This window comes from Oncorhynchus nerka, linkage group LG19 (genome assembly GCF_034236695.1).
Source record: "Oncorhynchus nerka isolate Pitt River linkage group LG19, Oner_Uvic_2.0, whole genome shotgun sequence".
Taxonomy (NCBI): domain Eukaryota; kingdom Metazoa; phylum Chordata; class Actinopteri; order Salmoniformes; family Salmonidae; genus Oncorhynchus; species Oncorhynchus nerka.
The window spans coordinates 23,188,106-23,471,558 of record NC_088414.1 but is presented as its reverse complement, the minus strand read 5'-3'; the positions used below and the strand labels follow the sequence as shown (position 1 = coordinate 23,471,558).

The 283,453-nt window shown below is 43.0% G+C and overlaps 5 protein-coding genes and 1 pseudogene across 7 annotated transcripts; 2 read left to right on the top strand and 4 right to left on the bottom strand.

The window, feature by feature from the left end:
* The first annotated feature begins 6,982 nt into the window (after window positions 1–6,982).
* Window positions 6,983–8,185, top strand: LOC115101212 (glutamine synthetase-like; annotated as a pseudogene).
* A 4,906-nt stretch (window positions 8,186–13,091) lies between these two features.
* Window positions 13,092–68,989, top strand: arrdc1b (arrestin domain containing 1b). The gene is made up of 8 exons (XM_029620518.2): window positions 13,092–13,288; window positions 42,410–42,520; window positions 56,181–56,231; window positions 58,806–58,960; window positions 60,834–61,016; window positions 62,375–62,551; window positions 63,126–63,591; window positions 63,771–68,989. The coding sequence occupies exons 1-8, from the start codon at window positions 13,171–13,173 to the stop codon at window positions 63,836–63,838; spliced, it is 1,329 nt and encodes a 442-aa protein (XP_029476378.1). The 5' UTR covers window positions 13,092–13,170; the 3' UTR covers window positions 63,839–68,989.
* Window positions 68,990–72,140: 3,151 nt separating this feature from the next.
* LOC115101209 (SH2 domain-containing protein 4B-like) lies at window positions 72,141–89,771 on the bottom strand. The gene is made up of 17 exons (XM_065004798.1): window positions 89,698–89,771; window positions 89,390–89,501; window positions 88,931–88,974; window positions 88,678–88,743; window positions 88,354–88,473; window positions 80,811–80,896; window positions 80,590–80,637; window positions 80,393–80,440; window positions 79,075–79,166; window positions 78,525–78,635; window positions 78,140–78,261; window positions 77,144–77,337; window positions 76,752–76,841; window positions 76,199–76,364; window positions 75,672–76,049; window positions 74,542–74,614; window positions 72,141–72,460 (listed from the first exon to the last, which is right to left on the bottom strand). Exons 2-17 carry the CDS (start codon window positions 89,469–89,471, stop codon window positions 72,453–72,455), a joined length of 1,728 nt encoding a protein of 575 aa, XP_064860870.1. The 5' UTR covers window positions 89,472–89,501; window positions 89,698–89,771; the 3' UTR covers window positions 72,141–72,452.
* A 575-nt stretch (window positions 89,772–90,346) lies between these two features.
* On the bottom strand, window positions 90,347–123,329 carry LOC135562399 (unconventional myosin-VIIa-like). The gene is made up of 14 exons (XM_065004797.1): window positions 122,988–123,329; window positions 120,463–120,528; window positions 119,973–120,103; window positions 111,093–111,195; window positions 101,280–101,382; window positions 100,951–101,107; window positions 99,064–99,166; window positions 98,727–98,852; window positions 96,761–96,869; window positions 94,585–94,701; window positions 94,369–94,469; window positions 92,458–92,544; window positions 90,970–91,035; window positions 90,347–90,746 (listed from the first exon to the last, which is right to left on the bottom strand). Exons 1-14 carry the CDS (start codon window positions 123,087–123,089, stop codon window positions 90,585–90,587), a joined length of 1,533 nt encoding a protein of 510 aa, XP_064860869.1. The 5' UTR covers window positions 123,090–123,329; the 3' UTR covers window positions 90,347–90,584.
* A 7,197-nt stretch (window positions 123,330–130,526) lies between these two features.
* Window positions 130,527–133,482, bottom strand: LOC115101208 (tissue factor pathway inhibitor-like). The gene is made up of 6 exons (XM_029620515.2): window positions 133,310–133,482; window positions 132,522–132,731; window positions 132,079–132,243; window positions 131,644–131,712; window positions 131,420–131,498; window positions 130,527–131,232 (listed from the first exon to the last, which is right to left on the bottom strand). Exons 1-6 carry the CDS (start codon window positions 133,371–133,373, stop codon window positions 131,178–131,180), a joined length of 642 nt encoding a protein of 213 aa, XP_029476375.1. The 5' UTR covers window positions 133,374–133,482; the 3' UTR covers window positions 130,527–131,177.
* A 14,873-nt stretch (window positions 133,483–148,355) lies between these two features.
* LOC115101207 (colorectal mutant cancer protein-like) lies at window positions 148,356–281,858 on the bottom strand. 3 transcript variants are annotated; one of them, XM_065004794.1, is made up of 19 exons: window positions 281,525–281,858; window positions 279,760–280,004; window positions 278,880–279,115; window positions 219,278–219,391; window positions 211,193–211,335; window positions 209,034–209,176; window positions 201,278–201,441; window positions 194,250–194,456; window positions 186,672–186,818; window positions 185,221–185,310; window positions 180,224–180,372; window positions 177,807–177,947; window positions 175,473–175,573; window positions 172,494–172,677; window positions 161,288–161,522; window positions 160,367–160,579; window positions 153,431–153,522; window positions 153,183–153,305; window positions 148,356–151,078 (listed from the first exon to the last, which is right to left on the bottom strand). In XM_065004794.1, exons 1-19 carry the CDS (start codon window positions 281,638–281,640, stop codon window positions 150,898–150,900), a joined length of 3,024 nt encoding a protein of 1,007 aa, XP_064860866.1. In that variant the 5' UTR covers window positions 281,641–281,858; the 3' UTR covers window positions 148,356–150,897. The 3 variants fall into 3 exon arrangements, with proteins under 3 accessions (XP_064860866.1, XP_064860867.1, XP_064860868.1); XM_065004795.1 differs by having other exon boundaries at window positions 278,880–279,103; XM_065004796.1 differs by lacking the exons at window positions 278,880–279,115; window positions 279,760–280,004; window positions 281,525–281,858 and adding an exon at window positions 254,269–255,073.
* Window positions 281,859–283,453: the final 1,595 nt, after the last annotated feature.

The following is a 283,453-nucleotide window of genomic DNA, read 5'->3' as shown; positions in this document are numbered from 1 at the left end:
TTACTTCATTGCTCTCGAGAATAAACGGAGTATACCACGCGCGAACCCATTCTGGCTCCCGCTCCCTGGACAACCTCCTTTCCAGACTCGCGCCATCCGTCCTCTTCGAATACCTGCACAGCAGCCCGTTACCGTTCGTTCGGATGGATCCCGCTGTTCTCATCTTCCTGCTGTATATGATGATCGCTCATGAGCTGGTCTGCGGCTGGTTGCAGTACCGGAGGCAAGCTGCCAAGCCCCGCAAACGAGCCGGGCCGATGTGGAGTACCAGGTAAGGGCTATGTGAATGCTATTATGGGATGAATAACCAAATGCATCAACGGTAGTAGACTAAGGCTATTATAATGAACTTTTTTTGTGTTTGAATAACTAATATTCATCATTACAGGCTATTATGCAGTTATTACAATACAGCAGGACAAATACATTATTCATTCAGCTGTTACTCCCTCCTCTCTACCCCTCAGTGCCCGAGTTTGCCCTAGCAGCTGGCGGGTCAGTAGCCAGCCTTGCAGGACAGAGAGAGGACGAGACTGGAGGAGGGCTGCTGGGAAAAGTGGGCGACGAATTGTCAGAAAGGCCTGAGCTGGAGAGAGCATCTGTTGAGCAGAACTTCAGACAATTCCACAACCCCAGAGTGGATTGTTGGACTGAAAGACCTCTTCTTGTCTTGAACTTGGAACTTTGACAGGTTTGAAGAGCTTGATCTGCTGCAGCATCTCTTTGCTGTGATTGAGCAGCACATTGCCCATGGGGATTTGGTCAACACAGCTACGAGTCTAAACTCCGGAGAGCAGTACAACATGAGGAAATGTCTGTGGATGTGTGGGAATTTTGTCTATTTATTTGTTAATCTATATGGTCATAGTCCTCTATGTTATCATGTTATTTGGTGATGTTTGTATTCCAAATCAGCTGTTAGCCTCCCTCCAGGATCTGTCTTTTAGACCACACTTCCAAAAGAATGCTATATATTCCATCAGATCCATCCAGGAATTTTAAGTGTCCTTTTCATTTAGACACTTAATTCTTTCTCAAAGAGAAAAATACACGTTTGTCATGTTTCCCACCAATGTAGAGACCACCAGGTGTGTTTACTGTGGATGTGGCTCTAATAACGTTTGTATTAACACACACTTCTGAAATGAACCGTTGAAAGACTGTCTGTGATGGAGCAGCCAGTATACTGAACAAAATAATAATGCAACATGCAACAATTTCCGAGACTTTCCTGAGTTGCACTTAATTGAAGGAAATCAGCCTATTGAAATAAATAAATTAGGCCCTCGTCTATAGATTTGACTGGGAATACAGATATGCATATTTTGGTCACAGTTTTTTTTTTAAGGTAGGGGTGTGAATCAGAAAACCAGTCAGTATCTGGTGTGACCACCATTTGCCTCATGCAGCGTGACACATCTCCTTCTCATTGAGTTGATTGTGGCCTGTGGAATGTTGTCCCTCTCCTATTCAATGCCTGTGCGAAGTTGCTGGATATTGGTGGGAACAGGAACACGCTATTGTACACGTCGATCCAGAGCATCCCAAACATGCTCACATGTCTGGTGAGTATGCAAGCCATAGAAGAACTGGGACATTTTCAGCTTCCAGGAATTGTGTACAGATTCTTGTGACATGGTGCCATGCATTATCATGCTGAAACATGAGGTGATGGCGGCAGATGAATGGCACAACAATGGGCTTCAGGATCTCGATATGGTATCTCTGTGCATTCAAATTGCCATCGATAAAATGCAATTTGTTTTGTTTTCCATAGCTTATCCCTGCCCATACCATAACCCCATCACCACCATGGGGCACTGTTCACAACATTGACATCAGCAAACCGCTCACCCACATGATGCCATACATGTGGTCTGCGATTGAGGCCAATTGGACGTACTGCCAAACTCTCTAAAATGCTATTGGAAGCCATATATGGTATAGAAATGAACATGACATTTTCTGGCAATAGCACTGTTGGACACTCATGCAGTTAGCATGCCAATTGCGCTATCCCTAAAAACTTGAGACATCTGTGGCATTGTGTTGTGTGACAAAACTGCACATTTTAGAGTAGCCCAATATTGTCCACAGCACAAGGTGCACCTGTGTAATGATCATGCTGTTTAATTAGCTTCTTGATATGCCTCACCTGTCAGGTGGATGGATTATCTTGCCAAATGAGAAATATTCACTAGCAGGGATTTAAACACATTTGTGCACAACATTTGAAAGAAATCTTTTTTTTTTGTGTGTATGGAACATTTTTGGGATATTTTATTTCAGCTCATGAAACATGGGACCAACACTTTACATGTTGTGTTAATATTTTTGTTCAGTATATATCAAATATGTTGTGTAAGAGCACAATATTGGACTGTTGTATCGAATACAAAAGAATAAGAGACTTGATCGGAGAGAATGTTACATGTCAATTTTGGTAATGGCCTGCAAAACATAGCATTCCCTTTGAAACACCATTGCATTAGAACTTTATTTGCATCTTTTTCTTATAAAATTGGAGGAAGGATTCAGTGGCTTCATACCTACTTTTCAAAAGATGACTCATCCAGTTTAGGCTTACATAGCACCTCTCCCAATCTCAGTATATTATCTGATTATACACGAGAGAGACACCCGATCTCTCCCTCCTGTAGTCGTTGACTTTGTCAGCAGACGTTGAGCATTGTGCCACATCAGACTCAGAAATACCCACCCCTTCTGTCCTGTGGCCAGTCCCCCAATGTCAGATCAGTAGTCCGTGTCATTAGAAGACCGTGTCGGTCTCAGGAAAGCCAGCCTAGTGGAAAAGTAGGTGTGTTTCATAAGGAGCCGTCCTCCGTACTGGCCTGTAAATGTGTGCTCTTGTGCACTGAGCTGCTTACAATGCATGGATCACTAAACAGCGCTAGTCCTCTCTCAGCAGATGGCCCGCCTGCGATAGCACAGGTGGGTGCTCATGTTTTATTTTTCATGGGAAGGAAGCATTTGGCTGCCGCAGTCTTCCTGGTTCAAAGGTCCATGCTTGTCGAAATCTGGTTGTATTTTTGTAAGAGGGTTTTGTGTTCATTTAGGGGTTAACATGTGTAGGATGTCAACAAATATAACAGCATTTGAAATTGTTGTTGGTGTTTGCATATAGGATCACATTGTGAATTTGAGTTGGTCGGTGCTTTTGCATCTCTTCAGTTAATTTTTTTCACAGATGTGGACCTGTGAAACACTAAAGGATGTTGTCAACTCAAAGTTAAATGTACATCATAAGACTTACATAGTTGACAACTAGTCAAAGCCGGATGTAGATTACGGAAACCTTTTTAGAAACAAGTTTAGTGTGTTTTAATGTTAATTAAAATGTTTGTGTAATTAATTATACGGTAAGACAATGAACTTCAAAGCAGTTTAACTAGTTGATTGATAGCTCAGCTGTCAGTGATGAGAGGAAATGTGAGCCTCTCTCTTCCATGTCACAACAAGCTAATTTCCATAACCTGTGTAAAAACTCTAAATGGGTTTAGACGTCTCAATCGACTTGGATGATCTGAGGCTGACAGGAAGAGAGACCAGAGCCCTGCTTCAGTAGAATCAACTCTCCTCACGTCACCCATAAAACAGCAAGTGAAGAAGTTGGAAGTTTGGATGATGTAAAAGAAAGTGAAACGCCTCGCCCACTGGGCACACACTGGTTAAATCGACGTTGTTTCCACGTCATTTCATTGAAATGACATTGAACCAATGTGGACTGGCTGTTGAACTGATGTCTGTGCCCAGTGGGAGGACATGCTTTACATTAATTTAATGTGTGCACAACCAGCTAAACTTACCAGGTGTCAGGTAGAGCAAATTGTTCAATATAAACTAAATAAAACTCACAAATACCGTTGTGTGCTCACAAATGATACATTTTGTTAAAGAGGTTTTTTGATGAAGACCAATTGACAAAAGATTATTGTCCTAGAAAAACATGATATGTGGGAGAATACAACCGTGTGCAGGTTTATTTTGTATGCCTCTTCTTTCTGCACTGTATGTCTACACTGTAACGGAGAACTGTAAATTATATAGTAATTTGGTGTATTATCATCAGTAAAATTACTCTGCAGCATACTGTAAATTATTGTGGGAAAATATGGGCATGGAAAGAATTGCTGTATTACGAATGGTACTGTAATTCCATCTGACAGAATACAGTACCGTACCATACCTTTTAGAGCGCCAAAAACCTCTTGACCACTAGTGGGTGCATGGTATTGTGGTTTCTGGTTCATTATCATATTTTTGCGTTTGCCTTGGAAGAGGTTGTATTTGTTGCAACCATGAGTGAGAATCCTGTAACAATTTAACTCCTATGTGGTTACAATGCCCCATCTATTTGTATAGGGTACAGATCGGAGTGGCAGCAAGTCTTTAACCTTAAATGGTTGAACATTTTGCCATATTCTTTGGTCTGTTTTGTCCTGTAGTCGCTGCCAGCTTGGAAGCCGTTGTTAAGGCCTACAGAACTGTAAGTGATATAAAACACCAAATATTCTTGAATATACTGTTATGTGTAAACACTTTACATAGCAGCCAACCTACTAGCACCAATACCTTGTAATTACAGTAAAATACTGTGAAATACAAGCCCCTACACTCAATTAATTTAATTCATCCATTAATTCATTCCGATTCTAATAGCGTTGACTTTTTTACAGTATAATACAGTAAATTTTACGGTATATTATTGTGTCATTACTTGCTTTTATACCGTATTTATATTACATTAAGTGTTCTGTAATATTAAATACATAATTGTACTTGCCACAGAGCTGCCTGTAAGCCACTGTAAAATTCACAGTAACCCTTTATAGCGGATCCATCACAGCATTCAGATTCTGAATGTTTTGTTTGTTTCTAGAGGGGTCGCGAATTTAGGCTTTTTCTTGTTGTTTGATTATGCTCCTGACAATCCCCCATTTGGCTTTAGTGGTTTGTTTACACAGAGGTAGAGGTGGATTGTTGACCTATAGTCTTACTGTTGTTTAGCCAATGCTGTTTTCAGACAAACACAAAGACCTGTATGGTTGAAATGCTGCTGAAAGCAACAGAAATCCACCCGGCTTTGGGTGGATCAAAGGATTTGCCCCATCAAAAGATTAGGATCTAAATACATTTTGTGAAATAAAATCAAATTCTAATTTGCATAGAGTACAAGGGAATGGAATGGAACAGGAATAACAATACAAAATATGGTCTTGTGCAACACCTGATGACATTGTCTGATGAAACAACCATGAGGAATTACCTGCTGAACTATGTGTCACTATACAGCAAGTGTTCTCAAGTATCTGTTTCTCTGTCATTTTAACCCCCTTAGACTCTAAGCCATGGCATCTGTGTCAGTCAGCTCTCATCTAAACAAGGCCATCTATCAGCACTACCTGTCCCTCCCTCAGGGGACCTGTGCCACGTTATCTACATCTGGATCGATGGCTCCGGGGAGGGGCTGAGGAACAAGACTCGTAACCTGGACAAAGAGCGCTGGGAATAGAAGGTAACTTACCAGACCACAAGGTTTAACTGTGTGGCCAAAACTTCCCACTCAGCAAAACATGTTTTTTTCCTTTGTACCCCTGCAGGAAGGTAAAAAGAAGTTCTGACTTTGACTTGTAGTGTTTACCTGACAAGAAAGCATACTTGTCCAGAGGTGACATGTATAATAAAGTTTTGCTTGCTTCATCAAGCCCAAAGCATTAGGCCCATCTCGCAGAACATTTGATCTCTAGTACAGTGATGTTAATGCTCGAATTGATATTGGCAGAACTTTGATGGCTCCAGCACCTACCAGATCCAGGGATCCAACAGTGACAGGTATCTGATCCCAGCGGCTATGTTCCCCCTCAGGAGACTGAAAAGATTTGGCATGGGTCCTCAGATCCTCAGGTTCTACAGATGCACCATCAAGAGCATCCTGACGGGTTGCATCACTGCCTGGTACGGAAACTGCTCGGCCTCCGACTGCAAGGCACTACAGAGGGTAGTGTGAACAGCCCAGTACATCACTGGGCCAAGCTTCCTGCCATCCAGGACCTCTATACCAGGCGGTGTCAGACGAAGGCCCTAAAAATGGTCAAAGACTCCAGCCACCCTAGTCATAGACTGTGCTCTCTGCAACTGCACGGCAAGCGGTACCGGAGCGCCAAGTTTAGGTCCAAGAGGGTTCTAAACAGCTTCTACCCTGAGCTATAAGACTCTTGAACATCTAGTCAAATGGCTACCCAGACTATTTGCAGTGCCCTCTCACCCCCTCTTTACACCACTGCAACTCTCTGTTGTCATCTATGCATTGTCCCTTCAATAACTTTACCGACATGTACATACTACCTCAAATAACCGGTGTCCCCGTGCATTGACTCTGTATCGGTACCCCCCTGTATATAGTCATGCTTTTGTTATTTCCCTGCTGCTCTTTAATTACCTGTTACTTTTATCTCTTATTCTTATTTGTATTTTTTTTAAACTGCATTGTTGGTTAGGCCCTCGTAAGTAAGCAAGCATTTCACTGCGCATGTGACTAATAAAATTTGATTTGATGTTCCGGGACCATTTCATCCTGTCACCCAACAAACTGGTACTGTGTGAGGTCCTTAAGTACAACCGCTTGCCTGCAGGTACTTGTAAAAAAAAAAAAAAAATACTGTCAGAGATCACTTTTCTACATCAGTTGACAGGGACCAACTGGTTATGGTCAAGATAAACAGCAGCCTGTAGGCTTTGACTGTCTAATATTTCCCTGTCAATCAAACTAACCCGACAGTATGCCTATTCTCTCCTATACAGAGTGTAACATACTTTCAGGCTGTAAGAAGGTGAAGGACTATACCCCCTAGTTTTGAATGGAGCAGGAGTACACTCTACTAGGGATGGATGGTCACCCTTATGGCTGGCCCCAAAATGGATTCCCAGGTCCCCAAGGTGACTGACTCTATTGTATTATACCATGTGTCCTTGTTCATTTCATAATGTAAATGGTCTTGTGCACTCGGAAAAGCACTACATATATTAAATCTACCTCAATCTATATGTCCATATACAATCTTAATGTTATTAAATAGGCCTTTGAATTTGGTTCCATTTAACTCTCTCTCTTTCTCTTTCAGGTCCACACTACTTGGTTGGTGCAGACGATATCTATGGCAGGGACATTGTGGAGTGTCACTACAAGGCATGTCTCTATTCTGGGCTCAGAATCTGTGGCCAGAATGTTGAGGTCATGCCGACTCAGTAAACTTTGACTTTTTTTCCTCCAATGCTGTATAAGAAGTCTTTCAGGATGGTTTTAAAGGGGAACTGGAACGGCGCGGGCTGCCACACCGAAGTTAGCACCAAGGAGATAAGTGAAGAAGGGTGGCTGCAGTGAGTATTACTGTAAAAACATTATTGCACTGTCAGGTTCTGTAAGGCTGTATAACTATGAGATTTGGTCCAATACCTAACCCCTCCCCTCTTCAAACAGACATATTGAGCAGGCCATTGAGAAGCTGAGCAAGCAACACGCCGAGCACATCCGTGTGTATGACCCTTGCGGAGGCCAGGACAACATCAGATGCCTCACAGGATTCCATGAAACCGCCATCACCCGCGACTTCTATGCCAGGGTGGCCAACCGCGGGGCCAGCATCTGGATCCCACGCTAGGTGGGCCAGGAGGAGAAGGGCTACATTGAAGACAGTCGGCCCTCCGCCAGCTGTCACCTTTATGCCATGATGGCATCACAAGCACCTGCCTGCTCGGGTGGAGGAGGAAGAGGAGAGTACATGAGAGAGTGACCAGACACATACAGTATGGTACTGTAGCTGCTGGTTCGGGGAAACCGGCCCGTTACATGATCGTAGAAGAGAACTATATTGTAGCCAAAGCAATCTGTAGTGATGTTTTTTGTTTTGCTGACTTTGAAGAGTCATTACTTGAAGGTAGGTTGAATGTTTATGGTCAATTATAGTTTTACATCTTTCAGATTACAGCTGGTCCAATTGGCATATTATTCAGTTTGTCTTAAATTGAGATTAAATATAGAGGTGCAGAATTGAATGAGCCGCAGGCTCTTTAAAATGACCACTAGGTGGAATCATGATGCAAGTTTTGATTGTCATCCCTCATACTGGACATGAATGACAATAAAATGAATAGCACGATAAACTCACATTAACCTTTGATTGTAAATTATTTGAATATATTGACAACACATGACAACCAGTCAAATTAGACTGTAAATGCATTGAATCAGGTTAGCTTATTTATTACCAACATGTCAGCTGTGGTTAAAACAACACACACATCAACGTCAAGCCATACTGCATCTCACCCATTGATAAAACTTGAATGGTGATGGAATGGTATTACTTTAGTTTGGCTTCATGAATTTGTCATCATCAGGGGTTGAAGTGGGAATTTGGAGGTGGAGGAGCCCTGCTCACTGTCATCTGCCATGTCTCTCCACACTTTCCTATCGTCTTATGTTCACACTCTGGCTCAACAGTAACCCTAGCCCTAACCCTAGCTTCATGTCTGCACCCTGGCTCAACCATAACCCTAACCATAACCCTAGCCCTAACCCTAGCCCTACCCCAAGCTTCATGTCTACACCCTGGCTCAGCCCTAACCCTAACCCTAGCCCTAACCATAACCCTAACCCTAACCCCATGTCTACACCCGAGCCCTAACCCTAGCCCTAACCCTAGCTTCATGTCTGCACCCTGGCCCTAACCCAAGCTTCGTGTCTACACCCTGGCTTAACCCTAACCCTAACTTCATGTCTACAACCTGGCTCAACCCGAACCCTATCCATAACCCTAACCCTAGCTTCATGTCTACACTTTTGGCTCAACCTCAACCCTAACCATAATACCCCTGGCCAGTCTCTTTGGCAAGGAGTGGAATGTTAGCTGAAGATATAAGTATTCAGACCCTTTACTCAGTAGTTCGTTGCAGCGATTGCAGCCTCGAGTCTTCTTGGTTATGATGCTATAAGCTTGACACACCTGTATTTGGGGAGTTTCTCCCATTCTTCTCTGCAGATCCTCTCAATTCCTGTCAGGTTGGATGAGGAGCGTTGCTGCACAGCTATTTTCAGGTCTCTCCAGAGATGTTTGATCGGGTTCAAGTCCGGGCTCTGGCTGGGCAACTCAAGGACATTCATAGACTTGTCCCGAAGCCACTCCTGCGTTGTCTTGGCTGTGTGCTTAGGGTCGTTGTCCTGTGTGCTTAGGGTCGTTGTCCTTCATTAAGGATCTCTCTACTTTGCTCCATTCATCTTTGCCTTAATCCTGACTAGTCTCCCTGCCGCTGAAAAACATCCCCACAGCATGATGCTGCCACCACCATGCTTCCCCGTAGGTATGGTTTCAGGTTTCCTCCGGACGTGACGCTTGGCATTCAGGCCAAAGAGTTCAATCCTGTTTTCATCAGCTCTGTCACAGTGACCAGTGGGGTCTTGGTCACCTCACTGACCAAGGCCCTTCTCCCCCAATTGCTCAGTTTGGCCGTGCGGCCAGCTCTAGGAAGAGTCTTGGTGGTTCCAAACTTTTTCCATTTAAGAATGGAGGCCACTGCGTTCTTGGCTACCTTCTGTGCCTCGACACAATCATGTCTCGGAGCTCACCGGACAATTACTTCGACCTTGGCTTGGTTTTTGCTCTGACATGCACTGCCAACTGTGGGACCTTATATAGACATGTGCGTGCCTTTCTAAATCATGTCCAATCAATTGAATTTACCACAGGTGGACTCCAGTCAAGTTGTAAAAACATCTCAAGGAGGATCAATGGATATTGGATGCACCTGAGCTCAATTTCGAGTCTCATAGCAAAGGGTCTGAATACTTATGTAAATAAGGTATTTGTGTTTTTATTTTTACTAAATGAGCAGAAACGTATAGAAAGCTGTTTTTGCTTTGTCATTGTGTTGTGTGTAGACTGCTGAGGATCTTTTTTAAATGTTAATCTATTTTAGAATAAGGCTGTAATGTAACAAAATGTGGAAAAAGTCAAGGGGTCTGAATACCTTCTGAAGGCACTATATGCTGAACATAGCTGAATCTGGGACCAATTTAACAACCGTCATCTATACAATTTGAAGGTTGGTTCAAACTGCCGTTGGTACTATGCTTGTAGTTAAATCCATAACACATCATCAAACAAACCAACAGTAAATGTCTATAAACTGGTTGCATAATACATGGGTTTACCTGATTTCAACCTAGTAGGTGTCTGGATGAGGATGTTGAGTGTAATAGCCTTCTGAGACCAGAATGGTTTATTTTTTTTATTTTTTTACATAATGTAAGTCTTTGATGTGGAAAATTAACTTATTACCTAAATATGTTATTTATTTTTTATTGTATGTGCAAAATTGTCCTCCGTAGTGGTCATTAGGACGTAAATATTAAAACATTAACATTACAGCCAATGGTACAGTAGGTGAAAAACATAGTTGCGGCATCCAGGTGTCCACTACTGAGGGCATTTCTTGATAAGCTCTTATTTATTGTGAAAAAAATAAATGACACAGTCCTCATAACTCACTTAACTATTCCTGAGATATTCACTTACTAGAAACTATTTGAATATCAAACTCACAAAAATGTTAATTAATAATGACATACATTTCCATACACACTTCCATAAAATGTGCTAATTTTGACGGCAGCCATTTAATTAAGAACCAGGAGGATAAAGTTGTCAAGGTCACACCCCCACATGTGATATCAGTGAAAAGCCAAGTGTCAATGGTGGGTGTAGCTGGTGCATGGAAGTCAGGCGCAGGAGAGCAGAGATGAATGGACAAAGCACTTTACTTAGGCAATCATAATACAGAACGCAACCGAGTCACAAAACAAATGCCCAAAGAACAAATGAGGCAGCACAAAGTATGAAACCCAAGTACAAAGTACCGGCTGCCACAAATCACGGGTATAAATAAAACCCGCTGCAACCCAGCCCGGAAGCATGCCAACCTTGACAATAAACAATACCCCACACAGACATGGAGGGAACAGAGGGCGATATACACATGTAAATTAGTAGGAGATGTAAATCAGGTGTGCAGGAAGACAAGACAAAACAAATGGAAAATTAAAGGTGGATCGGCGATGGCTAGAAGACCAGTGACGTCGACCGCCGCACGTCGCCCGAACAAGGAGAGGAACCGACTTCGGCGGAAGTCGTGACACCAAGAATGTCCTCTCAAAGGGACAACAGGACTTATACAGTGGTTTGTATGGCATCAGAGGTATGGACCAAGAACTGATGTGTACTAGAGAGGACAAAAATGAATTGCTGGATCTCAGGAGGATATGATGTGTGCTACTGATATCAAGTCCTGATATCTTAATGCCTCTATATGCTGGTGCTACTTCCATCTACGCCTTCAGTTGCCATTTCATGTGGCTATGGACTGCTGCTGGAATCACGTTTATATTCATTGATTTATCCTATGCATTTGAAAATGGCTCATAAATTCAGTAATAGAGGTGGAGTGAATGTCAAAGAGGGTAATTTCAGATACTTCTACAGGCGTTTGAACCTACAGTGAATCAGCAACCTGGAGGCATATACAACATGCTGCTTCAAAATTAAATACTTATTCAGACAAGAGAGCCATTTCCATGGATACTGGCAGTAACTTGGCAACTACTGCGTCTGTCTGTTGTCATGGAAGCATCTGTCTCATTGCATGTGATGTACTCTGCTTTTTTAACAGCCCAGTCATTGTCTCTCTCTCTCTCTCTCTCTCTCTCTCTCTCTCTCTCTCTCTCTCTCTCTCTCTCTCTCTCTCTCTCTCTCTCTCTGACACACACACAAGCTTGTGTATAGGAGTGTGTGTGTGTGTGTGCAAATGCAATAACTGTATGTTTCACAAGCTTGCACTTTAGTATATCACCTTACTACATGCACTAATAAAGCAATAAGCGTAGATAAATTACTTACTCAGCTTAAACGGGGAACAACTAGCTCCTCATTTGGGAACAGAAGTCCCATTACCACTTCAGCTTGGGAGCTCATTCTCTCCAGGACACTTTAATTCTTTTCTCTGAGAGCTATAAACTATCACATTCCTTTGCTCCAGGGGTAGGCAACCATGGTCCTGGTGTGCCGCAGTCACTTCATGTTTTTGATTTAAACACTCTGGAAAACCAGGTGTGTTGAATTTTGTCAATCACTGAACTAATCCATTAGCTCAGTTGGTCTGACGTGGTGCCCAGTTGGGACAAAATCCTGCAATATCTACGTCACTCCAGGAACAGGGTTGCCTACCTCTGCTCTGATCAGCCATCCTTTCTGAGTGAGACAAATTGCTGATGTCAGCAGCATGTAGCTAATCTCTATCTGGAGATGGGGAGTGCCCTGCTGTCTACCATTTTCTAGTGAGGTGGGGATGGAGGTGGAGATGGGTGAAGACAGGAGTAACCCACCATACAGTGTTTGATGCATCCGTCCTGTAATTCAGTGAATGTGTGGTCCAACTCAATCAATGGCTCAATGTCTGCAAAATAGCATGTTTAAGAAATATAGAACATTTCAGAGACCAATGTTGAGTAGTGTAATGTGTACTGTGGTTATTACAGTGTTATTATATTATCTCCACTGGGAGGTGTACTGTGAATATGCCAAGATGACCTAAACGCAACTGCTTGAATAACATATATTTACATTATATGGCTAGTTATGAAAGAGTAGGCTACCAACCTTGAATATTTTTTTAGAAAAAATATTTGTTATTATTAACAACAAGTATAACAAAATACACTTGCATATAATACATATTTGCTTATTGACGTCACTGCTCTTGAAAACTCGGTGGAGTGCATGCTGCAGGTGAGATTAGAGAGCCAGAGACGGAAGGGGAAGCGAGACATCCCACTCCCTCGTTTTTCTGGTTATATTACAGTCCATGAACTAGCAGACTAGACCCAGCTGCTATCGCATTGGTGCCTATCGGGAGAGCCACCCCCTTAAGCAGACCGAAACTAACCATGTTTTTCAATTGTAAACGGCCTTTAGTAGTACATCTTTATTTATCCACCATCTTCGAGAGAGCTCGGTTCAAATTTCCATAGGCGGCGGTAGACCTGTCCCTCGCGCACCATAATTCCTTTTTTTGTTGTGAGACGCGGAGGGTAGCGAAGTCATGGGCAAGCTTCAGGAATTCGATATTACTTTTACCAACAACAAAGTGGTCTACAGCCCTGGCGAATCCATAAGTGGAACTGTGAAAATTACAAGTGGTAGCTCACTGCAATATAAGGGTAAGATTGAATTATTTGTTGAAACATTTACCACTGGCTCAACGAAGCGCATTAGGATTCGAATTTGGGTGGACGAATTGCGGGAGGGGTGGAACTTTTCCGCTCTTTACATGGTTTAAATGAAAGATGCTGTCCTTAATTTCCAAAAATGACATGTATGAGTTTTCTATTGTCTATTTTATTTGCCTTTTGTCATGTAACATTGTATTAGTAGTATCCTACATTTATGTTTGGATAGCTATTGTGCATTGGTGCTGGTTAGTGGGCATGCCTGTTCTTGACTGTGACAGCTGCTGATTTCAGATGTTTACAGGAGTTTGGTAACAGTTAATTTCAGACAGTAGCAACATCCCGTAACATTATCGCATCCTGTTTAGTTCTAGTTCAGTATGACCTGTAGTTTAGTTATCATAGTTGTATATATGTTGCCAGTTATTCCAATATGATGTGGAGAAAAAACACAAGAACAGAAAGTCAACAGGTGTGGCAGTGTAGTGTTTTTTTTTTTCAAGGTGTGAATATCTGATTTTAATCTGGTCAATTACCACAGGACAGACGACAATTCAACGTCTATTCCACGTTGGTTCAACGTTTAAATGAAATTTAAATGACGTGGAAACAACGTTGATTCACACAATGTGTGCTCAGTGGATTGTTACTTAAAAAGACAGATCATTTTAGGTTTTGTATAGATTATGTTTTTGAGATGGTAGAAGGTCGAAAATAGGTTCGGTAAGGTGGAGGGCAGCTTGTGAGGTTTCCATGAAGGTACACCAAAGCACTCATTGTTTAAATTGTGTGTAGAAGTGATCTTAGATGAGATTCCTGGCAGATAATAGGGGAATGCAATCAGCCCATAGCCATAGACAACTTCACAATAAGTATATTTCACTTCACATGATATATGACCATTACACAACATCATTAACAGCTCCTTGCTTGCAATAATACAGTATATGGAATTTTCAGACTTGTGAGATAGCAGTCTCATCTCACAGACAAGCCTAGTGCGATGGCAATAATCTATTAGGCAATAAGATTTTGGCCCTTTTAAATTGGCAAGTTTGGTTACTTGAAATGCAAACCCTTCCCAGAATCACCATTAATGTAGTTTGACTAATGCCAAGTATTTTGCAAGCATCCTTTGTCTGACTTCCACTTCAATCTGTTTGCTTCCTTTATTAAACACCTGCATATGGATCTGATCTAAATTTGAAATCACACGATGTGTGTTATTCAAGTATTCCTATTAAGTTTGAATATCATATATATATTTTTTCTGTCTCAATCGTGTCGTGTGACATGGTGAATTTAAGCCAACATTTCTCAGTCTCCTTGACATTCTGAGCCTGATCCTCCTTGAAATGTATGTATTAGTAGATTAAGACCGTCCCATGTTTGCAGACCTGTGACACATCGCATTAAGACTGGTCGTGGCGCGTACTGTGATACGTTACACTGGGAGGTCATATTGGCACCGGGCCGGCCGATCACACATCCCTATGGTGACTGATGAGACTAGTAGGTGTGAGCTCCGAGGACGGAGACACTTGGGGGGGTAGTGTTAGTGGGTAGGTGTTGTCATCAGCCTAACACCAACACCCTCATAGAATCCGGCAGTTGTCAGTAGATAGTCTGTAACTTGCCTACCACATTCTCTGTTTAAGGAATACACTCACAGCATTCACATTAGACTTCTAGTGTGAAACCTGTGACCAGACCATGTTATCATCCCCCAATGTGATATATGGCACGTCCTTAGGTTAAGAGATTCTGGACCCATTTCAGGCTCTTTCTCAGGCATGACATCACCCTTTACTGTAAATGCCCGTCTATGTGATCAATGACATCATCCTTTTAGATACAATGGCTCCCCTATTTGATTGATGACATCATTATCCATTAAATGCCTTGACTCTAAATCTAATTAACGACAGAATATTTTAAATGCCCTGGCTATAACCGGATAAATTGTCTTGATTTCTTTCCGGTAGTAATGCCAGCCATGTTTTTTTAGACGGTGATTGGTGAAACATTAATACCAGACAAATAGGGTCCAGGAGTACTCTGTATTCCTATCACAGGCTGTACCCTCTCCCAATACTCTCACTATCTATCTCAAAACACCAGACATATAAACCTGTTTTTTGGAGACCGAAAGAAAATCTATGTAGATTAGTGAGAATAGAAAATACATCATGTTTTCTGTGTCCACCCCTAATGTTCAGATTCAAATTCAGAATGCCATTGTTCAAATGTATCCCATCTTCTCTTGATATGGTTGCTGCTGCCTCATTCCAAACCGATGGTGATATATACCATACTTTCCTGTGTGACAAATGTCAGCACTCTTGTCTTCTCTCCCACAGAGGTTTGTTCCTCAAGCTTCACTGCTGATTGCTGGAGGGCCACTGCCACCCCGCAGAGAGAAAGGAGGGGAAATTGGTTGAAATTGATCTCTGTCTCCTAGCCACACCATTGTCCGTGAGCTACCTAGTGCCTACACAATCAGCCTAGTCTCTCCTCTCGTTTAGTCAGTCTGCATGAAGTCTGTAAGGCCCCAGGAGACAATGGGTCCTCAAGAGCTTTTTAAAATCATTCTGCTGATGTGTAGCCATGTCTATTTGGCTCTAGAGCCAGCCCTAGCAAGCCCTGAATCATGTTGAGGAACTGCATCAGACACTGCATTAACACCAGGTTATTGTATTTCATTCTGTCATCGTCACTATATGCAACAGGACTGCTGTGAGGATATTTTAGTAAAGGAGATCAATCGGGTGTGTCGTTTCTGTGGATAAATATGTGCTTTTGTGTGTATACACTATCTGGCACTACAGTACATACTATTATGTGTATGCTATCCATTACATGGATGTCTTCAGTATGTGAGCTTTATGGACTGGCTCAATACCTGCCTTGCATCTGCATTGTGGTCTGAGTGAGGTGTATACAGTTACCCAGTGTTGTACAGCAACAAATAGAATAGCAAGAACAGTGGTGTGGTGCAGCCTATGGTGTGTCTGTATGTAGAGACGGACCTTGAATGATGAGGGAGATTCACTGGCCCACTGTATTATTGATGAAGAGTAGAGCATTAGTCTATTTCCATTGATTATCTAGCAGAGGAAGACAAACACAAGGGGCGGCAGCATTGGGCCAGTAACCGAAAGGTTGCTAGATCAAATCCCCGAGCTGGCAAGGTAAAAAAAACTGTCATTCTGCCCCTGAGCAAGGCAGTTAACCCACTGTTCCCCAGGCGCCGTGTATGTTGATTATGGCAACCCCTCACATAAAGGCTAGCTCAGGTAGGCATAGGTAGACCAAGGCGTTCTGTTTTTCTTTGGTTACTTAGCATTCATTCAGTGGCAGGGGAACCCACAGAGTCAATAATAAGACTGTGACCGTCCCTTTATAGATCTGACGTGGTGGCTGTGAGAATCATGGTGTCTATTACATGTATGTTCACTGTACTGCTCTGTGTTGACTGGCTGGCTGTCTTTCCTGGAGCTTCCCCTGGGTGAGCAGCATGGTGGGCCCCAGTCTGAATATGTGACCCGATTCAGGAAACTAGGCGTAGGTCGCAAGTCACGACTTCACAGGAGAGCAGTTTCAATGTAAAAACAATTTTTATCGAAATGTGTTTTTTTTGTTGGCAGAAATGCCTTCTTGAACATGTTAACTTTCATGTGCCTTAATAACAAACTTGTATGCCATCTGTAAATATGAATAAAATTGTTCAATTATGAGCCTTGTTGGTTAAGCCACATAAAAAGATAGCAACCTTCCACCTAGTCATGATTGGCTGAGATAATGAGTGGGCTGGACACGCCGAGAGATGAGTTCGGATTGGTCTGCCATATAGAGGGCTTTTGTCTATTTTAGCTGGTCAGTCTGTGTTGGAATTCTGTCGAACGCTGATTTTTTAAAATGTAGCTGCATAATGTTTGCTCTCCACTTTCTGGAGGATCGAGTCTTGAAATCAGTGGAATTAGAGTACGATAGCTAAAGAGATGGCGAAAACACTTGTTTCCGGATTACGTCTTAAAACTAAAACCATTTGTGGCATATATTCATGACAGGGAGACGCGTCCACCATGTATGTAAGATAGTCTAGCTAGCTACATTTTCAGATATTACACGTTTAACATTTTTACAAAGTGGTTTCATTTCAAGCTAAAATGTATTGTTAGCTACTGTTAGCTGGCTGGCTCCCTAGCTAACGTTAGGTGGCTGGCTCGTTAGCTAACGTGACGTGATGTGTGTGATCTTACATGTTGTTTGCCTAGCTACGTTCCTTGTTTACCTAGGTAGCTAGCTACAACACCCATTGAATATGGCCGGTGTCAGTAAAAGACAGCAAAAAAGCATAATGAAATTGTTGCCAGCAGAGCTGGTTAGGCTGTTTTCATGTTATCCAGAGGTAAACAAATTATCGGCCAGAGCGTTAACGAGATGTGTGGGGCTAAAGCTTAAGAGGGTGTGAACGATGCTGAATGGGTGTAGACAAAGAAGAGCTCTCTCACCGAAACACTAAAATGCCATTTTCTCAAAAGTGAGTTGACAAGTTTATCAACTTTCAAAGCAGAATTACTTTCCCATTGTTCTTCAAATGCAATGTACGATATACCATTTTGTAGCTCTGAGTCTCTACTTTTATCCAATGTAAAAAAACAGAAATTCAAATATTGCTACATAAGACTGAATCCAGGTGGTGAGTCACATATAGACATCTGATACAGTAAGGTAACCCCACTGTATTGATACTGCTGGTTTCATCAGGCTTTGGGAAGCTTGTGGTCAGGATGTATATAATTGACTCACACATTTGATGTCCATCTGACTGTCACTGGAAGTGTCCAATTATGAGGCTGGTAAGGAAATGAAACTAACATTTCAGGTGAAAACGCCACATCAGTCTGATGAAGTCCCATCAAAGGGCTCTTCGAGAGTTATACGTAAGGGAGGCTGGTTTTTCCCAACCTGACATTTCAGGTGAAAACGCTATCTGATAACCTCTTGCAACTAGGCCAATAAAGAGAAACCAGAAACGAAACCGGTTTTCAGACCCAGTATGGATGGTTGATACTAGCATCTGGTCTGTTGTTCTTTTGAAGTGGCCAGTAATGCATGTTTGGTTTAACTGTACAAGCCAAAGCAGACTGTAAAGAGCAAGGTGGGGAAATTAGACCTGGACCTATTCATCCTGTTTGTTTGTAGCTGGCTGATAATGGATGACGCCTGCGCTTGCAGAAAACAGAAACAGACAAACATTTACTGTAACCCAACACTCATGAACTGTAACGGGAACAACTGCCCTCATGTCAACAACACTAAAGTCACTCTTTACTTTCTCCTGGCATGTGCTGTTTCCATGACTGACTAGCATGTTTCAGTTTGCCTTGCTAGGCTTACAAAACACAAGGCTTTCAAACACGTCATTTGGATGGTGCGACTGTGCAAGGTTTTGTTATCACTCTCAGTTTGACATTTTATGGTTCATTCCCTGGTGACCTGGGAAACCACCAACCAGCATGAACCTTGATGACTCTTCCGTCTCCCCCAGTTCAGCACACACTCCCTGCCTTCCTGGCTGCAAATTGTAGTGAGTCACAAAGAAAGCCTTCCCCACAGGGCCAGAGACTCAGTTTCTCCCTGGTCTGTCTAGATTGAGGGGTTTGACTAAATCATGATATCATCATAGCCCTGAAGTAGTGTGAAGGGAAGGTTGTTGGTGATTAACCTAGATGTATCAGACTCAGGTGGCAAAAGGCCCAATCATCAGACTTTGACTAGACTACTTACCAAGGGTAAAAAAAATATTTATACAATATTGTTTCATGGCATCCCTAACAGCCACCAACCACTACCTCCCCCTTGGCTTAGATATGATTGAACCTTTTCTGGCCTGCGTACCCCAACTCCCTCATAAACCCCTAATCTATCAGAATCCCTTGGTGGAATCCCACCCCTTCCTCACCTCACACATCTCCCCCACTCTTTTTTTCTAAGTTAACAAGACTTAGTTCCCTTATTGTATTGTAATATTGTAATATCTGCATGGCTAGTGTACTTGGCTCCACTGGAGACATTGGTTTTAGTAGACTTCCTTTCCGCTTGTCTCTTCTGCAATGATCTGTAAGACTTGAAAGGTGTAAGCAACAAGTTCATTCTCATCATTTGACTGGCTTTAACTTGTTCAATCGTTACAGATCCATGAAGTCAGAGGAACGGATGTACTGGTGACTGCCAAAATAAAGCAAACACCAACATAAAGTGTCTTAATAGGGCATTGGTAGAGTTGGGACAATATGGACAAAAATCCATATTGCAATAAATTGCCTAAATTAATGTGATAACGATAAATAGAAAGATAATTAATGTCCAATAAAAAAATATGATCCTTTAAACTACTAGTACTAGTTTGATTGTTGTAGCCATCAATTGTCCCATTAACAGTCACCCATTTTAGCAAACATATTTCATTTCAAACTTCACATTCCTCTAGTAAATATTGTTGTAATGAACGATATGTGACCGACGGCCTTGATTTGGTCTTATGTGTTTATTATTATTATTTTTTAAATTCTACCCCCTTTTTTTCTCCCCAATATCCAATTGTTAGTAGCTACCATCTTGTCTCATCGCTACAACTCCCGATTTCGTGGTATCCAATTGTTAGTACCTACCATCTTGTCTCGTCGCTACAACTCCCGTACGGGCTCGGGAGAGACGAAAGTTGAAAGTCATGCGTCCTCCAATACACAACCCAACCAAGCCGCACTGCTTCTTAACACAGCGCGCATCCAACCCGGAAGCCAGCCGCACCAATGTGTTGGAGGAAACACCGTGCACCTGGTAACCTTGGTTGGCGCGCACTGCGGCCGGCCTGCCACAGGAGTCGCTGGTGCGTGATGAGACAAGGATATCCCTACCGGCCAAGCCCTCCCTAACCCGGACGACGCTATGTCAATTGTGCGTCGCCCCACAGACCTCCCGGTCGCGGCCGTTTTATGTGTCTTGTGTGTTTTTTTAAACATTTGATGAAAGGAGAGACACAGAGCTACAAAATAGTATATTATACACTGCAACAAACTAACATGGTCCAAGCTGATCAAGACAGTCATGAAGAGGGCACGACAAAACCTATTCCCCTCAGGAGACTGAAAAAGATTTGGCATGGGTCCTCAGATCCTCAAAAGGTTCTACAGCTGCACCATCAAGAGCATCCTGACTGGTTGCATCACTGCCTGGTATGGCAACTGTTCAGCCTCCGACCGCAAGGCACTACAGAGGGTAGTGCGAACGGCCCAGTACATCACTGGGGCCAATCTTCCTGCCATCCAGGACCTCTATACCAGGCCGTGGAAGGAGGCCCTAAAAATTGTCAGACTCCAGCCACCCTAGTTATTGACGGCAAGCGGTACCGGAGAGCCAAGTCTAGGTCCAAGAGGCTTCTGAACAACTTCTACCCCCAAGCCATAAGACTCCTGAACATCTAGTCAAATGGCTACCCGGACTATTTGCATTGTCCCCTCCCCCCCTTTACACTACTGCTACTCTCTGTTGTCATCTATGCACAGTCACTTTAATAACTTTACCTACATGTACATATTACCTCAACTAACCGGTGTCCCCGCACATTGACTCTGTATTGGTACCCCCCTGTATATAGTCTCGCTATTGTTATTTTACTGCTGCTCTTTAATAATTACTTGTTACTTTTATCTCTTATTCTTGTCCATATTTTAAACTGCATTGTTGGTTTTGGGCTCGTAAGTAAGCATTTCACTGTAAGGTGTACACCTGTTGTATTCGGCGCATGTGACTAATACAATTTGATTTCATTTGAACAGGCGGCATTGTAACACAAAGTAGTTTAATCCAGAGGGCTGAAAAGCGTTCTAGAATGTCAAAAAATATGCAGACAAGAACGTATCGATTTCAAGTGTTGGCTGTGCCTGCCACCAGTGCCCCAGTGGAGAGAGTGTTTAGTCATGGAGGCCTCATCATGCGCCCTCATCGTGCCAGGCTCACTGCAAAACGCTGACAAACTTGATCTTTCTGAAATGTAACCTGTCTGCAACATAAATATTCTCCGTCTTAGGGCACAGGATGTAATTTGCTACTTGTATTTCTGTTAAATGTCATGGTCAGTAAGTATATTTGAGGAATAATCAAATCAAATTTATTTGTCACATACACATGGTTAGCAGATGTTATTGCGAGTGTAGCGAACTGCTTGTGCTTCTAGTTCCAACAGTAATAACCAACGAGTAATCTAACCTAATAATTCCACAACTACTACCTTATACACACAAGTGTAAAGGGATAAAGAATATGTACATAAAGATATATGAATGAGTGATGGTACAGAACGGCATAGGCAAGATGCAGTAGATGGTATCGAGTACAGTATATACATATGAGATGAGTAAAGTGGCATAGTTTAAAGTGGCTAGTGATATATTTTACATCAATTTCCATCAATTCCCATTATTAAAGTGGCTGGAGTTGAGTAAGTGTGTTGGCAGCAGCCACTCAATGTTAGTGGTGGCTGTTTAACAGTCTGATTGCCTTGAGATAGAAGCTGTTTTTCAGTCTCTCGGTCCCAGCTTTGATGCACCTGTACTGACCTCGCCTTCTGGATGATAGCGGGGTGAACAGGCAGTGGCTCGGGTGGTTGTTGTCCTTGATGATCTTATGGCCTTCCTGTGACATCGGGTAGTGCAGACCTCACTACCCTCTGGAGAGCCTTACGGTTGTGGGCGGAGCAGTTGCCGTACCAGGCGGTGATATAGCCCGACAGGATGCTCTCGATTGTGCATCTGTAGAAGTTTGTGAGTGTTTTTGGTGACAAGCCGAATTTCTTCAGCCTCCTGAGGTTGAAGAGGCACTGCTGCGCCTTCTTCACGATGCTGTCTGTGTGGGTGGACCAATTCAGTTTGTCTGTGATGTGTATGCCGAGGAACTTAAAACTTACTACCCTCTTCACTACTGTCCCATCGATGTGGATAGGGGGGTGCTCCCTCTGCTGTTTCCTGAAGTCCACAATCATCTCCTTAGTTTTGTTGACGTTGAGTGTGAGGTTATTTTCCTGACACCACACTCCGAGGGCCCTCACCTCCTCCCTGTAGGCAGTCTCGTCGTTGTTGGTAATCAAGCCTACCACTGTAGTGTCGTCCGCAAACTTGATGATTGAGTTGGAGGCGTGCGTGGCCACGCAGTCGTGGGTGAACAGGGAGTACAGGAGAGGGCTCAGAACGCACTCTTGTGGGGCCCCAGTGTTGAGGATCAGCGGGGTGGAGATGTTATTACCCTCACCACCTGGGGGCGGCCCGTCAGGAAGTCCAGTACCCAGTTGCACAGGGCGGGGTCGAGACCCAGGGTCCTTAGCTTTGATGACGAGTTTGGAGGGTACTATGGTGTTAAATGCTGAGCTGTAGTCGATGAACAGCATTCTCACATAGGTATTCCTCTTGTCCAGATGGGTTAGGGCAGTGTGCAGTGTGGTTGAGATTGTATCGTCTGTGGACCTATTTGGGCGGTAAGCAAATTGGAGTGGGTCTAGGGTGTCAGGTAGGGTGGCGGTGATATGGTCCTTGACTAGTCTCTCAAAGCACTTCATGATGACGGAAGTGAGTGCTACGGGGCGGTAGTCGTTTAGCTCAGTTACCTTAGCTTTCTTGGGAACAGGAACAATGGTGGCCCTCTTGAAGCATGTGGGAACAGCAGACTGGGATAAGGATTGATTGAATATGTCCGTAAACACACCAGCCAGCTGGTCTGCGCATGCTCTGAGGGCGCGGCTTGGGATGCCGTCTGGGCCTGCAGCCTTGCGAGGGTTAACACGTTCAAATGTTTTACTCACGTCGGCTGCAGTGAAGGAGACTCCACATGTTTTGGTTGCTGGCCGTGTCAGTGGCACTGTATTGTCCTCAAAGCGAGCAAAAAAGTTATTTAGTCTGCCTGGGAGCAAGACATCCTGGTCCGTGACGGGGCTGGTTTTCTTTTTGTAGTCCGTGATTGACTGTAGACCCTGCCACATACCTCTTGTGTCTAAGCCGTTGAATTGCGACTCTACTTTGTCTCTATACTGACGCTTAACTTGTTTGATTGCCTTGCGGAGGGAATAGTTACACTGTTTGTATTCGGTCATGTTTTCGTACACCTTGCCCTGATTAAAAGCAGTGGTTCGCGCTTTCAGTTTCACGCGAATGCTGCCATCAATCCACGGTTTCTGGTTTGGGAATGTTTTAATCGTTGCTATGGGAACGACATCTTCAATGCAGTTCTACTGAACTCACACACCGAATCGGCGTATTCGTCAATGTTGTTTGCCGCAATGCGGAACATATCCCAGTCCAGGTGATGGAAGCAGTCTTGGAGCGTGGAGTCAGATTGGTCGGACCAGCGTTGAACAGACCTCAGCGCGGGAGCTTCTTGTTTTAGCTTCTGTCTGTAGTTAGGGAGCAACAAAATGGAGTCGTGGTCAGCTTTTCCGAAAGGAGGGCGGGGGAGGGCCTTATATGCGTCGCGGAAGTTAGAATAGCAATGATCCAAGGTTTTACCAGCCCCTAAAGGTCATTATGTTTGATATATAGGACACTTTACTAGTGCAGTTATTGAACACTTGTCAGTTTGGTTTACATTCATACTTGTCATTTATCTTCCCTCACCTACAGCTTTTCTGTTTGTGTGACAGAATGAAGTGAAATATAGACAATGTCTGCCACAAAATAGCCATGCACTTTAAAATGTTATGTTTGCTTTTTTTTCATATCCCTTACAATGACTTTTATTAATGTAAATTGTTTTGATTTAAATAGCGCCTGATGTGCTTTCTTTCATACAATTTGGACTAATGAACAAGAGAGTCTCTTCAAATCATTTACAAGGTTTATAGACCTAACCCACAGCAGGCAGAAAGCCATTTTCAAAAGGGACTTGAGACTTGACTTGGACTCTACCTCAAAGACTTGTGAACATCTCTGACAGACGGTATGGAAGTTTGTTATTAAGGCACATGAAAGTTCACATGTCTCAGAAGGCATGTCTGCCAAAAAGCTCATTTTGATAAAACAAAATATTACGTTCAAATGGCTCTTGTGTGAAGTAGTGACCCGTGACATACGCCTATTTTCTTGACAGGTCACATAGCAATTACAATGTAAAAGGCAATTTCCACACATTGATGCATTTGTCTTAATCAGACTTAATGATTATTAATGATATTTCAACACAATGCATACATAGAACAATACGTTTCTCTTATTCAACGTTCTGACTCCAAAGCGTGGATTGCAGGCCACGTAACATATTTCTATGCACACTGAGGCACGTGTGATTCTATTTCGCACAACCAGAATGTCAGAGACATAGGACACAGACGTACGAATCTCTGAACTATGGTGCGTCTTTTCCACAGTAATAATTCATTTGAATCAAATTCCAAATGCAAGATTCATAAGTAAATTATCAATTTCAAGCAATTGTTACTTCCTAAAATACCAGTAGGCCTATGCTAGTAATTATTGACCCATTGCTGATGGGCTTGCAATGTAAAAAGTTAATATTCTTGATCCCCCTCAAAAATGTTGATACTGCATATTTATTTATTACGGCAATCTTCTCTTCCTATAATTTGACTTTTGCGCTGAACCCAATCCTATAGCTGTACAGCAAATCAGCAATCTGTTTGCTAGCTTGCCACCAGACCTGTATTGATTGACAGTTTGCTGGTCCAGTCAGAGTGCCAATCTGTTGCAGGTTGTTTTGTAAGAGCGATGGTGCTGCTACTGTCTCTGGCTGTGTGTAGAGTAAACCACGTAGACTCTGTGCCACAAAATGAGTTACAAAACATTACCAAACCTGGCCAGATAAGATCAAGTCATCAGTCTCAAGTCAAAGTCGAGTCCCAAGTCTTAAAGCTCCAAGTCAAGTCTCATGTTAAATTATTTTCTGTCGAGTCTCAAGTCATCAAGTTTGTGACTCGAGTCAGCCTCGAGTCCGTGTCATGTGACTCGAGTCCATAACTCTGCTCTATACCATCACGATACTCGTTACCAAAACGATACCACGGCAAAAAAAGAAGGCGTATTAGCCAAAGTCAGAGAATGGCACTTGATTCAGACAGATCTTTTGAGTTCATTATTACATTTGAAATGTAATTTTTTAAATGAATTAATCAATTATACAATCATACAATCAATTTGACATATATATATATTTACCAACTACATAACATAAGGGTAATCATTTATTTGAATTGTAAATCTCGAGTCTATTAATGAACTAGGTAAATCAAGATGTAGCCTAGGCTTATTCACAATACAGGTGAATGCATATTCAATAGGAGTGCATGCATTGAGTTATTGAGCTTGTTTTGGTTGATTTCATGAGGCTACAGAGGAAAAACAGTCTGTTCCCTTCCATTTGGGACTTATTTTATTGTACTGATCAACAGCTTTTCCATAGAAGAATCAACCCTTTATTTTATGGAAGTGTGCACTGTTTCTATACGTTATTCTCACGCACAGAAGATGATATTGAGAGATGTGAGGCAGGGGAGATGAAGAAAATGAATAATGTTTTTGGTGACAATCAACTTTGAAATCAGCAATATTTTGCATTATCACTGTTTTGTACTATGGTAGTGAATTGATGTTGTAAGCTAGCAAGGAAAGTTGACCTACAAAGCTTGAAGCTACCGGTATCTTCTTGCATTGTAAAGTGTTCTAGCCTGTAATGCTAATGGGCATTGTTGTGCGAAAAGTAATTAACATTTTTTTTTTTTTTTTTACATGCCTTGTAGCATTATTCAAGTGTGTTAACTTCAATGCAACATAAGGGACGATACAGCCCAGACTCCAAAGGGAGTGCAGTGTCTCCTCAGGACAGGTTACAGCTAGCAATGAGTAAGTGGAGCAGGCACGGTGATAGCACACAACGCTAGACACATTTGACAGAAGTAACGAAAGTAGCAAAAAAAATTCTACTGAACCGTTTCTCACAAAGTTTCGGTATACTGTGCAACACTAGTATGGTCGATGTGGCAAATTATCGGTTTATCGTCCCAGCTCTAGGCGTTGGGCCAGCACGAGCAGCCAGAACAGCTTCAATGCGCTTAGGCATATATTCTACAAGTGCCTGGATCTCTATTCGAGGGATGTGACACCATTCTTCCACAAGATGGTGGTGGAAAATGCTGTCTTAGGTGTCGCTCAAGAATCTCCCATAAGAGTTCCATTGGGTTGAGATCTTGTGACTGAGACCCACATATACACACACACTCTTTTAACCCTCCATGCTCTTTTGAGATCCCTCTTTCAAAGTCACTGAGATTTCTTCTTCTATCCATGGTAGCCAAAATAATGGGCAAGTGTTTCCTTTATTTTGGCAGTTACCTGTAACTAGTCTAGAGATCAAACCCTTCCTGGGTGGAGATGGATGAGTCACCTTCCACTTGTACATTGTGTAAGAGACAGAGACATTGGTTTCCTGCTTAGAGATACAGATTACATTTTGATTGTCATTATCTACACACCAAGTGGATTTTCAGCAGCGTGTGCTGTTCTCTGTTGTTAACTTGACATAATGTGACAGGCACTTAGCCTGGTGTTGTATTGTTTAAGGCTGTATGAGCTCACAAAACTATCTGGTTTCCTGTAACCCTCATGATAACAAGGATCCAAACATTGATCAAGCCTTGGAATGATTGTCTTGAAAGGCCAGGGTTCACCCATCCTTGGAGACAGAGGCCCTTGTGGGGAGCTGGAAGATTGTCTGGAATGTCACACATTCCACAGTTAACAGAACCACTCTCTACTGCTGGACACAGAATGGGTGGTTTGATGGATCTGAGCTGACTACACAACACACAAGACCACACTGTACACTGAGTGTATAATAGCCACTATCACTTGAGACAGATAAGCAAGCCAGCAGCTGTCGTGTGTGTGTGTGTGAAGGTAATGTGTTGGTTACCATGACACCAACTCTGATCAATGGCCACTGGAGAGAGGAGGTTTCTACCTTCCCCCTTCACCTCTCCACCTGTGATAGTCCTCCCCTCTCCTCCCCTTCTCCTCTCAAAACAAAGGCTCCTCTTGCCTCAGGAGTCTCTTTATCTCCATCTAGTTTACATCATGTCACACAACAGTTTATGCTACTTGTAATTTTTTGTATGGTAATGGAATCATGCTCAAAATGCATTTATCAGGTCACACATTTCTTTATTTGACCTAGTTTGCTGTATGTCAGATCAAGTGGCAAAATTCCCAACCTGGCCCAATTCCATCATTATTAGGTTGAGTATTTAAGGATTCAACGCAACATGACCCAAACTGACATGATTATTTCCTATTGGTGCACCTGGGTAAATAAAAGAGTAACAACATTCACCCGTTTTTGAACTTCTCAGGATTCTAAGAATGGCTATGAAGTAGTAGTTGAAGTAGTAGTTGAAGTAGTTTAACTATTTTGATGAGTATTTGAACAGGCCTTTACATAGACACATTGATGTGCATAGACTTCCCAGATTTCCTCAAATTACAATCTACTTCTTCCACAATAATTCAGCAGATCCTCCAACTCAACAATGTGTAACATAATTAGGATTTTATTTAATCTGATTTTTACAAGATACTACGAGGCAACAAACCAGTTTGTACAGTAGGCTATACATAGTTTTATATAGGCCATATGATATAATCCTAATTCCAAAGGCTCAAAGATGAACATTATAGACAAAAGCATAATGGCAATCAGTCACAATCAACATTTAGAAAAACTGCCTTTTTGATGGATGATTTAACATATACTCATCATGCTGCTGTGCCTTATCTGTATGTACACAATCAAAGCAGATCCCATATTGCAAATAAATCCCTCTGAAAGGCAAGGCAGGGTTTAGGCCTACCTCTTATTTTAACTCTGCAGGATGGTTGGTGGAAATGTACAAGGCCTGTACAAAGTCTTAAAAGGAGAGCGAGGATGCCAAGAGTAGCCGACTCTACAGTTTTGTTACATGGTTTGTAATGGCTCGGCTGTGGGCCAGACTGGCTCAGACAGAGGATGCTTGGTAGGGAAATGTGTGGAGGAGAACTGCATACTCTTCCAATAATATACAGTGCATTCGGAAAGTATTCAGACCCCTTGACTTTTTTTTTGTTACGTTACATCCTTATTCTAAAATTGATTAAATCGTTTCCCCCCTCATCAATCTACACACAACACCCCATAATGACAAACCAAAAACTGAATTTAAAAAATAACAATTATACGGAAATATAAAATGTACATAAGTATTCAGACCGTTTACTCAGTACTTTGTTGAAGTACCTTTGGCAGCGATTACAGCCATGCGTCTTCTTGGGTATGATGCTACAAACTTGGCATACCTGTATTTGGGGAGTTTCTCCCATTCTTCTTTGCAGATACTCTCAAGCTCTGTCAGGTTGGATGGGGAGCGTCGCTGCACAGATATTTTTATGTCTCTCCAGAGATGTTCGATCGGGTTCAAGTCGGGGCTCTGGCTGGGCCTCTCAAGGACATTGAAAGACTTGTCCCGAAGCCACTCCTGTGTTGTCTTGGCTGTGTGCTTAGGGTTGTTGTCCTGTTGGAAGGTGAACCTTTGCCCTAGTCTGAGGTCCTGAGCGGTCTGGAGCAGGTTTTCATGAAGGATCTCTCTGTACTTTGCCCCGTTCATCTTTCCCTCGATCCTGACTAGTCTCCCAGTCCCTTCCGCTGAAAAGCATTCCCACAGCATGATGCTGCCACCACCATGCTTCACCGTAGAAATGGTGCCAGCTTTCCTCCAGACGTGACGCTTGGCATTCAGGCCAAAGAGTTCAATCGGACTCCCGAGTGGCTCAGGGGTCTAAGGCACTGCATCACAGTGCTAGCTGTGACCCTAGAGATCCTGGTTTGAGTCCATGCTCTGTCGCAGCCAGCCGAGACCCATGGGGGGAGCACAATTGGCCCAGCGTCGTTCGAGTTAAGGGACGGTTTGGCCGGCAGGGATATTCTTGTCTCATCACGCACTAGCGACTCCTGTGGTGGGCTGGGCGCATTGCACACTGACACGGTCACCAGGTGTACGGTGTTTCCTCTGACACATTGGTGTCGGGTTAAGCGGGCATTGTGTCAAGAAGCAGAGCAGCTTGGCTGGATTGTGTTTCGCCTCTCCCAAGTCCATACTGGAGTTGTAGCAATGGGACAGGATTAAGGAGAAAAAAGAACAGAGAATCTTGTTTCTCATGATCTGAGATAGAGGTCGACCAATTATGATTTTTCAATGCCGATACCGATTATTGGAGGACCAAAAAAAATCCAATACCGATTAATCGGCCAAGTTTTTAATAGTTTGTAATAATGACAATTACAACAATACTGAATGAACACTTATTTTAACTTAATATAATACATCAATAAAATCAATTTAGCCTCAAATAAATAATGAAAGATGTTCAATTTGGTTTAAATGCAAAAACAAAGTGTTGGAGAAGAAAGTAAAAGTGCAATATGTGCCATGTAAAAAAGCTAACGTTTAAGTTCCTTGCTCAGAACATGAGAACATATGAAAGCTGGTGGTTCCTTTTAACATGAGTCTTCAATATTCCCAGGTAAGAAGTTTTAGGTTGTAGTTATTATAGGAATTATAGGACTATTTCTCTCTATACCATTTGTATTTCATATACCTTTGACTATTGGATGTTCTTATAGGCACTTTAGTATTTTCAGTGTAACAGTATAGCTTCTGTCCGTCTTCTCGCTCCTACCTGGGCTCGAACCAGGAACACATCGACAACAGCCACCCTCGAAACATCGTTACCCATTGCTCCACAAAAGTCTCAGAGCGAGTGACGTGACCGATTGAAACGCTATTACCACGCACCCCGCTAACTAGCTAGCCATTTGACATTGGTTACACCAGCCTAATCTCAGGAGTTGATAGGCTTGAAGTAATAAACAGCTCAATGCTTGAAGCATTGCAAAGAGCTGCTGGCAAAACGCACAAAAGTGCTGTTTGAATTAAATTGTACAAGCCTGCTGCTGCCTACCATCGCTCAGTCAGACTGCTCTATCAAATATCAAATCATAGACTTAATTATAACATAATAACACACATAAATTCGAGCCTTTGGTCATAAATATGGTCGAATCCGGAAACTATCATTTCGAAAACAAAACGTTTATTTTTTTCAGTGAAATACCAAATGGTTACCCGGACTATTTGCATTGTGTGACCCCCCCCCCCCCCCCCCCCCAAACCCTCTTTTACGCTGCTGCTACTCTCTGTTTATCTTATATGCATCACTTTAACTATACATTCATGTACATACTACCTCAATTGGCCCAACCAACCAGTGCTCCCGCACATTGGCTAACCGGCCTATCTGCATTGTGCCCCATCTGCATAGTCACTTTACCATACCCACATGTACATACTACCTCAATAAGCCTCACTAACCGGTGTCTGTATATAGCCTTGCTACTCTTATTTTCAAATGTCTTTTTACTGTTGTTTTATTTCTTTACTTACCTACACACATAGACACACATACTTTTTTCCCCCCGCAGTATTGGTTAGAGCCTGTAAGTAAGCATTTCACTGTAAGGTTCGGCGCACGTGACAAATAAACTTTGATTTGATTTGAACCGTTCCGTATTTTATTTGACGGGGTGGCATCTCTAAGTCTAAATATTGCTGTTACTTTGTACAACCTTCAATGTTATGTCATAATTATGTACAATTACGGTCTTTGTTAGGAATAAATGGACTTCACACAGTTCGTAACGAGCCAATTATAAGATATTCATGTTAGCAGGCAATATTAACTAAATATGCAGGTTTAAAAATATATACGTGTGTATTGATTTTAAAGAAAGGCATTGATATTTATGGTTAGGTTTGGTGCAATGACAGTGCTAAATCATCACCCGTTTGGCGAAGTAGACTGTGATTCGATGAGAAATTAACAGGCAACGCAGGACCCGCTAGATAAACTAGTAATATCATCAACCATGTGTAGTTAACTAGTGATTATGTGAAGATTGATTGTTTTTTACAAGTTTAATGCTAGCTAGCAACTTACCTTGGCTTCTTGCTGCCCTCGTGTAACAGGTAGTCAGCCTGCCACGCAGGCTCCTCGTGGAGTGCAATGTAAGGCAGGTGGTTAGAGCGTTGGACTAGTAACCGGAAGGTTCCAAAAACGAATCTGTAACGCTCGTCGTTGGGAGATGGAGAGAAGGACCAAGGTGCAGCGTGGTAAGTATTCATATTCTCTTTTAATGAAAACAAATAGTCAAACAAAAACAACAAAACACGAGAACGAAACGAAAACAGTCCTGAACGGTGAAATACAAACACAGAAAATAAACACCCACGAAACACAAGTGAGAAAAGGCTACCTAAGTATGATTCTCAATCCGAGACAACTAACGACACCTGCCTCTGATTGAGAACCATACCAGGCCAAACGCAAACACAACATTAAAAACGGAACAGAGACCACCCACCCAACTCATGCCCTGACCATACTAAAACAAAGACATAACAAAAGAACTAAGGTCAGAACGTGACAGTACCCCCCCCCCCCCACTCCGGCCGCAAAACCTGAACCTATAGAGGAGGGTCTGGGTGGGTGTCTGTCCGCCGACCTCGGACTGGGGACCCTTGCCATGGGTCCCAACTGGACGGGAGATTCCGGCAGCACCGGACAGGCGGGAGACTCCGGCAGCTCCGGAGTGAAGGGCAATTCCGGCAGCGCCGGCGTGACGGGCAACTCTGGCAGCTCCTGGCTGACGGACGGCTCTGGCAGCTCCTGGCTGACGGACGGCTCTGGCAGCTCCTGGCTGACAGGCGGCTCTGGCAGCTCAGGACTGACGGGCGGCTCTGGCAGCTCAGGACAGACGGGCGGCTCTGGCAGCTCAGGACAGACGGGCGGCTCTGGCAGCTCAGGACAGACGGGAGACTCTGGCAGCTCAGGACAGACGGGAGACTCTGGCAGCTCAGGACAGACGGGAGACTCTGGCAGCTCAGGACAGACTGGAGACTCTGGCAGCTCAGGACAGACGGGAGCCTCTGGCAGCGCTGGGCATGAGGAAGACTCTGGCAGCACTGGACAGGCGGGAGCACCTGTAGGGAGGAGACGGAGAGACAGCCTGGTGCGGGGGGCTGCCACCGGAGGGCTGGTGCGTGGAGGCGGCACCGGATAGACTAGACCGTGGAGGCGCACTGCAGGTCTCGAGCACCGAGCCTGACCAACCATACCTGGCTGAATGCTCCCCGTAGCCAGGCCAGTGTGGCGAGGTGGAATAGCCCGCACTGGGCTGTGCTGGCAAACCGGGGACACCATGCGTAGGGCTGGTGCCATGTACCCTGGCCCGAGGAGACGCACTGGAGACCAGATGCGCTGAGCCGGCTTCATGGCACCTGGCTTGATGCCCACTCTAGCCCGGCCGATACGAGGCGCTGCTATGTACCGCACCGGGCTATGCCTGCGCACCGGGGACACCGTGCGCCTCACGGCATAACATGGTGCCTGCCCGGTCCCTCTCTCTCCACAGTAAGCATGGGGAGTTGGCTCAGGTCTCCTACCTGACTTAGCCACACTCTATGATTTTTTTTTACAGTGCCAAGTAAGACAACTGAGATGGTTAGCCTATGATTTAAAAGTAAGCTATTTCATCTAACATATCCAGGAAATGCATGATTGATATTTTGATGTGCAACATTTCAAACATGTCAAAATAGGATCCAGAATTATCAGATGTATTTTTGGCTCTTCAGAGGATTTGCCAACAACTTTGTGCATATTGGTCCCTATAGGCTATATTATTCACCACCTGAGATAGAGGGAACTCAAAACACTTACCTAGATTGCTAACTCTAAATATGATATTGTTGCTATATAGCCATGTAGGGTAGTTAAATAATCTGTCAGTAAATGTAGGCTAATGTCCTATAAAAAGCCTAGACCTATTCACTGCAAATAGCTCGCTCTGCTCCACTCTGCGGGTGCATCAAAACCATACTACAGCCTACGCCGGTTGAAAAGTGGTACCATGAGTTCAAAACGTCAATAAAAATAAAAATGCATTTTTGGGCATTAATTCCTCTGTAACATGTGAACTTTCATGTGCTTTAATAACAAACTTGTATGCCAACTGTAAATACAATATTACGAGCCTTACCACAGAAAAAGACAGGAACCTTCCTGCTAGCCATGATTGGCTGAGATAATGGGTGGGCTGGACATGTCGAAAGATGCGTTCGGATTGGTCTGCCATGTTGCACGCTTCTGTCTATAACATGAGCTGGTCAGTATGTGTTGGTAATCCTTTCTAACGCTGTTTTTTTATGTTCTGGCGTTTGATTGCAAGTATGCAGATGGAGTCGAAAAGAGAACACACAAAAGGCTGTTGTATAAAACACCTGTCTCCGGATTACATCTTCAAACTAAGGCCACCATGGCATCCGTGACAGAGAAGTGTCCATCCATGTATACCCACCCATGTATTCGGGTAAGATAGTCTAGCTAGCTATCTAAATGTTCAGATATTACACGTTTCAAATTTTGTCAAAGTAATTTTCATTTCAAGTTAAAGCCTACTGTTGCCGTATTTCTCTCCCTTCCACTCCATCTCCATCTCTCTGTCTCTCAGTAACGCTCAAAGAGCATACAGTGAGTTCATCTAATGATCTAGTTCAAATGCCTGTAAGTGAATCCTGCACAGACAGGACTGCAGGATCTGTCGATTCAACTAAAGTCCCACAGGGCCTGGGGTAGATAAAGAAATATTTGCATTTAAATTGCAATTCCTCTCTGGGTGAGAGTAACCAAGAGTATCTTTATTCAGTAGTAGAAGGTAGTAGGCTAACAGAAGGGTCTGAGGTATTTTGCATATACCATTTCCTCTGGTATAGTAGATAAAATATTATGCGCCTGCATGCAAAGTGATTGTGAGTGAATTAGAGCTGGGAATTTTATGATATTATCATGATACGTAAGTGCTGGTACGCTCAACAGTTTTCCGTGTGTATCTCTAATGCTCCACCAACCAAAGGACATCCAGCCAATTTGACACAACTGTGGGACGCATTGGAGTCAACATGGGCCAGCATCCCTGTGGAGCGCTTTTGAAACCTTGTAGAGTCCATGCCCCGACAAATTGAGGCAGTTCTCATGGAAAAATATTAGGAAGGTCTTCTTCTTAAAGTTTTTTACACTCAGTGTGTATATATATATTGCAATTCGATACAGTGATTCTACTGAGATTCGATGTTGCAAACATATTGTTCACCATACAGTGCATTCGGAAAGTATTCAGTCCCCTTTACTTTTTCCACATTTTGTTACGTTACATAATCTATGAAATAGATTTTTTCCCTCATCAATCTACACAAAATCTACACACCATACCCCATAATGAAAAAGCAAAACAATTTTTTATACATTTTTGCAAATGTATTACAAATAAAAAACTGAAATATATATAAGTATTCAGACCTTTTACTCAGTACTTTGTTGAAGCACCTTTGGCAGAGATTACAGCCTCGAGTCTTCTTGGTTGCACAGCTATTTTCAGGTCTCTATAGAGATGTTTGATTGAGTTCAAGTCCTGGCTCTGGCTCGGCCACTCAGGACATTCCGAGACTTGTCCCGAAGCCACTCCTGCGTTGTCTTGGCTGTGTGCTTAGGGTCGTTGTTTTGTTGGAAGGTGAACCTTCACCCCAGTCTGAGGTCCTGAGCACTCTGGAGCAGTTTTTCATCGAGGATCTCTCTGTATATTGCTCCGTTCATCTTTCCCTCGATCCTGACTAGTCTCAGTCCCTGCCGCTGAAAAACATCCACACGGCAAGATACAGCCACCACCATGCTTCACCGTAGGGATGGGGTTGGCCAGGTGATGAGCGGTGCCTAGTTTCCTCCAGACGTGACACTTGGCATTCAGGCCAAATAGTTCAATCTTGGTTTCATCAGACCAGAGAATCTTGTTTCTCATGGCCTGAGATTTCTTTAGGTGCCCTTTGGCAAACTCCAAGCGGGCTCTCATGTGCCTTTTACTGAGTTGTGGCTTCCGTCTGGCCACTGGTAGGTGGAGTGCTGCAGAGATGGTTGTCCTTCTGGCCGTCATTGTAAGAATTTGTTCTTAACTGACTTGCCTGGTTAAATAAAAATAAATAAATAAACATGGACAGGACTAAGGAGTTTAGAAAATGTGATGAGTTTTTCGCTTCCTGGACCAAACCTCACACGGGTAAAGCGCTCACTAAATAACACCTTTCCAACTAGGAGATGCTACGTCTGACCTTTTATAGGGTACCCCTCTCTGACGCACACTTTTCGACGTCCAGACAATCATGGCTGGCGTAGTGCAATGAAGGCTTCTGATGAATACACTGGGGGTGTATCCCATAGTGAAATACCTCACTTATACTATCAGAGAAACAGGGTTAAAGTCATAACCTAAAGTTTTCACTCTGGGTGCTCCTGCAGTAGCACCGTGCCCAGACCCCAAACATTTCCCCCCAATTAGGCTCAGGTCCAGTCAGGCCTCATGAGCTGAGGAGTTTGGTTATCCCCAAAGAGCACATAATGGTATCAGTGGAAATCAGCAGAGATTAATAAGAAGGGGGATGGATGTCTGTTCTGCCCCTTCTTTTATGGCCAGTCAGCAGACAGAGATGAGGAGTCAGGCATGGGCACTTACTGACCACTATACGCTCAATTAGAGCTAGGACGATAAACAGAAAGTTACCGACATTGCCTTCCTCTTACTGAAGCATTTTGCATAAGCCAGTAATTTTCTTTGATTTTGCAATACAACATTCCTGTAGATAGGCTAATGGTTTTAGAACAATTTGATCAACAGTAATAGCCTATGCATTATTTTGTATTCCTGCTATGAAAGTATCTGCTTGTCCACTTTTGCTGTCGGCTGCTGTGTGAGCAAGCCACTTGGACTCCCTCTCCTCACTGTGAGCATGGAGAAGTGAGAGATGTGGCTCAATCTTATTTGGCAAAATTTTTTAAATTGTGTCTTTTACATTGGATAAAAGTAGATACTCAGAGCTAGAAAATGGTATATCATATACTGCAGGAGGAACAAAAAGTAAGTAATTCTGCTTTGAAAGTTGATAAACTTGTAACCTATTTTGTTTGAAAATGTCTCTTGCATGTTTTGGTACACCTTTAGTATTAGAGAGCTCTTATTTGTCTTCACCCATTCAGCATCGTTCACACTCTCTTAAGCCTTGACCGCACCCAGCTCTTTAAGGAGACACATGTGAGGCCATGTACAAAACAACCAAATATTTCAGACTAAAGGCTGGTTTATACTATGGGTGTGATCATATATTCAATCTGGAGTGCTAGAGTGTGCTCAGAGTGCGCTCTCGGGGCGTTCGTAAACTCAGAGCTTTGTCAAATTGTCCGTTCATAAACAGAACTTTCAGAGCTCACACTGGCCGAGGAGTAGGGTTGATCGAGCTTTCTGACCTAACAACAGCAGTCAAGCACCCAAGCTAACTGGCTAACGTTGGCTAGCTACTTCCAGACACAAATGAGGGAACAGTTCACTCTGAACATTTTACTAGCCCTAGCAGAGCTGGTTACGTTGTTTTTATGTTATACCGAGCGTTGGTGACTACAAATGTGCTGCTGGCAAAAAGTTTATTACGCTTTTTTGCCAACCTTTACTGACCAGTTCAACGGGTGTTGAGCGTTCGAAAATTCGTAAATTTGTCAGTTATTCTGCACTCTGGCACACTCAGATGAGTGCTTTGAAATCAGAGTAGATAGCCAGAGCGAATTTACCAGCTACGTCTTATGACAGTTGTCGCAGTGACATCATGAACATTCTATTGAAATGGTTACTTGCATAGTCGAGCCAGCCAGCCAGCTAACATTAGCTAGCTAGCTGAAAGCAAGAGGCTCTCTAATTGTTTGCAGCTCTTTAAGATTTAATGAGGATAGTGAGCGTGGCATTGGATTACTGGAGTGTAAGGATGGGATATGTTGAAAATGACGAAGTACGGGTGATCTCTGCCCTGCTAATGGGCCTCATGTAAAACTGGAGGCTACAGGTTTTCATTGGTGTTGTAACTTTAAAAGTGATATGTGCGGTGAATAGAAACATTCAAGTAAAGTGAAGGTGGACAGATCTCAACAGGGAGTATCAAGTCTTCAGCTTTCTCTCTTATTGCAAACACCATTCTTTATTTAGTGGAAGTCAGCGTGGATTTGGCTCCTTAAAAGGTACCACCCTTTTTTATCTTAGGATGCTTTATCTTATGTTAACTTGTGTGTATATGTGTGGGTGTGTATGCTACTGTTGACATCGCGTGGACCTCTAAGACTCTGAGAACATCCATGGAATGTTCCTCCTGGTCTCCCAATAAATTCAGCAGACCTTTTAAATCTGCTCATTAATACTCCTGATCTAGCTGTGATGAAATACCAGCCTCTGGACAGACACAATCCTCCCCTTGTTTGAGCCACAGTTCCGCTCCTTGTTTTGGCTGGAGGAAAATGAGCTACCGCTGTCTTTTATTGTTCTCTTAAATGCCAGACCTTAAACAAACCCACTGTAGCTCCTCTGTTTTCCGCCCCACCAGTTGAAACCCTTCTAAGGGTGCTCGTAAACAAGGAAATATCATTATCAGCCCAAAGTTAGCAGTCGCTGTCTTTTGTTTTCCCTGCCAGTTCCTCTCTCCTGACACACACGCTGACTCATTGTTGCCATGCAGGGATGTCACTAGGGGTCATGTTCTCTAACTGAATGACTTCATATCATGGCCCTGATTGGTTGCACTGTCAGGGCAACCCTCTATCTGTTACCGAGGAGATTTCTTCCCAACAAGATAGTTGCATTGCCCACCTAGGCATGTACCAAAATATTAACTAGGCCAATAACATTAACCAAAGGTTTAAAAATCCATGTCAAATCACAGGAACTCTAGGTTCTATAGTCCTGTGTAGCTATATTGGTAGAACATGGCACCAGGGTTGCGGGTTCGATTGCCACGGGGGGACCAGTATGAAGAAAGTATTAAAATGTATGCAGTCACTACTGTAAGTCGCTCTAGTTAAGAGCATCTGATAAATGACTAAAATGTAAAATGTTTGAAAGAACACAGATACATTACAAACTGTAATGCAATATTGCATAATAGTTTCTATGAAAGTGTGCCCTCAAAGACATTCCTGTGGGAAGAGGAGAAGGGTTGTAATGTCAGGTATAATAGGTCCTAGACAAAAAGTCCTTCAAACCTACACAAAGAAGTTAGGGAAGGGGAAGAAAATGTGAACTATTCTAAGCTCTCAACCAAGGGATAAGGAGTGCTTATAATTAGAGGTTGACCGATTAATCGGCATGGCCGATTAATTAGGGCCGATTTCAAGTTTTCATAACAAAGGGGTAATCTGCATTTTTGGACGCCAATTATGGCCGATTACATTGCACTCCAGGAGGAGACTGTTTTCCGCCCCACCATCATATTGCATTTGGACATTTCTTATGGCATTTGGCCAAAAGAAAGTGACCTTTGACTTCCTATGAAATCATATTGCACATGGACAAAACATATGCCTTATGCACAAGTAAAAAATAAAAATAAATAAAAATAATGATAATAAAATTTGACAAAAGTATATTCAGACATATTCAGCCTACGCTGCCTTAATCACCACCTGTTACACGAGTGCAGCAAGGAGCCAAGGTAAGTTGCTAGCTAGCATTAAACTTATCTTATAAAAACAATCAATCTTAACATAATTACTAGTTAACTACACATGGTTGATGATATTACTAGTTTAACTAGCTTGTCCTGCATTGCTAATAATCAATGCGGTGCCTGTTAATTTATCATCTAATCACAGCCTATTTCGCCATACGGGTGATTCGAAAATAAAAGCACTGTCGTTGCACCAATGTACCTAACCATAAACATCAATGCCTTTCTTAAAATCAATACACGTAAATACACGTAAATACAAGTATATTTTTTTAAACCTGCATATTTAGTTAAAATAAATTCATGTTAGCAGGCAATATTAACTAGGGAAATTGTGTCACTTCTCTTGCGTTCTTTGCAAGCAGAGTCAGGGTATATGCAGCAGTTTGGGCCGCCTGGCTCTTTGCAAACGGTGTAAAGACCATTTCTTCCTAACAAAGACCGTAATTAATTTGCCAGAATTTTACATAATTATGACATAACATTGAAGGTTGTGCAATGTAGCAGCAATATTTAGACTTATGGATGCAACCCTTTCGATAAAATACGGAACGGTTCTGTATTTCACTGAAAGAATAAATGTTTTGTTTTCAAAATAAGTTTTTCCGGATTTGACCATATTAATGACCTAAGGCTCGTATTTCTGTGTGTTTATTATATTGTAATTAAGTCTGATCGAGCAGTAAGCATTCATTCAAACAGCACTTTCCTGTGTTTGCCAGCAGCTCTTCGCTGTGCTTCAAGCATTGCGCTGTTTATGACTTCAAGCCTATCAACTCCCGAGATTAGGCTGGCAATACTATAGTGCCTATAAGAACATCTAATAGTCAAAGGTATATGAAATACAAATGGAATAGAGAGAAATAGTCCTATAATTCCTATAATAACTACAACCTAAAACTTAACTGGGAATATTTAAGACTCATGTTAAAAGGAACCACCAGCTTTCATAGGTTCTCATGTTCAGAGCAAGGAACTTAAACGTTGGCTTTTTTCACATGGCACATATTGCACTTTTACTTTCTTCTCCAACACTTTGTTTTTGCATTATTTAAACCAAATTGAATGTTTCATTATTTCTTTGAGACTAAATATATTTGTATATATGTATTATATTAAGTTAAGAGAATAAACGTTGAAAATTGAAACGAATAAATGGAGCCGGTGTTCTCCACGCCTACTGACATGTTTCTCCTACACTTACTGAACCGTGGAATAGGCCTTGGAAGGACTCCAGCATATTAGAGTGAACACAAAGACACACACCGAGTCAGAACTCGCTCTAGTCTCTCCTCTCTCCCACCCAGCAATGCATTCTCTGATCATTTGTTGTGTTTGTTTGATGCTCAGAGGTTGTAAATACTTCATGTGTGATCTGATAAGGGATGGCTCAAGACTGCTAAACTTCTGTTAACATTACTATGTGTGAGTGATTCTTGTAGGCACTGCTGGTAGGTGTATGAAGGCATATAGTTCTGCTGACACAGGAAGCCTTACAGTCAGTATATCTGCTGTGGTGGTGGGGTTAGCAGATTAGAGATGGCTCCCCTCCACTGGTGACAGTAGAGTTAGCGAGCTATCTTCTACTTGTGTGTGTCACTCGGTCACACAGTCCATAACTGCGCAGTGTCATATGCTACCACTTCCATCCCTGTACCGATCTCTCCATCTCTGACCTCTCTCTCTCCCTCCATTTTTGACAATGTGAGGCCATGAGGGAACATGATGCTATAAGAGAGGAGCGTGACCTTGTGTGAACATGGTGTTCCACTGCACATTATCAAAAGGTTTCAGTTCTGAGAGATATGGACAGAGTCAGACAGAGCTCTGACTACAGGGAAAGGGGGATATCTAGTCAGTTGTACAACTGAATGCATTCAACTGAAAAATCTCTGAATCAGAGAGGTGCAGGGGGCTGCCTTAATCAACTTCCATGTCATCAGCGCCCAGGGAACAGTGGGTTACCTGCCTTGCTCAGAACGACAGATTTTTATCTTGTCAGCTTGGGGATTCGATCCAGCAACCTTTCACTTACTAGCCCAATGGTCCTACCCGCCAACATCCCCCAGGCTTACCCAACCAGAATTCTTTTTACAGAATGGATTTTTCTAACAATCATTGGACACAAAATGGTCCCCATTTGACACTTGTTTCATATGAATATTGGCAAACACTGATACTGTTTTAAGTGTCTGTTTTGTTCGATTATTTACAACCAAGAGAGAACATGTTTCCCATGCCAATAAAGCCCTTGAATTGAATTGAATTGAATAGAGACACCGTACCCAGCAGCAGCAGCCGCCGCTAATGGCAAAATTTAACCCATTGTGCTTTTTACAGCAAAACATATGTCTGGCTCAACTGTTCTGGGGAACTACTGTAAGCTTCATATTGTAAAATAATGTGACCAATGAAATGAAGGCTGGAATCTGCTTTATCTCCTAACATATTGCACAAGTTGACTCTACGTATTTATTAGCTTAAAAAGTAGCCTTAAATATTAAAATGTATTGAACAACTTCAAAGAAATTGTTTTGACAGTATTGACGCTATTGGAAAAACCATCCTGTGAAGTTTTCCAAATACCCCAATATACAATTTACCACTCAAGCCTAGTATGGAACTCAACACAGCGGTCCTTAAACCACACAGAGCCTCTCCATACATCACGTCACATGTGTTGTGTCTGCTGTGTGCGGTGTGATCATGATGTCACTCTCAGATCCCTCTGAGGATCACACTAACCCTCCGGGGAGAGATAGGAGCTTATCATAGATTAGTAGTGGCTGCATGTATGCTACATCATTAAACACGATAAAAATCTCCTGGAACACGTCTAGGTTGACCTTTACTTACATAATGATAATATTACCCAGAAAAGTTTGGGTTTATCTGAAGTTTGATGTAGAGTCTGCCTATCCCGATAGGGCAAGGGTGGCTGGCTTTCCCGATTATATGCTAGCAATTGGAATTGACTTGCATTAGCTTCTCAGTAACATATTCAATAGCCCCATCGAACAGGTGAGTGGTGAGGCTATTCCAGTCTATGATACAGATCACTCTACAAACCCCTCGCCCCTATTGAATGTTTAGTGCTGCTATTTTTACACAGCACAGTAAGCACACCAGGGCCAAGGGTTTCATTTAAAGGGGTTCATGTTGAACATGTGGCTTCCTGTCAACAGCAAAACATATTTATAGACACCATTCATTGAAAACTCTGCTATTTGGTGTTTATAGCATCCATATGTGGGCTTTTTTTATACCAACTCATGACAGAAAAACTCATAATGGAAACACCCATTTTAGAGAACTATGAATGATAGACAAAGTTAGTTAACTGCACAGTTGATTGAATCTTTTCTTTCTTTCCATTCCAGCCATTAAGGTGAACTGCCTGGGATCATGTGGGGTCTCCAACAAAATGAACGACACGTCGTGGACACTGGAAGAGCAATACTTCAGCAGCACACTGTCTGTAGCTGACAAAGGTGAGGATTATGGAAGCCATTTTGGGGCTACTGATACAAAATATATAGAGTATAACATATAGAATGAGAATCTAAATAGAGGCTGGTCGAGTTGCAGCCCTCTTCATCTCTGTTGAATTATAAAATGCTGTGAAAATAATGTAGCATTCTGCCGCTCGATTAGGTTTTTGTCCTAAAGAGCGGTTTTGAACTTTTTGTAGTGGTGATCATTCTGAAGTATAATTGCAATTTTACACGCCTCTTGAGACAAAATACTGAAACTGCCAATCAGCTGAAGTAATAGGTCCCTGCAGGGGTGTTCCTGTACTAAATGCTCTGTCTGCGAACGTGGCTGTACCTAACAATTGCTGATAAAGAGAAGGGATGTGCTGTGCTCCACAGAACCCGTCTGTTTGTCTCCCGATGGTCTTGTGGTGGTGTTCTGGCGTAGAACATTCATAGTCATTTACTCAGTGTTATTCTGTAATTGTCACACCTATGTCTATTTCACTTGTCCCTGTGATTGTCTCCACCCCCTCCAGGTGTCGCTTATTTTCCCCGGTGTATTTATCCCTGTGTTTCCTGTCTCTCTGTGCAAGTTCGTCTTGTATGTTTTCAAGTCAACCAGCGGTTTTCCCATTCTCCTGCTTTTTGCATTCTCCTTTTTCTAGTCCTCCCGGTTTTGACCCTTGCCTGTTTCTGGACTTTGTACCCACCTGCTTGACCATTCTGTCTGCCTTGACCAGCCTATTTACCACTCTGGACTCTGATCTGGTTTGGACTCTTTTGCCGGTCCACGACCATTCTATTGCCTACCCCTTTGGATTAATAAACATTGTAAGACTCCAGCCATTTGCTTCCTGTGTCTGCATTTGGGTCTCGCCTTGTGCCTTGATAGTAATGTATCAAGTATTTAATGTACACTGTAATTGTTTTGAGTGTTAATTATTTTATGACTAATACATTCTATTAGTTGAATTGAGTAAATGCGTTCCTCGTTTTACAGAGTAATTCTTTGATTGACTAAACGCTTATATTTTAGTAGGTCTATTGATAGTTGTTAATTCCACTATACACATAGCACATGCTGGGGTACCACCTTGACATCTATGATCTGCTTGCCTCTAAATGAATGCTAGAATATTGGTTGCCAGGATTAGCTATCTAGTCTCTTAATAATTGCATAACGGTGCAAGTCAGACACATGTTCATTATAGTCATACTGAGAGGCCTTAATGAAGAACCCAGTTAAGTTGCTTCCTGTGAGCTTCCTGTTTATTATTAGTATTATTTTGAAGCTCTTATGGAAAACAGCAGAAAATGTATGTAAATAAGGATTGTGAAAAAAGAAAGAAGCATTACTACAATGTGACGTCATCTATAAATATGGGTGACGAAGGCTGCTGCCAAAACGCATCTGTTTGTCCTGACCTCTGTTAAGAAGGCATTCAAATGTAAAGACTATTTCAGTGAGGGCAGAGTTTTCCTTCTCGTGTGTTAATATTGTCCATACCTCAACATGTGAATGATCTGCCATGCATACGTGGTGAAACCTGTTGAGAATGTAGATTTGAGTGGAACAACACACTGGTACTGGAAGTCATTAAACCCAGGGAGGCCTGGTTGTGCTGTATGTGAGCTGTGGAGCATGCCCAGTAAGCAAAACGAGTATTTGACATTGCCGTCAGGTCATTTTAGGTGCTGAGTGAAAGGTGAAAATATGTATTTTACAGATGTTGAAAATATGTCATTTCTGGACGTTGAAAAAAAACATGAAAAAAGTGTTATTTTGATATAATGCTTTAAGGCATTGAAAATATATGTGTAGTTGAAATTTGGCCATAGAATTTTCAACATCTGTAAATGACGTATTTTCAACATCTGGAAAATATATCTTTTTACGTCCTGAAAATACGTCATTTACAGATGTTGAAAATGTGTATTTTTCGGTCATTGATTCTATGGCCAAATTTCAACTACACATATATTCTCAATGCAGTAAGCATTATATCAAAATAATCATTTTTCATGCCTCTTAACGGGATACTTTGGGATTTTTATCTACTTCTACTGAATAAAGTTAGAGGCTATTTTGTGAGCCAATGCTTACTAGCATAAGCGCAATGACTGGAAGTGTACGGTATCTACCAGCATGCTAGCTCATACCATAGACTTCGAGTCATCGCGCTAACTCTAGTTAGCAATTGCTCTAACTCTAGTTAGCAACTTCCTTCAAACTGCAAGCAGAGATATAAAAATGGTATCCACAAATTCATCTGACTCTCGGGAAGTAGGTAAAGGGCTTCATGGCCAAAATCCTGAAGTATCATTTAATATAGGACAAATGAGCCAACTGAAGATTACAACAGAATATTTATTATTACTCCCATCTGTCACATGCACTTATGTTGGTGTTTATCTACCTTAGTTGAATGCGCTTGACTGACTAAGTCTCTCTCTAGATAATAGCGTCTGCTGAATGACCAACATGTACACTTACAAAGCATGCTGGGTATTATTGTGATGAGCTCCACCCCCAAACAAGTACATATTTGGTCGGTGCGGACCAGATCCAAATCTGAACAAATCATATACTTCTAGGCTATGTTTCACAACTTTGAACATCACATTATAGTACGGCACAGCTTAGTACAGTAGAGCACAGTAGAGTCATGTACAGGACAGTCATCAAGTTTTATTCAGTAGAGTAGAGTGTAGTAGAGTACAGTACAGTATAATTTAATTCAGTAAAGTACCGTGGAGTTTAATTCAGAAGAGTACAGTACATTAGAGTAAAGTTGGGTACAATACAGTACACTATACTTTACTCTGCTGTACATAACTGTACTATATTCTACTTTTCTTTACTGTGTACTGTAATTACATTTACATTACATTTAAGTCATTTAGCAGACGCTCTTATCCAGAGCGACTTACAAATTGGTGCATTCACCTTAAGACATCCAGTGGAACAGCCACTTTACAATAGTGCATCTAAATCTTTTAAGGGGGGGGAGGGTGAGAAGGATTACTTTATCCTATCCTAGGTATTCCTGAAAGAGGTGGGGTTTCAGGTGTCTCCGGAAGGTGGTGATTGACTCCGCTGTCCTGGCGTCGTGAGGGAGTTTGTTCCACCATTGGGGGGCCAGAGCAGCGAACAGTTTTGACTGGGCTGCGCGGGAACTGTACTTCCTCAGTGGTAGGGAGGCGAGCAGGCCAGAGGTGGATGAACGCAGTGCCCTTGTTTGGGTGTAGGGCCTGATCAGAGCCTGGAGGTACTGAGGTGCCGTTCCCCTCACAGCTCCGTAGGCAAGCACCATGGTCTTGTAGCGGATGCGAGCTTCAACTGGAAGCCAGTGGAGAGAGCGGAGGAGCGGGGTGACGTGAGAGAACTAATAATAATAATGTAATAGTAATGTACTATACTATGATGTACTGTGCTGTTCAAACTTGTGAAACATGGTTGTCTATGATTTGGTTCGAACCTGATTTGGTCCGGACCAAATCTGAACCAATTATAGACGTCTATGTTTGGGCCAAATCAAGGCCAGTCCAGACCAGACCTGTCCTGTCGGGACAGACAACTGGGTATAATCCATGCTGGTTAGTTTACCACACCACTACTATGTTACTTAATGTTTTACTCTGCCTCTCTCACCTATAGGCTCAGTGGTTTTTCACAGAGCTGGGAGGTGTTACTAGAGAGCAGTCTATTCAACTCTGTCTTCATTCTTTCTGTCTTCATTCTTCCAGTATACTCCATAGACTTTCCTTGTATATTCATATATTCAATATCCATACGGATTCATTAACCCATCATTTTGGTGTTGCAAGCACTTTTCTCCAACAACCCACTGAGCCGTCTGACCACAAACATTTAGAGAAAAGCCCCTCGTGTTATGTTTGTGTGAATGTGCTATTGGGTATCGTCAAATACACTCCATGGCCAAAAGAATATGGACACCTGCTCATCGAACATCTCATTCCAAAATAATGTGCATTAATATGGAGTTCGTCCCCTCTTTGCTGCTATAACAGCCTCCACTCTTCTGGGAAGGCTTTCCACTAGATGTTGGAACATTGCTGCGGGGACTTTCCATTCAGCCACGAGAATTAGTGAGGTCGGGCACTGATTTTGGGCGATTAGGCCTGGCTCAAAGTCTGCCTTTCAATTCATCCCAAAGGTGTTCAATTGGGTTGAGGTCAGGGCTCTGTGCAAGCCAGTCAAGTTTTTCCACACCAATCTCAACAAACCATTTCTTTATGGACCTCACTTTGTACACAGGGGCATTGTCATACTGAAACAGGAAAGGGTCTTCCCCATTCTGTTGCCAAAAAGTTGGAAGCACAGAATTGTTGTATGATGTAGCGTTAAGATTTCCCTTCACTAAAACTAAGGGGCCTAGCCCAAATCAGGAAAAAAAGCCCCAGACTATTATTCCTCCTCCACCAAACTTTACAGTTAGCAATATGCATTCGGGCAGGTAGTGATCTCCTGGCATCCGCCAAACCCAGATTAGTCTGTCGGACTGCCAGATGGTGAAGCGTGATTCATCACTCCAGAGAACGCATTTCCACTGCTCTAGAGTCCAATGGCAGAGAGCTTTACACCACTCCAGCCGACGCTTGGCATTGCACATGGTGATCTTAGGCTTGTGTGTGGCTGCTCGGCCATGGAAACCCATTTCATGAAGCTGCTGACGAACAGTTCTTGTGCTGACGATGCTTCCAGAGGCAGTTTGGAATGGGTGTTGCAGCTTTAGCAGGGCGGAAATGTGACAAACTGACTTGTTGGAAAGGTAGCATCCTACGTTGACAGTGCCACTTTGAAAGTCACCGAGCTCTTCAGTATGGGCCATTCTACTGCTAATGTTTGTCTATGGAGATTGGATGGCCGTGTGCTCGATTTTATACACCTGTCAGTAACGGGCGTGACTGAAATAGCCAAGTCCACTAATTTGAAGGAGAGTGTGAATGTGAAACTATCAAACAGTTATTTATTTATTCAGTATTTATTGAAGCTGGTGTGATCACAGATTGTGAATTGCAATTATGAATCTAGTCAGATTTGGCTGGCCATATTACTACTTGTCTAATAGACATTTCTTGCAGTCAATATTAATTACTCATTAACACTCAGTTGTGTAACGACAGATCAGTTCCATGCCTGTTTGTTTTATGTCCTAGTTAGTGTTTGTAATGTTCTGTCAATTCATTGGATCAGTTAAGGGGAATTTAATTAGATGCACTTGAATGTCTTTGCTGCTCAAAATTCCAGTCGATAGAGCTGATTTAATATTTTTGATGTAGTTTAGCCTCACAGAAGCATGTGAAATCCAGGACTATTCTTAGATCAAAGAACAACCATTTCCAAGAGCTGAAAGCAGTTGGAATCCAAGTACTGACTGTGCATGTTGCATACAAATAGGCGGAGGCATGCACAAACTCAAGCACGAGCCTTTACAGTGATTGTAGATGTTCTAGCATGCATGCATACAAATATGTTGGAGGTCGTTTAAGAGTGACACCTTATTTGTTTTCATTTCTTTGTAGAATTCCAATGTGTGTACCGATCCTATACCACACATCCATCACGTAAACATCCCAAGTGATTATTAGAATCATCACTGGATGGGTTTGTGTTCACTTTGAACTATCCCAACACCTCTGACACACACACACACACACCAAAACTGAAGAGTCATAAATAATTAATTTCACATCCTCCTCCTTTTTATCTCCATGTTTTTTTCCTAACCCATTTTTCCTCCCAACAATGGGCTCCTCTGCCTCTAGGTTATGTGACACAGGCACAGTAGGGACACTGAGACAGGGAAGGGTACAGCGGTGGCCAACCACACAAGGGGACACGTGTGGCCACTGTGGCTGACTGTTAATGTGGTATGCCAGCCACACATGTAGGGGGGTTACGGGGATGAGGCAGCGTACCCTCCCATACTCACCTACTTCTGTTCATGTGACCCTCAGATATATCCTGCAGATGGTAGGGTGGTGTGTGTGTGTGTGACTGCGGTAAGCTGTCAGTCATCTTTAGCCAAGCTGTGAAGAGGTTTTTGCATCTCATCTCTTTCCCAGTAGTCAGTGCATCAGTGCAAATTTCCTGTACAAGTGTCTTAAAGGCCTCTATTGCTGGCTTTGGGTTTTTAGGAACAAATAACAAGTAATTATGTAACCAGGTTTCCATCCAACCTTTTTATGCAAGTAAAGTACATGTCAGATAAAAAAAATCTGAAAGAATCTGAAAAAACGAAATATGCTAGACAAAGTGGGATCTTTTTGTGTCGGTAATATGAATTATATGAGAAATGTTGAGGGAAATGCTTTTATGCGAAAATATGGATATATTAACCATCATATGGAAGTAAACATGGAGTCACCTTGTGTGATCCTCCCACTACGTCTGGAAAGCATGCAGTTTATTAGGCTACAGATGAAATAAGTTATGATGAACTTCACAGGGTGGTGAAAGTGCAAGGTGATGAGCTTGAGGCTCCTTTACAATACATCTTAAGGGTTTTATTCTGGTAACAATGATCATCGACGCTAGGTTGCGTTAGGCAAATAAATATGGTTTTTGTCCGTACTAATCTCATCATGTAGGCTATAGGTGCGCTCTAGTCAGCAGCTTGCAGATACAGTTCTGTAGCAAAACAAAACATTTTGGTGAGAAAATCATCAGTGGAGTTGGAAATTCGATGGAAACCCATTTAACCTGTATTTTTTATTCAGTACATGGGAATTTAACCACAAAATGTATGTTTATGTGTGCTACACCATCATGCACAGCCTTTTATCTGCAACAACTCAATTTGATGGAAATACATCTCTGGTAGGAAAATGCGCATATTGTTTTTATGCAGAGTTTTGAATATAAAACCTGTCGCCAATTGGATGTTAACCTAGCTGGTTACGATGAGGGGCCCCTGTGTTGAGGATCAGCGTGGCGGATGTGTTGTTACCTACCATCACCTGGGGGAGACCCGTCAGGAAGTCCAGGATCCAGTTGCAGAGAGAGGTGTTTAATCCCAGGGTCCTTAGCTTAGTGATGAGCTTTGTGGGCACTATGGTGTTGAACACGGAGCTGTAGTCAATGAACAGCATTCTCACAGTTGTTCCTTTTGTCCAGGTGGGAAAGGGGAGTGTGATTGAGATTGCGTCATCTGTGGATCTGTTGTGGTATGGAAATTAGAGTGGGTCTCAGGTTTCCGGGATGATGTGAGCCATGACCAGCCTTTCAAGGCACTTCATGGTTACCGACATGTTACCTTTGTTTTCTTGGGCAGAGGGACTATGGTGGTCTGCTTGAAACATGTAGGTATTACATACTCGGTCAGGGAGAGTTTGAAAATGTCCGTGAAGACTTGCCTGTTGGTCCGCGCATGCTCTGAGTACACGTCCTAGTAATCCGCCTGCGGCCTTGTGAATGTTGATCTGTTTAAAGGTCTTGCTCACATTGGCTACAAAAAGCTCACAGGTCTTGCTCACATCGGCTCACAGTCATCTGGAACAGCTGGTGCTCTCATGCATGCTTCAGTGTTGCTTTCCTCGAAGCGAGCATAAAAGGTATTTAGCCCGTCTAGCAGGCTCGCGTCACTGGGCAGCTCGCGGCTGTGTTTCTCTTAATCCTGTATTGACGCTTTGCCTGTTTGATGGTCCTTGACTGATGTCTTGAGATGTTGCTTCAATATATCCACATCATTTTCTTGCCTTATGATGCCATCTATTTTATAAAGTGCACCAGTCCCTCCTGCAGCAAAGCACCCCCACAACATGATGCTGCCACCCCCGTGCTTCACGGTTGGGATGGTGTTCTTCGGCTTGCAAGCCTCCCCTTTTTCCTCCAAACATAACGATGATCATTATGGCCAAACAGTTCTATTTTTGTTTCATCAGATCAGAGGACATTTCTCCAAAAAGTACGATCTTTGTCCCCATGTGCAGTTTCAAACCGTAGTCTGGCTTTTTCTGGTGGTTTTGGAATAGTGGCTTCTTCCTTGCTGAGCGGCCTTTCAGGTTATATCGATACAGGACTCTGCGACCTGGCCATTACTGTGGATGTAGATACTTTTGTACATGTTTCCTCCAGCATCTTCACAGGGTCCTTTGCTGTTGTTCTGGGATTGATTTGCACTTTTCGCAGCAAAGTACGTTTCTCTCTAGGAGACAGAATGCGTCTCCTTCCTGAGCGGTATGATGGCTGCGTGATCCCATGGTGTTTATACTTGCGTACTATTGTTTGTACAGATGAATGTGGTACCTTCAGGCGTTTGGAAATTGCTCCCAAGGATGAACCAGACTTGTTGAGGTCTACAATTCTGTTTCTGAGGTCTTGGCTGATTTCACAGTTTGTTTTACTCACTGCTTTAGCACACTCCGCCAACCCTGATGTCCTTGCCGTGTCTGAATCCTGGCTTAGGAAGGCCACCAACAATTCTGAGATTTCCATACCCAGCTACAACATTTTCCGTCAAGATAGGAACTGCCAAAGGAGGAGGAGTTGCAATCTACTGCAGAGAGAGCCTGCAAAGTTCTGTCATACTTTCCAGGTTTATACCCAAACAGTTTTAACTTCTAATTTTGCACACCCAATTTTTCAGTTTTTGATTTGTTAAAAAAGTTTGAAATATCCAATAAATGTCGTTCCACTTCATGATTGTGTCCCACTTATTGTTGATTCTTCACAAAAAAATACAGTTTTATATCTTTATGTTTGAAGCCTGAAATGTGGCAAAAGGTCGCAAAGTTCAAGGGGGCCGAATACTTTTGCAAGGCACTGTAGGTGTCTGGCTAGACTGTAAACTCTCCTTCCAGACTCATATTAAACATCTCCAATCCAAAATTAAATCTAGAATCGGCTTTCTATTTCGATACAAAGCCTCCTTCACTCACGCCGCCAAACTTACCCTAGTAATTCTGACTATCCTACCGATCCTCAACTTCGGCGATGTCATCTACAAAATAGCTTCGAACACTCTAGTCAGCAAACTGGATGCAGTCTATCACAGTGCCATCTGTTTTGTTACCAAATCACCTTATACCACCCACCACTGCGACCTGTATGCTCTAGTCGGCTGGCCCTCGCTACATATTCGTCGCCAGACCCACTGGCTCCAGGTCATCTATAAGTCCATGCTAGGTAAAGCTCCGCCTTATCTCAGATCACTGGTCACGATAACAACACCCGCTCATAGCACACGTTCCAGCAGATATATCTCACTGATCATCCCCAAAGCCAACACTTCATTTGGCCTTTTTTTTTTATTGCCTACCTTCTCATGCCTTTTGCACACACTGTATATAGACTTTTTTTTCTCTACTGTGTCATTGACTTGTTTATTGTGTTATTGGCTTGTTTATTGTTTACTCCATGTGTAACTCTGTGTTGTTGTCTGTGTCACACACTGCTTTGCTTTATCTTGGCCAGGTCGCAGTTTCAAATGAGAACTTGTTCTCAACTAGCCTACCTGGTTAAATAAAGGTGAAATAAAATAAAAATAAAAAAAACAGTCAACTTAGTGTATGTTCTGACCCAGTGGAATTGTGATACAGTGAATTATAAGTGAAATAATCTGTCTGTAAACAATTGTTGGAAAAATGACTTCTGTCATTTAGATGTCATGTCAAGTAGATGTCCTAACCGACTTTCCAGAACTATAGTTAGTTAACAAGACATTTGTGGAGTGGTTGAAAAATGAGTTTAAAAAAAAATGACTACCTGGAACTACCACCATTCTCATTGTCAGAGAGTCAGAGAATGCATTTGGCATCATGGCTGCAAGAATGAAGATTTTTGATGTACACACAGACCCTGTTCTTTGTGTGCACTGTGTTTTAATTTAGATTAGCTTGAACTACACCACAAGTAGAAAAAAGCCAGTAAAATCTGTGGCACACAGCTCTTCTGTACTTTGTCAGCGCAAATAGAATGCATTCAAACACCTTGTGTTGCGATGAAGTAATACTTTTTCAGCACAAAATAAACCTTTATTATTGCTTCTGAAAGTAAACCACAGTACAACAGTGTCTGCTATGAACAGACATGTAAACAAGTATCTATGGAATAAAATATGTCAGTATAGTTACAAATATTTCTGAATATACATATTTCTTAACAAGTACATTTACATTTACATTTAAGTCATTTAGCATATAGAGCATTACAAATTTCACCTTAAGACATCCAGTGGAACAGCCACTTTACAATAGTGCATCTAAATCTTTTAAGGGGGTGAAAAGGATTACTTTATCCTATCCTAGGTATTCCTGAAAGAGGTGGGGTTTCAGGTGTCTCCGGAAGGTGGTGATTGACTCCGCTGTCCTGGCGTCGTGAGGGAGTTTGTTCCACCATTGGGGGGCCAGACAGTTTCTGCTATGAACAGACATGTAAACAACAAAAGGGTGAAATATGAAGTGTCCAGAGTGTAGATACAAATATTTATGAGCCATATAAATATTTCGGAACAATATTAAAACAGTGTCTTATTAACAGACATGTGAGACGCACCACATTGCGAACAAGACATGCTCAGAGATCTTGAGATATGTCTTCAATCAATGCCTTTGTGAGTGATGTCTGCAGCTGTTTTCTCCCTTCTTCTCACACCCCTGCTACAGAACTACTGCTGCTGCTCTGTGGCATCAGTGGAGTAGGTCTTGGAGGTGGGCCCAGGATAGAGCTTCCCAGGTCCAGCATGGAGATGTTTCTAATTCTGCACGGGAATTCAGTGCGGGAGATGGGCTGGGAGCCGACCACCAGTCAGTACTGGGGGTAGAGGTAGTGCTTGGGGCCGGTGAACAGGCTGTGCTGGGACGCAGAGAACAAAACCAGGTGCTGTCTCCATTCACTGGTGTTTGTGTCTTGAAAATAAGAAAGTAGAGGGCTATTTAGTACACATCCAAAACATTAATGAACGTCAAAAATAATTAACCGAGACTACAATAGACTATATAATGTACAGTATTATATAGAGCCCTTATTGCATGGAACTTCCTTCCATCTCATATTGCTCAAATAAACAGCAAACCTGGTTTTAACAAAAGGTAAAGCAACACTTTGCGGCACAAGCCTCTCCCCGATTTGACCTAGATAGTTTGTGTGTATGCATAGGCTACGTGTGCCCTTATTTTTATTTGACCTTTATTTAACTAGGCAAGTCAGTTAAGAACAAATTCTTATTTTCAATGACGGCCGAGGAACAGTGGGTTAACTGCCTGTTCAGGGGCAGAACGACAGATTCGTACCTTGTCAGCTCGGGGGTTTGAACTTGCAACCTTCCGGTTACTAGTCCAAACCCTGCCGCCCCAGGTTAGTTAAAAGTGTATGTAGTTCTGTCCTTGAGCTGTTCTTGTCTAATGATGTTCTGTATTATGTTTCATGTTTTGTGTTGAACCCCAGGAGAGTAGCTTCTGCTTTTGCAACAGCTAATGGGGATCCTAATAAAATACCAATACCAATGTTGCAAAATTTTGAGCAGAGTTGAGTAGGCCTGGCCTAGTTACACATCTCTGCTCAAACGTTTGCAACATTTTGACTAACCGGACCTTGCTACTAAACTTTGACTTTGGTGTTACCAATTTGGGAAGCTTATGATTTTCTTTCTATGACAAAATTATGTTTGATCAAAAGTTTTAAAGATCTTTAGTTTAGTTTTAGTTTACTTCCTTTCCCTGCACGAGTATGCTGCTAGGCTAGCTAGCCATTAGCCAGCCAAGTAGATAGAATCGTACTGGTGAAGGTACTTTTGTACCTCCTCAGTCAATCAATGCGCAAAGTTGTCATTCGCCATGTTGAATCCACACTGAGTTTCGGGCTGAATTGTCAAGATGTGGAAACTCATGTCACCCCTATGGTGGACGAAGAAGGGGCGTAGACTTCAGCTGGCCATTGAGAAAAAAATGTTGTGTGCCCAAACAGCCGACAAAATCCTAACCAAACTCCAAAACGAACAAAAACATCACAAAATGTCATCATAATATATGTCGAACTGTACCAAACTGGGGGTGAAAAGATCTTTATAATACAACTGCTCTATATGGTTGCATAGCTAGAAACGCTGTACGCGTTTTCAACTGTCTTGAACTGCAGTAGACGGCTCTGTCTCTCACCTAGAGCTCATTTGAAATACAGCCCCATCAACTTAGTTTAAGTTTCCCTGTACTGTACTTTCTCTCAGCAGCATGTGGAGACTGGTTCTCTACAGAGTTGAAAGAGAGAGCGAGAAAAGATGGAAGAATGTGGCTACTACATGAGGCACTTGCAGAGTTGCTTTCATAGCGTGACACCTTTGCCTTTTCTTGCAAAGAGATGCTTCCTCTAACAGTAAACAAGTGATGTAAATGAAAATGTGGAAAACCCTGAGCGCTTCCCCTTTAGGAAATGGAGACAAAAGGAAAACACATTGACGTCTTGATGTAGTGAACGAACACTGCTATCTGAACTATTTTAATTGGACTGTCGGCTTATGAGGGAATTAATGGCCAGAGAGGCTTTAATGTCTACAAGGTTTTCTATATTATGAAACCTACAGTATCTATTGGTTTATCGCCTCCATTGGCACAATGTTCTTTTAAAACCACATTATGAGTGAAATATGAGTGTATTCCCACAAAACTTTTAAAAACTGAAGTTGTATTATCTGTATTATCAGAAGTGAAATGATGTCTCTGGAACTGCAGTTGAACAATGTTGTTGGTTTATCACATAAACTTCACTCTTAAATTAAAAAAAGGTTTCCAAAAGGTTTCTGTGGCTGTCCCCATAGTATAACCCTTTTTGTTTCCAGGTAGAACCCGTTTTGGTTCCAGGTAGAACTATTTTGGGTTCCATGGGGTTATTCAAAGGGTTATCCTATGGGGACAGGCAAAGAACCCTTTTTGGTTCTAGATAGCACTTTTTTTTTTTTTAAGAATGTAGGTGAACCCTCAGCCCTGCAGGTGTGGTGCTTAACCTAGGGATCTCCATGGTTACCCACTGAGCTGTTCATACACACACACATCGTACTTGCACACCTTTGTGCTGAAATGTCACAGTGGGTTGATATAGAAAAGCAGAGTGAAAAACATAATCCCTTATTGTACACCATTGTGAGAGCTGTTAAAAATGTAGGGCTCGATTCTATCAGATCTGCTGTTGTTTTGGTGATGTCGGAGGCGGAACTGCATTAGAGCTGTCAAATCCACAAGCGGCTCCTGGCATTATACCTAAAGCAGACATTGCCATTGACTGCACAGTGCCGCATTAAGATAAATCCCATGCAGCCTGGTTTACAAGTTCAAACACTGCATATGAGATGTAATCTACACCTCGATTAGGCTGATAGAAATCCTCATTATTTAGTTTAATGATTTTTTATTTGAGTGTCATTATTTCTATATAGCCTACACTTTCCCGTTCTGAACTTCTAACTTGAGTGGGGGCGCTTTGTGGCAATGACTACGCGAGCAGCCGCTCTGAATTGACAGCTCTAACGTAGTTACACCTCCGACACTGCCAAAACACCAGCGTTGCGGGTGTCAGATATCGCCAGTTAACGCTTGATCTGATTGAATCAAGGCCTTAGACTGGGCACTAGTCTACCTTGCGCTCTGTGTCTGTACTTGTCTGTCTGTCTAAATGTGATTTTGCCTGTCTATCTGACCAAGCTATCTCTATTTCTTACAGGTACCCTGGCAGCTGGCGAGCACAGTTTCCCTTTCCAATTTGTCATCCCAGGTAAGTTTGGGATAATTCTGGAACTGCATTCAATAGGTCCACATCATTATTTTTGTCAGTGCAGTACAGCTGAACTGTTGTTGGTGACTTTTTTTGGAGGAATCTGGTTTTCAGGTATAACCACTGATAGCGTGAAGTTTCTGAATAGGCACAGTGTGTGTTGCTTTTGTAGTATTGCTTAGGGCCCTTGGCTCTTTGTCTAACAATGAAACAATTGGACTGGATATAATATAGCATTATGAATGGTATAAGAACGTTCAGTACAGTTTGTTCAGGTAAATAAAGAAATGCCTTTTCATATCAGAAGTAGGGTACATTATTGAAACTAATGTCTCTGCCCTTGTGCTACATGCACTTTAATCGTAACTGCCTTAGTCAGCCAGCCAGCCAGCCCCCCTTGTCAGCCAACATCTCCTGTCTGAGTGGGTGATATATGTCAAAGTAGGCCATGTTAGTCACCCCTGGCCAAGGACTAACACAAAGGCCAAGCAAACAAGTGCCAGTAGCCTAGAGACTTATCATGTCCCTACAGACACTCCTTTGTGTCGTAACACATGACATGTAGAATGCTATTCCTTGTTTTCTCCGGAATGCTTTTGACTGGACTGTGAACTCGAGTACATGCAGGTGTGAGGGCACAGACAGTGCAGTGGTTGTCTGTCTATTAGGCTACACTCTGTCTATATATAGTCTTTTAGTCCCGTAGTGCTGTCACTATTTAATTGCTCCTTGTGGGCCCCCTGCTGCTCTCCACGTTCCTCCTTCCCCCGTCGTCAACAGAACGGCAACAGAATACATGATAATTACAGAGCTGATGATTGAATCATCCAGGCACTTAATTGAGCTGCGTGACCCAGTGGCAGTGCCCCCTGCTGGTTGTCAGGTCAGGGGCTGACAGGGGAGGCTTTAAAATCCACATTTTATAGCGCCTCCAAATGGGATGCTACATTAAAACTGGTGTTCGTGCTGTGAAGATTGTTGAATGTCCATAAACACTTCAAGTAAAGACTTGAAAATAGGAGCCCTTGGTTCTGTGGAGGAGGCTGGAGAAGAGGAGCAAGTGGTAGAAGAGGCCAGACAGCCACTCTTTCCTTAGGGAGACGTGACTGGCTGGCCTGGTGCTGGGTTCCCTCTGGCCAGGAGCCTGTCTGTGTCTGTTCTGCCAAGCCTTCTGCACCCAGACTGCTGCTCCTCACTAATCCTTTTTGACAGCAGGCAATTCCCCTGTGAAGCACCCGCTGCTGACATGATCATTTAACCTTTTACTGCAGTGGGCTAAATCAGGGTAGTCTTAAACAAGTCTACTTTGGAAAAAAAAAGTATACACCTAACACTTATGGTTATGGGCTTAAAAAAAGAAGACACCAGTACCATGTCAGATATAGAGTTGAAATGTATTACATTTTTTGTTTGCATCCCAATATTACACTTTATATACATCATAGAAGACTGAAATATAACAAAACCGTTTGACATAGAAACACCAGATTTTTGGCAGGTTTTTTATATTAATAACATTCCACCCGTGACGCCACTAGAAGATGATTTGGTCATTTGTCTGCAGGAAAGGGCTACAAGAGGAGGAGGGCTGAATTGGAATTCATAATATTGAGAATGTGAGAGACTGAATTGTGTGTTCTGTATGCATCTCTGTCCTTCATAAGTCTTCCATTTTGCATTATCTATTTATTCCAATGATTCATAGGAAAATTCTATAATGTATTTGGTTAAAAGCATGACATTGGACACAATACATTCCAATTTGAATGTATCAGCACCTATTGTGCTTTATGAGTTGAATACAGTAGATGGATATTCAGTATGAACATTTCTTTAACCCAGTATGACATTTGTAAATGTATTCAGATTGTAGATAACATGTTTTCCAAGGTTTTTCTCTGAGATGTTCCAAGGTTTTTCTCTCATCTCTATCTCTTTTTGTACTAAACTTCATCCTACCATTCTCCATTTCCTCTCTCCTTCAAACCTCTCAGAATGGTTATTTTTGTCTTTCTCTTCTTCAGTTTCCGTTCCTCCATCTCTCCTCCTCTATCCTCTGTCCTTTCGGAAGTCTGTAAATAAACTCTGTCCTCCCCCTGTCCTGTTAGGAGGGGATTTGTGCAGATCAGACCGATAGGCACAGAGCCCTGAGTATCTGTCCCCCTGTCCTGTTAGGAGGGGATTTGTGCAGATCAGACCGATAGGCACAGACACTTAGTGACAGCGCTGCTAGGAGCCCTGAGTATCTGTCCCCCTGTCCTGATCTATCTGCTTCCCACTGCTCAGACCAAGCACTGACTGGCCCTCCTCTGATAAAGTACACACACTGACCAGCCACCATTTTAGACTGCCACCCTGTTTAGGTCAGAATCTCATATTCCCATTTATAGGTTTCACCTGCAGACAGCAGAGGCTTTATGAAATAAATTAATCAGCTGTGGTCTATGTTGCTGCTGTAGCAGTTAATATTGTGAAATTAATTATGTCCAAGAGTTACATTTAGTATACAATCTTAAACTCTCTGTAGTCAATCTCGCTCTGTCTAATAACTGTGTTTGTATCTGTCCAACTCAGTGGCTGCACCAACCTCCTTTGAAGGGCCCTTTGGGAAAATTGTTTACCGTGTGAGAGCCGTCATAGACACACCTCGCTTCTCCAAGGACTACAAGGCCCAGAAGCCCTTTTACCTACTCAACCTGCTCAACCTCAATCAAGTGCCCGACATTGAGGTAAAGACCACCAGTCACCAATGTCTCAGCACTGTCTGAACTTGTGTTATTTCCATGAAAACATACATGCAATTAGTTGCAAAATGAATAGGAAATATAGTCAAGACGTTGACAAGGTTATAAATAATGATTTTTAATTGAAATAATAATTGTGTCCTTTAAAACTTTGCTTTCATCAAAGAATTTGCAGCAAATACCGCCTTGCAGACCTTGGCATTCTAGTTGTCAATTTGTTGAGGTAATCCGAAGAGGCTTTGTCCCATGCTTCCTGAAGTTGGATTGGCTTGATGGGCACTTCTTACGTACCGTACGGTCAAGCTGCTCCCACAATAGCTCAATAGGGTTGAGATCCGATGACTGTGCTGGCCACTCCATTATAGACAGAATACCAGCTGACTGCTTCTTCCCTAAATAGTTATTGCATAGTTTGGAGCTGTGCTTTGGGACATTGTCCTGTTGTAGGAGGAAATTGGCTCCAATTAAGCACTGTCCACAGGGTATGTCGTTGCAAAATGGAGTGATAGCCTTCCTTCTACAAGATCCCTTTTACCCTGTACAAATCTCCCACTTTACCACCACCAAATAACCTTCAGACCATCACATTGCCTCCACCATGCTTGACAGATGTCGTCAAGCAGTCCTCCTGCATCTTTTCATTTTTTCTGTGTCTCACGAATGTTCGTCTTTGTGATCCGAACACCTCAAACTTAGATGTGTCTGTCCATAACAGTTTTTTTCCAATCTTCCTCTGTCCAGTGTCTGTGTTCTTTTGCCCATCTTAATCTTTTCTTTTTATTGGCCAGTCTGAGATATGGCTTTTTCTTTGCAACTCTGCCTAGAAGGACCAGCATCCCGGAGTTGCCTCTTCACTGTTGATGTTGAGACTGGTATTTTGCGGGTACTATTTAATGAATGCCAGTTGAGGACTTGTGATGTGTCTGTTTCTCAAACTAGACACTAATGTACTTGTCCTCTTGCTCAGTTTTGCACCAGGGCCTTCCACTCCTCTTTCTATTCTGGTTAGAGCCAGTTTGCGCTGTTCTGTGAATGGGTAGTACACAGCGTTGTACGAGATCTTCAGTTTCTTGGCAATTTCTCACATCGAATAGCCTTAATTCCTCAGAACAAGAATAGACTGATGAGTTTCAGAAGTAAGTTATTTGTTTCTGGCCATTTTGAGCCTGTAATCGAACCCACAAATGCTGATGCTCCAGATACTCAACTTGTCTAAAGAAGGCCAGTTTTATTGCTTCTTTAGTCAAAACAACAGTTTTCAGCTGTGCTAACATAATTGCAAAAGGATTTTATAATGATCAATTCAACTTTTTAAATAATACACTTGGATTAGCTAACACAATGTGCCATTGGAACACAGGAGTGATGGTTGTTGAAAATGGGCCTCTGTGCGCCTATGTAGGTATTCCATTAAAAATCACCTGTTTCCAGCTACAATAATCATTTGCAACATTAACAATGTTTACACTGTATTTCTGATCAATTTGAAGTTATTTTAATGGATAAAAAAAAGCTTTTCTTTCAAAAACAAGGACATTTCTAAGTGACCCCAAACTTTTAAAAGGTGGTGTGTATATACAGTACTTGGCTATAGACTGTGTACTAGAACAGTATATATTTCTGAAGAGAACAGTGGACTGACTACCTGTAGAGTGCCCACTTATTTGATCATGCCTTATTTTGTTTGATAGTTATGGGATTTGATTTCTGCACGATGAGCGCAGTAAAACCACTTTCTCATCCATAATTGAAGATTACACGAGGTCTTCCCCCCCAGCTCTGATTTCTGTTACTACACTCTGTTCATCTGTCCCTCAGAACTGGTTGTTTTACCCTTCCTATGACTGCTTCTCCCCAGCAACCCAGTTATGCTGTGACCACTAAGAGGTTCAGCTATCTCCTGGTGAAGACAGGCACCCTCATGCTGAAGGCTTGCAGTGACCTGAGGGGATACACACCAGGCCAGATCATCAGACTAGCCACTGAGATCCACAACAAGTCAGGCAAGGACACGGGCTGCGTGCTGGCCAGTCTCATACAGGTACCACACGACCACGTCTCACGGTTTCATGTTGCTACTGGTGTAACTTTTGATCAAATGCTGATACACTATATATACTAAAGTATGTGGACACGCCTTCAAATTAGTGGATTCGGCTATTTCAACCACACCGTTGCTTGACAGTTGTATAAAATGTAGCACACAGACATTTAATTTCCATAGACTAACATTGGCAGTAGAATGACCTTACTGGAGAGCTCAGTGACTTTCAACGTGGCACTGTCTTCCAACAAGTCAGTTCATCAAATTTCTGCCCTGCTGGAGCTGCCCCGGTCAACTGTAAGTGCTGTTATTGGGAAGTGGAAATGTCTCGGAGCAACAATGGGTCAGCCGTGAAGTAGTAGGCCACACAAGTTCACGGAACGGAACCGCCGAATGCTGAAGCATGGAGCGCATAAAATGTGTCTGTCCTCGGTTGCAACACTCACTACTGAGTTCCAAACTGCCTCTGGAAGCAACGTCAGCTTAAGAACTGTTCGTCAGAAACTTCATGAAATGGGTTTCCATAGCCGAGCAGCCGCTCGCACACAAGCCTAAGATCACCATGCGCAATGCCAAGCGTTGTCTGGAGTGGTGTAAAGCTCACAGCCACAGGACTCTGGAGCCGTGGAAACGCGTTCTCTGGAGTGATGAATCACGCTTCACCATCTGGCAGTCAGACGGACGAATCTGGGTTTGGCGGATGCCAGGAGAACGCTACCTACCCCAATGCATAGTGCTAACTGTAAAGTGTGGTGGAGGAGGAATAATGGTCTGAGGCTGTTTTTCATGGTTCGGGCTAGGCCCCTTAGTTCCAGTGAAGGGAAATTGTAATGCTACAGCATACAATTACATTCTAGACTATTCTGTCCAACTTTGTGGCAACAGTCTTGGGAAGGCCTTTCCTGTTTCATCATGACAATGCCCCCATGCACTAAGTGAGGTCCATGCAGAAGTGGTTTGTCGAGATTGGTGTGGAAGAACTTGACTGGCCTGCCCAGAGCCCTGACCTCAACCCCATCAAACACCTTTGGAATGAATTGGAACTCCGACTGCGTGCCTGATCTCCCTAATGCTCTTGTGGCTGAATGGAAGTACCTTTAGCAATGTTCCAACATCGGGTGGAAAGCCTTCCCAGAAAAGTGAAGGCTGTTATGGCAGCTAAGGTGGGACCAACTCCATATTAATGCCCAGGATTTTGGAATGAGATGTTCGACGAGCAGCTGTAGACATACTTTTGAGTATTTTTAGTGTATATATTTGATCTGTAGTGTTTGTCTGTATTGTTTACTCTAGGCTGTATGTTTGTTGGATGTAGATCTTGTCTCTGATACCCCTCCTCCTTTTCTCTTGCTCAGAAAGTGACTTATAAGACCAAACGAGCTTTGTACGACCTGCGGACCATAGCAGAGGTAGAGGGGGCGGGAGTGAAGGCGGGGAAACACGCTGAGTGGCGAGAGCAGATCATCGTACCGCCCCTCCCCCAGTCTGCCCTGGCCGGCTGCAGCCTCATAGAGATCGACTACTTCATCCAGGTTAGTAACATCCTCAATCGAGTGCTCTGATGGGCATCCACCCGATTAAAGCATGTTGTTCACAGGTGGTATTTCAGAGTTTTAGCAGTTGTATAGTGTTCATTCTATAGAGTTCAGGTGGGTACTTTGCGCTTCAGCAAACAAAGGCAAGGAGGGGTGCTCAACAACAATGACAAAAATCATGAGAGTTGCTTACCAAGAAAAACTTCCAAAAGGACAAATTAGAGGTTAAAAGGTCATTTTGGAAGTTTTTCTTGGTAAACCATTCTCATACTGTTCGTTCTGTAGTTATAGTTGCAACATGAACCAGACAATGTTCCTCATACAGTATCATACTGTAGTAATCCTCTCATTAACCCAATGCACCTGCCATGTAGTATGCTGTAAGTCATTCATGCTCAATTTCAGAGGTCTCTTTTGAGTTCAGGGATTATAACTATGGTAATCTGAACAGATCAGATGTCTTGGTCGTCATACAGTATGGCAAAGTGATTTGTGTCAGTACTGTACTTAAAGGATCACCTGGGATGACAGGATATTTAACATTTACATTGTGTCTTTGTGAACGCTGCAGGTATCACTAAAATCCCCTGAGACGGTTGTCACTTTACCCATCTACATCGGGAACATCGCTGTCAACTTGACCCCGTCACGAGCTATGCCCTCAACCCCAGCCCTAACACCCATCAGCCCTAACACCGGCCTGGAAGGGGTTACCCCCAGCGCACCCCCAGCTGAGGAGGACCTGGAGGAGGAGTTGGGTGCAGGGGGTTCAGTCAGCGAGGAGATCCCCACTAAGAGCCACTCCCAGCAGGACCAATCCGGCCGGCCCCCCACCATGTCCCCCAGTGCATTTAGCTACGCTCCCGGTGCAGCTTTCCCACCCAGCCAGCGACGTGCCGACGACACCTCTGCGCCTCTGTTCTGTGTGTCCACTGGGTCCACCATCCCTTTCTTTACAGAGGGAAACGTCACCCCAGTACCCACGTCCTGTCCTCTCATACTCCCCCCTGAGTACAGCACCTGGGACTACCCACATGGTGAGTTACCCCTGCCTAATACAGCACTATTACATAGTTAGTCACCACTTGCTGCTCCTACACACAGTTTAACCTGTCTGGAGTTGATTCTGTAAATCACTTGTTTCATTATGATGATAAATGAACAATAGTCTACTATTTGTCGGACTGTTTCTCTGGTTTGTATGTGGATCTTACAGAACCCCCTCCCACCTATGAGGAGAGCTGCAGCAGCAACAACTCCAGCTTCAACAACAGCAGGCCGTAGAGGAGAGGGGACTGAGCATAATGCAGCTCAAAACTGCAATTACACCCCCTAAAGGACAAATAGGGTACTGCAGCCCTAGCTCCAAGGGGATAGAAGACGCTAACCTCCTAAATGTTACACTTAAACAGGGCTCTCCAACCCTGTTCCTGGAGCTACCCACCTGTAGTTTTTCACTCCGACCCTGTTCCTGGAGCTACCCTCCTGTAGGTTTTCACTCCGACCCTGTTCCTGGAGCTACCCTCCTGTAGGTTTTCACTCCGACCCTATTCCTTGAAAACCTACAGGAGGGTAGCTCCAGGAATAGGGTTGGAGTGAAAACCTACAGGACTGTAGCTCTCCAGGAACGGGGCTGAAGTGAAAACCTACAGGACGGTAGCTCTCCAGGAATAGGGTTGGAGTGAAAACCTACAGGACGGTAGCTCTCCAGGAATAGGGTTGGAGTGAAAACCTACAGGACGGTAAGCTCTCCAGGAATAGGGTTGGAGTGAAAACCTACAGGACTGTAGCTCTCCAGGAATAGGGTTGGAGTGAAAACTTACAGGACGGTAGCTCTCCAGGAACAGGGTTGGAGAGCCCTGCTCTAAATATGTTTAAAAAAGGGATCATATCTGTTGTTTTTTGTGTGTGTGTCATGATGGTTTATACCCCTTTTTCTCCCTGACTAAAATGTCCTGCTATTATATAGATTGCTTGAGAGAGAACATGAACTGTGTCTAAAATTAGCACTTCAGAGTAAACATATAGTGGGTATGATATTCCATGATTAGAGCCCCATTGGAGGCTAAACATTTTTGCATTTGAGAATATTCTTGCATCTATGATGCCTTGAAATTGTTGTAGGCCCGCTACTGTCTCTCCTTCATCCTTCAGACACAACCAAAAGCTGGCCTTTGTTGTAGTTTCTTTCCAAATGTGCACACTACTGTAATTCCGATCCATCACTGTCCACTTCCACCACAGTGGCTCCGTCTTTTGATGGGTAGAGTCGGGCTGGCCTAGCTGGACATCAAGACCTGAGCATGCCTACCCCCTGGTGGCCATCAACGGAAGAGAATGTTGCCCATCAACAGAAGAGAATGTTGCCCATCAACGGAAGAGAATGTTGCCCATTGGGAAAGCTTCTGACCATCACTAAGGGCACTATTAAATCTGTAAAGCTGAAGCGTTGCAGATTCCACGATAGAAATGTAGAGGTCAATTCCCATTGAGCCGACATCTGCAGCGTTTACAGTCTCCGCTAAAAGCAGGAACATGGTCTTTAAATGTCAAGCACGCTGTAAAGCAGATTGAATAGAGCCCTAAAGCACTGGAACTCAATGATGCCTGCTAAGTAGAACATACTCCTTCAACCTGTGATCTACTGACCAGGGGCTTCATATCTTGTCACACCTCATCATCTTGAAACAGACAAGCGGGACATTGTACTCTTGGGTGTGTAGGGGTAATTGACATAGCAAGGTTGGATATGCATTTATGACATCTGATGCAAACACTTTTACCTTCCTCTGTTTTTTTTTACCCTGGATACAATTTTGTACCCTGATTCTCCCCATGTGGCCTTAACTCCTTCTGTTCTACCTACATTACTATGTGGTGATGAAGACGGTTGTCTTCGGGGTTGCTGTTGCTTTTGAAATGGCAGTCAATGCAGATAACATTTGTTGGTGCGACAACCAACAGTGTGAAATGTTCAAGCACAAGACAGCACTTTTTGGCAGTTTGAAACAGTGCATGTATATGTTGTTGTGTGTGAATGTGTATGTAGTGTACCAGTTCCTGTTGGTGATCGCCCCTCCTGTCTTTGGCAGTTGATAACGTCAAGTTGTAAAACTGAGCTGTCCATATCATCCACTGTGTGTTTATGTTGATTTGTATGTCTTGTTTCTGTCTCAATGACAGCCTCCTTTTGTATGTCTAGGCCAACCACACTGTGGCTTATGTTTCATACAATTCTGTAATTACAAACTTTAGCACCTGCTGTGGGAATAAATGTATATAGCCATCCCTCCTGTAAAGGCAGCCTCGTGCTGTCAAAGCCTTCATATACCAGAAAATAGATTAGCAGATGATATTGGGAATTGATCTGCGGTTTAGACCACTGCTCTAAAGTAATAAGGCATCAGCTCTGAAAGAACCATAGAAATCACACCTCTACTTTATTTACCATCTTCTCAGAGTTTACTCACGTCACTAACAAATTACATCTACTATTGTGTGAAACGTACGATTCCCGAAAATAAGGCCAAGCTGCTAAATCAAAATGTGCAATATATTGTCAACATTTATGGTCTTAATTTGAGGTTAGGATTAGGAATACGGTTAGCAGTGTGGTTAAGGTTAAAATATGATTTGATTTTAAGAAGAGAAGTAGATCTTCCGGCTTTGCAGCTTGACCAGAAAGTGACATCCGAAATATACTATGTAATACACTCATTAAACATCACTAGACATAATATTACACCTTCTACTGTGTGAAACATACTGTGTAATGTACATGTCCACTGAGTTGTTGTTAAACCAAGCCTTAACTACATGATCCCAGTTCCCATTAGTCTGCATAGTCATCATCCTCATCCAGGTGCTAGAGGTTTGGAATAGGATCTCTTTGTCTAGGAGAATATTGGGAGTGCTTTTGTGGCCCTCCCTGTTTTATCTACTGGTCTCCCCAGGACTGAGGATGCACTGAATGAATACTAAAGTAGCTGTGAAACCCTTGAGGATTTTCCTCAAATGTATTTCAGCTCTGCTTGTGGACCTTGGATCTCCTCTTTTTTAATCCTAGAAAAAGAACAAGACAAAAAAATGTGCAATTCTGTTATCTCCGTGTTTGGTACGGCAGCTTAGTTCAAGTCATTTCATGCTGCTTTTATCAATCCTGCCCCACTGTTTTTATTTCTCTTCACCAAAGGTACTATAGCTTTCTAAACTCCATGTTTTCGTTGTACATTCTTTCCCCTCACAAATCGGTGAGTGGTGTACATGTGGTTTTGTATTTTTCTACTTGTGAACAGTTTTCTGGTGCAAATGGTAGGCATTTGAGAGAGAGAAAATATTATGGAGAAAAAAATGTAGCACCATAGTCAATCAAAATTGTACAGTTTAACCAATAAAATTATAATCTGACATATCCTTTTTACTGGTTTTGCAAAGGAAATGGTTTCTTGGGCCCTATATTTACCTGTCCCAAAGCACAAAGATATCATGTTATGATACTATAAGTGGTTGGATGATAGAGAATTAAAGGTGACCTCAGGTGCCGTCAAAGGAAATGGGTCTATCAACTGCTTTAAAAGATGGGAACATATGTCTTGTGTTCTGCCTGTGTAATCCTACATGCCTTGGTGTGACTGAGATGCTATACTTTAGCCTCCTTCCTTAATGTTTTGACAATGACATGGCCCAAAGACTGTCCAGTAGCCATGACAATGGGAGCAGCAGGGTAGAGCGTGAGAAGAGCAAGGAAGAAACAGCCTTTTCAGGCATCATCCCCGGGCTCGCCACCTCACTGTTTACCGCAGCATCGCTCATCCTCTGTTGCCATAGAAACTGCTTAGCCCCAATCCGCCAGCCTCCCTGTGTCACACACGGACCACAGAGCTCATGTCTGCTTGCATACCTGCCAAGAGATGAAGGGAATATAATCTGCAAGGGCAACATAATTTCACATTTCACATAATGTGCAGAATCACTGCTGGATATTCTATGCTGGTATGTGGCCATTGCTTAATTTATGTCATGCTGCAACAGCTACTGTTGGATCTTTTTATAATGGAAGTAAATATTGGGGCCAACATCTAGACTATTGCCTTGTCTTCAGCTCCACCACCTGCTGTGATGATATAATGACCCAAACAAGGTGTGTGGGCTACAGGCCTATATCATTATCAACCACAGGAGACAGAGCTAGTGGTGAGTTAAAGTTAGCCCCTGTATATACGGTATATCGTTTGACATTCTTTTCATACATTTTTTACATACACCAGAATGTACAAACCACTTGTGAGGTAAATCATTTGAGGGTTTAGAATGTGTGATGTTAGAGAGCGCACAGAAAACCCCTCCCTGACACCCCCCCCCTCCCGCTGACCTATTTGTTACGTCACTGGCCTACTACAGTGTCCTTGGATGACTGACCTATCGTCGATCATAACCAATTTGCATTTCATCATAGTAAATTGGACGAGCAATCCAACGCATACATGGATGAAGAAATGGTAAATTGCCTACTTAACTAATGAAATATGGAAGAACTACAAGTAGCCTATGAGATTAATGGCAGTATGGTTAAGTGATTAGAATGATCTAGGCCTAATTATCTAGGGTAACCATACAATGAGCTCACTACCAATTGATTAAAAAAATGCTGTTTAGGGTTTCAACCAATTAATCTGGTTGTCAGATCCAAACCAGTTTTTATTCTGAGCCAATCAGATGTTTTTGGCCTATGATGGTTTTGAAAAATGTAGCAACTCCGTGCACTTTCCTGATGAAGTCTACGGCTGAGCCTCTTTATCAGCTAGTTCCATGGAAACACTGACTTCTATGCCAAGGTCAGAATACTTTCTGTTAACAGTATCTTTTGTGGCTTCACTCCGTATGCCACATACTAGTCTGTCTAATGGTGTAATTTAGAACATAAATAAACTCAGAGAATTATGAGTTAAATTAACACAGCTGCAAACATTCTGCAGCGATACGCCATCCCATCTGGTTTGCGTTTAGTGGGACTATCATTTGTTTTTCAACAGGACAATGACCCAACACAGGCTGTGTAAGGGCTATTTGACCAATAAGGAGTGATGGAGTGCTGCATCAGATGACCTGGCCTCCACAACCACCAAACCTCAACCCAATTGAGATGATTTGGGATGAGTTGGACCGCAGAGTGAAGGAAAAGCAGCCAACAAGTGCTCAGCATATGTGGAAACGCCTTCAAAACTGTTGGAAAAGCATTCCAGGTGAAGCTGGTTGAGAGAATGCCAAGAGTGTGCAAAGCTGTCAGAGGCAAAGGGTGGCTACTTTCAAGAATGTTAAATATAAAATATATTTTGATTTGTTTCACACTTTTTTGGTTACTACAGGATTCCATGTTATTTCATAGTTTGTCTTCACTGTTATTCTACAATGTAAAAATAAAAACCCTTGAATGAGTAGTTGTGTCCAAACTTTTGGCTGGTACTGTATGCAAATTAGATATTTCAGTACCTCATTTAATAAAATGTGCTAAAATTTCTAAAAACATGTTTTCACTTTGTCATTATAGGGAATTGTGTGTAGATGGGTGAGGAATAAAAATATATTTAATCCATTTTGAATTCAGGTTGTAACACAACAAAATGTGGAATAAGTCCATGGGTTACTTTCTGGCCATTTTGAGCCTGTAATCAAACCCACAAATACTGATGCTCCAGATACTCAACTAGTCTAAAGAAGGCCAGTTTTATTGCTTCTTTAAATCAGCACAACAGGTTTTAGCTGTGCTAACAATTGTAAAATGGTTTTATAATGATCAATTAGTCTTTTAAAATTATACATTTGGATTAGCTAACACAATGTGCCATTGGAACACAGGAGTGATGGTTGCTGATAATGGACTTCTGTACGCCAATGTAGATATTCCATTAAAAATCAGCCGTTTCCAGCCACAATAGTCATTTACAACATTAACAATGTCTTCACTGTATTTCTGATCAATTTGATGTTATTTTAAATGGACAACAAAAATGGTTTTCTTTCAAAAACGAGGACTTTAAGTGACCCCAAACTTTTGAACAGTAGCAGCAGTGTATGTGATGAGTCAAAAGAGTTAGTGCAAAGGGGGTCAATGCAGATAGTCCAAGTAGGTATTTGGCTAACTATTTAGCAGTCTTATAGCCTGGGGTAGAAGCTGTTCAGGGCCCCCTTGGCTCCAGACTTGGTGCATCGGTACCACTTGCCGTGCTATAGCAGAAAGAACAGTCCATGACTAGGGTGACTGGAGTCTTTGACAATTTTTAGGGCCTTCCTCTGACACCACCTGGTATAGAGGTTCTGGATGGCAGTGAGCTCGGCCCCAGTGACGTACTGGGCCGTATGCTTTATCCTCTGTAGCGCCTTGCGGTCAGGTGCCAAGCAGTTGCCATACCAAGCGGTGATGCAGCCAGTCAAGATTCTGTCAATGGTGCAGCTGTACAACTTTTTGACGATCTGAAGACCCACGTCAAATCTTTTCAGCCCCGTGTTGGTGTGTGTGGACAAAGTTAATTCCTCCGTGATCTGGACACAGGAATTCAAAGCTCTCGACCCGCTCCACTACAGTCCTGTCGATGTGGATGCAGGTGTGCTCGGCTCTCCGTTTCCTGTAGTCCACAATCTTTGTCTTCCCGACGTTGTCCTAGCACCACACTGCCAGGTTATTGACCTCATCCCTATAGGCTGTCTCATCATCGTTGGTGATCATGCCGACCACCGTCGTGTTGTCAGCAAACTTAATGGGGTTGGAGTCGTGCGCGAGCAGGGAGTACAGGAAGGGACTAAGCACGCAACCCTTTGAGGGGCCCCCTGGTCAGCATGGCGGATGTGTTGTTGCCTACCCTCAACCCCTGGGGACGGCCTGTCAGGAAGTCCAGAAGCCAGTTGCAGACGGAGCTGCAGGTGGGAGAGGGCAGTGTGGAGTGCAATAGGGATTTCGTGATCTGTTGTTGGGGGGGGGGCGATTTGGAGTGGGTCCAGGGTATCTGGGATTGATAGTGTTGATGTGAGCCATGAACACTTCAAAGCATTTCATTGCTAGATGTGAGTGCTATGGGGCGATAGTAATTTAAACAGGCTACCTTGGCATTCTTTGGAACAGTGCCTATGGTGGTGGTGAAAAATGTAGCAGCTCTGTGCAATTTCCTGAGCCTCTCAGGTTCCATGGAAACACTTACTTCTATGGCCTTTGCCAAGGTCAGAATCCTTTCTGTTAACAGTCTCTTGTGTGGCTTCACTCCGTATGCCACATACTAGTCTGTCTCTAATGGTGTAATTTAGGACATAAATAATCTATCAGAGCATTGTGAGTTAAATTAACACAGCAGCAAACATTGTCACTGATTCTCCCCATTTCTGATTTCTTCTTTGGAACCTAAACCTTTCAGCAACTAGTGGTTTTGGTGAAGTCTCCTTTCATGATTCCCACAATATCACCATACGTCATTTTACCTGTTCTGTCTGGCTGTAGCAGGCTGCGTAGTAAATTAAATGTTTGGCCCGATCACACAAAAAAAAATGTAGGCACCATTTTGTCCTCAATGTCATTTGCAAAAACAAAAGATTCTAACCATTATGTATAGGAGTTCCACTGCTCAATACTTTTATCAAACTGTCCAATGATTCCGACAATTCCAGCCATTTCTTGTTTCTCAATGGGCTCCTGATTGTCACTCACTTCAATATTATCCTTAACCACTGCAATATTTTCCTCAGTCAGGTGATCTTCATTAATTTCACTCAACAAGTTCGCTCATTTAGCACTTTCCCACTGCGATGTCCGTCTCGAATCATTTTCTGACATCCATGAGTTGTGCACAACGTATATCCATAACAGTTTCACAGCAGCATCACATTACCCTGGATGGAGTAGACGGTGAGACAGTGCGAGAGCCAGAACCCTGAGATCCATCAGAGATTTGGAGTCCTACAGTGTATGGTCGATTCAGATCTATGGCCCTGTCCAATCTGGTCGATTTAGATCTATGGCCCAGTGACTCCTGTTTCCCTGTTCTGATCATAGAGGTTGAGGACTCATCTTTGTATCGGTGTCATTATAGTGTGACAGCACCAAAAGATGGACTCAGATTAATAAAGTACTCTATTTTGAAGTAGTTAATTTTCTTCTTAATGATTGGCTGATCGCTCCTGATGACCCGGACTCCAACAGAATCACCAGGAGGGATCAAACAATGAAGTTGGAAGTCCCACCCAGTTGGCTACATTAAAATGGTGGAAGCCCTCAATGGCACTGCCCATGACAACATGGCTTTTTGATAGAGGCCTCTGGTTTTGGGCCCGGTGTCCAAAAGCATCTTAAGGCTAATAAATTCATCGTTAGAACCATAGGTCATATGATTATAAGATGCTTTTGGAAAACTGGGCTGTGATCTGTCTACTACTCTGGATATCACTGGCTGCTAGTAATATCTGTTGAAGTCCAAACCACTCCTCTGCACAGGTCTGCAAGCATATTGGATGATTATTTAACTGTTAAAAAAATAACTCAATGATGACTGATACGGTGAAACTAAAGGAGGAATACATGGCCGTGGCCTAAGCTTTTTTGACTGCAGATTTTATTATTATGAAGAAAAAAAACTTGCACAACCAGATATCTAAAATGTAAAAAACACATTCAGTAAAACAGTGAATGTAAAATTCCCACTGAATAATTTACATACACACATAAAACAATATTCAGAAACGTAAACAAATTTATATTAAAATTGTGACTAAATAAAACACTAGTAAAACAAGGAAGTATCTCCTTACAATTTGTTTATAAAAACCTGGTTAACGCTTGACAGAATAAGGTCCAGTTAACTCATTCAGATAGGCAAAAACAACAAATAGCAGCTTTGAATGAACTCCATCACATGGGTTATGAATCTGCAACAGAAACAAAAATAGCATAAGTCAGTTTAAATCACTGCTTAGCTAAATATTCTACACGACAAAGACATGTCTGGACACAATATATTGCACAATGCCTTGTTGAGCCATGCTGGCCAGAACTATGACTAGAAACATGCATATAAATTGTTAAAAGGTTTTAAAAACAATTCTAATAAATACAACAGTTGGACAATGGTTTACATTTTAAAAACTAATCAGATGTTGACTGAATTATAGCACAAAGTTCAGGGATTTTGGTGGGAATTCAAATTACACTTCTCTTTTCTTAGAATGCACTTCTATATAGAAAATATATAATACTATTAGGTATGTTTTTTTTTTTTTAATATGTTGTGTTAACTTCTTGAGTGTAGGGGGCAGGATTTTCGTTTTTGGCTATAAAACGTACCCATTTGAAACAGCCTATTTCTCAGGCCCAGAAACTAGAATATGCATATAATTCAGATTAGGATAGAAAACACTCTAAAGTTTCCAAAACTGTCAAAATATTGTCTGTGAGTATAACAGAACTGATATTGCAGGCGAAAACCTGAGGAAAATCCAACAAGGAAGTGCTGTTTTTCCTGAAAGCTCTCGGTTCCATTGGATGCCTTGTTTCCATTTAAAGGGATATCAACCAGATTCCTATGGCTTCTTCAAGGTGTCAACAGTCTTTAGACATAGTTTAAGGCTTTTATTTTGAAATATGAGCGAGAAAGATCACATCGCGTCAGTGGATAGCTGGGTGTTCGCAGAGTTTTGCTTGCGCAACAGAGTGGGGCAGCCATTGTCTCTCCCTCTCCTATTGAAAAAGCTACAGTCCCGGTTGATATATTATCGGTTATATATTTTAAAAACAACCTGAGGATTGATTATAAAAAAACATTTGACATGTTTCTGTGGACATTACGGATACTATTGGAATTTTCGTCTGCGATGTCGTGACCGCTTGAGCCTGTGGATTTCTGAACATAATGCGCCAAACAAATGGAGGTATTTTGGATATGAAGATCATTAAAGCGATTTAATTTATTGCTTTTCTGACTTTCGTGACCAATCTACTTGGCTGCTAGCTGTTTGTAATATTGTCTACTGAGAGAGATGTTCTTACATAAACGCTTGTTATGCTTTCGCCGAAAGCAGTATTGAAATCTGACACGCCAGGTGGATTAACAACAAGCTAAACTGTGTTTTGCTATTTGCGATTTCATGAATATTAAATATTTTTAGTAATTTCTTTCGAATTTGGCGCTCTGCAATTCAGCAGGTGTTGATGAAAATGATCCCGCTAACGGGATAAGTGTGTCAAGAAGTTAAACTAAAGAAAATTATATGTGCCTCATTTGTATAAATGCACTGGGTATATTTGCATATATGAATATATTAACAATGGGGTGGAACAGGGCAGCAACCACCAAAACCGTGCTCTGTTTAGGCCCACCTGCACGGCCTAGACTGCCTCACTAATTACCGTTGTCACGTTCTGTTGCATAATTAAACAAGTGTCAATAGCAGGATACCCTCTTGAAAATCAACAGGCATAATCTAGAGCCAAGCGTATCTATACATCATTTACATGGTTTGCGAGATCAGACACAATATCACTATAATTTGCGTTCATTTTCAGCAGTTGCTTTTATATCAGCGCTTCTAGTTTGTAAATATTTCAACTGTACAATTTGTATTTTTTTTAATTAGTGAAAAAAATGTACATCCATCAAAATAAAGTTCTTTCTTCTCTTTCTTGTGATGTAAGTGTCGAGATGTGTTAAATCTCCAACTAAGCTTTTTTTTAGCATTTTTCTCGATGCAACGGGAAGACAACGCATTCCATTGAGCCCATTTCAGCCATTACCGGGGTGTGTTTGACAGGTCATTACAAACATTTCCGCGATCGTAACATTATATCATTTAATTTTAGTCCTGCGACATTTTAGTCGCAGGACTAAAATGAAAGCAATCAATTCAGCAAGGTTTACGTGACAAGTGGATTCTGCACCCCACAGAGGAAACAGACGGCTGAAAAACACAGATCCTCAGGTGGGCGGGGTATGCGCGTAGCTACTATGACCTACCTGTCCTCCTCCAGGAGGGCTTGGGTGTACTGTGAGAGACGGCGGGGCTCTGTTCCTGGACATCTGAAAAGTGCTGCAGACACAAGACAGAAAATATCACAAATGCATCCACAATTCTTTATTAATGCAGATTAATGAACACTCGGGGCACAGTACTCCAGCATGAATTGTGTCAGTTTGGCTATGTATTCAGATAATCATGGTTCAGCATAAAAGTTGGATCCTAAAATCAACTCTGAGGTTCTGAAATGATCTGGGTTGGAAGAAAACAAAGACGGGGTTCAACCTATGATCTGGGTTGGAAGAAAACAAAGACGGGGTTCAACCTATGATCTGGGTTGGAAGAAAACAAAGACAGGGTTCAACCTATGATCTGGGTTGGAAGAAAACAAAGACAGGGTTCAACCTATGATCTGGGTTGGAAGAAAACAAAGACAGGGTTCAACCTATGATCTGGGTTGGAAGAAAACAAAGACAGGGTTCAACCTATGATCTGGGTTGGAAGAAAACAAAGACAGGGTTCAACCTATGATCTGGGTTGGAAGAAAACAAAGACAGGGTTCAACTTACATTGTATAAATTCAAAAAGCCCATTTGATAATAGTGAATAATGAAGTAGTATGTTGCGTCATGACAAGTTTGAAAGAATAGGCCTACAGTGTAGCTATTTTAATGGTTTAACACCATATACTGACTGCCATCTATACGCAGATGTAACTGACCCAGTTCTAGCGATAGACCAGATGTGCCCAGCCAGTTATATAGACCCTGACATTCCAAGAAGATGTTTGTGTAATTTTATTGAGAAATTAGCTGAAACTGAGAAATTATGACTGACTGGATCCAGCATTAAAAGGATACTTCGGGATTTTGGCAACGGAGTCCTTTATAGACTTCCCCAGAGTCAGTTGAACTCTTGGATACCATTTTCATGTCTCTGTGCAGAGACATAAAAATGTTTTCCACGAGTTAATCAGACTCTAGGGAAGTAGATGGAAGGGCTTCATTGTCAAAATCCTGAAGTATCCCTTTAATACATAGGTCATTAAAGTCTAAACTATATGTCCAATCACCTTATCATTGAACATATTAAGTCTCCCATCTATCCACCCTCTTCCCTTTCCTCTCACCTGTTGGATCTGCTGGATCTCCCTCATAGCCAATCGGATGGAAGGATACAACCGGGGAAAAGGCCTGCTCTTGCGGTCCCGCTCATCTCCCCACGCTCTTCCTCTCTCCCCATCTCTGAGCTTCCCTCCCAGGGCCTCCCCTCCTCCTTCAGCCTCGGCCCGGTGTCTGCGGTCAGATATCCGCCTGAGGACAGGGGGTCTCTGGGCCTCCAGGGCGGGGTTCTGCCCCGGAGGCAGGAAGAGCTGCTGGAACTCAAGGTGGACCTGATCCGGGCTCAACTCGCCCTCCTCTTCCCCAGACACGGTGCTCCTGCGGTCAACCACGGCCAGGTGATCCAGGCACTTCAAGTCCTCATAGTCTGTATTGTGGTCACATGTCTGGAACATCAGACAGAATAACATTAGTGCATAAAATGTTTGATTATCCATTCTTAATGTACAGTATTACACACAGGTCCTGCCAGAGCCTGTGCCAACAGTGAGTAAATTCCACAGGAGCCAGACCCTAAAGGGGTGCATGTGCTGACCTGTCCACAGGAGGTGGTGAGCAGCTCGTTGAAGGGCTTGATGCCCACCCGGCTGTGGTGCTGCACCAGGTCAGGCAGGGAGGGGTGGGCTTTATCCTCCCCTAGGATCACATACTTCCCGTTGGACTGCATCTCAATCATGTAGTGCCTACAGCGGTTTGCCCCCCTGACATCGGATAGATGGAGAGGACAGAGGGTAACGGGTACATATCGGTCAGACAGGAGTTAGGGGTTTAATGTCTTATATCTTATATCTCACGCTATAGCGCCGGGTCGTTTTCAGCACACTGTAGTAAAACAATTGAACGAAAAACAAAAATCCCTCTAATGGGGACAAGTTCAGTTAGTACCTCCCCATTCCACATCTATATCAAAACGTTTACTGCCTGCTGAACACAACCCTGTCTTCTGTTCTTGTTTCTACTAGTCTATCAACCCCTTTCAAATACACTTAACTGCACCCTTCCTCAAGGTGACCACTGATCTAATGTGATGAGAACCAGACCCAGTAGGGGAAGGTCATTTGGATCCAGATTGTCATCCGTAGTCTTACTTGTATGTTAGTGTGTAGCCCTCCCGGCTCTGTCCTACACGAATCAGGAAGCAGCCTACAGGCTTGTCTGTCATCAGATCCTCCGCTTGTCTGGAGAGGAGACATACACAGTGCGTTTAAAACCACCCTGAAATCTGACAGAATTAAGTCTGAAGTGTGTATTACTATCCTCGTTGGTACTGGACAGTAAAACAAGGGCAATTCTCCCTCGTGGGGACATTTTACAGGTCCCCATGAGGAAAAGGCTATTTTAGGCTTAGGAGTTTGGGTTACAATTAGGGTTAGGTTTAAAGTTTGGAAAATAGGATTTTTAATGTCAATCAATTTTAGGTCCCCACAAGGATGGTAAAACATATGCTGTGTGTGTGTGTGTATCGTCCTGTCTTACTGACCTACGTGTTATCATGCCATGGAACCAGCAGGGAAAGGCACCGTTGCGGACCACCTTGCGGGCCTGCGTCTCCTTGAACCAGCGGATGTTGTCCCTTCTCTTCTTGCTCCTCTCCCTGGCCCGCTCCTCTCCTCCCACCTGGCCCATCAGCTCAGCCAGCTCACTGTGCACCTCCAGGTTGTCAAAGGGAGTGGCCTGGGAGAGACCGAGGGAACCGTATAGGGTCAATCTTAGGGTAGTTTAAGGCTCAGTTTAGGGTTCTATTCAATCAGATCTCATTAACCAACATCCGCATAGTGGTTGTTTTGGCGGTGTCGGAACTGTGTTACAGCTGACCAATCCATATAAGCAGCTCCTAGAATTATACCTAAAGCGGACATTGCCATTGGCTACATGGAATCGTAATAAGAGAAATCCCATACAGCCGTCTTTACAAGTTGGAACACTGGAATGTGAGATGTAATCTACACCTCCATTAGGATGATATAGATCCTCATTATTTAGTTTAATGATTTGAGTGTCTTTATTTCTATATAGCCTACACTTTCCCGTTCTGAACTTCTAACGTGAGTGGGACACTTTGGGCTTTATGACAATGATGAAGAGCAGCAGCTCACCTATTGGACAACTCCAACGCTTGATTTGATTGAATCTAGGCCTTAGTCATCAGAGAGTAGGAGGGGATGTCAGAGGAAAGTGTGGGAGGGCGATTGTCGAAGGGTACAAGATCAGTCAATAGCAGGTTTCAACTAACATGCTGTCTATGGGCTAGCTAGCACCAGAGATCGAGAGACTAAACATGAGATTACTTTGTGAAAATTACTTTTCACTGTTTCAAATTAATTAAAGGTTACCAGGGTCTTGAGTGTAGAAATGTACCATCGAGGACCACTTTGGAAACAAGCATTTTAAATAATACTTTCAAGTGATGCCCTCTGGATCCACATTGTTTTTGTATGTCCGTTATCCAAAATAAATTCATTTCAATATGGCCCACCTCAAACTGTTTGTTGCGGGGCCGGGGGACGGGGGCCAGGTGGGCAGCTGTGGGCATGATGGAGCGAGGCCGGGGCTGAGGCTTCTTCCTCCTGGGTAGGGGCACGGGTGGAGAGACGGGCCCTGAGACACACACACAATACTGTTGATACAGCACTAATAGGGCTGCATATGTTGAGTGACAAGGATCCTTACAGTGCTGAAATATTCAAGACATCATACAGAAATGTCTTTGACAACAAGCATGTAGAGGGGTAAAGAGGTCAAGAGCAAAAATAGAACAGTGGGTAGGGAGAAAGAGAACAAGTAGGGGATTGGAGGGAAGGTGAGCAAGAGTGAGATGAGAGGGCAACAGAGAAAAGGAAAGCGATATTTATTCTACTTACTCTTGTTCTCCTCCTCTAGCTCCTCCTCCCTCTCTCTCTGAGCCTGCCTCTGTCTGCTCACCTCCAACAGTAGGGACAGGTACTTCCTCCTGTAGCGCAGAGAGAGGTAGTCTGCAGAACACAGAAACAGAGACAATGTGAACAGAGAGCCAGAGGGGGAGATACAGTGAAGAGAGATTACTACATTACTACTGAATGACATGGAAAAGAATCACATTCTGACACAAAATGACACAACAGTCATTACAGGCCTTGAAATCAAGATACCAGACAGTATAACAGGGAAACTATCATCCATCTTACAGGGTTGTGGGGAGTTGCAACAAATACTGCAGGTAGCACTTAAAACACCAAGTAAGGTGCTGATGGCAATGTCTGAAATACATCATGATGGGACATGATTCAACAATGTCAACGTCATCTACCTACCTGCAAGGTTTTCTAGCCTCAGGCCTGAGTTTAAAAGCAGTAACATCACAGAGGCCAATGAAGCTGTTTGACAGACATTTGAGAGACTATGTTCCAGATACTATTGATGAGTGACCCTCACTTTTCTGGATGACAAGTGCGGCTTTGCCCAGTCTCTCCAACAGCCTGGACAACTCCTCCTGGTGCCAGTACTTAAAGAACAGACGAGACGACCTGCCATAGTGAGAGAGAATGTTTGAACAGTGTTCATAGATATTAAGTACTATTTGCAGGGGGAATTGTTGCATAGCGCACTGTTATAGTCGAGAAAGATGGAGATTACCATTTAACTCCAGTAATCATTAATCCACATTCATAACTTTGGGACATTTCTAAAGAACAACACAGCAGTAGAAAGCAGGAGCTGGGGACCAAGAGGGTGAAAGAGTAACTGAGATAAAGACCTGGACTCAATATAAACCCTGAGCTGACCTCCCAGTACGAGCCACTGAGCTGACCTCCCAGTACGAGCCACTGAGCTGACCTCCCAGTACGAGCCACTGAGCTGACCTCCCAGTACGAGCCACTGAGCTGACCTCCCAGTACGAGCCACTGCCTGTTCACCCCGCTATCATCCAGAAGGCGAGGTCAGTACAGGTGCATCAAAGCTGGGACCGAGAGACTGAAAAACAGCTTCTATCTCAAGGCCATCAGACTGTTAAAGATCACTAACATTGAGTGGCTGCTGCCAACATACTGACTCAACTCCTGCTCACTTTAATAATGGAAATTGATGTAAAAAAATGTATCACTAGCCACTTTAAACAATGCCACTTAATATAATGTTTACATACCCTACATTACTCATCTCATATGTGTATACTGTACTCTATACCATTTACTGCATCTTGCCTATGCCGTTCTGTACCATCACTCATTCATACATCTTCATGTACATATTCTTTATCCCTTTACACTTGTGTGTATAAGGTAGTAGTTGTGGAATTGTTAGGTTAGATTACTCGTTGGTTATTACTGCATTGTCGGAACTAGAAGCACAAGCGTTTTGCTACACTCGCATTAACATCTGCTAATCATGTGTATGTGACAAATAAAATTTGATTTGAAGCCAATGACAACGGTAACCTGTTATCTGAAGAATGAGCTGCTTTTGACAGACTGATTTTCACTTGACTGATTGAGTTTTATAAGACTTGAAATTGAATGTTGGAATCTAGGAGGCAGCTACCTAAATGTCTTGAAACTGAAATCTTATCAACGCTATTACCTCTAGCGTAAACGCATGAAACATCTGATGAGTATAGCCTGAATGACATGCTTTGATGAACGGACATATTATAACAATATATATTTATACAGGAATATTCAGGAGTAAGTTAGTCTTTTAGGACCGATTGCCAATTAATTTAACACAACAAAAGCAACTACTGTAGACTTACCCACACTTCCAGCCACGTATCGCAGTCGTGTTGAGGATGGACAAGCAGCTGAAAAAGACCCACAAACCACACAGGTTACATTTGATAAGATGTAACAAAAAACAGCTACAAAGACCTGTTTAATACCTCAAATGGACGTTGATGTATGTCATCTTTTTTTAAATTGCTGGAATGAGAGCAAGTGTCCTTATACATACCTTTCCTTGGTTAGTGGTAAATCTGGCTTGATCAGCAGAATGTTATATCTGAAGACAGAGTTTAGCATGGTGCAGCGAAAATAAAACGGCCGTGTACAGAAATATCATGCATACAAGTTTGTGTTGGTCAAGATTATTATACAAATAATACAAATTATACAAAGAATGCAAAGTTTGATAAAAATATATAAATTCACACACACACGCACACACGCACACACCTCTGAGCAAATTCTTTGAATGAGGGTCGCCAGGAGAAGCCATCTCTTCGTATCCTGATTGTTTCCAGCAGGCCGTTGTATCTTAGCTGGAAAATATTTAATTATTCTTAGTTACCATTTGAATATGTTCCACAGAGACCAAACAGAATCAGGTGTTACTGATGGCCATATTAGGGACCTACTGGACTTATTTGAAACTAAATGTAATCTCAAGGCTGAACAGCAGGTGGCGATGTAACATAATGCACCGTTATGATGATTATTGTTTAAAACGCACAAACCACAAACCAAGCAGCTCCAGAATGATAACTATTTTGGCTAGTCTTGAACTAGTCTTTAACTAGTCTAACTTATGGAGGGCAATAGATCTACAGCACAGAGATCTCAATGATGAACATTGTAAAAATCTGTATATTATGCCCCTATAACCACATACATGGGTTGTGCCACAAACATAGTGCCTTTTGCATGCCTTTGATATTTTAAGTAGAAATTGAGCACCAATATTGAATTGTAAAAGCCTGTTATATTAAATGAAGTGTCCTTTAATATAGACCACATGGAGAATTCAACAAATTAATAAAACATCCTTTAAAATTATTTTATTTAAAGAAGCCATCTTCACTTCCAGGAAGATTTTAACCCACTTAACCCAAACATGTATCCAAGTTTCATCATCGTAAAGCCTTGGTTATTTTGTTGCTTTGAAAAATAATAATAAACAAAGTAATTTCTGAAGATTATTACTTATTTCATGTGATTATTGATTGATTTACATCTGAACTCTCATTTTAATATGGTAAAACTATTTTATAAATAATTACTTAATAGTTCAATAAATCATACAGTAAAAGCAGATGAGCTGGTTCTACTCTACCTGGCCATTTCCTGGTGTTTTGTGGAGGTAAACGGAGTGGACCCAGCAAAACACGTCAACCCTGTTACCCATAGACCAGGGGTGTCAAAGTCAAATGGACGGAGGGCCAAATAAAAAAATCAGCTACAAGACGAGGGCCGGACTGTTCGAATGTTCATTGAAAATTTTTTAAATGACGCATATAGTCTAGTGAACCTAATTGAACCTACTGAAAACCTAACAAATATATTACAATATGATCAGATAAATAAAGCAATATTTTCTTATGGCTCTGTCAGTAATCTTTAATTTTCAACAGACACAAAAGACAAATTTCCATTAAATATCCCCATAACATGAACATTAAATGAAAGAAACCGGTATTCAAGGCACCATCAGTAGACTATATTTTCTATTTTAGCAAAAGTGGGCAAATTTTCAAAGAAAAACAATAATAGCAATTTTCTATCATCCACTCAACTGAAATATTTTTAAAATATAATTGGATTGAAATACAAAAAATAAAGTGCAAAAATCTATTAATCAAAAACAACACTTTGTTTAAGGAGAAGTTGCAGTGAAAACAAATACCTTTAACTTTTAAACTTGAACTGGTAAAAACTCTAAATATGTGATTGCACAGTAATGTTCACTTGTTTGAGGTTGAGGGTGATACTTGGTGGTGTCCCATCTTTTCCACAAGTTCATCAATGTTCGGGGTAAGGCTCTGAGCTGAAGAAATCCTGAATTGAGTGGAGGTGTTCAGCAGTAAGTCGACTTCTGTGTGATGTTTTGTTCAGGTTCATCAAAGAAAACAGTTGTTCACAAAACATAGACAACGTTTGAGCAGCCTGGATGCGCAGCTGGGGCATTGTGCCGGGAGGAAACGGGCAACTCCGCAGCACCCACTGCCGCATATTTTGCCCTCAGTGCATCATTGCATTGGAGGTCAATCAACTCCATTTGGAGGTTTGGTGGTGAGCTTTCCACGTCAACAGCAAATGGGTTACCGACAGTTCCAACCTGCTTTTTTGTGCTTCAAAGTCAGCAAATCGGGTCGAATCAGCGGCAAGCATACCTATTTTATCAGCCAACTGTTGCTAACGCACTTAGAGAGCTATGGTCTGGCAGCTGGGAAAGTGGCTCAAATTTTCCCGCATTGCGTCTCCCACAGAGTCAGTTTGGTTTTAAATGCCTTCACTGTACTGTACATATCAGAGATGACACGATCCCCCCTGCAGCTGCAAGTTTATTGCATTCAGATGACTCGTAATGTCACACAGAAAAGCCATTTCACACAGAAACATTTCGTCTCGGAGTTGTGTTGTGTCTTTCCCCTGTCCAAGAACAGACAAATCTCCTCAAAGCTCCATCTTTGAAGCACCTTTCCCTGGCTTAGCCATCGCACCTCTGTGTGATAAGGCAAATCACCATGCTCCGTTTCTAACTCCGTCAGAAATGCCTTGAACTGGCGGTGATTCAAACCTTTGGCTCTGAAAAGAAGTGCGTGATGATGCTCATTACATGCTCCATTTTCAAGGCTTTACCGCACAGCTTCCTGGTGTATGATACAATGATAAGCTGTCAGCTCACCTGTCGCGTTTTCCTCTTGCATCTTTTCCGTATCTTCGCCACCAGTCCGCTCCTGTGTCCACACATCGCAGGTGCTCCGTCGGTTGTCAAACCCACGTTTTTCCCAAGGCAGCTCCATCTCATTTACACATCTTGACACCTCTTCATACAAATCATGCCCCGTAGTTGTGCCATGCATAGGACGTAAAGCCAAAAACTCCTCTGTCACGCTTAGGTTGGAGTCCACTCCGAACTGGGCAATGTCAGAAATGTCGGTGCTCTCATCCACAGCCAAGGAATATGCAATAAAATCTTTTCCCTTTTTCACAAGCTGCTCTTTTAGATTGATGGACAACTGGTCTACTCAATGGTGTTTCTGCTCAGACTCACATTTAAAAAGAGTTGCCTTTTTCTGGGCAAACTTCGTCACAAACTTTAATCATGCAGTTTTTGATGAAATCCCCCTCCGTAAATGGCCGGCTGATTTAGCGATCTCTTCTGTGCCTTGACAGCAGCCTGGCCTTGTGATTTGGCTTTTTGAACAGAGCCTGTCCAGATTTGAGGCCTCGTTTTAATTCCTCTGCCTTTTGTAGCCTTTGTTCCATGTCCATATTCTTGTTTTTGTCCGCGTGTTTCGTTTCATAATGTCGTCTCAGATTATACTCTTTCAGTACCGCCACACTTTCTCCACACAGAAGACACACAGGTTTTCCAGCTACCTTCGTGAACATATACTCCGACTCCCACCTTGTTTGAAACCCCGGTTCTCAGTATCCACCTTCCGTTTTGCCATTTTTGATGGGTATCTGAAAGTTAATTTTACTGTGATGCTGACGACTGCTGTGCCAATAAATATTGAAATGAAGCAGCCTACTGCTCGGTGCGTCACCTTTGCATTGTGGGAAATGTAGTATTGGTGCGTGTAAAAGATCTGCGGGCTGCCGGCTTGCTGCGGGCCGGTTCTAATAATAAATCAAGATCATCCCAGGGGCCGTAAAAAACCTTCTTGCGGGCCGGATGTGGCCCGCGGGCCTTGACTCTGACATATGTGCCATAGACAGACCGGCTAGAAATGCTTTAAAATTATTCCCTGTTGCACACACCAAGCTTCCATTCCCCCTGTCACAAGGGGATTTATTAATCATTTAAAAATAGTCAACCCTGTTACATTTGGCACTTCCTTTTTTTTTTTACCTCGAGATGGGAAAATGTTTTTTTTTTAATGAAGTTGAACATGTGCTCTTTATGACAGAATGTAAACATTTTGTGAAATAAAAATAATATTTACCAAGTTACACATCTCAAAAGTCACCGTATTGGTGGAATGACCCACATATGTAATGAAAAAGACCTTAAAAATCAGCTTTAACAGACTATTCACAGTAATTAATTAACAATAGTTCCAGTTTGACTATTGTCCACCCACCCGCCAATACTGCATTGTACTGTTTTATCAGTTCAGCCCTAGACAAACAAATTAAAAAGCACTACAGACGAGGAGGGGAGGGAAGAAAGACCCCTGGTGTCAGACTAGACAGCAGTGTTCACTGACAGGGCAGAGTATTGACTGGCTTCATTGTGCCATCAGGGCTATACTAACCCTCCCCTGGGGCCAAATCCACTTCCTCTGAACATCATCAGACAGTCACACACTGACCCACTAACCTAGTACCTAGTCCCAGGGCTGGCAGCAGAATGAATCCGTTGGACGGGCCTTTGATTTAAATAGGCGTGCACATTTTTTCACAGAACATTCTCGTTTCTCAAAATCATTGTCACGTGGTTAATCATACAAATCTGAAGTAAAATTTAAAAATATATAAATTCAACTAAGGCGAGAGCACCAGTCTCTGCCATATGGACACATTGATCCATTTGCAAAGTATGTTAACCTCTCTAGGATATTCAGGAAGGTAGCATCCCACCTTAACAACAGCCAGTGAAAGTGCAGGGCACCAAATTCAAAACAGAAATCCCATAATTAAAATTCCTCAAACATACAAGTATTTCATACCATTTCAAAGATAAACTTGTTGTAAATCCAGCCACAGTGTCCGATTTCAAAAAGGCTTTACGACGAAAGCACACCAAATGATTATGTTATGTCAGTACCTAGTCACAGAAAAGCACAGCCATTTTTCCAGCCAAAGAGAGAGTCACAAAAAGCAGAAATAGAGATAAAATTAATCACTATCCTTTGATGATCTTCATCAGATGACACTCATAGGAGTTCATGTTACACAATACATGTATGTTTTGTTCGATAAAGTTAATATTTATATCCAAAAATCTCAGTTTACATTGGCGCGTTACGTTCAGTAGTTCCAAAACATCCGGTGATTTTGAGCCACATCAATTTACAGAAATACTCATAATAAACATTGCTAAAAGATACAAGTGTTAGGGCCTCCCGGGTGGCACAGTGGTTAAGGGCTGTGCCACCAGAGACTCTGGGTTCACCTATGTCGCAACTGGGAGGTCTGTGGGGCGACGCACAATTGGCCCAGCGTTGTCCGGGTTAGGGAGGGTTTGGCCGGTAGGGATATCCTTGTCTCATTGTGCACCAGCGACTCCTGTGGCGGGCCGGGTGCAGTGCGCGCTAACCAAGGTTGCCAGGTGCACGGTGTTTCCTCCAACACATTGGTGCGGCTGGCTTCCGGGTTGGATGCGCGCTGTGTTAAGAAGCAGTGCGGCTTGGTTGGGTTGTGTATCGGAGAACGCATGACTTTCGACCTTCGTCTCTCCCGAGCCCGTACGGGAGTTGTAAAGATGAGACAAGATAGTAGCTACTAACAATTGGATACCACGAAATTGGGGAGAAAAAGGGGGTAAAAAAATATAAAAAAGATAAGTGTTATGCATGGAATTTTAGATCCACTTCTCCTTAATGCAACCGCTGTCAGATTTCAAAAAACCTTTACCGAAAAAGCACACCACGCAATAATCTGAGTACAGCTCTCAGACAACAAAACAAGCCATACAGATATCCATCGTGTTGTGGAGTCAACAACGTCAGAAATAGCATTATAAATATTTACTTACCTTTGATAATCTTCATCAGAATGCACTCCAAGGAATCCTAGTACCACAATAAATGTTTGTTTTGTTCGATAAAGTCCATCATTTATGTCCAAATACCTCCTTTTTGTTCACGTGTTTAGCCCAGTAATCCAAATTCATGAGGCACGAGCAGTTCTGTTACAGTCCGTAGAAACATGTCAAACGAAGTATTGAATCAATCTTTTGGATGTTTTTATCACAAATCTTCAATAATGTTTCAACCGGAGAATTCCTTTGTCTGTAGAAATGCAGTGGAAAGCAAGCTACCTCTCACGTGAACGCACGTGGTCAGCTCATGGCACTCTGGCAGACCCAGACCCATGGGTACCCAGACCTCCATACAGTAGAAGCATCAAACAAGGTTCTAAAGACTGTTGACATCTAGTGGAAGCCTTAGGAAGTGCAATATGACCCCATAGACACTGTATATTCAATAGGCAATGACTTGAAAAACTACAAACTTCAGGTTTTTTGCCTGCCATGAGTTTTGTTATACTCACAGACATCATTCAAACAGTTTCAGAAACTTCAGAGTGTTTTCTATCCAAATCTACTAATAATATGCATATATTCACAACTGGGCCTGAGTAGCAGGCAGTTTACTCTGGGCATCTTCATCCAAGCTACTCAATACTGCCCCCCAGTCTCAAAGAAGTTAAGTTGTGAGGTTACTGTGTGAGGTGAATAAAACATTTGTGAGAAACTCAGCTTATTAGTGGTGGACTCGGTGAGTTAAGACAATCAGAAAACATACATTGCCAAATGGGCACTGTGTTTCTCACAAGCGTAGCAGGTTGTGAACTTTGCGAACAATTTTTCCACTCCGGGAAAGAGAACAGTAAATGACTAACCAAATGAATGAGGATTAACAGTATATTTACTGGGCCTACTGGTGACATATGTAATGGGGAATTGATTCATTTAAAAAATAATAAAAGAACAATCAAAAGGGCAAACAACACCCATAAGGAAACCATGAAGGCACATGAATTGTCAGGAGACCACTGAGCACATTCTGGAGGAAGTACTTTGAATGTTTTTATTTAGACAGTAGGAATTATAGAATTTTGGCAAAACATCAGAAGCCATTATCCTAACAGTGCACTGTGCACTTGCCAACTTTCCTTTCACAAGAGTCTGAAACCAGAGCTCTGTATATAACGACAATATGCTCATGTCTCCACCCTAAAAATAGGAGACGTTGTCCCAAAGGCGGGAACGCAGGCGACAAGCTTTAGGTCTGCATATTATGCCCATAAAATATTCTGGACAGATTTTGGCACGAGCGAACCCACCCGCTTGCTTCGCCTCTTCCCCTCTGCTGAAACTCTCACCGGAGAAAGCATCTTAGTGAGCGAAACAGCACCCCTCTGTCTTATTATATGTAGAAATAGTATGACATGCCATACTCTTTTGGTCCAGACAGAATCAGATGCATGGTCAACACAAACTGAGACAGATGGGCTCGGATGCTTTATCTGAGATTGATGAGTCTTTGTCTCCGTCAAATAAAGATTGATATTTCAATATGTTTTTTGGACAGACAAGGAGGTACGGTAGGGCGGTCCCCCTACGGCCCTAACCTAGACCCTGTTACTGCTGCTGCTTAGTCAACCCCTGATTGCCATACTGGGGACTGAGTAATGTTCATTAGGACACACCGGAGCAAAACATTTAGCTACGGAAAAGGAAAACACGCGTTTATTATTGGTCAAGTTCAGTGCGATTTCTTCCATTTCATGCCTATCGAACACAACCCTGACTCTGAAGTTCACTCAATCTACATTCTTAGGATCTATACTGTGTTATAGATATAACTTTTAGTACTGACAATTATGCACCGTTCTGAAAGCATAGATGATTCTGACAAAGGGTTAAACGTTGAGGGCACAAACGTACTGGTGTTGTATCAGTAGGCTTGTGCACCCTTCCCAGGAAGTAATCTACAGTAGCTAGGGGAAATACTAAAGCATTGGATGATACCTGGTTAATCTTCCGTGTAAGGTAGATATGAACAGTGCAGTATCTGAAAGGATATGATATATTGGTTCTCACCTGGTCCATGACCCTTTTGTTGTCCACCTGGTCAGGAAGCTTGTTGCCGTTAGGTTTAATGCAGCGAACAAAGTGAGGACTGGCCACAAACATCTTCTCCATCAGCACAGCCAGAGAGTGCTGCAAGGAAGACACACATACACATTGTGGAGATTACTAACTTATCTGTGCATCTTTAATTTACAGCAGTCCAGTCTATAGGTAGGCATATTTAGGATTTTCAGTTTGGTTCATACTTAGTGCTCAGACATTATGAAACCAAATGCTCAGAAATAAGAAGTTTATAAAGCCAGATGTGCTATATAGAGTCAACTTCCATCTTACCTTAAACTGGGCCCCCACCGACTGTTTCCTAGTTGAGTTAAAGTTGTCATCTGCCTTTTGCATGACCTAAAGGAAAAAATATTAACATACTTTAAACCCCGCCCAAAAATCCACTTTATGCCTTTGACTTGTATTGTAAGAAAGGTCCAAATATGGCCTTGCTGTTAGTTACCAATAATTATTCTACAGAAACTGTCATTCTACAGAAACTGTCATAAAAAACATCACTGGACTTGTGATCTACAATGCCGACCTTTGCTTTGCGTGGCATCAAGGTCCCTGTCCTGGAGATTGTGGCTGAAGATACATCAAATACAAATCATATGAATATTAGATATGAGATGCCAGACAGACTGTGATCAATGTTTTAAACTAGAACAATGCTCAAACTAACCAGAGGCTGTACATGTTATGGTGGTGTGTTCAGATAAGAGTAAGCATGTATTATTTATTAATGCGTACTACATCATTTACTAAGAGGTGTATTTGTCCACAAGCTCTCATTGGGAACCAGCAAACGTCATTGTGTATCAGCTCTGATTCATGTCAAGCATGTGTACACAACTGATTTAATAGCTACAGTTTAACAAATCACTGTGCAAAAAGACAAATAAGAGATTGCATCAGAAATAAAAACAAAGCCATAGACTGGTTCCTTTCTGGCTAAACGAAGAGCTGTAGAACACAGACACATTCAGATGGCCTCACGTACCTGCAAAAAGGACACTGAGTAGAGGGGTGACACTGTTGATGAAGAGGTCTCTGATGCTGGCTGGGATGGTATCTCTGTTCATCTCTAGGAAGCCTCCTCCATTATACTGGACCTGGACACAGGAAGTACAGAACACTTACACTTCATTTGAAGTCCATATCTACAATGCTTCATAAATACACTCAATTAGTTATTATGCAGTCATAATGTAGTATAAGTGTAGTTCTAAACAATAGCTTATAAATGGCCTCTATCAATACTCATTGTGCATTATAAAGTACTATTATAAAGGAGGTATGTAACCTCACCTTCCCAGCATAGTGAACCACAGTGAAGAGGGGGCTGTGACTCCGGACCACCTCAGTGCATTATAAAGTACTATTATAAAGGAGGTATGTAAACCTCACCTTCCCAGCATAGTGAACCACAGTGAAGAGGGGGCTGTGACTCCGGACCACCTCATAGTGCATTATAAAGTACTATTATAAAGGAGGTATGTAACCTCACCTTCCCAGCATAGTGAACCACAGTGAAGAGGGGGCTGTGACTCCGGACCACCTCATAGTGCATTATAAAGTACTATTATAAAGGAGGTATGTAACCTCACCTTCCCAGCATAGCGAACCACAGTGAAGAGGGGGCTGTGACTCCGGACCACCTCATAGTGCATTATAAAGTACTATTATAAAGGAGGTATGTAACCTCACCTTCCCAGCATAGTGAACCACAGTGAAGAGGGGGCTGTGACTCCGGACCACCTCATAGTGCATTATAAAGTACTATTATAGAGGAGGTATGTTACCTCACCTTCCCAGCATAGTAGTGAAGAGGGGCTGTGACTCCGGACCACAGTGAAGCATAGTGAACCACAGGGGGGCTGTGACTCCGGACCACCTCATAGTGCATTATAAAGTACTATTATAGAGGAGGTATGTTACCTCACCTTCCCAGCATAGTGAACCACAGTGAAGAGGGGGCTGTGACTCCGGACCACCTCATAGTGCATTATAAAGTACTATTATAAAGGAGGTATGTAACCTCACCTTCCCAGCATAGTGAACCACAGTGAAGAGGGGGCTGTGACTCCGGACCACCTCATAGTGCATTATAAAGTACTATTATAAAGGAGGTATGTAACCTCACCTTCCCAGCATAGTGAACCACAGTGAAGAGGGGGCTGTGACTCCGGACCACCTCATAGTGCATTATAAAGTACTATTATAAAGGAGGTATGTAACCTCACCTTCCCAGCATAGTGAACCACAGTGAAGAGGGGGCTGTGACTCCGGACCACCTCATAGTGGGGGCTGCTTTTAAATTTACTGTTCAACTTGTCCACAAAGTCTCTGTCTGATGCCTTAGGGGACAAATAGGGAAAAGAGATTAGAATTAATACACAAACATTTATATCAGGGTTGGGGTCAATTTCATTTCAATTCCAGTCAATTCAGGAAGTACAATGAAGTACAATGAAATTCTGTAATTTGGTGTACTTTCTGAATTGAGTGGAATTGAAATAGAACTGAGCCCATCCCTGATTAATACAGAGATGTATGGGTGTATGGAGACCACTACAGTACCTGAGGAAAGGCACTCTGCTCGTCCAGGAGAGAAAGTATCCCAATAGGTTTAGTAAGGATCAGGTCCTGTGGGAGAGACACACATTAGTTGTATATGAGACAAGGAAAAACACCTAAACAAACACATTCTATTGAGAAAATGCATATTTGGGTTAATCTAACCAATTGTTAACTGGGTAAAACAAACATGGTACACAACTTCATATGACTTTAAAACAGAAAATTCTCACAGTACAAGGATAATATTTTGTTTTCCTGAAGATTGGTTAACAAGGTTTCCAGGTTTTTATTGACTAGGGCCCCTACACTGTAAAATGCTCTTGAAGTTGTATAGTGCTCAGTAGGCATTAGGACAGAGTGGGTACACAGCAAATTACCTGTGGATCCAGGTTGTGCATTACTCGCTCTAGGTCCAATCCTAACTTGAGTTAGAATTCTTCCCACAACTCCTAATGTGTCCATCTTATCCCATAACTTACAGACAGGCTCTACTCATACCTTCAGCCATAGACAGGGACACTATTTTCTGCCAAATGACACCAGATGTTTCTATATAGACAAGAGGATGATGCCACAGGCTGAAAGCTGAAGTGCCTATTAAGCTACTGGCATGTGACTGAACACTGCCCCGTCAGCATTTCCCCTTCCTGGGGTCTGCGTTCTTTTATATCTGCCAGACTCACAGTGGGTTTACACAACCTGTTTGTGTTATTACTGAGAGAGAGGGGGAGGTAAACAGAGTGAAAGGGAGGTAAAGGGAGAGCAAAAAAAGTATGTGATAGAGAAAAGGGTGTAAAAAGGGGATGCAAAAAAGGCTGAGAGAAAAAGAGTACTACTGTAAGTGATGAGGGGGAAAGAGTACTGCTGTAAGTGATGAGGGGGAAAGAGTACTACTGTAAGTGATGAGGGGGAAAGAGTACTACTGTAAGTGATGGGGGAAAAAAAAGAGCTGAGAGAAAAGAGTACTACTGTAAGTGATGAGGGGGAAAAAGAAACTGTAAGAGTACTACTGTAAGTGATGAGGGGGAAAGAGTACTACTGTAAGTGATGAGGGGGAAAGAGTACTACTGTAAGTGATGGGGGAAAAAGAGTACTACTGAGTGACTACTGTAAGTGATGAGGGGGAAAGAGTACTACTGTAAGTGATGGGGGGAAAAAAAGAGTACTACTGTAAGTGATGAGGGGGAAAAAAAGAGTACTACTGTAAGTGATGAGGGGGAAAAAGAGTACTACTGTAAGTGATGAGGGGGAAAGAGTACTACTGTAAGTGATGGGGGAAAAAAAGAGTACTACTGTAAGTGATGAGGGGAAAGAGTACTACTGTAAGTGAAGGGGGAAAAAAGAGTACTACTGTAAGTGATGAGGGGGAAAGAGTACTTCTGTAAGTGATGGGGGGAAAAAAAGAGTACTACTGTAAGTGATGAGGAAAAAAAAAAAAGAGTACTACTGTAAGTGATGAGGGGGGAAAAGTAGGTTGTGTCTTTTTACCAGGATAGGCTTGTTGTCTTTGAAGGAGATCGTCTCCCACTCGATGCCCTCTTCCTTGTATTCATTCTGCTCCATCAGAAAGATGTGCTGCAGGATGACAAATGCATACAAAGACGCATGAATGACTAAAAACAAAAGGACAGCAGGTATTTCCAGTTTCTTTCACAAGAGCTTTGGTCACAGGGGAACATCTATCATTGGATCAATCTGCTTTGTCCAATCGTTTCATGAGAAGATGGCACATTCAATAGTGTGTGGCCTTCAGTCACAAAAACGCCAACAGAAGCCCTGAAGCCCTATGCAGTTGTAATCTAGTGATCCGACAGCATTAAATCATCATAAGCAGATTCCTATGGCATTTGACCCAAATGTATTCAGTGCTCAAATGGACAGGCCCCAAAGGAACGGCACCTCAGTACCTCCAGGCTCTGATCAGGCCCTACACCCAAACAAGGGCACTGCGTTCATCCACCTCTGGCCTGCTCGCCTCCCTACCACTGAGGAAGTACAGTTCCCGCTCAGCCCAGTCAAAACTGTTCGCTGCTCTGGCCCCCCAATGGTGGAACAAACTCCCTCACGACGCCAGGACAGCGGAGTCAATCACCACCTTCCGGAGACACCTGAAACCCCACCTCTTTAAGGAATAGGATAAAGTAATCCTTCTCACCCCCCTTAAAAAATTTAGATGCACTATTGTAGTGGCTGTTCCACTGGATGTCATAAGGTGAATGCACCAATTTGTAAGTCGCTCTGGATAAGAGCGTCTGCTAAATGACTTAAATGTAAATGTACTAGCAGAGAGTAGTCCACAGCAGTGTGACTAGTACAAGTAGACTCTCTTTAACTCCAGCATCCCATGCATACAGTACAGTGAGCTCCAAAAGTATTGGGACACATGCTGTTTTGGCTCTGTACTCTAGCACTTTGAAATAAAGATGATATAATGACTATGAGGTTAAAGTGCAGAATTACAGCACTTGTTGTACATTGGTCCCATAAAACATGGGGACTAAGGTATTGGTACAAATTCACTTATGTGTATCAAAAGTTTAGTATTTGGTCCCATATTCCTAGCACACAATGATAACATCAATCTTGTGACTCTACAAACTTGTTGGATGCATTTGTTGTTTGTTTTGGTTGTTTCAGATTATTTTGTGCCTGATAGAAATGAATGGTAAATCATGTAGTGTCATTTGAGACACTTATTGTAAATAAGAATAGAATATGTTTCTAAACACGTCTACATTAATGTGAATGCTACCATGATTACAGATAATCCTGAATGAATTGTGAATAATGATGAGTGAGAAAGTTACTGATGCACAAATATCATAACCCCAAGACATGCTAACCTCTCACCAATACAATAACAGGGGAGGTTAGCATTTTTTTTTTTTTTGGGGGGGGGGGGGGGGGTGATATTTATGCCTCTAACTTTGTAATTCAGGACTATCCATAATCATGGTAGCTGATAGTCTGCACATTAACCTAATATTCATTGTATCATTTTAAATTCAAAGTGCTGGAGTACAGAGCCAAAACAACAACAAGAAAACAATGCACTGTCCCAATACTTTTGGAGCTCACTGTATGTACTCTAGGCCAGCTGACCTAAAATTACATGTTTTTCTGAAGCCTTCCACTGAAAAATAACATTTAAAAAAGAGACACTAATAGGCATTTATAGCCATTTCAAAAAGCAGAACCAATTGCAGATTATGTTTGGATTCCTGTTCCTCTACTAATCCTAAATAAAGAGACAAGCTGACCACGTGTTTCTTTTAAGTGTTTGGGACTTACGTTAACAAACCCTACAGGCTGTCATTTTAGGGGACTTCAATAGAGAATCACTTCTAAGGGACCCAAGATGACACGGCTACTTCTTTGTGCACTGATATTTACACTTACGTGGTTAAAGAAGTACTGCAGCTGTTCATTGGCCAGGTTGATGCAGAGCTGCTCAAAACGGTTCACGGCAAAATTCTCAAACCCGAAAATGTCAAGGATACCTGTATTATTTAACAAGAAAATAGAATGGTCAATCTGACATCTCTGGTTGAGAAGAAGAAAATGTAAAAAGAGTTGTGGAATTTTGTTACATTTAAAGTTTCCCTTGAAACGGACCTATTTCATTCAGCTCAACGTCAAAGTCAACATTGGGAGCCAGCAGTTCGTTAACTTTACTGACAATCCAGCCAAATACTCTCCCATAAGCCACTTTGGCAATGGAGTCCCTGGCATCTGTAGATAAACACACAACAACAACATATTAACGGAGTCAAGTGCTCTTGAAAACATGATTAATAGTATTTCTATTTTGAGCTTCAGTTTATTGTTTTCTTTCCCATTGATGCTAAAGCAGTCAGGCCAGGAACGAAGCAAAAGTAATCCGCTAACCAAAAATACTAGCTCAAATAGCCAACCAACCAGCCTGTTACCAACCCTTAGTAAACTTTCAGAAAAAACTATGCTTGACCAGATAAAATTATATTTTACTATAAACAAATTGACAACAGACTTTCGGCATGCTTATAGGGAAGGACATTCAACAAGCATGGCATTAGACAAATGACTGATTGGCTGAGAGACATTTATGTTAAAAAATATTGTGGGAGCTGTTCTGTTAGACTTCAGTGTGGCTTTTGACAGAAAAACGTATGTGTTATGGCTTTACACCCCATGCTATATTGTGGATAAAGAGTTCTGTCTAACAGAACACAGAGGGTGTTCTTTAATGGAAGCCGCTCCAACATAATCCAGGTGGAATCAGGAATTCCCCAGGGCAACTGTCTAGGCCCCTTACTTTTTTCAGTCTTTACTAATGACACACCATTGGCCTTGAGTAAAGCCAGTGTATCTATGTATGCGGATGACTCAACACATGAGCTACTGAAATTACTGTAACACTTAAAGAGCTGTAGTTAGTTTAGGAATGGGTGGCAAGGAATAAGTTAGTCCTAAATATTTCAAAAACTAAAAGCATTGTATTTTGGACAAATCATTCACTAAACCGCAACTACATATTGTAATAAATAAATGTGGAAATTGAGCAAGTTGAGGTGACTAAACTGCTAGGAGTAATCCTGGATTGTAAACTGTCATGGTCAAAACAATAGTAGCTAAGATGGGCAGAAGTCAGTCCATAATAAAGTGCTGCTCTGTCTTTTTAACAACAATATCAACAAGGCAGGTCCTAAAGGCTCTTGACTGTTCAGTCGTGTGGTCAGGTGCCACAAAGAGGGACATCGGAAAATTACAACTGACTCAGAAGAGGGCAGCACGACTGGCCCTTAAATGTACACGGAGAACTAACAATAATATGCATGTCCATTTTTTCTTTATTTAAATACATCTCTAATGGCTCAAAGTGGAGGGATTGACATCGTCATTAATTGTTTTTGTAAGAAGTGTTGACATGCTGAATGCAGTGAGGTGTGTTTGAACTACTAGCACACAGCTCAGACACCCATGCATACCCCACAAGACATACCACCAAAAGGTCTTTTCAAAATCCCCAAGTCCAGAACAGACTATGGGAGTCGCCCAGTACTACATAGAACCATGACTACATGGAACTCTATTCCACATCAGGTAACTGATGCAAGCAGTAGAATCAGAGTTTTTTGTTTTGTTTAAACACCATATGGAACAGCAGAGACTGAAGAGAGACACACGATAAGACACTCACTCTACACACGTACATATGGATTTTGTATTGTAGATATGTGGTAGTAGATTAGTGGCCTGAGGGAACACACTAAATGTGCTATGAAATGTAATGTAATATTTTAAAATTGTATATATAACTGCCTAATGTTGCTGGACCCCAGGAAGAGTAGCTGCTGCCTTTGCAGGAACTAATGAGGATCTTTAATAAATACAATACAATTTACAGTGGTTGGTCAGACAGACATGGGCCTTCTTTAAACACACGAGGAGGAAGTTGTGGTCAGTTTACCCTCCCTTAATCCTAACCTTAACCATTAGGGTGAAAATACCAAAAATTGTCCAATATCTTAGGGACATCATTGGCTGGCATTAGTAAGACACGGTACATTTACTGTATTAAACCATATCCTGTAATGTTCTTTCATACTGTTCTAGCACCGTCAGGAATGTACACAAACCGTGTGCTCTCCAGTTTCATGGAAAGCCCAAATGAATGACGAAACTGGGTTCTAGAGGCCCTACAACAACAGTTAGTATCCATGGTGGTTAATACGGACTCAGGCCCTCCTTTCTAATGGCTAAGGTGATGTGGTAAGGGAAGCGGATCTTGGATCAGAGCTTTTCTCCTTACCCTCGGCCTGCTGCTGGTTGTGCAGCCTGCGGATGGCTTCTCCTCTCGTCACAGACAGAGTACAGGTCAGACTCCTCAGCAACTCCTCCTCCTGCACCCCAAACTGACCCTGAGAAGGCAAACACACAAATATTAAAAGGGATACTTCAGGATTTTGGCAATGATCCTTTATGATCCGTCATCTACTTCCCCAGAGTCATTTGTATGTCTCTAATCACCCCTGTTGCTAGCGTGCCCTAATCACCCCTGTTGCTAGCGTGCCCTAATCACCCCTGCTGCTAGCGTGCCCTAATCACCCCTGCTGCTAGCGTGCCCTAATCACCCCTGCTGCTAGCGTGCCCTAATCACCCCTGCTGCTAGCGTGCCCTAATCACCCCTGCTGCTAGCGTGCCCTAATCACCCCTGCTGCTAGCGTGCCCTAATCACCCCTGCTGCTAGCGTGCCCTAATCACCCCTGCTGCTAGCGTGCCCTAATCACCCCTGCTGCTAGCGTGCCCTAATCACCCCTGCTGCTAGCGTGCCCTAATCACCCCTGCTGCTAGCGTGCCCTAATCACCCCTGCTGCTAGCGTGCCCTAATCACCCCTGCTGCTAGCGTGCCCTAATCACCCCTGCTGCTAAATCACCCCTGCTGCTAGCGTGCCCTAATCACCCCTGCTGCTAGCGTGCCCTAATCACCCCTGCTGCTAGCGTGCCCTAATCACCCCTGCTGCTAGCGTGCCCTAATCACCCCTGCTGCTAGCGTGCCCTAATCACCCCTGCTGCTAGCGTGCCCTAATCACCCCTGCTGCTAGAACCCAAATCCCCTCAGTATCCAGATCTGTGAAGATGTTTTGCTCATAATGATGACGATGAAAACTGGGCAAAGACCAGCTGATCCTGCGTCAGGTGGAAGTTAACCTAGCATCGTGAGCAGTACCTCTCCATTAAACTCCAAATATAGCCCCTCGTGACCCTGTGTCTTATCTAAGCTAGCCAGATGTTGCCTCAGCCCACTGCCGGCCTGGGAGGGCTGCTAATCAAGAGGGACAGCGGAGCAGGGTTCACCTGTTTAAATTGAAGGCACGCACACACACAATCACCTGTTTAAATAGCATGTGGATCTATGCATACACAAACGAACAGACGCAGTAGAACGTTTAAATATCATGGACACACAAACTAGTTGAAAAGAACACAAAAAGTGTCAAAACTGTCTCCATGAGCCAGCAGCTGCCCATGTTAGAAAGGTCAGAGGTGATTTTGTAAAGAAAGTTCTGTAGTGATTGCCTCAAAAATCCCCTTGTTTTGTTTTTACCATGTATGCTCAGGACTGATAATCAACAGTTTCTTCCCCTAGCTTAGTCATTGGACCCCTTCCTTCTGCTGTATAAACCACTATCAGATGACTCTTCTACTGTAAACTGTTGATTGGAACTGTTCTTGTAGTTTATATTTTGCTATGTCAATACCACTGGTGAACATTTATGAAGGAAAAGGGAAAAAATGCCTACTGTAATCTTAGAAAACACCAACAGGTCAATAAGTAAACTGCATATGTTAACAGAAGCTGCTACCAAACGAGGCCAAATGGAATCAAATGTTTATTTTATTTAACTAGGCAAGTCAGTTAAGAACAAATTCTTATTTACAATGACGGCCTTCCCCGGACAAACCCTAACGACGCTGAGCTAATTGTGCGCTGCCCTATGGGACTCCCAATCCTGGCCGGTTGTTATACAGCCTGGAATCGAACCAGGGTCTGTGGTGACACCTCTTGCACTGAGATGCAGTGCCTTAGACCGCTGGCCCACTCGAGAACCCAAAATATACTCTGTAGCCACCCATTTTTATTAGCTTATTCATGAATCTATTGGTTTGGCAGTACCATCCTCTTACGTTCGTAATAATTGATACTGCCAGACTAGCCATTTCCTTGAGCAAAAGAAAGAATGGCAAAGAAGGAGTGGAGGAGGATGTAGACTCACAGCTGTGGCTTTGAGCCAGCCCATGGACTTGCCAGTGACCCTGAGCACGTCAGTCTCTGTGGGCTCAAACATGATGTTTCCCAAAGACAGGATCCCTGCCAGGATAGTCATCATGTCTACCTTCTCCTGATGACACAACATATACACATATACAATCAGTCCATCTGTCAGTCAATCAATTGGTCATTTATCAACTGGTTAATAACATCTAACCATTTGTTTATCAGTCAATCAACCAATTAGTCCAACAAAGTACAATCAATCAGATTCAGATGTTGTCCTCATGGCTGACATTCTGCAAACGGATGGATGAGAAAGAGTTTCAGAGAGGTCTTACCTGTTCCTGAAATCCCACCATGTCCATTGCGTTACACACTTCACTGTACTTCTCCCCCCATTTCCTCACTATGTCCTCAGAGCCGTACCGCCCATTCAGATACCTGACAGACACAGCCACAGAAACACATTTATACAGATCTGATGAGTGAGCACAGAACACACACACAGGCTACATATGTAGGGGGAATAACGGTCAACGCATTATGCATATCTGATTGACAAACACTTTGAGGCTTCTACATTGCTGCACTGTATCATAGGGCACAACAACATAGCAGGGCAGCCACTATCATAGGGCACAACAACTGACTGTATCACAGGGCACAACAACATAGCAGGACAGCCACTATCGCAGGGCACAACAACTGACTGTATCATAGGGCACAACAACATAGCAGGACAGCCACTATCGCAGGGCACAACAACTGACTGTATCATAGGGCACTACAACATAGCAGGACAGCCACTATCGCAGGGCACAACAACTGACTGCATCATAGGGCACTACAACATAGCAGGACAGCCACTATCATAGGGCACAACAACTGACTGTATCATAGGGCACTACAACATAGCAGGGCAGCCACTATCATAGGGCACAACAACTGACTGTATCACAGGGCACAACAACATAGCAGGACAGCCACTATCGCAGGGCACAACAACTGACTGTATCATAGGGCACTACAACATAGCAGGGCAGCCACTATCATAGGGCACAACAACTGACTGTATCACAGGGCACTACAACATAGCAGGACAGCCACTATCGCAGGGCACAACAACTGACTGCATCATAGGGCACTACAACATAGCAGGACAGCCACTATCGCAGGGCACAACAACTGACTGCATCATAGGGCACTACAACATAGCAGGACAGCCACTATCACAGGGCACAACAACTGACTGTATCACAGGGCACAACAACATAGCAGGACAGCCACTATCGCAGGGCACAACAACTGACTGCATCATAGGGCACTACAACATAGCAGGACAGCCACTATCGCAGGGCACAACAACTGACTGCATCATAGGGCACTACAACATAGCAGGGCAGCCACTATCGCAGGGCACAACAACTGACTGCATCATAGGGCACTACAACATAGCAGGACAGCCACTATCATAGGGCACAACAACTGACTGCATCATAGGGCACTACAACATAGCAGGGCAGCCACTATCGCAGGGCACAACAACTGACTGCATCATAGGGCACTACAACATAGCAGGACAGCCACTATCGCAGGGCACAACAACTGACTGCATCATAGGGCACTACAACATAGCAGGACAGCCACTATCGCAGGGCACAACAACTGACTGCATCATAGGGCACTACAACATAGCAGGACAGCCACTATCGCAGGGCACAACAACTGACTGCATCATAGGGCACTACAACATAGCAGGACAGCCACTATCACAGGGCACAACAACTGACTGCATCATAGGGCACTACAACATAGCAGGACAGCCACTATCGCAGGGCACAACAACTGACTGCATCATAGGGCACTACAAACACCACATTGTTTAAATAACTAGCATTTCACTACAGGCCTAGGCCTGTTCAACTGACAAGAAGAAGAGAAATACAAGTAGCATACACATACTGAACAACACTGAGAACTATATGTGGTCGCTATTTGTATAAGCCATAAGAACCAAAAAAAGGCAGGAAGGAACATTAAGACTAGTTATCAGAGTTCCAAAACAAAAACCTTGGTTTATGTCAGGAAAATAAAAAATGTAATTAAATTATTACAGTGTGACCCTATGACTCTGTGGAAATGTCTAACTTCCCAGACCACACCCACAGAGTCATCACTACCTGTGGAGGAAACGTTGCAGAATGATAACATCCCAGTGGACCCACCTGTACTGCGTGGGGTCCAGGAGTCCATACATTTCTTTGTCTTCCGGGGAGATGCCCGCCAGCATGCAGTAGAAGATATGGAAGTTTCTCTCGCCCTCATCCTGGTGGACCACACGAGACTTCTCCAGGAGGTACTCGTTGATCTTAGCTCCTTTTACTGTTAAGAGCACAGCACCACACACAAGGACACACACAGGATCAAGTCATGCTACATGTCTGTCGTATCACTGCAATCACCACATACATTTAGTGTATAAATAAACAAATATGAACATAAGTACACACAATATATGAATACACTGTCACACACACCACCCCCCCCCACCCACCTGAGGAGTTGTGGAAGCGCAACTGAATGTACTTCCCGAAGCGACTGCTGTTGTCATTCATCACAGTCTGGGCATTGCCAAAGGCCTCCAGCAGAGGATTCACCTAGAAATACCATACAGCACAAGATCAGTACAGCACCAGAACTTACATCATGGTGATCCTACATGGAGCCAGGAGTTTAACATTTCCAAGCCCTAATCACAAGACATCCATGATTTGCAACTTTCCGTGTGCCTGACCACACTATATTAGAGGGGCACGGTATATTAGAGGGGCACGGTATATTCAAGGACAACCACCACCCGGGCCACTGCCCATTCGCACTGCTGCCATCCAGAAGGCGAGGTCAGTACAGGTGCATCAAAGCTGGGACCGAGAGACTGAAAAACAGCTTCTATCTCAAGGCCATTAGACTGCTAAACAGCCATCACTAAACACAGAGAGGCTGCTGCTTACATTGAGACACAATCACTGGCCACTTCAATAAAATGGATCACTAGTCACTTTAAACAAATGCCACTTTAATAATGTTTACATATCTTACAAGTGTAGACCTTACCGTGAAGTAAGCATTTCACGGTAAGGTCTACACTTGTTGAATGTGGCACATGTAACAAATAAAGTTTAATTTGATGTATATACTGTATTTTATAACATCTATTGCACCTTGCCTATGCAGTTCGGCAATCGCTCATCCATATAAACTCAGCACAAAAAGTAACCGTCCCTTTTTCAGGACCCTGTCTTTCAAAGAAATGTTTTTAAAAATCCAAATAACTTCACAGATCTTCATTGTAAAGGGTTTAAACACAGTTTCCCATGCTTGTTCAATAATCATACACCTAACTAACATCTCACAGCAAGACCTGGCAAATCTGGTGCAGTCCACGAGGAGATGCACTGCAGTACTTAATGCAGCTGGTGGCCACACCAGATACCGACTGTTACTTTTGAGTTTGACCCCCCCCCCTTTGTTCAGGGACACATTACTCCATTTATGTTAGTCACATGTCTGTGAAACTTGTTCAGTTTATGTCTCAGTTGTTGAATCTTATGTAAACACAAATATTTACACATGTTAAGCTGTTTGCTGAAAATAAACGCAGTTGACAGTGAGAGGACGTTTCTTTTTTTGCCGAGTTTACTTACATGTACAGTCGTGGCCAAAAGTTTTGAGAATGACAAATATTAATTTCCACAAAGGTTGCTGCTTCAGTGTCTTTAGATATTATTGTCAGATGTTACTATGGGATACTGAAGTATAATTACAAGCATTTCATAAGTGTCAATGGCTTTTATTGACAATTACATGAAGTTGATATTTGCAGTGTTGACCCTACTTTTTCAAGACCTCTGCAATCTGCCCTGGCATGCTGTCAATTAACTTCTGGGCAACATCCTGACTGATGGCAGCCCATTCTTGCATAATCAATGCTTGGAGTTTGTCAGAATTTGTGGGGTTTTGTTTGTCCACCTGCCTCTTGAGGATTGACCACAAGTTCTCAATGGGATTAAGATCTGGGGAGTTCTGGCCATGAACCCAAAATATCAATGTTTTGTTCCCCGAGCCACTTAGTTATCACTTTTGCCTTATGGCAAGGTGCTCCATCATGCTGGAAATTGTTCGTCACCTAAACTGTTCCTGGACGGTTGGGAAAAGTTGCTCTCGGGGGATGTGTTGGTACCATTTTTTATTCATGGCTGTGTTCTTAGGCAAAATTGTGAGTGAGCCCACTCCCTTGGCTGAGAAGCAACCCCACACATTAATGGTCTCAGGATGCTTTACTGTTGGCATGACACATGACTGATGGTAGCGCTCACCTTGTCTTCTCCGGACAAGCTTTTTTTCTGGATGCCCCAAAGGGGATTCATCAGAGAAAATGACTTTACCCCAGTCCTCAACAGTCCAATCCCTGTACCTTTTGCAGAATACCAGTCTGTCCCTGATGTGTTTCTTTGCTGCCCTTCTTGACACCAGGCCATCCTCCAAAAGTCTTCGCCTCACTGTGCGTGTAGATGCACTCACACCTGCCATTCCTGAGCAAGCTCTGTACAGGTGGTGCCCCGATCCCGCAGCTGAATCAACTTCAGGAGACGGTCCTGGCGCTTGCTGGACTTTCTTGGGCGCCCTGAAGCCTTCTTCACAACAACTGAACCGCTCTCCTTGAAGTTCTTGATGATCCGATAAATGGTTGACTTAGGTGTAATCTTACTGGCAGCAATATCCTTGCCTGTGAAGCCCTTTTTGTGCAAAGCAATGATGACGGCACGTGTTTCCTTGCAGTTAAACATGATTGACAGAGGAAGAACAATGATTCCAAGCACCCCCCTCCTTTTGAAGCTTCCAGTCTGTTATTCGAACTCAAATCAGCATGACAGAGTGATCTCCAGCCTTGTCCTCGTCAACACTCACACCTGTGTTAATGAGAGAATCACTGACATGATGTCAGCTGGTCCTTTTGTGGCAGGGCTGAAATGCAGTGGAAATGTTTTTGGGGTATTCAGTTCATTTGCATGGCAAAGATGGACTTTGCAATTCATCTGATCACTCTTCATAACATTCTGGAGTATATGCAAATTGCCATCATACAATCTGAGGCAGCAGACTTTGTGAATATTAATGTGTGACATTCTCAAAACTTTTGGCCACGACTGTACAGTTGAAGTCGGAAGTTTACATTCACCTTAGCCAAATACATTTAAACTCAGTTTCTCATATTCCTGACATTTAATCATTGTAAAAATTCCCTGTCCAAGGGTGAGTCAGGATCACCACTTTATTTTAAGAATTTGAATGTCAAAATAGAAAATAGAGAATTACTTATTTCAGCTTTTATTTCTTTCATCACATTCCCAGTGGGTAAGAAGTTTACATACACTCAATTAGTATTTGGTAGCGTTGCCTTTAAGTTGTTTAACTTGGGTCAAATGTTTTGGGTAGCCTTCCACAAGCTTCCCACAATAAGTTGGGGGGATTTTGGACCATTCCTCCTAACAGAGCTGGTGTAACTGAGTCAGGTTTGTAGGCCTCCTTGCTCGCACACACATTTTCAGTTCTGCCCACAAATTTTCTGTAGGATTGAGGTCAGGGCTTTGTGATAGCCACTCCAATACCTCGACTTGGTTGTCCTTAAGCCATTTTGCCACAACTTTGGATGTATGCTTGGGGTCCTTGTCCATTTGGAAGACCCATTTGCAACCAAGCTTTAACTTCCTGGCTGATGTCTTGAGATGTTGCTTCAATATATCCACAATTTTCTTCCCTCATGAAGCCATCTATTTTAGTGAAGTGCACCAGTCCCTCCTGCTGCAAAGCACCCCCACAACATGATGCTGCCACCCCCGTGCTTCACAGTTGGGATGGTGTTCATATGCTTGCAAGCCTCCCCCTTTTTCCTCCAAACATAACAATGGTCATTATGGTCAAACAGTTCTATTTTTGTTTCATCAGATCAGAGGACATTACGATCTTTGGCCCCATGTGCAGTTGTAAACCGTACTCTATCTTTTTTAATGGCGGTTTTGGAGCAATGGCTTCTTGCTTGCTGAGCGGCCTTTCAGGTTATGTCGATATAGGACCTGTTTCCTCCAGCATCTCACAAGGTCCTTGCTGTTGTTCTGGGATTGATTTGCACTTTTCGCACAAAAGTACATTCATCTCTAGGAGAAAGAACGCGTCTCCTTCCTGATTGGTATGACAGCTGTGTGGTCCCATGGTGTTTATACTTGCGTACTATTGTTTGTACAGATGAACGTGGTACCTTCAGGAATTTGGAAATTGCTCCCAAGGATGAACCAGACTTGTGGAGGTCTACAATTTACAATTTTATTTCTGAGGTCTTGGCTGATTTCTTTTGATTTTCCCATGATGTCAAGTAAAGAGGCACTGAGTTTGAAGGTAGGCCTTGAAATACATCCATGGGTACACCTCCAATTGACTCAAATGATGTCAATTAGCCCATCAGAAGCTTCTAAAGCCATGAAATCTTCTGGAATTTTCCAAGCTGTTTAAAAGGCACAGTCAACCTAGTGTATGTAAACTTCTGACCCACTGGAATTGTGATACAGTGAATTATAAGTGAAATAAACTGTCTGTAAACAATTGTTGTTAAAATTACTTGTGTCATGCACAAAGTAGATGTCCTAACTGACTTGCCAAACTATAGTTTGTTAACAAGAAATTTGTGGAGTGGTTGAAAAACAAGTGTTAATGACTATCCTAAGTGTCTGTAAACTTCAGACTTCAACTGTACATATTCTCATTCACCTCTCTAGATTTGAGTGTATTAGGTAGTTGTTGGGAAATTGTTAGATTACTTGTTAGTTTTTACTGCAGTCGGAACTAGAAGCACAAGCATCACTACACTCTCATTAACATCTGCTAACCATGTGTATGTGACCAATAAAACGTGATTTGAGCATAGCCTCTCGTGCCAGATGGCCTAAGTATCAAAACACACTAAGGGTTGTATCATCTGATAAACAAGGGAAGAATGATAGCATTGTTCTCTGGATGCAATACATTACAGAATTCATGACCAGTGAAACCTTTCACTTGTTTCCTGACTAGTAAAGAGCATGAAAGTGAAGGATGTGGTACTTTGAAACCAAGATATCACAATAGCAGTGGAGCAAGGTCAAGAGTTTTCCCCAGGGGAAATTAATACTAAAGTTAAAATGTCATTGGATTAATGTGTAAATTACTGATATATAGACACCTCAGGAGAATGAAGGAAGTGAAAGTTGGACGAGGAATACAATGCAGTTATTCAGGGAAAACTGATGGCATATTGAAGCTATAAAACACTTTGTAACATCTCCTTCAACTCGATATAACTAAATTACAAGTCATGTCAGTGTGTTGAACTCTAGCAGGCCATCGAAAATGTGGTGGTGATGACTTATCAACCTGTGTGCAAAAGTTAACAAATGAACATTATCAAACATATAAAAGAATGCAGCAAGAGCAATATACTTGTTTTTAAACAATAATGCAAACACATGATTGTAATGAAACCAATGTCCTGGCTGTGACCACAATGAGGGGATTGCATGCCGAGGTAGGAGTAAATGACACAGGATTTCCTGTCAGCCTTTCAACATATTTCACTCTTAACCTCTAAGTTCTCACTTTCCCCATCCCGTCAATTACCAGGCCAACTGTTGACGACAGTCAGAGAGGGTAGAAGCTGTACCATATTAGGAATAGTCAAGTTAGATCGTCAATACCATGTACTTGTTCCAGGGAGCACTTTAAGTACAATGAATGAAACATAATTGTATGGTGTGAACAGTGACTTATGAAAAAGTGTTTGCATTATGAATGTTTACTTGGACTCAGTGAACCTACGATTGTCTCAAACTCATCAGAAGACCGCAGCAGAACAGCAGGGGGAAATGGAAGATGTGAAACTCTGGAAAATATGTTTTATTGACTGCTGGAACTCTGTACTCCCCCTTTGGCTCTCCCAATTATCCCTGCTCTGCAGACACGCAAGCAAACCATTACGTGGCATAGAAAAAGAAGTGACTTTGAACATGTGGCTACAGTATATCTGGAAACCCATATTTCCATTCTTACTCTGTTTTTTAGTGGTCAGTTGAACTGCATTTTCCACTGTTCCAAAAAGGTCTAGAATACTTAATCAGCACCCTGACTGAAGAGAACATGCAGCTGTAACACTTGTGAGAATAACCAGCGAATGTACAGTACATCACAGAATACTGACCTAAGCCATACAAGCTAATCAAATCCATGTCTACTCCAACCACATGTACCCCGAAATAACATCAGTGTAATAAAAAGTGTTGTCAAACACAGCCTCTCTCTGAACCCTAGCTCACAGCCAAGGAGCCAGCCAAATCACTCCCACCAAGTCCCAGTGATGCAATTCCCCAGAAAGGCTGGAGGAATTTCCCCACACTTCCTAGTTTTCCTCGAGGCCCTCAGTCTCATCCCGTATCCCACAGAGAACTTCCCGTACCATCAGACAGGCGTGAGAAAACAGGGGCCCGGAGAGGGACGGCGGTCAAGTCTGTGTGTTTAGCTTAGTAATCATCACAGTGGGGGAGCCAAGAGGAAGTCAAAAAGAGGAAGAAAAGTTAAACATCCATGATGTTATGATATTCCGTTTGAGATTCCAAAATGGTAGGAAGGAAGTGTCTCTTGGGTTGTGGCAGAAATCCAGAAACGTGGTTGTGTGTGTGTTTGGTGGGTCACAAGAAAATTCGAAAGCTTTTCATTTCGGTCACAATGAGAACAAGTTTGGTAACCAATGCAACACAGTGGACCGTACTGTAGTACACGAAGAAAAAGCACAGCGCTATACCACCATCTTATTTCAAAAGGACCATCCTCAACATGTGTCCAATGACATTTCAAAGGGATGTCCATTAGATCATACTTCTCCAATATCAAAGCAGATCATAACCTTTGGTCATGATGGATGACAATCCTACAACATAATACTGTATATGTGGCCATTAGATAAGGTTATCATAGCATCACTTGATTGATGCTATATCACTTTCAACTATCACTGAACACTACTATGAATGAGGGGGGAATACACAGCATAGTTAATACAACAGAAGATAGAGACCATCTCTCCTGCCCCCTTCCCCTCAAGCGGTCAACAATGCTGAACAGGGGCGCAACTTTGGTTTCAGAAGTGAGGGAGGGATTCTATTTTTTTTTTTACCCAGTCGGATGCGCACTCCAAAAACAGCCTACCCGACCACTCGGAGGCGGCCGCATGGTCCTAAAGCACACCGTTTCCCTGTTTTATACCACATTCCAATGATAAGACTGAGGGGGACAAATCATATTTCAGAATGCGGGCCCCACGTCTTCAATCTACACACAATACCCTACAATGACAGAGAAAACAGGTTTACATTTTTGCACATAATTTTTTTATAAAAAAAAAAAATGAAATACCTTATTTACATAAGTATTTATAGACCCTTTGGACATGATTTGGAAAGGCGCACAAACCTGTCTATATAAAAAGGTCCCACAGTTGACAGTGTATGTCAGATCAAAAACCAAGCCAAGAGGTTGAAGTAAATGCTCCATAGCCCTTCCATACAGGATTGTGTTAGGGCGCAGATCTGGGGAAGGGTACCAAAACATTTCTGCAGCATTGAAGGTCCCCAAGAACACAGTGGCCTCCATCATTCGTAAATGAAAGAGGTTTGGAACCACCAAGACTCTTCCTAGAGCTGGCTGCCCAACAAACTGAGCAATCAGGGGAGAAGGGACTTGGTCAGGGAGGTGACAAAGAACCCTGATGGTCACTGACAGAGCTCCAGAGTGCCTCTGTGGAGATGGGAGAACCTTCCAGAAGGACAACCATCTCTGCAGCAATCCACCAATAAGGCCTTTATGATAAGAGTGGCCAGATGGAAGCTACCCCTCAGGAAAATGCACAACATCCCGCCTGAAGGAACCTAAAGGACTCTCCAACCATAAGAAACAAGATTCTCTGGTCTGATGAAATGAAGATTGAACACTTTGGCCTGAATGCCAAGCGTCACATCTGGAGGAAACGTGGCAACATCCTACCGTGAAGCATGGGTGGCAGCATCATGCCGTGGGGGTGTTTTTCAGCGGCTTGGACTGGGAGACTAGTCAGGATCGAGGGAAAGACGAACGGAGCAAAGTACAGAGAGATCCTTGATGAAAACCTGCTCCAGAGCACTCAGGACCTCAGACTGGGGCGAAGGTTCACCTTCCAACAGGACAACGACCCTAAGCACACAGCCAAGAGAAGAGAATACAGGAGTGGCTTCAGGCCAAGTTTCTGAATGTCCTTGAGTGGCCCAGCCAGAGCCTGGACTTGAACCCTGTGGTTCATCTGTGGAAAGGCCTGAAAATAACTGTGCAGCGATGCTCCCCATCCAGCCTGCCAGAGCTTGAGAGGATTGGAAGAGAAGAATGGGAAAAACTCCCCAAATGCAGGTGTACCAAGCTTGTAGCGTCAAACCCAATTAGACTTCAGGCTGTAATTGCTGCCAAAGGTCCTTCAATAAAGTAAAGGGTCTGAATACTTATGTAAGTGTGATACTTCTAAAACCATGTTTTTGATTTGTCAGTATGGGGGTGTTGTGTGTAGACTGATGAAGGGAAGAAAATAATTGAATACTTTTTAGAATAAGGCTGTAATGTAACAATGTAGAAAAAGTCAAGGAGCCTGAATACTTTCCAAATGCACTGTATAGGCATAAAATGGTAGTAGAATCCAGAATTAGTTTTTGTAGCATTGGAGAGAACCTTGAGCTAATACATGCCAGACAAAACAGTCTTATCTAGGTATCTCTATAATTCCTCATTTACTTCAGACTTAGAGGGTTTCCTCCATTCATTTTTATAAACAAACCAAATAAAATGTCCTACGATGTCAAACTGGATGTAGCCAATCCAATGTGTAGCATTTCTGGACTGGGATTCCATGTTGGGCGAGTTCAAACCGGTACACTCCATTGTGCAGTCTCATCAGCTACACATCTAACTAGAAAAACATGCTTTTGTGTTACTGGGTATTGTTTTGCCATTTGACAAGACTCAGCTGTTTCAGTTGGACCCATGGTAAATAGTAGGTAACCTGAGACTACGGTCTACGAGTGGTGTGCAATGAAATGAAGTCTACGCCAATTGGTTAATTTCCCAAGTGTGGGTCTCTGCATAGTGCATGGTGTGCTCGGTTTGTTGGTACAGAATGGTGAATGCTGGGACTTAGGTTTAACATTATATATAACATTATTATACCTTCTAGAACACACCTCTTTATCACTGCTACATCATATAGGAATACAACAATCAAGGCTATTTTTAGAAAAGCCAAACCCTTTCTGTGATGCAATCGTGACATTTCATTGTTTCCTCGCCCATAAAAAAACACGTCAACCTGAAGGTGGGACCGTAAAAGAACAAAGTATGACCTTAAACATCCCTTTTTCAACTGAGTGACTCACTAAAATGGCTGACACACAAACGTTGGAATGATGTCACGTTCAAAACAACTGGGAACTTGGAAATCTTCGACTTCCGACTTCAGTGCGTTCAAAACAACTGGGAACTCTGGGGGGCGAGCTCCGACTGGGAAAAATAGATTTGAACGGTCATCCAACTCGGGAACTTGGGCCTCTTTCTAGAGCTCAGACTTTCTGACCTGAAGATCACCGACGCCATGATTTCACCAGAGTTCCCAGTTGTTTTGAACGCGGAATGAGTGTTACAAGCCCTGTATTTACCGTGACAACTACACACAGAGGTGAATATCAAGATGATGTCAAGGTGGGACCACACGTCCTTCACCAGTCCATCAGTGCTACTGCATACTCTGAAAGTAAGCTGGCAAAGTAGCCTTGGATCAACATCCAACTCCTATTCAAACTATGTCTGAGGCATTGGCAATAAGAGGAGTGTCCCATTCTGTTCATATCATGCAAATTCCATTTCCATATTGATTTAAACTGAGGTATGAGGGCAAGCCTGAAGTGTGGTAGAAGGGACATGTCGAAACTGGTCTAGCTGCAGTATGTCTCTCATACCTACAGCAGCCAACCCAATTTGTTATTACTGTCATTTGTCTGATAAAAGTCAGCATTGTTATAATAACAGACCTCTGTCTTCCCGGCAATTTCTGTTGCTCATAGAATGACAGATCTCTTTCCTGCAATATGTTAGCATTGGTGTAGGTATGCACATGGTAGAGTCTTACCTGTAGTATCTGTTGCTCATAGAATGACAGATCTCTTTCCTGCAATGTGTTAGCATTGGTGTAGGTATGCACATGGTAGAGTCTTACCTGTAGTATCTGTTGCTCCAGCTGTGAGTTGGCTCTGCACAGCTCCATGATCTGTCTGAGCAGCAGCTTGGTGCTCTCGGTCTTCCCTGCTCCACTCTCCCCACTGTGTAACAAAGTACAGGAGACCATTCTAAATAAGTGGGCAGTGTATCAGTGGCGCCATGTAGTACGGCTGTATTACAACATTGAATAAGGCAATTTACTCAATTGCTCAAATTCAAAGAGAGAAAAAAAAGCAGTGCATTGCTAGAATACACAGACTAGAGAGATAGACATTCTGAACACTGACTGGCAGATTCATTTGGTACAGATAACACAATATCACCTCAGAATGTCGACTTTTTAAATCTACCTTGTTCAGAATCATATTCCTAATTAAGCTAGGCTTCAACATGATTGTTTACAAATGTGTTCATGTTTCTAGTGACCCAGAATTAGAAGGACATTTGGCAGCCAAATTACAGGAGCTTGATGTATCTCTACCAAACTGATAAGCAGTACACATGAGTGAGTACTTGAAAACCAGTGCAGGGTTTTGCATGAGCAATAGGACATGCAAATGTACATGTGCAGCTGATAGTGTAGCCTAAATACAGTGAAGCTACTGTTGATACCAGGAGTCGCCATTCTGCCAAGGGGAGAAAGCCAAGCGTGTCCTAGGGCTATTGTTATAAGCTCTGATTGCAAATGGCATTTCACAAATAAATGTTTTAAATCTAATTTAAATGTTTCCATGACATCAACGCTGGTTGTATTTCCATTATTCCATCAGTCTTCTTGACTTTCTGCATAACGTTTGCGTCAAAAAAAACAACAACTCTACATTCACCAACTGCAAGTTCATGTCCAAGAACAACACTCAGTTTAAAATCCTGGGAGAACTGATAAGGCTTGGCAGTTGAATGCAATTTCTTCCTTACCCCCATGTAAAAATCTAGGCTCCATGGCAACTCTATAGCATATTTATTGTCCTACAATGAAGCAAGAAGTCAAAAAGAAAGTCAAAATAAATTAAAAAGAAAGTTTGAATGACAGAGGGACAGTATTGTTACAGCTAATGCCGGTTTGCCTGAGCCTGAAGCCTTGCAGGTGTTTGAACACATGCATATATACACACACTCTCATTCAAAATGCACATACATGGACACACATGTAAATAGTGCCATACATGCACTCAAACATATTCAGTTGGCTTTGCTTTCATGATTTTTGCTGTCTATTTTCCTTTGTCTTGCTCTTTTGATGGCCGTTGGTGCATTGGGGGACGGGGCTGTGGGGGGCAAAACTGTCAATGTAATTTAATAGACATTTTGTCTATTGAACATTTGACACCTTTTGTCTGGCCCTTTCTTCATTACAATAAGAAGTGTTATTTACATCCTAACATTTGGGTATACCTATGCATTTAGGCTAGTGTTTTCTCTCCCTGTCATTGTATACTGTAGGTCATAGGGCTGGGCGATATGGCCTAAAAGTAATATCTAAAAAATATTCAGAGGTTTCGAAGAGTCACAAGATTTTATTTATATATATATATACACATAACAAGAAATTGAGATGTGTGTGTGTGTGTGTGTGTGTGTGTGTGTGTGTGTATATATTATTATAATATATACACACATACCTATTTGTGCAAATAAAAAATTTATAACACCCACACGTATATTCTATTGTTAAATAATGTTTGACCACTAGCTGTTTGAATATGTAATTTCTATAATCATTTTTGGGAATACAACAATCAGTTGTTCAAGAGCAATGTTTTTATCATGTTGCTCCGGCTGTCAGTTGTCATGTACACCTGTTGGTCTTCGCTCATCTTCCACGATGCCAGAGTCGTTGAGACCCTGGGCCATTACTTCACCCGTATGATCATCGGGGAAGATAGACGTCTGGAGGCAGACATTTCGCAATTTCCAGTCTTGATTGATGTAGTGGACTGTCAAACTTCGGTACGGCTCTGACGTTCTGCTCGACCATAGATCTACTGTGGTGGAAAAATAAGAAACACTAGCCAGCTTCTCTGCGACTCTTTCGCCGGTAGCAGTGTCTAATCGCGGCAGGGCTTCTTCCGTTAAATACCTACGGCTTGGCAGCTGATATTTGTGGTCAACTGTACTTATCAGCTTTTTAAAGCCTGACTTTTCTACTGTAAAGACTGAAACCATATACAGTGGGGAGAACAAGTATTTGATACACTGCCGATTTTGCAGTTTTTCCTACTTACAAAGCATGTAGAGGTCTGTAAGTAGGAAAACCTGAAAATCGGCAGTGTATCAAATACTTGTTCTCCCCACTGTATTTCGCCATGGAATAGGTCAATGCATCCATTCTCCTTCCACCTCAAACTTTTCTTGTGAAAGGCTGTCTAGGGCTGTGATTGGTGGATAACCTCTGTGCATGTGTTGGCACGCAATTGGGACACGATTCAACATTGGGCTGACAGAAGAGACAGTGAGATGCTGCATTTGTAAAACGTTACGTTATAACAGAACCTCGATTATTGCGATACAGGCATTTTCCCTATCGCGCTAAAACAAACTCGAATATATCGCCCAGCCCTAAGTGGTCGTCAATCACAGTCCTTCCTTGTTGCCTAAACAATTATCAGCCTCATTCAACCCCTCCCACCGCCTGACTGGCTCATTCATCAGTGGCGTCGCTGTAACCCAGAACGACTGGCCCTATCAAACACTGCCGGGGCTGCTGGGAAGGCATGTGCTTGGAACAACAAATGGGAAAATACTATACAAGCAACAACCGCATAGATCTGTAAAAGTACATTAGTCCTTCCATTCATGCTTTAAAGCATTTAAGCCACCCTCTTTCCAGATGGATCCACAAGCTTCTGTGGATGTAAAACAGAACAGCAACATCTCACTTCCATTGCAGGAGTTTACCAATCAACATCTCCACAGATGCAAACTACACGGTGTTCAGCCTTCCAGTCTACAAATCATTCGCAATAACACCTGTTTCCGGCCCTGAATACCCTCATGTATCACTTTCCTAAAAAGGACACAGCTGGAGATACACATCCTGTAGATACATGTATCTGCAATTACTAGAATCCATGGTCTGGTTTGCGGATGTTACTTTTCAGTCTAAAGTTGTATGTTATGCCATATCTTAGAGAAAAGGGATAAAAGTGGCTTACATTTTTTAACATTCACACGCAGGTTGCATATTCATTTAAGTGACAAAGTGTTTGAAATGACAGTATTAAAATCTATACACCAACATCTAAAAAATAAAAAAAAAAGGGAAAAAAAGGTCTGTAGCCTGCAGCAGTGGAGAGCAAAGTACAGTAAAATATCCTCCACTGGAATGATTGACAGGGCTAAAGTTAAGCTCCTAAACGTCTGACAAACCCATTGAGGAGAACCTCCCTCGTGTTAACCAAGTTTACTGTAGCTTTATGCCGGGGCAGACCTTCAGTGGAAGTGTATTGCTCAGGGAGGAATCCACATTACTGTAGTGGAAACCTCTGTAGCTTGATACTGGATGCTGTAGTGGTATTGTAATTAAGAGACCCAAAACTGCTGTAAAAATCATTTCCAGGAGATTTGGGGGGGATAACACACAGGAACCATGAGGAGAGTAGGTTATGAGAAATGCTCGGATAAGGGGATTCAGACAGACAGACAGTAAAAAAAAAAAAAAGTTTTTCTTCCATCTGCAATAGAAAAGGGTGCCATATTTCAAGCTAGATGAAGGTCACCAGAGGCAGATAAGGAAAACGGTGTGTTCTCACCAGGAGGTTACACAAGACCTCTTCACTATGGCAGCATTTAGCAGCAGGATAATGCTGACATGACGCAAGCCTGCTGATCTGCAGCCACAACAAACACGGACACAGCTAAGCTGTCAATGTCAGCATAAAAGAGAACCGCGAACGCTGAGCAAAACAAAACCCCGACATTTGTGTTTGTTGCTGTTTGTCAGGAATAGTGTTCAAGACAGCAGTATAAAAAAACGTTCACACTATCGTGCCAACCCAAACTGAACCATGCTTGTAACAACGGTTCATGTAATAACTTGCCGGTTAACGTAATAAAACATTGAACAGGATGTATATCTCCAGCTGTGTCCTTTAAGGGATAGTTCGAAATTTACTGGGGTAGGAGAGAATAGAGGGTTGATAAACTTTTTTTTCTTGCTTTGGGGAGGGTTGTGTTTTTTCCCCCCTGGTTTTACTATATACACACATTTCTTCCATAGCCAAATGTCCTCATCTGCTTGCACTATTAAGGTGTTTTGGTACTTCCCATATGCACTAGGCTTTTCCACACGCGTATGAAACCACAGGTCAATATAGTCTACTAGTCTGTCTAATCCTGTCCTCTTTCCACCATTCAGTGACAATAGTGGTAGGTGGATTGTTTGTCCAGATCTACAATAAGCAAACAACCAACCATACCACAAATAAAATCATTCAAATCTGCACCAATTGTCAATATAAATCCACCAGAACATAGAGGAATAGCTGATAGGCAGCGGAGGACAGGTGCGTCGTTGCGCATTGAAGAACAGTGAAGACATGAGAAACGCAGCTCGAAAAGCTCCCCTATTGATCTTGTTTTAGATGTGGCACCAACACAACCAGTCACAATGTTTTAATCTGATTAGGCTACTTAAAAAGTACCCTGTAGGCTACCTGTGCATGTTCATCAACTCTACTAATTCCAGCATCCAAACTGGTCATTTGATGAATGGAAAGAGACATCTGTTACAAACCCCAACAAGTTTAATGAAAGTGAGCTTGTCCATGCTGTTAACGCAAGTGGTAAAGTCGATCTCCACGTTCATAAACACAGGGTCGCTACAGTTCTTGTTATTTGAGGTTGTAATCATACTTTCTGGTTAATTCAATGAGGGGAGAGGCGTGTGCAATTTTTAAGTACAAGGGGATGTTCATGTCATTGTTTTGACACAGAGTAAAAACATTTAATAATTAAAGCTGCAAGCAGCTATTCCGGGGTTCAGATGTGTCCACTGTCACAATCAGGAAAAATTGGACACATTGTCCTAGGACAAGTTATATTTCTACTGTTTACTAAGCTTGCCAAATATCAGAACACAAAATCAAGCTGCTCATGCAATATAATATTATTTTCAGGTTTTTTGGACCATTTTTAATGATGTTGACCACTTTAAAAAATATTTTTTGGGGGGCAACAGGGTAGCCTAGTGGTTAGAGTGTTGGACTAGTAACCGAAAGGTTGCAAGTTCAAATCCCCGAGCTGACAAGGTACAAATCTGTCGTTCTGCCCCTGAACAGGCAGTTAACCCACTGTTCCTAGGCTGTCATTGAAAATAAGAATTTGTTCTTAACTGACTTGCCTAGTTAAATAAAGGTAAAATAAAAATAAATTTTTCTCCAGGACCGCTGGACCGATCAGCACTAAATTTGGTACATCTATGTATCCACATTTGTAAAGAAGAGGAATAATAATAGTCAACCAATAAAATAGCTTTCACGAGCTTCGCTGCTAAACCCCTAATAAATGTAATCAGAGGTATCCTTTGGGTGCTATAATTCATTGTTTTTGATAAAAAATATAATTTGTGTGATGTCAGAACTCCAGTCCGCCCACACCAGTCGCCGCTCAACTCCATCGTAAAACGTGGAGTTGTATTTAGTCAGCTAGTTCTGCACAGAAATAAACCAGTCAGTAAGTGGGCTCCCGAGTGGCGCAGCAGTCTAAGGAACTGCATCTCAGTGCTAGAGGCGTCACTACAGACACCGTGGTTAAAATCCAGGCTGTATCACAACCGGCCATGATTGGGAGTCCAATAGGGCGACGCACAATTGGCGTCATCCAGGTTTGGCCGGTGTAGGCTGTCATTGTAAATAAGAATTTGTTCTTAACTGACTTGCCTAGATTTATTTATTATATATATATTTTTTCTAACACCAGCAACCATCCAGCTCAAACCCACCAGATATTTCTAATATAACTGGTAATAAAAACAGGTTGACATTTAAAGAATCTGCAGCATTTACTCACTGCAATCTTCGCGACAGGGGTAACATTGCCTTTAAATGGTGAATATCCGAAAAGGGGTGCTTGAATCCTGACCTAAGTAAAGATGTGTTCCATTACAACTTTTATTTAGAAAATTCCATTCCACTGATGTCATGAATGGCATTCATGAAACCAATCAAGTAAAGTGTTACCCGAGTGTATGTGTCTACATTTCAATTTGGTTTGGTAGTTTGGTGAACCACACTTCACCAAACTGTCTCCATGTATGAGAACTCAGTTAATTTGGTGTGTGTACATTTTAATGTGTGCGTCTTTACATTCACTTGCAAATTTATTTAGGTACACCCATCTAGGACCGGGTCGGACTTCCCATTGCCTCCAGAACAGCCCGATTCTTCTGGGCATTCTACAAGATGTTAGAAACATTCCACAGGGATGTTGGTCCATGCTAATGCGATGGCATCACTCAGTTGCTACAGATTGGACGGCGGTACATTCATGCTGTGAACAGCTCATTCCATCTCATCCCAAAGATGCTCAATTGGTTTGAGGTCTGGGGACTGCGCAAGCCACTCAAGTGAACTGAACTCGCAGTCATGTTCCAGGCAATGTTTTTCCACTCCTCAATTGTCCAGTGTTAGTGATCGTGTGCCGACTGGAGCCGCTTCTTCTTGTTTTTAGCTGATAGGAGATGAACCCAGTGTGGTCATCTGCTGCAATAGCCTATCCGACAAGGATCGACCAGTTGTTCGTTTGAAGATGCCATTCTGCAATAGCCCATCCGACACGTATCGGCAAGTTGTTCGTTCCAAGATGCCATTCTGCACATCACTGTTGTACTACGTCATTATTGGTCTGTTTGTGGCCCGCCTCTTAACTTGCCCTATTCTTGCCATTTTCCTTCGACAAGCTGTTTTCGCTCCACGACTTCCACCGAATGAATGTTTTCTGTTTATTGCACCGTTCTCGGCAAACCCTCGACACTGTCGTGTGTGAAAACCCCCGGAGGGCGGCAGTTTCTGAGATCCTGGATCCAGCTCACCTGGAAACAACGATCATACCACACTCAGACGCTTAGGTCACTTGTTTTGCCCCTTCGAACACTCAATAGAACAGTAACTAACGACGCCTGTCTGCATGCTCTATATAGAAAGCCACATTACTCCCCATCTGCAGGAGCGAGCCATTTGAGAATGGGGTGGTGTACCTAATAAACTGTCCGGTGAGCGTCTACGACTGTGCATGTGTGTACATTTCAACGTGTGCTTGTGAGTGTTCCTGTATGATGGGCATGTGTTTGAGTTGTAATTGTCAGTGGGTGGTAGTACAGTTGAAGTTGGAGGTTTAGCCAAATACATTTAAATTCAAGTTTCACAATTCCTGACATTTAATCCTAGTAAAAATTCTGTCTTAGGATCACCACTTTATTTTAAGAATGTGAAATGTCAGAATTTAGAAAATTATTTATTTCAGCTTTTATTCCTTTCATCACATTCCCAGTGGGTCAGAAGTTCACATACAGTCAATTACTATTTGGTAGCATTGCCTTTAAATTGTTTTACACTGGTCAAACGTTTTGGGAAGCCTTTCACAAGCTTCCCACAATAAGGTGGGTGAATTTTGGCCCATTCCTCCTGACAGAGCTGGTGTAACTGAGTCAGGTTTGTCGGCCTCATTGTTCGCACACACTTTTTCAGTTCTGCCCACAAATTTTCTATAGGATTGAGGTCAGGACTTTGTGATGGCCAATCCAATACCTTGACTTTGTTGTCCTTAAGCCATTTTGCCACACCATTGGACGCATGCTTGGGGTCATTGACCATTTGGAAGACCCATTTGCGACCAAGCTTTAACTTCCTGATTGATGTCTTGAGATGTTGCTTCAATATATCCACATAATTTTCTTTCCTCATGATGCCATCTATTTTGTGAAGTCATCTCTTGGAGACAGAACACGTCTCCTTCCTGAGCGGTATGACGGCTGCGTGGTCCCATGGTGTTTATACTTGCGTACTATTGTTTGTACAGATAAACGTGGTACCTTCAGGCGTTTGGAAATTGTTCAAGGATGAACCAGTTTTTTTCTGAAGTCTTGGCTGATTTCTTTTGATTTTCCCATGACGTCAAGCAAAGAGGCACTGAGTTTGAAGGTAGGCCTTGAAATACATCCACAGGTACACCTCCAATTGACTCAAATTATGTCAATTAGCCTGTCAGAAGCTTCTAAAGCTATACCATCCTTTTCTGGAATTTTCCAAGCTGTTTAAAGGCACAGTCAGCTTAGTGTATGTAAACTTCTGACCCACTGGAATTGTGATAGATTATTTCACTTATAATTCAGTGTCTATAAACAATTGTTGGAAAAATTACTTGTGTCATGCACAAAGTAGATGTCCTAACCGACTTGCCAAAACTATAGGTTGTTAACAAGAAATTTGTGGAGTGGTTGAAAAACAAGTAAATGACTCCAACCTAAGTGTATGTAAACATCCGACTTCAACTGTATGTGCATCAAATTGAGAAAAGTAGTACATAAAAACACTGATTTTGGTATGTTATTACATGATTGGTTGAAGTTATTACATTATTCATCCACAAAGTTGTTACTCACCGGTTCATGTAATAATTAGAGGTTAATAGCGGAACATTTTATTACGTTAACCAGCAAGTTATTACATTAACCCGGTTTTATTACATACAAAATTGAAAAGTTATTACATTAACCAGTATATTACATTAACCGTTGTTACAGTGCTGGCTTGGATACTTTCTATTCATTGTCCTTTACAACATGTTTCCAGCAACTATTATAGTGGATATGTGACCAGGCTAGTCCAATACAGCTTGGCTCAGTAGTGTAAAATAAGTACTAGACTGTTAATGGATTCACCTGATAACAATGCATTGGTTTCGGGGTCCCGTGGCTAACCTTCCCATCATGGACTGGTAGGCTCTGTCTGCCACAGCGAATATATGAGGAGGTAGCTTGCTCTTCTCATGGTACTTATACCTCTCTGACACCTGCACAGATACAAGGGGGAACATCTTTACAGCCATTGTCTACAAATAGTTTAGTAGATTTTTTTTTTTTTAAGATTCCTGGTCAGTTATGTCACCTAAGATAATAAAGGCAAGCATAAGTGCTAAAGCCTCAATATTAGTTGGAGCTATTCAAAAGTCCCAAAAACAATTGCAAGTTCAGTGTCTAGTCCTATTCCAAGAAAATAAGTTATCTTCTGGGTTGAAGTGCCATTATTAATTGCAATATGCCAACTTTAATGTTTTCCAGGTTATAGTGAGTCAGAAGATAACTAAGGCAGCTTTTAGGAGAAAGTTTGCCAGCACAGCTTAATGCTTATTGGTCTTGTGGGAGTACTTACCTCTTTCACATAGAGAGGGAGGTATTTAAATGGATTTATGGCCACCAAGATGTCCCCAATGTAGGTCTTGTAGAGATAGGTGGTAGGAGGGAAAGAGAGAGAGTTTACTAGGTTACTGGCCCAACACTTTAACCGCTAGGCTACCTGCCGCCCAATTAATGTGTACTGTACTTTCAAACACACACATCACTCCAGTGTCACTGCATAGAGTCAATGTCACTGACTCTACGCACACACACTTCTACACACGCTGCAGCTACTGTCTATTATCCATCCTGTTGCCTAGTCACTTCACCAGTACTTACAGTACATGTACATATCTACCTCAATTTCGTTGTACCCCTGCACATCAACTTGGTACTGGTACTCAATGTACAGTGCATTCAGAAAGTACTCAGAACCCTTAACTTTGTCCACATTTTGGTTGCGTTACAGCCTTATTCTAAAATGTATTAAATAGTTTCCCCCCTCATCAATCTACACACAATACCCCATAATAAAAAAACAAAAACAGTTTACATTTTTGAAATATTTATACAAATAAATATCACATTTGCATAAATATTCAGACCCTTTACTCAGTACTTTGTTGAAGCACATTTGGCAGCGATTACCGAGTCTTCTTGGGTATGACGCTATAGCTTGGCCCACTTGTATTTGGGGAATTTCCCCCATTTTTCTCTGCAGATCCTCTCAAGCTCTGTCAGGTTGGATGGGGAGCGTCACTGCACAGGTATTTTCAGGTCTCTCCAGAGATGTTCGATCTGGTTCAATTCCGGGCTCTGGCTGGGCCACTCAAGGACATTGAGACTGGCCCAGAAGCCACTCCTGTGTGGTCTTGGCTGTGTGCTCCATTCATCTTTCCCTCAATCCTGACTGATCTTCCAGTCCCTGTCGCTGAAAAACATCCCCACAGCATGATGCTGCCACCACCATGCTTCACCGTAGGGATGGTGCAAGGTTTCCTCCAGACGTGACGCTTGGCATTCAGGCCAAAGACATCAATCTTGGTTTCATCAGACCAAAGAACCTTGTTTTTCATGGTCTGAGTCCTTTAGGTGCCTTTTGGCAAACTTTAAGTGTGCTGCTGTGCCTTTTGATGAAGAGTGGCTTCCGTCTGACCACTCTACCATAAAGGCCTGATTGGTGGAGTGCTGCAGAGATGGGTGTCCTTCTGGAAGGTTCTCCCATCGCCACAAAGGAGCTCTGTCAGAGTGAGCATCGTGTTCTTGGTCACCTCCCTGACCAAGACCCTTCTCCCCCAATTGCTCAGTTTGGCCGGGCTGCCAGCTCTAGGAAGAGTCTTGGTGGTTCCAAACTTCTTCCATTTAAGAATGATGGAGGCCACTGTGTTCTTGGGGACCTTCAGTGCTGCAGAAATGTTTTGGTACCCTTCTTCAGATCTGTGCCTCGGCACAATCCTGTCTCGGAGCTCTACAGACAATTCCTTCGACTTCATGGCTTGGTTTTTGTTCTGACATACACTGTCAACTGTGGGACCTTATATAGACAGGTGTGCCTTTCCAAATTATGTCCAATCAATTGAATTGACCACAAGTGGACTCCAATGAAGTTGTAGAATCATTTCAAGGATGATCAATGGAAACAGGATGCACCGGAGCTCAATTTCAAGTCTCACAGCAAATAAGGTATTTCGGTTTTTTATATATTTGCAAAAATGTCTAAAAAAACTGTTGTTTTCACTTTGCCATTATGGGGTAGTGTGTGTAGATTGATGAGGCAAACAATGTTATTTAATCCATTTCGGAACAAGGCTGTAACGTAACAAAATGTGTAAAAAGTCAAGGGGTCTGCTTTCCAAATGCACCGTATATAGCCAAGCTATCATATCTCATTTTGTATTTATTCCTTGTGTTACTATTATTCTTTTTTTATTTGTTGTATTCTGCATTGTTGGGAAGGGCCTAAATAAGCATTTCACTGTTAGTCTATACTTGTTGACGAACCATCTGACAATTACAATTTATTTGACTAAGGTTTTGTTCTGGCAGCAAACAATGGCATGAATTAAAATGACATGTTGATATATGACTGAATATTTGTGTTGTTCATAGATCCCAACCCTTCAACATTGTTGAGTTTTTGTTTGCTCAGAAAACTTGGGGGGCCAAATAAAACCACTCCCGAGGGAATCAGTTACGAAACCCTGCCCTAACCCCTAGCACTAACGTTAGCCCTGCTAGCTAACCTTAGTGTTAGCCACCTAGCTAACGTTAGCTACAACACATTAGAAATTGGAATTTGTAACAGATCATACTTCCTTTTTCAAATTCGTAACATATCGTACGAATTGCAATTCGTAACGTAACATACAAATTGTAATTCGTAACATATCATACGAAATGAATGATGGACATCCACAAATTAATACCATGCGAAAACGTAACATATCACACTAAATTAATGTATCGGATTTACGTACAGAACAATAGGACATGCTCTGAAACCACGTTGATTTCCCCAAAACAGTCACATGCACATTTCAAGTCTGAACATGTACTTACATAGATGCGATCTTGTTTGAACCGTTGACTCAGGGATTCCAACAAACTTTGTTCATCCAAATCTGACAAGGCTGCCAAATCTTCGTGGAAGAGCCCCTCCATTTCTTTCTAAATCGTATTTATTCGATAAACTCGGATGCAATAATTATATGTAACGTTACTGGACTATACTGAAGCTTGATAAAAACAAATTAATTTTCCTTGGTTTTCTGACATTAAAATCCAACATATGCGCCTAAAAACGACAGCGGTGTTATGTCGTAAAAAGGCTACTGTGACAGCAGTGCACACAGCGTAACTGAACTGAGTTTACTCTACTCCCAGGGGAGTACTGAAGTTAAAAGGCGTGCAAAGCAAGGGTTCCCTCTCTTTCATTGCTATACTGTATCATTGGGACGTCCAACCCTGACGTCACCCCGTTGAAATTGAAATTTATAATGGTTAAAGGAAAACTCCCCCAAACGATATTTTAGTATTTGTTTCATTCGTCAATTGTTGATATAGTCCAGTCATATTGCCTTGATTGGCGGCTCGCAGTAATATTTATATTTTAAATGTACAGACTACCAGGGTTGGGGAGTAACAGATTATATGTAATGTGTTACACGTACGGGATTACAAAAAACGAACTGTAATTTGTTAAAATACAAGCAAAACATATTATAATCCGATTATAGATTCTTCGAGGATTACTTTGAAATTCAGAAAGGATGTTTGTGGAAAAAATCTTTGACACTTCTCTGTTTTCTCAATGAAATTCAAAACAGCATTGAAAAAAGGCGTAAAGTAAATTTGTTCAACGTGAGCGATCTGACCATAAATCAGAGACCACTATGATGACACCATATGTGTTTGATGGAACGCGGGAAAAGAGCAGGAATAGGCGTTTGTAGGCTACAGTCCAAGCTGTTTTTCAATTGTGCGACTGCTGTCAGCATCCAAAGATTATCCAACTTGAATTAACGCTTGGAAGTAAGGAGGACAGCAGTGGTCAGCTTTTTACCAAAACAGAGGCGAGGCGTTCCGTTTTGTTATTGTTTCATCTGTGGATTTTCCCTTTAAACATATTGTAATGAAACAGCAGGGAGCAGGTCTCGAACCCTCGAGCCCGAGGTCCGGCGCGCTATCGACCGTGCCGCAAAAGCATGCTCGTCCAACAGAGTCGATTCACTATTATCAAGATATCAAAGTGTCACCAACAAAAAGGTAAACAATAGACCCATAGCAAATGCAGAATATGGCATTAATTTCTCACATGTATATAGCACCTTTCAGTAGTGCTCAAAGCATGCCATTCCATGTAACGCAGCATTTATTTTTCAACTTGAATCAATGAGCCCAATCAGTCCTCCATGACAACAAAATCATAAACAACAGAGCAGGGCTGGCTAATAAATCCTTACTTTTGGGGTTATGCTCAGGTAAAATACTTTGGCTAATCTATACTTCCAAGTTCTATTTTTCAAGAGGTATTGCATTCATTGGAATGACTGGAATTCTGATAGACTTTGGTTTTTAATGTAAAGATATAATTTTTTCGTATTAATATATTTTTATTTTATTAGGCAAGTCAGTTATGAACTAATTCTTATTTACAATAGCGGCCTACCCTGGCCAAACCCTAACCGCTCTACGGGACTCCCAATCACAGACGGTTGTGATACAACCTGGAATCGGACCAGGGTCTGTAGTGACACCTCTAGCACTGAGATGCAAAGCCTTAGACCGTTTTGCCACTCGGGAGCCCATGTGTAGTAGAAACTGATGGGTTAGAAGAAGCCTACATAACCATCCCATAATGTAAAATGTAACATCCATATATGGCCACCTATGTAAACTTTAACATGGATTTATCCTGCAATAGATGTGTTCAATTGGTAACATACATTTTTGTCTTCTTCTAATGCATTTTAAGGGGAAAGTAATCTAAAAGTAACTGAATGTAATCAGAGTTTGAACAGTGAGTTTGGGTAATCAAAAAGTTACATTACTGATTACTATTTTGGACAGGTAACGGATTACATTTAACAGTAACTGTAACGGATTACATTTAGAAAGTAACCTACCCAACCCTGCAGACTACCCAATACAGCACAATTTCAAATAGTTTCTAAGCAGTCAAATTACACAAACACAAACTGCACTATTTTGCTTGCCCAATAGGTGGCAGTATAATATGATGTTGAGCTGCTGCATCAACATCTGCAGTTGAGTAAACTGTTGCCAGGCTCTCAACAAGGCTAGATACAGAGGCGGGAGGTGGAGAGCAGAATGAAGGTTTTGGGCTGCATCGAAGTCAGTATTTATCCCCATCTTTGGTCGAATCAAACTACCAATCTAGTATAAATAATTCATGCTTATTTCAGTAACAAAGATGCAATTCTAAAACAAATTAAAGGACTGCAACTAATCGGACACAACCATAATAAGAAGGGTTGAAGAAATAGGAAAGTACATTGGTAAGGATCTAAACGAGGATATATCAGCGGCTCCGTGTTTCAGAATAGCATTGGACGAACGCACAGATGTTTGGGACATCGCTCAGTTATGCATATGCACTGGTTCCCGAAAGATGAATCTAATTGGTAAGAAATGTTGTGCTTACTACCACTGCAAGAGTCAAATGAGAGCAGAGGATGTGTTGAATGCACTTCAGACCTTTATGGATGAGAACAATCTGAACAGGTCAAATCTCGCATGTGTGTGCCCTGATGGAACCCCAAATGTGCCTGGGAAAGAGAAGGGACTTGTCGGGGTAATGAGAAGAGAGAAGGGATCCCCCAACTTCGCTGTGTTTCATTGCATCATACATCAGGAGGGACTCGTGGCAAAACTCAAGAACAGTGAGTTGAAGAATGTGATGCAACTGCTTGTACAAGTGGTCAACTGTATTGTTTCAAGAGCACTGAATCATCGGCAGTTTCGTGAACTGCTGCAGGAGTATGAGACAAAATACAGTGACTGTCACGACTTCCGCCGAAGTCGGCTCCTCTCCTTGTTCGGGCGGCGTTCGGCGGTCGACGTCACTGGCTTTCTAGCCATCGCCGCTCCATTTTTCATGTATCCATTTGTTTTGTCTTGTTCCCTGCACACCTGGTTTTTATTCCACAATCAATTCATATGTATTTATCCCTCTGTTCCCCATCATGTCTTTGTGTAGGATTGTTTGTGTTACGTGTATTTTGATATTGTGGATATTGTTACGCGCATTACTTTTTGTCTATGTTCCGGGTTTTGAGCACATTTTATGTATTTTGTGCTGTCATTTTGACCGGAATAAAAAGTGTGCCTGTTCACTACATTCTGCTCTCCTGCACCTGACTTCGCCTCCAATACACACTCCTAACAGTGACTTGGTGATGCACAACGAGGTGAGATGGTTATCTTGTGGCAGAGTACTTGAGTGGTTTTTGAGTCTCCTCCCCCAAATACACAAATTCCTCTCAAATAAGAAGACTTGAAAATTCCTGAGTGGAAAATATATTTGGCCACGTTGACTGACATCACTTGCCATCTGAGTACACTGAATCTCCAGTACCAAGGGAAGAAAAAAGTCAGGTAACTAGCGGTGGAATTGGGAGAGCAAGTGAAGTGGTTAGAGAGTAGCCTAGTGGTTAGAGTGTTAGAGTAGCAACCGGAAGGTTGCGAGTTCAAACCCCTGAGCTGACAAGGTACAAATCTGTCGTTCTGCCCCTGAACAGGCAGTTAACCCACTGTTCCCAGGCTGTCATTGAAAATAAGAATGTGTTCTTAACTGACTTGTCTGGTTAAATAAAGGTACAATTTTAAAATATGTTATAGAATAGAATGTGGAATATAAGATTTTACATTGGTGTGTTCCCAGAGCAACTTTTTACTCTAAAATGTCATCCCTGCAAGTAACATGCTGCGTGTTATCACAGCGTTCCAAAACAAAATCACAACACTGTTCATATCTCAGAACATTTGTGCACTTCCCAAAACTCATAGCAGTCACCACAAATGACCCAGAACCTTTGCAACATTTAAACTATGATGCATTGTGGAAGTGTTGGAGGAGCTGAGGAGGGATTTTGTATCAAGATATTATGCTATTGTTATCATATTGTTATCATATAGAAACATAATGGAATAGTGTACATCATATTAGCGTCAACATACATTGTTTCATTCAATTTCACATAATTTCGTATTTCATTTTTGTTACATGTTATATTGGGTCAACCTTCATTTATAATGATCATCATCAACAGTGTACGCTAATATGCTGTAAAAAGAAGATTTTTACATTTACAAGACTTGTGTTCATAAGAAGGGCCTGAGATCAAAGTCAATATTCAGACCACCAGGGGTCAATGTTTTTAGATAGGATATCCAGTAAGCCTCTTTTTGTAGTAGTGGGATCTCAATGTTACCTCCTCTCCTTGTTAGAGCAACATGCTCAATGCCTGTGTATTTGAGGGAGGAAATGGGATGGTTAGCTTCAACAAAGTGAGCTGCTTCCGGATAGTCAAATGTTCTTACACCTGATTGAGCTGCGGTGTTCAGCTATGCGTTGTTTTAATTGTCTTTTCGTTTGTCCTACATAGGCTTTTCCACATGAACAGGTGATGAGATGGATTACTCCCTTGGTCTTGCATGAGATGATACCCCTAACAGGGATCTTTCGACCTGTATGTGGGTGTCTGAAGAAAGACATTTTATAGTGCTATTACACTGTGCATTATACACTGCTCAAAAAAATAAACGTAACGCTAAAATAACACATCCTAGATCTGAATGAATTAAATATTCTTAAATACTTTTTTCTTTACATAGTTGAATGTGCTGACAACAAAATCACACAAAAATGATCAATGGAAATCAAATGTATCAACCCATGGAGGTCTGGATTTGGAGTCACACTCAAAATTAAAGTGGAAAACCACACTACAGGCTGATCCAACTTTGATGTAATGTCCTTAAAACAAGTCAAAATGAGGCTCAGTAGTGTGTGTGGCCTCCACGTGCCTGTATGACCTCCCTAAAACGCCTGGGCATGCTCCTGATGAGGTGGCGGATGGTCTCCTGAGGGATCTCCTCCCAGACCTGGACTAAAGCATCCGCCAACTCCTGGACAGTCTGTGGTGCAACGTGGCGTTGGTGGATGGAGCGAGACATTGTGGCGAAATCTGCTCGGAGCCTTCACCGTGCACTGCCACTTTAAGAGCGCATGAGCAGTAAGGAAGGAGGCGATAAAGAGAGTTCGTTCAGCTCTTTGGGGAGGAGCTCTTGGGTGGCGCGACAGTTTGATTGTGTGTGTGCTGTGCTGCAGAAGTTTTGTTTGTTTTCAGCGTTTGTAGATTATAAAGTATTTAACTCAATCATCGGTGTGATCGCTTTAGATCGTGGTTGTTTTTGTTTGGGACCGCGCCCGTTATGGATCGCATGGATTAGTAGCAACATTGTTGCGCGAAGCTTTAACAAGCAAATCAACAAACCATCGGACAGTCAGACACCGGCAGGCCTGAAGACCACAGCTAAGATTTCTCTTTTTCTCTCTCTTTCTCTTCCCTCTCGTTCCAGTGCTTTACCCTGCAACAGACTCTATTTTTCAAATGCACTTCCCCTTGAAGTTCATTAGAGCTGGACTATTATTGCCCTGCCAGAAGTATTTTGATGGACATTTTAGTTAAAAGGGAGGTTGCTTGCAAGTTGTGTATTGTTATGTGAACTGTATTGAGGTGAGGTGTACTAATGACATGTGGCCGAGAAGACTGGACATTTTTAAGGCCTTTGTTGTGTCGATGAACCCCCCCCCCATTCATACCCTCTGCACTCACCCACTAGAAAATAATACAGATTATTGCAAATCCTATGTTGATGACTGGGTTCGTTCTTGTATGAAGTTGCTGTTGAATTGCTCTGCCATTATTAGTATTAGTATTATTGTATGAGGTATTCTTGTTTGGGTTACCCCTGTGCTGTGATGTGGGTTTTATATGGTGTGTATTCTCTTTTCTCTCCACTGGCTATCTGGTAAACAGGCTACACTCTAGGCAGTCTCTTCTGCTGATGTGTGTGGGTCTGGTAGTGGTACTCTGTCTATTCTACTCTTTTCCTTTCGGCATGGTTAATACCTGCCTGGCGCCCGAACAAAATCTTTCTATACCCCTCTCAAATAAATACCGCTACAACATGATGTCCCAGATGTGCTCAATTGGATTCAGGTCTGGGGAACGGGCGGGCCAGTCCATAGCATCAATGCCTTCCTCTTGCAGGAACTGCTGACACACTCCACCCACATGAGGTCTAGTATTGTCTTGCATTAGGAGGAACCCAGGGCCAACCGCACCAGCATCTCTGAGGATCTGAGGATCTCATCTCGGTACCTAATGGCAGTCAGGCTACTTCTGGCGAGCACATGGAGGGCTGTGCGGCCCCCTAAAGAAATGCCACCCCACACCATGACAGACCCACCGCCAAACCGGTCATGCTGGAGGATGTTGCAGGCAGCAGAACATTCTCCACAGCGTCTCCAGACTCTATCACATCTGTCACGTGCTCAGTGTGAACCTGTTTTCATCTCTGTGAAGAGCACAGGGCGCCAGTGGCGAATTTGCCAATCTTGGTGTTCTCTGGCAAATGCCAAACGTCCTGCACGGTGTTGGGCTGTAAGCACAACCCCCACCTGTAGATGTCGGGCCCTCATACCACCCTCATGGAGTCTGTTTCTGACCGTTTGAGCAGACGCATGCACATTTGTGGCCTGCTGGAGGTCATTTTGCAGGGCTCTGGCAGTGCTCCTCCTGCTCCTCCTTGCACAAAGGCGGAGGTAGCGGTCCTGCTGCTGGGTTGTTGCCCTCCTACGGCCTCCTCCACGTCTCCTGATGTACTGGCCTGTCTCCCTGTCTCCTGCTAGCGCCTCCATGCTCTGGACACTACGCTGACAGACAAAGCAAACCTTCTTGCCACATCTCGCATTGATGTGCCATCCTGGATGAGCTGCACTACCTGAGCCACTTGTGTGGGTTGTAGACTCTGTCTCATGCTACCACTAGAGTGAAAGCACCGCCAGCATTCAAAAGTGACCAAAACATCAGCCAGGAATCATAGGAACTGAGAAGTGGTCTGTGGTGACCACCTGCAGAACTACTCCTTTATTGGGGGTGTCTTGCTAATTGCCTATAATTTCCACCTGTTGTCTATTCCATTTGCACAACAGCATGTGAAATGTATTGTCAATCAGTGTTGCTTCCCAAGTGGACAGTTTGATTTCACAGAAGTGTGATTGACTTGGAGTTACATAGTGTTGTTTAAGTGTTCCCTTTAGTGTATAACAACATAAAATCTCTACCCTCTAGTATAACTGAATAGAACTATATTTAGAGACCTAAAGTACATTTTAAATGTAATCCATCTAAAATATGCCAGGGATTTTTGGGAGATCAAAAATCATAAGTGGGATTTTTTATATATATTTCACAGAGCAAAACAATCACTTAACAAACAGTTGACTTTTTCATATCAGTTTATTTTTCCATGTGCTTGGACAACTTGGAAGAAAAAGACCATACCAAATTATGAAAATGCATTTATTTTCACGTTTGTACAATAAAGAACAAATGCAAACATTCATATCCAAATTTAAAAACGTAAATCCTTTCAACAATCTATTGAATTGTTTATAAGATAGACTTATTTGAAAAATAATTAACTTAAAACCAGTGGAGGATGGTGGGAGGAGCTATAGGAGGACAGGCTCATTGTAATGGCTGGAATGAAATAAATGGAACGGTATCAAACATATGGCAATCACATTTGACTCCGTTCCAATTATTTAATTCCAGTCCTTACAATGAGCCCATCCTCCTATAGCTCATCCCACCAGCTCCCACTGCATAAAACATGGCATTGTAATTTGAACATGAATAAGTGTTTAGGTTTCTGAAAAAGAGAGTTGATCAGTTTATACGTCTGAGACCAGTTTGAGGGTTGATCAGATCAGTCCTTGTTACAAAATTCAACATACAATATGCAGGCATTATTTACAGTTTGGTTAATGCTCATCACCTGCTAACTTTGTCAACATCCCACAGTTTGTAAACCAAAAAATATATGGATAAGGCATGGGATACATTTTCCTTTTTTATTAAACCAAAATAGAGTACAACATTTAAAACATAACACATTTAAACACAATCCAAAACAAGGCTTGAGGGTGATGCATCTTTACTTCATCTCAAGAGTTGGTACCTGCTCACTTCCTTTTCTTGATTTCTCTTTCCTGTGAGGTAAGAAAAAACATGTAAACATTTCAGTGTAATCAAATCTTAAATCTGAATCTAATAATTTCCAGAGTTAACATACTTATTGATATTACCATGAAATCCAAAGATGGATTCTCACCCCTTTCCTTCATTTAGTTTTACTGTATTGACTTTGTAAGAGTACATTGCTGCACCTTTGCTTACCTTTGGACAACAAAAAGAACAATAGCAGAGATCACCGCCACTGCGAACACAATTCCTCCTAAAATACCCACAATCAGTCCTGAGACAAACACAACAAAGACAGTTAGGATTAAGAACCAAAAATACAAAAGCAACTCTTTCATAACCACAATATAGCTCAATTACAAAGATTATCATCAAGATATTAGCTCATTTCTTATCTGTACACAAAGGTATTGATGCACCTGCATTAGTGGAGCTCTCATCTGGGTTGGTTCCTGGTTCCATAGCACCACCAAACCTTCCTGCTTTGGCTGCAGAAGAATAATTTCTCACATGAACGGGACGAACAAGCATAATGGAGACAGAGTTGCAATAACGCTGTGGAGGAAGGACCTCTAATGGACTAAGAAGAACAGTCCAAACAGTTAGCCAGGTGAATGTCTGTTGTAAAGGACAATTGCACCTTAATGATTCAAATGCACTTCAACGTCTACAAACTATTTTCATACATAAACGAGCCTTTACACGTGGCAGTAGAGAAATATAGAATTGTGTAGGTTCATTATATTGAATATGATGGGTTGTTGATTTTTTTTGTGCATATTTAGGTATATTGCCATTACCTCAGAGGAAGAGATGAGAAATAGTGGCATCACAACAATAAATAGTGAACTGACCCATGCATGTCTGCAGACACTGCTCTCGGGTCTCGAAGCGGTTGCCATTGCCCTGACAGCCGCTGTAGTGGAAGACACGACAGTTCCCCTCTTCTGCGTTGTAGTAGTGCATCAGCAACATAGCAAAACAACTACCATGGTCCACTGGGAGGCCACACACTCCATCTGAGAAAGCAGAGAGAATAGATGAGGAATATGAATTGGTTTGACAAACTTCTATGAACAGCTCAACGATTCCTCTTTAAATGGATGGATCATTTTGAGAGGTTAGTGTAGCATAATAATCAGATTATAGGATTGCTGTGTATGCTGTCTGTTTGCTTTTTATGTGGTTTTGTTAATATCTTATATTTTATGTTCATGAATCCTCTTAGAGTCTACACCTAACAAAATGGCCGCCATACAGCAGCCGCTCTCCCTCCCCACCCTCTGTAGCAGCCTACCTGCAGCTGGGTAGAGCTCTTCAAACTTGTCAGAGCAGGCATTCATACACTGCCTGTCTGTGTTGAAGCGGTTCTCATTCCCTTCCAGTCCTTTGTAGAAGAAAGGAAAACAGGCGCCTTTTCCCTCATTGTAGTAATACTGCAGTTGTTTGTCGTCTTCCTTTCCCTCCATTGCCTTCCCCTCGTCCATCTTACTACTGCAAAATGGCTCTGACAGAAGATGGCCACTTGTCAGTCACTGAGTAGTTACAGTACATGTTCTCTTGCCAGTTTTGACAGAGTTCTTCAACAGCAAAAATACAGTTTCTATTAATGATTTGCAAGTGCATTCTAAATCTAAATTGAACCATCTCAGCTGTCTGATTATTTTTTTTATTTCTGAGTCTGACACACCTGCGATTGAAAAGCAAGGTTTTCCATTCCTAGCATCATCTTCACACTTCTCTCAACATTTTCTCAATATTCATCACAATCATATTGATAAATGATCCCACTCACAAATGTAACTTCAGCCTTACATTGGATGGCCTTCAGCCTTACAATTCATTCATAATTCATTCATTTCAGAGAAAAAAATACAACATTATTTACAATACTAGACTTAGTAACCTTGTTTGCCTTACTTTGCTTATTTTGCTTTGATATAACTGGACATAAAGGAATTATGACCAAGTAGGAGCTCAGTGACCTGGTTACAGTAGCACACATACTATAGTTAAAGCAGTCAAAGCGATTAACAGGGGTTCGTAGAGAAAATGCAGGATGTTAAAGAAACAGAATATACTCACTCATGGACGAAGCTATAGGAAGCATAACTCCAAGTAAAAAGACATGTAAGAGTGGATATGCCATCGTTTTGACGCTGGTAGGCCAAGACTGTAGATTCCCCCAACAGAAGATGTCAAGTTTATTTTCAAATCCTGTTCTATGCGCTTCTGTCCACAGGCAGGGAACGTCCTTTGGACCCCTTATCAACAAGTAGGTTTTTATTACCTAGGAGTGTCTCGCTGTCGGTCACAGACCCCATGGTTTCAGTCATAAAACATGGAAATGACTAGCAGTGTTCATGTTTTTATTGTAGTTGAGTAATCAAGCATTTCACAAACAGAAATTGAGAAATAAAGAAGCCTATCCCCAACTACAAGACCTTATGGTTACCTTTCTTGTATCTTCAAGTAAATATTGTCCATTTTCCAAATGTAAAGTCATGTGCAGTGGTTACATTGAGCTTGAGCAACCCAGAGCTGAGCTCCTGAACCTAGGGTCAAAAAGCAGGATAGAAAGTAGGATACAAGTACTAACCCTAACCTTACAATGGGAATACATTTTACTTACAGAAGTAACTCTATCCATAGTCATAACCCTTAGCCCAACCCTATTTTCATGTACAGATCCCAGTTCAACCCTAGCCTCAACCATAACCCTAACCCCAGCCTCAACCATAACCCTAACCCTGGCTTTCTGCTATTGAAGAACTGTGGAAACTGGCAAGAGAACATGTACTGTAACCACTTTTGTTACTGACAAGTGGCCTTCTGTCAGAGCCGTTTTGCAGTCGTAAGATGAATGAGGGGAAGTCAGTGCAGGGAAAGGAAGACAACAACAAACTTCCGTATTACTACGATGAGGGACCAGGCGTCTGTTTCTCTTTTTTTCTACAAAGGACTGGAAGGGAATGAGAACCGCTCAACACAGACAGGCAGTGCAAGGAGGCCTGCTCTGCCAAGTTTGACAAGCTCTACCCAGCTGCAGGTAGGCTGCTACAGAGGGTGGGGAGGGAGAGTGGCTGCTGTACGGCAGCCATTTTGTTGATTCTACATCTAACAAACAGGAAGACCATATGACTATGCAAATTATACAGTGTTGCATTGGTGTATGGGTTTTTATTATAATGTTTAGGATTAGGCACCACAGGCTAAAATGATATTTTTGCATCTACCTGTACTTTTAAATGTTGGGGCATTTTGGTCCATTAATATTAGTATTTTCAAAAAAGTAAAAAATAAAAAGGGCAGGTTTACCCTAGCTTCGTGTCCACATCCTGGTTCAACCCTGGCCTCAACCACAACTCTAACCTTAGCTAGCAGTTAACCCACTGTTCCCTGGGCGCCGAAGACGTGGATGTCAATTAAGGCAGCCCCCAGCAACTCTCTGATTCAGAGGGGTTGGGTTAAATGAGGAAGACACATTTCAGTGGAATACATTCTGTTGGACAACTTACCAGGTATCCCCCTATCCCTTTCATGGACACATCCCGGTTCAACCCTAATCCTAGTCTCATTCACAACCCTAATCTAATCTTGGCATAACCTAAGCCTTATGTTCCATTCCTGTGTCAACCCTTACCCTAACTCCTCTAAATAGGGCCCTGACTCATTGGATAAGGACACCTTATGCTATTTCATAAGAATGGATTTGAAGTAGATTTATTTATAGGCATGGCCACACTAAAATGATTAATCATACATTTGGGATGTGGTTGAACTTGAGCCAAAAATGGCAGCAAACAAACAAAAACACATCTGTGAGTAAATATACTTTCCAATTTTTCATTCTCCTTTTACATTTTTACATTTTACATTTCCTCCATCCGAATGGTTTATTAGGGCTATCATACAGTTGAAGTAGGAAGTTTACATACACCTTAGCCAAATACATTTAAACTCAGTTTTTCCACAATTCCTGACATTTAATCCTAGTAAAAATTCCCTGTCTTAGGTCAGGTAGGAACACTGCTTTATTTTAAGAATCTGAAATGTCAGAATAATAGAATAAATAATTATTTATTTCAGCTTTTATTTCTTTCATCACATCCCCAGTGGGCCAGAAGTTGACATACACACAATTAGTATTTTGTAGCATTGCCTTTAAATTGTTTAACTTGGGTCAAACTTTTCAGGTAACCTTCCACAAGCTTCCCACAATAAGTTGGGTGAATTTTGGCCCATTCCTCCTGACAGAGCTGGTGTAACTGAGTCAGGTTTGTAGGCTTGCTTGCTTGCACATGCTTTTTCAGTTCTGCCCACAAATGTTCTATAGGATTGAGGTTAGGACTTTGTGATGGCCACTCTAATACCTTGCCTTTGTTGTCCTTAAGCCATTTTGCCACAACTTTGGAAGTATGCATAGGGTCATTGTCCATTTGGAAGACCCATTTGTGACCAAGCTTTAACTTTTGGACCTGTTTCCTCCAGCATCTTCACAAGGTCTTTTGCTGTTGTTCTGGGATTGATTTGCACTTCGCACCAAAGTACATTCATCTCTAGGAGACAGAACGCGTCTCCTTCGTGAGCGGTATGACGGCTGCGTGGTCCCATTGTTTCTACAGATCAACATGATACCTTCAAGCATTTGGAAATTGCTCCCAAGGATGAACTAGACTTGTGGTCTACAATTTTATTTCTGAGGTCTTGGCGGATTTCTTTTGATTTTCCCATGATGTCAAGCAAAGAGGCACTGAGTTTGAAGGTAGGTCTTGAAATACATTCACAGGTACACCTCCAATTGATTCAAATGATGTCAATTAGCCTATCAGAAGCTTCTAAAGCCATGACATAATTTTCTGGAATTTTCCAAGCTGTTTAAAGGCAAAGTCAACTCAGTGTATGTAAATGTCTGACCCATTGGAATTGTGATACAGTGAATTATAAGTGAAATAAATTGTTGGAAACAATTGTTGGAAAAATGACTTGTGTCATGCAGAAAGTAGATGTCCTAACCGACTTGCCAAAACTATAGTTTGTTAACAAGAAATTTGTGGAGTGGTTGAAAAATTAGTTTTAATTACTCCAACCTAAGTGTATGTAAACTTCTGAATTCAACTGTATGTTTACTTATCGTATAATTTTAAGACGTGCATAAGATTTCTGAACAATGTTCTATTTAGACTCCGACTGTAAGGGTTTTCTTGTGGTGAAGTAGAGGAGGACCAAAACGCAGCGTGGTTATATTGATTCATGTTTAATAAAAAAAGATAAACATGAACACTACAAACCAATAAATGTGGAAACCCCAAAACAGCCCTATCTGGTTCAAACACAGAGACCGGAACAAACACACAGTGAAACCCAGGCTACCTAAGTATGATTCTCAATCAGAGACAACTAATGACACCTGCCTCTGATTGAGAACCATACTAGGCCGAAACATAGAAATACCCAAATCATAGAAAAACAAACATAGACTGCCCACCCCAACTCACGCCCTGACCATACTAAATAATGACAAAACAAAGGAAATAAAGGTCAGAACGTGACACCGACACCTAGGGTGCATCGCAATAGTCTAAAGGGGATCCCTCTCTCTGTCTGCTTCCCCTCGTCTGCACTGATATGAAGGAACCTGAGAGGTAATATCACATGTCTGAAATCCCCCAAACTGCTATGTCTTATCCTTTGTTTTCAGATTAGTGCAGATGAAGTGCAGAAGTCTATGAAAGGAAGCCAATTTAGACTACTGTGATGAAGCCTCCATACAGGCAGTAGCCTACAGTCTATTGGACAAAAGCATTTGGATGAAGTCCACTAGGAGTCAAGTATCGAGTTAAAGCAGTCTCACTCTCGCCTATAAACCAAAACAGGTATCAGTTTACAGTCAGTGAAGATAATATAACAGAGCTACGTCAGAGAAGTTGGCCTAAATATTATGACGGCATCAACAGAGCAGTCTTTATGACCAGCAATGAGAATGATGGTACAGTGATATTTCATATATGATGTTATTTCCTTTTATCTTAGGCCCACTCCACTGTATGTGTTCAAGATTGTATGCTGTATATTATGGACATAAAGTACACAATACAAGCGTCCAGTGTGGCTTTTCAAAAGTTATTTGAAAAGACCTCAGACAAATGTAGAAAAAAAACGAAGAAGTGTGTGGATCTTATGAGTTTAAAGTTGATTCCAGTCAAGATAATTCAAAGATGACCCTTCTCAGAATGATGATGATGATCAAACAGCCTTTCTTGTGCTGGCAGTGAGTGCTGAGGGGTCCTTTGCTCTGCCTGTACTGTCTGACAGGGCATAGGTGTCCTTCAGTCTTGCCTGTTAAAATATTATTTCTTAGGGTGGGGACCTCTGTTTAAGTGTCAATTTGTTGCTTTAAACATTTTGACTGCAAAAAAACAACAGGTAGAATACTGTATCTATTGCTACCCATGGCCCAGCTCAGGGTCCAATAACATCTGGTGCTGCTCACATGATGCACACAGGAAACTGGAAGATCACACAGTGACATCCTGGGGATCATAAGACACCATTACACACTGAAACTGTTCCATGTGAGGGTGTCATGAAACAACGTGAAACACTATCAAACCATACTACTGCTTCCTGGCCCACCATTTGGGAAATGTTGATTTTGATGAGAGAGATACAGGTAACTGCCAAAATAAAGTAAACACTTGTTTAAATGAGGGATACAAAGTATATTGAAAGCAGGTGCTTCCACAGAGGTGTGGTTTCTGAGTTAATTAAGCAATTAACATCCCATCATGCTTAGGTTCATGTATAAAAATGCCCAGTTGCACATTATTTTGGCTACCATTTATTTGGGCTGCAATCTGAGGTGCAGTTAACTTTAATGAACTTATCCTCTGCAGCAGAGGTAACTCTGGGTCTTCCTTTCCTGTGGCGGTCCTCATGAGAACCCTTTCATCATAGCACTTGATGGTTTTTGCGATTGCACTTGAAGAAACTTTCAAAGTTCTTGCAATATTCTGAATGCCTGACCTTCTAGTCTTAAAGTAATGATGGACTGACGTTTCTCTTTGCTTATTTGAGCTGTTCTTGCCATAATATGGACTTGGACTTTTACCAAATAGGGCTATCTTCTGTATACCACTCCTACCTTGTCAGAACACAACTGATTGGCAACAAAAAAATGAAAGAGGACGGTGCCAAAGGAAATGGCTGCCATTTTACGATCCTGTAATCCCGTAACCAATCCCATAACTAATGTTTTTTTGTGTTATTTGCAAGTTAATTTTTACATAATGTTTCTGCCACTGTCTTATGACCAAAAAAGAGCTTCTAGATATCAGGATAACGATTACTCACCCCATATTGTCGGACGGGAAGGATTTACTTCAGACGCCCGACAAGGCCCTCATCCCAGTCATTCGCAGGAGAAGGAGAAAGAGACAGAGGTATCGTGGACGAAGAGCCGGGTGCCTTGTCAGGATCCGTCGCCGAGAGGGTAATCTACCTTTACCATAGGTCCTATTAGCCAACGTACAATCAATCGATAATAAAATAGACAAACTACGATCACGTATATCCTACCAACGGGACATTAAAAACTGTAATATCTTATGTTTCACCGAGTCGTGGCTGATGGACAACATGAATAACATACAGCTGGCAGGTTTTAAGCTTTTTCGGCAGGATAGAACAGCGGCCTCTGGTAAGACAAGGGGTGGTGGTCTATGTATATTTGTAAACAACAGCTGGTGCACAAAATCTAAGGAAGTCTCAAGGTTTTGCTCGCCTGAGGTGGAGTATCGCATAAGCTGTAGACCACACTATTTACCAAGAGAGTTTTCATCTGTATCTTTCGTAGCTGTCTACATACCACCACAAACTGATGCTGAAACTAACACAATGCCCAAACCGGACGTGCGTATGCATCTGCAAATTGATTTTGTCCCTCCACAACAAACACGATCATGAAACGTAGGATAAAATATCAAAACAAACTCTGAACCAATTATATTCATTTGGGGACAGGTTGAAAAGCATGAAACATTTATGCCAATTTAGCAAGCTAGCTTGCAGTTCCTAGCTAATTTGTCCTGTTTAGCTAGCTAGCTTGCTGTTGCTTGATCATTTGGCCTGGGAAATAAACATTGAGTCGTTATTTTACCTGAAATGGACATTTCTCCTCCTTCCAGGCTTATTTTTCTTCTTTGGACTTTGGCAATTGTCAACTAACTTTCAAAGTAAGGTGCATTACCACAACCATGGGTATATGTTCCTAAAAACCAATGAGGAGATGGGAGAGGCAGGACTTGCAGCGCGTTCTGCATCACAAATAGAATCAACTTCTTCAATTTTGGCGCTTGGCAACGCAGACGCTCGCTGTTTACAAACAAAAACTAAAGCAGGAAGCACCAGTGACTCGGTCAATAAGAAAGTGGTCAGATGAAGCAGATGCTAAGCTACAGGACAGTTTTGCTAGCACAGACTGGAATATGTTCCGGGATTCTTCCGATGGCATTGAGGAGTACAACACATCAGTCACTGGCTTCATCAATAAGTGCATCGATGACGTCGTCACCACAATGACTGTTTGTATATACCCCAACCAGAAGCCATGGATTACAGGCAACATCCGCAATGAGCTAAAGGGTAGAGCTGCCGCTTTCAAGGAGCGGGACTCTAACCCGGAAGCTTATAAGAAATCCCACTATGCCCTCTGACGAACCATCAAACAGGCAAATTGTCAATACAGGACTAAGATTGAAACGTACTACACCGGCTCCGACTCTCGTCGGATGTGGCAGGGCTTGCAAGCTATTACAGACTACAAAGGGAAGCACAGCCGCGAGCTGCCCAGTGACACAAGCTTACCAGATGAGGTAAATTACTTCTATGATTGCTTCGAGGCAAGTAACACTGAAGCATGCCTGAGAGCATCAGCTGTTCCGGATGACTGTGTGATCACGCTCTCCGTAGCAGATGAGAGTAAGACCTTTAAACAGGTCTACGTTCACAAGGCCGCATGGCCAGACGGATTACCAGGAAGTGTACTCTGAGCATGCACTGACCAACTGGCAAGTGTCTTCACTGACCTTTTCAACCTGTCCCTGACGGAGTCTGTCATACCAACATGTTTCAAATAGACCACCATAGTTCCTGTTCCCCAGAACACTAAGGTAACCTGCCTAAATGACTACCGACCCATAGCAAGTCTGTGGCCATGAAGTGCTTTGAAAGGCTGGTCATGGCTCACATCAACACCATCATCCCAGAAACTCTAGACCCACTCCAATTTGCATACCGCCCCAACAGAAGAGGATGATGATGCAATCTCTATTGCACTCAACACTGCCTTTTCCTATCTGGACAAAAGGAACACCTATGTGAGAATGCTATTCATTGACAACAGCACAGCGTTCAACACCATAGTGTCCTCAAAGCTCAACACTAAGCTAAGGACCCTGGACTAAACACCTCCCTTTGCAACTGGATCCTGGAATTCCTGACGGGCCGCACCCAGGTGATAAGGGTAGGAAACAACACATCCGCCAAGCTGATCCTCACCACGGGGGCCCCTCAGGGGTGGGTGCTCAGTCCCCTCCTGTATTCCCTGTTCACTCATGACTGCATGGCCAGGGCACGACTCCAACAACATCATCACGTTTTCCAATGACACAACAGTGTTAGGCCTGATCACCAACAACGATGAGACAGCCTATAGGGAGGAGGTCAGAGACCTGGCTGTGTGGTGCCAGGACAACAACCTCTCCCTCAACGTGATCAAGACAAAGATGAAATATAGACTACAGGAAAAGGAGTACCAAGCACACCCCCATTCTAGTCGACCGGGCTGCAGTGGAACAGGTTGTGAACTTCAAGTTCTTTGGTGTCTACATCACCAACAAACTATCATTGTTGAAACACACTAAGACAGTCATGAAGAGGGCATGACAAAGCCTATTCTCCCTCAGTAGACTGAAGAGATTTGGCATGGGTCCTCAGATCTTCAAAAGGTTCTACAGCTGCACCATCAAGACTATCCTGACTGGTTGCATCACTGCCTGGTATGGCAACTGCTGAAATTCTATATATATTTTTTAAATATATAACTTTCACACATTAACAAGTCCAATACAGCAAATGAAAGATAAACTTCTTGTTAATCTACCCATCGTGTCCGATTTCAAAAAGGCTTTACAGCGAAAGCACAACATATGATTGTTAGGTGATAGCCAAGTCAAAAAACACACAGCCATTTTTCCAGCCAAAGATTGGAGTCACAAAATGCAGAAACATAGATAAAATGAATCACTAACCTTTGATCTTCATCAGATTTTTTTGTTTTTTTTGTTGAGATGACACTCATAGGACATCATGTTACACAATACATGTATGTTTTGTTCGATAATGTGCATATTTATATCCAAAAATCTCAGTTTACATTGGCGCGTTACGTGCAGTAATGTTTTGATTCCAAAACATCTGGTGATTTTGCAGAAATACTCATAATAAACATTGATAAAAGATACAAGTGTTATTCACAGAATTAACGAGACTTCTCCTTAATGCAACCGCTGTGTCAGATTTTTTTTAAACTTTACGGAAAAAGCATAATCTGAGTACGGCGCTCAGAGCCCAATCCAGCCAAAGAAATATCTGCCATGTTGGAGTCAACAGAAGTTAGAAATAACATTATAAATATTCCATTACCTTAGATGATCTTCATCAGAATGCACTCCCAGCAATCCCAGTTCGACTGTAAATGACTGATTTGTTCCATAAAGTCCATCATTTATGTCCAAATAGCCACTTGTTGGTAGCGTGTTCAGCCCAGTAGTCCATCTTCATGAGGCGCGAGGACTACGTCCAGACAAAAACTCGAAAAGTTCCGTTACAGGTTGTAGAAACAAGTCAAACGATGTATGGAATCAATCTTTAGGATGTTTTTAACATAAATCATCAATAAGTTTCCAACCGGAGAATTCCTATGTCTGAAGAAAAGCACTGGAACGAGAGCTAACTCTGTCGGGAGCGCGCGTCACGAGCCTGAGACACTCTGCCACTCTCCCCTCCTTTATAGCAGAAGCCTGAAACAATTTTCTAAAGACGTTTGACATCTAGTGGAAGCCTTAGGAAGTGCAACTTGACCCCATAGACACTGTGTATTCAGTAGGCCAAGCTTCAGAGTGTTTTCTATCCAATACTAATAATAATATGCATATATTACCATCTGGGACAGAGCAGTTCACTCTGGGCACGCTATTCATCCAAAAGTGAAAATGCTGCCCCCCTATCCCAAAAAGGGATCTGACCCTTTAAAAAAAAACATTTCCCCTAAAATGACATACCCTAATCTAACTGCCTGTAGCTCAGGACCTGAAGCAAGGATATGAATATTCTTAATACCATTTGAAAGGAAACAAATGTGAAATTAATGTAGGAGAATATAATTGTTTTTTTCTTTTAGATCTGGCAGCTTCATTAAATAGTACCCACAAAACACCAGTCTCAACGTCAACAGTGAAGAGGCGACTCCGGGATGCTGGCCTTCTAGGCAGAGTTGCAACGAAAAAGCTATATCTCAGACTGGCCAATAAAAATAAAGGATTAAGATGGGCAAAAGAAGACAGACACTAGACAGAGGAACTCTGCCTAGAAGGCAAGCATCCCGGAGACGCCTCTTCACTTTTGACGTTGAGACTTGTGTTTTGCTGGTACTATTTAATGAAGCTGCCAATTTTACATGAATTTTCAAGGTTTTAAAAACATTCTAATTTCAATAGCTCCTTGGTCATGTGACCTACTGACTTCAAACAAGGTTCAACATGTACACTCAGTGGGCCTACACATTGCACACCCTTTAGTTTGTCAATTTTCATCTCACACAATTTTACATATGTTTTTCAGATTTTCTAATTCAATAGCTCCTTGGTAATGTGACCTACTGACCTCAAACTACTTTCAGAATGTCCACGGGCTGGCTGAGACGGGCGGCGAGAGGCATCCAGTGCAGTAACATGACTGGTCCTGGAGAAGCTGGTGGGAGCCACGGGGAGTGTTCTCTTTCCTTTGTGAAGGGCAGGGTGCCCAGGAATGGGTTTGCCCCAAGCCCTGGAAAGTGTTGTGGTTTTGGCAGCATCTGGCAAGCTCTCCCTGGCCCTTGAAAATCCAGGGGAGAGGGTGTAAATCTCACGCCGGGCCGTACCCATGTCCACAGCAGGTCTCCAAGAATAACAGCCTCTAGTATGTGAAAACAACGTAAGTAAGGGAAGTTAGCAAAAAAGATCCGTAACATCGGGATAAGTATTGGCTCTAAGGGCTGGGTCGGTCGGGCTGGGGTGCGAAGCGAGGCTGGGCTCAAGCCGTGGCTAGTGGAGCAGTCGCTCCGTTGCCCTCCTCTCACCACCATTGGAAGTTATTTGCACGGCCCATCTCGTGGTCTCGCAAGGGGCTGCATGTGGGGGGTTCGTCGGGGAGGAGTCCGTCGGCAGACCGGTGGGGGCGGCAAATCTGGACGCACGCCGGGCCCTTAAGTGTGTCTTGAGGTAGCCAAACGCCTCGTCATCTAATTAGTGACCCGCATGAATGGATGAATGAGATTCCCACTGTCCCTACCTACTATCTAGCAAAACCACAGCCAAGGGAACGGGCTTGACGGAATCAGCGGGGAAAGAAGACCCTGTTGAGCTCTAGTCTGGCACTGTGAAGAGACATGAGAGGTGTGTAAGTGTAGAGTAAGCGGGGCCTCGTGATCCTTCTGAATTTTTAGCTTGAAAGCAGGAAGTTTCAGAAAAGTTACCACAATGATAACTGGCTTGTGGAGGCCAAGCGTTCATAGCGACGTCGCTTTTTGATCCTTCGATGTCGGCTCTTCCTATCCTTGTGAAGCAGAATTCACCAAGCGTTGGCTTGTTCACAAACTAGGGAAAGTGAGCTGGGTTTAGACCATCGTGAGACAGGTTCGTTTTACCCTACTGAGGATGTGTTGTTGCAATAGTAATCAGTTTGTGACGGGGTTGGGGTGTGGCCGGATGAGTTGCCGCCCCTCAACTGATGTTTGTGCATGTTTGTGGGAAACCTGGTGCTAAATCACTCGTAGACGACCTTATTCGCTGCGATCTAATGAAAGTCGGCCCTCGATCCAAGCTTTTGTCGAGGACGGAAGATGTCTTCCTCCACCTTCTTCCTTATTTACTTACGGGTTACCAGGTGCACAGAGAAGGGCCAGACACAGAGTTTGAGAGAGCCCAAGCAGGTGGGTAGAAGGCATAAGACATTGACATTGGTTTCTGGATCGGTAGGGGGCTAGGTGGTGGTCACCCATCCGCCCGAGCCCGTCCTCTGGTGGGACTGTGAGTCAGGTTGGGACTCGTTGTGGAAGTCAAAAGGTCACCAAGTGCACAGGGAGGCCTCCATCAAGGCAGGGGGCACTCCGAGTCCAAGCAGGGACAACCAGACTCGGGGGCTGGGGGCAGCACTCAGGACATGTAGGTTGAAGTGGGGACTTGGTCTGTGAGCAGAAAAAAGTGTGTGTGTCACCAGTAGCACAGAGCCTGTTTCGGGTTACCAGGTGCACGTGGTTCCTGACAGCAGGACTATAATTTGATTTGATTATAGAAGTCTTACTAATTCCAGAGAGTAAGCTATACTCTAAGGCCAAGGGAGAGGGGTGTTGACCGGGTAGGGAGAGTAGGTGTGGAGGCATGGAGGTCTGTAGTTCCAGGGAGTAAGCTATACACTCTCAGGCCCAGAGAGAGGGCAGGGAATGTATCAAATCAAATCAAATTGTATTTGTCACATACACATGGTTAGCAGATGTTAATGCGAGTGTAGCGAAATGCTTGTGCTTCTAGTTCCGACAATGCAGTAATAACCAACAAGTAATCTTACTAAACAATTCCTAAACTACTGTCTTATACACAGTGTAAGGGGATAAAGAATATGTACATAAGGATATATGAATGAGTGATGGTACAGAGCAGCATAGGCAAGATACAGTAGATGGTATCGAGTACAGTATATACATATGAGATGAGTATGTAAACAAAGTGGCATAGTTAAAGTGGCTAGTGATACATGTATTACATAAGGATGCAGTCGATGATATAGAGTACAGTATATACGTATGCATATGAGATGAATAATGTAGGGTAAGTAACATTATATAAGGTAGCATTGTTTAAAGTGGCTAGTGATATATTTACATCATTTCCCATCAATTCCCATTATTAAAGTGGCTGGAGTTGAGTCAGTGACAGTGTGTTGGCAGCAGCCACTCAATGTTAGTGGTGGCTGTTTAACAGTCTGATGGCCTTGAGATAGAAGCTGTTTTTCAGTCTCTCGGTCCCAGCTTTGATGCACCTGTACTGACCTCGCCTTCTGGATGATAGCGGGGTGAACAGGCAGTGGCTCGGGTGGTTGATGTCCTTGATGATCTTTATGGCCTTCCTGTAACATCGGGTGGTGTAGGTGTCCTGGAGGGCAGGTAGTTTGCCCCCCGGTGATGCGTTGTGCAGACCTCACTACCCTCTGGAGAACCTTACGGTTGAGGGCGGAGCAGTTGCCGTACCAGGCAGTGATACAGCCCGCCAGGATGCTCTCGATTGTGCATCTGTAGAAGTTTGTGAGTGCTTTTGGTGACAAGCCGAATTTCTTCAGCCTCCTGAGGTTGAAGAGGCACTGCTGCGCCTTCTTCACGATGCTGTCTGTGTGAGTGGACCAATTCAGTTTGTCTGTGATGTGTATGCCGAGGAACTTAAAACTTGCTACCCTCTCCACTACTGTTCCATCGATGTGGATAGGGGGGTGTTCCCTCTGCTGTTTCCTGAAGTCCACAATCATCTCCTTAGTTTTGTTGACGTTGAGTGTGAGGTTATTTTCCTGACACCACACTCCGAGGGCCCTCACCTCCTCCCTGTAGGCCGTCTCGTCGTTGTTGGTAATCAAGCCTACCACTGTTGTGTCGTCCGCAAACTTGATGATTGAGTTGGAGGCGTGCGTGGCCACGCAGTCGTGGGTGAACAGGGAGTACAGGAGAGGGCTCAGAACGCACCCTTGTGGGGCCCCAGTGTTGAGGATCAGCGGGAGGAGATGTTGTTGCCTACCCTCACCACCTGGGGGCGGCCCGTCAGGAAGTCCAGTACCCAGTTGCACAGGGAGGGGTCGAGACCCAGGGTCTCGAGCTTGATGACGAGCTTGGAGGGTACTATGGTGTTGAATGCCGAGCTGTAGTCGATGAACAGCATTCTCACATAGGTATTCCTCTTGTCCAGATGGGTTAGGGCAGTGTGCAGTGTGGTTGAGATTGCATCGTCTGTGGACCTATTTGGGCGGTAAGCAAATTGGAGTGGGTCTAGGGTGTCAGGTAGGGTGGAGGTGATATGGTCCTTGACTAGTCTCTCAAAGCACTTCATGATGACGGAAGTGAGTGCTACGGGGCGGTAGTCGTTTAGCTCAGTTACCTTCGCTTTCTTGGGAACAGGAACAATGGTGGCCCTCTTGAAGCATGTGGGAACAGCAGACTGGTATAGGGATTGATTGAATATGTCCGTAAACACACCGGCCAGCTGGTCTGCGCATGCTCTGAGGGCGCGGCTGGGGATGCCGTCTGGGCCTGCAGCCTTGCGAGGGTTAACACGTTTAAATGTCATACTCACCTCGGCTGCAGTGAAGGAGAGACCGCATGTTTTCGTTGCAGGCCATGTCAGTGGCACTGTATTGTCCTCAAAGCGGGCAAAAAGTTATTTAGTCTGCCTGGGAGCAAGACATCCTGGTCTGTGACTGGGCTGGATTTCTTCCTGTAGTCCGTGATTGACTGTAGACCCTGCCACATGCCTCTTGTGTCTGAGCCGTTGAATTGAGATTCTACTTTGTCTCTGTACTGACGTACTGACGCTTAGCTTGTTTGATAGCCTTGCGGAGGGAATGTAGGCCTAGAGGCCAGGAGTCAGAGGTCACCAGGTCAATGGGGGCCTACCTGGAGGTCAGGAAGGCCCCAGGGAATAGGTGTGTGAGTGACACTGTCCTTCAGGGAGGCAGAGCGGGCATATTAATGTAAAATTGTGTGAGATGAAATTGGGCAAACAAAAGGGTGTGCAATGTGTAGGCCCACTCGGTGGACATTCTGAATTGTTTGAAGTCAGTAGGTGACATGACCAAGGAGCTATTGAAATTAGAATGTTGGAAAAATTAATGTAAAATTGTGTGAGATGAAAAGGGACAAACTAAAAGGTGTGCAATATAGAAGGGTAGTCACTGGACATTCAGAACCTTGTTTGAGGTCAGTAGGTCACATGACCAAGGAGCTATTGAAATTTGAATGTAAAAAATATAGGAATACAAAATGCTGCTCAGATTTCCACATGTTTATTACCTTTTCAAAACAAATTAATGCCCAAATCGTGAAAATAAGACCTGTGCAATGTTGTGCACAATTTTTCCAACGTGACACTTATTTGGAGTGGCTCGAGAGGTTTGAAAGCGCGGATATCCGTTGAATATCCAAACTGAAACTGTCTTTACCTCTGTATGCAATGACTGGTTTGGAGGAGTTCGTCATCATTATAATCCCATTCATTTCACAGGTGAACAGTAGATAGTAGACTTTTTACTGATGTTACCTTTGTTGTTGTTGTTGATGACATTACTATGTAGCCATAGAATTAGGCATTAGAATACTAACAGTAATTTAATAGGATCTCTATGAGCATAAAGGGTTTATCATAGTCCAAAACATGTACGCACATGCACAGCAGTGTTCTAGAATATTGGACCGCTGGCTTCCATACTTTTTCAAATCCTCAGTGCAGCTCAAGAAATTTCTCCAACTGTCAACATATTAAAATCAATAGAGGACGCGTACCGGAGACGCGTTGGTTGGGAACTGTGAGGTGCGCGTTCAGGCTGTGCGTTCCCCCTCGGATGGTGGTCTCCGACCTGTGTAGCAATGTCACAGTGGGACACTGGATTATTGCGTCCTAGCGTCTGTGGGCTATGATTTACGCTTAACACAACAAGTATAATAACATCTCGGAAGACAGAGATATCTCTTGCTTTTCTAAATTATACTTTATACTTAAGTCTTCTGAATGAATAAATGCTGGTTTTTGTAGCATAAGAAATACAGACAAGCACTCAGTTGGCATTTATTTAAATTGGTTTATTACTTTATGATATAAACAAATACAACCTCTTTAAAAATCAACAAAACAACGATTGCCAAGATTTGATTCCAAAACAGATCTGTGCAAATAAGGTAATTTGTTTGCCAACCCACCTTCCTTACCCCCAACCCACCTTCCTTACCCCCACCCCCCTAACCCGTCTTGTCTCATTCACAGAACAGAAGATGAGACCAACCACTCCACTGGAGCTCCAGACTCACTTGTGTTGTATGCCTGAGAAGCACAACAGAAACAAAATACAGGTACTGACTGTATTTGCGAGATAAGTCATAACTATGATGGTTTATTGAGAGGAAATTACATCACTCCTATACTTGTCTACACACCAGTGCTTGCTTTAGCAGTGAATCTTACCAAACAGCAGGACTGGGGTTAATACATTCAAACTCAGGAATTCAATGGAAATTTGGTTAATGAATTGAAGCAAAATATTGCCAATGACAATTTTCCAAATTAAATGAATTAGATGGAATTGATCCACCCCTGCCTAATCACAACATCTGTATACCAAGCTACTGATGGTTATCTAGAAACATGGGTGTCACCTGGGTGCTAGGCTCCCGGTTTAAGCCGATTTATAGTAGCTAGCAACAGTAGTGATGTTGAACGGAACAGCAGTCAGGTAGAGTGAGAATGCAGCATCTCAGATTGCTATAGAATAGTAAGTATGTTTTTCCCTCGTCCCAAAACACAGAGAGAGAGAGCGAGAGAGAGAGAGAGAGAGAGAGTAGCAGCCATTGGTTAACATTGGAGGTCCGGGTTTAAGTCTTGCAGAAAAACAAAGAGTCCTCAACAAGGCAATGTGGTGTTATTGTCCAGCGTGAAGTGAAAAGTGCTTTGGCCGGAGAGGATGTTTGTGTGTGTGCAGCAAATCTGTGTTCATGAAGGGGATGACAAAATGAATCATCTGGATCTCTGCTTTAAACATTCTTATACACTCTACCCTTTTCTCTCTCCTCACACAGACACACCCCTATTGTCATCTCCCCTCCATGTGCACACACCCCTATTGTCATCTCCCCTCCATGTGCACACACCCCTATTGTCATCTCCCCTCCATGTGCACACACCTACTACAGTCTCTTGCGATTCACTGCTGTATAGTTGAAGGCTGAACCTGAAACAATGCCATTCATATTGGAAGGACATTTTGCGCAATTTGAGGTATTGACTTAGGGCCCTATCCAATCAAACCTCGGAAGCAGGTTTGAGTGAATAGAGCCCATGTGTTCAGTAAGTCTTCACTATGGCAGAGTGTACTTTGTAGACTGAAAACTGGGAAGTTGCTAAGTAGAGCTGAAAGAAAGGTATTCCTTAAAAGGGAATCACCAGAAATATTTCTAAATGGCAACAAATGGAATAACTCTAAATGGCAACATTGATAAAAAATAGTTTCAAAAATAATTTGCAGTCAAACCTCGAAATAACAAAAAGGCTACCAAATCAAAGCTAACATTTGAAATAAACTGGGAGATAATAGTTAATAATTTGCCAGTAAGGATAGTTAGTTTATATTATAAACTGGGTGGTTAGAGCCCTGAATGCTGATTGGCTGACAGCTGTGGTATGTATAAAAAACATATTTTTACAGCTCTAATTACATTGGTAACCAGTTTATAATAGCAATAAGGCACCTCAAGAGTTTGTGGTATGTGGTCAATATGCCACGGCTAAGGGCTGTATCCATGCACTCCACGATGCGTCGTGCATAAGAACAGCCTTTAGCCGTGGTATGTTGACCATATTCCCCAAACCCCTGAGGTGCCTTATTGCTTACTTATAGTGCTCCTCTCAAAAAATATAAAATGACACTTTTCCTCTACCGGTTTCTGTGGTAAACAAAATGTGTCGTTCTGCAGATATGATTGAAAGCTGTCATTTGTAGCGTCAACTCCAATTGGTCCTGGCAGTTTTACCTGTCCATCTGCTGGCCAATGAACTTGCAGCTATCACCGCAGAGTGTCCTCCCCACGTGTATGTGCCGAATAGGACTGCAGGGTGTCTATGGGTTGGTAGGGAAAGCTTACATTCTCAGCACACACACATACCAGCCATTCCCTTGTCCCCTCCTCTAACCGATGCTCGTAATGATGTTCCAAATAATAATGTGGACATGAAGTCTCCTTGCGTTGCTCACCCGGAGGTCCTGTTGGTGTGGCGCTGTGAGTTTTGGCTGCAAGTTCTCACAGTGATGTATCTCTCATTGCGATGGGTGAGTTTCTGAAGCGACGTCTGGTGAGTTCTCATAGCGACGTCTGGTGAGTTTCTGAAGCGACGTCTGGTGAGTTCTCATAGCGACGTCTGGTGAGTTCTCATAGCGACGTCTGGTGAGTTCTCATAGCGACGTCTGGTGAGTTTCTGAAGCGACGTCTGGTGAGTTTTCATAGCAACGTCTGGTGAGTTCTCATAGCAACGTCTGGTGAGTTTCTGAAGCGACGTCTGGTGAGTTCTCATACTGATGCCTTGTGAGTTCTGATAGGGATGTCTCATCAGTTCTCATAGGGAGGTCTCATTGGTGTGTGGCCGTGAGTTTTCCTCCTCCAGCAGGGCGATGCGTTGTTTGAGCATGCGAACCTGTGTCTCGTGGCGCTCCACCATGGCCATCATCTGAGCCTCCAGCTTTTTCAGCTTACCCTGGTGCTTTTTCTTGGCCTTCTCATACGCAGCCACCAGGTTACTGGACAGAGGAAAGAGAGAAGAGAGAGACAGGTTAGAGAGGAGAGACAGAGTCAAATAGCTAGACAGGAAAATGCAGACAGACTAAAGTTTTGATGTGGTGAGTCAAGTCACAGAGGTACTAAGGGGTTGAAGTAAAATATAAATGGTTAGGATGTAGCAAGTAAGCGTCAATGTGTTTTAAGAGGAGAATTGTGTTTGTGCTATCCATAAAGAATAGTGCATTAATTCACCCATTTCCCACTAGATGGCAACCCCTGTATTACAATGCAAGCCAACTACTGTTATAAAAGATGAGAATCCTAACAATAGCTCCAATAAACTCATTGGATTGTTGAATGAATACATCTTCTTTATACAGTGGGGCAAAAAAGTATTTAGTCAGCCACCAATTGTGCAAGTTCTCCCACTTAAAAAGATGAGAGAGGCCTGTAATTTTCATCATAGGTACACTTCAACTATGACAGACAAAATGAGAATCACATTGAAGGATTTTTAATGAATTTATTTGCAAATTATGGTGGAAAATAAGTATTTGGTCAATAACAAAAGTTTATCTCAATACTTGGCAATGACAGAGGTCAAACATTTTCTGTAAGTCTTCACAAGGTTTTCACACACTGTTGCTGGTATTTTGGCCCATTCCTCCATGCAGATCTCCTCTAGAGCAGTGATGTTTTGGGGCTGTTGCTGGGCAACACGGACTTTCAACTCCCTCCAAAGATTTTCTATGGGGTTGAGATCTGGAGACTGGCTAGGCCACTCCAGGACCTTGAAATGCTTCTTACGAAGCCACTCCTTCGTTGCCCGGGCGGTGTGTTTGGGATCATTGTCATGCTGAAAGACCCAGCCACGTTTCATCTTCAATGCCCTTGCTGATGGAAGGAGGTTTTCACTCAAAATCTCACGATACATGGTCCCATTCATTCTTTCCTTTACACGGATCAGTCGTCCTGGTCCCTTTGCAGAAAAACAGCCCCAAAGCATGATGTTTCCACCCCCATGCTTCACAGTAGGTATGGTGTTCTTTGGATGCAACTCAGCATTCTTTGTCCTCCAAACACGACGAGTTGAGTTTTTACCAAAAAGTTATATTTTGGTTTAATCTGACCATATGACATTCTCCCAATCTTCTTCTGGGTCATCCAAATGCTCTCTAGCAAACTTCAGACGGGCCTGGACATGTACTGGCTTAAGCAGGGGGACACGTCTGGCACTGCAGGATTTGAGTCCCTGGCGGCGTAGTGTGTTACTGATGGTAGGCTTTGTTTCTTTGGTCCCAGCTCTCTGCAGGTCATTCACTTGGTCCCCCCGTGTGGTTCTGGGATTTTTGCTCACCGTTCTTGTGATAATTTTGACCCCACGGGGTGAGATCTTGCGTGGTGCCCCAGATCGAGGGAGATTATCAGTAGTCTTGTATGTCTTCCTTCCTAATAATTGCTCCCACAGTTGATTTCTTCAAACCAAGCTGCTTACCTATTGCAGATTCAGTCTTCCCAGCCTGGTGCAGGTCTACAATTTTGTTTCTGGTGTCCTTTGACAGCTCTTTGGTCTTGGCCATAGTGGAGTTTGGAGTATGACTGTTTGAGGTTGTGGACAGGTGTCTTTTATACTGATAACAAGTTCAAACAGGTGCCATTAATACAGGTAACGAGTGGAGGACAGAGGAGCCTCTTAAAGAAGAAGTTACAGGTCTGTGAGAGCCAGAAATCTTGCTTGTTTGTAGGTTACCAAATACTAAATTCATTAAAAATCCTACAATGTGATTTTCTGGATTTCTTTCCTCATTTTGTCTGTCATAGTTGAAGTGTACCCATGATGAAAATTACAGGCCTCTCTCATCTTTTTAAGTGGGAGAACTTGCACAATTGGTGGCTGACTAAATACTTTTTTGCTCCACTGTATATGGGTAGCCATATACAACCCCCCCCCCCCACACACACACACAATAAAGCCAAATGTATTTTCTACAAACATCTTCACTTTTAATCACAAAAAATATTTCCTCTGAGTGTTACTATGGTTACCTGTTTTCCCGTATTTCCCGTGAGTGTTACTATGGTTACCTGTTTTCCCGTATTTCCCGTGAGTGTTACTATGGTTACCTGTTTGCCCGTTTCAGATCGTTGACGAACTCGGCACTCTGCTGGTGGCGGACCTCGCTACTCTTGGTTAGTCTTTCCAGCGCTGCCACTAGCTCCTGGACACGCCCCTTTAGCTTCTTCTCCCTGAGACACACACACGGGATGAGTCAGGAACACACACACACACACACACACACACACACACATAGCAGATAGACAGACATCCACACAGAGATACACACGCACACACAGTGCGTTGGGTTTTTTACCGTCTCAGTGCGTTGGTGAGCTCTGCTGCCAGGTCGCTATCATTCAGTGTCCTCAGGTCTGATAGGCTGATGGCCGGAGAGTCTCCACAATCCTGGAACATAACAATACCATGAAGAGCTGGTCTACAACCATACAGTGCTAATACTAATCATTATCATACTACGCCTGGTGAAGTGATGGGCTGAGGTGATTAGGCTGCCTACAGATCAAACACTTAAGCGTAATTAACGGTGGTGTAGTCAATCGACTGCTCTTCCCTCTGCCAGCCTCTAGCTGACTCAACGTTTAACCAGTCAACTTCTAGTAAGTCTTTGTTTTCATTTTCAAAAATCCACTGGAGCTGACATGCTTGATCCATTTTTGCTGCAGCTCTCGCTCCCTTTTGTGGAGTGGTTGAAAAACAAGTTTTTTATGACAACAACCTAACTGTATGTAAACTTCCGACTTCAACTGTATATATATACAGTTATATCGCTGCAACTATATGCAGACTGTAACTACCAATTGGATATCAAAATGTTTACCCCTTTTTCTCCCCAAAAAGTTTACCCCCTTTTTCTCCCCAATTTCGTGATATCCAATTGGTAGTTACAGTCTTGTCCATCACGGCAACTCCCATATGGACTCGGGTATAGGCGAATGTTGAGAGCCCTGCATCCTCCAAAACACGACTCTGCCAAACCGCACTGCTTCTTGACACATTGCTCGCTTAACCTGCCAGCCAGCCACACCAATATGTCGGAGGAAACACAGTACACCTGGCGACCGTGTCAGCGTGCATGCGCCTGACCCGCCACAGGAGTTGCTAGAGAGCGATGGGACAAGGACATCCCGGCTGGCCAAACCCTCCCCTAACCCGGACGACGCTGGGCCAATTGTGCGCCACCTCATGGGTCTCCCGGTTGCAACACAGCCTGGAATCGAACAAGGATCTGTAGTGACACAGTTAGCACTGTGTTGCAGTGCCTTAGACAGCTGCACCCCTCAGGAGGCCCTGATCTAAATAATACAAAAATTAGCCTATTTGTAAACTTTCTTGCCTAGCTAAAATATTAGATTCCTTGATTAATTCCCAGCTAAGAGCTTTATTTTCTTTGAAATGTACATCAGTCGGGTTTTAGACCAGGTCTTAGCACTATCTCTGCTGCATCCCTAGTTATAAATGATGTGGTTAATTGTATGGATAAAAGACAACATTGTGCTTCCCTCTTCATTGACCTGCCAAAGGCTTTCGATACAGATCACTCACTGCTAATTCAGAGGCTTCCCTCAATTGGCCTAGACCAGGCTGTATGTAAAAGGTAAAACAATTTACTTGACAGATAGGACTCAATGTACAGTACTATATATCTACTGATGGTGTTGAATCAGGTTTCCTGGATATTACAAAAGGTGTCCCGCAGGGGTCGATTCTGGGTCCTGCACTTTTTACTGTTTACATTAACAATATCGACTTGTCTGTAAAAAATTGTAACCTGCACTTTTATGCCGATGATACTGTTGTGTATACTATTGCCCCCATGGTTGACCAGGCTCTCTCTCAACTACAGTCTACCGTCATTGTATTACAGAAAAACTTTCTTGACCTGGAATTAGTACTGAATGCAGATAAAACGATGTTGTTCTCTAGAGCGCATCAAAATAAGTCTGATGATATAAGCATGTGTACTTTGGATGGTGTCCATATTGATCGTGTCCCTGCTAACAAATATCTGGGCATCTGGATAGGTGAAAAGCTGTCTTTTAAAAAGCATATTGATGAGTCTCTTCTATAGAAATATGTCCTGCCTCTCGCTAAATAGTAGAAAGCAGATTATTCCGTTTAAATTCCTATCAGTCCTAGACTATAGCGACATCTATATGTTCGCAGCTGCCACTACATTAAAGCCATCAGATGCAGTTTATCATAGCGCACTGCGCTTTATGACGGGCACCAATTTTAGTACTCATTACTGGATTCTCTACCAGAAAGTTGGTTGGCCCTCTTCAATGTCACGTAGGTTGATACATTGCTATCTTTTAAATTATATAGCCCTTTTACAAAAAGTCCCACTGTACCAAACATCATCACTAGACATACAAGTTATCAGACCTGGTCTCAGGGATGGTTAACTCTAGAAATTCCTTTGGTCTCTACTGAGATAACTAGAAGCTGATTTATGTTTTTTTTGCACCTTATTTGTTGAACAATCTTCAAAACGTTCTAAAATGAGAATAGCAAAATTATTATAGCAAAATTATGAAAGCCAACGGGACAATATTGTAAAACACTGTTGTGCGTACATGTTTTGGACTCTGATCAGCGCTTTACAGTGATTAAGTTAACAAAGATCCCTTTATAATAACACATTCCATCATCGCATTTACCTAATGGCATACAGTTCAGCAGAAGCGTTTTTACGATTTACACACTGGGGGAGGGTCCTTTTATAAACGCATTTCATGCAATTCTACGTCATTTAGGCCTACATGAGAGGAGACCTTATCAGAATATTTTTTACACTACGCAAAGGACCTAAATGAGTGGCTACTCTTGACACTGTCAAACAGATAAAAAAAAAAAACCTTTCCAAAAAGTATTCGTTGTGATTAACTTAGCCTTAAGATGCTTTTGGGAAACCGGGCCTTGGTCTTGACCTGGCCCAGGTCCAATAACAATAAAGGAGACACAGATTGTACAACATTAGGAGGAAATATATAAATATTATAGGCTACAAAATCAACTTTCCAGTGGCACTGACTCACACAATTATGAAGACAGCATGAATATGCGTAGCCTAGGCTTCTCACCGTACCAGTGATGGTCTCAAGATAGGCCTGAGTTACTTAAAAACAGTGCTGTTCTTCAGAGTGGTTGTGAGAAAAAAAATGTTTTTTAACCAAATTAGTTTCTCTTTTCAGCAGTAGGAATTTGCTTTCCAAACGTATTTCCAGCAATTGTATTCTGATATTTGCAAAAGGCCTTTAGTCATTCACTGAGAGCGCAAAGATAAATAAAATTTATAGAAATAGAATCCATAGAACGAAAGTGCCCATTCAAGTCAGAACTGACAACCATTTTGAGCATACCCATGAGATTTGTTGACGCTGAGAACGGAATATATATACATTTTGAAATAACATTCGTAGAACGTTCTTTGACCGTTTCCTGTGTTTTTTATGGAAAGTTTTCTTAATGTTTGAGAACAGGACTTGAAATTGAACCATGAGGAAATATAATGCTGAAGTACTAGAATTCCTACAGAAGAACATTGTTTCTCAACATTCTTTGAATGTTCTGAGAACTTTAAAAAATAACCATGAGAAACCTGTATAAAATGTTATGGGAAAGTTTTATACAAAATGGCCATAGGACAACCACGCTTTTAGCAAGCTCTAAGAAACATATGGTTCTCAGAACACAGTGGTGGAAAAAGTACCCAATTGTGATACTTGAGTAAAAGTATAGATACCTTAATAGAAAGTTACTCAAGTAAAAGTCAGCCAGTAAAATACTACTTGAGTAAAAGTCTAAAAGTATTTGGTTTTAAATATACTTAAGTATCAATATTAAATGTAATTGCTAAAATATACTTAAATATAAAAAAAATCTTATTAAGCAAAATATTACATTTTTTCTTGTTTTTTAAATGTACAGATAGCCAGGGGAACACTCCAACACTATGACATTATTTACAAAAGATGCATTTGTGTTTAGTGAGTCTGCCAGCCCAGAGGCAGTAGAGATGACCAAGTGTTAGCTTGATAAGTGAGTGAATTTGACAATTATTCTGTCCTGCTAAGCATTCAAAATGTAACGAGTACTTTTGGTTGTCAGGGAAAATGTATGGAGTAAAATCTTCAATATTTTCTTCAGGAATGTAGTGAAGTAAAAGTAACAGCTGTAAAAAATATGAATAGTAAAGTAAAGTACAGATACTACTAAAGTAGTACTTGAAAGTATTTTTACTTCAGTACTTTACACCACTGTCAGAACGTTATGTGCTAGCTGGGTTCTATGGATAATATTTCTGTTGCCACAACACAACAAGCCATTCAATATTTGGCAAGTGTACTGCCCAAATTAAGGTAGTGTTCAGACAGGAGTAATTATATCATTTTGGAAATATTATTTACATTTATCAGGGGGTGCTGCAACACATTCAATGCCTCTACTTCCTGTGGCTATGCGATTTGGAGAAGGTAATCTGATCCTAGATCTGTGGTTAGGGGCAACTTTTACCTCAAGCTGTCACATGCAGTAAAAAGCTTGGTCTTATAGGTGGCAGCACTACCACCAACACAGGGGAGAACGACTCCCCCTCTCATTGAAACCACGAAGTTCAAGGCCTTCCAGTGTACTGCAGGCTGTTGTTTCCAGAAAGCAGGGTCCCCCACTATAATGAATAGGAAAATGGCAATCTTCGTGGTAAATATTAGTGTAAATAAAAACATTTTTAGAAGACAATCATGGTACCAATATTTGCTTCTTTTACACCAGATGTATGTCCTTGAAACTATTACTTTAAAATAGCACACAAAAGTAATAAGGATAATTTAACAGATAATGGCAGCCTGCAGTACACCGGCCAGCTTTCAACTTGAGATACTCAATAAGAGGGGTCAGCACTGAACTAGCCTGCAATGTCACTTCCTGGACTAGCTCGAACTGTGCATGTTATGTCTACATAAAACTCCCCTTGAGACTTCAAACATGGTGTGACGTCTTCAATGGCTTCGTCCATTCATATAGTCAATGCTTCAACGACTTATCCCTTTTGTATTGCCTTACACTTGGACTACAGAACAATACAGCTCGACTCACACTGGACAAGCATGTCAGAGCATTCATTGAGCATGCTACATGGCTTATCGAGTTACAGGTATGCTGTCATACATTCAGGGCCTGCTGTCCTGCTAGCCTGATTTGATTACAGGGCTGTTGATGGAGATTGGAACATGGCTTCCATTAAGGTAGTGGGGAAATGGATATAGGAAGAGACAATGGAGGAGGGGAAGATACTGGGAGATGCTGGTCAGTGTTGTGTGTGTGTGTGAGCGCAAGCGCGCACACGCGTGTTGGGTAATTGCCTTTGTGCTGTGTGCATTTTGCTTGATTAGGCTTGCAGTGTGTGTGTGTGTCACAAACATCCACCGCTCCAGGTGATGAATGGCTCTGATCATGGGCTCTGACAGAGCGGAATGATCTAACAGAGTGTGTGTGAGTGAGAGTGAGAGAGAGCATGCATGAGTATACACTCCCCCACAGTGGGAGGTATGTGTGGCTATTAGAGTCTACCCCCGTGTGTGAAATACAATCAAACAGGCCATTTCTAGACCCTAACAATAAGAATTGGTCTGTAGATATAAAAGGTAGCTGGTTTGAAAGCAGGGGGGGAGACAATAATAGAGGCTGCTCTGTCTTTCACTCTGAAAAGCACTTGCATTTACAGATGGCCCTTTGATTGGCACATTCAACGCTGGTTGCTCCTAGCAACCGATGAGTAAGCCTTATTGAACAAACAGAGCTACGGTGATAGCAGGGAGAGCAGGGGGGGGGGGGCTCGAGATTTAAGGTAGTGTGTGTATGTGTGTCTGCACGTAAAGCTGTAAGGGTGTGTGTTGGAATGTTGTGTGCATGCCAAGAGATGTGAAGTGCATGTGTGTGTTCACGTAATCCCTGTCCCAGCCGGGGGACATGGAAGGGCACTGTTATCGTATCCAGTGGATTACAAGGCTAATGTAGTGTCACAAGCATTGGAAGCTCAAGACTGTGATCAGAGAGAAGCACACCTCTATTCTATTCCCTTTCTTAATCCTGGCACACACACAAATACACAACTGATCTCTGTCTATATGTATTAAAGAAATGGTCAGAAAAGACTATGGATGGTGTGAGGGGCTTAGCGCTCTGATATCTAATTGATCTCCCAGACCTCTTGGAGTTCAGGTAAAAAAGTCTTTGATAGTTTAGAATTGCACTTGGAACTCTGGAAGTCCTAATTTGTCTACTTTCTCTTCCCATCCTCTCAGTTTCTTCTCCTCTTATGCAGTACAGTATCTCACTCTCAGACTTCACCTCCATTTGCCTTCCTTCCTCCTCTCTTTTCCTTTCTTGTACTCACCATTCTCTTTTCTTTCCCCCTTCTTCCACTTTTCCTCCCTCTCAAGTCCATTCTTGTACTCTCCCCATCTCCAGGTTTATTTTTTCTCTGTCACTGTGTGTATACAGTAGGACTCTCACAGACACACCGTGGCCCCTTCTCTAGGGCCACATCTCAGAGTACAGACAGACAGCTCCCCAGAGGAGAACCCCAACAGACTGAGAAAGTCTGAAGTAGAGACTTCTAGTGTGCAACTGCCAATCTTTCAGAGTGACAGGCCCTCTCAGCTTTAGGACTGTTGTGTATGGGGGCTCAGAAAAGAAGCACTCATTCCAGGAGCCAACTATATACAGGCTGACAAGGTGTGAGGGAGATGGAGGAGGAAGAATGGGGGCAACAAGACAGAGGAGGGAGAGAGAGGGAAATGGGGGAGAGATACACTCCAACGAGAGGAGATCGAGAGAGACAGAGAGAGAGATACTCCAAAGAGAGGAGAGAGAGAAGGGAGTGGACAGAGCTGTGACTCAGCCTCCAGCCTCTTCAATGATTCATGTGACTGACTGGTTCAGAGTGAATGCTGCTGCGTCCTGGAGAGAGACACACTGTCTACAAGCCTCAATCTAAGCCTGAACCCCGCTTTGTGGTAGACCTGTTGGGTTTGGGGCTTGTGTTTCCATAGGTGGACGAGGTCTCTTTTCGGGTTGGAGAATTTAGAGGGTGTAAATGTTTGTGCGCCCTCACCCTGGCACTTGCCCTTTCCATGCGGTCGGTATACATCTTAGAGGCCAATGTTGGGAGGGGGGGGGGTGTTTGGGCCAAGTGTGTGTGCATGCGTGTGTGTTGTCCACACACCTTAGCGGCTTGGCTCTTGTCTTTACTACTACTCCCAGTGGAGCTGAGGGATCTCCTGCGCTGCTCCTGCTGCTCCTCCACTTCGGCCTTGAGGTGCTCGATGTGCACCAGGTAGGCCTGCTCCTGGGCCTCCCGCGTGCTCAGCCGCAGTTCCACTGCCTTCTTCTCCTTCTCCAGCAGGTAGAGCTGGGCCTTCAGCTCCGCCATCTCCTCCTGAGGGGGAGGAAGGGTTAACAAGCTAATATAAACAAGCTACAAGTTATTCTTATCAAGTTATTCTTATCATATTGTAACCATGTGGAAGAAAGGGAAAAGGGGAGGGAGGAAATAAGGATAGACACTGTGTATACCAAACATCAAAGCTCATTACCGTGCACTTTCACCACCCTGTGAAGTTCATCATAACTTATTTCATCTGTAGCCTAATAAACTGCATGCTTTCCCAAGTCGTGGTGGGAGGATCACACAGCATGTCATCACGTGACTCCAAGTTTACTTCCATATGACGGTTATCATATCGATATTTCTCACATAATTAATTTTCTTGACACAAAAAGATCCCACGTCGTGTAGTGTATTTTGTTTTGTCGACATTTGGAAAGGTCTGTTGTGACATTATTTACCCGACATGTACTTTACTCGCATAACAAGGTTTGATGGAAACCGACAGTGACTCAATTAGCCCATATCGGTTTGTTTTTTTAGGTCGGTAAGTTAGTCTAGCGGCCAGCTATCTGCACTTGTAGTAATCGTGGTTGAATTAACAACCAGGGGGACCCCACTCTCACTCAGATATCATATTAAGAACTGCAAAAATGTCTCTCCACTACATGGCAAAATGAGTAGAATTGAATGAAAAGGCCCGTGTGCATGCTCTCCCTCCCACTCTCCTCGCGCTCCCTCCTTCTCTCTCCCTCTCACCTTCATGGCCATGAGCTCCTGCATCAGCACAGCGTTCTCCAGGTCCAGACGGTGCGTGTCTCCCCGGGGCTTGACCTCAAGGCTGAGGGGGTCGACGTGAACGCTCTCTAGCTCCAGCATGGTCAGCTTGACTGCCGCACGGTCATTCTTTAGCTGCTGCACGTAGTCTTTCAGTCGCTGTTCGTCCTCCTTGGAGAAGTCTGTGTCGCACGAGCTGGTCGTGGAACTGGTGGTGCTGCACACACACACACACAAAGATACCATAACATTTTGCTCTGTTGGATGATAGCTAGCATCTAGAAAGTAGTCTTCATTTCCCCTTGAACAGTTAAGATCACAATTAGAGAAGCTAAACTGTTCCTAGATCTGTGCCTTGCGAGTCTGACACGGGAAGAAATGAAGTCACCAAATACTGTGTAGAAATCGTCCCAGATACTCTTTTTCCCGTTGTTTTTATTGAATATCCAAAACATACAATATACTGCAGTGAAGCTGCTCAACAACTACATCATACCAGTCATCCAACAGACTCCCATTCAGAGCGACACACAGAAGCATCCAGGGTTAATGTAACAAACCTGTCTGATCAGGATGAACAATACCTGGTTACCCTTTTAATTCTGAGTGCTATGCATTTCACTAGTATTTTTGCATCACAACATTGAAGTGTAAGGGGCCTCCAGTTTTTTAGATAGACCGGGTCTTTATATTTGCCATCTGGGTCTTGTTTTAATAATAGAGAAATCAGACCTTCCTGCTGAGTACCTGACAGACTACCATTTCTAACAATGGAGCTTTTAGTATCTCAAAAAATACTTGATATACCTCTACCGGTATGCCATCAAGCCCTGGGGGTTTTCCAGGCTGAAAGGATTTAATAGCCTCAAAAAGTTATTCCTCAGTAATTAGGCCTTCGCACTGATATTTCTGTATATTTGTTCATTTTCGTATTTATATTTATATTATTTGGAAAGAATTCCTTGCTGTAATCTTCATTCAGTGGGAGAGGAGGAGACGGAAAAGAGAACATCTGCCTAAAATAATTAGCTTCATCTTTTTAAATATCAGAGAATCATAGATGACTCCATCTTCAGTAACAAGATTCTGCAAATTCTTTTTTGTTAGCATTCCTGTATTGGAGATTCAGGAAGAGTTTTGGATCTTCCTTCCTTGCGAATCATTCCTGAATATTTGCACATTCAGACTGAAATTTTTCTTAATTAATATCATCACACCTTTTGAGTTCCTTTGTCCATGATAGAAAATTATTTCACCACCCCATTCCTTTTTCCAAGCAATCTTCATCTAAGGATGTAGAGTGTGTTTCATGTAAACAGTTATATGTTGTATGTTATATTCCTTTTCTTTTAGCCATGTAAAAGGCTGCTCTTTTTTAATAATCTGCTAAACCGTTACAATTATAACTGGCTATACTTATTTCACCCCTTCCCATAACTAGATACTATCCTCAGTCTAAATTGACTGTCACGTTCTGACCTTAGTTCTTTTGTTATGTCTTTGTTTTAGTATGGTCAGGGCGTGAGTTGGGCGGGTAGTCTCTGTTCTTTGTTCTATGTTGTGGTTTTGTGTTTGGCCTGGTATGGTTCTCAATCAGAGGCAGGTGTCGTTCGTTGTCTCTGATTGAGAATCATACTTAGGTAGCCTTTTCCCACCTGTGTGGTGTGGGTGATTATTTTCTGTTCTGTGTTTTCCTTCACTGTACAGGACTGTTCGTTTGTCGTTTTTCAGTGTTCAGTTGTTTATTCATTAAAGAATATGAACACTTACCACGCTGCATCTTGGTCCTCTCCTCCCAACAGACGTTACATTGACCATAATTAGTGCTTGTAAAGTTACTGCCATCAGAGGTATTATGATGGTCAAAATTAGAGCTTTCAAATGTCTGATATTTAGAATTCAAGAAATAGGTTCTAGCAATATTTGTTTTACGCCGTTGCCTATTTGCCTGTGAGCCAATGCCACAGATGTTATAAAATTGAGACAAGATATTATGTGTGTAGTAAATCTGAGTAGGTTAATGTGTATGATATTGGATGTGATTTAGTGAGAGTGTGTACGATATCTGTATAAGAGAAAGACTAATGTCTTGTGTCCAAATAAACAATTACTCCGCCAATTTGCATGGTTGAGTGTCTATGTGTGTAACATAGACAACATAGACACTTTGATTGTTTGATACTCTTTGCTGTACACAGTGTCCTTGGGAGACGATGATGAACATTGCGCTGCAGTGGATACCACCTCTACCCTCCGTTCTGTTGGTGAACGTACAGTCACTAAAGAACAAACTGGACGAGATCGAATCGAGACTATCCTATCAACGGGACCAGAAGAACTGTAATATTCTATGTTTCACAGAGTAGAATACAGAGTAGAATACAGAGTAGAATACATCTCGTTGGCTTTTCCATGCATCGTCAAGACCGGTCGGCAGCTTTCTTTAAAAAAAAAATCCAGCTACAATAATAATTTACAACATTAACAATGTCTACACTGTATTTCTGATCAATTTGATGTTATTTTAATGGACAAAACGATTTGCTTTTCTTTCAAACAGAAGGACATTTCTAAGTGACCCCAAATTTTTGAACGGTAGTGTGGTATGAGGCAAGAGATTTTGTTGTAGGTAGAACGCATCGGAGTAGGAATATATTGCATTGACATGCATGACTCAGCCGTGCTCTACACACACACCGTGCTGCATAACCAAGATACGCTTGTTTTGAGATCAAAGCGAGAGCTGCATGTAGCCACGTGTGCACATTTGTTCATCCTTTTTGCTAGTTAGTGAGTTATTAGCCCAATTATAGATCATTTGTAGTCCGCAATGGGGGAGTGATTGCTTCCTACAAGAGCACAAAACGTAAAAATGTCTAGACATCTTTGAAAAGTGAGTCTGGTAAAGAGCTTTTTTATGTCTTAAGGGGCAGTGTTGTATTTTGAGACCGGCTTGAATAAGCTAAGTAGCCAATAGGCAGAGGGTAACATCATTTGTCTGATTCTCTGTAATAAGGGTATGGGAATAATAATTCCCATACCCTTGCATCAAACACGACAACAACATTTTCAGTCACCTCCTTGTCTGAAGGACAAGTGGATAAAAATGTTCATGTCAAGCACTGCATGTTTTTTCTCTCCTAAAAGTCATGGAATGTAGCCTACATTGAACATGACACATTGGCTGCTAATGTAGGCTGAATGAAAGAACAGTTATTTCCATGTTAAATTGTTATGGGTTTTCTCCATTGTTTTTTATGGTAGACCACTCTTGAAGGCCTACATTATGATCAAATAGCCACAGTTGCCTACTTGACTACTGTCTGAAACGGTCATTTAAAGCGGGTACAGGCTTAGTGTGGCTAAAAGTTGCACAGAATTTTCACAACGTTCAAGTTGGCACTCAGCAGACCTGGGGAGGGAACAGACCTGGGGAGGGAACATTGGCTGCAGAATATACTATTTACCAAGTTTTAATCAATATTTTTCATAGCTGACTATTTACCACTACAAACCGATAATTGCACCAAGAGCGCACTCAACAAGCTGTATACGGCCATAAGCAAACAAGAAAACGCACACCCAGAGGCGGCACTTCTCGTGGCCAATGATTTTAATGAAGGAGAACTGAAATCTGTTTTACCTCAATTTTATATCAGCACGTCACCTGTGCAACTGGAAGCGACACAATTATACATCCCCTTTACTCCAAAGACAGAAATACAAGGCTCTCCCTACCCTCCCCTTGGCAAATCTGACCATAACTCAAAACAGGAAGTACCAGCTCAATACCGAAGTGGCCCGATGAAGCAGATGCTAAGCTACAGGACTGTTTTGCACAAACTGGAATATGTTCCAGGATTCATCTGATAACATTGAAGAGTTACCACATCAGTCTCTTCATTAATAAGTGCATTGACGACGTCGTCCCCATATTGACCGTAAGTAAATAATATCCAGGCAACATCCACACTGAGCTAAAGGCTACAGCTGCCACTTTCAAGGTGCGGGACACTAATCCGGAAGCTTATAAGAAATCAAACTTATGACCTCCGACGAGCCAATATACAGGCAAAGCATCAATACAAGACTACTACGCCGGCTCTGACGCTCGTCGGATGTGGCAGGGCTTGCAAACTTACAAAGGGAATTACAAAGGGAAACCCAGCCGTGAACTGCCCAGTGACGTGACCCTGCCAGACAAGCTAAATCCCTTCTATGCCCGCATCTAAACAAGTAAAACTGAATCATGCATGAGAACCACAGCTGTTCTGGATGACTTTGTGATCTCACTCTCCGTAGCCTATGTGAGTAAGACCTTAGAACAGGTTAACATTCACAAGGCCGCAGGGCCAGATGGATTACCAGGACAAGTACTCAGAGCATGCGCTGACCAGCTGGCTAGCGTCATCACTGACATTTTTCAACCTGTCCCTGGCCCAGTCTGTAATATCTACCAGACCATCATAGTCCCTGTGGCCAAGAAAGCCAAGGTAACCTATCTAAATGACTGCTGACCCATAGCACTCACGTCTGTTGCCATGAAATGCTTTGAAAGGCTGGTCATGGCTCACATCAATACCATTATCCCAGAAACACTAGACCCACTCCAATTTGCATACCGCCCCAACAGATCCAAAGATGATGCAATCTCTATTGCACTCCTCACTACCCTTTCCCACCTGGACAAAAGGAAGACCCATGTGAGAATGTTATTCATTGACAACAGCTCAGTGTTCAACACCATAGTGCCCTCAAAGCTCATCACTAAGCTACAGACCCTGGGACTGAACACCTCTCTCTGCAACTGGATCCGGAACTTCCTGATGGGCCGCCCCCAGGTGGTAAGGGTAGGTAACAACACATCCGCCACGCTGATCCTCAACACGGGGGCCCCTCAGGGGTGGGTGCTCAGTCCCCTCCTGTACTCTCTGTTCACTCATGACTGCACGGTCAGGCACGACTCTAACAACATCATTAAGTTTTCTGATGACACAACAGTGGTAGACCTGATCACAGACAAGAATGAGACAGCCTATATGACCGCGTGGTGAAAGGACAATAACCTATCCCTCAACGTGATTAAGACAAAGGAGATGATTGTGGACTACAGGAAAAGGAAGAGCACGCTTCTATTCTTATCGATGGGGCTGTAGTGGAGCAGGTTGAGAGCTTCAAGTTCCTTGGCGTCCACATCACCAACAAACTAACATTGTCCAAGCACACCAAGACAGTCGTGAAGAGGGCACGATAAAGCCTTTCCCCCTTAGGAGACTGAAAAGATTTGGCACGGGTCCTCAGATCATCAAAATGTTTTACAGCTGCACCATCGAGAGCATCCTGACGGGTTGCATCACTGCCTGGTATGGTAACTGCTCGGCCTCAGACCGCAAGGTACTACAGAGTAGAGGTCGACCGATTAACTTCTTGGTGACAGGGGGCAGTATTTTCACATCCGGATGAAATGCATGCCCAAATTCAACTGCCTGCTACTCATCCCCAGAAGATAAGATATGCATATTATTAGTAGATTTGGATAGAAAACACTCTGAAGTTTCTAAAACTGTTTGAATCATGTCTGTGAGTATAACATAACTTATTTAGCAGACGAAACCCCGAGGACAAACATTCAGATTTCTTTTTTTTTGAGGTCACTCTCTTTTCAATCGGTTTTCATTGGGAATCCAGATTTCCAAGGGACCTTCTTGCAGTTCCTATCGCTTCCACTGGATGTCAACAGTCTTTAGAAATTGGTTGAGGTTTTTCCTTTGTGTAATGAAGAAGTACGGCCATCTTGAACGAGGGTAACTTGAAGTGTACTGTTAGATAGAGGCGAGTGACCAGAAAGCTAGCTACAGTTTGTTTTCTTCCTGTATTGAACACAGATCATCCCGTCTTCAATTGTATCGATTATATACGTAAAAAAATACCTCAAGTTGTATTACAAAAGTAGTTTGTAATGTTTTGGCAAAGTTTACAGGTAACCTTTGAGATATTTTGTAGTCACATTGCGCAAGTTGGAACTGGTGTTTTTCTGGATCAAACGCGCCAAATAAATTGACATTTTGGATATATATTGACGGAATTAATCGAACAAAATGACCATTTGTGATGTTTATGGGACATATTGGAGTGCCAACAAAAGAAGCTCGTCAAAGGTAAGGCATGAATTATATTTTTATTTCTGCGTTTTGTGTCGCTCTCTCTTTGTTTACTATGTGGCTATCCTCAGATAATAGCATAGTTTGCTTTCGCCAAAAAGCCTTTTTGAAATCTGACATGTTGGCTGGATTTACAACAAGTGTAGCTTTAATTTGCTATCTTGCATGTGTGATTTCATGAAAGTTAGATTTTTATAGTAATGCATTTGAATCTTATTTTCACTGGCTGTTGGCCAGGTGGGACGGTAGCGTCCCACATATCCCAGAGAGGTTCATCGGAATGGCAGATTAATTAAGGGCGATTTCAAGTATTCATAACAATCGGTAATCAGCATTTTTGGACACCGATTATGGCCGATTACATTGCACTCCACGAGGAGACTGCGTGGCAGGCTGACCACCTGTTATGTGAGTGCAGCAAGGAGCCAAGGTAAGTTGCTAGCTAGCATTAAACTTATCTTATAAAAAACAATCAATCTTAACATAATCACTAGTTAACTACACATGGTTGATGATATTACTAGATTATCTAGTTTGTCCTGTGTTGCATATAATCGATGCGGTGCCTGTTAATTTATCATCGAATCAGTCTACTTCACCAAACGGGTGATGATTTAACAAGCGCATTCGCAAAAAAAGCACTTTCGTGGCACCAATGTACCAAACCATAAACATCAATGCCTTTCTTAAAATCAATACACAAGTATGTATTTTTTAAACCTGCATATTTAGTTAATATAGCCTGCTAACAATAATTTATTTTAACTATGGAAATTGTGTCATTTCTTTTGTGTTCGGGTATATGCAGCAGTTTGGGCTGCCTGGCTCGTTGTGAACTGTGTGAAGACCAAGACCTAACAAAGACCGTAATTAATTTGCCAGAATTGTACATAATTATGACATAACATTGAAGGTTGTGCAATGTAACAGCAATATTTAGACTTAGGGATGCCACCGGTTAGATAAAATACGGAAAGGTTCCGTATTTCACTGAAAGAATAAACGTTTTGTTTTCATAATGATAGTTACCGGATTTGACCATATTAATGACCTAATGCTCGTATTTCTGTGTGTGATTATATTATAATTAACATTTACATTTAAGTCATTTAGCAGACGCTCTTATCCAGAGCGAAGTCTATGATTTGATAGAGCAGTCTGACTGAGCAGTGGTAGGCAGCAGCAGGCTCGTAAGCATTCATTCAAACAGCACTTTCCTGCATTTGCCAGCAGCTCTTCGCTGTGCTTCAAGCATTGCGCTGTTTATGACTTCAAGCCTATCAACTCCCGAGATTAGGCTGGCAATACTATAGTGCCTATAAGAACATCCAATAGTCAAAGGTATATAAAATACAAATGGTATTAGAGAGAAATAGTCCTATAATTCCTATAATAACTACAACCTAAAACTTCTTAACTGGGAATATTGAAGACTCATGTTAAAAGGAACCACCAGCTTTCATACCTTCTCATGTTCTGAGCAAGGAACATGGCACATATTGCACTTTTACTTTCTTCTCCAACACTTTGTTTTTGCATTACTTAAACCAAATTGAACATGTTTCATTATTTATTTGAGACTAAATTGATTTTATTGATGTATTATATTAAGTTAAAATAAAAAGGTGTTCATTCATTATTGTTGTAATTGTCATTTTTACAAATATATATATATATATAAATAGGCTGATTAATCGGTATCGGCTTTTTTTTTTGGGTCCTCCAATAATCGGCATCGGCGTTAAAAAAATCATAATCGGTCGACCTTTACTACAGAGGGTAGTGCGTACAGCCCAGTACATCACCGGGGCCAAACTTCCTGCCATTCAGGGTCTTTATATTAGTCAGTGTCAGAGGAAGGCCCTAAAAAACTCCAGCCACCCTAGTCATAGACTGTGCTCTCTGCTAACACACGGCAAATGGTACAGGAGCGCCAAGTCTAGGTCCAAGAGGCTTCTAAACAGCTTCTACCACCAAGCTATAAGACTCCTGAACAGCTAATCAAATGGCTACCCAGACTATTTTCTCCCGGCTACTATCAAATCAAATCTACATTGACATTATCCCACCCTAGGTAAGCCGCTATTGGCTTACATTTACATTTACATTTAAGTCATTTAGCAGACGCTCTTATCCAGAGCGACTTACAAATTGGTGGGTTCACCTTATGACATCCAGTGGAACAGCCACTTTACAATAGTGCATCTAAATCTGTTAAGGGGGGGGGGGGGGGGGAGAGAAGGATTACTTTATCCTATCCTAGGTATTCCTTAAAGAGGTGGGGTTTCAGGTGTCTCCGGAAGGTGGTGATTGACTCCGCTGTCCTGGCGTCGTGAGGGAGTTTGTTCCACCATTGGGGGGCCAGAGCAGCGAACAGTTTTGACTGTTCCCTCTCCTTCTTAATTCATTTCCAGCAATATTGCTTGTGTCTGTTTGGTGTGCACATTTTTCTATCACACCGTATGTAGCCAGTTAACGATGCTAGTAAAGATAAGTCGTCTGGGTAGACAGTAAGACCCCCAAAACCTTCTCAATTAATGTTAACTGCAAATTAGGCTTACCTGACAGACATATCTGATAACTATTTGTATCAATTGGGTGGCCATTTTATTGCTAAACTCTGCCACGACATGTGCTGCAGCAGTGGGCCTAACAGCAGATACGCCCCCACACATTCCTCGCTTTCTGAATGCGCAATTAAAGGTGATTACACTAATATAAATGTATTTGTTTTATTTCCCGGGCCTCAACATTGGTATTCGATGTGATTTAAGCATTGACCTGGACTCAGAATACTGTAATATTGAGAGCAATTAAAATATATATACACTGCTCAAAAAAATAAAGGGAACACTAAAATAACACATCCTAGATCTGAATGAATGAAATATTCTTATTAAAAACTTTTTTCTTTACATAGTTGAATGTGCTGACAACAAAATCACACAAAAATTATCAATGGAAATCTAATTTATCAACCCATGGAGGTCTGGATTTGGAGTCACACTCAAAATTAAAGTGAGAAATCACACTACAGGCTGATCCAACTTTGATGTAATGCCCTTAAAACAAGTCAAAATGAGGCTCAGTAGTGTGTGTGGCCTCCACGTGCCTGTATGACCTCCCTACAACGCCTGGGCATGCTCCTGATGAGGTGGCGGATGGTCTCCTGAGGGATCTCCTCCCAGACCTGGACTACAGCATCCAAGACATGATATTCCAGATGTGCTCAATTGGATTCAGGTCTGGGGAACGGGCGGGCCAGTCCATAGCATCAATGCCTTCCTCTTGCAGGAACTGCTGACACACTCCAGCCACATGAGGTCGAGCATTGTCTTAGGAGGATTAGGAGGAACCCAGGGCCAACCGCACCAGCATATGGTCTCACAAGGGGTCTGAGGATCTCATCTCAGTACCTAATGGCAGTCAGGTTACCTCTGGCGAGAACATGGAGGGCTGTGCGGCCCCCCAAAGAAATGCCACCCCACACCATGACTGACCCACCGCCAAACCGGTCATGTTGGAGGATGTTGCAGGCGGCAGAACGTTCTCCACGGCGTCTCCAGACTCTGTCACGTCTGTCACGTGTGCTCAGTGTGAACCTGCTTACATGTCTGTGAAGAGCACAGGGCGCCAGTGGCGAATTTGCCAATCTTGGTGTTCTCTGGCAAATGCCAAACGTCCTGCACGGTGTTGGGCTGTAAGCACAACCCCTACATGTGGACGTCGGGCCCTCATACCACCCTCATGGAGTCTGTTTCTGACCGTTTGAGCAGACACATGCACATTTGTGGCCTGCTGGAGGTCATTTTGCAGGGCTCTGGCAGTGCTCCTCCTTGCACAAAGGCGGAGGTAGTGGTCCTGCTGCTGGGTTGTTGCCCTCCTACGGCCTCCTCCACATCTCCTGATGTACTGGCCTGTCTCCTGGTAGCACCTCCATGCTCTGGACACTACGCTGACAGACACAGCAAACCTTCTTGCCACAGCTCGCATTGATGTGCCATCCTGGATGAGCTGCACTACCTGAGCCACTTGTGTGGGTTGTAGACTTTGTCTCATGCTACCACTAGAGTGAAAGCACCGCCAGCATTCAAAAGTGACCAAAACATCAGCCAGGAAGCATAGGAACTGAGAAGTGGTGTGTGGTCACCACCTGCAGAACCACTCCTTTATGTGTCTTGCTAATTGCCTATAATTTCCACCTGTTGTCTATTCCATTTGCACAAAAGCATGTGAAATTTATTGTCAATCAGTGTTGCTTCCTAAGTGGACAGTTTGATTTCACAGAAGTGTGATTGACTTGGAGTTACATTGTGTTGTTTAAGTGTTCCCTTGATTTTTTTGAGCAGTGTATATATAAAACAGAATTACAGAAAATATAAAAAATAATTGATGTTTATTAACCATTATTTTACCAGGTATATTGACAGAAAACACATCTCTTTTACACCAAGGACCCAGGGAAGAGTGGCAGGGTAGAGGAGAAGAATGTGCCTATTTGAAAGCTGTAAAAAAAAAGTAAGAGTAGCCTGCGACATGTTTGATTTTTGCTAGAAAAGGTTGGAGACCACTGCTCTAGTGCAGCCACTGCAGAGCACTCTAGACTCTCATCTCCTACACTAATTGTCAATTTTCTGCTGTGCCCCTGACTTAAATGTGAGCCGCATTTGAATGTCATGCATTTTCTCTCCCAGAGCAGTGACTGTAGATGAAAGCTTTGTTTAGGGAGCGGCTTCCTTGCCTGAACTGTCATGGGCACTTGAGCAGAGGGTTGGCTTTAATTATGTTTCAATATGGATTGAAAGCATAAACTACAGCTGTTCCCAAAATGTGGGGGTCGCGAGGGGTCGGAATGTGGATATTATGTAGTAGACTGAACCTATTAATGTTACATTGAGCTGGGTGAATGGAATATGAATGACAGTCATCCAATATGCTGTAATAGAAATAAGGCCATGCTCATAAAAAAATATATATATCCTTTGTCATCTTAAACGGCACCGACTGCCACTGATATACACACATACCTAGTGTGACTATTGGAGGACAGGCTCTCCCATGGTTGAACACTGCAGCCAGTCACAGCGAATGCGGCTCCACAGCTACCGTCCAGCCTGCCCAGCAGATCCTTGGCTGTATTCTCTGCTGTCTTCCTGCAGTCATGGGCCCTCTTCAGGATTTGAGTGATGCTCTCCTCTCCCAACTTCTCACCTACATACACACACACACACACAGTAGAAAGAGAGATGTCAATTAGCTTTTATTTGCCGGAGTCATTGTAATTGCCAGGGCTGTCACAAAGCCAACATTTGGTCTTGAATGTACTACATCTAAAAATATATGCCACATTAACCACGATTGAATGAAGTAGTCCAAATGAAAATGTACTGTACACGTGGCTATACAAGGCTGCAAATACTATATGTAATGTTAGTCAGCATTAGATGAATAAAGGGATGTTCGTCTGAGATACTGTTTTGTGTTGAAGGGGAAACGGTTAGGAGGGAGGCATGTGTTACAAGGGAGTCGTGAGGCCAAGACCTCAGAAAGCCAAGCCAAGACCTCAGATAACAATTGTAGACCTCCACAAGTCTGGTTCATCCTTGGGAGCAATTTCCAAACACCTGAAGGTACCAAATTCATCTGTACAAACAATAGTACGCAAGTATAAACACTATGGGACCACGCAGCCGTCATACCGCTCAGGAAGGAGACGCATTCTGTCTCCTAGAGATGAATGTACTTTGGTGCGAAAAGTGGAAATCAATCCCAGAACAACAGCAAAGGACCTTGTGAAGATGCTGGAGGAAACAGGTACAAAAGTATCTAAGTCCACAGTAAAATGAGTCCTATATCGACATAACATGAAAGGCCGCTCAGCAATGAAGAAGCCATTGTTCCAAACCGCCATAAAAAAGTCAGATTACAGTTTGCAACTGCACATGGGGACAAAGATAGTACTTTTTGGAGAAATGTCCTCTGGTCTGATGAAACAAAAATAGAACTGTTTGGCTATAATGACCATCGTTATGTTTGGAGGAAAAAGGGGGAGGCTTGGAAGCCGAAGAACACCATCCAAACTGTGAAGCACGGGGGTGGCAGCATCATGTTGTGGGGGTGCTTTGCTGCAGGAGGGACTGGTGCACTTCACAAAATAGATGGCATCATGAGGCAGAAAAATGATGTGGATATATTGAAGCAACATCTCAAGACATCAGTCAGGAAGTTAAAGTTAGGTCGCAAATGGGCCTTCCAAATGGACAATGACCCCAAGCATACTTCCAAAGTTGTAGCAAAATTGCTTAAGGACAACAAAGTAAAGGTATTGGAGTGGCCATCACAAAGCCCTGACCTCAATCCTATAGACAATTTGTGGGCAGAACTGAAAAAGCATGTGCGAGCAAACATGACTGTGATGTGATGAAAAAAATAAAAGCTGAAATAAATCATTCTCTCTGCTACTATTCTGACATTTCCCATTCTTAAAATAAAGTCTGCAACATTGAAAGTCCCCAAGAACACAGTGGCCTCCATTATTGAATGGAAGAAGTTTGGAACCACCAAGCCAAACCGCCCGGCCAAACTGAGCAATCGGGGGAGAAGGGACTTGGGTCAGGGAGGTGACAAAGAACCCGATGGTCACTCTGACAGAGCTCTATAGTGCCTCTGTGGAGATGGGAGAACATTCTAGAAGGACAACCATCTCTGCAGCACTCCACCAATCAGGCCAGGCGGAAGCCACTCCTCAGTAAAAGGCACATGACAGCCCGCTTGGAGTTTGCCAAAAGGCACCTAAATATTCTCAGACCATGAGAAACAAGATTCTCTGGTATGATGAAACCAAGATTGAAATCTTTGGCCTGAATGCAAAGCATTACGTCTGGAGGAAACCTTCAAAAGTTTGGGTCACTTTGAAATGTCCTTGTTTTTGAAAGAAAAGCAATTTTTTTGTCCATTAAAAAACATCAAGTTGATTAGAAATACAGTGTAGACATTGTTAATGTTGTAAATGATTATTGTAGCTGGAAACGACTGACTTTTATGGAATATCTACATAGGCGTACAGAGGCCCATAATCAGCAACCATCACTCCTGTGTTCCAATGGCACGTTGTGTTAGCTAATCCAAGTTTATAATTTTAAAAGGCTAATTGATCATTAGAAAACCCTTTTGCAATTATGTTAGCACAGCTGAAAACTGTTGTCCTGATGAAAGAAGGTCAAAACTGGCCTTCTTTAGACTAGTTGAGTATCTGGAGCATCAGCATTTGTGGGTTCGATTACAGGCTCAAAATGACCAAAGAGCTTTCTTCTGAAACTCGCCAGTCTAGTCTTATTCTGAGAAATGAAGGCTATTTCATGCAAGAAATTGCCAAGAAACTGAAGATCTCGTACAACGCTGCGTACTACTCCCTTCACAGAAAAGCGGTACATTGAAAATCTCTTCCCAACTATTTCCCAATCTATATGGCACAGCTGTACATTTTTTGGTCCTTAAATGAAACTGGTATACTTTTTTTATTCATCACAATTTTCTTTTGCCAATTTTGGTCTTCAATGCAGGGTTGACAGACAAGTTCCTTACTTTTGCTGCAATTAATTGGTTGTAATTTTGATATTTCCAATATATTTCCATATATTTATGTTAGCTTTGTTGCATCACAACACTGAAGTGTAAGGGGCCTCCCAATTTTTTAAATGGACTGGTTCTTTATATTTATTTAGTCTGATTAAAGTTTATGATGGGAGGATGAAGTGAAGTGAAGAGAAAACAGGAGTGATGGAGGTGAGGTTTGCAAAGGAATGAAATGAGAGTGGAGCAATTCATAAAAGAGAGTATATAATGAGTAATAGATTAAAAGAGTATTTTTGAGAGGTGGCTTCTTTGCTTTGATTGGTTGGAGTTCAACTGTGGGTCTCTGAGTGTAGGAAGAAACAAATCTGCACTGATCAAAGAACAAACGAGCCCGTGTAGGCATGAAGAGTGAGTGTGTGTGTGTTACTCACCTACGTCGCCCACTCCGGCAGCTCTGAACTGGCCCAGTACCAGACTCTGTTCACTCTCCGCCAGCGTCAACAGCAGCTCATAGGCCTCTATACACTGTTCACTGGGAGACAGAACACACACACGAGCCGACAAGGTGAAAAGTCTGTCGATGTGCCCTTGAGCAAGGCACTTAACCATAATTGCTCCAGTGGCGCCGAACTTCTATGGCTGACCCTGTAAAACAACACATTTCACTGCACCTATCCGGTGTATGTGACAATAAAACATATTATTATTTATGTTAACACTCACACACTTATAAAGTATCTCATAGGCCCCTGATCACTGATTAACAAAGAACCCATAGACAAACATGTCAGCTAAACCTATTTGCACTACTCAACTACTGAATGATAACACATATCAACTCTCTCTCTCTCTCTCACACACACACACACACACACACTCTTAGTGGAGGAATGCAGAGGCCTCTTGCGTCCACTTATCTGGGCTGCACTTTCATCAAGCGTTCAAAAGGACTATGGCTGAGAGGTGCTGATTTCTATATAACTACAGTCATTATAGCGTGTGTTGCGTGTGTGTGTGTTTGCCTGGGGCTCAGAGATGGAAGAAAAACAATCCTGTGGAAATCTTTTAGCGAGGCAATATCTTTTAATCAGTCAACGATTACACATCAGGGGAAAAAACACCTCTACTCCAAACAAATACAGAGAGAGCTTGGGTAATTAACCAAGTATTACGCCTACAAAGAAAACTCCTCATTTGTCCACAGAGGAAGTCTGAAGTCTGCACTCAATTTAGACATGGAACATCTATTGTATTTATTTTGTCCTCGTAGCTAGTCTCTCTTTATTTTGAGTGGATTTGAGGTAGGTCAGGTGTTTGTGTGTGCTTGTGTGTGAGTGTGAGAGACCGTTGACACTAGAGGGCCAGACCTGATTTAAAGACACACGTTTCCCATTTACGCACTCACACACACGACTGCTAGTTCAGCCGTACCAAAACAAATCCTGTGGATACCTTTACACCCTTTAATAGCTCACTCCAACACTATGAGTTAGTCACTCTCTCAAGAATGAACACCAAAAAGTTGTCAGCATCACCACCAGAATACACCCTGATGTTTTATCTTATGATTATAGTTTTAAAATGACACAAAGAGTCCAACTCTCTCACGAACACATGTGCACACACACACACACACACACACACACACACACACACACACACACACACACACACACAGAGAGAGCGAGCCTTGAAGAATCTTCCACCACATATTAGACACACACACACACCACAGTCCCCCATCCACCCTCGCTCCAATGAAAGTCTATCTCTTCCCAAATGACCCAACGGCGTGACATCACACTCGGTGGGGCTGAATTCAATCAAAGCGCTGGCATCAGGGCTACAGGGGGAAATGTATACATTGAGAGAGTGTGTGTGTAATGTAACTGGTGTGATATTAACAATGCATTTGGGGGCTATTCAGTGTGTTGTGTACTCCGGTGTAATGGGCAAGACAATTAATGATCTTTTATTGCTATAATGTTTCTGTTTCGGTGTCTGTCAGTCTATTTCGGTGTCTGTCAGTTTACGCATCTGATCATAGCTAAGCTTTGCCGATGAGGCAACATGAGTACCATCTTCCTGAGACATGCTATGGCATAAATGCCATGAGAAACACACGTAACATTCCCATATCATGCCCCCACAACATAACATTCACCCAACATCAACAGCTAAAAATGCTACTTTTTCCATTTGAGGTCGGCCATTGGCAGAACGTCTCCCTAAATCTTCCCACGCAAGAAAAGGGTTCAAAACAGAACTTTTCTGCATTTCATAACATCACCACAGAATAAGCATAGTTGAATGACTAGCATTATGCTAATCATAAATTACCACTCAGATGAGATCCGTTTTCCTTTCCATTCTCGTTTGCGTTAGCTCTGCACACAGACCCCTTGATTGGCCAAGGGGATGAGAATGCTAATGAGATGCGGATGGCTGCTACCTAAGGCGACGTACAAAAGAGGCCGTGACCGCCGCGAAAGCAGCCTAATTATAATTACCGGAAGAGGCTTCTAATGAGGTAGCATTAGTATGGCTCTGACGGTTACAGCTTGATAAAGGTATTTGTTAGCTAAGAAAATGAAGCTTGTCCATAGATGTGGATGAAGACATTTGGATTCAGATTTTCACCTTGGCACTTGAGCACAAGCATGAGTGTGGGAATGTGAGTAACGTGTATTTTGCATGCTCCATTAGGTTAGGCCTTGCTTTGTGTGTGCGCGCGTGAGAGTGTGTGTGTCCGTGTGTCTGCGTACCTGTACTGCAGTGCCAGTCGTAGGGCGGTAGCGTTGGACTCGTATTTGCCGACCAGCATGCTCATCCTCTCTGCGTTGCCCTTACACTCCTCCAACGTGATGGTCAAGAGGTCATTCTGAGACTTCAGGTGCTCGATGCGGCTGGAACACACACATTAGTCATCATTATTGGATTACATTTACTGTATAAAGTGCTTGTTATACCTCAAAGCACTTCACATTGCAAGTCACCCCTCCACCAGCGATTTAAAGCACCCACCTGGGTGATTCACGGCAGTTATTTTGTGCCAGATCGCTCATCACACATCAGCTATTGCAGTAAAGGGAGTGTTAGGGGACAAACGGACGGTGCAACTATAGCCACCCTCCTCTCTCTTACTCAAATGGCCTTGGTTTTATGGGTAGATTATATGAGAGTAGCTAGTGACACGTAACTATCCATATAATTAAGGCTGTCGATAAAGCACTCAGGGCTTAATGAAGAGAAAAGGGGGCGTGTCCGCAGCCTGGTGGTTAGACATCCCATAAAAACATGGGCAAAATAACAACCTTTAAGTAGACACACCCCAAAATCTAAGTCACAGGTTACCGGGTGCCAAGCTATCCCCTTCATTTTGGATTGGCGCACTTATGATGTATTATACCACTTATGAGGTATGACAATGGTTTCAAGGTAAACTATCCCTTTAAGCGTACTTATCCATTTGGATAAGCCTAAAAAAAAAGAGTGATCGTAATGTGTTCTTTGTTCGAAAAAATAGAAAACTGAACAATCACCGCGATCTTGACATTCGATTTGGCCTGAGAGACAGACCTACAGAACTGTATAAGCAGTGTTTCACAACATTTCAAACCCATCTGCTTTAAATGTCTACTAAGTCTGAAGCTCTGACTGGAATGAAGTGATAAAACGCACAGGAATTACAAAGGATTACGACTTAAGCCCTCCTACTGAGAACACTCAGATCTCCACATCTCACTTCCAAATAGTCAGGATTATGAGGAAACGTCATAACATAATTCGCTAAGTTTGAAATCCCCCCAAAGATCCTAAAGTACACTGTTTGAAGAGTTACTACTTCATTCGCTTGGAACAGACTTCTGAAGGGAGCTTTTTGAGGAAAAGAAGAGCTGGAAATAAGACCGGTTTTATAAAAATTCACCTGCATGTTAGAACATAAATATTGAACATGTGCCTGAATCGGGTTCATTCACAGGCTTGGGCTTTCTTAAAGGGCCCATAATGAAGACTCGCTGATAGATAAGTACCTCTAGTGTGAACCTCTAAACTAGTGTAGGCCAGGGGATGTTAATACTACAGTTTACATTTTAAACATGGCCTTTTTTATCCTAAATCAATACAAAGCAAATTCGTGTATTTTACCGATGTAAACTTACATACAATACATTCGAAAATGATTCAGACCATCAACTTTTCCCACATTTGTTACGTTACAGCCGTATTCTAAAACCAGGTGGTGTCAGAGGAAGGCACAAACAATTGTCACCTTGACTCGCATTGTCAAAGACACCAGCCACCCTAGTCATAGACTGTTCTCTTTGCTACCAGACGGCAAGCAGTAGGCACCGGAGCGCCAAGTCTAAGTCCAAGAGGTTTCTAAACAGCTTCTACCCCCAAGCCATTAGACTCCTGTACATCTACTCAAATGGCAACTATTTTTATTGCCCCCCCCACTCTTCTAAGCTGCTGCTACTCTGTTTATTATCTATGCATTGTCACTTTAATAACTCTACCGGCATGCACATATTACCGCAATTACCTCGACTAACTGGTGCCCCCGCACATTGACGCTGCTCTTTAATTATTTGTTACTTTTATTTGTTTATTTGTTACTTTTTTGTTGTTGTTATTTTCTTAAAACTGCATTGTGGGTTAAGGGCTTTTATTAAGCATTTCACTGTAAGGTCTAAACCTGTTGTATTCAGCGCAAGTGACAAATACAATTCGATATGATTTGATTCTGGAAGGTTCTCCCATCTCTACAGAGGAACTCTGGAGCTCTGTCAGAGTGACCATCGGTTTCTTGGTCACCTCCCTGACCAAGTCCCTTATCCCCTGATTGCTCAGTTTGGCCAGATCTAGGAAGATACTTGGTTGTTCCAAACTTCTTTAATTTAAGAATGATGGAGGCCACTGCGTTCTTGGGAACCTTCAATGTTGCAGAAATGTTTTTGTACCCTTCCCCAGATTTGTGCCTCGACACAATCCCGTCTCGGAGCACTACGGACAATTCTTTCAACCTCATGGCTTGGTTGCACTGTCAACTGTGGGACCTTATATAGACAGGTGTGTGTACATTTTGACATTAATGGGATAAAGTATAACTTTATTATAACATTACTTATAAGATGAAGATCAGGGCTTTAAGTGACAGGCAACGTGGTTTGAGTGTCACCTGTTAAGTCTCTCCGTCTCCACCTCAAACTCCCTGATCTTGTTCTCAGAGATGGCTGATCCGTGGGAGTAGAGGGTCTGGAAGATCTCCTGGATGTTGGAGCAGTCCTGGAGGGAGTGTGCCAAGTGCTCCGCCACATTACTGGACACCTGGGAGGAGGAGGAACAGGGGTACATGGGGGAAAGACTGACATTTACATCTATGGAGGGGAGTAGACAGATCTTCATCCAATGTGAGTCAAGGTGTAGCCAAAAATCACAACGTAAAAACAGCACAATTGGAATTTAATGGGTCAGGCAGACTGAGGGGATTTCTTTGTGATCCTCCACTCTCTTAATCCACATTGAGTTTATACAGAATGTGTTTATAACCTTTAATTATACAGATTGGTTTTATTGAGATTAAACTATTTTTCAAGAGATTGTATACAGGTTTTCTATTGAACTTTGCTCTCCCTCCTTTACATAATCTGTCTCAGCCTAGTCCCAGAGGAATACTAACAGTATGCATCTCTTTCTCGCACTTCCCTCTCACTCTCTTTCAAGTCTTTTTGGGCCAGATGGGTTCCGGCTAAAGAGAATTTTGGTGGCCAGAGATTCAAGGAAAAGAGAAGCCCTGGAATCATTAGGATTGGTTCCTGTCACTCACACCTGAACACACACCAAGGGGAGAGAGGGAGATATAAAAAGAGAGGGAAGGAAAGGGAGAGAGGCACTAGAGAAAAGAGGGCATCAGAAGAGGAATGAAAGAGGAGAGAGATAAAACGATGTACAGCTGTGGCCAAAAGTTTTGAGAATGACACAAATATTAATTTCCACAAAGTTTGCTGCATCAGTGTCTTTATATATTTTTGTCAGATGTTACTATGGAATACTGAAGTATAATTACATGCATTTCATAAGTGTCAAAGGCTTTTATTGACAATTACATGAAGTTCATGCAAAGAGTCAATATTTGCAGTGTTGACCCTTCATTTTCAAGACCTCTGCTATCCGCCCTGGCATGCTGTCAATTAACTTCTGGGCCACATCCTGACTGATGGCAGCCCATTCTTGCATAATCAATGCTTGGAGTTTGTCAGAATTTGTGGGGTTTTGTTTGTCCACCTGCCTCTTGAGGATTGACCACAAGTTCTCAATGGGATTAAGGTCTGGGGAGTTTCCTGGCCATGGACCCAAAATATCGATGTTTTGTTCCCCGAGCCACTTAGTTATCACTTTTGCCTTATGGCAAGGTGCTCCGTCATGCTGGAAAAGGCATTGTTCGGCACCAACCTGGATGGTTGGGAGAAGTTGCTCTCGGAGGATGTGTTGGTACCATTTTTTATTCATGGCTGTGTTCTTAGGCAAAATTGTGAGTGAGCCCACTCCCTTGGCTGGGAAGCAACCCCACACATGAATAGTCTCAGGATGCTTTACTTTTGGCATGACACAGGACTGATGGTAGCGCTCACCTTGTCTTCTCCGGACAAGCTTTTTTCCGGATGCCTCAAACAATCGGAAAGGGGATTCATCAGAGAAAATGACTTTACCCCTTGTCCTCAGCAGTCCAATCCCTGTACCTTTTGCAGATTATCAGTCTGTCCCCGATGTTTTTCCTGGAGAGAAGTGGCTTCTTTGCTGCCCTTCTTGACATCAGGCCATCCTCCATAAGTCTTTGCCTCACTGTTCGTGCAGATGCACTCACACCTGCCTGCTGCCATTCCTGAGCAAGCTCTGTACTGGTGGTGCCCCGATCCCGCAGCTGAATCAACTTTAGGAGACGGTCCTGGCGCTTGCTGGACTTTCTTGGGCGCCCTGAAGCCTTCTTCACAACAATTGAACTGCTCTCCTTGAAGTTCTTGATGATCCGATAAATGGTTGATTTAGGTGCAATCTTACTGGCAGCAATATCCTTGACGGCACATGTTTCCTTGCAGGTAACCATTGTTGACAGAGGAAGAACAATGATTCCAAGCACCACCCTCCTTTTGAAGCTTCCAGTTTGTTATTCAAACTCAATCAGCATGACAGAGTGATCTCCAGCCTTGTCCTCATCAACACTCACACCTGGGTTAACGAGAGAATCACTGACATGATGTCAGCTGGTCCTTTTGTGGCAGGGCTGAAATGCAGTGGAAATGTTTTTGGGGGGGATTCAGTTCATTTGCATGGCAAAGAGGGACTTCGCAATTAATTGCAATTCATCTGATCACTCTTCATAACATTCTGGAGTATATGCAAATTGCCATAAAACAAACTGAGGCAGCAGACTTTGTGTGAATTTATATTTGTGTCATTCTCAAAACTTTTGGTCACGACTGTACTGTACAGTGCCTTTGGAAAGTATTAAGACCCCTTGACTTGTTCCACATTTTGTTATGTTACAGCCTTATTCTAAAATTGACTCAATTGCTTTTTTTACTAACCAATCTATCCACAATACCCCATAATGACAAAGCAAAAACAGGTTTAGATTTTTTAGCTAAATTATAAAAAATAAACTGAAATATCACATTTACATAAGTATTCAGACCCTTTACTCAGTACTTTGTTTAAGCACCTTTGTCATAAATTACAACGTTGAGTCTTCTTGGGTATGATGATACAAGCTTGGAACACCTGTATTTGGGAAGTTTCTCCCATTCTTCTCTGCAGATCATCTCAAGCTCTGTCAGGTTGGATGGGGAGCGTTGCTGCACAGCTATTTCAGGTCTTTCCAGAGATGTTTGATCGGGTTCAAGTCCGGGCTCTGGCTGGGCCACTCAAAGACATTCAGAGACTTATTCCAAAGACACTCCTGCGTTGTCTTGGCTGTGTGCTTAGGGTCGTTGTCCTGTTGGACGGTGAACCTTCACCCCAGTCTGAGGTCGTGAGCACTCTGTAGCAGGTTTTCAATAAGGATCTCTCTGTACTTTGCTCCATTCATCTTTGCCACGATCCTGACTAGTCTCCCAGTCCCTGCTGCTGAAAAACATCCTCACAGCATGATGCTGCCACCACCATGCTTCATCATAGGGATGGTGCAGGTTTCCTCCAGATGTGACGTTTGGCATTCAGGCCAAAGAGTTCAATCTTGGTTTCATCAGACCAGAGAATCTTGTTCCTCATGATTTGAGAGTCTTTAGTTGCCTTTTGGCAAACTCCAAGCAGGCTGTCATGTTCCTTTTACCGAGGAGTGGCTTCCGTCTGGCCACTCTACCATAAAGGCCTGACTGGTGGAGTGCTGCAGACACGGTTGTCCTTCTGGAAGGTTCTCCCATCTCCACAGACGAACTCTAGAGCTGGGTTCTTGGTGGCCCTTTTCCCAGGATTGCTCAGTTTGCCTGGGATGCCAGCTCTAGGAAGAGTCTTGGTGGTTCCAAACTTCTTCCATTTAAGAATGAAGGAAGCCACTGTGTTCTTGGGGACATTCAATACTGGAGAAATGTTTTGGTACCCTTCCCCAGATCCATGCATGAAAACAATCCAGTCTCAGAGTTCTACTGACAATTCCTTCAATCTCAATTGGTTTTTGATCTGACATGCACTGTCAACTGTGGGATCTTATATAAACAGATATGTGCCTTTCCAAATCGTGTATAATCAATTGAATTTAACACAGTTGGACTCCAATCAAGTTGTAAAAACTGCTCTTAAATGCTAGTAAAACCAAATGCATGCTTTTCAACCGTTCGCTGCCTGCACCCGCACGCCCGACAAGCATCACCACCCTGGATGGTTCCGACCTAGAATATGTGGACATCTATACGTACCTAGGTGTCTGGCTAGACTGTAAACTCTCCTTCCAGACTCATATCAAACATCTCCAATCTAAAATAAAATCTAGAGTCGTCTTTCTATTCCACAACAAAGCCTCCACTCACGCCGCCAAACTTACCCTAGTAAAACTGACTATCCTACCGATCCTCGACTCCCGTAGCACGCGCTCCAGCAGGTGTATCTCACTGATCATCCCTAAAGCCAACACCTCATTTGGCCGCCTTTCCTTCTAGTTCTCTGCTGCCTGTGACTGGAACGAATTGCAAAAATCGCTGAAGTTGGAGCAGCTAACCGATCGCTGCAGCTGTACATAGTCCATTGTTGTATAGCCCACCCAATTTACCTACCTCATCCCCATACTGTTTTTATTTAATTACTTTTCTGCTCTTTTGCACACCAGTATCTCTACCTGCACATGACCATCTGATCATTTATCACTCCAGTGTTAATCTGCAAAATTGTAATTATTCGCCTACCTCCTCATGCCTTTTGCACACAATGTATATAGACTCTTTTTTTCTACTGTGTTATTGACTTGTTTATTGTTTACTCCATGTGTAACTCTGTTGTTGTCTGTTCACACTGCTATGCGTTATCTTGGCCAGGTCGCAGTTGTAAATGAGAACTTGTTCTCAACTAGCCTACCTGGTTAAATAAAGGTGAAATAAAAAATAAATAAAAAAGGATGATCAATGGATCAAATTCGAGCCTCATAGCAAAGGGTCTGAATACTTATGTAACTAAGGTATTTCTGTTTTTAATACATTTGCAAAAATGTATACAAACCTGTTTTCGCTTTGTCATTATGGGGTATTGTGTGTAGATTGCTGAGGAACTTTTTTCCATTTTAGAATAAGGCTGTAATGTAACAAAATGTGAAAAAGTAAAGGGGTCTGAATACTTTCCGATGGCACTGTATCTGGGTCTGTTGATAGTTCCCCCCGTTCCTCTGTTCGAGGTGACGTTGTCAGATCTATCTTTAGTGTCAACGAGGCTTTGTGGGTGCAGAGGGAGGGGAGCTGTGGGGTATGAGCTACACCAGGTCTGTCACACCATACTGGTGATAGATACCCATCTCTAACACTTCTGCTGATGCTGCGGTTATCATCGGCCAGCTGCTACAAGGAAATGTCCTACCTACTGTCGCTCTCTCTCGTATTCTGTCTACCCCTCTCTCTATCCTACTTCCTTTATTTTAACATTGCCATCTTCCCCCTCAAAGCCTAGTAGCTGAATAGGCATCCAGTAGCTCCTTACCCCGATGCTGCTGATCTCTGATCCCAGAACAGGCCTCTCGGTGGAGGAAGACTCCGACCTGGTTTTAGACAGTTTCACCCGCTCCGCCACCTAGCAACAAGACAACAAACTGCTTGATCTCCAAGGCATTCCTAGTCAATCGCAAAACATTTCTATAAAAAAAAACAACGATACAGCCTTACATTCCTACTCTTTTCTGTCTCGCACTGTTGGCAGTCGGTGCACTTTTGTCAGCTGCCATATGTCTGAAGGTACCAACTCTGCGTGCCCGGAGAGAAAATCAAGTGCACCTACAGGCTTTTACCTACAGCTTTCTCGAGCACACAGCAAAGGAAGTTGATACTGTGATTTCAAAACATCTAAAACCATTGACTAAAGAGAGACTGTCAACAATTACAGCAAAGAGCTGCTGTTTTTATGAGTGAGTTCATGTTGAATTTTTAGTCATCCCTTTTATAAGCCACTCACACTACCGTTTCAATGAATGAGTAGCAACGTGTATTGATAGGCTTGCATTGTTATTAATAGCGACGGTCTTCTTTTAAATCAAGGAATATTTCACTTACTCTGGTCATAAGAGCAACAACATGAATTTGTACATGAGGCAGAACTGATGCGGCGGGACTCGAGTTTCGCCATCCCCTTTTTGGTCTTAGCGAAGCGGGGAGGGCGGAGGGATAGTCTGATGGTGAGAGGCGGACCCACTGATGCACTCCCCCTGCTGAGACTGACCATCAGAGGCAGGCACAAGCAGTCCAGTAACATAAAGCAAGCACATTATTTCAATGTATGCTCACAAGTAATACAACAAATTATGATCTATTACCAGTGTGAAATGTAATGCCTGAGAAGAGCATCATTGGCAGGGCAATTCAGGCATTGCATAATGAATTGGGCATATAGCATAATGCAAACTTGATTTCTACAGAGCTGTTTTTAATAGGTTAATGTTGCATAGGTTTACATTTTTTTTTATCTGGGGTATGTCTCAGCCTTCATTTTCACTCAGAAAGTGATCTCGGCTCAGAAAAGGTCCACTGCTCTAATGTATTGTATTCCCTCTGAGGCTCAATGTCAAGGACACACACGGGACAGTGGAAGAGCGAATGGTTGCCTGATTACCACTGTCCCTCCCTGGCTGGACATGCCAAAGGCTAGTATGCTGATTAGTGTGTGTGTGTGCGCGCGCGCAATTCAACTCATAGAGACAGTACTATAAGAGATGGTGAAAATTGCAAAAAGAAAACAAAATGTTTGTCCTTGGTCATTCCAGAGGAGAGTTCATAAGATCCCCAGAGAGACATTGCATTACCTCATATGAATGTACGATGTTCCATTTCATCAATTCTATTACTCAAGACCGTGTGAAGTCTTAACCCTTTAATGTACTTCCACATGCATAACTTTTTTTTCTTCCCCTTACTATGCATGTCATAGTGTGTGTGTTCTACCTTGGCCACAGGTATGTCGTTACTGCTGCTGCTGGTGCTGAGTTCCCCAGTGCTGGGGTTGATTGGACGGGAGGCGGGGGTGAGACGCCCGGGGCTGGACAGGCCTGCAGGCTGGGAGCTCTGGAGACGCGTCTGCAGCTCCCGCACCTGGTGATAAGACACCATAGAGATATATTATATGACTATTTAATGTGAACGTGTTCTATTAAATTATATGGCACGCAAAGACACACATAAGCTGGTGGTCATGGCAAAACATTAAAATAACATCAATAAAACATCAATAACACCCAGACCTGCTGAAAACCCACAACTGCTTATGACCTCATCATACAGAGGATTGACAAAAGGGCTCAGTTAGTTGCAACTTTAACCACTTCTTGCTCCAGTTTTAGACAATGTGAGGATCCATCCCATTTCTTTAAAGCAGTGGGCAAAGGCAGGAATTTTGGGACAGTAATGATGTCATGAATGCAGAGGCAACAGGGTACTTGAGTCACTCCACTGCTGACAGGCTTCTTCTCACTCTATATTCAGCATCAAAAAGCTATTTGGAATGGCTTGCCAGATCTCGCAATGAATTTGTATGCAAGCTTGGATTTGTCTGTATTATGCTTGCAGCTTGTATACAAAATCAAATGCTGTTGTCAATGTGTTGTTACTTCTTCACAACCCTAAGCAGTTTAGGCTCCAGGTGTGTGTGTGTGGTTGTGTGCATGAATGTTGGGGTGTGTGTATGTGTCAGAGAGAGAAAGCTTCCTCTGCCAGGAAAAGCGTGGAAAATAAAGAACATTAGTTTGACCCCTGGCTCACGAAAATACTATATAAACAGTGAAATCTCAGCAAACTTGATTTTGAAAACAATGGCCTTTTGTGCTTTACACAGCACCCATTGTACACACAGAGACACCACAATATATACCCGCAAACAGTCAGCAACTGGCATGAGTTGTTGGCAGCACTGGATAGCTGAATACACATGACAAGAATTCAAATTCATGTTAGCTACCTGCATGTTGTCAATAATATAGGCAAACCTTTAAATTGCACACATACATGTGGCATTATAGGCACAGGTAAATCTATCTACATCAAATGTATGGTCTGAAATTTAAATCAGGCTTCCTCTAGGGCAGACATACTGGCCTGGAAAACAGCTGAGGCGATAAGCCTGCATCTGCCACTAACTCTGTCTCTGCCTCCGCCAGCCAGACTGCGAGAACAGATTTTGCCCACCTCTATTTCCCTACGGACGCCAGGGGAGAGGAGACTTTCAGAGACAGATAGAGAGAAAAAGGGTAGAGCGGAAACAGAAGAGAAAGTGAGTGACAGAAAGAGGGGGGCTAGAGGAGAGTGGGGAAAGGTTGACAGTGAAGCAGACACTGGGAATGAGAGAGGGAGAGCAAGGACAGACAGGGTGTAGGAGAGAGGGAGAGATAGCAAGCTGGTCCTGGAAACACAATTAGACCCAACCGAAATCATGAGAACACAAAACAATATTACGTGACACATTGTAAATATATATTTTTCTTTTCAGTGAGCAAACTAGAACGCTATTTGGCCCTAAACAGAGTACAGTGGCAGAATACCGGACCACTGTGACTGACCCAAAATTAAGAAAAGCTTTGACTATGTACAGGCTGTGCACACTGCCTACAAAATCCATTCAAAACTGAGCTGCACTTCCTAACCTCCTGCCAAATGTATGAGCATATTAGAGATACATAATACCCTCAGATTACACAGACCCACAAAGATTTGAAAACAAATACAATTCCAGACCCACAGCGTGCAATCACAGCAGCAAGATTTGTGACCTGTTAACAATGGTGTTTGAAGAAAAACAAACATGTATTTACGTTTATTTATTTTCCATTTTCTACTTTAAGTATTTGCACATTGTTACAACACTGTGTCATGACTGTCCTGTGAGGATCACAATGGTTCAGGTCAGCTTAGCAATGGCTGACAATAACCAGACCCTCTCCCACCGACAAATGAGGGGAAGAGAGAACCGTGGGGGTTTTGAAACCTCCACACCTGGTCGTAAATTTAAGCAGGAGAGAACTCTCTCTCTCTACCCTTTAGTATCAACCAAAGAAATGCTGTTGTCTAGAGAGATTTTTGCAGTCCGAAAACTCTTAACGTTAAAAAAGTGAATCATGGAACAATATTTCTAAAGTAACGACATGGGAAATAGTCAGTGGGGAGACATAGGAAACTAATGTCATATTGTTTTTCATTTTGTGATGTTATTAAAAACGGTATGGACCAAATACTACAACTTGGAAAGGATACCCACTTTATCTGTCCAGTTTTCATCCAATATGTTGTGAATACAATATGAAAAATGATTCAAGTATTTTTGTTAAGATATGAAAGAGCTTTTAGGACGGGTAAGAGAGAACTTCTAATCATATCCTTTGCACATTAAGTAGCCACGCCCCGGGTGAGGTCAGAGAGCTTGTCAGCATGATGGAACGCCCCTTTTGGCCAGAGTGCATAAAAAGCCTTTGTTACGAAATTAACATTAGACCAGGAAACGTGAGGCGAGAGCTACATGTTTTAAATGGGGTGAAGAAATACTCACCTTCCTTTAGACCAGAGAGACGAAGAGCTGCAGCTCATGTCTATTGTGGTCCGAATCCTGAATACCAACACGAGGAGGAAGAGGCGAAAAGCTCATCTCAGAAAATCACTGGTACAGCTGTCTTAAGTCAGATATTGAGAAAAGCTCATCTAAGTGAGACTATCCTACTACGCTCATCACCAATGGGAACCGTCGACATGGCTGTTATCTTCCAGAGTGAACAACAGTAGAAGACGGGAAAGGGGATAGCCCTTTCAGACAATCAGAGCCATACAGCTGGAAGGCTAACAACTTTCAGAGAAGGCTTGTTTCCGACCGAAATAAACAACGAACAAAGGCATTTCACACATGTAAACACATTCATGATTTCTTATTCCAAATTGGCGGCGGTTCATGTGCAAAGTATATGTTTAATGGGAGAATAGTTATAGAATGTTTACGTTTTTCTCGGTCTCTCTCTTTTTCCCCCTCTCCATCTCTGTGTAAAAGCCGTCATATTTTGTCAGTCCACTAGGCACCTTTGTCTCATGTAAAGTGTGTATGTTAATTCTGTGTTATTATTTAGTTAGCTAGCAAATAAATAATTAAACCCATGTGTAGTACTGAATAATGAGCAAGGCTGGGGGTTTTGCAGATCCAAGAACATTACGATAGTTCAGAATGAGTATTTGATAAAAAGTACAGTGCCTTGCAAAAGTACTCATCCCCTTTGCAGTTTCCCTATTTTGTTGCATTACAACCAGTAATTTAAATAGATTTTTATTTGGATTTCATGTAATGGACATACACAAAATAGTCCAAATTGCTGAAGTGAAATTTAAAAAACAACTTGTTCCAAAAAAAGAAAAACTGAAAAGTGGTGCGTGTATATGGATTCAACCACTTTGCTATGAAGCCCCTAAATAAGATCTGGTGCAACCAATTACCTTCAGAAGTCACATAATTAGTTAAATAAAGTCCCCTTGTGTGAAATCTAAGTGTCACATGATCTGTCACATGATGTCAGTATATATACACCTGTTCTGAAAGGCCTCAGAGTCTGCAACGTCACTAAGGAAGGGGCAAACATGCCAAGAGAGTGCCGCCCATCAAAACTCACGGACCAGGCATGTAGGGCATTAATCAGAGAGGCAACACAGATACCAAAGATAAACCTGAAGGAGCTGCAAAGCTCCACAGCAGAGATTGGCGTATCTGTCCATAGGACCACTTTAAGCCATACACTTTACAGAAAAGTGGCCAGAAAAAAGCCATTGCTTAAAAAAGAAGAAGCAAACATGTTTGGTGTTGGCCAAAAGGCATGTGGGAGACTCCCCAAACATATGGAAGAAGGTACTCTGGTCAGATGAGACTCAAATTGAGCTTTTTGGCATGAAAAAAATCCATCGGCAGGGATCTGTTTTTTTTCCATCGGCAGGGACAGGGAAACTGGTCAAAATTGAAGGAATGATGATGGCGCTAAATACAGGGAAATTATTGAGGGAAACCTGTTTCAGTCATCCAGAGATTTGAGACTGGGACGGAGGTTCACCTTCCAGCAGGACAATTTTTATTTTACCTTTATTTAACTAGGCAAGTCAGTTAAGAACAAATTCTTATTTTCAATGACGGCTTAGGAACAGTGGGTTAACTGCCTGTTCAGGGGTAGAATGACAGCATACTGCTATAGCAACACTCAAGTGGTTTAAGGGGAAACATTTAAATGTCTTGGAATGGCCTAGTCAAAGCTCAGACCTCAATCCAATTGAGAATCTGTGGTATGACTTAAAGATTCCTGTACACCAGTGGAACCCATCCAACTTGAAGGAGCTGAAGCAGTTTTGCATTGAAGAAAGGGCAAAAATCCCAGTGGCTAGATGTGCCAAGCTTATAGAGACATACCCCAAGAGACTTGCAGCTGAAATTGCTGCAAAAGGTGGCTCTACAAAGTATTGACTTTGGGTGGTGAATAGTTATGCACGCTCAAGTTCTGTTTTTTTGTCTTATTTCTTGTTTGCTTCACAATTAAAAATATTTTGCATCTTGAAAGCGGTAGGCATGTTGTGTAAATCAAATGATACATGATAATGATAAAATCGATTTTAATTCCAGGTTGTAAGGCAACAAAATAGGAAAAATGCCAAGGGGGGTAACATTTTTCACAAGCCACTGCAATGAGTAATAAGATGACTGTTTATTGATTAAATAGGTAAAGACCTTATACAGTATAGCTTAATTCGGCAGATGGTAACTCTCTAAACATCTTCTTCCGTGGTGCCCCAAATCCTAATGAGTTAATTGTTACATTATTAATTTAAAGTCGGGTAACAATTAAAGATAGTCAGATTAATGAATGTAAAGTCACGACAACTGTATATAGACAATGACTGTTCACTTTGTATTGTTAATTTCACTTGCTTTGGCAATGTAAGTATATAGTATGTTTCCCAAGCCAATAAATGTGAGTGAGAGAGAGATAGAGAGAGCATGTAAAAGAATGAGGGAAAGCTTGGCCATAACATTGAACACTGCTGTTTATCCTGTTCTCTTCTCCTGAGAAACTCCCTGGGAGCCGAGGGTCTGAAAAAGAAAACATGGCTGCCATGTGCTGAGGACACAGAGATGACTGCGACATTATGAACTAGTCCTCTAGCCAGCTTTCTCACCTCATGATCCCTGAGAAAAGAAACGGCAAATAATATGATTCTGGTTCTATTTGGTTCTGGCTAGTTTATAAACAGAGGACTTTGTTTGACTCACATGCACATCTGTCCAGGACTGTTCTTGTATCCAGCTGATTTTAAAATGTATACTGAACAACAATATAAACGGCAATATGCCACAATTTGAACGATTTTACTGAGTTAAAGTTCATATAAGGAAATCAGTCAATTGAAATACATTCATTAGGCCCTAATCTATGGATTTTACATAACAGGGCAGGGGGCGCAGCCATGGGTGGGCCTGGGAGCCAGGTCCAGCCATTGCAGCGCCAGGCCAGCCAATCAGAATGAGTTTTTCCCCACAAAGAGCTTTATTAAAGACAGAAATATTCCTCAGTTTCATCAGCTGTTCGAGTGGCAGGTCTCAGACAATCCCGCAGGTGAAGAAGCCGGAAGTGAAGGTCCTGGGCTGGCGTGGTTACATGTGGTCTGTGGTTGTGAGGCTGGCAACAACTCTGGTGGACATTCCTGCAGTCAGCATGCCAATTGTACACTCCCTCAAATCTTGAGACATTTGTGGCATTGTGTGACAAAACAGCACATTTTAGAGTGGCTTGTTATTGTCCCTAGCACAAGGTGCACCTGTGTAATGCTCATGCTGTTTAATCTTCTTCATATGCAACAAATGTCAACTGGATGGATTATCTTGGCAAAGGAGATATGCTCACCAAATTTACACACAAAATTTGAGAGAAATAAGATTTTTGTGTATATGGACAATTTCTCATATCTTTTATTTCAGCTCATGAAACATGGGACCAACACTTACCATGGTGCGTTTACATTTTGGTCCAGTATACACTGCCTTATACTGTGGTGTTTCCTCTGGAAGTGGTTGAGTCCAACATATGTGATTCTTATTATGAGTGGAGTGCATTGTAAAAGCTTAGAAGGCTTACAATGACGTGCCAATATATAGTGTTCTGTATCTGGCCTTTAAATTCAAACGCTCTTTGGTATCGTAAACAAAATGCTGACACAGCTGAATTATGTGGACAAGACACATACAGTACCGGTACTGTAAAAGGTGTAAAAGATGCTTACTACCACAGTAAATACCTGTCCTTCAATGGAGGGCAACAGCCTATGGAAGGAAAGTTAAGATCGTATCTGGACCTTGAGTCTCAAATGAGGGGGAATCCATATTTTAAAAGGCTGGGCGGGAGGAAGCGGGCCCCCAAGGACGCGCTGGTGTGTGCATAGCAAATCCTTTAAGGAGCCCCACATTGAAATAGCAATGCAATGCATTTGTCCAATTTCTCTGTAAAACAGACAGATTTCATTAGAGGAAAGAGGAGAAGAGAAATTGAGAGGGTGGGAGGAACGAGTGCTCTGAGCTGAGCTGGGATGCTTTTTCTGCTGCGTCTAGGACTCCTTTGAGGACCCGCCAGAATTAGTGAGGCTGGTTAGGTCGGCCTGGCCATTTTTCGCTCGATACATCTCGCGGTCTAATCGCATTACGGTCCTAACTAGCTCCAGCAAGCCTTGGGAGGACACCAGATTTGATTATGTGTCTAAAAACGCTCAACGTATTGATTCAGATGGCTGCCCCAACCGGCGCACCATCCATAGTTTGGTTCAGAAAGCAGAACTCAGTTCGCAGCTGGAAAATTCAAAGGGTTCATTCTTGCAGGAGCAAGGATAAATACACGTGTCTTGCCACTGGTGCCCAGTAATGTCTTCTTCTCCTTCAGACTTCCCTGAATAAACTTCCTGGAATTAGAAATGGTACGTGCGAGTGTCTGTCAATGCAGTGGCCTAGCGACAAAGCATCAGAGAACATGTCTATATTTGAACTGATCGCCGCAGATCTTTCAATCCAACGGACATGGTGGACCATAATTGCAGCTTAGAGCCTCTGTGGAGAGAATTTTTTTATTCATTCAGATTCAGTCTTAGTTCTCTGCCTAGAACAGGTTCACACTAGGACACATTTACCAGAGATTTGGCAATAGGCTCAAGTTCTCACAACTTTTTCGGGATCTAATAAAATACATGGAAGCGAATTCAAACTAAGAAACATACAGCTATGTTGAGTCTCTTCTTTCTTCCTTCCACCTCACTAGATACCTTTTTGTATCGTATTGACTTATGGGTCAGATTCAATAAAAATGTATGTAAACCCGTCTTAGTAATAATAAGCAACGATGCACCCCAGTCTGTCAGCCACCAACACAGTCATGTGGAAAGGCTCAAAAGGTACACAAAAAAACCGAACAAAACCCATAAACCAAATGACAGAAAATGCTTTTTAAAAATCATAATAACAGGACCCAGCTGACTGACCCGTCGCCTCAAGCGGTCACGTTCCTCCCGGATGGCGTTCATGGTGGCCTTGGTGCGGTTCAGGTCCTCCTCCTTGGAGCACAGCATGGCCGTCAGGCTCTCGTTCTCTTCCCTCAGGCCGACCAGCTCCTTCTGCCAGTGCATACGCTCCTCCGACAGGCTGGGGTAGAAGTCCCGGCCCAAGGCCCCCTCGATCTCCTCCACCGTCTGGGGGAAAGGAGGAAAGAGGGGGAACATTATTTTATTTTAAAGTGCCGTGTGTACAGTTGAAGTCAGAAGTTTACATACACTTAGGTTGGAGTCATTAAAACTTGTTTTTCAACCACTCCAAATATTTCTTGTTAACAAACTATAGTTTTGGCAAGTCGGTTAGGACATCTACTTTGTGAATGACACAAGTCATTTTTCCAACAATTGTTTACAGACAGATTATTTCACTTATAGTTCACTGCATCACAATTCAAGTGGGTCAGAAGTTTACATACACAAAGTTGACTGTGCCTTTAAACATCTTCGAAAATTCCAGAAAATTATGGCATGGCTTTAGAAGCTTCTGATAGACTGATCGACATTATTTGAGTCAATTGGGGGTGTACCTGTGGATGTATTTCAAGGCCTACCTTCAAACTCAGTGCCTCTTTGTTTGACATCATGGGAAAACCAAAAGAAATCAGCCAAGACCTCAGAAAAAAAACATTGTAGACCTCCACAAGTCTGGTTCATCCTTGGGAGCAATTTCCAAATGCCTGAAGGTATCACCTTCATCTCTATAAACAATAGTACGCAAGTATAAACACCATGGGACCATGTAGCCGTCATACCGCTCAGGAAGGAGGCGCGTTCTGTCTACTAGAGATGAACGTACTTTTGGTGTGAAAAGTGCAAATCAATCCCACAACAGCAAAGGACCTTGTGAAGATGCTGGAGGAAACAGGTTCAAAAGTATCTATATCCACAATAAAACGAGTCCTGTATCGACATAACCTGAAAGGCTGCTCAGCAAGGAAGAAGCCACTGCTCCAAAACCGCCATAAAAAAGCCAGACTACGGTTTGCAACTGCACATGAAGAAATGTCCTCTGGTCTGATGAAACAAAAATAGAACTGTTTGGCCATAATGACCATTGTTATGTTTGGAGGAAAAGGGGGATGGAGGGGGTGGCAGCATCATGTTGTGGGGGTGCTTTGCTGCAGGAGGGACAAAACAGATGGCATCATGAGGCAGGACAATTATGTGGATATTTTGAAGCAACATCTTAAGACATCAGTCAGGAAGTTAAAGCTTGGTCGCAAATGGGTCTTCCAAATGGACAATGACCCCAAGAATTCTTCCAAAGTTGTGGCAAAATGGCTTAAGGACAACAAAGTCAAAGTATTGGAGTGGCCATCACAAAGCCCTAACCTCAATCCTACAGAAAATCGAAAACCTGAAAAGGCGTGTGCGTGCAAGGAGGCCTACAAACCTGACTCAGTTACACCAGCTCTGTCAGGAGGAATGGGCCAAGATTGACCCAACTTATTGTGGGAAGCTTGTGGAAGGCTACCCGAAACGTTTGACCCAAGTTAAAGAATTTAAAAGCAATTGCTACCAAATACAAATTGAGTGTAATGTAAACTTCTGACACACTGGGAATGTGATGAAAGAAATAAAAGTGGAAATAAATCGTTCTCTCTACTATTATTCTGACATTTCACATTCTTAAAATAAAGTGGTGATCCAAACTGACCTAAGACAGGGAATTTTTACAAGGATTAAATGTCAGGAATTGTGAAAAACTGATTTTAAATGTACTTGGCTAAGGTGTATGTAAACGTCAACTGTATATAGGGTGTTGAGATTGAGATTAATGGTAACAATTCTAGTAACCAAATGTGAATGACTGTGGATTCTCTGGGACTCATTGAATTGGCATCACAAAGAAGAACCATTTGGTATCTTGTAGTAACCCCAAGCAAGAGACAAGAAAATTATATCAGAAAAACTAACAAGGAGACAAAACAAAAGTGAGACAGACAAAACAAGAAAATCTAACATGTCAGGCACATTCGTTTTTGCAGACTTTTACCCTACATAGCAGTTCACAATTTGTATGTTAATAATTTGTGGGTAGTGTAGTCCATCATGCGTCTCAATTTACATGAGTAGAACAAGTATCCAAGACTATGATTTATGTACATGTGACTTTTTCATTTTTTAAATCTAGTGTAAGAAACCCCTGATCTCTCAAAGTGCCCATATTTCAGAGTGTATAACTCTGTGAGTGCGTGCGTACGCGCGTGTGAGATATGGCAAATGGTTAGAGTCTATGACCATGTCTGTCTTTACAGATCCTCACTCTCTGATGCCAGAGTGATTCATAGGTTTGTAGTGGGCTTAGAGACACGCTTGAGTCCCACCTTCATCTCCTCTCCACCCCAGAGAGTCAACCTCTCTTATCCCTCCATCCATCCATTTCCCTCTCACAGCTCCCAAACAGAGCAAGAGCGATAGCGAGAGAGCAGGAGAGAGAGGGGGGAGGGGTTTGATGAAGAGGAAATTGGTTTAAACAGTGAAAGGAAATGGAATGAGCTTCCCAAGTCTCATCGACTGCTGTAGATCTCATACCAGGCCAGCTATGGAGCAAAAGTTTTGCATTTGTATTAGGATACTGAAATGGAATTTCATATTTTGGAATTTGGAATGCACAAATTGAATCATAGAGTTCATCATTTGGACTTGTATTTCACGATTTGACACTGAATTGAATAAATATTTAATTCTGTTATAAAATTCAATTGAATATTTACAGTGCTGTTTTTATTAAATTCATACATGTTAAATCAAGGCCGTAACACAACAAACTACACACGATACCCCATAATGACAAAGCAAAAACAGTTTTTTGGAAATATCATATTTACATATGTATTCAGACCCTTTACTCAGTACCTTGTTGAAGCACCTTTGGCAGTGATTATAGGCTTGAGTCTTCTTGGGTATGACGCTACAAGCTTGGCACACCTGTTCTTCTATGCAGATCCTCTCAAGCTCTGTCAGGTTGGATGGGGAGCGTTGCTGCACAGCCATTTTCAGGTCTCTCCAGAGATGTTCGATTGGGTCCGTTTGGGCCACTCAAGGATATTCAGAGACTGGTCCCCCCTCCTGCGTGCCGTGGCTGTGTGCTTAGGGTCGTTGTCCTGTCGGAAGGTGAACCTTCACACTAGTCTGAGGTCCTGAGTGCTCTAGAGCAGGTTTTCATCAAGGATCTCCCTGTACTTTGCTCTGTTCATCTTTCCCTCGATCCTGACTAGTCTCGCAGTCCTGCCACCACCATGCTTCCCCGTAAGGATGGTACCAGGTTTCCTCCAGACGTGCCGCTTGGCATTCAGGCCAAAGAGTTCAATCTTGGTTTCATCAGACCAAAGATAGAAATACCAAAGGGGGTGGAGTTGTGATCTCCTGTAGAGATAGCCTGCACAGGCACCCGCATAGATATCATCCTGACCAACCTGCCCTCTAAATACACCTCTGCTGTCTTCAACCAGGATCTCAGTGATCACTGCCTCGTTGCCTGCGTTCGTAATGGGTCTGCGATCAAACAACCACCGCTCATCACTGTCAAACGCTCCCTAAAACACTTCAGCGAGCAGGCCTTTCTAATCGACCTGCCCCGGATATCCTGGAAGGATATTGAACTAATTCCATCAATTCCATCAACTGGCCTAACTGGTGAAATAAATGTGAAAAATATAATAATTGTAATAATCTTGTTTCTCATTTTGGCAAACTCCAAGCGGCTGTCATGTGCCTTTTACTGAAGAGTGGCTTCCGTCTGGCCACTCTACCATAAAGGCCTGATTGGTGGATTGCTGCAGAGATGGTTGTCCTTCTGGAAGGTTCTCCCATCTCCACAGAGGAACTCTGGAGCTCTGTCAGAGTGACCATTGGGTTCTTGGTCACCTCCCTGACCAAGGCCCTTCTCCCCTGATTGCTCAGTTTAGCCAGGTGGCCAGCTCAAGGAAGAGTCTTGATGGTTCAAACTTCTCCCATTTCAGAATGATGGAGGCCACTGTGTTCTTTGGGACCTTCAATGTTGCAGAAATGTTTTGGTACCCTTCCCCAGATCTTTGACTCGACAACATCCTGTCTTGGAGCTCTACGGACAATTCCTTCAACCTCATGGCTTGGTTTTTGCTCTGACATGCACTGTAAACTGTGGGGGATTATAATAGAGGTACCTTTCCAAATAATTTCCAAACAACTGAATTTACCATAGATGGACTCCAATCAAGTTATAGAAACATCTGGATGATCAATGGAAATAGGATGCACCTGAGGTCAATTTTGAGTCTCATAGCAAAGGGTCTGAATACTTGGGTAAATAAGGTATCTGTTTTTATTTTTAATACATTTGCAAAGAAATTATACTTTTTTTCTTTCTTTGTCCTTATGGGGTAATGTGTGGCGATTGATGAGGATATTCTAAAATTGATATAAAAAATAATAATAAGTCTGTAACATAACAAAATGTGGGAAAAGTCAGGGGTCTGAATACTTTCCAAATGCACTTAACATTCGGTTTTAATATGGAAGATATTGCATTCATTGTTGATACAAACTATTATTTGAAGTTTTCAAAGTTTCCTATATTCAACTTCTTGGATACATTCAAATTCACTTCTCTAAATTCAGATTCAAAACCTGAGATAACAGCCTGGGCTCTATATTATATAAAGTACGTTTTTATAAGCCCAGCTACTGCTATGGAACGTGTGGAGTAACTTAAACTTGTCTGTGCCACCAGGAACACCCAATATCAACAAATGGCCTTGGAGAAGATACACATTTGCCTGTGTGGTATTCTTTTTATAGGCTTAGTCAATGGTAATGGATTGGGTCCACACACCATGGGATACTGTGTCCCAAACCCATCACTAGACCCTTGGCTGACTCCTCGCAAATCTGAAAGGACTGGATATGTCGGTGTAGGAATCAGCTCCACCTCTCATACTCACTGGATAAATGTTTCAATCAAATTACAAAAATTCTGTTGTTATAGATGTGAAAGAGACACCATTAGGACGCTGTGAAGGTGTCTATTTTTCTTCCCACAAAATGTAACTGGGTTAAGTGGTCAGACTAGCACTGGTTGTGTCCACTGTGATCAGCCAACAAAAGGGGGTGAAATTGATAGCCAAGTTCAATAAGTTTATTAGAAAATGTAGATCACTGAATAAACATCAAACATAGGGACCTTGATTTCTCTTTCTTTACAGTAATATGTCTCCATCTGTCCTCTATTGCAGCTCTGACACAATGGTTTGTGATGGAGTTCCATTCAGGCTGATAACATAAAGCCATGTAAATCCATTCTCCCACCTTACAGTGAGTGGGCTATGACAGTCACTAACTGAATGCCAGTTACAGTGATTGTCTGTTATGCCTTTAACAGTCTTAACACGAAGGACATACACTATATATACAAAATGATGTGGACACCCCTTCAAATTAGTGGATTCTGCCATTTCAGCCACACCCGTTGCTGACAGGTGTATAAAATCGAGCACACAGCCAAGCAATATCCATAGACAAACGTTGGCAGTAGAATGACCTTGCGAAGAGCTCAGTGACTTTCAATGTGGTATCATTATAGGATGCCACCTTTCCAACAAGTCAGTTCGTCAAATTTCTTCCCTGCTAGAGCTGTCCCGGTCAACTCTAAGTCCAGTTAGTGTGAAGTGGAAACGTCTAGGAGCAACAATGGCTCAAGCTCACAGAACCGCTGAGTTCTGAAGTTCGTAAAAATCGTCTGTCCCTGTTTGCAACACTCACTATTGACTTCCAAACTGCCTCTGGAAGCAACATCAGCAAAATAATTGCTATATTTCTCTGTCCTTCACTTTGCCTCTCTCCTTTCTCTACCTCTTTCTTTAGCATAACTGTCTCTCTCGCTCACGGTTCATTTCTCTACATCTCTGTCACATTCTGTGTCTATAGGTCTACTTCCCTTTCGTTCTCCCTCTCTCATTCTCCCATCTTTCCCTGTGTATGTATTTCCCTCTGTACATAGCCCATCTATAATTTAGCCCAAACAACTACCTCTTTCCCAACTGTATTTTATTTATTTATTTATTTTGCTCCTTTGCACCCCATTATTTTTATTTCTACTTTGCACATTCTTCCATTGCAAAACTACCATTCCAGTGTTTTACTCGCTATATTGTATTTACTTTGCCAACATGGCCTTTTTTGCCTTTACCTCCCTTCTCACCTCATTTGCTCACATTGTATATAGACTTGTTTATACTGTATTATTGACTGTATGTTTGTTTTACTCCATGTGTAACTCTGTGTTGTTATATGTGTCGAACTGCTTTGCTTTATCTTGGCCAGGACGCAATTGTAAATGAGAACTTGTTCTCAACTTGCCTACCTGGTTAAATAAAGGTGAAATAAAAAAATAAAAAATGTGTGTGTTGTATTATCTGTTTGCGAGGAAAGAAATAGCTAGCAGACTGAAATCCCCGTAGGACTGCTGACACTCCCATCGCTACGGAGACGAGAGCCAGGCAGACAGGTTTCCATTACCAGAGGTGAGGTGTCACCGTGGGGACCACCATCAGGCCCGTCATCAGTCTATGACATCAGTCTGAATCACACAGGCGTCCCAGGCTGAGACGGGCTGTTACTGGTGGGTACAACCCAGGGTACAACCCAGGGTACAACCCAGGACCCCTGCTGACAGATTACTGGAAGTGGCTTGGGTCTTCCAGCAGGACAGTTCAACATCATACAACAGTTACATTATAACTAATCTCACTGTTTTCCATTTACCTTTCTTTAAGCGTCTGTGAATGCATTTAATAGGAGATGTTTGTACCAGTATTAGGTTAACCTATTTTCATCTATCCTGCATGTTTTTCTTTCGCTCCGTCCACTCTTTATCCTCCTTCAGGCTTTCCTACCAATTCATTGTGTTTATATGGAAGGAAAAGGATTTCCTAAAACGAGTCTCAGTATTTGCCTCTAGTCATTTTCTGGTGTCTTACCTTGATGGCAAGGTCACAGTGTTGGCTGGCGGTGGTCAGCTGCTCTATCTGGCGGTCCACCTCGGCCACAGACAGGCTGCATGTGCTCTTCTTCCTCCCACACAGCACGCTCTCCAACCCTGTCAGAACCCGCTGCAGCTCTGAGTTCAGGTCACTGCAGTTGTCTACAGGGAGAAAGCACAGGTCCGGCTCAGACTGGTGTAGGAACATATTCATGTTTTAAAGCCTAATGTAATGTAATGTCAGGCAAACGGAGTTCAGGCCACTGCAGTACAGGGAAGAAGTCCAGAGTCAAATGGATCTGGAACCAGATGAATGAATTCTAGTGTGCAGGATGCTGGTCAAAATAGTAGGACTAGAGCCAGATACACTGATCTAGGAACAAATAATCAAACCTCAATGTGGCTAGAACAACACAGCTACTGTAGTCTGCAAGGTGACCTTGGAGCGTAGTGTTAATGTTTTGTGTGCTAGGGCCATACTGCTAACCAGCCATGTACTAAATGCTAACGGTTTAACTGAGTGGCTGGATTAACTGGGTGACGCTGCTGCTGGCAATGCTGCAGGCTAGTAACGCACTCATTAAACCGCATCACACACATCTGCTGTTTAGAGAGAACATAACACACACCACAAACTATTTGAGAGAAAGACAATGATACAAGAAGGACAATTATTCTTCATATTATATGACAATATTGAAATTCAGTACATGTAAACACAGCGAACTACAGATAACACCTGTGGAAATCAAACCCACAACCTGCAACAGCAAGGCAAGCAGCAAACTCCAACCAACTGAGGCATGTAAGGGCTGTCCCCGACTAAAAAAATGATCTTGGTCGACCAAGGGTCGTCTGTTCTTTCGACCATCGATTGGTCAACATTTTTAAACGTGTATTTTTCCATATATAGACACGCCCTACAGTATGTGTTTTCATCAAATCAACCATAAAATACACACGTGACAAGAGCGAGCTGGACCACAATTGATTTGATTGTGCTGGCCGGCCTCCTCCGGCTGCAGCGACCACCACAGAACATCAACAGTGTTTATAGTGTTGTCTCTCTCTCCTCCTGCTGCAGCGACCACCACAGAACATCAACAGTGTTTATAGTGTTGTCTCTCTCTCCTCCTGCTGCAGCGACCACCACAGAACATCAACAGTGTTTATAGTGTTGTCTCTCTCTCCTCCTGCTGCAGCGACCACCACAGAACATCAACAGTGTTTATAGTGTTGTCTCTCTCTCCTCCTGCTGCAGCGTCCACCACAGAACATCAACAGTGTTTATAGTGTTGTCTCTCTCTCCTTCCTGCTGCAGCGACCACCACAGAACATCAGAACAGTGTTTATAGTGTTGTCTCTCTCTCCTCCTGCTGCAGCGACCACCACAGAACATCAAGTGTTTATAGTGTTGTCTCTCTCCTCCTGTGTTTTATAGTGTTGTCTCTCTCTCCTCCTGCTGCAGCGACCACCACAGAACATCAACAGTGTTTATAGTGTTGTCTCTCTCTCCTCCTGCTGCAGCATCCACCACAGAACATCAACAGTGTTTATAGTGTTGTCTCTCTCTCCTCCTGCTGCAGCGACCACCACAGAACATCAACAGTGTTTATAGTGTTGTCTCTCTCTCCTCCTGCTGCAGTGTTTATAGTGTTGTCTCTCTCTCCTCCTGCTGCAGCGACCACCACAGAACATCAACAGTGTTTATAGTGTTGTCTCTCTCTCCTCCTGCTGCAGCGACCACCACAGAACATCAACAGTGTTTATAGTGTTGTCTCTCTCTCCTCCTGCTGCAGCGACCACCACAGAACATCAACAGTGTTTATAGTGTTGTCTCTCTCTCCTCCTGCTGCAGCGACCACCACACAGAACATCAACAGTGTTTATAGTGTTGTCTCTCTCTCCTCCTGCTGCAGCGACCACCACAGAACATCAACAGTGTTTATAGTGTTGTCTCTCTCTCCTCCTGCTGCACCACCACAGAACATCAACAGTGTTTATAGTGTTGTCTCTCTCTCCTCCTGCTGCAGCGACCACCACAGAACATCAACAGTGTTTATAGTGTTGTCTCTCTCTCCTCCTGCTGCAGCGACCACCACAGAACATCAAGTGTTTATAGTGTTGTCTCTCTCTCCTCCTGCTGCAGCGACCACCACAGAACATCAACAGTGTTTATAGTGTTGTCTCTCTCTCCTCCTGCTGCAGCGACCACCACAGAACATCAACAGTGTTTATAGTGTTGTCTCTCTCTCCTCCTGCTGCAGCGACCACCACAGAACATCAACAGTGTTTATGCAGTGTTTTATAGTCTCTCTCTCCTTCCTTGCTGAACATCAACAGCGCAGCGACCACCACAGAACCACCACAGAACATCAACAGTGTTTATAGTGTTGTCTCTCTCTCCTCCTGCTGCAGCGACCACCACAGAACATCAACAGTGCTTATTACGTTGTCCGCATTGCTGAAGCTGTAACATAATTACAGCCATTTCTGTTACCGAAATCCCTCAAGTTCTGTTACCGAAATCCCTCATTTATTTAGGAAAAACATTTCCTATTGCCTCAACCCCGGCTCTTTTTACGTGACACGTATGCATCGCATAGACGTGACCAACAGGGCCTGACCTATAGCAGATCATAATCACGTCAATAAACTGTTATAACAAACTCTGAACACTATAACACATGACAGCAAAATGGATGCAGACATGACAAATAAACTCTAAACTGGGGAATGTTTGGTTGCTCAGGAGGTAAAAGGGGAAGTCAGGTGTGGAAAACATTTTACTAATTGTGGAAAGTACTGGAGTTCAAGAAAAATAAAGTAAGGAGAGAGCCCTGCGTGCATTTTATGTGTGCCAAACAGGTGCTGTTAGATTACAATATAATTAGAATAAATTATAAGCGCACCAGAGAGTCTGTTGTAAATTTCCACAGGTCTAATGTCCATTGCTCATGTTTCTTGGCCCAAGCAAGTCTCTTCTTATTATTGGGGTCTTTTACTAGTGGTTTCTTTGCAGAATTAGACCATGAAGGCCTGATTCACGCAGTCTCCTCTGAACAGTTGATGTTGAGATGTGCTTGTTACTTGAACTCAGTGAAGCATTTATTTGGGCTGCAATTTCTGAGGCTGGTAACTCTAATGAACTTATCCTCTGCAGCAGAGGTAACTCTGGGTCTTCCATTCCTGTGGCGTCCTCATGAGAGCCAGTTTCATCATAGCGCTTGATGGTTTTTGCGACTGCACTTGAAGAAACTTTCAAAGTTATTAACATGTTCAGTATTGACTAACCTTTATGTCTTAAAGCAATGATGGACTGTCGTTTCTCTTTGCTTATTTGAGCTGTTCTTGCCATAATATGGATATGGTCTTTTACCAAATAGGGCTATCATCGGTATACCCCTTACCTTCTCACAACACAACTGACTGGCTCAAACGCATTAAAGAAGGAAAGAAATTCCACAAATGAACTTTTAAGAAGGCACACCAGTTAATTGAAATGCATTCCAGGTGACTATCTCATGAAGCTGGTTGAGAGAATGCCAAGTGTGCAAAGCTGTCATCAAGGCAAAGGGTGGCTTCTTTGAAGAATCTCAAATTACTTCATGATTACTACATGATTCCGTATGTGTTATTTCATAGTTTTGAGGTCTTCATTATTATTCTACAATGTAGAAAATAGTAAAAAATAAAGAAAAACCCTGGAATGAGTAGGTTTGAAACGGCAGTGTATATTTGCTAACATTTCTAAAAACCTGTTGTTTCTTTGTCATTATGTGTTGATTTGTATTTGTATTTATTTATTATGGATCCTGTGGTCTAGAAGAATTAAGGCAGTTTATGCAATTTAAAAAAAATTACAATACATTTACAGATTTCACAACACACTGTGTGCCCTCAGGCCCCTACTCCACCACTACCACAGTACAAAATCCATGTGTACGTGTGTGTAGTGCGTATGTTATCGTGTGTGTGTGTATGCATGTGTCTGTGCCTATGTTTGTTGCTTCACAGTCCCTGCTGTTCCATAAGGTGTATTTTTAAATCTAATTTTACTCCTTGCATCAGTTACTTGATGTAGAATAGAGTTCCATGTAGTTATAGCTCTATGTAGTACTGTGCGCTTCCCATTGACTGTTCTGGACTTGGAGACTGTGAAGAGACCTCGTGGCTTGTTTTGGGGGGCATTCATGGGTGTCCGAGCTGTGTGCCACTAGTTCAAACAGACAGCACGGTGCATTCAACATCTTAATACCTCTCATAAATAGTAGTAATAAAATCAATCTCTCCTCCACTTTGAGCCAGGAGAGATTGACATGCATATTGGCTCTTTATGTACATTCAAGGGTCAGCCGTGCTGCCCTGTTCTGAGTCAATTGCAATTTTCCTAAGTCCGTTTTTGTGGCACTTGACCACACGACGGAACAGTAGTCCAGCTGCGACAAAACTAGGGCCTGTAGGACCTGCCTTGTTGATGTTTAGTTAGAGTGCTACTTTATTATGGACAGACTTCTTCCTATCTTAGCTACTGTGGTATCAAAATGTTTTGACAATGACAGTTTACAATCCAGGGTTACTCCAAGCAGTTATATCACCTCAACTGGCTCAATTTCCACATGATTTATTCTAAGATTTAGTTGAGGTTTAAGGTTTAGTGAATGATTTTGGACTAACTTATTCCTTGCCACCCACTCTGAAACAAATTGCAACTCTTTGTTAAGTGTTGCAGTCATTTCAGTCGCAGTGGTAGCTGACATGTATAGTGTTGAGTCATCCGCATAGATAGACTGGCTTTACTCAAAGTCAGTGGCATGTCATTAGTAAAGATCGAAAAAAGTAAGGGGCCTAGCAGCTGCCCTGGGGAATTCCTGATTCTACCTGGATTATGTTGGAGCGGCGTCCATTAAAGAACACCCTCTGTGTTCTGTTAGACAGATAACTCTTGATCCACAATATAGCATGGGGTGTAAAGCCATAGCAAATACGTTTTTCGAGCAGCTGACTATGACCGATAATGTCAAAAGCTGCACTAAATTCTAACAGAACAGCCCACCCCAATATTTTTATCATCAATTCCTCTCAGCTATTCAGTAATTTGTGTAAGTGCTGTACTTGTTGAATGTCCTTCCCTATAAGCATGCTGAAAATTTGTTGTCAATTTGTTTACTGTAAAATAGCATTGTATCTGGTCAAACACCATTTTTTCTAAAAGTTTACAAAGGGTTGGTAACAGGCTGGTTGGTCGGCTATTTGAGCCAGTCATGACTTTTGGTTCCCTCCATATCAAATCAAAGTTTATTTGTCACGTACGCCGAATACAACCTTACAGTGAAATGCTTACTTACAAGCCCTAACCAACAGTGCAATTTTAAGTAAAAAATAGGTATTAGGTAAACAATAGATAAGTAAAGAAAGAAAAGAATACAGTAAAATGACAGTGGCTATATACAGGTGGTACAGGTACAGAGTCAATGTGCGGGGGCACCGGTTAGTCGGGCTAATTGAGGTAATATGTACATGTAGGTATAATTAAAATGACTATGCATAGATGATAAACAGAGTAGCAGCAGCGTAAAAGAGGGGTTGGGGGCACACACCTTCTAGTAGGCTTAGACTGAAGATATGGCAAATAAGAGTGGCAATATCATCTGCTATTATCCTCAGTAATTTTCCATTGTCAGACCCCTGTGGCTTGCCATTGTTGATAGACAACAACAAATTATTTACAGAATTCAAAATTACAATGCTTGTCTTTCATAATTTGGTCAGATATACTTGGATGTGTAGTGTCAGCGTTTGTTGCTGGCATGTCGTGCCTAAGTTTGCTAATCTTGCCAAAAAGAAAATCATTAAAAGGAATGAAAGAATGAGCCATCTGATTCAACAAATGGAGCTCAGTTTGCCTTTTTTCCCAAAATGTAATTTAAGGTGCTCCAAAGTTTTTTTCATTTATCTTTGTTTCATAGTGTAGTTTCTTCTTCTTTTTATTCAGTTTAGTCACATGATTTCTCAATTTGCAATACGTTTGCCAATCGGTTGTGCAGCCAGACTTATTTGCCATTCCTTTTGCCTCATCCCTCAACCATACCATTTTTCAATTTCTCATTAATCCACAGGGATATAACAGTTTTTACAGTCATTTCCTTAAATGGGTGCATGCTTATTAGTAACTGGAATAAGCAATTTCATAAATGTATCAAGTGCAAAGTCTGTTGTTTGCTCCTCATTACACACCACGGACCAACAAACATTCTTTACATCAACAACATATGAATCACTACAAAACTTATTGTATGACCTCTTTTACACTATATTAGGCCCAGCCTTCAGAATATTGGTTTTCCTAGATACTACATTGTGATCATCACATCCGATGATAACAAAAATAATAATAATGTTTATTTTTATAATAAGGCTGTACCGTAACAAATGTGGAAAAAGTCTGTACAATTTCAGTAGCCTTAGAGTGACGGACTGTGCCATCCTCATGCCTCCACAATGGATCAGTCCACTCAGGCAGGCGCCAATCAGACAGGTGTCTTGCACCCCATGATTGAAGCAATTTGTTTTGCTACTGCCCAACTAAAGAAATCTTGGTCGACCAACAGCCTATCAGTAAACAATCAACCAGTCGACTAAATGGGGTCATCCCTAAAAGGCATGTACCACTTTCAAAGCTTCAGTTCCCTATTCACTGTGTCATCTTCATATCTCCAGAAGGAATCAAATTGGCTCATCAGAAACTAATTTAAATTTGCATATAAATAAAAGCCCTGCAAAGCATCCAATACCCCCATGCCGATGGTGAGCACCTGCTGCCATACTGCATCCACAATGATGATGATGATGATTATTAGTATCTTCCCAGACCTAGACAAACATAGCCTGGGTACATTGTGTGGAATATGGAAATGTGGAGAGCGACTTAGACGTTTTTCCATATCCCCCCCTTCTCCTACTGCTGGAGGGGCAAAGTAAATGCAGGTTTTGCCAACAATTCGAAAGTAATTAGTGCTGTGCGAACGAACGTGATGATTAACAAAACGTAATCCTTGTGTGTGTGTGTGTGTGTGTGTGTGTCGGCTACAGCTAGAGACAAAGACCTGTAATGAATGAAAAATATGTTTTTCTTCTCTCTCTGCTCACCGTTGAGAATAGGGAAGAAGAAAAACCAATGAAGCTCTTTACCATTGACAAGTGATTGCTGGGTGCACTCAGCACCATTGATAGAGGGGAGAATAAATAATGTCTCGAAGGAACTGCTGCACGGATTCTGCTGAATCAATTTTCCATTGTGGGAGTGTGCATGCGGGCACACATGCGCACACACAGCCACATACACACACGCACATAACTGCTTCTCATTCGATCTCCGCTAGAAGCCGATAATTGTGTATTGGGTGCCATCAACCCTATAGCAGTTGGTTGGCAACAGGCCATCCATCAAGGGAGGATAGGCACAGATACTGTAGGTCACAGAGTACATCTATGGGCACAGATAGGTAACAGTCTCTCCATGGGAGAGATGATTCATATGAACCACTGATCAAAGCAGTTATTAGTGAAACAGAAAAGCGAAGATTAGCCTGAGAGCATAAACACATTCATTCTACTGATGGAGTGGAGCAAACTCCGGCTTGGTTGTGAATGTGTCCACTAAACCATAGAACGAGGGTATTCAGAGCAAGACAAACTCATTTATAAGAGTTGTATGTGGGTTTACAGTCAAGCACTGCAGTGTCCTTTCTTACCCATGTTGGCGGTCGCCAGGGTGGAGTGGTTTTCAGCCAGTGAGACGGAGGCCACGTCCTGGTCGATGCTGCGTCCGTCCTCGTTGACCTCGTGCTGGCTGTGGCTGAGCTCCGAACGCAGCTCCGAAAACTCATCCTCCTCCCTGAGGGGCAGAGGGTCACTGAGTTATGTCGGAGTTAGGGCAAAGTGATATGCCACTAGCCTTGTTGACAGATGTGTTTGTAGTTCGATAACACTGTAATTTCCTGGCATGATGGCAAACAGACGAGTCAGCTAAAGCATAAAACTGATTTGGCAACCAGACGCGTGTGACAATTCACTGCGAAGTTTGTTTTTTTACTTCAATGTTGTTGTCATGACCACACACACACACACACACACACACACACACAACCAGATGATGGTGTATAGAATCGATCAGTGGGAATGAGAAATCATTTTGTTTTGTAGGGCATCAGCTATTTATCTTAAAATAGAAACAGTAAGTGTGTAGATGTACCATCATGCCAATCTTACGCCTTGAGTATAGTTAACATGGTTCATATCTGGAAAAACGACCTGAGAAAACCTACAGTATAATAGGTCCTTTGATTCAAGCCCTCTGAGATCCAGCCTATATACTGTAAGTTTAGCATCAATTGTCTGTATTTTGCCGTTTTACAGGTTATTTCATGTGATTAGCTATGACTTATTAAACATGGAAATCTATGCCTTTCATATAAGGCGGTAAGCGAGAATTTGTCCTTTTCAAATATGCACACTTTCCACATGAATATGCAAAGCTGATTAACTCTATACAGCACGTAAACACGCGCGTGTTTGTGTATTCGTGCTTCAGATGAGAACCCTCTGCAATTAAGCAATAGTGACGTCTCAGTCTGAACTTCTCAGGCATAAGCATTTAAATATATGCACAAGCATGAAGATCATGTGTAGTTTTAATGAGAGGAAAGCTCCCGGTGTGACCAACCTGCAGGAGAAATGTCAGATCTAAGAAGTGCAGTGTTTACACGTCTGTGAGACTGAGCACATCGGATGATCTATTAGATGAAGCACGGACACCTATGTTGATACCACTTGTCCTCCCTTGCAATGACGGCTAGATACATTTATCGAGGAACATTCCTTAGATCCGAATGAAAGCAGCACACATTTCCACATTTTGAATGAATGTTGATTCTTGTGCCTGTGTCTCGGATACTGTATTTTGTCTGCCACACATGCCTGGAGTTGCATTGGAATAATGGATTCTATCCAAAACTCTATCCAATAGGTCTATGTATGTAATACAGAAATAAACAATATTGGTGAAAGTAGTACTGCAGTAAACATCGTCACTGCTGCTACCAAACACTAATATGTAAAATCTTGCCTGTAGCTCTGAATTACAGGGTCGTTTGGTTGCATTTCATTGGTTTGACACAATCTTTTGATTGCACGTCTGTGAATTAAATAGCCGGGCAATAAATACACATCACATAGTTCTCACAAGGTTGGCAAATAGAAAGTACTGACTCACGCTGTTATGTGCTGTTCTGACAACATGAAGCAAGATACACTGATTTGGCATGGCACCGTTTATGCAAACATAAACACACACAAACAGAGAGTGAAAGAAAACAGATTCAAAAAATTCCCCTTCTCCAAAATTCATAAGAATCTATTACCTAATAAAAAAAACAGGGTAACACTTTCTTTGGATAGTCTGTAGAGCATCTACAGATGGCCTAACAGTAACTATCTATTAACCCTTACCCTAGCCTTAACCCTTACACTAACCCTTATTCTAAACCTGTAAAGCATCTACAGATGGACAATCCGGACTATCCAAATAAAGTGTGACCAAAACCAGTACCCATTTTGGAAATGGATGAATTTTGGGGGGCTGCCATTCTTGAGTTCATTCTAATGAGTTGTTTGGTTAATGGTCCTGCTTAGCACTCAACCCAATGCCTATTTGGTCGTTTATTTCCGGTGCACATCAGTGTGTTAAGCACCGGTGGAGAGGGCTGGAGAGGGCACTTGAGCTAGGAAAACAAACACTTACAAGGCCTCTGACGCAAATGCTCCGATTTTGATTTCACTACAATAAGTAAACAACGTCTGAGTGGGTGTGTGTGTGTGTGTGTGTGTGTGTGCGTGTGTGTGTGCCACCCACCTGATGGTAGTGCCTTGTAGCAGGTCTATCTTCTTGTTGAGCTCAGCGATGATGCTGTGTAGCTCTGTGATCCTCTCCTCGTATCGTAGGGTGGTCCGCTCCTGAACGTCCTCATGCTCCCGCATCAGATAGGACTGCTCACACTGACAAAACACACATTATAAATTTGTTATGAATCAACCCAAGACCAAGTTATCCAACTGAGCTAAAGCCTTAATATCCAAGCGGCATCCTATTCTGTTATTTGCACATTTTTGAAAGGCGATTCTCTGTTGGTTTGCAAGGTTGGTTGTCTCTCGCACACACACACACACATACACACACACACACACACACACACACACTGTGTGTGAGGTCTAAGGGCTTTTCTGGGGAGTGTCTACATGGAGCCCAGAGGTTGGGAGAGAGAGAAATGTATGAGCTTTCCCCTCAGCTATATTACAAGTGGAGGATGAGAAGAGGTGAGTGAGTTAGAGTGAGAAAGAGAGATCAGGCTTGAGCGCGTGTGTGTTATACTGCGCTTCCTGGAATGACCTCCGCAGATTGGTATGTTTTTCTGGCCTGTGTCAGCGGTTGAACATGAAAATGAAACAAAGCCAGACAAAGAGGGGTCTGCCTAGTGCGTTACACAATGGAACATTAATCAAGCACTAACATTACTGCAAACTATCTCCTACAACTACTATGGACTTATTCACAATGTTTTAGCGTTTTGACAACAATTCCTGTGTTTATGAATACAGAAATCTCCCAAGTGGGGCTCCCGAGTGGCGCAGCGGTCTAAGGCACTGCATGTCAGTGCAAGAGGCGTCACTACAGACCCTGGTTCGATTCCAGGCTGTATCACAACCGGCTGTGATTGGGCGTACAATTGGCCCAGCGTCGTCCGGTTAGGGTTTGCCCGAGGTAGGCCGTCATTGTAAATAAGAATTTGTTCTTAACTGACTTGTCTAGTTAAATAAAGGTTAATAAATCCTCTAGTGACTCCCCATTCCGCATGCGGGAGTGTAATCATCACCTGACACTAATTAGCATAACGCAACGGACATAAATATTCCTAGAAAATATTCCTATTCATGAAAATCACAAATGAAATATATTGGAGACACAGCTTAGCCTTTTGTTAATCACCTAGTCATCTCAGATTTTCAAAATATGCTTTACAGCCAAAGCTAGACAAGCATTTGTGTAAGTTTATCGATAGCCTAGCATAGCATTTTGTCCAGCTAGCAGCAGGTAACTTGGTCACGGAAATCAGAAAAGCAATCAAATTAAATCGTTTACCTTTGAAAAGCTTCGGATGTTTTCACTCACGAGACTCCCAGTTAGATAGCAAATGTTCCTTTTTTCCCAAAATATTATTTTTGTAGGCGAAATAGCTCCGTTTGTTCTTCACGTTTGGCTGAGAAATCGCCCGGAAATTGCAGTCACGAAAACGGGGAAAAATATTCCAAAATAGCTCCATAATATCGACAGAAACATGGCAAATGTTGTTTATAATCAAATCCTCAAGGTGTTTTTCAAATATCTCTTCGATAATATATCCATCGGGACAATTAGTTTTTCAGTAGGACCAATTGGAGTAATGGCTACCTCTTTATTTTACGCGAGAATCTCACTGGGAGCATCAGGTGACCACTTGCGCAATGTAGCCGCTACGGGTATTCTTCAACATAAATGCGTAAAACTACGTCACAATGCTGTAGACACCTTCGGGAATACGGAGAAAGAGTAATCTGGTTGATAGCCCATTCACTGCTCAATAGGGACGCATTGGAACGCAGCGCTTTCAAAACATGAGGCACTTCCGGATTGGATTTTTCTCAGGCTTTCGCCTGCAACATCAGTTCTGTTATACTCACAGACAATATTTTTACAGTTTTGGAAACTTTAGAGTGTTTTCTATCCTAAGCTGTCAATTATATGCATATTCTAGCATCTTGTCCTGACAAAATATCCCGTTTACTATGGGAACGTTTTTTTCCCAAAAATGAAAATACTGCCCCCTAGTCACAACAGGTTTTAAATAAATAAATAAATACTTTTCTTTTTATCACACTGCCAAATGAATGTGACAAATATCATAGAATTGCATGATGTTGATAGAAAAAGCATAAACCTCTGTCATGCAGAACATTGAGTCGTGTGGAATATAGCTGGGACGATACAATTTAAATTATCGCAGGCATTTTACTGACATCGTTCATTACGACATGTAGCCTATAGTAGAGACATGTGAAGTGAATTGAAATTAAACGTGAAGTGAATTGAAATTAAATAAGTTTGCTAATATTGTTAATAGGACAACTGATGAGTACAACCATCCAACAAGTAGTAGTAGTAGTAGTACTTTAAAGGTGTCATGCCCTGATTATATTTCTATGTTGGTGTGTGTGTATGGTTCCCAATTGGAGGCAGCTGATGATCGTTGCCTCTAATTGGGGATCATACTTAGTGTCTCCTTTTTCCCACCTGCGATGTGGGATATTGTTTTGTTTGAGTGACAATGTGCGCTACGCTACGTATTTCACGATCGTTATATCTGTGTTGTTTTGGAAGTGTCACTATCATTAAAATGTGGAACTCTACTCACGCTGCGCCTTGGTCTAATTATTCATACGACGGTCGTGACAAAAGGATAATTTAAAAACCTACGGTGCACATTGTTATAAACATATTGTTCTATTTGTCATTATGCCATAAATTCAGACAATATTGCGATATGCATTTTTATCCATAACGCCCAGCTTTAGTGTAGAATCTTTCTATATGGGACCTTCTAAACATTGCGCCCCATTGAAAAAGTCTAAGACCCAGGTTTCTGAGAGTAGGATTCAAAGGTCAATAGGTCAAAAGTCAAAAGCTTAGGGAGTCAGGGGTGTACTTCATCCTAAACAAAAATGTCTGTGTGTAAAAGGTCGGGGGTTCAGGTGACGAGGTATGTGCCTCAGGCTGACACAACCATCAAAGTCCCCACGTTGAGACAAGAGCCCCAATGTGTGTGTGTGTTATCCTGGGTTGAGTCAGGAGTCCTCCAGTTAAATGGCCAGCAGTGGCAATTCAAATAGCTGAGCGGTTTTAGCTCCCTACCCCATGGAGAGCTTCAGGGACAAAGAGCAGCTTCCACTCAGCCATTATCAGGTCACACAGTATGACGCGTGTCACCAACTGTCATAACACCCGTCCACTGATGCCCAGAGGCACAACAGTCTCTGATAGGAAGTGACATGTGGTTTATGGCCAGGGCCAAAACATATTTTGAGAGCAGTTTGGCTCTGACCTTCATAGGCTGTTTTCAATCAAGATCTCAGCGATCACTGCCTCATTGCCTGCATCCGTAATGGGTCTGCGGCCAAACGACCACCCCTCATCACTGTCAAACGCTCCCTGAAACACTTCTGCGAGCAGGCCTTTCTAATCGACCTGGCCGTGGTATCCTGGAATGACATTGACCTCATCCCGTCAGTAGAGGATGCCTGGCTATTCTTTAAAAGTGCCTTCCTCACCATCTTAAACAAGCATACCCCTCTCAAAAAATGTAGAACTAGGAATAGATATAGTCCTTGGTTCACTCCAGACCGATCTGCCCTTGACCAGCACAAAAACATCCTGTGGCGTTCTGCATTAGCATCGAATAGCCCCCGTGATATGCAACTTTTCAGGGAAGTCAGGAACAAATATACACAGGCAGTTAGAAAAGCTAAGACAAGCTTTTTCAAACAAAAATGTGCATCCTGTAGTACTTACTCAAAAACGTTCTGGGACACTGTAAAGTCCATGGAGAATAAGAGCACCTCCTCCCAGCTGCCCACTGCTCTGAAGCTAGGAAACATTGTCACCACCGATAAATCCACTATAATTGAGAATTTCAAGAAGCAATTCTCTACGACTGGCCATGTTCTCCACATGGCTACCCCTACCCCAGTCAACTGCCCAGCACCCTCCACAGCAACCCCCGCAGAAGCCCCCACCCTTTCTCCTTTACCCAAATCCAGATAGCTGATGTTCTGAAAGAGCTGCAAAATCTGGACCCCTACAAATCAGCCGGGCTAGACAATCTGGACCCTTTCTTTCTAAAAATTATCTGCCGAAATTGTTGCAACCCCTATTACTAGCCTGTTCAACCTCTCTTTCGTATCGTCTGAAAGATTGGAAAGCCCAAAGATTGACCTATATCTATCCTACCCTGTCTTTCTGCAATCTGGTTTCAGAGCTGGTCATCCCCCCACGCTCTCCTAAACAATCAACAAAGGGGAAAGCTGACATCCCCCTCTTCAAAGGGGTGACACTCTAGACCCAAACTGCTACAGACCTATATCTATCCTACCCTGTCTTTCTAAGGTCTTCGAAAGCCAAGTTAACAAAGAGATTACTGACCATTTCGAATCCCACCGTACCTTCTCCGCTATGCAATCTGGTTTCAGAGCTGGTCATGGGTGCACCTCACCCACGCTCAAGGTTCTAAACGACATCATAACCGCCATCGATAAGAGACATTACTGTGCAGCCGTATTCATCGACCTGGCCTAGGCTTTCGACTCTGTCAATCACAACATTCTTATTGGCGACTCGACAGCCTTGGTTTCTCAAATGATTGCCTCGCCAGGTTTACCAACTACTTCTCTGATAGAGTTCAGTGTGTCAAATCGGAGGGCCTGTTGTCCGGACCTCTGGCAGTCTCTATGGGGGTGCCACAGGGTTCAATTCTCAGACCGACTCTCTTTTCTGTATACATCAATGATGTTGCTCTTGCTGCTGGTGATTCTCTGATCCACCTCTACGCAGACGACACCATTCTGTATACTTCTGGCCCCTCCTTGGACACTGTGTTAACTAACCTCCAGACGAGCTTCAATGCCATACAACTCTCCTTCCGTGGCCTCCAACTGCTCTTAAACGCAAGTAAAACTAAATGCATACAATTCAATCGATCACTGCCCGCACCTGCTCGCCCGCCCAGCATCACTACTCTAGACGACTCTGACTTAGAATACGTGGACAACTACAAATACCTGGGTGTCTGGTTAGACTGTAAACTCTCCTTCCAGACTCACATTAAGCAATCCAAAATTACATCTAGAATTGGCTTCCTATATCGCAACAAAGCATCCTTCACTCATGCTGCCAAACATACCCTTGTAAAACTGACCATTCTACTGATCCTCGACTTCAGTGATGTCATCTATAAAATAGCATCCAACACTCTACTCAACAAACTGGATGCAGTCTATCACAGTGCCATTCGTTTTGTCACCAAAGCCCCATACACTACCCACCATTGCGACCTGTACGCTCTCGTTGGTTGGCCCTCGCTTCATACTCGTCGCCAAACCCACTGGCTACAGGTTATCTACAAGTCTCTGCTAGTTAAGCCCCGCCTTATTACAGCTCACTCGTAGCACGCGCTCCAGCAGGTATCTCCAGCAGGTATAGCTCACTGGTCACCCCCAAAGCCAATTCCTCCTTTGGTCGTCTTTCCTTCCAGTTCTCTGCTGCCCATGACTGGAACGAATTGCAAAAATCTCTGAAGCTGGAGACTCACATCTCCCTCACTAGCTTTAAGCACCAGCTGTCAGAGCAGCTTACAGATTACTGCACCTGTACATAACCCATCTGTAAACAGCCCATCTATCTACCTACCTCATCCCCACACTGGTATTTATTTATTTATTTTGCTCCTTTGCACCCCAGTATCTCTACCTGCACATTCACCTTCTGCCGATCTACCATTCCATTGTTTAATTGCTATATTGTAATTACTTCGCCACCATGGCCTATTTATTTCCTTAACTTACCTCATTTGCACTCACTGTATATATACTTGTTGTTTTCTTTTGTTCTACTGTATTATTGACTGTATGTTTTGTTTATTCCATGTGTAACTCTGTGTTGTTGTATGTGTCGTATTTCTACGCTTTATCTTGGCCAGGTCGCAGTTGCAAATGAGAACTTGTTCTCAACTAGCCTACCTGGTTAAATAAAGGCGAAATAAAAAAAATAAAAAATAAAAAAATAGGCAAGAACTTCTACAAGGGCCAAAGGCTTGGTCTGTCTGTCCTCAATCAGAAGTACATTGTGAGGTGAAAAGCCCCCCAAAAGTCTAAAATTATTTTTGTGAGTGGGGAGTTCTGAACAAAAGGTCACCCCAATACAACAGTCAAATAAAAAAATCATCCACTTCAGGAAAACATGCTCTTTTGGAGCCAAACATCCTCCTTAGACTTCTAGGCACCACATATCATGGGCATAAACTTGTTTAACTGAAATGTCCTGCATATTTACGACTTTTTATTTTAGACCAATGAGAGGGTTCAAATGTCAAGAGTGGGCACATCTTACAACAGGTTTTATTTCATATACAGGCTCCATAGCTCCTAACTCAGTACTTTGTCTTGAGTTAGGACCTGACAGGCATCATTGACTTGTGTAGATCCTGACTTATAAGGATTCCAGTCATTACTCTCTATGCAGACACTAACAGAATGAGATATGTAGATAGTTTGTATCATAAAAAAAGAGCCAAATGTTTCAATTGTCTGCCAGTGCTGATATAGGCCTAGTGCTATCTGTAGAATCTTGGTATGATGACATCACTATCTAATCGATCAGTCTCTCTACAACTACCAATGTCAGGTTTCATTCTATTCACTCCTCTCCAAACACAATGGCATCCAGTGCAAGTACAGTTCAAGCTACTTCTTTATTTTCTTTAACTCGTGGCCTATCCCTCTTCATCTAAATCCAGCGGAACAGGTGGGAAACCGACAAAACCAAATAGCTTCTAGCATCAATATTTAACACAAATTACAGTAACAGATTGCCTTTTGTTTAAAAACATCACCACGAGGAAAATACCCATAGTCGATGTAGGTGCCAGCAAAGGTATTCCACAGCTCTTTGAACCAGTGCTGTGTCTGTTTGCAGGGTTCCAGGGAGACACGTAGTGGTGGCCCACTGAGAGAGACTGAGTCTAACAGCCTGAGGGAGATGCTTCAGAAGGCCATGTCTGAATAAACAGCTTCTTAACTTAAAGACAATTCCCCAGGCATTTATAGAACAGGTACTCACACAATCTGTCTCGCTATTACACTCATTCCATTAGATAAAAAAACGTTAGCACACCCATTCATTCTGTCCACACACACACACACACACACACACACACACACACACACACACACACACACACACACACACACACACACACACACACACAGAGAGGTAGAGCCCAAAACTCCCTCCTAGGAGAGTGCCAGTGTCAATCACTGGGACTGGGAAAACTACAAAGCAGATCGAAGCTAAGCAGTTGGCATGGTTACTGAGGCTTCCTGGTTCCAGTGACATATGGGGAGTGTTGCTTCATGCCAAATCAATTTCCTCATTATTTAAAAAGCAAAGCTTCTAGTAAATAATACGATACTATGAGCAATGTAATGGGAAAGTGATACCCGATTGCTGAAAATAGTTCATTTCGAGCGCATGCTAGATAGTAACAACCATGATCTCCGTGATGATGTTTATCAGAATTCTGCATCTATTCTTGGACGAGTAACAACTCTGATTGGAGCATAAGGACTGGTTGTTTTGGGAGGGAGGTAAGCCATGCAAATCAGTGCCTATGTGACCCGTCAGCTATTCCTGGATATTCTTCAAAAAACATACATCGAAAGAATATCTTATGTGAAGCCAGTTCAATTCCATTTTACTGTAGTTCTTTAACATCCATCAGAGCAGTTTGGGTTATTATTCAAAGATACAAATCCTAAAAAGGATCTTTTGCATACCAGAGAGTTCTAAACAACAGGTGCAGAAAAGAGGAGGGGGAATGAGGAACCATTTACACAGGGTTTCACAAATGATTGATCATGATGAGAGATCCACTGCAGCTGGCTTATGGACATAAATGTTATTCAGATTTGTAAGGCTTTAGATGAGGTGGTGGTGGTGGTACCCACAGCATTACAGCAATTATCTTGGCATGGGACTTTGATGGTAAGCTTAAGTTAAGGTAAAAGGTGAGTTCACAATACAGAATATGAATCCATGTGAATATACAATATTTACATATATTGTCCGGTAGAGTACCTGTGCTTTGGCCAGTCTCTTCTCTAGCAGCTCTCTTTCTCTCTCCGTCTGCACCAGCCGCTTGTTCAGCTCCACCAAGTCCCCCTTCCACGAGGCCAGGGCTGTCAGCTGGAGCTACAGAGAAAGGGGAGAGAAGAGAGGGTTAGAACCATAACACACACACACAGGCATGGATACAAGCACACACATACACAGACCAAGTTACAACAGATACAATGATTACAGAGCACACACACTTCCAACCTCCACACTCTCCCTCGAAGAGTTTAAGCCCTGATACAGAACAGAGAGAGCGCTAACACTTTATCATGTGGAGCATGTAGAATTTTCACTTGGGTGGGCTGAGGTGTCACGCACACACAAGCCCGTTCAGCTGCCTGAGGACTCACTCTCACACACACACACACACACACACACACACACACACAACTCTATTCAGTTAGCCTGCTCACAGTCATTCTTTAAGCCTTATACATTTCTAATGCCAAAAATCGACTTAGGCCTACATTTTCCATGGAAAAATATGAACAGGGTTTTTAAATGGTAGATTAAGACTAACACAATAAACTAAAAAAAACACAGTCCTGCTTTCTCATATCGAGAAGAAAGTCTCACAAAAGATATGCCTAGGGGCATTAGAAAACTCTTACCCCTTACCTCAGCATACTGCGACAGAAAAACACAACAAACTTCTCTGCGACAACCTTTGTTTCATCATGCAGTGTGGAGGCTTAACTTTTAGAGAGGAATTAGAGCTGTCATGACTAGGCAGAGACTGAGTGCAGATACAAATGGGGCTGCATGCCACTAAGCTACAATGAGAGTCCTTTCCAAACTAGACAAAAGGAGCAGACTTGGTTTTCAAGGGAAGAAAAAAAAAGACAGACCAACCTCCATATATACCCAACACAGATCTGTGATGCTAAAGTTAGCCTCCACTGCTAACCTAACTCAAACCTACTACTTGAGTTCTATCTGCAGTACAGTGGTTCCAAAACCTTCTGAGACCAAACTAAACCACTTCTAATTTTCTTGTGGATCTCTAGACAAAGAAATGTTACTAGCCTAACCTTTGACCATTTAAAAAAAAATTTTTTTACATCACCTTTATTTAACCAGTTGAGAACAAGTTCTCATTTACAACTGCGACCTGGCCAAGAATAAAGCAAAGCAGTTCGACACACAACAACACAGAGTTACACATGGAATAAATAAACATAGAGTCAATAATACAGTAGAAAAAAACTATATACAGTCTGTGCAAATGAGGTAAGATTAGGGAGGTAAGGCAAAAAATAATAAGTCATTACAATATACCAATTAAACACTGAATGTGCAAGTAGAGATACTGGGGTGCAAAGGAGCAAGATAAATAAATAAATACAGTATAGGGATGAGGTAGTTGGATGGGCTATATTACAGATGGGCTATGTGCAGTGATCTGTGAGCTGCACTGACAGCTGGTGCTTAAAGCTAGTGAGGGAGATACGAGTCTCCAGCATGAGTGATTTTTGCAGTTTGTTCCAGTCATTGGCAGCAGAGAACTGGAAGGAAAGGCGGCCAAAGGAGAAATTGGCTTTGGGGTGACTAGTGAGATATACCTGTTGGAGAGAGTGCTACGGGTGGGTGTTGCTATGGTGACCAGTGAGCTGAGATAAGGCAGGGCTTTACCTAGCAGAGTCTTGTAGATGACCTGGAGCCAGTGAGTTTGGCGACGAATATGAAGCGAGGGCCAGCCAACGAGAGCGCATAGGTTGAAATGGTGGGTAGTATATGGGGCTTTGGTGACAAAACGGATGGCACTGTGATAGACTGCATCCAATTTGCTGAGTAGAGTGTTGAGGGCTATTTTGTAAATGACATCGCCGAAGTCGAGGATCGGTAGGATGGTCGGTTTTACGAGGGTATGTTTGGCAGCATGAGTGAAAGATGCTTTTTTTGCGAAATAGGAAGCCGATTCTAGATTTAATTTTGGATTGGAGATGTTTGATGTGAGTCTCGAAGGAGAGTTTACAGTCTAACCAGACACGTAGGTATTTGTAGTTGTCCACATATTTTAAGTCAGAACCATCCAGAGTAGTGATGTTGGACGGGCGGGCAGGTGCAGGCAGCGATCAGTTGAAGAGCATGCATTTAGTTTTACTTGCATTTAAGAGCAGTTGCAGTCAACGGAAGGAGATTGGTATGGCATTGAAGCTCGTCTGGAGGTTAGTTAACACATTGTCCAAAGAAGGGCCAGAAGTATACAGAATGGTCTCATCTGCCTAGAGGTGGATCAGAGAATCACCAGCAACAAGAGCGACAGCACAATCTCAAGAAAAAAAAACAGTAAGAATTGTCCGCAACCCACCATTTGGCAAACAGGCTACACAAAAACAATTCAAAACATGCATGTAGTCCATACAGGCTTACAATAATTCAAGGAGAATCTTTTGGACTCAGTACTTTCTACAATAACTCCTGAATAGTACATTCTTGGTGAAAAGTCAGCTACACAGTACTCAAAAAGAAAGTGTTGTTCATTCACACAACTTCAAGGTGAATCTTTTCTTCACACCATTTCACTATTCCTACATTTCTCTATACACAGCACTCCATACAAAGACTATTTTACTACCATAACTCTGGACAGAACAAGTACAGTATGTATTGCTGCGTAAGCAGCGGTGTGAATTAATTAACCAGCGATACTGTGTTTCCTCTGCCGTCTCTGATCAGTCCTGAGGGAGAGAAACACCTTGAATTAATCCTCTCAGGAAGTGAGAGGGACTGCAAGGATCACCTGCTATTCAGAATGGGCCATTAACACTCAAGCAGAGAGGGATGGAGGGAGCATTTCAAAAAAGCCCTAATTCATAGATAATATAAATCAATCTAGGATTAGATCGATACAGTATTAGCTTTTATATTGATATACTGTATAACACTGTAGTGTGCATGAAAACTTAGGTTAGGCCTGCATGATAAGTCAAGTGAGTGAGACAATGACATAATTCAATGCCTTGTGCCTAGTTTTACCAGTAATCACCATTTGCTCAACTGAAGGGGCCAACCACCAGAACTAACATTACTTCAACAGGAAACCCTGTTCGGTCCACATCCAATCGATTGTTTGTGTAGCCTGTTTGCCAAATGGTGGGTTGCGGCCAATTCTTACTGGGTTTTGGCATGAGATTGTGCTGTGGTCACGGGAGAGAGAGAGATCAGAGGTAAAATGAGGAAATGACATGGGAGACAGAAAGGCAGGCAGAGGCATGACGTAGAGGTAATTGGTGACCCCATACCATTTTTATTTATTTACTTACTCTCTCATAATGACAAAGCGAAAAAGGGGTTTTAGAAAATTTGGCAAATGTATTAAAAATGAAAAAGCAGAAATAGCTTATTTACATAAGTATTCAGACACTTTGCTTTGAGACTTGAAATTGAGCTCAGGTGCATCCTGTTTCCATTTATCATCCTTGAGATGTTTCTACAACTTGACTGGAGTCCACCTGTGGTGAGTTCAATTGATTTGACATGATTTGGGAAAGCACACACATCTATATAAGGTCCCACAGTTGACAGTGAATGTCAGAGCACAGGATTGTGTCAAGGCATAGATCTGGGTAAGGAAGGAACCCAATGGTCACTCTAACAGAGCTCCAGAGTTCCTATGTGGAGATGGGAGAACCTTCCAGACGAACAACCTTCTCTACAGCACCCCACCAATCAGGCTTGAGTGGCCAGACGGAAGCCACTCCTCAGTAAAAGGCATGGCATCCCACTTGGAGTTGACCAAAAAGCACCTAAAGACTCTCAGACCATGAGAAACAAGATTCTCTGGTCTGATGAAATCAAGATTGAACTCTTCGGACTGAATGCCAATCGTCACGTCTGGAGGAAACCTGGGACCATCCCTACTGTGATGCATGGTGGTGGCAGCATCATACTGTTGGGATGTTGTTCAGCTGCAGGAACTGGAAGACTAGTCAGGATCAAAGGAAAGATAAACGGAGCAAAGTACAGCAAGATCCTTGATGAAAACTTGAACCTGATCAAACATCTCTGGGGAGACCTGAAAATAGCTGTGCAGCGACATTCCCCATACAACCTGACAGAGCTCGAGAGGATCTGCAGAGAAGAATAGGAGAAACTCCCCAAATAAAGGTGTGTCAAGCTTGTCGCGTCATACTCAAGGCTGTAGTCGCTGCCAAAGGTGCTTCAACAAAGTACTGAGTAAAGGGTCTGAATTCTTATGTGTAGGGCTGTTGCGGTGACCGTATTACCTCCACACTGTCAGTCATGAGTCATGAAGGCAGTCAAATTCCACGTGACCGTTTAGTCACGGTAATTAGGTTTCTCCAAGCTCTGATGCTGCTGATGGTCATTAGTAGCCTACCAAACTTGCTAACTGCCTGGTACTCAGCACTCTATTGTCCCTCTAATCACTGTGACATCAATGCAAATGTAATCAAAAATCGAATCAAAAACTTAATGAGAGCCCATGAGCTCATGTTGCGCAACATTTCTATAGGCTATGCAATTGCGCAAGAAAACAGAGTGATGGCCTCTACTAAAAAGAGGAGGGTCCCATCAGCTTTCTATGGGCTAAGCCTACTATATTTATTTCTCAACTTTCCTCAAATTAAGCACATTGTATATCTTTACAACAGGAGTATAGCCTACCTGGCTAGCATGAAAATGAACCACAGGAAAAGTGTCCTCCTTTAGCCATTTATGTGAATAGATGACTTAAATTTTTTCCCGCTACACCTGCGTCGAGACAGGTGCATGATAATGTTCCAATCTCAAGAAAAACACATTTCAGACATATTATTTAGTATATGCAAAGACACGAATAGTCTGATGGGTGAGAATATTAGCCTATCACTTGTGAATGATGCCCATCATAAGAAACAATACCTCTTTTTTTGGGGCAACTTTTTCTAATAATAGTCGCACACCTCATGTAGCCTACATGTTTTGAAGGTTTATACCACAACTAAAGCCTCCAAATAACTTCTTAAAATTAGGCACATTAATCCGCTAACTGACATTCATAAGCAGCGTGTGAGTTTCAAATTTGGGGAAGACAATTTTCACCATAAAAATGTACCCTACCCTATTAAAAGCATTACATGCATAATCGCATTTGCGGTTACTTTTGATAATGGTGTTTACCCGCTAATGGAACATTCACGCTTGTAGCCTACTACCATGTGCGCGTTGCTGCGCTTATAATGTGAAGAAATAGCCTAATAGTTAAATCAACATTTTAAGCTAAATGTTCTGATCTGTTGCAACATCCACGGTGTGTTAAACGTTTTTTTGATGCTCGTGGTTGTATTAATTTGGGATCTTTTGCATCCCACAACTGTCCCAGAATATGTTTGGAAGATGTATTTCTCGCACAGAATAGGTTGACTTTTGTACTATGGGGGATGGTAGATTGACATAGGCTAGTGCTTTTGCTGTTTGTTAGGCCCACTCATATTGCTGGCCAAACTGCAGCGTGTAGATCCGCCAGTCTGCCAGGATCCGCCAGTCTGCCAGGATCAGTTAGATCCGCCATTCAGCCAGGATCCGCCAGTGTGCCAGGATCCGCCAGTCAGCCAGGATCCGCCAGTCAGCCAGGATCTGACAGAACTACCAGTCAGCCAGGATCCGCCAGAACTGCCAGTCAGCCAGGATCCGCCAGAACTGCCAGTCAGCCAGAACTGCCAGTCGGCCAGGATCTGCCAGTCGGCCAGGATCTGCCAGTCGGCCAGGATCTGCCAGTCAGCCAGGATCTGCCAGAACTGCCAGTCGGCCAGGATCTGCCAGTCGGCCAGGATCTGCCAGTCGGCCAGGATCTGCCAGTCAGCCAGGATCAGTTAGATCCGCCAGTCTGCCAGGATCTGACAGAACTACCAGTCAGCCAGGATCCGCCAGAACTGCCAGTCAGCCAGGATCCGCCAGAACTGCCAGTCAGCCAGAACTGCCAGTCGGCCAGGATCTGCCAGTCGGCCAGGATCTGCCAGTCAGCCAGGATCTGCCAGATCTGCCAGTCGGCCAGGATCTGCCAGTCGGCCAGGATCTGCCAGTCAGCCAGGATCAATTAGATCCGCCAGTCTGCCAGGATCCACCAGTCAGCCAGGATCCGCCAGAAGTGCCAGTCAGCCAGGATCTGCCAGATCCGCTAGTCAGCCAGGATCCGCCAGTCAGCCAGGATCTGCCAGTCAGCCAGGATCTGCCAGATCCGCTAGTCAGCCAGGATCTGCCAGTCAGACAGGATCTGCAGGAACCACCAGCCAGCCAGGATCTGGGAGATCCATCAACCTGCCTGAGCTTCCTCTCACTCCTGAGCTTCTTCTCACCCCTGAGCTTTTTCTCACTCCTGAGCTTTTTCTCACTCTCGAGCTTTCTCTCACTCCCGAGCTTCCTCTCACTCCCGAGCTTCCCCTCAGTCCCGAGCTGCCTCAGTCCCGAGCTGTCCTTCAGTCCCGATCTGCTCCTCAGTCCAGTGGGGTTCTGGGTGAGGACTACTAGGCCATGGTCGGCGGCGAGGGTGGACTATCCAGGGACGCGAGGAAGAGGGACTAAGACAGTGTTTGAGTGGGGTCCGCGTCCCCAGCCGCCACCATGGACAGACGCCCACCCGGACCCTCCCTGTTGTTTTGAGGTGCGTTCGGGAGTCCGCACCTTAGGGGGGGGGGGGGTTCTGTCACGCCCTGGTCGAAGTATTTTGTGTTTTTCTTCATGTTTTGGTCAGGCCAGGGTGTGACATGGGTTTTTGTATGTGGTGTGTAGCTTAGTGGGATTGTAGCTTAGTGGGGTGTTCTAGGAGAGTCTATGGCTGTCTGAAGTGGTTCTCAATCAGAGGCAGGTGTTTATCGTTGTCTCTGATTGGGAACCATATTTAGGCAGCCATATTCTTTGGTTGTATTGTGGGTGATTGTCCTTAGTGTCTTGATGTCCTTATTCTGTGTTAGTTTGCACCAGTTTAGGCTGTTTCAGTTTTCATTACGTTTATTGTTTTGTTGAGTTTGTGTTTTGATTCGTGTTACGTTGTTTTATTAAACATGGATCGAAATCTACACGCTGCAGTTTGGTCCGACTCTCCTTCACCACATGAAAACCGTTACAGTTACATTAATAATAACTATAAGTAAAGCATATAGAAGTACCTATTTCTTTGTTAACTGCTCAACACAGAATAGAATGTGCGCTCTCCCTCAAATTGTTTGGAGAAAATATTTATATTTTATTCAGCTTTGTTCAATTGTATTTTTCATACTATAAAATAATGCCATGGAATTCTAAGCAAATCTTGTCTGCTAAATGAGCTAGTGTAGCCCACAGAAATTTGGCATAGCCAGATGAGGACCTAACATAAGAACAACTCAGAGGATGCTATTCTGTTCTTCTGAAATAGATTTTTTTCATATCATGCTTGTTTAGACCTGTCTAAAAGAAATAATGGATTTATTGTGAAGGTGTAAGCTATATTACATGGATTTATAAGACTTATTAAAATATAGATGTTCCAAAGGTCTGCATCAGTGGCTTGAGGCTGTGTGTGGAAGCCAGGAGATGCGAAATGTGTTTGTTAATTAATGGTCAATAACCGTGAGACCGACAGTTATTTGCTTGACAAACACCGTCTGACAAAATGTTGTGACCGCCACAGCCCTACTTATGTAAATGTGATATTTCTGCTTAGATTTTTAATACATTTGCAAACATGAAAAAAAAAAAGTTTTGCTTTGTCATTATGGTGTATGGTGTGTAGATTGATGAGGGGGAAAAAAACATTTAATCCATTTTAGAATAAGATTGTAGCGTAACAAAATGTGGAAAAAGTCAAGGAGTCTGAACACATTCCGAATACACTGCATGTTGAAGAGGGTGGGGGCTCAAGGGGGATCGCTGTCTCACCCCATGGCACCGTGGAAAAAAGTGTTTTTTGCCAATTGTTGTTTGTGTACATGGATTTTATAATATCGTATGTTTTCCCCCACCACCGCTTTCCATAAATTTGTATAGCAGACCTCATGCCAAATTGAGTCAAAAGATTTTTTGAAATCAACAAAGTATGAGAAGAGTTTGCCTCTACATCTCTCTCTGTCTCCCCTAGCCATTTCAGCTTCTCGGGGCAAGTTCTCATGGGTAAAATGATAGAGCCCCATGATGCACTTCCATTATCTATGTTGAGGGAGTAGGGGGCAGGGTGGTTCTACAGGTGCCACCCAGCAATCCAGAAGTGTCCTTTTCAGATGGAGGGCAATCCTCTAACATCTCCATCAGTACCACTCAGTGTGTCCATGTCAACCTTACACACCTTCCTTTAAAATAGCCTAAAGCATGACCCTTTCATTCTAATATTACTTACCAGAAAGAGAAGGTAGAGATACATTACCAGGTAGAGATACATTATCATTAGTGGATAATGGAAAAGTCATATCTAGCAATTAAATGCAAGACAGTGCCGTATATCAAAATGGTATCCGCATGGTCAGTTATGTATGCTCAACAATTTGAGTCAAATTGAGTAATCTGAAAGCTACATACTCATTGACCTTATGAAGGTTGTCCCCAATCTGTGTCTGTGAGCTATTAACTGAAGATAAAAGGTCTTGATGCCTCTACCACTGTTGTAAAAATGAGAAGACTTACATTAAAGGGGTTTTTATACTCTAGAGCCTATGGCTAAACCCAAGCTATAAAAGTCAAACACTAGGTAGTGAGTAGGATGTTTGTACTGTGTACACTACCAAGAGTAGAAATGTGTACTAACTAGGGCAACATTGTACATTAGCCATCACTAAGGCAGAATGAAGCAGGTACAAGCTTTATTCAGCCTAACTATGCAGCTTATTTATCAAATAGCTACCCTTCCTCAGGCCAGAAGAAAAAAACGTCAACCAATGGAACAATGAATTGCCCGGTCAGGGTCCACAAAAAGAAGCTCCGAAAGAGGCTGGAAGCAATCTCTCACCTCGCCGCCTTGCACCAAAAATAGTTTGGTGCTCCACATACTGAGGGAAGTCGACGTGATTCATTTGTCTAATTTGTGTTATGGCCAGAAGACAGAGACAAATGGATCACATGGGAAGTCTTCGATGCTGAGGCTAATTTAATACATTAGAGCCAGCCCTTGTGTTCTACATTTTATTTTGCCAAAGCTGCAGCATTCCGCAGAGTTCTTTTCAGGGCAAGTGGAAAAACGTGGCCTTGCCGGCTGCTGGCAAAATGCTAACACTGAAGCTTTTCTGTGTTGAGATTCATTGCTCTCCTGATTGAACTCAGATATAGGGTCAGTTTTACCCTTAACAATCAGAGCCTTAACAGTTTGGTCAGGGGTTTCAAACATGCAGTTCAAGAGACATTTATTCCCCCCACTTGTGCTCGCAATTGAATTAGTATAGAACAATTCATGCAACAGTACCTAGCGCATTAAACGAAATGAGGCAAGAAATTGCTTCATGTAGAATTATTTTATATCATAATGAACACAGTGTACAAAACAATAGGAACACCTTCCCAATACTGAGTTGAACGCGCTTTTGCCTTCAGAACAGTCTAAATTCATTGTGGCATGGACTACAACGCGTCGAAAGCATTCCACAATGATGCTAGCCCATGTTGACTCCACTGCTTCCAACAGTCATGTCAAGTTGGCTGGATGTCCTTTGGGTGATGGACCATTCTTGATACACTCTGGAAACTGTTGAGCTTGAAAAACCCAGCAGCTCTACAGACAATTCCTTCGACTTCATGGCTTAGTTTTTGCTCTGACTTGCACTGTCAACTGTGGGACCTTTATATAGACAGGTTTGTGCGCCTTTCCAAATCATGTCCAATCAATGGAATTTAACACAGGTGGACTCCAATCAAGTTGTAGAAACATCCTAAGGATGATCAATGGAAACAGGACGCACCTGCACTCAATTTCAAGACTCATAGCAAAGGGTTTGAATACTTATGTAAATAAAAAACAAAAATGTCTAAAAAACTGTTTTTTCTTTGTCATTATGGGGAATTGTGTGTAGATTGCTGAGGATAAAAAAAAACATGTTTAAACCATTTAAAAATAAGGCTGTATTGTAACAAAATGCGGAAAAAGTCAAGGGGTCTGAATACCTTCTGAAGGCACTGTAATGTTTGGTATACTCAGTTTAGGTAAAATGTGGTGTAGGATTGCAAAATTCCAGGAACTTTAATACATTCCCAAGTTCTCTCGATATCCCAGATACAGGAAGGAATAAGCAGGAAATCCGGTATCCTGCAACCAGGATTTCTGGAAAACCAGGGAATTTATTGAAAGTTCCCGGAATTTTGCAACCCTACTGTGGCATACATAGGGTAGAATTGTTTTGTTGTTCTTGTTATTAGCCCCAGTATATGGCCTCCTGACAACTCCCTTCACAGACATGGGCCTTTAGTCAATTAACTTAACTTCCAATGCAGAGGGGCGTCTAGTAGGTTAACATACATCTGCAACCCTGTGCATGTGACTAAATCAAAATCTAATCTAATCTACAAAACTGATTTGGGATCAAATGGCTTTGCTGAGGTATTTCTCATTATGAAAGTGCCAACAGGTTAGCATGTTAGGCTAGGCGGTGTTTTAAAGGCTCTCCTAGTGGTATGCGTCTGTGTGACATTCTGACAGCCTATATTCACACACATCCTATTTACTTTGAGGAAATGTCTGGATGCCACATGGGAAGTGGTCTTCCCTCCTTTCGGCATTCCACCCATATGTCATTTGTCATTTCTCAGGGATTATAATTACCTTAAAAGCATTGGAATTTCCGGAGAAACCCACACACGCCAACCCTCCGACCATTAATACCTCCACCTCTCCCCAATGCCCCCACCCCATCTAGGCACACAGGTCTCTCACAAGGACATTGTACTGTATCCCTAGGAATACTTTGTATACGAACCTGCCAAAACTAATTTTCAATAAATTGTTGCTTACCATGACAGCTAGGCTACATTTGCCGTGTTGGGAGTGGGATGGCATAAACACCGGGAATGGTCATAGAGAGTCCCTAAATGAGATTCGAAAGTGTAACCTTGAGCCCAGGGAAAGCTAACTCCATGCTGATACAGACTAGAGGTCGACCGATTATGATTTTTCAACGCCGATACCGATAACGATTATTGGAGGACAAAAAAAGCCAATGCCGATTAATCGGACGATTTTTTAAATGTATTTGTAATAATGACAATTACAACAATACTGAATGAACACTTATTTTAACTTAATATCAATAAATATAATACATCAATAAAATTTAGCCTCACATAAATAATGAAACATGTTCAATTTGGTTTAAATAATGCAAAAACAAAGTGTTGGAGAAGAAAGTTAAAGTGCAATATGTGCCATGTAAGAAAGCTAACGTTTAAGTTCCTTGCTCAGAACATGAGAACATATGAAAGCTGGTGGTTCCTTTTAACATGAGTCTTCAATATTCCCAGGTAAGACGTTTTAGGTTGTAGTTATTATAGGAATTATAGGACTATTTCTCTCTATACCATTTGTATTTCATATACCTTTGACTATTGTATGTTCTTATAGGTACTTTAGTATTGCCAGTGTAACAGTATAGCTTCTGTCCCTCCCCTCGCTCCTACCTGGGCTCGAACCAGGAACACACTGACAACAGCCACCCTCGAAGCAGCGTTACCCATGCAGAGCAAGGGGAACAACTACTCCAAGTCTCAGAGCAAGTGATGTTTGAAACGCTATTAGCGCGCACCCCGCTAACTAGCTAGCCATTTCACATCACATTGTTACACCAGCCTAATCTCGGGAGTTGATAGGCTTGAAGTCATAAACAGCAGAGCTGCTGGCAAAACGCACGAAAGTGCTGTTTGAATGAATGCTTATGAGCCTGCTGGTGCCTACCATCGCTCAGTCAGACTGCTCTATCAAATCATAGACTTAATTATACCATAATAACACACAGAAAAGCGAGCCTTAGGTCATTAATATGGTCGAATCCGGAAACTATCATCTCGAAAACAAGACGTTTATTCTTTCAGTGAAATACGGAACCGTTCCGTATTTTATCTAACGGGTGGCATCCATCAATCTAAATATTCCTGTTACATTGCACAACCTTCAATGTTATGTCATAATTACGTAAAATTCGGGCAAATTAATTCTCAATGAGCCAGGCGGCCCAAACTGTTGCATATACCCTGACTCTGTGTGCAATGAACGCAAGAGAAGTGACACAATTTCACCTGGTTAATATTGCCTGCTAACCTGGATTTCTTTTAGCTAAATATGCAGGTTTAAAAATATATCCTTCTGTGTATTGATTTTAAGAAAGGCATTGGTGTTTATGGTTAGGTACACGTTGGAGCAACGACAGTCCTTTTTTGCGAATGCGCACTGCAACGATTATATGCTACGCAGGACACGCTAGATAAACTAGTAATATCATCAACCATGTGTAGTTATAACTAGTGATTATGATTGATTAAGTTCAATGCTAGCTAGCAACTTAACTTGGCTTCTTACTGCATTCGCGTAACAGGCGGGCTCCTCGTGAGGCAGGTGGTTAAGAGCGTTGGACTAGTTTTATTTTTTAAAATATTTTTTGTTGTTGAATTTTATCAGTTTTTCTCCCCAATTGCGTGGTATCAAATTGTTTTAGTAGCTACTATCTTGTCTCATCGCTACAACTCCCATACGGGCTCGGGAGAGACGAAGGTTGAAAGTCATGCGTCCTCCGATACACAACCCAACCAAGCCGCACTGCTTCTTAACACAGCGTGCATCCAACTCGGAAGCCAGCCGCACCAATGTGTCGGAGGAAACACCGTGCACCTGGTGCGCGATGAGAGGACGACAAGATTCAAATTGCCACTTTGGTGGCTTATGGTAGAGAAATTAACATAACATTTTCTGGAAACAGTTCTGGTGGACATTCCTGCAGTCAGCATGCCAATTACACACACCCTCAAAACACACCCTGGCATTGTGTTGTGTGACAAAACTGCACATTGTGACCTTTGTCCCCCAGCACAAGGTGCACCTGTGTAATGATCATGCTGTTTAATCAGCTTCGTCATATGCCACACCTGTCAGGTGGATTGATTATCTTGGCAAAGGAGAAATGCTCACTAACAGGGATGTAAACAAATGTGTACACAACTTTTGAGAGAAATATTGTGAGTATCGAACATTTCTGGGATCTTTATTTTAGCTCATGAAACATGACAGACTGACCAGGTGAATCCAGGTGAAAAGCTATGATCCCTTATTGAGGTCACTTGTTATATCCACTTTGAATCAGTCTATATGAAGGGGAGGAGACCATTTTAAGCCTTGAGACAGAGACAGTAATTGTTTTTGTATGCCATTCAGAGGGTGAATGGGCAAGACAAAAGATTTAAGTGCCTTTGAACGGGTATGGTAATAGGTGCCAGGCGCACTGGTTTGAGTGTGTCAAGAGCTGCAGCGCTGTTGGATTTTACACTCTCAGCAGTTTCCCATGTGTATCAAGAATGGTCCACCGCCCAAAAGACATCCAGCCAACTTGACACAACTGTGGGAAGCATCCTATGGCGTTCTGCATTAGCATCGAACAACCCCCGTGATATGCAACTTTTCAGGGAAGCTAGAAACCAATATAAACAGGCAGTTAGAAAAGCCAAGACTAGCTTTTTCAAACAGAAATGTGCTTACTGCAACACAAACTCAAAAAAGTTCTGGGACACTGTAAAGTACATGGAGAATAAGAACACCTCCTCCCAGCTGCCCACTGCACTGAGGAGAGGAAACACTGTCACCACCAATAAATCCACTATAATTGAGAATTTCAATAAGCATTTTTCTACGGCTGGCCATGCTTTCCACCTGACTACCCCTGCCCCGGTTAACAGCACTGCACTCCCCACAGCAACTCGCCCAAGCCTTCCCCATTTCTCATTCTCCCAAATCCAGTCAGCTGATGTTCTGAAAGAGCCCCCTACAAATCAGCCGGGCTAGACAATCTGGACCCTTTCTTTCTAAAATGATCTGCCGAAATTGTTGCAACCCCTATTTCTAGCCTGTTCAACCACTTGTGTCGTCTGAGTTTCCCAAAGATTGGAAAGCAGCTGCGGTAATCCCCCTCTTCAAAAGGGGGAACTCTTGACGCAAACTGCTACAGACCTATCCTACCCTGCCTTTCTAAGGTCTTCAAAAGCCAAGTCAACAAACAGATTATCGACCATTTCGAATCCCACCATACCTTCTCGGCTATGCAATCTGGTTTCAGAGCTGGTCATGGGTGCACCTCAGCAACGCTCAAGGTCCTAAACGATATCTTAACCGCCATCGATAAGAAACAATACTGTGCAGCCGTATTTATTGACCTGGCCAAGGCTTTCGACTCTGTCAATCACCACATCCTCATCGGCAGACTCGACAGCCTTTGTTTCTCAAATGATTGCCTGGTCTAGTTCACCAACTACTTCTCTGATAGAGTTCAGTGTGTCAAATCGGAGGGCCTGTTGTCCGGGCCTCTGGCAGTCTCTATTGGGGTGCCACAGGGTTCAATTCTTGGACCGACTCTCTTCTCTGTATACATCAATGATGTCGCTCTTGCTGCTGGTGAGTCTCTGATCCACCTCTACGCAGACGACACCATTCTGTATACTTCTGGCCCTTCTTTGGACACTGTGTTAACAACCCTCCAGATGAGCTTCAATGCCATACAACTCTCCTTCCGTGGTCTCCAATTGCTCTTAAATACAAGTAAAACTTCAACCGATCGCTGCCTGCACCTGCCCGCCCCTCCAACATCACTACTCTGGACGGTTCTGACTTAGAATATGTGGACAACTACAAATACCTAGGTGTCTGGTTAGACAGTAAACTCTCCTTCCAGACTCACATCAAACATCTCCAATCCAAAGTTAAATCTAGAATCGGCTTCCTATTTCGCAAAAAAACATCCTTCACTCATGCTGCCAAACATACCCTTGTAAAACTGACCATCCTACCGATCCTCGACTTCGGCGATGTCATTTACAAAATAGCCTCCAATACCCTACTCAATAAATTGGATGCAGTCTATCACAGTGCCATCCGTTTTGTCACCAAAGCCCCATATACTACCCACCACTGCGACCTGTACGCTCTCGTTGGCTGGTCCTCGCTTCATACTCGTCGCCAAACCCACTGGCTCCAGGTCATCTACAAGACCCTGCTAGGTAAAGTCCCCCCTTATCTCAGCTCGCTGGTCACCATATCAGCACCCACCTGTAGCACGCGCTCCAGCAGGTATATCTCTCTGGTCACCCCCAAAACCAATTATTCCTTTGACCGCCTCTCCTTCTAGTTCTCTGCTGCCAATTACTGGAGTGAACTACAAAAATCTCTGAAACTGGAGACACTTATCTCCCTCACTAGCTTTCAGCACCAGCTGTCAGAGCAGCTCACAGATTACTGCACCTGTACATAACCCATCTATAATTTAGCCCAAACAACTACCTCTCCCCCTACTGTATTTATTTAGTTATTTTTCTCCTTTGCACCCTATTATTTCTATCTCTACCTTGCACATTCTTCCACTGCAAATCTACCATTCCAGTGTTTTACATGCTATATTGTATTTACTTCGACACCATGGCCTCTTTTTTTTGCCTTTACCTCCCTTATCTCACCTCATTTGCTCACATTGTATATATACTTGTTTTTCTACTGTATTATTGACTGTATGTTTGTTTTACTCAATGTGTAACTCTGTGTTGTTGTATGTGTCGAACTGCTTTGCTTTATCTTGGTCAGTTCGCAATTGTAAATGAGAACTTGTTCTCAACTTCCCTACCTGGTTAAATAAAGGTGAAATAAAACAATTACAAAAATTGGAGTCAACATGGGCCCACATCCCTGTGGAATGTTTTCGACACCTTGTAGAGTCCACACCCAGACAAATTGAGGCTTTTCTGAGGGTAAGAGGGTGCAACTACATATTAGAAAGTTCCCCAAATGTTTTGTACACTCAGTGTATATTTAGATATTAAAATACACAATAATGCCAATATTTTTGGTATTTCCCAAAAATGGTTTGCGGTCTGATTTATCTATACTCTGTATAATTCAAAAGCCTTTTTGATAGTTGAATTATAGCATGATTGTTAAACAGAAAGAGCAAACACAGATAAAAGTACAATACTTCTAAAAGCGTTTATGAAAGACAACCTCTGATAAGGGGGATAAGGAAGGAATCTGTGACATCCGACAGGATAAATCTGATGCACAACCAATAACAGGCCATGTCCTAGGGACAAAGGCATAGAGATAGGAAATAATCATCTTCATTACCATTCACACAAAGCCCTCCTCCTTTAGCCTGTATAATATGAAACAAATCCAGCTTGTGTAGCTTAACGGTGCCGTAAAATAGAAAGATCACTGCAGCAGTTATTAGACGACAGACCTTAACATAAACAAATTCCCCCATTAAAAACGTGAAAGAAAAACATTTGCTTGACAAAGTACGAAAATAAAACAACTGATGGGCTGAATAAATTAAAACTAGGTAGACTGGTCAAGAAAACGAAGTATGTCTGTCTACCGCATCTCTTTAAGGGAAGTAGTCAACCTAACGCACCACCGCTTGTCAGAGACTACTACTGCTTCACCTCCACCCACTGTCACCCCTCTGAGCCTCTGTGCCCCCTCCCTCAGCTGTGAATACCCACATGGTTGGCTGACAGGCATGAACAAACTCACCTTTCATAAACAAACAGACAGCTGTGGTGGAGGAGCCTCATGCGACCCTCCTCTCTCTCCCCCTCTTCTGGCCTCTCCTACCAAATCCTCTCATTTGTTTCTCTTCCCCAAAGAGGGCCTCCCCTCAGTCTTCTCATTTGCTTCGCTGCTCCAACTCCTCTTCTCTGAAACTACTCTACCCGCCTTCCCTCCTTTACACGCTTTGCTCCTCTGTCTCTTACTTCCTACTGTAAGTCTCACCTCATCCTCTACTCTTGTCAAAGTCTCTCTTTGTTCTTCTCCTGTCTTTGCTCCTCTTTTCTCCTTATCGGTGCTCCCCCTCTTCCCCTGACCAAGGCGCTGTGTGTGTTTCTCCTCCAGGCTGTAGCTTGTCTTCATCTCCTGCTCAGAGGTAGCACACGGTCGCCCAGCATGCCATTGTGTTTCCACCAACAGAACTACACTACTACTGGAAAACAACAGCCTCAGGGTTTACCCTCCTAAAACTACAATATAAGCTCTCTCGCGGTGGTGTTCTGTCCATTGTGGAGGCTTTACTGTGTAAGTTCCCCCTGAAACAAAGGGCTGCTCTGCTCTCCTCTGTGTGTTTTTTCACCTTTTGTTGTTAATGTCGCCCTTTCCTTCCTGTCCTAGTGGTGGGGGGTGTTAGTCGCAGCGTTGGGGCCTTCGCTGTTAGTCAGTGCAGCTGCCTTCTATTGGACTGAGCACTGAGAACGGTCCCTGGGCACTACTAGACTTCTAACCCCCTCCCTTTCCCTCCACAGAGCGGGGAAGGGCAACACAAACTGAAACACGGCGTGGAGACAGGAATGCGGAATCAGAGCTGGTGTGTGTGTGTGTGTGTGTGTGTATATAAAGGGGTAGAGAGACATTAGTGAAGTGGACAGGACAGGCTGTGTCCAGGGTGAAAGGTCAGGAGTGAGTGGCCATGACCTGGAACTCCTACTGGACACAGCAGACACACAGTCTGGACAGAGACCTCTCTTCCTGAGACCACAGATTCCAGGAATTAGCAGTGAGGCCTCCACCTTGATAACAAGTACTTTACTTCATCAAAGTACATAAAGCTCTGAATCACTTATTCCTCCCACAAAAAAACTAAATTACCTCAAGGTAATTTAATTTTAATTGAACCTTTATTTACCTAGGCAAGTCAGTTAAGAACAAATTCGTATTTACAATGACGGCCTAGCCCGGCCAAACCCTAATCCGGACGACGCTGGGCCAATTGTGCGCCACCCTATGGCACTGCCAATCACGGTCAGTTGAGATACAGCCTGGAATCGAACCAGGGTCTGTAGTGACGCCTCTAGCACTGAGATGCAGTGTCTTACACCCCTGCGCCACTCGGGGGTCCCCAACTAATAATAATACTCTGTTTCCCCTAGAAAAACCTCTCTCAGTGCAAAGTATACAAACAAAGTACTACAGTGCTCATTCCTCTCATGAGAAAACAGCAAATAGCACAAGGAGACATTTACACATCCCCTTTCACCTACTTTTACATAAAGCCTAGTCTAGCAGTAGATTTGTAATGGCATAATGTGTGAGAAATCCTCATTCTGCTAAAGGCCAATTAAGGCTAATATGAATGGTAGCCTTGTTGCCTGAACACGTTTAACTCTCTAGGGGAAAACACAGAGGTACTTTAAGTGTTCTGTGCTTATAGTCATACCTGAATATACCTGTATTTAAACATGATACAGTGAAACACAATCACACTAATGAAAAAAAACAAGACAATGGACATCTTGACTGACTGTTCCAAAATGACAGCCTTCAAACCATAGACAGGTGGAGGACATAGATATAGATGTGTTATTGTCACATACACCGGAAAGGTGCAGTGAAATGTGTTGTTCTACAAGGTCAGCCATAGTAGTACGGTGCTCCTGGAGCAAATTCCTCTTCCAATGCACTGTGGAGGTCAAAATAACAAAACTGTCTACTCATTTAAACATTTTAATTACTTCTACTTGCCAGTATCATTTCACATGATAAGACAAACATTTTTTGCTAACATACAGTATGATGGGGGTCCCTGAGTTGCTGGTTTGCCTGGGCGAGAAAACTTTGAAAACTCCTGCTCTAAGCAACAGCTCTCAGCTTGGTCGACCAAGATTGCTTTTATTCCTTTATGTTGCAGAAGACACCTATCTGATTCGCGCCTGTCTCAGTGGACTCATTTATTGAGGAGGCCACAGGGATGTCGCAGTCCATCACTCTAAGACAGTGGTTCCCAAACGTTGTATAGTCCCGTACCCCTTCAAACATTCAACCTCCAGCTGCGTACCCCCTCTAGCACCAGGGTTAGCGCACTCTCAAATGTCGTTTTTTGCCAACATTGTAAGCCTGCCACACACACACACTATACATGTATTAAACATAAGAATGAGTGTGAGTTTGTCACAATCCGGCTCGGTGGGACGTGACAAAAAGCCCTTGTAGGACCAGGGCACAAATAATAATCAATCAATTTGCTCTTTATTTAGCCATCTTACATACAGACGTGCTCAAATTTGTTGGTACCCTGACAGCTCATTGAAATAATGTGTATTTATTGTGTATACTTGCATGCCTTTGGTATGTCATAGAATAAAGCAAAAAAGCTGTTAAAAGAGATTCATTATTGCTTATTCTACAAAGATATTCTAAAATGGCCTGGACACAAAATATAATAAATCAATTGGATTATAGTGATATTTCAAACTAATTATTTTCTTTAATTAGTATCACATCACCAATCTTGTAATCAGTCAGTCAGCCTATTTAAATGGAGTAAAGTAGTCACTGAGCTGTTTGGTATCATTGTGGTCACCACACTGAACATGGACCACAGTCACTGAATCATTGTGGGCACCACACTGAACATGGACCAGAGTAAAGTAGTCACTGAGCTGTTTGGTATCATTGTGTGCACCACACTGAACATGGACCAGAGTAAAGTAGTCACTGTGCTGTTTGGTATCATTGTGTGCACCACACTGAACATGGACCAGAGTAAAGTAGTCACTGTGCTGTTTGGTATCATTGTGTGCACCACACTGAACATGGACCAGAGTAAAGTAGTCACTGTGCTGTTTGGTATCATATTGTGTGCACCACACTGAACATGGACCAGAGTAAAGTAGTCACTGTGCTGTTTGGTATCATTGTGTGCACCACACTGAACATGGACCAGAGTAAAGTAGTAACTGTGCTGTTTGGTATCATTGTGTGCACCACACTGAACATGGGCCAGAGAAAGAAAGGAGAGATTTGTCTGAGGAGATCAGAAAGAAAATAGACAAGCATGGTAAAGGTAAAGGCTACAAGACCATCTCCAAGCAGCTTGATGTTCCTGTGACAACAGTTGCAAATATTAAGAACTTTAAGGTCCACGGAACTGTAGCCAACCTCCCTGGGCGCGGCCGCAAGAGGAATATCGACCCCAGATTGAACAGAAGGATAGTGCGAATGGTAGAAACAGAACCAAGGATGAGTGCCAAAGAGATACAAGCTGAACTAGGTTGAAGGTACGTCAGTTTCTGATCACACCATCTGTCGATTTGTTCATCGGAAATTGTGAATAACTCACCCCAGGTTAATGAGAAGGGTGTGCTTGAAAAGATGCACATTACTCTGCAATTTTGGGTTGTGTTGGAGAGTCTCAGTCTTAAATCATTTCCCACACACAGTCTGTGCCTGTATGTAGTTTTTATGCTAGTGAGGGCTGAGAATCCACTCTCACTCACATAGGTACATGGTTGCAAAGGGCATCAGTGTCTTAACAGTGCAATTTGCCAAGGCAGGATACTCTGAGCGCAGCCCAATACAGAAATCTGGCAGTGGCTTCTGATTCAATTCCATTTTCACAGAACCGCTTGTTGCAATTTCGATGAGGGTCTCTTGTTCAGATATCGGTAAGTGGACTGGAGGGAGGACATGAAAGGGATAACGAATCTAGTTGTTTGTGTCATCGGTTTCTGGAAAGTACCTGCGTAATTGCGCACCCAACTCACTCAGGGGCATCGCTATATCACATTTTACATTGTCTGTAAGCTTGAGTTCATTGGCACACACAAAAAAAATCATACAATGATGGAAAACCCTGTGTGTTGTCCTTGTTAATGCAGTCAGAGAAGAGCTCAACTTCTTAGTCATAGCTTCAATTTTGTCCTGCATTAAATATAGTCCCCTGTAATCCTAGATTCAGATCATTCAGGCGAAAGAAAAAAAAATCACCCAGATAGGCCAGTCGTGTGAGGAACTCGTCATAATGCAAGCGGTCAGACAGGTGAAAATTATGGTCAGTAAAGAAAACGTTAAGCTTGTCTCTTAATTTAAAAAACGTGTCAATACTTTGCCCCTTGATAACCAGCGCACTTCTGTATGTTGTAAAAGCGTTACATGGTAGCTGCCCATATCATTGCATAGTGCAGAAAATACATGAGGGTTCAGGGGCCTTGCTTTAACCAAGTTAACCATTTTCACTGTAGTGTCCAAAACATCTTTCAAGCTGTCAGGCATTCCCTTGGCAGCAAGAGCCTCTCAGTGGGTGCTGCAGTGTACCCAAGTGGCGTCGGGAGCAACTGCTTGCACGTGCGTTAACACTCCACTATGTTTCCCTGTCATAGCTTTTGTGCCATCAGTACAGATAACAACACATCTTGACCACCAAAGTCCATTTGATGTCACAAAGATGTCCAGTAATTTAAAAATATCCTCTCCTGTTGTCCTGGTTTCCAGAAGAGGATGTCTTTCTTAATTGACCCCCCATAAACGTAACGGACATATACCAGGAGCTGTGGCGGGCCAGCCACATCTGCTGACTCATCCAGCTGTAATGCATAGAATTCACTGGCTTGTATGCGAAGCAGTAACTGTTTCAAAACATCTCCTGCCATGTCACTGATGCGCTGTGAAACAGTGTTGTTTTATGAAGGGTATTGTCTGCCCAATTTGTAAGTCGCTCTGGATAAGAGCGTCTGCTAAATGACTTAAATGTAATGTAAATGTCTGTATAGTTTTTTTGGCCTTTTCCCCCAGCATTGCCCCAGCCATATCTGCAGCAGCAGGAAGAATTAACCTCTTGGGGCTAGGGGGCAGAATTTTCACTTTTGGATAAATAGTGTGCCCAATTTTAACTTCCTGCGACTGATGCCAAGAATATAAGATATGCATATTATTCATAGATTTGGATAGAAAACACTGAAGTTTCTAAAACTGTTTGAATCATGTCTGTGAGTATAACAGAACTTATGTAGCAGGCAAAACCCAGAGGACTAACCGTTCAGAATTTCTTTTTTTTTAGGTCTGTCTGTTCAGTTAGTTCTCGTTGGAAAACGATATTTCTTAGGAACCGCTTCCACTGGATGTCACCAGTCTTTGGAATTTGGTTGAGGTTATTCCTTTGTGCAATGAAGAAGTAGGCCAACTAGGAACTGGGTAACACTGTTGAGAGTTGCGCAAGGCATGAGGAGTAGCACTGGTTTGTTTTCATTCCTGTATTGAACACAGATAGACCCGTCTACAATTTGATTGATTATTAATGTTTAAAAATACCTAAAGATCTATTACAAAAGTAGTTTGAAATATTTTGGCAAAGTTTATAGGCAACTTTTAAAATATTTTGTAGTGAAGTTGCGCATTTTGGAAGCTGTTTTTTTTTCAGAATCAAACGCGTCAAATAAATTGACATTTTGGATATATATGGACGGAATTAATCGAACAAAAGACCAATTGTGATGTTTATGGGACATATTGGAGTGCCAACAAAAGAAGCTTGTCAAAGGTAACGCATGTTTTATATTTAAAATCTGCGTTTTGTGTAGCGCCTGCAGGGTTGAAATATGGTTCCCCCTTTGTTTACTGCTGGTGCTATCATAAGATAATAGCTTCTTGTGCTTTCGCCAAAAAGCATTTATAAAATCTGACATGTTGGCTGGATTCACAACGAGTGTAGCTTAAAATTGAGTATCTTACATTTGTGATTTAATGAAAGTTTGATTTTATATTTTTATTTTTTATTTGCCGCACTGCATTTTCCCAGTTTTTTGCCCAAGTGGGATGCAACTGTCCCGCCTATCCGTAAGAAATGTTTAAGCCCTCCACAATAGTATGGGGCTTGCCTGTCCTAGCCACTCGGTAGCTCACCATATAAGATGCTTCTAGCCCTTCTTATTAATGGTATATGTTGCTTTTATACTTGTCTTACTACTCAAAAGTCTTAATTCTCGCTCAAAAAACTCCCGTGGCTTATTTTTCAAATTGGCATGTTTTGTTTCTAAATGTCTGCGCAAGAGTGAAGGTTTCATCAAGTTGTGAGAAAGTACTGTTGTTTGGTGTTTTCCCGGTTAACCTCTTAAGTCGACCCTCTACTTTTTTGAACATTCTGTTAAAAATCGCGCAACATTTCAGCGCCCTGCTACTCATGCCAGGAATATAGTATATGCATTTGCTTAGTCTGTGTGGATAGAAAACACTCAGACGTTTATAAAACTGGTTAAATCACTGCTGTGGCTTTACCAGAACGGCATTTACATCGAAAAGCACAGGAAAAACTGATCACTGAAAATGGGAAAATATATCCATGCGCTACTTGAACCCATTGATAAAGCTGAACCACAATTAATTGACTGAGGTTGCAGTACCTACAGCTTCCACACGGTGTCTAGAGTCTTGTCATTTCCCTTCGAGTTTTTTCTTGGTCAAACACATGCAGGGCACCGTATCTCCTCGGGTCTAGGACCGGATATTTTCGTTGAGTTTCTAGCCGGACATTTTTCCAGACGGACAGCTAATGATCTTTACATCGCCTCCTGATGAATTTTATCGCTTATTAACGTTTATTAATACCTAAAGTTGCATTACAAACGTATTTCAAGTGTTTTGTGAAAGTTTATCGTCGACTTTTGAATTTTAAAAAATGACGTTACGTTTTGAAACGATGTTTTTTTCGTTTATCACACAGTCTACATATAACGATATCTAGGCTTTATATGGACCGATTTAATCGAAATAAAGACCCAAATAGTGTTTATGGGACATCTAGGAGTGCCAACAAAGAAGATGGTGAAAGGTAATGAATGTTTTCTATTTTATTGTGCGGTTTGTGTAACGCCGAAATGCTAATTATTTTGTTTACGTCCCCTGTGGGTCTTTTGGGGTGTTACATGCTATCAGATAATAGCTTCTCATGCTTTCGCCGAAAAGCATTTTAAAAATCTGACTTGTTGCCTGGATTCACAACGAGTGTAGCTTTAATTTGATACCCTGCATGTGTATTTTAATGAACTTTTGAGTTTTAACTAATACTATTAGCATTTAGCGTAGCGCATTTGCATTTCCAGAGCTCTAGTTGGGACGCAAGCGTCCCGAGTAGAAGCAAGAGGTTAAGGGAGCAGTAGATCTTCGGCTGCGTCAGATTCACAACTGTCAGTGTCCATGCTAGCTGGGCTAACAACAAACGTAGAATAACTGATGCTAGCATTGGATTTGCCCGTGCATGCAGAACAACTTGTCGTCGATAGGTGCAGGTTGTCACACCCTGACCATAGAGAGCCCTTGGTTCCCCACCACGTTTCGTTGTTTCTTTCTTTCTTTTTTTTGTTTCATGGAGATTTAAAATATGTGGAACTATACTCACGCTGCGCCTTGGTCCGTCTCTCATAACGATCGTGACAGAATATCCTAACACGCAAGTACCAAGCAACGTGCCATGACGGAGAAGGTGTTTTGGACATTGGAGGAAATCATGGGAGGGAATCATGGGAGGACACGAGACCCTTCTTTGCCGGGAGTTGCCAAGGAGCATGGAAGGACAGCGACGACGCCGGGGACCACGGCCACAGCAACCCCAAGATTTGGGGGGGTGGCCGGTCGAGCCGAGGAGAATGCCAGAGCCCGCCTGGGAGTCGATGGAACAATGTGAGGAAGGATACCGGAGAGAAGGGTTAGCAAGGAGTAGGCAGCAGCGCAGGCGGCCTGAAGAGCGGGTCATCAGTCCGGTGTCACCTGTGCCGGCTCCACGCACCAGGCCTCCAGTGCGCCTTCCCAGTCCGGTACGTCCTGTGCCAGCTCCACGCACTCGCCCCGAAGTGCGTGTCACCAGTCCGGTGTCACCTGTACTGGCTCCACGCACCAGGCCTCCAGTGCGCATTCATAGTCCAGCGCCTCCGGCAACGGTCCACGGTCCGGAACATTAGGCGACGGTCAACGGTCCGGAGCTTCCAGGCAAGGCGTCCAGTCCAGCTCCAGGGCAGGAGCCTTCCTCTGCGCCGGTACCAAGTCCAGGCACGGCGCCCAAACCAGCTCCATGGACGGAGCCCTCCTTTGCACCGATGCCCAGTCCAGGCTCCTTTGGGGGGGGGGGGGGGACTGTCACACCCTGACCATAGAGAGACCTTGGTTCTCTATGGTGTAGTAGGTCCGGGTGTGACTAGGGGGTGTTCTAGTATGTCTATTTCTATGTTGGTGCTAATGTGGTTCCCAATTAGAGGCAGCTGTTTATCGTTGCCTCTGATTGGGGATCATATTTAGGTAGCCATTTCCCCACCTGTGTTTTGTGGGATATTGTTTGTGTTTAGTTGCCTGTGTGCACGTCATGACTTCACGTTTTATTGTTTCGTTATTGTTTTGTTTGTTTCACAGAGATTAAAAATATGTGGAACTATACTCACGCTGCGCCTTGGTCCGTCTCTCATAACGATCGTGACACAGGTGTAGTACTGCTGGTAGCAGCAGAAGAGCTGGTATGTGTCTCTATGGACGCAGGCCTAACTTTTTTGAACCATTTATCCATTTTTGAGCAAATGGAATGAGCAGCAGCTATGTTTGGCTACCGACGGACCATTAGTGGAATTACCACGAGAGTGTAATGGTTAATGTGACTGGATGTTAATTATTTGACTAGGCTACATGTATTTGACATTGCGTTGTTATTTCGCTCAACACTAATGGTTTAATTGTATTTTTTTGCAGTGAAACAAAGCTACTCAGGTAAGACAAAAACCTCACCCAAATGTATAGCCCCGTTGGAAAATATAAATGGACTGTTTGAAAATGTGATGAAAATGTGAAAATGTGAATCACATTTTAATTTGGCGTATCCCCGACGGCATTGCGTACCCCAGTTTAGGAAAACCTGTTCTAAGACATGTGACACTGAAATTGAATAAGGTTATAAATGGTGCAACACTAATAAATGTAATATTATTTTATAACAAATTCGCTTTCTCCCGTGTTCGATATGGTCACTGTCCTCGGTTGTGAAACAATCTTCAGTGCGCTATAGAATTGGTGCATTTCTCTGTTATGCGCATAATAGCAAAATTAGCCAGCATATTGGGATTGAGAACAATATGGCGAAGGCAGCACCAGAGACAAGGAATGTAATTCTGTGCACAAGCACAAAACACCACATCTGTCATTTTTGTCCCATCCGACTCTGCCATGTCAGTAATTTGTACATGGCAGGACATTAACAATTCCAGCCAGAATAACCTACCTTTGGGAACTCCAAAGCCCTCTGATAATAATAGTCCCGTGTGAATCGACATCCCTGTGTGTTGAGAGAAATGTCTGAGTTTGACAGGTGCTGCGCATAGCCTATATATGAAGGGCCCGCATGTATCAACTTTCACAGTGAATGTTTTTGTTCATATGTTGTGTGCGTATGAATTGAATATTGGCAAATGCATCAGTAAAAAATATTGTACCTATTTAAATGTAAGCCTTGTTGTTTAACTTCTCTAGGGTAGGAGGCAGCATTTGGAATTTTGCCCAAATTAAACTGCCTTCTACTCAGGCCCAGAAGATAGGATATGCATATAATTAATATATTTGGATAGTAAACACTCTAAAGTTTCCAAAACTGTTCAAATCATGTCTGTGGGTATGACAGAACTGATTTTTGGCAGGCAAAAACCTGAGGAAAATCCATTCAGGGAGTAGGATTTTTTTGTGTGTGTAGTTTTCTATGCAAAGCCATTATAGTATCCATTGATTTAGGACTCATATTGCAGTTCCTATGCCTTCCATTAGATGTCAACAGTCTTTAGAAATTGTTTCAAGCTTGTATTCTGAAAAGGGAGGGAGTAAGAGCAGTCTGAATGAGTGGACCCTGCCGTGTCACAGAGATTTTTCATGCGCGCGACCGAGAGAGTGCCTTTCTTGTTTACCTTTTATATTGACAACGTTATTGTCCGGTTGAAATATTATCGATTATTTAGGCTAAAAACAGCCTGAGGATATAAACATCGTTTGACATGTTTCTATTGACTTTACGGATACAATTTGAATTTTTTGTCTGCCTGTTGTGACTGCGTTTGAGCCTGTGGATTACTGAAGAAAACGTGTGAACAAAACGTTGGTTTTCGGATATAAAGAGAGACTATATCGAACAAAAGGAACATTTATTAAATAAATGAATGTCTTCTGAGTGAAAACACATGAAGATCATCAAAGGTAAGTGATTAATTTTATCTATATTTCTGACTTGTGTAACTATTCTACTTGGCTGGTTACTGTTTGTAATGATTTGTCTGCTGGGCTATGTTCTCAAATAATTGTACGGTATGCTTTCGGCGTAAAGCATTTTTTAAATCTGACACCGTGGTTGGATTCACAAGAATTTAAAATAGTTGTATCTTTTCTGAATTTTTATAATGAGTATTTCTGTATTTGCGTCCCACATACCCTAGAGAGGTTAATAGATCGCAAAGCAGCATACAACTGACCTAAACGTTTCGCATCCGTAGCCTTAAAACGCATCTCAAGAGCAAGTGCAATGTTTAGCTCACATTGCAATGCTGGGGGGCATTCTTTTTCACGTCCTCTGCATGCATTTTGCTGTCATCTGTTACTGTGTTCGGAGTTTGTTATAACCAATGTACTGGTGTGATTACGATAGGCTATTAAGGTCAGGCCCCATTGGTCACATGCATGCGATGCTTACACATTTCACGTAAAGAGAGCAAGGGTTGAGGGAATAGGCAAGGTTTTTCCTAAACAAATGACGGATTTCGGTAACAGAACTTCTAAGTAAGAAACAAGTAAGTAACAAGTAAGAAACCAAATGGCTGAAATGTTGTAATTTCAGCACTCTTTAATCAAATAGTGTGCTTAAAGCATCAGACAAGCTTAGTGCATATGTAGTTGGTTTTAGTCTGTCTATATATGGAAAAAATAAGTTTCAACATTTCGACCAAAGCCCTACACTTTATGATATGTAAATAAGCCTAACAAAATTTTAAAGCACATTCAATAACAATAGGATCGGAAAACCATGGCGGCACATTTCAGCATCTGCCCAAACATAGGCTTACGATCTTGAAAAGGCTTGTCAAGATCTGTGAGAGCACTTGGGAATCAACTCAATTTCTGCATGCTTGCTCATTCCTTGCTCGTCCTCCCCCCTTAAAGGTACTGTTATATAACCATATCTAAAAACACAAGCCCACACAAAGAACAGTCTGCTCAATTACAGAGACTTGTGCCCAGAGATGTACCAAGAAAATCCATCATCATGGCATTTGTTTTGTCACTTTCCTGTTCATTGTCTCAATTAATAGTATTAGAGGTTTTATCCTTTCAAAATATACCTCTAAAAATAGCCATGTTTGTTTTGACTGGGAGGAGAGAGAGAAAGAAGAAGAAAGGCTCAACCCTTGGTTTTGCAGCTTACTGGACTATGAAAGGTGAATTCTCCCTCTCCTCACTCTCAGGCCTCATTTCAAAGTGTCAAATGCTCCAGGTCCATTACATATATATTGGCAGTGGCTCTACCCAGTCTCTCATCCCTGATGGGGGAGAATGGCAGAGAGAATGAGAAAGACAGTGGGAGGGGAAAGGTCAGTGTGTGAGTGAATTTGAGATACAAAAAAACGGTGCATTTGTGTGATTATGTTTCTGAATGTGTGTCTCCGAAAATGTGTGACTTTGTAAATCTAAGTGTGTGTGCGCACGTGCATGGCATACGTGTGTGTGTGTGTGATTCTCAGTGCTCCTCTCGTCGCTCTGAGGCCCAGGTATTTCCCTCTAATTACCTACAAAAGATTTAGAGAAGGGAGTTAGAGGGCTCCCCCAGTAAATAAATTATTTCAATTAGGCAGCTGCAGCTTCAGACTGACGTGGGTCAATAGACAGGGGAAACCTTGGAAACCTGTGGGTCAATAGACAGGGGAAACCTTGGAAACCTGTGGGTCAATAGACAGGGGAAACCTTGGAAACCTGTGGGTCAATAGACAGGGGAAACCTTGGAAACCTGTGGGTCAATAGACAGGGGAAACCTTGGAAACCTGTGGGTCAATAGACAGGGGAAACCTTGGAAACCTGTGGGTCAATAGACAGGGGAAACCTTGGAAACCTGTGGGTCAATAGACAAGGGGAATCCTTGGCATACTTACCTTCTTTCAGCCACGCATTTTCAAATTCATCACAGAAATACAGTATCATCCCGAACCCTTCAGAGTCATTTAAAGTGGGATTTATGACAGAGATGGAATTGAAATGCATTGGCTAAAATGTGTTACTGTAGCTTGTCAGAGTTAGCCTAGTAATTAGTGGCAAGGAGTTGGATAATTTGCTATGGCAATGTACCACAATGTACCACAATGTACCAGTGGCTATGTCCATGATTTGTCTTTAACCTAAAGTTAAACTGATGACAGACAGAAGAACAGGAACTGACCATGAATCAATTCTTCAAACAGTTCAAATTGCTTTCTATGAACATTAACATACGACAACTATAAACATCTACATGACAACCATAAAAAGCCTATGGCTTTGATTAGTGAGCGGTTTGCTCTGATAAATGTTAAGTATATAAAATCTTGATTCTCCTTTTAAAATGACATGTTATCTCTTTCAAAGCACTTGTATAATGACAGCTGGATTGACCACAGCACTTTAGGAGCAGCTGCACTGGAAATGCTATTCCAGGACTAGCTAATAAACACGCTGTGCTTCAATAGAAAATATTGATGATGGTGCATCTAGTGAAAGAAGTTCATACGTTTGTTAGTTGACATCATTTTGTGGTAGTTGGTGATAAATAAGTCATGAAGACCTTAAAAAAAAAACTTGGGTCTGTATAAGAGCTTATACTAAAAATCAGACTGTTGCTAGTCTGTTGGATGCTGCTGCTTGTTCGAAAGCCAATTGCTTGGTCGTTGGAATTTAGAAGTAGGAGATCCCACCGGCTAAGGATGCAAAAGCCTAAACAGCCCTCTCTACACATTGAGGCCTCTTGCTGTTCAAGACCATGCCCTATTGTTTTGAGAGTGATATTTCAACCACAGGATGATGTCCCCCCCCCCACAGAACTAAAGCAGGGCCAGTGGTGTGTGTGTTTCTAAGGATGCCATCGCTTTCTGGAGAGGCTCTAGCCCTCCTCATCATAACATTGTGCCTATGGAGAGAGGTAATGAAGGGCGAGAGATATAGAGAACCACTTAGCGAGTAATTAGAAACAAGCACATGGCCATATCTGATTATGCATGCTGCTCGAGCACTATCACCACGACGACACACCTCTGGTGTGCTGGCGCTGGCTTTCTAAAGGAACGCATGGGTGAGGGCTCTGGAGGTGGAATGGTTATGGGAGAAGGGGAGAAGAACGCTCAATGATTCCCATTTGAGGGGGAGTTTTAGTGATGCTGGTCAGTGGCTTTTCCAAGTGAACCCTAGGGAGGTGAAAGAAACAGTGATCTATACCCACTGTATATGTTCCATATAAAAGGAGTAGCTGAGTCCATATGCTCTCTCTCCCCCACCCTGTAAACAAGTAGATATGATGTATAGCACAACCCCCCGAACATTTGTGTGATGAATGGTGTATCCCTACATACAGCCTTCTGACTTTCGTACAGAGCACTCAACCAGAAAATATTAGCAAGAAATAACCTCGGTGGTTAGAGACTGCCAGGGTTACGAAAAACAGTATGTTAGTTACTGATGCCTTGGTCAATATATAGGCCTAGAGACTGCATACTTCGGAGACTATGCAGACTCCACGAGGGAATACAAATCCACATCTACTATCAATAACTCCATTTTTATATTCATGGTTTAACACTTACTGTAGAGTGTAGTCAGTGCACATTAAGCACTAAGCAAACTGATATATAAAATTGAAGAGGTAAGCCTAGTCAGAGGGGTGAAAGTAAACCAATGGCCAGGTACAGTCTCTCTTGGATAAAAGTACTGACTGCATCAATTATTTTTATGAGAAACAATGTGTTGAAAATGACAAATTGTTTTGCATAGTCAACTTAGACAGAGCTCTGACACACACACTTACCACACCAGACATGCCAAAAGGGGTATTTTCACAGTCTCCAAATCCAGAACAAATTCTAATTCAGTCTTATATAGAGCCATGATTGTATGGAACTCCCATCTCAGATAGGGTTGGGCGATATCCAGATGTTTCATAACGTCAAAAGATGTATTTTTACGCGCAAAACAATTTAGGCAACAGGGATCTTGAACGTCTGTGCTGTAACCAAGAAACTTGATCTTGACATCTAGCCAAATACATAGCTGGAACCTTGAGCTGGATATCATTTATTTGACACATCTTAGATTCTTTAGTTAAACTTCATTTATAGTTATAAGCAGTGACGTGGCACACCCCCCCCCCCTACGAATCATAGCCTGTATTTCGAAATACGCTGGTATACGATATATCGCCCAAGCCTAATCTCAGATTGCTTAAGTGATTGCTTAAACCTGCAAACCAGGTTTTAAAAAAATCGATAAAGCAACACCTCACGGCACAACGCCGTTCTTTGAGAATTTATTTTTGTTGTGTATGTACTGATATGTAGGATGTGTGTGATGTTTTACATTTATGTATTTCTGTCCTTGATCTGTTCTTGTCCATTACAATGTTAGCAACAGCTAATGGGGATCCTAATAAAATGGCAAACGTTGCTTCAATCAATATTTTCCCTTCCTTCCCATAATTCATTCAGAAATGTAGAAAAGGCATAAATATGTGACAGCACATTTTATTAGAGACTCTCAATTATACTGAGGGGACCCATCAATAAATATGGGGATAAAGAAATACAGGGCCACGATTATTCATTCCTACACTGAGTCATTGTTCTGGTTTATGCTACCTACCAGGAGGAGCTCGTAAATTCGACCTACAGGCCCCTGCTTCTCTTGTGTTTTCCAGTTGAATGAGTTAGAAGACCACTTTAAAGGCACAGTAAATCCAGGTTGCCTACCAACCAGTGGCGGCACAGGGACTAAAGCTCTACGCTCCTGCAACCTCCAGTGTTACACCATCTCTTCCTCCCTGCATCGATTGAGTGCCTCAACCGTTGTTTATGATTCTCTAGAACATCAACGGCGCAAACGATGACTGAGTGCTACACTTACAATGCTGCGGCCGTTAAGTCACTGACAGATCCAGTTTGCTTTCCCTTGCCATAAATTGAAGGTAAAGCCGCCCTTAAAACATCTGCCCAGACAAGAAAACATTTTGAGTTGATGTGAGGGGAGTGAAGAAATAAAATGACATGGAAAACACGCTGTCTTTGATCATCTGAGTATGGTTCATCTAATAAGGAAGAGTATGCTTTCCCCCGTTTTAGTTTGGGAGTGGGCGCTCATGCAGGCAGAAATGTGGTTTGCTTTAGATCCTAGTTTGGCTCTAGAGGGAAAGCCAGTGTTGTGCTTGAAGTGGCTGGGGGAAATAGCCTAAGCACCCTGAACATTGCTTGACCAGAGCTGCAGGGTTAGTGAGGGGAAGAAGTACAAGTTGACACGTTCATGCATCGTTTTCTCTCTAACCCCTGCTCTGTCCCAAAAGAGCTCTAACACACATTGTTGGTTACTAAAACTGGACTCCCTCTCCCCCTCGAAATTGGCTCCATTGAAATAGCACGTGTCAAACTCATTCCACGGAGAGCCGAGTGTCTGCAGGTTTTTGCACCACCCTTGTACTTGATTGATGAATTAAAAGGTCAATAATTAGTAAGGCACTCCCCTCACCTGGTTATCCAGGTCTGAATTGAAAGGAAAATGCAAAAACCTGCAGACACTAGGCCAATCCGTGGAATGAGTTTGACACCCCTGCTCCGTAGGGTTGAAACAAAGATCGAGAGTCTCTAGACAGGAGGCTGGATACTTGCCTCCTGCTCCCTACATTTGTCTTCTCCCGGCAGCCCTCCCTGGACAGCCAAGATGGAATACCTCAACCTCACCCAAGGTCACTCTGTTTCTAGTCTATACAGCGCCGCTCTAGGTTTATTTGGCCGATGCTGCCTACTCCCTAGACGTTTATTTGGGTAGCTCTAGTCTGGCCTGGGAGTTAAAACACTAACCATGGCTGTCTTTAGTCGGGCTAGAATAGACAATAAAAAACACTGCTGCAAAGCCCTCTGAGCAAACTGTGACCAAAAAAAGCTGCCGAAGTTTTGTTCTAAACAAATTCCAGCAGCTTTTCAAACAATGTTTTATTCTTTATTCAGAATCCATTCTACAAATGATTAATAACCAATCCCTTCAACGACCAGAATCTGATCGACACCATCAACTCCAAATCAAAGTCAAAGTGACACTGAACAGCTCTATTAAGATGACAGGATGCAGCTGTGTGGAAGAGACAGCAGGCTACAACCCCGTTGGACCCACAACGCCCTCATCCCAAATTCAACTCATTTGGAGAACTGGAGACTGAGTTGCATTTTGTGTGATTTCTCTGTCTACCTGCTAAGGGTTGTCATATGTTGCTCTGTACGTGTTCATTATCGGTCTGTATTGTCATTTTACGTGTTTTTAAATAACCCGACCAGAGACTACGGTCGAAAATGTGCCATTATACTAAAATGTTCATTAAAATGTGCACTGTCCCTGCAATAATAAAGCTAATAAAGTAAAGTAAAAGTGAGGGGCCCCGGGGGACTCGATCCACCTGACAACATGCCTCTTACAAGGAGCCACACTTCCGGTGTCTTCATAAAATAGAAAGCCGTTGTGACTCTCTGGGAGTTTTAACAGTTCTCATCTGTGGACGATGTGGGGGTAAAGGCGTCCGCATGCTCCCAGCCAAAACAGTTCGGAAGAGTTAGTGCACATATGATGACAACATTTTGTGGTGTTTTGGACTTTAGTAAGGGTTTTTTCAGCTGTTCTGGCACACGCAAAAAATTCTAGAGGCCAGCCGAAGTTCGGGAGCCGAAGCCTACACCCCCTTCTCATTGAGAAATACTGCACCAGACATCTTAGTTAGATGTCAAATTGTGCTCCTTAGAACTCCTCTGCAAAAACGTCAATGATCCCCCCCCCCCCCCCCCCTTTATTTAACCAGGTAGGCCAGTTGACGACAAGTTCTCATTTACAACTGCAACCTGGCCAAGATAAAGCAAAGCAGTGCATCATGCATGAATGACCGATTTCTTTAGTTATCTTTTGATTTCTTTAGTTACTATTTTGAGGAAGTGTATACTAGCTACGATGTCTCAAAATGTACAAACAGCACAATTGCTGCTTTTTTCTTGTTTTTCAAGCAAAGGTCTTTTAAGGAGTATACGAGCACACTCCTTCAATTCTCCTAGACGTCTTCGGCTAGCCGCCAGCCGAAGTGAAGGGAAAGGGGCCACAAACACCTTGAAACACACACTTGGTTCTGTAGAAGAGCTTTCACTAACAGTCAGAGCTTGCTTACTATCCACCTCTCAAAAACCCTTGGAAAAGTTTAAAGCCTTCCAAACCAGCCAAGCAGTTTGTTTTATGCTTGTTCTACAGAGTCAAAGGAAAAGACAGCGAGAGAAAACAGGGTGCTAGTTAGCAAGCAAGCTAATATTTTATTTTCTCTGTGTGGAGCTTTATACACCCGAAGCATTTGATCCTAATTCACTTCCCCCTATCCTCCCCCACTTTGAGAAGTATTTAGCCTAAACCGAACTTCCCCCCCACCAGGATTTAATATGCTGCAGGCAGGGGGGACGGCAGGGAAGAGAGAGGGGGGGGGGGTTGAGGACTAGCCCAGATGACTCAGATGTTCTGTCAACTAGCTGCCTTGAGACTCAGTGAGCCGTGCGCTGCCCACATGGAAGGCAAAAGTGTTTATAGGGGGATGAAAGACAGACTGACAGCTCTGACTGAAACCTTTCAGAAATGACAGCCAACTCGCTTGGGCTATAAGAAAGGAGACCTACCTCTTGGCCAAAACTTGTAATAACCTAGAAATGAGTGACAACCAGATTTCACAGGAACCCTAAAAGACATGAGTGACCACTTCCAACCCAAACTTTTTAGAAATAAAGATAACTCATCTTACCTTGCCCCCTTCAATCTGGGATTCACTCCCAAATTTCCCAACCGCTCCGGAAGAGTTCATGATTTTCCCAAACTCTCCAAACAGATTAAGATTGCAGGGCTCGCCCCCTCCTGATGGAGAAGAAGAAGGAGAGACGGACGAAGGGAACGACAAAAAGGGACGAAAGAAAAAAGCAGTCCCTTAGTTCCTTGTCTTCAGCTGCTTGTCGTCTCCAGTTTCCACTGGCTGCCGTGGCCAGCCATCTTCATTCAGAAAACTACCCTTATTCCACACCGTGATCAGAGTGAACACACACACACAGACTGACCAAAGGTGGAGGTATATACACACACACCCACACACACAAACACGCTCACACACACCATTCAGAGGTGCACAGTTACAGACACCGGCACATGTTCCATGATCCGTTATCTGTTAAATCAGAAGCGCCCCTGCTGCCCCTCAGGCGAACCATTCCTGAGTGTATCTGAGGAAAACTGCAGGAGTCTCTCCTAGCTGGCTCGCCTTCTGCATGCCGCTCCCCCTGGTCATCTCCACGCGCTGCCAACACGGCCAGAGTGTGTGTGGAGAGAACTCTCCTGGGCCAGGCTCAGCGTGTGTGGGTAGCAGGGGGCGTTCCCCAGTGTGTCAGCGTCTCTGCATGTTGGCTGCCTGTCAGATTGCAGTTTGCCTGTCGGGTTCCCCCTGACACCCCTCCTCTCTCTGCTACCCCTCTCCGATACAAATTCAAGTTTTAGCAGCACCCCCCCTTCACTTCCTCCTATTCTTTAAGTTACTCTGTGCCTTTCCCAGACCATCCAATCGCAGATCTCTCTCTTCCTCACTCTGGCTCTCACTCCCTATCCCTCCTTCTCTCACTCCAACTCTCTCACTGCTTATCCCTCCCTCTCTGCTTGTCCCTCCCACCCTCTCCTTGTCCCTCCCACCCTCTCCTGGTCCCTCCCTCCCTCTGCTTGTCCCTCCCTCCCTCTCTCCCTCTGCTTGTCCCTCCCTCCCCCTCTCTGCTTGTCCCTCCCTCCCCCTCTCTGCTTGTCCCTCCCTCCCCCTCTCTGGCTCCCCCTCCCTCCAGTTGTAGGAGTTTCTCTCACAGCTTTCGACAGTTTGTTTTAGCTAAACTCAGGCCAGCACTCACACAAAAGACTGTCTGACTGCCCCAACACTAAATGACCAAAAGGATGTGGACACCCTGACAAATGAGTGGATTTGACTATTTCAGCCACAACCGTTGCTGACAAGTGTATAAAATTGAGCACACAGCCATGCAATCTCCATAAACAAACATTGGCAGTAGAATTGCCTTACTGAAGAGCTCAGTGACTTTCAACGTTGTACGGTCATAGGATGCCACCTTTCCAACAAGTCAGATTGTCAAATTTCTGCTAGAGCTGCCCGGGTCAACTGTAAGTGCTGTTTTTGTGGAGACGTCTAGGAGCAATAACGGCTCAGCCACAAAGTGGTAGGCAACACAAGCTCACAGAATGGGACTGCCTAGCGCTGAAGTGCGTAGCTTGTAAAAATTGTCTATCCTCGGTTGCAACACTGACTACAGAGTTCCAAACTGCCTCTAGATGCAAAGTCACCACAATAACTGTTTGTCAGGAGCTTCATTAAATGAGTTTCCACGGCCGAGCAGCTGTACACAAGCGCAATGCCAAGCGTCGGCTGGAGTGGTGTAAAGCTCGCCTGCCGTTTGACTCTAAAGCAGTGGAAACGCATTCACTGGAGTGATGAATTTCGCCTCACCATCTGGCAGTCCGATGGACAAATCTGGGTTTGGCAGATGCCAGGAGAACGCTACCTGCCCCCAATGTATAGTGCCAACTGTAAAGTTTGGTGGAGGAGGAATAATGGACTGGGTCTGTTTTTCATGGTTTGGGCTAGGCCCCTTAGTTCCAGTGAAGGGAAATCTTAACGCTACAGCATTCAATGACATTCTAGACCATTCTGTGCTTTAACTTTGTGGCAACAGTTTGGGGGGGCCCTTTCCTGTGAGCCTGGCTTAATCGGCCAACATCAGGGCCCGACCTCTCTAATGCTCGTGGCTGAATGGAAGCAAGTCCCCGCAGCAATGTTCCAACATCTAGTGGAAAGCCTTCCCAAACGAGTGGAGGCTGTTATAGCAGCAAAGGGGGCCGACCTCCATATTAATGTCCATGATTTTGGAATGAGACAAGCAAGTGTTCATATACTTTTGGCCATGTAGTGTATGTTCAACAGAGTGCATCCAGTCTTTTTTCCCCACCTCCCTCTCCTCTTTTCCTCCACGAAGCTCTAGAAATGACACTGTTCCAGAACATTCCCCTCATATCTTCTCTGAGGCTGTTCAAGCTATTAAAGTGCACTTCTGACATTGTGGCTCCTTTCGTATCTTAATTTTAGTGTGTAGAGCGCACTAGTAGACCAGTTCATTAGCGGCTCGTTCAGGCCTCATTAAATTTGAACAGATTGGAGCACTTTATTAATATATTGATGACCAGTGTTTAGAGCAACCAGTAATGCATATTTGACTACTTGGTTCAATGATGGATGATAACCTAACCTAATCTGAATTAGTCTAAATTGACATGGGGAAAAGGCAGTCACTTAAGGATTTTTTAAATTGGTAGAACGACCACCTCTTGCCCACCGCTTTGAATGGGAAAAAAAGAATCAACAGCTCCCCCTAGGGCTGGGCGATATGGCCAAAATCTCATATCCCGATACAGGTCATTTCATGTCACGATAACGATACATATCCCAATATAGCACATTTTCTGTAATAAATAAATCGTTTATATAAAATGACCACATGTAAAAGGCCTACTTCTTATTACATTTTGAATTATACTCAACAAATAAAAGGTACTTACTCATATTTGATTATTTCTCCTTTTATTTAGAACCTTGTGTGCAAATGTTCAATTAAGCATGTAACAAAAAATAAAATATGAATGAATAAAATCTAAAAAGATAAATAAAAAATACTTCAACTATAGTTGCAAACAAAAAAATAAAGGACTAATATATATATATATTTTTGCCCCACTGTGTGTGTGTGTGTGTGTGTATATACAGTGCCTTGCGAAAGTATTCGGCCCCCTTGAACTTTGCGACCTTTTGCCACATTTCAGGCTTCAAACATAAAGATATAAAACTGTATTTTTTTGTGAAGAATCAACAACAAGTGGGACACAATCATGAAGTGGAACGACATTTATTGGATATTTCAAACTTTTTTAACAAATCAAAAACTGAAAAATTGGGCGTGCAAAATTATTCAGCCCCTTAAGGTAATACTTTGTAGCGCCACCTTTTGCTGCGATTACAGCTGTAAGTCGCTTGGGGTATGTCTCTATCAGTTTTGCACATCGAGAGACTGACATTTTTCCCCATTCCTCCTTGCAAAACAGCTCGAGCTCAGTGAGGTTGGATGGAGAGCATTTGTGAACAGCAGTTTTCAGTTCTTTCCACAGCTTCTCGATTGGATTCAGGTCTGGACTTTGACTTGGCCATTCTAACACCTGGATATGTTTATTTTTGAACCATTCCATTGTAGATTTTGCTTTATGTTTTGGATCATTGTCTTGTTGGAAGACAAATCTCCGTCCCAGTCTCAGGTCTTTTGCAGACTCCATCAGGTTTTCTTCCAGAATGGTCCTGTATTTGGCTCCATCCATCTTCCCATCAATTTTAACCATCTTCCCTGTCCCTGCTGAAGAAAAGCAGGCCCAAACCATGATGCTGCCACCACCATGTTTGACAGTGGGGATGGTGTGTTCAGGGTGATGAGCTGTGTTGCTTTTACGCCAAACATAACGTTTTGCATTGTTGCCAAAAAGTTCCATTTTGGTTTCATCTGACCAGAGCACCTTCTTCCACATGTTTGGTGTGTCTCCCAGGTGGCTTGTGGCAAACTTTAAACAACACTTTTTATGGATATCTTTAAGAAATGGCTTTCTTCTTGCCACTCTTCCATAAAGGCCAGATTTGTGCAATATACGACTGATTGTTGTCATATGGACAGACTCTCCCACCTCAGCTGTAGATCTCTGCAGTTCATCCAGAATGATCATGGGCCTCTTGGCTGCATCTCTGATCAGTCTTCTCCTTGTATGAGCTGAAAGTTTAGAGGGACGGCCAATTCAGTTTGTCTGTAATGTGTATGCCGAGGAACTTAAAACTTGCTACCCTCTCCACTACTGTTCCATCGATGTGGATAGGGGGGTGTTCCCTCTGCTGTTTCCTGAAGTCCACAATCATCTCCTTAGTTTTGTTGACGTTGAGTGTGAGGTTATTTTCCTGACACCACACTCCGAGGGCCCTCACCTCCTCCCTGTAGGCCGTCTCGTCGTTGTTGGTAATCAAGCCTACCACTGTTGTGTCGTCCGCAAACTTGATGATTGAGTTGGAGGCGTGCGTGGCCACGCAGTCGTGGGTGAACAGGGAGTACAGGAGAGGGCTCAGAACGCACCCTTGTGGGGCCCCCGTGTTGAGGATCAGCGGGGAGGAGATGTTGTTGCCTACCCTCACCACCTGGGGGCGGCCCGTCAGGAAGTCCAGTACCCAGTTGCACAGGGCGGGGTCGAGACCCAGGGTCTCGAGCTTGATGACGAGCTTGGAGGGTACTATGGTGTTGAATGCCGAGCTGTAGTCGATGAACAGCATTCTCACATAGGTATTCCTCTTGTCCAGGTGGGTTAGGGCAGTGTGCAGTGTGGTTGAGATTGCATCGTCTGTGGACCTATTTGGGCGGTAAGCAAATTGGAGTGGGTCTAGGGTGTCAGGTAGGGTGGAGGTGATATGGTCCTTGACTAGTCTCTCAAAGCACTTCATGATGACGGAAGTGAGTGCTACGGGGCGGTAGTCGTTCAGCTCAGTTACCTTAGCTTTCTTGGGAACAGGAACAATGGTGGCCCTCTTGAAGCATGTGGGAACAGCAGACTGGTATAGGGATTGATTGAATTTGTCCGTAAACACACCGGCCAGCTGGTCTGCGCATGCTCTGAGGGCGCGGCTGGGGATGCCGTCTGGGCCTGCAGCCTTGCGAGGGTTAACACGTTTAAATGTCTTACTCACCTCGGCTGCAGTGAGGGAGAGACCGCATGTTTTCGTTGCAGGCCGTGTCAGTGGCACTGTATTGTCCTCAAAGCGGGCAAAAAAGTTATTTAGTCTGCCTGGGAGCAAGACATCCTGGTCCGTGACTGGGCTGGGTTTCTTCTTGTAGTCCGTGATTGACTGTAGACCCTGCCACATGCCTCTTGTGTCTGAGCCATTGAATTGAGATTCCACTTTGTCTCTGTACTGACGCTTAGCTTGTTTAATAGCCTTGCGAAGGGAATAGCTGCATTGTTTATATTCGGACATGTTACCAGACACCTTGCCCTGATTAAAAGCAGTGGTTCGCGCTTTCAGTTTCACGCGAATGCTGCCATCAATCCACGGTTTCTGGTTTGGGAATGTTTTTATCGTTGCTATGGGAACGACATCTTCGACGCACGTTCTAATGAACTCGCACACCGAATCAGCGTATTCGTCAATATTTCCATCTGACGCAATACGAAACATGTCCCAGTCCACGTGATGGAAGCAGTCTTGGAGTGTGGAGTCAGCTTGGTCTGACCAGCGTTGGACAGACCTCAGCGTGGGAGCCTCTTGTTTTAGTTTCTGCCTGTAGGCAGGGATCAACAAAATGGAGTCATGGTCAGCTTTTCCGAAAGGGGGGCGGGGCAGGGCCTTATATGCGTCGCGGAAGTTAGAGTAACAATGATCCAAGGTTTTACCACCCCTGGTTGCGCAATCGATATGCTGATAAAATTTAGGGAGTCTTGTTTTCAGATTAGCTTTGTTAAAATCCCCAGCTACAATGAATGCAGCCTCCGGATAAATGGTTTCCAGTTTGCAAAGAGTTAAATAAAGTTCGTTCAGAGCCATCGATGTGTCTGCTTGGGGGGGATATATACGGCTGTGATTATAATCGAAGAGAATTCTCTTGGAAGATAATGCGGTCTACATTTGATTGTGAGGAATTCTAAATCAGGTGAACAGAAGGATTTGAGTTCCTGTATGTTTCCTTCATCACACCATGTCTCGTTAGTCATGAGGCATACGCCCCCGCCACTCCTCTTACCAGAAAGATGTTTGTTTCTGTCGGCGCGATGCGTGGAGAAACCCGTTGGCTGCACCGCATCGGATAGCGTCTTCCCAGTAAGCCATGTTTCCGTGAAGCAGAGAACGTTGCAGTCTCTGATGTCCCTCTGGAATGCTACCCTTGCTCGGATTTCGTCAACCTTGTTGTCAAGAGACTGGACATTGGCAAGAAGAATGCTGGGGAGTGGTGCGCGATGTGCCCTTTTTCGGAGTCTGACCAGAACACCGCCTCGTTTCCCTCTTTTTCGGAGTCGTTTCCTTGGGTCGCTGCATGCGATCCATTCCGTTGTCCTGTTTGTAAGGCAGAACACAGGATCCGCGTCGCGGAAAACATATTCTTGGTCGTACTGATGGTGAGTTGACGCTGATCTTATATTCAGTAGTTCTTCTCGACTGTATGTAATGAAACCTAAGATGACCTGGGGTACTAATGTAAGAAATAAGCCAGTACATGTCCAGGCCCGTCTGAAGTTTTCTAGAGAGCATTTGGATGATCCAGAAGAAGATTGGGAGAATGTTATATGGTCAATTGAAACCAAAATAGAACTTTTTGGTAAAAACTCAACTCGGCTGTTTTTCCTGCAAAGGGACCAGGACGACTGATCCGTGTAAAGGAAAGAATGAATGGGGCTATGTATCGTGAGATTTTGAGGTAAAACCTCCTTCTATCAGCAAGGGCATTGAAGATGAAACGTGGCTGGGTCTTTCAGCATGACAATGATCCCAAACACACCGCCCGGGCAACGAAGGAGTGGCTTCAGCATTTCAAGGTCCTGGAGTGGCCTAGCCAATGTCCAGATCTCAACGCCATAGAAAATCTTTGGAGGGAGTTGAAAGTCTGTGTTGCCCAGCAACAGCCCCAAAACATCACTGCTCTAGAGGAGATCTGCATGGAGGAATGGGCCAAAATACCAGCAACAGTGTGTGAAAACCTTGTGAAGACTTACAGAAAACGTTTGACCTGTCATTGCCAACAAAGGGTATATAACAAAGTATTGAGATAAACTTTTGTTATTGACCAAATACTTATTTTCCACCATAATTTGCAAATAAATTCCTTAATAATCCTACAATGTGATTTTCTGGATTTTTTTCTCATTTTGTCTTTCATAGTTGAAGTGTACCTATGATGAAAATTATAGGCCTCTCATCTTTTTAAGTGGGAGAACTTGCACAATTGGTGGCTGACTAAATACTTTTTTGCCCCACTGTGTGTGTGTATATATATATATATATATATGGTTCATATATATATATATAATTGCCTGTTTTGCATGTTATTTTTGCATCAATACGTGTCACATCAATTTGCATTTGGTACCTTGGGACGAGTGTATAGCACCAACTCCCGTAACCCACGATTCTCGCCCGTGTAAATTGGGACCATGCCGTTACAACTTACCTCTGCAAAGACAGCTGTTATCTCCTTCCATCTTCGTGATTCTTTACCATATGGTGTGGCGAGGGCAAAAGCCTCTTGCAACGTCTGAGACTGGGGTTTGTTTTGAGCACTCAACTGTACTGTTTGGGTCTCATCTGTAGACTCTCGCCGTAATGTTTCACATGATTCTTGCGTAGGTGGTAAAAGAGGTTAGTGGTGTTTGAGCCTGTTGTCGGGACCGGCCTGCAGCATATTTAGCAGAGGACGGTTATATGGTCTGTGTCAGACTTTTCATACCCAAACCAAGTCCATGTGACCAAAGTAGCCCCTCTTTTAGGTATGAGCTCCGTGTCTCTGTGCTCTCTGTCATGTTCACTCTCCTCCATGTTTGTTTGTGTCGCAAATATCCTTCCACACGGCACATGTGGAAAAACGCAAAGCGACGTCCAATTGATGAAAAAAAGAGTGTGATTTGCGACAACAAAATAAATGAGAGCATAATATGAAACGATAGAAAAAACGTCTATCGTCACAACAACAGGGCTCTGGCAGTGCTCCTCCTGCTCCTCCTTGCACAAAGGCGGAGGTAGCGGTCCTGCTGCTGGGTTGTTACCCTCCTACGGCCTCCTCTACGTCTCCTGATGTACTGGCCTGTCTCCTGGTAGCGCCTCCATGCTCTGGACACTACGCTGACAGACACAGCAAACCTTCTTGCTACAGCTCGCATTGATGTGCCATCCTGGATGAGCTGCACTACCTGAGCCACTTGTGTGGGTTGTAGACTCCGTCTCATGCTACCACTAGAGTGAAAGCACCGCCAGCATTCAAAAGTGACCAAAACATCAGCCAGGAAGCATAGGAACTGAGAAGTGGTCTGTGGTCACCACCTGCAGAACCACTCCTTTATTGGGGGTGTCTTGCTAATTGCCTATAATTTCCACCTGTTGTCTATTCCATTTGCACAACAGCATGTGAAATGTATTGTCAATCAGTGTTGCTTCCTAAGTGGACAGTTTGATTTCACAGAAGTGTGATTGACTTGGAGTTACATTGTGTTGTTTAAGTGTTCCCTTTATTTTTTTGAGCAGTGTATATCGTCATGTCGCCCAGCCCTAGCTCCCCCTATTGATATTGGTTGGATTTTTTATATGACATGTGATGTAACAGGAAGCCACAATAAAGGAACGACCAAGGTGCCAAGGAGACCACATAGCAGAGTAGCATACACACACCCACAAAGATGTGGATGGACACAGCAGGAGCATCACAATAATCTAATTTAGACGTGGTCACTCACAGCAGGGCTGTTAGGAAGCACTTGGATGATCCTGACCTTTCAGCTCAGCTACAAATCATGCTGCTCCCCAAGCTGGACACTGCTCATCAGCATGCAAACACACAAAAAACAGAATGAAGAGGGGAAACACACACACACACACTGGCATATTCCCTTAATTGGAACTCTCCCTTACTTGCCATGCAAATTAGAAAATGAACCAACAATAATTTAAACTCACAATGCCCTGATCACTGAATTCAAAGTCAATAGTAATACTTCAAAGCAAGGCCGTATAAATACTTAAAACTGTCATAATTTAGCACAAAGCTTCACCACAGCATCAAACAGAAATATATATTAATTGCAAATTTTATAAAACTCCCAGGCTAATGTCCTCCCATTTATTTCACTAGGGGGTCAAAAAAGAACTGTGCTGAAACCACTTCCACGTTGATATTCTAAGAGGACGATATTAAAATAAAATGAAAAGAATTCAAACAGCATGAGACAAATTGGGAAGATGAGCTGTAGCAGGAGACAAAACGATAAACTCTGCACTCAGAGTATATCAGAGGTTTAGACAGACCTGCATGTATGATTCATGAAGCGGTACATTGGGAGCTGGTTTACTTTCTAATTGAGAGACTCAAAGAAATGGTATGGAGCATGTAGTCTAGTCCCTCTCCCTCTGCCCAGTGAAAATGAAATGAGAACAATGATACGGAGAATAGACCCCTTCTTTCCTGAAAATGATCTCTTTTTCCTGAGAAGTTTTCTAGGCAGATAGAAATAATGTGTTCACATAATGACACTTGGCTGTTACTAGTGCATATCCAACAGGTTATTAGTGGAAGAAAGCTCACATACCAATCACTACACAACATGGAAATACAATCTCCCAGAACAATGTAAAGCAATATAGTACACTCTTGCTGGTAGGTAGACAATTTAAGTTACTGTTTTATTTTATTTAACCTTTATTTAACTAGGCAAGTCAGTTTAGAACAAATTCTTATTTACAAATGACGGCCTACCACGGCCAAACCCTAACCCAGACAACGTTGGGCCAATTGTGCGCCGCCCTATGGGACTCCCAATCACGGCCGGTTGTGAAACAGCCTGGAATCTAACTAGGGTCTGTAGTAACGCCTTGAGCACTGAGATGCAGTGCCTTAGACCGCTGCGCCACTCGGGAGCCCCAAAATACAGCTGAGTATGTAATAAAATATGCCCAAACAGAAAGCGATTCTCCAACCAGACTAAAATGAGTCATCCTTGAAGATAGATTGCATGTTACTCATCCAATCTACACAGCAGTGTAAAACAGCCAACATCCTCGCCCCTCGCCCACATAGATATCCAAGACCCACTGCCTATGCAGTGTTCTCTGGTCTGGTCTCTAGCTACATCCACTCCAACCTGGCAACACAGCACTATACTACAGGCCTGACATGACCTAGAGACTTTACCCACAAAAATACCATCCATCATTTTCATCCTCCTGTCCCGTCACCTCCGAAGCTTTACTTACCTCATCACTAACACACAGTTCCCACAACAGCCTTCCAACACCCACAGGTTATTCCAAAAGAGCCATTACAACTTCAAACTAGGCCAACACATCACAGCTAACACCTTGTTAGAGACTGACCGAGCTTGGAGGACAGTGTCTGTGCAGTGCAGTGGTGCTGGCTGGGCAGATTGGAGAGTCGCTAATGCTTTTCTGGGCACTTTTCCAAGAGGTAGAGAAAAGAGGAGTGGGACTGGGAGAGGGACAGAGTCAGTGACACAGTGAAACCCAACTTGCTTGCGTGTGAAATCAAATCAGCTGCAGGGCAGATAGCAATAAAGCTAGCAGAACTAGCACACAAGGAGGGCTAGGAGTTGTCGGCAGATAGCGATAAGGCTAGCCTTGCACACCGGGAGGGCTAAGGTTTGAGGGCAGATAGCGATAAGGCTAGCCTTGCACACCGGGAGGGCTAAGGTTTGAGGGCAGATAGCGATAAGGCTAGCCTTGCACACCGGGAGGGCTAAGGTTTGAGGGCAGATAGCGATAAGGCTAGCCTTGCACACCGGGAGGGCTAAGGTTTGAGGGCAGATAGCGATAAGGCTAGCCTTGCACACCGGGAGGGCTAAGGTTTGAGGGCAGATAGCGATAAGGCTAGCCTTGCACACCGGGAGGGCTAAGGTTTGAGGGCAGATAGCGATAAGGCTAGCCTTGCACACCGGGAGGGCTAAGGTTTGAGGGCAGATAGCGATAAGGCTAGCCTTGCACACCGGGAGGGCTAAGGTTTGAGGGCAGATAGCGATAAGGCTAGCCTTGCACACTGGGAGGGCTAAGGTTTGAGGGCAGATAGCGATAAGGCTAGCCTTGCACACCGGGAGGGCTAAGGTTTGAGGGCAGATAGCGATAAGGCTAGCCTTGCACACCGGGAGGGCTAAGGTTTGAGGGCAGATAGCGATAAGGCTAGCCCAGCAGACAGGGGGGGCTATGGGTTTAGGGCTATCCAGAGATACAGACACTTATCCAAACAGTGCAGCAGGTGGCCCCTATAGAGGAAGGACTGGCTAAGGGCCAGGCAGGTGGTGCCATTCTTTCTCTACCTTTTTAATTTAATTTCCCCTTTATTTAACCAGGTAGGCCAGTTGAGAACAAGTTCTCATTTGCAACTGCGACCTGGCCAAGATAAAGCATAGCAATGCGACACAATACAACAACACAGTTACACATGGAATAAACAAAACATACAGTCAATAATACAGTAGAACAAATAATAAAAAAAGGGTGCAAATGAGGTAAGATAAGGGAGTTAAGTCAATAAATAGGCCATGGTGGCGAAGTAATTACAATATAGCAATTAAACACTGGAATGGTAGATCGGCAGAAGATGAATGTGGAAGTAGAGATACTGGAGTGCAAAGGAGCAAGATCAATAAATAAATACAGTATGGGGATGAGGATGAGGAAGGTAGATAGATGGGCTGTTTACAGACGGGCTACGTACAGGTGCAGTGATCTGTGAGCTGCTCTGACAGCTGCTGATCTGTGAGCTGCTCTGGCGCTTAAAGTTAGTGAGGGAGATATGAGTATCCAGCTTCAGAGATTTTTGCAGTTCGTTACAGTCATTGGCAGCAGAGAACTGGAAGGAGAGACGACCAAAGGAGGAATTGGTTTTGGGGGTGACCAGTGAGATATAATTGCTGGAGCGCGTGCTACGGGTAGGTAATGCTATGGTGACCAGTGAGCTGAGATAAGGCGGGGCTTTACCTAGCAGAGACTTGTAGATAACCTGTAGCCAGTGGGTTTGGCGACGAGTATGAAGCGAGGGCCAACCAACGAGAGCGTACAGGTCGCAATGGTGGGTAGTGTATGGGGCTTTGGTGACAAAACGGATGGCACTGTGATAGACTGCATCCAGTTTGTTGAGTAGAGTGTTGGAGGCTATTTTATAGATGACATCACCGAAGTCGAGGATCGGTAGGATGGTCAGTTTTACGAGGGTATGTTTGGAAGCATGAGCGAAGGATACTTTGTTGCGATATAGGAAGCCGATTCTAGATTTAATTTTGGATTGGAGATGCTTAATGCGAGTCTGGTATTTGTAGTTGTCCACGTATTCTAAGTCAGAGCCATCCAGAGTAGTGATGCTAGACAGGCGAGCAGGTGCGGGCAGTGATCTGTTGAATAGCATGCATTTAGTTTTACTTGCGTTTAAGAGCAGTTGGAGGCCACGGAAGGAGAGTTGTATGGCATTGAAGCTCATCTGGAGGTTAGTTAACACAGTGTCCAAAGAAGGGCCAGAGGTATACAGAATTGTGAGTAGAGGTGTATCAGAGAATCACCAGCAGCAAGAGCGACATCGTTGACAGAGAAGAGAGTCGGCCCGAGGATTTAATTCTGTGCCACCCCCATAGAGACTGCCAGAGGTCCGGACAACAGGCCTCCGATTTGACACACTGAACTCTTTCAGAGAAGTAGTTGGTAAACCAGGCGAGGCAATCATTTGAAAAACCAAGGCTGTCGAGTCTGCCAATAAGAATGTGGTGATTGACAGAGTCGAAAGCCTTGGCCAGGTCGATGAATACAGCTGCACGGTAATGTCTCTTATCGATGGCAGTTATGATGTCGTTTAGGACCTTGAGCGTGGCTGAGGTGCACCCATGACCAGCTCTGAAACCAGATTGCAGAAAGACAGGGTAGGATAGATATAGGTCTGTAGCAGTTTGGGTCTAGAGTGTCACCCCCGGCAGCTTTCCAATCTTTGGCAATCTCAGACGATACGAAAGAGAGGTTGAACAGGCTAGTAATAGGAGTTGCAACAATATCGGCAGATCATTTTAGAAAGAGAGGGTCCAGATTGTCTAGCCCGGCTGATTTGTATGGGTCCAGATTTTGAAGCTCTTTCAGTACATCAGCTGTCTGGATTTGGGTGAAGGAGAAATGGTGGGGACTTTGGCGGGTTGCTGTGGAGGGTGCTGGGCAGTTGACCGGGATAGGGGTAGCCAGGTGGAAAGCATGGCCAGCCGTAGAGAAATGCTTATTGAAATTCTCAATTATAGTGGATTTATCGGTGGTGACAGTGTTTCCTAGCTTCAGAGCAGTGGGCAGCTGGGAGGAGGTGCTCTTATTCTCCATGGACTTTACAGTGTCCCAGAACTTTTTTCAGTTAGTACTACAGGATGCAAATTTCTGTTTGAAAAAGCTAGCCTTAGCTTTCCTAACTGCCTGTGTATATTTGTTCCTAACTTCCCTGAAAAGCTGCTTATCACGGGGGCTATTCGTTGTTAATGCAGAACGCCACAGGATGTTTTTGTGCTGGTCAAGGGCAGACAGGTCTGGAGTGAACCAAGGACTATATCTATTCCTAGTTCTAAATTTTTTTAATGGGGCATGCTTGTTTAAGATGGTGAGGAAGGCACCTTTAAAGAATAGCCTGGCATCATCTACTGACGGGATGAGGTCAATGTCATTCCAGGATACCCCGGCCAGGTCGATTAGAAAGGCCTGCCCGCAGAAGTGTTTTAGGGAGCGTTTGACAGTGATGAGGGGTGATCGTTTGGTCGCAGACCTATTACGGATGCAGGCAATGAGGCATTGATCGCTGAGATCTTGATTGAAAACAGCAGAGGTGTATTTGGAGGGCGAGTTAGTTAGGATGACATCTATGAGGGTGCCCGTGTATACGGATTTGGAGTTGTACCTGGTAGGTTCATTGATCATTTGTGTGAGATTGAGGGCATCAAGCTTAGATTGTAGGATGGCTGGGGTGTTAAGCATGTCCCAGTTTAGGTCACCTAGTAGCACGAGCTCAGAAGATAGATGGAGGGCAATCAATTCACATATGGTATCGAGGGCACAGCTGGGGGCAGAGGGAGGTCTATAGCAAGCGGCAACAGTGAGAGACTTGTTTCTGGAAAGGTGAATTTTTAGAAGTAGAAGCTCGAATTGTTTGGGTACAGACTTAGATAGTAATACAGAACTCTGCAGGCTATCTTTGCAGTAGATTGCAACACCGCCCCCTTTGGCAGTTCTATCTTACCGTCTGAGTAAAAGCTTAATAACAGTGTCTGATCTATTGAAAAACTCCCACTTAAGCAGGAAGACATAATGCTGCTATAAGACTGACATAACACCTGTCACAACTGGTTATGACATCCGCAACTGACCACGAGTAAGGCACAAATTGATTCAGCTCTTCCTCAGCTCAGCTGTAAGGTCAAAACAACATCTGCCATTTTGAAAGAAGTGACTGAGAAGGATAGCTTTATTGTACTCCTATCCTGTGGACGGTCCACAACTTAAAGTCTAACTTAATTACTTTTTGTACTTAGGGTAATTGAATGTTTTCCCTTTGACATTTCACAATGATAAATACATTTACCAATCCAGGAAGAGTGGGCCATGTAATTTCTACTCTCTGGCTCATTGAATGCCAGAGGTCAAGTTGAGGCTGACCTCTGGGCTTAATGCCTGGACAAAAGTAATTATTGTCATCAAGTAATGGGTAAATACAATTACTCACATGCAGTGACATACAGCACACAGAGAGATAGATGGCAGAGAGCTTTCCTGTGATCGATGCTAAGATCAGGATTAGTGCCTGCTTAGAAATGGCTGAGGCTTGTGCTTTTTAAAGAGCAATCTAAGGCACATATAAGTCATCCATTACAGCTTTATACCACATAGTGCTGATGGAGACTTAAACAGAGGCGCCAGAATAACCAAGCTGCTTCAGACTGATGCATGTGCCATGTATCAGCCTGCCTGTGTCTCGATTCATACTGGGTAGGCTATGTACAAACTTGAGTGCTCTTTGGGGGAATAGGCTTTGTAAGACCACTAGCCAGGCTAGCTTACAACTCGCAACTCACAAACAGCAAACAAGACATGAACCAAGGCTGGTGTGAAAAATGGATAGCCTGGTGTGTGTGTGTGTGTGTGTGTGTGTGTGTGTGTGTGTGTGTGAGTGTGTGTGTGTGTGTTCCCTGAGGCAAGAGAAGAAACAGGAGGCTCGGGATGCACATTCCTGTTCTGGATCATTCCCCTGGTGACTGTGTATCTTCCTCCCCTGCCTACCCCTCTACCTATTCTTCTCCCCGTCTTCCTTCCCCTCCTCCATTAACATGTGGCAAGCCCGCTCGGCTGTGTCTACATCCTCTCAGCATGACTGCTCCTCCTCCCCTCATCCAAGCACTTCTCTTCCTCTGGTAAAAACACTGTTCCCTCCGTAAGCTCATTTTGTCAAAATACAAGTCCTTCTCCCTACACTCATCAAACACTGCATAGTTAACTAACATACAGTACCAGTCAAAAGTTTGGACACACCAACTCATTCAAGGGTTTTTCCTTATTTTTACTATATTCTACATTTTAGATTAATAGTGAAGACATCCAAACTATGCAATAACACATATGTAATCATGTAGTAACTCTAAGCCACCCTTTGCCTTGATAAATAGCTCTGCACACTCTTGGCATTCTCTCAACCAGCTTTACCTGGAACGCTTTTCCAACAGTCTTGAAGGAGTTCCCACATATGCTGAGCACTTGTTGGCGGCTTTTCCTTCACTCTGCGGTCCAACTCATCCCAAACCATCTCAATTGGGTTGCGGTCAGGTGATTGTGGAGGCCAGGTCATCTGATGCAGCACTCAATCACTCTCCTTCTTGATCAAATAGCCCTTACACATCCTGGAGATGTGTTGGGTTATTGACCTGCTGAAAAACAAATGATAGTTGGACTAAGCGTAAACCAGATGGGATGGCGTATCACTGTAGAATGCTGTGGTAGACATGCTGGTAAATTGTGCCTTGAATTCTAAATAAATCACTGACTGTGTCACCAGCAAATCAACCCCACACCATCACACCTCCTCCCCCATGCTTCATGGTGGGAACCACACATGCAGAGATCATCCACTCACTTACTCCGCGTCTCACAAAGACACGCTGGTTGGAACCAAAAATCTCAAATTTGGACTCATCAGACCAAAGGACAGATTTCCACCCATCTAACAGCCATTGCTCATGTTTCTTAGCCTAAGCAAGTCTCTTCTTCTTATTGGTGTCCTTTAGTAGTGGTTTCTTTGCAGCAATTCAACCATGAAGGCCTGAGTCATGCAGCCTCCTCTGAACAGTTGATGTTGAGATGTGTATGTTACTTGAACTCTATGAAGCATTTCATTGGGCTGCAATATATGAGGCTGGTAACTCTAATGAACTTATCCTCTGCAGCAGAGGTAACTCTGGGTCTTCCATTCCAGTGGTAGTCCTCATGAAAGCCAGTTTCACCATAGGGCTTGATGGTTTTTCCACTGCACTTGAACAAACTTTCAAAGTTATTGACATTTTCTTGATTGACTGACCTTCATGCCTTAAAGTAATGATGGACTGTCATTTCCTCTTTGCTTATTTGAGCTGTTCTTGCCGTAATATGGACTTGGTCTTTTACCAAATAGGGCTTCTGTATTCCACCCCTACCTTGTCACAACACAACCGACTGGCCAAAAACGCATTAAGAAGGAAATTAATTCCACATATGAACTTTTAACAAGGCACACCTGTTAATTTAAATGCATTCTAGGTGACTACCTCATGAAGCTGGTTGAGAGAATGCCAAGAGTGTGCAAAGCTGTCATCAACACAAAGGGTGGCTATTTTTTTTCATGTTTGTTTTTCTGTAATTTTTGTAATGACTTGCCTATTTTGGCCAGGACGCTCTTGAAAATTTGATTTTAAATCTCAATGAGCCCTTCCTGGTTAAATAAAGGTTAAATAAAATAAAAATGGAAGAATATCAAATATTTTTTGATTTGTTTAACACATGATTCCATTTATGTTATTTCATAGTTGATGTCTTCACTATTATTCTACAATGTAGAAAATAGTACAAAAAAACTAATGAGTAGGTGTGTACAAGCTTTTGACTGGTACTGTATATTAATTTGTCTTTATGCCGTCTTAGATGTCTAGAAACTGTCCATTAGTAGCTGTATATTAATGTATTAGGATTACTTTGCTCTATTTTGGGGCTTGGCTGAGGCCCTGGTGTCATATGGGGCGGCAGGGTAGCCTAGTGGTTAGAGCATTGGACTAGTAACCGAAAGGTTGCAAGTTCAAATCCCCGAGCTGACAAGGTACAAAATCTGTCGTTCTGCCCTTGAACAGGCAGTTAACCCACTGTTCCTAGGCCGTCATTGAAAATAAGAATTTGTTCTTAACTGACTTGCCTAGTAAAATTAAAAAATATCATAGGAGGATTTCATACTGAGAGACCAGTAGTGAGAAAGATACAGCAAGCTCGGCACTTCCGCTATGGACAAACCTTTACCATCTACACCAGCGGGAATATTACACATGTATGATCCTTAAAGAGAAACTGCCATATAGAGGCTGTTTAAACAGGTCTATATAATGTACAGTGCCTTGCAAAAGTATTCATCCCCCTTGGTGTTTTTCCTATTTTGTTGCATTACAACCGGTAATTTAAATATATTTTTATTTGGATTTCATGTCATGGACATATACACAAAATAGTCCAAATTGGTGAAGTGAAAAAAATAACTTTAAAAAAATTACAAACTGAAAAGTGTTGCATGCATATGTGGTGGGTGGTCTCAGTTGAGCACATCTTTTGCTATGAAGCCTCTAAATAAGATCTGGTGCAACCAAATGATCTTCTTAAGTCACATAATTAGCTAAATAAAGTCCACCTGTGTGCAATCTAAGTGTCACATGATATATATATACAACAAAATAGGAAAAATGCAGAGGGCGGTGAATACCTTCGCAAGCCACTGTAAGTAAGTGGCATGTAATTTAGATCAGACAAAAGTGTCTTGCAAAACACTTGTGTAAAGAGAGATCTGACTATGGATAGCCTATTTCAGCCTGTATGGTTGCAACCTGTGGCTTTAGCTTACCATACATCCGGTTGTAAAGTACTAGAGCATGCTGCACATGAATGGAATTAATAAATGACAGTGGCCTTCTCATGAATGGGAGGTTATATACTAGTGCTGCCGCTGCCAGTATACAGTATTCAAGGAGGATGGGATTTAATGTAATGGTGGGGACCAAGTGTGTGTGTGTGTGTGTGTGTGTGTGTGTGTGTGTATGGGCGGACAGCATTACAGAGCAAGGCATCTCTTTTACACTCCTGTTTCAGTGATTGTGGCGTTAATATTGAATCACGTATTAAAGAACCGCTGTTTTCAAGCAACCGTTAAATAGACAACATTTTTCTCACTTTGCAATAATCAAGTGTCACAACCATTTGACTCAAGGAATCTTGATTTTCAAGGTCATTCTAAGGTTGAATGAAGATAGAGTGAACTACTTGAGCGTTTCGAAATCGACAATGGACTAGCATAAAAGTTGCTGAATGCAGTGGGCCTGCTGGTCTGAGTGATTGGTGGGTCAACGGTTAATGAGCCCAATAATGAGATGGCATTAAACTGTGTGTGTGTTTGTGTGTGTGAGGCATGAATCATGGGTGTGATCAGCGAGTGTATCCCAGCAGCGCTGATGAGATGGTACTTAACTGTGTGTGCGCATCCATGTGAGCATGTCATGTGTGTGTTACAGGCATGAATCATGCCTGCAATCCCAGGGAACATGTATGTTAGGGATGATTAGATTGTGTATGAGAGAGAGAATGAGGGAGAGAGGAGGCATGCGTCCCAACACTAACGAGATGGGCCTGTGTGTGCTGGGCTCAGCATATTGGCCAGGTTTTCAATCTAGAGTACCCTCACAGCCAACCTTTATAAAAAAAGGGTGTTGAAAAGTTTAGGGTTCAGTTCAATGCGGTCAGAAATTCCCATTGACAGTGATATACCATCCTCATTGTTTAATCTGTTTACGTGATGATTCCATTGGCAGTGTTAACAGCCCTTGTTGGATGCTGGCTGCAGCCAACAAGGTAACAGCATTCCCTTAATCCCCCCTAACTAGCCAATAAAATACCAGCTAATGAATAGGAGTGTGAATGAACTCTAGCTGCAATAGAAAGCAATCTGCAAACCCATGAATTAAGTTTCTTCTCAGGGAGATAATGACTTACACATTATTTCCCCCAAAACACAATGTTGTTTGCTAAGTGTAGAGGGAGACGAAGTTGGGTAATGTGTGTTGGGTGAGGGGGCATGGGATTCTATTCAACCAGGGAAGGCAATGTATTCTCTGCTATACAGGACGCTGACTGATGCACATAAACATTTCACTCACTCTCACGCACACCACGCATGCACATGCACACACACGCACTTCTATTCACACAGGAGAATATGAAGGATTCACTCTGGACTCATCAGCTGATGTATAAACCCATCTCTTAATATTAATAAATGGCCTTCAATGACAGAATATAATACAAGGCCTCCACATACTAACAAGTCACATGGTCTATGTGAGTGCATGAAGGAAGTTAAAACGTTTGGACCTTTTACATGTCAGCCTTTCATAAACATGTAGAAAAAAGGACCAATTGGCATGAAAATCAAATCATTGGCTACATAGCATCCACTCTGTACGTTCTCCCTAGTCTGAAAACATCCAAAAACATGACACAAACACGTCCATAAAGTCCCAGATCGACCTACAGACAACCAAAGCATTGATAGTTACACATCCTCCCTGTGTCAGCAACCAGATGTTCCATTAGGGCTGTAATCGAAATGGCTGTATATAGCAGTGCCGGCAGGACAAGCCCGTAAAGTGGGGCTCCTAATTGCGTGTGGGGGGGGGGTGACTAGTGACTACACTTTCTCACTCAGACACAAACATCTCTGTCACTGACAACTGATAACGTTCAACCTCCCATTCTCTCCGGTGCCTGTGCTAATCTACACAGAGACGGTGTCATGATGTTAATCTCAGTAATAAACCACTAAATGATTTATGTGGGTCCAAAAAGGCGACCCAGCCCTGAAAGCTGATATAGGAAGTGGACATGGCAGCTCATGAGACTGCCCCATATGATTCTTAATAAATATGGATGCATTAATGAAGGGGTGTGATGGTGTGAGAACTGCTCAGGGAAGGTGATGGAGATAATGCTGATACCCTTATGATGACACTCCTCAAAGCTAAGGAGAGCCCCGATGTCACGACTTCCGCCGAAGTTCGTCCCTCTCCTTGTTCGGGCGGCGTTCGACGTCACCGGTCTTCTAGCCATCGCCGCTCCATTTTTCCATTTGTTTTGTCTTGTTTTCCACACACCTGGTTTACATCTCCTCATGGTTACTATGTGTATTTAGCCCTCTGTTCCCTCCATGTCTGTGTGGGGTATTGTTTATTGTCTAGGTTGGCATGCTTCCGGCTGGGTTGCGCAGGGTTCTATTTGTACCCGTGATTTGTGGCAGCCGGTACTTTGTACTTGGTTGTTGTACTTTGTGCTGCCTCACTTGTTCTTTGGGCATTTGTTTTTGTGACGCGGTTGCGTTCTGTTCTTACTATTGCCTCAGTAAAGTGCTTCTTTGTTCATTCATCTCTGCTCTCCAGCGCCTGACTTCCATGCACCAGATACACCCACCGCATGACAGAATACCTCACCCTTGATCGAGTCAGCAGGAGCAGGTGCCTCTGTTATAGGGGTAGAGGAGCGCGTCCAGGAGCACGCAGCGGTGCTCCACCATCTCGGCGCCGCCATGGACCGCATCGTCCAAACAATGGACCGCTGGGAGGGACAGGGAGTCCCTCCAGCACCCCCACCAGAACAACAGTGGCCTACACTACTTGCTCCCCCTGCACCCGGTTCCAGTGAGATTTGTCCCGCCCACCCCAGAGAGTACGATGGGATGGCTGCCCGCTGCCAGGGTTTCCTGTTGCAGTTGGAGTCATACCTGGCGACAGTCCACCCGGCTCCCTCGGGCCGTGAGAGGGTGTTCGCCCTCGTCTCGTGCCTCTCGGGGATGCCCTGGAGTGGGCCAACGCCATGTGGGTGGAAGGAGATGCGGTGTTGGACCACTTCGAGGAGTTCACCCATTGTTTCCGGGCTGTCTTCGACCACCTGCCCGACGGTAGAATCGGCGGGTGAACGTCTCTTCCACCTGCAGCAGGGGACGAGGAGCGCCCAGGAGTTCGCTATGGACTTTCGGACCCTGGCCGCCAGAGCGGGATGGAACAACTGGGCCCTGATCGACCACTATCGCTGCGGTTTGCGCGAGGATGTCCATCGGGAGTTGGCCTGCAGGGACACCACCCTCACATTTGACCAGCTGGTGGACCTGTCCATCCGGCTGGATATCGTGCTGGCCACCCGCGGACATCCAGATCGGGCTCTGTTGGTTCCATCCTCCAGCACTAACGCTCCGATACATATGGAGCTGGGAAGTGCTGCGCTTAGGGAGGCCGGAGGAGGGGCCTTCGCATGCACCATCTGTGACCGCAGAGGTCACAGATGGAACCAACAGAGCCCGATTGCTCCAGTGGCTGTTCCCTTCCCAGTTCACGCTCTAGATATTCCAGCCTTAGGGTCCGGGTTTATTAGGGGGTCCACCGCTCCCCTGGGCATGGTGACGCAGGGGGTCACAAGGAGAGAATCAGTCTCTTCCTCATTGACTCTCCTGCGTTTCCCGTGGTGCTAGGCCTTCCCTGGCTAGCCTGCCATGACCCCACTTTCTCATGGCAGCGGAGGGCTCTTACAGGGTGGTCGCGTGAGTGCTCAGGGAGGTGTGTAAGGGGTTTCCGTTGGTGCTACCACGGTGGAAAGTCTAGACCAGGTCTCCACCGTGCGCATTCCCCCCCGAATATTCCGATTTGGCTCTCGCCTTCTCCAAGAAGAAGGCGACTCAATTACCACCCCATCGTAGGGGGGGATTGTGCGATAAACCTATAGGTAGACGCCACACTTCCCAGGAGTCACGTGTATCCCCTGTCACAGGCGGAGGCTATGGAGACATATGTCTCCGAATCCCTGCGTCAGGGGTACAGTCGGTCCTCCACTTCACCCGCCTCCTCAAGTTTATTTTTTGTGAATAAGGAGGGAGGTCTGCGCCCGTGTATTGACTATTGAGCCCTAAACCAGATAACTGTGAAGTACAGTTACCCGCTACCTCTCACAGCCACAGCGATTAAGTCAATGCACGGGGCGCGCTTCTTCACTAAACCAGATCTCAGGAGCGCTTACAACCTGGTGCGTATCCGGGAGGGACACGAGTGGAAGACGGCGTTCAGTACTACCTCAGGGCATTATGAGTACCTCGTCATGCTGTACGGGTTGATGAATGCCCCATCAGTCTTCCAAGCCTTTGTGGAAGAGATTTTCAGGGACCTGCACGGGCAGGGTGTAGTGGTGTATATTGATGACATTCTGATATACTCCACTGATATATAAGCGCCGAGCATGTGTCCTTGGTGCGCAGGGAGCTTGGTCGATTGACCCAGCAGCAGCCAGCCATCCTCCAGAAGGTCCTGGAACCGCCTGGGACTGTCCTAGAACAGCAGGCTGCCCTTCATATGCTCCTGTCCCAGACCATCGAGGGGGCCCCGGCGTACTCTGTTCGCTCCGTACTAGATTTGAGGCGTCGGGCAAGGGGCCTTCAGTACCTCGTGGACTGAGAGGGCTACGGCCCGGAGGAGAGATGCTGGGTTCCGGTGGGGGACGTATTGGTCGATTGACCCAGCAGCAGCCAGCCATCCTCCAGAAGGTCCTGGAACCGCCTGGGACTGTCCTAGAACAGCAGGCTGCCCTTCATATGCTCCTGTCCCAGACCATCGAGGGGGCCCCGGCGTACTCTGTTCGCTCCGTACTAGATTTGAGGCGTCGGGCAAGGGGCCTTCAGTACCTCGTGGACTGAGAGGGCTACGGCCCGGAGTTCCACCGTCCACCTGCGGGAGTTCCACCGTCTCCATCCGGATTGCCCTGCAACTCGCCCTCCGGGTCGTCCCCGAGGCCGGTGTCGGTGCGCTGCTGGAGCCGCGCGTCAAGGGGGGGTACTGTCACGACTTCCCCCGAAGTTCATCCCTATCCTTGTTCGGGAGGCGTTCGGCGTCACCGGTCTTCTAGCCATCGCCGCTCCATCTTTCATTTTTCCATTTGTTTTGTCATGTTTACCACACACCTGGTTTACATCTCCTCATGATTACTATGTGTATTTAGCCCTCTGTTCCCTCCATGTCTGTGTGGGGTATTGTTTATTGTCTAGGTTGGCACGCTTCCGGCTGGGTTGCGCCGGGTTTTATTTGTACCCGTGATTTGTGGCAGCCGGTACTTTATACTTGAGTGTTGTACTTTGTGCTGCCTCACTTGTTCTTTGGGCATTTGTTTTTGTGACGCGGTAGCATTCTGTTCTTACTATTGCCTCAGTAAAGTGCTTCTTTGTTCACTCATCTCTGCTCTCCTGCGCCTGACTTCCATGCACCAGCTACACCCACCGCAGGACACCCAATCAACACTTAGGGAGAGTTGGAATCCTTACCCGGACCAATCAGAAAATGTATTGCGATACACCACTGTGTTTCTATAGTCAAAAGAGTTCTGTGGGTTTGACAAGTTAGCTTGCTGAAGAGTAAAGACACAGGGATGGTGTCACAGTTAGAATACATGTGATTTCAACTTAATCCATTCAGGAAGTAAACTTAAATTAAATTCACTTCTGGAATTGAGAAATCCTCATTATTGATGAATGGCTACGTTGCCCAGTCTTATACATAGCTCTAGAATTACCCTCTCCTAATCATAAACAGGGGGTACCATGATGTCAAGCCATACAGGCGGGTGGCTACTATAAACAGGAGAGGAGAATGTGAGAAAATTGCGTTATCATAAGCAGCACTGACCTCTAGAGCATTACCAGGCTTACTACGCCTACCCTCAATTCAATCCCCCCTTTTTTACGTGACAGCCCCTTCCCAGAAGGAGATTATATTTATTTTCAATGGTTCAACTTTCACACAGCATGACAACACTTCTCATGGTTCTGTGTGTTACATACTACACAGAGTATGAGGGTTGGAGGTGCCATGACACCTTACATAAACACTGTTGTCTGTTCTGGAATTCCAATTTCTTCAGACCACCATTCATTACACACTCATTCCTTCATCATTGGCCGTAATAAAGATCTCATAACTCAGAGGCTAAGTAGTCAGCTGATACTCCCTGATCTTACCATTATGTCCTATATCAGTGTTTACCAAATGGTGGGTGGCACTAGCAGCCAATTTGTACTGGGCCGGAGAATGGCTTGTGACTAGAAACAACTAGGCCTAATTTGCTCATTGGGTGGCTCACAAGAAAATTCTAAAGGAAACATACCCGGAATCAATACAATGCAATATTACCACCAGCACTACCAGCGTCACCAGAGGCATACTCACTGTGTTGGCCAGCTCCAGGTAATTTCCCCCCAGGGGGGCACAGCGGGCGCTGGTCTGGGACAGGAGCATATGAAGGGCAGCCTGCTGTTCTAGGACAGTCCCAGGCGGTTCCAGGACCTTCTGGAGGATGGCTGGCTGCTGCTGGGTCTGTGTTTGCTGAGGCTGGATGTCTGGACTCTGGAGGTCCCTGGCCCCAGAGTCGTACTCCCAGCTCTCTCTGGCCCCTGACAGGGCCCCTAGGGGACACATGTTATAAATCAAAACTAAACAGATAGTAACTCATAACTAATAAGCACTGTGAAGGGTTTACACTCCCAACCAGATCTGATTCAAGAGAACCTCAGTCTACATAATTTTCTGCATACCTTATTGCTTCCCTGTCCAAGTAGATGTACATGTTTTGTTCTCTGTGGATTACTTTTGAAGTGGTTTCATGCACATGTAAAGTGGGTCGAGTTAGGCTGATTGAATTAGTCACTATAAATGGCCCATGTTCGTGAATGGGCTTGAGGTAAACATTCCTGGTCATTATGCTCTCATTTCATTACATAATAATGAGCACGCGCAGATATTCCAGGAACAATTCAAACAAAGGTGACTGAAGGTGTAGGCTAGCAACAATGATAAAAACCCTAGCCTCAGTCATGCAGGTTATGTTGTGGTTGTTAGAGGTTTGGTGTCAGTTGTTTATGGTTAATGACTGTGGTATAAGAGTAAGTGGTAGTTTGTGGTTAGTTGTTGGATGTTAGGTTTAGTTGTTTGGTGTTGCCTGTTCTTAGTTGGTTTTATGCTTGTAGGCAGCTGTGATTAGTTGCCGTCTCTTGTTCAACAATACCGTTTACAATTGTGCCTAATCGTGATTGGCTATCTCCAAACTCACCCAGGCTGTTCTCGCTGCTGGTTGGCCAAGAGGCGATGTGTTCCCTGAGCTTCCTAGTTTCAGAGTCCTGGGAGCGTTGGGAGAGCTCGCCCTCTTCCTTGCGGATCTCGTTGACGAGCTGCATGCGGCAGCGGGTGAAGTCCTCGAAGGAAATCTTGCCTCGCTCATCCGCTCCCAGCTGGCCCATGATCTCTGCCACAGACTCCTCCATGTTAAGCTGTCTGCACACCATCAGCAGGTCATTCCTAACAGGAGAGAGGGAGATGGAAAAAGAGAGAGAGCGAGGAAGAGAATGGTTTTCAATTGTCTGAAGAGTGGTGTACAAGTTGCAGCACTAACCTGAATTTCTGGTACATTAACCAGGGCACCAGCCTGAGAAATGTGCTTCACTTCTCAAAGAAGTGAAAAGTGATATTAGGAAAGGTTTAGAGGGGGTAAATAGGTTTCTTAGATGAAGTTGAAAAGCACACAATTCGTGTCAGGCAAAATATATTCCCCTAAAAGGGGGATTTGATCCCAGTATGCCCTTCAAACTGTAGTTATTTAGCACAATGGATATCTTATTCATCAGTTTCATGTCTAAGGGTTTGTATGCATGGTTCAAGTTGTCACCTTTAAGGCCTTACAGAGGCAACTAATCCATTTTATACCGTGCATTCTAGGCCACAAATAGTATCTCAAGTGGCTAAGCAAACCATGGGTTTCTCTGTAAAAACAGAAGAACAGACGTGTTTGAGTTGAGTCAAAAGTGCCAATACTCTTAATTAAGCTATCGCTCCTCTCCTGCATGTTTGACTTTTCCTCACTGCTCACTCTGCTTCTGTATAGCCTTCAGCAGGCCTACTTTATTTACTAACAAGAACAATCAACACGTCAGAGTTCATAAACATCTTATAATTAGAGACCACCACTGTGATTAGAACTCATATCGCTGTGTAAACTGTAACTTAATAACTTACTGCCACCATAACTCACACTCACAAGACTATGTTAGGACAGGAATAGGCCTAGATTCTTATCCCGAGGTATGGGCAAATGTTCCATTTCAGTTCCCTGTGCTCAGGAGTCTTCTCTGTGATCTTGACTGGCTCATGCCATCTTGATGTGTCTTTGGGTGCTGCATCAAAACCAGTTGCTGTGATCGGCGTTGGAGGGTTGGTGTTTATTTACACTATGTAGGCTAAGGCCTCGTCAATAAACATGGGGCCGCGGGAAAGTAGTCATGAACAGCATTAGTGCATAAGCTATTAGAACATGAGCATCGATACATTTTCTTGTAACAAGCTAAAAACTGGATGGTAATTATTATGATATTGTTGGTCACATAATAAGAAGTACAGTGTGTTATTGGTCAACAGTTTGTTATATTCTGGAGCTAGTCAGTGTTCTGGGGGTCTAGTTTCATCTAGTTAGATCACTGTTGCAACATTTCCATCGTCAAACGGAAATTTGAGTAGCTAGCGAACTTTCAAAACCTCAAGCCAACGCCATGGCATGCAGATGTTTTGTAGGTTGCCTTTGAGAGTTGTCGAGCCTGAGCATATTTCGAATACCTAGGTATTGTTTCCAAGCAGTCAAACCCAAATCTGAGAAATGATTCGCTACTGAACTCACCGGAAAATGAAATTAGTTTATATTACAAAACTAAAGCAAAGAATCGCAGCTAAATCAATTGTAATATTTTCAGCTCGTAGCTAACGTTAGATGTATGGACAATATGTCACATTGAATTCTAAATCCACCTTGTAGTTAATAAATAGCATACCTGTTGATGTATCCATCACCGTCGCCGTCGCAAGTCAGAAACAACCGCCTCATCCTCTCCTCTTCGCCGGTGCTAGATGTGTCACTACTACCGCTACTCACACTCACAGCCGCCATGAGCTTCCCTCAATAAATACTCTAACTTGGCTACTACCGCTTCTAGTATCCAATCTCAACAAAGTAACTGATCCTTCATCACACTTCCCGTAAGTGTAGGCTAATAGCCGGCACTGGGTTGAATAGAAACAAATGTAAACTTGGGTTTAGGTCATTTCTGCGAAAAGAAGGGTGCAGCGTGTGCCGTTAAAAGTCAAGCTCGACATCTGTTGGGGGTCAGCGAGGGCGTTAAAATGCTTTTGGGTAAACTGTTGGTGAGGCGGAGTGGGTTGGTCTTTCGGCAGTCTAGCAGAGCATTGCAATGCACTTTGTAGGATATTGCCCTGTGCAGCATTACAACTATGCACAATGATTGCACATTTGATAGTTAAAATAGCAAAACTATTGATAACTATTTATAATTTAAACGAGGACTGTCAATAAAGTTACCACATGTATGTTGTTGCAAAGTAACAAAGCATTTCATTGATGAAACATGAATACCTGAAGTAATAATATAGGCCTAGCTAGGTAATAGACCAGTATGTAATGGCTGTGAGCTATTTACAGAATACATTTGCCTAATGATCCATGTGGTACAGCAAACTGTCCATAGAATTCAAGATAACATACATATAATAGATGTAGGCCTGGCTATCTCTATGAAACCATCTTTCACAGCAAAGAACAGGAGACTTCATCATGTCTAAAGTCTGGACGATGGATGGATCTTTTCGCCCTCTTGTACTCTACTCTGTCTTTTCTCAGCTCCTTGGTTTAACTGTTGTAACTGACCCGATAGTGAACCTGGTTGTCTGCTTGACTCGTGACTTTGCATTAGCCAATTGAGCTGACTCCTAGGTGCCTTCAGGTCGAAATGTCTCACAAGGTCACCTGACTAAAGTTAACCGAATCACCTCTGCTTTCACCCCTTCCACTTCCTACATTGGTGCTGTGACTCAGATTATGTCTACATTAATTTGCTCAAGTTTCTTCAAAGACGAGATGCTTCGGTCTATGGCCAGAGGACTCCTGATATCTCCAGGACTGATAGATACTGTTAGTATAATTTTTCTATTAATTAGTTGTTGTCTAGTACTGTCTTTTTGCTTGCTAGGGCCATCAACTTTAAGAACTGTCTGTCTTTCCAGTAGCCTACTTGGTGTGTGAACTGCTGAGAGCTCATAACTTGCAGTTGACACATCAACCAGGATTAGGGGGCAGGGCAATTTGTTACTGTTGTTGTTTTCGTAATCAATGGCTGTATTGGAGGGGGAGTGGCTTCTCCTCTCCTAGTCAATTAGTAGTGGGAAGTGTACTCTTCCCCTCTGCTAGGCAATTAGCAATTACAGTTAGTGCTTCAGTCTCCCCTGTTTTCTCAGCGGTGGTCTCGTAGCCAAAACTAAGACGGTTCTGCCGAGTTGATCTGTGGAAAGAGAGGACGCCATTAGTTATAAATGTCTCCAGCGAACAGAACATAAACAACTATTGTAAAGTTTTACATTCTATTTCAAGCAAGGCTTGGTCTCCAGACGCATTTGGAACTGCCGATCTGCAGTCAAGAATGCCAAGTTCATCTCAGCCGATGCTGCCCTTCAGTCCCGAGACATTTTGGCCCAGATGGAGACATGGATCAACCAAGAGAACACTGCTACTCCAGCTGCTCTCTCTTCATCTGACTACGTGTTATCTCATAGTCCAATAGCATCTGGTCATCGCCGTGGTGGCACAGGTCCACTCTTTTCTCTCTCACTCACCTGTCCATCTCCTCATTTGAAATCCATACTGTCATTTGTCCACTCAAGATGAACATTGTTTTCATCTATCACCCACT

Bases quoted from the DNA above. Each gene is read 5' to 3' on its own strand.
- LOC115101207 (XM_065004794.1), bottom strand. From the start codon at position 281,640: ATGGCGGCTGTGAGTGTGAGTAGCGGTAGTAGTGACACATCTAGCACC. The intron at 279,116-279,759 runs GTGAGTTTGGAG...TGTGTCCCCTAG, and splicing joins CAGCAGCGAGAACAGCCTGG to GGGCCCTGTCAGGGGCCAGA. The intron at 209,177-211,192 runs GTGGGTGGCACA...TCTGCCCCTCAG, and splicing joins CTACAAGGCACTACCATCAG to GGAGGAGGATGAGTTTTCGG.
- LOC135562399 (XM_065004797.1), bottom strand. From the start codon at position 123,089: ATGGAGGGGCTCTTCCACGAAGATTTGGCAGCCTTGTCAGATTTGGAT. The intron at 111,196-119,972 runs GTGAATCCATTA...TTTGTTACACAG, and splicing joins AACCAATGCATTGTTATCAG to TGGGGAGAGTGGAGCAGGGA. The intron at 98,853-99,063 runs GTAAGACCTCTC...TTGTGTCATCAG, and splicing joins TGGTGGGATTTCAGGAACAG to GAGAAGGTAGACATGATGAC.
- arrdc1b (XM_029620518.2), top strand. From the start codon at position 13,171: ATGGGCAAGCTTCAGGAATTCGATATTACTTTTACCAACAACAAAGTG. The intron at 62,552-63,125 runs GTTAGTAACATC...TGAACGCTGCAG, and splicing joins AGATCGACTACTTCATCCAG to GTATCACTAAAATCCCCTGA. The intron at 63,592-63,770 runs GTGAGTTACCCC...TGGATCTTACAG, and splicing joins CACCTGGGACTACCCACATG to AACCCCCTCCCACCTATGAG.
- LOC115101209 (XM_065004798.1), bottom strand. From the start codon at position 89,471: ATGAACAGAGATACCATCCCAGCCAGCATCAGAGACCTCTTCATCAAC. The intron at 80,638-80,810 runs GTGTGTGCGTGT...CTCTGTCTTCAG, and splicing joins TTCAAAGAATTTGCTCAGAG to ATATAACATTCTGCTGATCA. The intron at 76,050-76,198 runs GTCAGCACATGC...CTGATGTTCCAG, and splicing joins TCACCACCTCCTGTGGACAG to ACATGTGACCACAATACAGA.
- LOC115101208 (XM_029620515.2), bottom strand. From the start codon at position 133,373: ATGGCATATCCACTCTTACATGTCTTTTTACTTGGAGTTATGCTTCCT. The intron at 132,732-133,309 runs GTGAGTATATTC...ATCTTCTGTCAG, and splicing joins TCCTATAGCTTCGTCCATGA to AGCCATTTTGCAGTAGTAAG. The intron at 131,713-132,078 runs GTCAGTTCACTA...ATTCTTCTGCAG, and splicing joins GTGTCTGCAGACATGCATGG to CCAAAGCAGGAAGGTTTGGT.